At 43.8% G+C, this 263,563-nt stretch overlaps 2 protein-coding genes across 2 annotated transcripts; both read left to right on the top strand.

The window, feature by feature from the left end:
• Positions 1-55,614: 55,614 nt before the first annotated feature.
• Positions 55,615-227,622, top strand: LOC145357724 (polycomb protein SCMH1-like). Its single transcript, XM_080211148.1, has 16 exons — positions 55,615-55,840; positions 58,709-58,924; positions 74,837-74,910; positions 84,202-84,279; positions 116,056-116,126; positions 131,280-131,514; positions 146,546-146,634; positions 148,110-148,353; positions 208,891-209,141; positions 210,140-210,269; positions 211,631-211,831; positions 212,496-212,681; positions 214,577-214,708; positions 214,830-215,027; positions 221,007-221,152; positions 225,328-227,622. The coding sequence occupies exons 3-16, from the start codon at positions 74,886-74,888 to the stop codon at positions 225,451-225,453; spliced, it is 2,112 nt and encodes a 703-aa protein (XP_080067274.1). The 5' UTR covers positions 55,615-55,840; positions 58,709-58,924; positions 74,837-74,885; the 3' UTR covers positions 225,454-227,622.
• A 14,656-nt stretch (positions 227,623-242,278) lies between these two features.
• On the top strand, positions 242,279-261,525 carry LOC145357869 (schlafen-like protein 1). The gene is made up of 3 exons (XM_080211424.1): positions 242,279-242,749; positions 247,703-248,380; positions 260,622-261,525. Exons 1-3 carry the CDS (start codon positions 242,414-242,416, stop codon positions 260,805-260,807), a joined length of 1,200 nt encoding a protein of 399 aa, XP_080067550.1. The 5' UTR covers positions 242,279-242,413; the 3' UTR covers positions 260,808-261,525.
• The last annotated feature ends 2,038 nt before the right edge of the window (positions 261,526-263,563 follow it).

Below are 263,563 nucleotides of genomic sequence, written 5' to 3'. Positions count from 1 at the left end.
AGATAATGGATTTGATGGATGAATCTGTTATGGGTTTGAGGAATAGGGAAGGAACTGGAAGTTATTTTGGGATAATTAAGGTGGCACGGTGGCATAGTGGTTAGCATCGCTGCTTCACAGCATCAGGGACCTGCATTCGATTCCCGGCTTGGGTCACTGTCTGTGTGGAGTCTGCACCTTCTCCTTGTGTCAGCGTGGGTCTCCTCTGGGTGCTCCGGTTTCCTCCCACAGTCGGAAAGGTGTGCTGGTTAGATGGATTGGCCGTGCTAAATTGCCCCTTAGTGCCCCAAGATGTGTGGATTAAGGGGATTAGCAGGGTAACTATGTGGGGTTTGGGGGACAGGGCCTGGGTAAGATGCTCCGTTGAAGAGTCAGTGCAGACTTGATGGGCCAAATGGCCTCTTTCTGCACAGTAGGGATTCTATGAATCACTATGGATGTGGGAGCCTGGGAAGGCTCAGTGTTGGGAATAATGGTGAGGCAGCCAGAAGCTGCCAGAACTGGGTGATCAGCCCACATTGGCCATTTGCAAGAAGAGCGAAGCAAACAGAAAACCCTGCAAGAGTTGGAAAATTAGGTTCTTGTTGATGAGATCGCCCCTCGTCAGTGACATAACAAAGACCTTATTTAAATACATTTTAATAACACATCCGGAGCTTCCCTGTCATTTCCCTCCTCACTGAATATTCACATCTCACTGACGTAACAACAGGTTCTGAAAAATGAGAATCAGTCGAGGGGATTTTCCCCAGAGGCACAAAGGTAAGTATAGTCCCTAGTGAGGGGGAGAGGGACATGCCCTGGCACTGTCCCCTGGTTATGTCCTTGGCACAGGTTCGTTGCCTGGCAGTGCCGGCCTGTGTCAGGGGCAGGTCCCCTGGAGAGCCCAATTGGAGGCGGAGGGGAGGAGGTGGTTCCCATCATGTGTGGTGGGGCAAGGGCGCTGAGGACTTTGAAGGGGGGAGTCTCAGGTCTTTGAAGGGGTGTGGGTGGCCACTGAAGTGAGGAAACTAGCAGGCACAAGGAGCGAGCGATAGTGAGCGCCGGCAATACTGGGGGAGACGGGGGGGGTGGGGGAGGAAGGGGGAAAAGCCCCTGACTGATTGTGCCTTGGGAGATCTCCTGACATCTTCATGGCGGGGTGTTGGGGGGGTACTGGGGGAGGTTTTAAGTCTCTGCTGATTGGGGTGTTCCTGCTGTATGGAGTCAGCCTGGCTGGCTCTATCAGACTCCGCCCCATCAGGGTGACGGTATTAACCCCACCTAGTGATATTTTTGTCAGAGTGACTCAAAATCAGGCTGTGGATCTGGAGTGAGAGACGCTGGTTTCCATTCAGAGTCTGACACCCTAACAAATCACCGGAAAATTTCACCCAATATTGGGGTTAGGCTGTTTTAAAAATATATAAAAATCAGGTGTCATCACCAGGTGATGACGCAGCTGTATAGATTTTTAGTCTTTTCAGACTGGTTTATAATTGTACACTGCCCCCCTGTGTTTAGATTATGTTTACACAGCACAAATAACAACCATCATCCAGAATGCAAAACTCAATGGAGGCAGAGGGCGGGACTTTACAGCCTCGCTCGCCTCAAAACTGTAAAATCCTGCCCGAGATCAATAGACCTGTCCATGGTCTGCTCCGATTCCTGTGGCAGTAAATTTATGGCGAAAATCCCTTTTAATTGATTGTTTGGTTAGGGTTCTCAAACGTGATTGGAGGGCTACTGTTGAACTATTTACACTTCAAAGTTTAAAATTTATTTACTAGTGTCACAAGTAGGCTTACATTAAAATTGCAATGAAGTTACAGTGAAATTCCCTTAGTCGCCACACTCCGGCGGATACCCTGAGGGAGAATTTTATCATGGCCAATTCACTTAACCAGCCCGTCTTTGGACTGTGGGAGGAAACTGGAGCACCTGGAGGAAACCCTCGCAGACATGGGGAGAATGTGCAAACTCCATTCAGACAGTGACCCAAGCCAGAAATCGAATCCAAGTCCCTGGCACTGTGAGGAAATAGTACTAACCACTGTGCCACCGTGCCATCCCCCACTTATGCTGTGGGACATTTTCTGTTCCAATCCCTTTGACCAAGCCTTTGGGCATCAGCCCAGATGTCTCCTCCTATGGCTCAGCGTCATATTTTGTTCTATAATGCCCCTGCAAAGTGCCTTGAGATGTTTCATTCTGTTGAACATGCTCTGTGTCTACAAGTTGCTGTTGTTCATTGTATGCACGAACAATCTGGACGTGGGATTAGAGGGGCCGGTTTTCAAACTTGTGGAAGAAGCTAAAATAGGTGACAGTAAATGTGCAGTATTGGGGGAATGCTGCACCGTTGGAGATGCCATCTTTTGGATAAGACATTAAACCATAGTCCTGCCTACTAAGCTTAGAACCATAGAATCTCTCCAGTGAGAAGGAGGCCCATCGAGTCTGCACCGACAGCAATCCTACCCAGGTCCTATCCCCATTACATCACGTATTTACCCTACTAGTCCCCCTGACACTCCGGGCACTTTATCATGGCCAATCCAGCCAGCTCGCACATACATCTTTGGAGTGTGTAAGGAAACCGGAGCACCCAGAGGAAATTCATGAGGACATGGGCAGGATGTGCAAACTCCACACAGAAAGTCATCCAAAGTAGGAATTGGATCTTGGTGCTGTGAGATAGCAGTGCCAACCACTGCGCCACCATGCCACCCAAAGAACCCACAATACTATTTAGAGAAGAGCAGGATGTTCTCCCTATTATCCTGGGAATTTTCACAGTAACTTCACTGTCATGTTAATGTAAGCTTACTTGTGACGAATAAATAAACTTCAAGAAAGAAAATCAACAACACAAAAGTAGATCATGGTCTTTACCACGTTGCAGTTTGTGGGAGCTTGCTGTGTATAAATCGACTGCCATGCTTCCCACATCACAACAGTTACCCCCACTTCAAAAATTACTCTTTTGTCTATAAAGTGATTTGCGATGCCTAATGCCTATGAAAAGCAGGATAGAAATGTAAACCTTTCCTTTCAATAGTTCTGAAATGACAGCACGCTGCAAATTATTGTTGATAAGACGGTGAAATGGGTGAAATAAAAGTCAGATGATTCTGAATGTCAGTGAATGTGAGGGGTATTCTTGGATTCAAAACAAGTAATAATGATAGTGTGCTTACATTTGTGTTAATTAGCTTCTCCTATTAAGAAAGCAGCATTAAAAATCATTTACCGCTCTCATTGGGCACAAGAACCATCTCATTAACTCTCAATAACAACATTGGGTATTAAATGATAAAAAGCAATATTGTCTTGTCCGGTTTCTAGGGAATTGAGGCAGATTCTGAAAAAGATAGTCAAATGACCGTGCTGTCTATACTTCACCCTCATCTAATTGGCACTTATTGCAATGGTGAGCTACTTGGAAATAAGGTCCAGAAAGTTGTTTTTTGTATGCAAGTGATTTCATCTGTGAGCCCAGTGCAAATGATTTGCTAGACTGGCTGAAAGTCATACTTAATAATCTGAAGCCTCAGTTTAACCTAATCCTGTATGGCACAATTCTTCAGGTTCTGGCGTGATACAGTTGATTTCATGCAGTATTTTTACTTTTGGGATGTTACATTCAAATATTACTTGAGGTTGTTGGATTAAATTATCCATGCGCTGATCAACTTGCGTTCAGTATTCTCAGTCCAGTTCCATTAAAGCATAAAGCTCCCCCAAATTAGCACAGGCACACAGTGAGCCAGGGGATGCCAACTGTGGGAAATGGAAAGTTGCCAAATTCATTCATTTCAGACGTGCTTCTTCTCTAAGTCAACACTGATTCACTTTGTTACGTAACAGCAAAAAGACCCTAAGGCTGATCTGGAGTGTTTAATATTAATACTGAGTGTACAGAATTAAAAATGTTCTGTTCCCCAACACTAACTATTAAAGATCCCACACCAAAAGGTGCATGGAATTAAATCATGGCATATACAGTGCAGAAGGAGGCCATTTGGCCCATCAAGCCTGCACCGACAATAATCCCACCCTCGTCCCATCCCCATAACCCCACATATTTACATCCTAATCCCCCCGACACTAAGGGGCAATTTATCATGGTCAGTTAACCTAAGCCACAAACCTTTGGACTGTGGGAGGAAACTGGAACACCTGAAGGAAACCCACACAGACACAGGGAGAACGTGCAAACTCCACACAGACAGTGACCCGAGGCCAGACAGTGCCACTGTGCTGTCCCAAAGAGGTGATGACTAACTCTTTTTTAACCACATTATCTCATTACTCATTAACTCATTTGCACTTTATTTGCTATGGTAAGTATTTACATCAGTAGTTGGGAAAATGTGGGATTCTATTGTAAAGGATGTGATAAATGGACAGTTAAGCAGTCATGATCTGATTGGGTATAGTCTCAATGGATGTATGAATAGGAAATCATGTTTGATGAATGTGTTGGTGTTTTTTTGAGGATGTTACTAAAAAAATTGATAAAATATTGTCAATAACATAGTATATTTGGATTTTTCTAAGGATTTGAAAAAGGTCCCACAGGAAGTTGCTTGGCACATGGGATTGGAGGCAATAAATTGGCATGGATTGAGGATTGAGGCAAAAAAAAGAGAGTAGGAATAAATGGGTCATTCTCGCTTTGGCAGGGGTGGCTAGTGGAGTATTGCAAGGATCAGTACTTACGCCCCAGCTATTCACAATATATATCAATGATTTGGACGTGGGAACCAAATATAATATTTCCAAGTTCACTGATGATACAAAGCTAGATGGGAATGTATGTTTTGAGGGAGACGTAAAACAGCGACAGGAGGATTTAGACAGACATAGTAGCCAGAATTCTACCTCCTCACCACCCCAGAATTGGGGAAGGCAAGGTTTGCAGATGGAATTGTCTATGAGGCCTTGGACAGGATTTTACGAGCCTTGCCTGAGCAAGATCGTAAAACCTAGTGAGTGGGCAAGAACGTGGCAGATGGAACATGATGTGGAAAAATGTGAGATAATCCATTTTGGTAGAAGGAACAGATGTGCAGAGTATTTCCTAAATAGTAAGAGATTAGAAAGTGTGGATGTACAAAGGGACCTGGATGTTCTTGTCTATAAATCATTGAAGGCTAACATGCAGATGCATGAATAATGGAATGTTAGTCTTTATCACGAGAAGATTGAAGTACAGGAATAAGGCTTTACTTCAACCCTGTCGGAGTTTGTTTAGTCCGCAACTGGAGTACTGTGTACAGTTTTCTTCCCCTTACCTCAGAGAGAATATAATTGCCATAGAGGGAGTGCAGCACCAGACTTGCGCTGGGGATGGTGGGAGTGTCTCATGCAGTGGGATTGGGCAAACAGGGCCTGTATTATCTAGAGTTTCAAAGAACGAGAAGTGACCTCACACAGTGTAAATGCAGTAAGAAGCTTCATGTGATTGGGGATTGTAGAATCTGGGGGCACAATTTCAAAATAAGGGAGAAGTCACTTTGGCCCAAGATGAGGAGGAATTTATTCACACAGAGGGTTGTGAATCTTTGGAATTTTCTATGGTAGAGCTCAGTCATTGTGTTTAATGTAGAGAGGGACAGATTTCTGATTGACAATAATGTAAAGGGTTGTGTGGATAGAGGGTGTAAAAGGCATTGAAGTATCCAATCAATTATGATCATAATTGAAAGGTAGAGCAGACCTGAGGAGCTTAATGGCCTCACCATTCTTTTTTCACACAGAGGGTGGTCAGTGTCTGGAATGAGCTGCCAGAGGTAATAGTAGAGGCGGGTACAATTTTATCTTTTAAAAAGCATTTGGACAGTTACATGAGTAAGGTAGGATATGGGCCAAACGTGGGCAATTGGCTTAATGGTTAAAAAATGGATAGCATGGACAAGATGGGCCGAAGGGCCTGTTTCCATGCTGTTAATCACTATGGCTATGACTCTTACCCTGTTCCTGTTTTTCTCCTTATGGTGTATACAAGTCTGGGTTTTGTTTAAATATTATTGGACCGTTTCCTGGCCTGTAATTATATGAATATCATGGCTCACGGATTGTCACTGCCAGCTACATAATTCTGCACTGCTATCCTTTCTCCATTGATAAGGGATTTCCAGGTAGTTTTAAAAATGTGTTTTCTTCCCATTTGGTTCTGTTGGAGCTATATTTATTCATGCAGAGCCCAATTCATAAAACTCGTGTCCTTTTAGACTGAAGTAAAGAAGACTTTTCACACTGCTAATCACTGGCTAAAGTGGATCGATCCTCTTTTCAATTTTCACAATATCATTAAATCCTTAACACAAAGTGTTCCCTGCTGCTCTATAAATGTCTCAGCCTACAGCCTCAGGAGTTATTCAAGCTAGCTGGCTATTATTAAAGTTTAAAGGTTATTTATTTATTAGTGTCACAAGCAGGCTTACATTAACACTGCAATAAAGTTATTGTGAAAATCTCCTCGTTGCCATACTCCGGCGCCTGTTTGGGTACACTGAGGGAGAATTTAGCACAGCCAATGAAGCTAACCAGCATGTCTTTCAGATCATGGGAGGAAATCGGAGCACCCAGAGAAAACCCACGCAGAGGAGAACGTGGAGACTCCATGCAGACAATGACCTAAGCCAGGCATTGAATCCAGGTCCCTGGCATTCTGAGGCAGCAGTGTTAACCACTGTGCCACCATGCCACTCATTTTCCCCTCAAACACATCACTTTGGAATAGATATTGGTTGGAATTCCTCCACGCCCCTGCCAACGGGTTCAATGATGGAAGAACATGGCAGGATGCCCAGAAATTAGTTTGATGCTGGCGTGAATTTACAGCACAATCTTCCACTGGTGCCACTATGGAGGGTCAGGAGACCCCCCAGAGGCAGGCATGAACCTCATTAGCATCCTGTTAATAAATGCAGATAAAGGCTCAGCCTCTCCCCCTTGTACACTTTAGGGAAAAGAAATATAAGTACACAGAGAGCCCTGAAACATTTGTATAGAAAGGCCAAGCAGCAGATTTACCAAGATAACAGGCTTTTGAATCTAGCCAATCAATTTGAATCAGGCACTTAGATACCAAAAAACAATTGCATTTCAATCTGATGGTTTTGACAACCTAGGACCAATCCTATTGTAGGAAACATTAATATGTCATCATGGGTATAAAAGAAGTGGGCAGAGGGACAAATGGAGAGCAACTGTCACCTGCCAGAATTAACAGTGGACTGGGGGAGCACATTGGAGGGAGGGTCTGCTGAGGAGCAGTGGAGGATCTTTAAGGAGATCTTTCTTGGTGCTCAGCGGAAATTTATTCCGATGGTCAAAAAGGATAGTAGGAGGAGAGGTAATAAGCCGTGGATAACGAAGGAGGTGAAGGAAAGTGTTAAACTAAAAGCGGAGGAATTTAGAGTAGCTAAGAGTAGTGGGCGAGAAGAGGATTGGGAGAGGTTTAAATGTCAACAAAGATTGACAAAGAAGTTGATAAAGAAGGGTAGGAGAAACTATGAAGCTGGGCTAGCGCTTAATATAAAAAAGGATAGCAAGAGTTTTTATAAATATATAAAAAGGAAGAGGCTGGCTAGGGTGAACGTTGGTCCTTTAGAGGATGAGAAAGGGGACCTTAGTGGTAGGGGATGAGGATATGGCTAAGGTATTGAATAACTTTTTTGTTTCTGTCTTCACGCAGGAGGACGTGAATAATTTGCCGGGTGTTAGCGATGGAAAAGTGATAGGACTGGAGGGTCTTAATGACATTACTGTTACTAGAGAGGCGGTGCTCGACAGACTGGAGGGGCTGATTGTGGACAAGTCCCCAGGACCGGATAGAATGCATCCGAGGGTTCTGAAAGAAATGGCGGAGGTGATAGTGGATGCCTTGGTGGTTATTTTCCAGACGTCGCTGGATTCCGGGGAAGTGCCGGATGATTGGAAAACGGCTAATGTTACGCCGTTGTTTAAGAAGGGTGCCAGGCAAAAGGCGGGGAATTATAGGCCGGTTAGTTTAACGTCTGTGGTAGGTAAAATGTTAGAATCTGTCATTAAGGAGGAAATTGCGAGGCATCTTGAAGGGAATTGCTTGATAGAGCAGACGCAGCACGGTTTCATTAAAGGGAAGTCGTGTCTGACAAATTTACTGGAGTTCTGAGGATGTGTCTAGGGCGGTGGATAGAGGAGAGCCGGTGGATGTGGTCTTTCTAGATTTTCAGAAGGCGTTTGACAAAGTACCTCACAAGAGGTTATTGCAGAAGGTCGAGGGACATGGAGTTGGGGGTAGGGTGTTAGCGTGGATAGAGGATTGGTTGTCAAATAGGAGGCAGAGAGTGGGGGTCAACGGGTGCTATTCGGATTGGCGGATGGTGACTAGTGGAGTGCCCCAGGGGTCGGTGCTGGGGCCTCAGCTTTTTACCATTTATATAGATGATCTGGAGGAGGGAACCGAGTGTAGAGTGTTGAAATTTGCTGATGACACCAAGATTGGGGGAACGGCAAATTGTGCGGAGGGTGTGGACAGTCTACAGAAGGATCTAGATAGGCTGGGCGAATGGGCCAGGAAATGGCAAATGGAATTTAATGTTGGCAAGTGTGAGGTGGTCCACTTTGGTAGGAAGAATGGTAGGAAGGACTATTACTTACGGGGCGAAAAACTGCAGCAGGCGACGGTGCAGAGGGACCTCGGGGTCCTTGTGCATGAGTCGCAAAAACCCAGCTTGCAGGTGGTCACGAAGGCGAATGGGATGCTGGCCTTCATAGCGAGGGGGATTGAATATAAAAGTAGGGAGGTCTTGCTGCAGCTGTATAGGGCATTGGTGAGGCCGCAGCTGGAGTACTGTGTACAGTTTTGGGCGCCGCACCTGTGCAAAGATATTTTGGCCTTGGAGGGAGTGCAGAGGAGGTTTACTAGGCTGATACCGGAGTTGAGGGGGTTGAGCTATGAGGAGAGGCTGAATAAACTGGGATTGTACTCGTTAGAGTTTAGAAGAATGAGGGGAGATCTCATTGAGACATATAAGATGATGAATGGGATGGATAGGATAGAGGTGGAAAGACTCTTCCCGCTCAAAAAAGACAGTAGGACTAGGGGGCACAGCCTCAAGATAAAAGGGGGGCGGTTTAGAACGGAGTTGAGGAGGAACTTCTTCACTCAAAGGGTGGTGAATCTCTGGAATTCTCTGCCCGTTGAAGTGGTGGAGGCTGCCTCGCTAAACATTTTTAAAAAGCGGGTTGATGGGTTTTTGATAGGAGAGGGGATTAAGGGTTATAGGGAGAGGGCGGGAAAGTGGAACTGAGCAGCGACAGATCAGCCATGATCTTATTGAATGGCGGGGCAGGCTCGAGGGGCTGGATGGCCTACTCCTGCTCCTATTTCTTATGTTCTTATGTTCATCCCTCAACTCCAGAGAGAGAGAAAATCGTTGGCTCTCGCAACTTCATCTCTGTCTTAAGAGAAAACATCATCTAAATAGCAAAGCTACCAAAGAAGAAAGAAGTTCCAGATAGAATAATCAACAGATAAGACCCAGAATGTTCCAGAAGACACAAAACCTAGTTGTAATTTAGCGAGTGACTACATTCTATTTTTGTTAATAAGTGGGACTTGTATTTATTTGAACAGCATGCCAATAGAATCTTGATTTATTTGGGAATAGTTAACAGAAGGGATTTGTATTGAATCCTTACAGTATAGAAGGAGTATAGAAGGAGGCCATTTGGCCCATTGAGTCTTCTGACCATAATCCCACCCAGGCCCTATTCCCGTAACCCCACACATTTACTCTGCTAATCCCTCTGTCACTAGGGTCAATTTAGCATGGCCAATCAACCTAACCCGTACATTTTTGGACTGCGGGAGGAAACCGGAGCACCGAGAGGAAACCCATGCAGACATGGGGAGAACATGCAAACTCCACACAGACAGTGACCTGAGGCTGGAATCGAACCCAGGTCCCTTGCACTGTGAGGCAGCAGTGCTAACCATTTGCTTTGTTAATAGTTCAGCTAATTTGCTCACTGTAAGTTAGATAAATAAATTGTTACATGCTGATTTTAGAGAGAGTGTCAGGGATCTGTTTTGTATTTAACCACGAGAAGTTGCTGAAGAACAAAGCGTAGCACTTCACACACACCTTTTACAGATTATAAGGTGAGGTACTCCTCTTTGGGTGTTTGTTCTCGGAGGGCAGTCAACCTCCACTTTCTAACACTGGGCATGACCCTCTCCCCACAAGTGATACATTCACCTGACCTTCTCCAGCGGGTTTGGCACCAGGTGAACGCTATGGGGGACAAATTGTAATTCACGTCGGTGTAGTCTCATGCCAGCTTGAATGATTAATGTAACCATGGGGGAAGGGATGGGAGGAGGGGAGGAATTATCAGATAATTAGATTGAAATTTATTCTAATGGGATTCCTAACGTTGATCATTTGGTTTGTTAGTGGAGAGAGACAATCACGACAGGACTTCCCATTGATGGAATACACGATTGGGCCTCTCGCAAGATTTTGTGCTTCTGTTGCTATACATGCCTGTCATGAACAGGAGTGCAAAATCCCAGCCTTTGAAGATACTTTTGTGAATTTTCCCCAAGTGAAGCTCCCCAACTCTGTTAACCCAGATGAGATTCCTCAATTTATTACCCTCCATGGTAACTATCCTGGCATAAGCACCAATTTATAATAAATTCTGGAAGAGATCTCTCAACTTATTAACTTCTAGCCGGGATATCCCCAAATTGTTCTGCCCTTGGTTGGTTACAACAAGATTAATATTTTAAAAAATCTCTCCCTTTGTGGATATCTTCTCCCACTCCTGATATATATGGTTAAGAAGCAACCAATTTAACAAAGTTTTCTTATGTTAAAGAAAGAGTGAGCTTATTAACTACTAAAGGCAAGAAAATTAGAAAACAGAGCATTTACGTTCATACAGATTAGTAGTGAGAATCAAGTCTAAATTAAGTAAGTTAAAATAAATAGCCCTTTGCTTGTCTGTGATGAGTAGATGATAAAATGTTGTGGCCATTACGATTCAGGATTTGAGTATTTGAGATTCCTATGTTCTGCAGTTTGGCTGAGAAATTGCCCCATTTGCTATTTCAGTTGCAGCTTGGCTGATCTGGCTTGCTTCAGCATTCAGGGAGAGAGAATATACCTGCTTTTTCTCCTGTGTCACACACTGACGTACCCAGCGCCAGTCCAATTGTCCAAGTTGGGCAGCTGGTTTTTTTATCCCGATATTTATGTTTCCTGGAAGGGAAAAAACCCCAAAGTCATCTGGGATGTTGCTCACAGGATGTCCTGCTGAGATGATACGCAGCTCCCATTATCTCCCATTGTCTCCATATGGAATGACAATTAGATTTTGGATGGCATTTATGCTTTTGACGCGTCTTTGTCTGGATTTTAGGGATTTTAGGCCCTCGCCCGTCCTGAAACTGTAAAACAAGGTCAACAGACCTTCCCATTGTCCACCTCTCACCCACTCTGATTCCCGTGGCAGGCAGGGTGGTAAAATTCCAGCCAGAGTGTGATTCAATTCTCTCTCTGCAGTCATCTGCAATTCAGTCAACGACAGAATTTACATCATTGGCCAATTTTTGTTTAAGTCCATTTTTTAACACTCACAAGTTTTATTTAAAGTTCAATATTTCATGTGTAATTCGATGTTGTTTTGCCACTGTCACAACAATAGTTAAAATAAAAACCAATAAAGAGGGAGGTTTTACTGACCATGATCTCGTGTTTGATCATCTCTTACTAATCGATTTTTCCCTGATTGGAAAGTCCGTAACGATGGCACACTCTCTGAGAAAAAGGGGTTGGCAATTTAAGACTGAGATGAGAAGAAAGTTCTTCACCCAATGGTTTATGAATCTTTGGAACTGCCTACTCTAGGGAGCTGTCGCTGCTGAAACAGTGACTATATTCAAGGATGAGCTGGATAGAGTTTTTGAAGACTGAGCAAATCAAGGGTTTTGAAGATGGACAGGAAAGTGGAGTTGAGGTCAAAGATCCTCCATGACCTCTTTCAATGTCAAAGCAAGCTCAAGCCTATTTCTTATATTCTTATGTAGAGATATTTGGACTCAAACATAAAACCCAGCCTTCCATTAGTTTATTGTTCATTTCATCCTTGGAATAGTCCCAGATGACCATAGGTTGCTCTCTCTTTGAGGGACAGAGCTGACTGGTGGTGATTTAATCTAAGGGTCTCCACACCTCAGGCAAAGGGCAAGGTTGAGAAGGTTCATGAATAACCTCAGCCAGTACGCAACTGAACCCATACCATTGACATAACTCTGTATCATGGACCAGCTGTCCAGCCACCTGCCTTGGAATTTATAACAGAAGTTGGAGCCTAAATCTTTATAGGTATTCATGAGCACAATTTATAATGTGCAAGTTGCTCATGTCTGAGTACCTTATACAAGATGATGTGCAAGATAGACCTTTAAAAATTCATGTTTTTGTCTGAAGCGAAATGATTTGTTAGCTTTGAGTCTAAATTCTGCCCAATACTTGGGCCAGAATTTTCTGGTCTCACACACCCCATTGACTGCTGCAAGAGAGAACGGAGAACTTGATACTCACCAAATCTCCGTGCACAGCAGCGGGACTGGATAATCCCAACTGTGAGCAAGGTCGGACAATTCTGGCCTAGATTTTTGCAAATTCTTCTAAACCAACTTGAAACACTTTGGGTTCTGACTTCGTGTTTTGGTGACCAACTCTAACTAACTTTGCAATTCAATCTTTCCCTACGAGCACAATCTCATAGAATCCTTACAGTGTAGAAGGAGGCCATTCAGCCCACCGAGTCTGCACCGACCTCAATCCCACCTCGGCCTCACTTCTGCAAACCCCCTCATATTTACCCTGCTAATCCCCCTGTCACGAAGGGGCAATTTAGCATGGCCAATCAACCTAACCTGCACATCGTTGGACTGTGGGAGGAGACCGAAGCACTGGAGGAAACCCACGCAGACACAGGGAGCATGTGCAAACTCCACACAGATGGTGACCTAAGGCCGGAATTGAACCCCTGTCTCTGGCGCTGTGAGACAGCAGTGCTAACCACTGTGCCACCATGCCACCATGCAGAATAAAAAGGCGCAACACATGTCAAAATACATCAGAAAGATTTTTAAATTAAGGCGATAAAGATGCATTTTTTTCATGTTGTTGGAATGTTACAATTTCTCACTATCATAAGATCATCATCTTTGTCACTATGGCAACCATTAATTAAATTGCTTCCATTTTTTTTAGGTTCACAGTTATGTCAACACAAATAATAAACATTCCAGGAAAGGACACATTTAGCTTAAATAAAACATCAAGCACAAAGTTAAAAAAATTGTTACGTTGCCATGGAGATTGACAACTCACTAATTTCCATATTAAATTCCCTAACTGCTGTTTCCTTACCCAACAAACTGTGTTTAATATATTAATCAATCAGGCTTAGAGTCATTTTAATATTGGAACTCTGCTTATGATATTATTACCAATTGCAAATTTTGAAAAGTTGGGTAAGACCAGAGCATTGTAATCACATTCTCTATCTATTCAAACAATGTGCTGACATATCCCTGTTTCCACTTTGCCATACATACTGTAATCCTGCTACCTTCATCCCCTTTTCTGGCTGAATCTGTCTGCTGCGAATATCTGTCAACAGCTTCCCTCCATTTGTACGTAAAACATTGAATCATAGTTGGTGCTCTCAACTCAACATAAAATGTGGCACTTAACAAGTATTTGAGGGTAAACTTCAGAATACATGTCTGGTGCTCATCCATTTAAAATAAAGAAAGCAGCAATATGGTAACAGACCAAATCACTCAGTTGCTGTGTGTCAAATTCTGTAATAACTTGACGGGTTTTATAAACCATGGAATCAAAGATATTTTTCCATTAGAAGCCCCTATGTCCTTTATAAACTGGATCTGCCTTGCCTTCTCAATATTGACATAAACGCAATGGAACCTCGGTGTTAAATAGAGAACCTGTGTTAATGTCAAAGTCCAGCTTTTTAGAACATTCACCATCTTGTCAATACATTGTTTGTTAAACCATTTTAAGCTCAAAGACAATGGCAGTAATTGACCCAGAGCTATAAACACGTTCAGGGTGTTTACTCTGTTGGCAGTAACACATTTTAGCCATGTATCTGATGTCATGGGCACGTGAGAATTAATTTCAGGCCAAAATGTGGTTGGAGATGTGAGAAATAAGTGAGTTTGAGTAATGTTCCTTTTTTAATTCATTCGTGGGACATGGGTGTCGATAGCTGATCGTTGTCCAGCCCTAGATGCCCAAAGACAGTTGACAGTCAACTACATTGCTGTGGCTCTGGAGTCACATGTACACCATTCCAGGTAAGGACAGCAGATCTCCTTCCCTAAAGGACATTAGTGAACCGGGTGGGTTTTTTCGACAATCGACATCGGTTTAGTGGTCATCAGTAGATTCCTAATTCCAGATATTGTTTATTGAATTCAGATTTCACCACCTGTTGTGGCTGGATTCAAACCCAGGTCCCCAGAACATTAGCTGAATGTCTGGATTACTAGCCTAATGATAACACCACTTGGCTATCGCCTCCTCGAGGCATGATTGCTTAATCCACCATGGAGCAGATAGGTGGAAATAATTTAACAATTCCAATTTTAGAAATTGGATTTCCTTTAAAATAATTGTTAAATAACAAAATTGTTGGAAATCTTGAGGATATGAACCGGATCAGGCTTAAAAATGAATGGAGGAAATCTGGGGGAAAAACATTTTTAAAAAAATTTAATTTGACTTTGCAGACCAATATGCAATTTTCTCCTCAAGCTAGTTGTAACAAAATGATTAGTAACTTTAGCGGTTTGTTGGTGTTTATGTGATGACTCTTCCATTTTTATTGTAATCAATAATTGCTGAAATCTTGATCTTTGCAGTGTGAATAAAGTTCACAGTTATCAAAATGTGTGCAAGGAGAGACAACCTGGGTGGGAACTGTCAAAGTGTAGTGTTACTATATAATTGCACGAAGCAAAGCACAAAATAATGTTCTCAAAGAAAAAGAGTGTAATTTCCTAAAATGCAGATGTAACAGTGTGCAGAGAGAACAGAAGAAATTGTGTATTCCGCGATTATCATTAGAAACACGCTAACTTGTAATCCACCTCAAATTTAATGGGTGGGATTCTCCAGTCCCGCCAATGTCTACAGGGTTTTGCAGCATCCCTCTGCCACTGGAAAATGCATGACAGCCAGGGGTTGCCATTGACAGGGCTGGAAGATCCTGCTGGCAGAAGGGCTGGAAAATTTTGGCCAAAACTGAATGAGTTCTCTACTTCAAGATTAGGAGAAAACCTTGTGAATTCTGGAATTCTCTGCAAAACCTCAAGGCCTGGAAGTTGGCAGTCAGGGAAACAAGTTTAAGAAAATAATTTCAAATATTGCTGGAAGTTTAGCCATGGCACAATGAGAAAATGTTTTAAAAATCTTCTCTGCGATTTGATAGATATTTGATTGCGATTTCTGCTCTGGGGAAGCATGAAGGAAAAGTTTTGATTCTAATTACTCCGTGAACATCCTGGAAGGTGTTGTCATGACGACATGGAAGTGTAACAAATATCCAGATGAGGCCATTGTTGAATTCAGTTGTGGTATGATGAATAAAGGAGGACATTCTAGTTCACTAATTGGTCATCAGATTACAGTGAGGATGGGTTGAGTGGCCCAATGTGTATCAAACAAAAAGGATTTTGTTGAAATTCAGTGAAGGGATCTGAGTGCACCTGGTCTATGAAAGAAATCACACTATGTCATTTAAATATACCTCCTCAATTTAAGCCCACTAACAACATGTTCCCATATTTTTCTAAACACAGTAAACGCCAATCTTCAACAGCAGACCCAGGAGAAGGTGCTTAATACACACTGCTGAGCCCAAATCAATCAACTGTTTTACTACAGATTGCCCAGCACTGGTGTAGAACAATATACCTGGGGGTTAGAGCGGATAAGAACATTCCAGAAGCACAGTGGCTGTTATTAGTATTAATGAAACAGGGAAAAAAAGATTGCTCTATGTTCCCATTAGAATGACTAGCTAGAATATGTTACTTCGCTATGCATCTATAATTGCGATCGGGAGGGCAACGTTCCATAACACCGTAAGACCATAAAACATGAGAGCAGAATTAGGCCATTCAGCCCATCGAGTCTGCTTCATTATTCAATCATAGTTGATATTTTTCTCATCCCCATTCTCCTGCTTTTTCCCCATACCCCTGATCCCCTTATTAGCCAAGAGCCTATCTATCTCTGTCTTCAATACATTCAATGACCTGGCCTTCACAGCCTTCTGCAGCAAAGAGTTCCACAGACTCTCTGGCTGAAGAAAGTCCTCCTCTTGTTTTGGAAATTGACTTGAAAATGGTCACTGAAGCTGAGGAAGGATTCTATCCTTTGTACTCCCATTTAACTCCTCCACTTATAATCTGGACATTGAGTTTAGGCAGGCTGTTGAACCACAGAAGCCATCACAATCAACTTTAATTCCCCATGCATGCTTCTAGCAAGGGTCCTAAGACATTTGTCAAGATCTCTTCCTCGCCTGGAGGTACAGATACCAAGGACAGTGCTCTGAGTATTCGGCTGCGAGCATCAGTTGCAAATCCATGGGACTTTAATTGTCTGTGCACCTTATAATGTTCAGTTACTCAGAAATAAATGAAACAGAATGTGGAATTAAACAGGGTTAGTCTTCCAAAGGCCCAGCACGGACACAACAGCCTTCATGTCATCCCTCAATTCTGTAAGCTTCTATGATTTTATCAATTCAAAAGAATGTCAATGCAACCTGCAGAACTGAGACTCCAGGAAATAGATTGTCTCCCGTTTCTACATTTTAAAATCCTTTACGTATCACATCATCACGTTAAAGGTAAGACCTATTTTAAATTATTTATTAGTGTCACGAGTAGAGTTACATTAACACTGTAAGAAAGTTACTGTGAAAATGATCTACGGTCCACACTCTGGGGCCTGTTTGGGTACACTGAGGGAGAATTTAGCACGGCCAATGCACCTAACCAGTATATCTTTCAGACTGTGGGAGGAAACCCACACAGACATGGGGAGAATGTGCAAACTTCACACAGACAGTGACCTAAGTTAGGCATCGAACCTGGGTCCCTGGTGCTGAGAGGCAGCAGTGCTAACCACTGTGCTGCCCCTATATGCTTTATGGTGTGTGTGTGTGTGTGTGTGTGTGTGTGTGTGTGTGTGTGTGTGTGTGTGTGTGTGTGTGTGTGTGTGTGTGTGTGTGTGTGTGTGTGTGTGTGTGTGTGTGTATGGCTTGAGGTATCTACTCAAGAAACTATCCTCTGTTAAATGATATCACGATTGTGTTCTGTCAGTGCTTTCGGATCTGATCTTCTGACATGTTTACCTTCACTATGCCAATCTAACGTGTACCATTGAAAGACAAAGTCAGGGAAGCCTCCTGCTCTCCCCCTCTCATTAAACTAACAGCAAGGTAGTCTCATTGCTAGAAATGAAAGAATTTGAATGCTGGGGCGCTTGCACTTTTGAAGCACTTGCTTGAATAAAGAAGAAAGGCCAGGAGTCCATTCAACACCATCTGGCCTCATCGCCACCAGAAAGCAAAGGAACCTTTTTAGCTTTGTGAGAAATTCACTCCACACATCAAAGTACTTTCAGAAATGAGGGGATGTGTTCAATTCATTTAGGCCTCAATACACACACTAATTATCTACTATTATCAATGGACTTTCTTATGAATGCTTCTAATAATTGAGGAACCCTGCCCCCTCCCTGCTATCTCCCATTATTCAGGCATCAGGCTCCGTGATATCTGAATATGTTCAAGGGTGGCAGCTAGCAATTAATTTTCTTCGATCAAAATCAGTTTGGATGAAGTTGGATGGTCGTTGATGGTGTTAATGACTCTGCGATGATAGACGGCTCCAGCGTTCCGGGCAGTAGGATAATTCATGGGTTTTATCTGTTCCTCCAGCTCAAAAGAATGTCTGCAACACTTCTAAAGATTATCATATCTTTTCTGACCTGAAGCAAAAATATCTCCCTAGCCTCATTGAGAAATGATTAACAATTTCTCTAGCTCCAGAATTCAAGTTCACGCTGTCCATCATTAAAAGTACAGTAGCTGATAACATCATGCCTGAGGCCATTATCAGTGGCCGCCAGACACAGCTAACCCATATTATTGTGAACTGAGAACCATGGTGTTGAGACCTAAGCACTAACTGTCTTCTAGATTCACTAAACCTTTCAGGGAAAATGTTCAGGTGAAACCCCAAATCTTTGTGCTTGTACAAGGTGATAATTATTGAATACACGTGTAAAATGACCACTATATGTTCAACTGCCTCATAGCGCCAGGTTCAATTCCAGCCTCGGGTCATTGTCTGTACGGAGTTTGCACATTCTGCGTGTGTTTCCTTCGAGTGCTCCGGTTTCCTCCCACAGTTCAAAGCTGTGCAGGTTAGATGGATTGGCCATGCTAAATTGACCCAAGTGTTAGGGGATTTGTAAGGTAAATGTGTGGGTAGGGTCTGGCTGAGATTGTGGGCAGTGCAGACTTGATGGGTCGAATGGCCTCCTTCTGCACTGTAAGGATTCTATGATTCTATTTCCAAACGTCAGACATGTTGTTTTGTTTTCTTCAATGGCGTCTGTTTACCAATTTTAGTTACATTTTCCAATTTATTTGACTGCTTCTTTGCTCTGTTTTTTTCCAGCTTTAGCTGCGGAAACTGCCCACACTTTCTCCAACACAATCTTTACTCACCTGTTGGAAAAGCATTTGCCAAAGGAAAACAATTTCACTGAGCTTACATAGCAACCATTGGATGCCCTTTTACACTTGCAGGACGCAGATGATAATTAGAGGAGGAATGCATGCCAGATGTATCTCGGTGCTCGAGATGAAGGTTAGTCTGACAGTATATTCAGGTAATGGAATTGTTAAGGACCAGATCAGAAATTCCAAGATATTTTACAAAGTTAGCCCAGGCCCATAAGATGTTTCATAGAAGCTAGAAGCAGGTGTAGGCCATTGGGCCCTTCGAGCCTGCTCTGCCATTCATTTTGATCATAGCTGATCATCAAATTCAATATCTTGTTCCCCCTTCCCCCCATATGCCTTGAACCCTTTAGCCCCAAGAGCTATATCTAATTTCTTGAAATCACATAATGTTTTGGCCCCAGCTACATTCTGCGATAGTGAATTCCACCCTCTGGGTGAAGAAATTTCTCCTCCCCTCACTCCTGAAAGGTTTATCCTTAAACTATGACCCCTAGTTCTGGACTCCCCCACTGTTGGAAACATTCTTTCTGAATCTACCCTGTCTAACCCTGTTAGAACTTCATAAGTTTCTATGAGAACATAAGAACATAAGAAATAGGAGCAGGAGTAGGCCATCTAGCCCTTCAAGCCCGCTCCGCCATTCAATAAGATCATGGCTGATCTGAAGTGGATCAGTTCCACTTTCCCGCCTGCTCCCCATAACCCTTAATTCCCTTGTCTATCAGAAATCTATCTACCCGTGACTTAAACATATTTAATGAGGTAGCCTCCACCACTTCAATGGGCAGAGAATTCCAGAGATTCGCCACTCTCTGAGAGAAGAAGTTCCTCCTCAACTCTGTTCCAAACTGCCCCCCTCTTATTTTGAGGCTGTGCCCTCTAGTCCTGGTTTCCTTTCTAAGTGGAAAGAATCTCTCTACCTCTACCCTATCTAGCCCCTTCATTGTCTTGTAAGTCTCTATAAAATCCCCCCTCAGGCTTCTAAACTCCAACAAGTACAGGCCCGGTCTATTTAGTCTCTCCTCATAAGCTAACCCCCCTCATCTCCGGTATCAGCCTGGTGAACCTTCTCTGTACTCCCTCCAAGGCCAATATATCCTTACGCAAATAAAGGGACCAAAACTGCACACAGTACTTAAGAACATAAGAACATAAGAAATAGGAGCAGGAGTAGGCCATCTAGCCCTTCGAGCCTGCCCCGCCATTCAATAAGATCATGGCTGATCTGTTGTGGCTCAGTTCCACTTTCCCGCCCTCTCCCCATAACCCTTAATCCCCTCTCTTATCAAGAACCCATCAACCCGCTTCTTAAAAATATTTAGCGAGGCAGCCTCCACCACTTCAACGGGCAGAGAATTCCAGAGATTCACCACCCTTTGAGTGAAGAAGTTCCTCCTCAACTCCGTTCTAAACCGCCTCCCCTTTATCTTGAGGCTGTGCCCCCTAGTCCTACTGTCTTTTTTGAGTGGGAAGAGTCTCTCCACCTCTATCCTATCCATCCCATTCATCATCTTATACGTCTCAATGAGATCTCCCCTCATTCTTCTAAACTCTAACGAGTACTCCAGTTGCAGCCTCACCAGCGCCCTGTACAGTTGCAGCAAGACCTCCCTGCTTTTATATTCTATCTCCGTCGCAATAAAGGCCAATCTGTATTATTCCAATTTAACAGCATCCTACACAGGCATGAATCCTTTCTTTAAAATCAGTTAGCACAAAAACTAAAGATGCTGATGAATGTACTGGATTTCCAGCCTTTTGACACCTTTGGAGGGTGATCTAGGCAGGCACTTGTCCTCAAATTCTCAAGCAGCAACTTCGAGCGAAAGCTCCACACCCAGAGAGGAGAATCTCAGAGAAAAAGGCTTATTGCTTTGGAGTTTCCAGTCTCCAAACCACAGAGAGGAGAAAAGAGAGGCACTCTTTCTTCTCCCAAAAAACAGATTGAGCTTGAGTTCTCTGTGTATGTTTAGTTATACCCAGTCATATGACCTTACTTGTCAATCAGCCTAATCAAGCACTGTATTAATTAATTAAGATCAATTATGTTGCTCCAGTAATACTACTGGATACAAATAAAAGGGCTCTGATAAAATGGAAGGGACAAGTTATGCTCATTAATTTTCTTATATTTTGACTGTGTTCTTCTATAAAGTTTGTTCTGATAAAAGCTCCCTAGTGAGTCGCTTGAATCATACCTGGAGGGAAACACTTTATGCTCCACCAACCCCCATGGTGAGGTGCTCCTTATTTTTGCCCAGAGCTGGTCAGCCTGGTTTTCCAAGGAAGGTCATTTCGGAACTGTGCAAGCTCCTGAAAATAAATCTTCAAAAGGCTATGAAGTTGAACAGAGCTGTGTCAGCGACCGATGAATGGACATGTTGAATTTTTATGCAAGTGGCTCATTCTAAACAACAGCTGGAGACATCAGTTGAATTTCCCAACCAACTGCACCCTGTCATTAACTCGTGTACTGTCTGCCCAATCCGGGAGCATCATTACTTTCTCTATGAATAGCTGGTAGCAAGTCAGTGCTCAGTTATTTTAAGGCAGTTACACCTAAAGTTAAGCTGGAGACTCACTGTTGCACCTTTAACAATTTATTAGTCACAAGTAGGCTTACATTCACAGTACAAGTAAGTGGCTGTGAAAATCCCCTAGTTGCCACACGACAGCACCTGTTTGGGTACACTGAGGGAGAGTTTAGCACGCCAGTGGAGCGTTTAGCATGCCAATGCACCTAACCAGCACGTCCTTTGGACTGTGAGAGGAAACCAGAGCACCCAGAGGAAACCCAAGCAAACATGGGAGGAACATGCAAACTCCCCACGGACAGTGACCTAAACCAGGAATCGAACCCTGGTCCCTGGCGCTGCGAGGCAGCAGTGCTAACCACTGTACCACCGTGTCATGCATGTCAAGAAAGGGTGATCTGCTTGCCTTCAATACCCCATATATCTAAGTGGCAAACAGAACTTTGCATTGGTGCTGGGTTCTTCGAAAATTGGCTCTGTGGAACCTCACCGGCTTTCAGAAAGGAACAAATTTGAAATCATGTGTGAAAGGAAATGAGCTGCAAGATCATGCAAATGATATTTGGGATCTTAATATGATTTGGATATGAAATGGACACAGAGGGGTGGACCTAAACTGTCCAATAGTGGTTAGCAAGTCCACAGGTTGTTTAATATCATTCCTGAGCTTTATTTGAAATGAATGTGAAGCAGGCTGGAGACTCACTGTCACACTTTTCACAAAGCCAAGACTTACCTCAGGCGTTTCAAGCTCCTGTAATGCAGCAGATTGTCGGCCAGCGGGAAATAGGCACAGGCCCCGTTTTCCCAATCGTGTAATCCTCTTGCACACATTGAGCACCATGGCTCCTGGCTCACAGCATCGAGGAATCTGCCCCTCAACACATTCAAAGCTTTCCTCCTGGCAGCGCTCCCTCACTCTGACAGTCGTGTCGCAGAGTACACCAGAAATGTTGAGACCAAATGCACAGCTTTGCCAAGCTTGGCAACGCCCCAAACTTCAAACACGCAGGAGAACGAGGTCGACAAACAATATGCTCAGTATCATACTCCTATTTGTAAGAGTTTGCTGTGTGTAAATTGACTGTCATACTTCCTCCATTACATACTTACAGGGTGGGACTTTCCAACCTCACTCGCCCCAAGACCAGAAAATCTCACCCAAAGTCAACAGATCTTTGCTTTGACAAAAGGTCATCCAGACTCGAAACATCAGCTCTTTTCTCTCCCCACAGATGCTGCCAGACCTGCTGAGATTTTCCAGCGTTTTTTCTTCTGATTTCAGATGTCAGCACCCACAATAATTTGCTTTTAGTTTAGACATGGTCCTGCCCCACCCGCTACCATTCCCTTGGCAGACCGAGCAGGAAAATTCTCCCCAAAAAATACATCACTGGCAGTGAAATGTTCTGGAATGTTCTGAGGTCATGAGATGCAAGACTTTCCTTTCTTTGCCAAACTTGCAAGTGCATCAACAAAGACCCCAATCTTCTTAACAATACAAAGAAGCTTCCAAGAATAAGAAATTGAAAAAAACAGTTTGATTTTGTGTGTCTTTGCCATTCAGGAAACTAACAAAATGGAGCCAATCAACAAGAAGTGTGAAACTTGTTCTCTCGTATTTCAAATTGTTATCATCTCAGCTTCCAATACAAAGCAGCTAGTTGCGCGAGAGATGTATGTACAAAATGGGAACAGTTAAAATAATTGCCAATGGCTTTTCAAAGTCACAACATTTTTTAATTTCTAATTTTTATTGCCAATGATGTGGCAACATCATTACTGTGCAGTGGTGTGGCTTTGTTAATTGTCATTAAGATGCTGGAGTGACACAGTTACTGGTGTTAAGGAGCAACACCAGACTCGGCAGATACTCAAGGAACCAAAGACATGAGTTTGAAAATTAACTTGTGCACAAATTTAAAAAAAAACTTCACATATTCAGATCAGGGGCGATTTAACGGAGAACAATCTTGAGGAAACAAACTGTCTGACAAACTTTAATAAGTCCTTGGAGGTAGGATTCCCTTCACCGATTTCCTTTTATTTACAAGTCTGACAACAGCACGTGGAGTGTTTTCAGTTAGCAGTTTACACTCAGAGTCCCAGAGGAACTGGCGCTCCTGGTTACCAAGAAATCCCTGATTGGCCCATCAATTTTGTCCTTAATCAGGGAGCTCACATCCCAACAGGACCACATCAATTGTTTGATTAAAGTCATTGAATGTTCATCAAACACCCTGGACGGGATTTTCCGGCTGCACTCACCCCAAGACTGAAAAATCCTGCTTGAGGTCAATGGTTCTTTGCAGGTTCAACTGGGGTGGTCAGTCTTGGGCGTGGGATGGTCAGTTTGCAGGGATGGGGTGGTCAGTTGGGGATGGGGTGATCAGTTTGGGGGATGGATTGGTCAGTTTTGGGGGTACAGTATGGTCCATGGGGGGAGTGGTCGAGGGATGGGTGGGGTCAGTTAGTGATCAGAAGAGGAAATGGCTGGTCTGGGGTTTCAGATGTTGGGGGGGGGAGCGGTGTGGTGGTTGGGGGGCAGGGATGGAGGAGTTCCATGGGGTGCAGTACTTTGATCACCCAGGAGCTGGAAATGGTTTGATCATTTTAACATTTCCTGGGTAATTATTGCTGCAAGACAGTCGGAACCACCTGAATTTTACAATTTAAATTGAACTTTCTGATGGATCCCAGTGCAGGGAAATTGCTTAACACAAGTCTGAACTTCCTGGGTGATTCCTGGGCGTTCTTTAGCTGGGGATTTCCAGGGGGATTTCCCCAGCACACCTTAAATAAAACTTCCAGAAAGTCAGATACCACAAGCTCATAATCCTTTTCCCTCTCATTCTGGTCGCAGTCATATCCTGAGGTACCATTGCCGCATTGTCAGCCCTTTGGCACTATTAACCCTGTGGCACTGTTAACCCTCTGAATGTTGTTAACCCTCTGCTGGTCATTCGGGGTTGGTGGATCAGAACAGGACAGTCAGTCGGAGATTGGGGTTGACTGTGGAGTGTGGGAGGGACATTAGGGCTTGACGGGCAATTCCTGGCAGCCAGCAATCAGTGGGTTGGGAGGTCAGAGGGCCAGCGATAGGGGGATTGCAGGGCTGGCCAGCGATTGGGAGGACCAGCGATCGGAAGGCCAGCAATGGCGGGTGGCCACTGTGCCAATCTCAGCTCTGACAGATGAACGCATGTGCAATGGTCTCCTCAGCACTATGTCGCCAGCTTGTCCACCGGGAATAGGCCCTGCTTACTGATTTTCAGCATGAGTCTCTCTGCTGTGCTCCGAGTGTAGGAGATTCATTCTGGAAATCACACTGAAAGAACCCATGGGATTTACTCCCATTTTCCCGCATGTTGGAAACTTGGATTTTTTGGGGGAGAATCCCAGCCCAAGTTTTTGTTATTCTGAATTTATAAATAAAGAATTTTATTCAAATTCTACCATGGAAATTATTTTTAGCAGCGGGAGTTATAAAATACTTTAGGTTCTCTTCTGAGATTTTATGTTATTAATAGAAAATAACTTTCTTATTTTCACATCCATGTTACATACTAGATGGCAAATACATTATAAACATATTACACGTGTTTCACTAGCGTCACTGACAGTATTTACAAGGTAGGCTGATTGTTGGTGCGAACATCATAACATTAACAATTCTCCCACAAAGGACAATTGTAGATTTTCACAGTAACTTCATTGCAGTGTTAATGTCAGCCTGCTTGTGACTAATAAATAAACTTTTAAAAATCTTTACTTTGCAGTATACCGATTTTAACACCTGACATCTACTATCAACCCTGTGATATATTCCAGGCAGCTCTGAAATGTACCAGGGGAGTTGCTTGTGCTAACAGTTGTGAGATCTTCTATGAAGTGGTTTGAACTTTTCCCTCAGCCCCAAGTGGCCTCCAGTGTTTTCTCCACATTTTAAACCGCACATTTGCAGAGGGCACCACCTGCTGGACTGGTTGAGAACTGACACAACACTACGTGGATTTGGTTGGCAAAATTCACAAACTGCTCAGTGGTTTCCAAAAGAAAAATGAGAGTGACCTTCAAAGTGGTTTATTTTCGAAACGATTGGATTGTGAGTGACGTAACATCCTGCAGAATAACAATGAGAAACACAGAAACATAGGAAATCGGTGCAGGAGTAGGCCATTCAGCCCCTCGAAACAGCGCCAATATTCAATGGGATCATGGTTGACCATACACTTTCAGTATCCCGCTCCCACTTTCTTTCCATACCCCTTGATCCCTCTTGAACATGTCCATCGAACTGGCCCCAACAGCTTTCTATGGTAGAGAATTTCACAGGTTCCCAACTCTCTGAGTGAAGAAGTTCTTCCTCACCTCAAGCCTGAACGGTTTATCCCTTATTCTTAGACTGCGACCCCTAGTTCTGGACTTCCCCAACATCAGGAACATTCTTCCCCCATCTAGCCTGTCCAGTCCCATCAGGATTTTATATGTTTCTATGAGATCCCCTCTCACTCTTATAAATTCCATTGAGTACAAACCCAGTTAATCCAGTCTCTCTTCATATGTCAGTCCTGCCATTCTGGGAATCAGACTGATGAACTTTCGTTAGACTCCCTCAACAGCAAGAATGTCCTTCCTCAGATTAGGAGACCAGAATTGCAAACAATACTCAAGGTGTGGCTTCACCAAGACCCTGTATAACTGCAGTAAGACTCTGAAACTGAAATCCTCAATTAAATGTTGTTAGGGCCATGAATTATTTATGAATGTACCCCTAATCTATATGGACACGACCTCAGTATTAAATTGGGACCAAATGTATCAAAAGAATAATTATTAATTAATATTATATTACTAATTAAAAAGTAAATGTAGACTTTGTGTAGAGTGATCGACATTGAAAAATCTCTGTAGAGTTCAGAAGAGTGAGAGGTGAACTTATTCAAACGTATAAAATCCTGAGGGGTTTGACAGGGTAGGTGGTGAGATGTTTTCAATAGTGGGGGAGTCATGAACAAGGAGACACAGCTACAAGATAAAGGGCCGGTCATTTAAAACCGAGGTGCATGGAAATTTATTCTGGCAGAAGTGGTGAATCTCTGGAATTCTCTGCCCTAAAGGGTGATGGAGACTGGATCATTAGAAGTATTTAAAGCGGAAACGGATAAATATTTGACAGATTGAGGAATAGAGGGTTGGGGGAAATGACACAGAAAAGGTGTTGAGTCCGGCACAAATCAGCCATGACGGTGTTGAATGGTGGGGCAGGCTTGAGGGGACTGGTGGCCAAGCTTCTAAAACATAAGAACATAAGAAGTAGGAGCAGGGGTAGGCCATCTAGCCCTTCGAGCCTGCCCCGCCATTCAATAAGATCATGGCTGATCTGTCGTGGCTCAGTTCCACATTCCTGCCCTCTCCCCATAACCCTTAATCCCCTCGCTTATCAAAAACCCATCAACCCGCGTCTTAAAAATATTTAGCCAGGCAGCCTCCACCACCTCAACGGGCAGAGAACTCCAGAGATTCATCACCCTTTGAGTGAAGAAGTTCCCCCTCAACTCTTCTATTTCATGTGCTCTTGTGTGTTCTTAAATACTAATTATTGAAATAAAATTTTCCATGTTTTCTGTAGTATTTTGAAACAATAATAATAATTTAATTGATTCAATGTATTTTCTAAATGATTTAGTATCATATTACCCAAATATAATTTTAACATTTATAGCTGGTTAGAAATGGTGGCACAGTGGTTAGCACTGCTGCCTCACGGCAGCATCCTGTAAAGCAGGATTGCGAGGGTGTGTGTGTGTCTGTGTGTGTGTGTCTGTGTGTGTGTGTGTGTGTGTGTGACTAATTCATTTAAGTTGGAGATTGATGCCGGAATTTTACCTCCCTGCCTGCCCAAGGCTCAAAGATCCTGTGCAAGGCCAAAGGAGAATGCTGTTCTGTGAGCCTCGCCTGTCCTGACTCTGGACTGGGTGAGGTGGTAAAATTCCAGCCTGAGTGTCTATAGAGCTGAGGAGATCAAAGGGCTAAATGTGGAAGGCAGATATTTAAAGTAAGTAAGGCCAAGTTTGATATCCTACTGGTAAATATAACATGGGTAAACATTTGCATTCTGAAATATTTGAGAATTTGGGCTTTTAGCTGTGGAGTTCAAAGAGAAGTAAGAAGTAGTTTATAACTTAGAAAAGATCAGGATAAATAAGTCAAAGTTGTTAAATTTTATTTTATTCAGAAGTGGGGGCCATGAGGAGAACATAAAAGATTTTTATGTCCAGGGAAAGATAAATTTCGAAAAAGGATAAAGATAATGGGAAAAGGTGAAAGAGAAAAGAAAACCTGTTTAAAGAGAGTTTGGGAGCTGTGCTAGGGTGTGGACATGTAAGATCTCCTGCAGAAAGTACACAGAACTGTGAAGAAGTAAGCAGACCTCAGCCACACCACAGAAGTGTCTGGTTATTCCAGAAAGCAAGGTTTTAGATTAAAGTATTGAGTTTCAACTGCCGAGTGAGATAGAGAGAAAGAAGCCCTGTGCAATTTTTCTCTTACATTAACAACAGTTGTGCATTGTACTAATATTAATGGAATGTTTATAGATTAATTAGCTATAAGGATTGTTGTCTTAGGGAATATGTATCTATGAGTCTAGCCAAGTAAGAATCTTTTGGGAAATGGCAAAATTTAATTGTGTACATGTAATTTTGTGTGCTTAAGTTTTCTTTTCTTTTATTAATAATTGTTTTTAATTCTAATGTTTATAATCTTTGAAAGTGTTATTGGAAAGTATGGCTTCTGGCTTCAGTATGTATATTTTCTTATGGTAATATACAGCTGGAAAACAGTTGTGATCTCTTGTCAAGCTTCCCTTTCTGGAATTTGGCTCACATGGGGACACGGCACTTACCACCTGCTGGATTATAGCAGTGAAGCGCTGTCACTGGCCTAAATCTTCACCAGTTTGTACATTTATTTAGCAAGTAATTTGTACTGTTTGATCCTACCTCCAAAACAGTGAAGAAAATAACATTTTTAGTTAAGAAGTTGCAAAAAGGTTGTGTTTGAAATTGGCAACATTGGCTAAATGAGTTTACAATTGAAAACACAATTCCAATAATGAGTTAAGGATAGGGCAATGTGAGACATGGCATCTGTTTGCCATCATAACCTTTTATATTCATTCATGGGAAGTGGGCATCTCTGGCAAAGCCAGCATTTATTACCCATCTATAGTTGCCACTAAGAAAGTGGTGGCAAGCTGTTTTCTTGAGCTGCTGCATTCCCTGTGGTGCAGGTATTGATATGTAAGATCTCCTGTCAATACCGAGCACAGTGCTGATAGGAACAGAATTCCAAGTTTTTGAACAAGTGACAGTGAAGGAACGGAGATATAGTTCCAAGTCAGGATGGTGAGTGGCTTGGAGGGCAACTTGCAGTTGGTGGTGTTGCCATGCTACTGCTGCCCTTGTAATGGTAGGTAGGGGAGAGTGCAGTTTGGAAGGTCCTGATGCAGGAGCCTTGGTGAGTTGGGGCAGTTTATCTAATATATGGGGCATACTGTTGCCATGATGCATCCGTATTGGAGTGAGTGAATGTCTAAGCTGGTGGATTGGATGACAATCAAGCCGGCTGCTTTATCCTGGATCATGTTGAGCTTCTTGAGTGATGTTGGAGCTCCAACCATCCAGGTAAGAAGAGAGCATTCCATCACACTCCTGACTTGTGCCTTGTAGATGGTGGTAGGCTTTGGGGAATCGAGAGATGAATTACTCACCTCTGATCTGCTTTTGTAGCCACAGTATTTACATAGCTAGTACAATTCAGTTTCTGGTCAATGGCAACTCCCAGGATGTTGATTATATGGGATACAGTTATGGTAATGCCATTGAATGTCAAAGGATGATGGATAGATTCTCCCTTGCTCGAGATGATCATTGTCTGGCACTCACATGTGAATATTACTTTTTACTTAGAATCATAGAATTCTGCAATGCAGAAGGAGGCCAATCAGCCCATCCACCCAGACCCTATCCTCCTAACCTCATGCATTTACCCTGCTAGTCCCCATGACACAAAGGGGCAATTTATTATGGCCAATCCATCTAACCTGCACATCTTTGGACTGTGGGAGGAAAGCGGAGCACCCTGAGGAAACCCAAGCAGATGCATGGAGAAGGTACAAATCCCACACAGACAGTCACCCAAGCCAGAAATCAAACCCGGGTCCCTGGTGCTCTGAGACAGCAGTCCTAACCACTATGCCACTGTGCCGGCCCCAGCACAAGAGTAGGTTTTCTCTAAGTCTTGTTGCATGCAGGCTGTTTCACCCCGAAGAGTTGTGAATGGTCATCAGTGAACATAACGGGTAGGATTTTCCGGCTGCCCTTGCCCCAATGCTGGAAAATCTCAGCCGAGATCAATGGAACGTTGCATGGTCCATGTTCTGTCCACTTCCATTCCCATGGCAGGTGAGAAGGTCATTGTTGAAAGAGTTGGGAATGGTTGGGCCTAGGGCACAACTCTAAGGAACATCATGTTTGAATCAAGGCTGTGATGAGCTAAGTCCTGCGGCAGATCCCAAAACTGAACTACAATGACCAAGTCATGCCTGGGTAAGTATGGCTTGGCAGCACTCTCGATTGCACCTTCCATCATTTTGCTGATGATTGAGAGTAGACTGGTCATGGAAGCAAATCCCAAATTGTATATTGGAGGATGGCAATATTGGCAATACAAAAGTTCCAGTGAACGGCGCAATATGTTATTATCTTAGAAAATCAAGAGCCAAGGTTCGCCACCACTTTCTCAAGGGCAGCAAGGGATAGGCAGTAAAGATTAAGCCTTGCTAGCAACACCAACAGCCCAAGAATGAATAAAGAAAAAGAACTTTTGGAATGTAAAACGCTGCCAATGATGTAATGCAACCTACGACGAGTCAGTAGAATTTTATTTGCGATTTCACTTTGTTACATCGTTGCAATACAATAAGTTACAAGAAGTTAAGTTACAATAAGCAGTTATGTTGCCAGATGTAGAACATTAAATATAATTCTTTGAGCTACTCCTGAATTCAGTCTTCCAATTATTCATTTCCCCAGCTAATATTGAATACATGAAGTGTTGCCGTCATAATGACTAATTCGGTGATGTAGTGCTATAGAATTTAATAAATGGAAATTAAAATCTCGAAATTACTGCTGATGATAGCAGAAGATAAACACGACACCAACAGCAGAGATCCTTGGCTACTACTTTATAAAAAAATTCTTGATGGACTGAATCATACAATCCTCCAGAAGGAGGCCGTTGGGCCCATCGGGTCTGCATTGACTACAAGCCCACCCAGACCCTACCCCATGCATTTACCCGAACTAGTCTCCCTGACATTAAGGGGCAATTTAGCATGGCCAATCCATGTACTTTGGTAAAGGCATTCTGTTTTAAATCAACAGCAGACAGAGAAATATAAAATTATACAAAGTTGTCATTCACTAATATCAGAGTTAAGTGTGATTTGATTTAAAAAGCCATTTTTTATAGATGATGAAAGGTCAATTTTGAGATACTAAACTAGAAAATCTTTACTGGAAAATCTTTAAATGTTACTATTATTATTGGCAATAATAATTCAAGTCCAAAAATTCAGTCTTCAGTGTCAGTTTCCAGCCATTCTTAACACACAGCAATTAATAACATGACATCCCAACTGTAAAATGGATCATCTGTTTCTTGATCGCAGAGTTTATTTTACCGAATATTGTTGCTCGACTGAGCAAAGTGCATTTCTTCTGTGTTAGATCTTCGAAAGGACAGTGACAGCTTCCATCCCACAACAGAGATCTGTGTCAGCTCAACCAGTAAATGCAAAGACCAAGAACAAAGAACAGTACAGCCAGGAACAGGCCCTTCGGCCCTCCAAGCCTGCGCCGCCAGCTAGACCATTCGTTTGTATCCCTCTATTCCCAGTCTGTTCATGTGGCTATCTAGACAAGTCTTAAATGATCCCAGCATGTCTGCCTCAACCACCTTGCTTGACAGTGCATTCCAGGCCCCCACCACCCTCTGTGTAAAATACATTACCCTGACATCTGTGTTGAACCTTGTTGCCCCTCTTACCTTGAACTTGTGACCCCTTGTGTTCGTCACCTCCGACCTGGGAAAAAGCTTCTCACCCGATCTATGCCCTTCATTATTTTATGCACCTCTATTAGGTCGCCCTCATCCTCCTTCTTTCCAGGGAGAACAACCCCAGTTTGAGGAGGAACTTCTTCACTCAAAGGGTGGTGAATCTCTGGAATTCTCTGCCCGTTGAAGTGGTGGAAGCTACCTCGCTAAATATATTTAAGACACGGGTAGATAGGTTTTTGGTAGGCAAGGGAGTTAAGGGTTACGGGGAGAAAGCGAGAAAGTGGAACTGAGCCATGATCTTATTGAGTGGCGGGGCAGGCTCAAAGGGCTAGATGGCCTACTCCTTTTCCTATTTCTTATGTTCTTATATTCTTATGTTTACCCAGCTAAGACCCTCCATACCAGGCAACATCCTGGTAAACCTTTTCTGTACTTTCTCCAAAGCCTCCACATCCTTCTGGTAGTGTGGCGACCAGAACTGGATACAATATTCCAAATGTGGCCTAACCAAAGTCCTGTATAGCTGCAACATCATATGCCAACTTTTATACTCTATGCCCCATCCAATAAAGGCAAGCATGCCATATGCCTTCTTTACCACCCTCTCCACCTGTGCTGCCACCTTTATGGATCTGCGGACTTGCACACCCAGATCCCTCTGTGTGTCTATACTCCTGATGGTTCTGTCATTTATTGTCTAGCTCCCCCCTACATTAGGTCTACCGAAATGCATCACTTTGCAGAGTGAATAGTGGATGCCTCCAAATGAGTACGAGGCAGTAATCCAATCGCAGGGGCCACAAATACCACTTAACTGAGAGATTAGTGTTTTAACTTGATTTAGAGCTATCTAATATTATTCATGCTATAAGTAGGGTGGTGCATCTTATTTGCTTCTTAGTGGGTCAACATAATCACATGTGGAGCAAACACCTTATGCTCAACCTGATGCCAAAATCAAAAACATTTGGATTTTAGGTTAACTTCATAACATAGTCGATAATTTTATCTTTTAAAAAGCATTTAGATAGTTATATGGATACGATGGGTATAGAGGGATATGTGCCAAATACGGGCAACTGGGATTAGCTTGGGGGTTAAATGAAAAAGGGCGGCATGGACAAGTTGGTCCAAAGGGCCTGTTTCCATGCTGTAAACTTCTATGACTCTATGACTCTATATTCTGGAGTTTCTGATTGAATCCCTAAAAGTCTGCAGCTCAGCCTCCAGCTCAATGACTGAGTCAAAACTCCTCAAGCTGAAGACAAGACTGTGTACTTTACATCATGATTCTGTACAGGATATTTCTAGCCGTCCCTTCCATTTTATTGAAGCAATTCTGTATGGCTCCAGCAGCATTGTATTGTTACAGCAGCAACATAATTGCTTAATCTGAACTAATGCTGCTCTGCTGTTCTTGGTGTTCATCTGTGGGAGGAAACTGCAGCACTCGGAGGAAACCTGCGCAGACACGGGGAGAATGTGCAAACTCCACACAGGCAGTGACCCAAGCTGGGAATCAAACCCGGGTCCCTGGCGCTGTGAGGCAGCAGTGCTAACCACTGTGCCACCATATTTATTTTAATGTAAATTGAAATGCTGTCTCCAGTCATAAAATCAGTGCAGCGCTATTTTTAAGTGGTATTGCAACCAGTTGAAATGGAGTGGACTGGCTCCCCTTATTTCCCTCTCCTTGTCTGACTGCAACAGGTTACTTTCTTTGAAAAGGCTGTACTTGCAAATTCGATGAGTATTCAACTGTTTATGCATTGGGATTACAAAAGAGCTTTTAGACAGGTTTTCTTGAGACTAACAAAGCAAGTGGTTAGAACATAGAACATAACAGCGCAGAACAGGCCCTTCGGCCCACGATGTTGCACCGACCAGTTAAAAAGCAATGACCCTCTAACCTAAACCAAACCCTTTCCATCCATAAACCTATCCACGGATCTCTTAAATGCCCCCAAACTAGGCGCATTTACAACTGCAGCAGGCAGGGCATTCCAATCCCTCTCCACCCTCTGGGTAAAGAACCTACCCCTGACATCCGTCCTATAACTACCACCCCTTAATTTAAAGCTATGCCCCCTCGTGCTAGCTTTCTCCATCCGAGGAAAAAGGCTATCACTGTCCACCCTATCTAAACCTCTAATCATCTTATATGTTTCAATAAGGTCCCCTCTAATGAAAACAACCCCAAATCCCTCAGTCTCTCCTCATAGGACCTTCCCTCCATACCAGGCAACATCCTGGTAAACCTCCTCTGCACCCTCTCCAATGCCTCCACATCCTTCCTATAATGTGGGGACCAGAACTGCACACAATACTCCAAGTGCGGCCGCACCAGAGTCTTGTACAGTTGCAACATGACGCTGCGGCTCCTAAATTCAATCCCCCTACCAATAAACGCCAAGACACCGTATGCCTTCCTAACAACCTTATCTACTTGATTCCCAACTTTCAGGGATCTATGTACACATACACCTAGATCCCTCTGTTCATCCACACTATTCAGAGTCCTACACATCTGTTATTCCTGCCAAAGTGAATTACCTCACACTTTTCCACATTAAACTCCATCCGCCACCTCTCGGCCCAGCTCTGCAACTTGTCCAAGCATTATTATAATTAGCATAATTAGCATTATTATACTTCAACAGATCAAAGGAAAATAGTAAAATACTGTCTTTTACATATATATGTGTGTGCACGCGCGCTACACACACACACACACACACACGTACACAGACACACATTCCTGAGACTCACACAAAAACACAAACATGGATTACACAATGGATTGGTGGCCAATTGGAGTTTGTAAAAGAGCACATAAAGAAGAAAAAACAAAGAGAAGTACAGCACAGGAACAGGCCATTCAGCCCTCTAAGCCTGTACCGATTATGGTGCCCTAACTAAACTCTGCCCTTTCCCTCTATTCCCTCCCTATTCATGGACCCATCCAGATGCTTCTTAAGTGTTGCTAATGTGCCTGCTTCCACCACCTCCTCTGGCAGTGCGTTCCAGGCACTCACCACTCTCTATCATGGATAGCATTAATAAAAAGCTGGTCACACCACAGGCTCAGACCCCACAGGCAAGAAGGGAATGAGTGACCACCAGTCAGAGGAAGAGGATTAGGCAGGCAGTGCAGCAATCTCCTGTGGCCATTCCCATGCGAAACAAATATTCACCTTGGATCGTGTTGGGAGGAATGGCCTCTCAGGGAAAGCAGCAGCAGCCAAACTCATACCACGGTTGGCAATGCTGTATGGGAAAGGAGTAAAATTTATGGGAATGCAATCGTTATCGGGGATTCAATTGTAAGGGGAATAGATAGGTATTTCTGTGGCTGCAAATGGGACCCTGGGATGGTATGTTGCCTCTTTGATGTTGGGTCAAGAATGTCTCAGAACAGCTACAGGACATTCTGGAGGGGGATGGTGAACAGCCAATGGCCATGGTATACACTGGTACAAACAACATAGGTGAAAAGAGGGATGAGGTCCTAAAAGCAGAATATAGGGAAATAGGAAGTAAATTGAAAACCTCAAAGGTAGTGATCTCAGGATTATTACCAATGCCACATGCCAGTCAGAGTAGAAACAGTAGGATATATCAGTTGGAAACGTAAAGTGGTGGTGTGAAGAGGAAGGTTTCAAATTGGGACTAGTGCTGGGGAAGGAGGGATTAATACAAACTGGATAGTTTGCACCTTGGGCAGGACCAAGGTCTGATGTCCTGGAGGAATATTCAGTTTGGGGAGGGTTCAAACTAAAATAGCAGGGGTATAGGAACCTATTCAAGGAGTCAGAAGACGATGAAACAAGGATAAGAACAAAAGACAGAAAGGGAATGAGAAAAGTGGTCAGCAGAGAAATCAAGGACCAGAATCAAACAGGAAAACAGGAAAAGTAACAGGAATGGGACAAGGAATGTTATAGAGACAAGCCTTAAGGCTTTGTGCCTTAACATACAGAGCATTCTTACTAAAGTGGATGAATTAATTGCACAAATAGGTGTAAGTGGGTATGATATAGTCAGGATTACAGAGACATTGCTGCAGGATAACCAGGAATGGAAACTGAACATCCAGGGGTATTCAATATTTTGGGAGGACAGACAAAAAGGAAAAGGAGGTGGGATTACATCACTGATTAAACAGGAAATTAACGCAATAGTGAGGAAAGATATTGACTCCGACAATATGGGATCTATATGGGTAGAGCTGAGAAACACCAAAGGCAAAAAACATTAGTGGGGGTTGTATATTGACCCCCAAACTGTAGAGGTGACATTGGAGATGACATTAAAAAGGACATTAGAAATACATGTGTTAAATCCAGGCCAGAAACTCCAAGGTGTTTTATGAAGTCAGCTTAGATCCTAAGTTTGAACTTTGAATTTGGCATTAGGGTAAGCATGAGATGTTTCACTCCAGGTATGATTCAAGTGAACCACTGGGAAGCTTTTATCAAACAAAGTTTATTTAAGAATACAGTTTACATATAATTAGAAAATTGGCATTCAAGGCTGTCCAAGACTGGGTATTGTGTAATGAGAAAGGAATAATTGGCACTGTAGTTACACAAGACCCCTTGGGGATGTGCAAAATGATAGAATTCTTCATCAAGATAGAGAGTGATGTCGGGGATTCTGAAACTAGAGTCCTGAATCTAAATAAAGGAAGTTACAATGGTATGAGGCACAAGTTGGCTATAATGGATTGGGGAATGTTACTTAAAGGCATGATGGAGGATAGACAGTAGTAAACATTCAAAGAGCACATGGGTGAACTGCAACAATTGCTCATTCCAGTCTGGCACAAAATTAAAACAGGAAAGGTAGCCAAATCACAGCTTATGTTCATACAAAATTGAATGAATTGTAGGAGGCAGAAAGTAATGGAATTTTATGGGTTGGAGGATGGTTTGTAGTGGTGCTCCTCAGCAGTTGACATTGGAACTTCACTTTTGCTGATAAATATTAATGATCTAGATCTTGGTGTGCAGGGGACAATTTCAAAGTTTGCGGATGATACAAAAATTGGAAGTTTTATGAGGAGGACCATTTAGATCTTCAAAATGGCAAAGACAATTTGGTGGAGTGGGCAGATAGGTGGCAGATGAAGTTCAATGTGGAGAAGTGTCAGGTGGTGCACTTTGGTAAGAAGAAAATGGAGAGACAACATAAAATAAGGGAGAAAATTCTTAAAAGGGGTGCAGGGGCAGAGGGAGCTGGGTGTATCTGTGCATCGATCATTGAAGGTGGAAGGACAGGTGGAGAGCAGTTGATAAAGCCAATTGCATTCTGGGCTTTATTAATAGGGACATAGAGTAAATGAGTAAGGAGATTATGCTGAACTTGAACAAGGCACCAGTTAGACCTCAGCTGGAATATTGTGTACAGTTCTGGATGTCACACACCATGGGAAGGATGTGAACACATTGGAGAGAGTGCAAAAGAGTCTTACAAGAATGATTCCAGGGATGAGAAACCATGAGGATAGATCGGAGGGGTTGGAACAGTTCTCCTTGGAGAGAAGAAGGCTGAGAGGAGAATTGATAGAGATGTTCAAATTCATGAGGAGCTGGACAGAGTAGATAGGGAGAAACTGTTCCCACTCGTAAAAGGATTGGGAGGACAAGGAGGCACAAATTTCAAGTGATTTCCAAATAAAGCAAACGTGATGTGAGAGAAGCAAGGGTTCCAATGTTGACTCCTGAGAAACACCACTACAAACTTTCCTCCAACCAGAAAAATTCCACCTTCTCAAGAGCAGCTAGTGATGGGCAATAAATACTGGCCAGCCAGCGACGCCCATGTCCCACGAATGAATATATAAAAAAAATGAGTGGTTGAGGTTGTTTTTCGGATGGTTCCCAGTGAAAGGCAGTTGCGCAGAGGAAGTGAGCACTTCTGGACAACTGCCGTGCAACCCCTGACCTGGGAATACCTGAGCGGGAGTCCATAGCCCACCTTTGGGGTACCTACCAAATCCGACACCGGGAAGTTTAGAAGTTTGGGTCCAAGAGACTTTAAAACTGAACCATCAGCATCTAAGGAATGGAAGTTTGATCAATTCATCTTTTCATGTCATCATGATCTGTGTAACACTGCAGCAAGATAGAAACAAATAGAAATGTCTAAATTTGAAGATTGAAATGAATCTAAATCATACAAACAGGGACGTCAAGTTATACATGATGTAATTAGACTAACTACGTTAGTTAATCTGACTTGAGCCACAGTGTCCCTGCTCCTCCATCGATTTTCTTCCTTGAGAATTACAAATGATTTCTATAAGCAGCAACCAGATGGCCCACGGCTTTCCCACTTCCTCGTCCTGTTTTATCCCTGTCAGTTTCAGTGTTAATTTCATCTAACCTCCCAGTGGCTGCAAATCAAATGTAACAAGATTGATTCAAACTACATTAGCAGTCAAACTTCATTAGGAAGACATGTCTCCACTCAATTTGCTGTCAAATTTGACACGGTGTATTGAGATAAGGAGGATTTGTGCTTGATTCTGTTACTGTTAGACCAAAATTGCTTAATCTTCAGTATGTGTGTGTGTTTTAATCTTCTAGCCCTCTTTGCTCCCTTCGAACAGGAACACAGTTACTGAGCTTTTCGAGGTTATAAAGTTGAGTAAAAACTTTATCCCGGATTAAATGAATTGAAAGCAATTGTGAGTCTGAAATCCCCAAATGATTTGTTTGTTTTGGAATTTATTGACCAACCGGCAATGATTTTAAAAAGTGCTGTAAAGGACTCACATTGTGGGGACGTGAGCGTGAGTTTGAGCGTGGGTGAGGATTATTTCCTGCTGTGGGTGCCAACAGGAATCCATGCTATATCTTTACCCCGTGTAAATAATTCTGCATCCAGGAGGTTTTCGTCATCTTTCATGGTGCGTGGGTTTGATGACCTACCTCTCACTGTCAAACCCAGCTGCCACATCGAAATGTCCCCAACATCACTGACCCATCATCGAAGGAAGCTCTGGATGTCCAGGAACATGCGGAGGCTGGAGGTAGGCCTTCAGGTGGAAGGTCCACCTGAAAGATGTTCCCTCCCACCCACTGCTGTGTGTGTTCAGGGGTCCATCCCAAACTCCAGAGGCAGCTTCAGACATTCCTCAGGTAAGTCTCGACTTTTGCACGTGTTGTTCTGAACCAACGTGTTTCCTACTGCGGTGACGGAGAATCGCAGATGGGAGGGGGATTTCAGCCAGATCTTCATTTGTCACCAAAACAAGGTCTTGCTTCAATTGTGTAGAAGCTTGGTTAGACCACACCTGGAGTAGTGTGTGCAGTTTTGGTCCCCTTAACCATAGAAAGGATATTATTGCCCTGGAGGGAGTGCAATGAATGTTCACCAATCTTGATCTGGGAATGGCGGGACTGTCTTATGGAGAGAGATTGTGGAAACTGGGTTTGTACTGTCTGGAGTTTTGAAGAATGAGAGGTGAGTTGATTGAAACATACAGAATTCTTAAAGGGATGGACAGGGTAGACACAGGTAAGATGTTTTTCCTGGTTGGGGATTGTAGAACCGGGGGCACAATTTCAACATAAGCAAGAAGCTACCTAGGACCAAGATGAGGAGAAATGTCTTTACACATAGGGTTGTGAATCTTTGGAATTCTCTACCCCAGAGGGCTGTGGAAGCTCAGACAGTGAGTGTATTTAAAGCTTAGTTGGTAGTTTTCTAATTCCCAGTAATGTAAAGGATTATGGGGATGGTGGGTGGGACTTTCCAGCTGTGCTCACCCCAAAACCAGAAAATCATGGCCAAGGTTTGCATAGCCCACAAAAAAGAACAAAATCAGCCCGGGAAACAGGTCCTTCGGCCCAATGAGCCCGCGCCGCCATCTCAACACCACCAGTCCACCTCTCTACTCATGACCCCTATCTAATGTTTTATGGCCATCCAGATTGAGGGAAACTGATTTAGGGACAATTTATTCCTGCCAATCAGCCTAAAAGCACATCTTTGGGTACCCCCACCAGCTACAATTCCCATAGTGGGCGGGACAGGAAAACTCCTCCCAGTGGGTGTAAAAGGCATTGAAGTGTCCAATTAGCCATGACCATATTAAATGGCAGAGCAGATTCGATGGGCTGAATGGCCTTCTGCTATTCCTATGTTCCTGTCCCATTAGTGTGGTGAAAACCGGTTTCATGCTGGCCTCCAGCACATAGAAACATAGAAGATAGGAGCAGGACAAGGAGGCCATTTGGCCCTTCAAACCTGCTCTGCCATTCATCATGATCATGGCTGATCATCCAACTCAATAGCCTTAATTCTACTTTCTCCCCATAACTTTTGATCCCATTCACCCCAAGTGCTATATCCAGCCACCTTTCGAATACATTCAATGTTTTTCCATCAACTACTTCTTGTGGTAATGAATTGCACAGGCTGACCTCTCTTTGGGTGAAGAAATGTCTCCTCACCTCCATTCTAAAATGGTCTACCCCGTATCCTCAGACTGTGACCCCTGGTTTTGTACTCCCCCACCATCGGGAGCATCCTTCCTGCATCTACCCTGTCTAGTCCCATTACAACTTTATAAGTCTCTATAAGATCCCCCTTCATTCGTCTGAACTCTAGTGAAAACAATCCTAACCAAGCCCATCAAATCTGCTCTGCCATTTAATACGATCATGGCTAATTGGACACTTCAATGCCTTTTACACCCACTGGGAGGAGTTTTCCTCATAGATCAGTCCCTCCATCAGCCTGGTAAACCTCCGCTCCACTCCCTCAAGTGTAAGAACATCCTTCCTCAGAAATGGAGATCGAAGCCTGATTGCCAATCCGCGGTGGCGGGCACCTGCTGCCATTGATCTGGCTGGTAGGATAATTGTGCCCATAATCTGTAATCAGGATGGCAATCCAAATGGCCATCTGTCTACTCCTGATAGAATTCCCTCTGAGTTAAACCCTTCGTCATTCTGACCGAAACAGTCAAATTCACTTGATGGCAATGTGACGTAAACTAGAAAAAGTGACCAGCTAACTGTACTGACAACAGATTCCTGCAAATTTCTGGGAATCTATACACCAAAGGGGCACTGGCTATTTAGAAGCTTGCTTTGTTTCTATTTACATTATTTATTAGCTGTGGACTTTAAATTGCCTTTGGCTGCTGACACCATCTCTTTATTTATTTCTGGAAGGTGACCTGTCCATTACACTGAACAATTTGTTGCGGGGGGGGGCTGCTGACCTTTCTACCCTCAGTAATGATCAGTAATGAGTTCCCAAATCATTTCCACCCTGTAATTGCTTCTGGCATCTTAGCCTCAGGACGAGGTCAGTCTGAGGAGAGTATGACCCGAACTGAGCAGCTGGTGACCACTGGGTTTATTAATTCCATCGCAACTGGCTGTAGTCTGCTCTTGTATCTCTCAAGGGCCGGTACACCTTACACACACGTGTGTTTTCCTGGCTCTACATCTTGTTCCTCGGAGGTTCTATGTTGTGAACGAGCATCCTACTGTGAGCATTGTCAGCCAACCAGAGCAAGTACTAATGATGCGTCATATCTCCCTCCAGCTAACATTCCTGAGAGAGGGCAGGGAGTGTCATTCACAGAACACACTGCTCATGAATTCAGAGTTGCCTAATAATACTGTAACGAAGTTTCAATCCATTGTTTTTAACATTTGAGCAGCTGGTTAATCTGCTTTCTGTGAGGGTGAATAACATGGATGTTAATAAGGAGTCCACTGTAGGATCTAACAGAGCCCTCACAACTGGTCTTCCTGCACTGGCACTTCAATCTTTAATCCTGCTTCCTCCCCCCAACCTTTTAATATTCAAAACGTGAGGACACACAATGATTTTGTCTTCCGCTTAGGATCTTTTCTCGATGTTCGCAATGAAACAAAATCCTGACTCACCGCCAACTTTCTTTCTGTAATGTCCTAACTATTTTAGGGGTAGAGGGGTTTTAACAAAAACAAAACCTGTTTGTATGTGTAGATTCAGACTAACAGGTTTTATTGAAAGAGATGTTCTCTGCTCTGCACAGGGTACAAAACTGAAAATAAAAACAGCAAACCTAATAACACCTTGACCTGACTCTTGCCGAAACAAAATTCAGTTCAACAGTGGACTCAGCTGGTGTCCATTCAGCCCATCATGTTTGCACCAGCTCTCCGAATGAGCACTATGACTTAATGCCCCTATAAGATTCTCTCCACACCTGCCAGAACATTTCCCTCTTGTTTGGTCAGTACATCACCTTCATAAACATTAGCATATTCCATATGTATTAAATGTCATGTTTTCATATTACCATTCCACTGTTTAGCTTCAAAATGTTGCATATTCTCTCAGTTATTCACATGAATAATGCATGCAGGAAACTGTGCTACATTTGATGTGTGCAGACGTGTGTCTGTACATATTCTGAATAAGAAGTTACAAATACAGCAAAACAGATGTCCAGCTTTAGAGATAAAAGAAAAATGTTGGGCTAGATTTTGCAGTAAAAAAAACTGTCCGCAAAACACTAGAAATCTCTGTGACATAGATATCCTAAAGTTACTTTCAAGATGGTGCCAAACCAAGGACACCTAGCAACAGTGATGCATCAAGCAGTGTAAGCTGCCAATCACACTGAAGTATTCTCATAAACAGCAAACTAGGAAGTAAAATTACTGAATTAAAATGAATGCCTTCACTTTCATTTTAAGGTAGGGAAATAAATAATTGGGTGATCTATATGGGGTTTAGGTAGAAGCTTTCATAAACATTTTTTAAAAACATATTTTAAAAATGTGGAACTCTCTATAATAATGTGCAGAGCGACCTCGGGGTCCTTGTGCATGAGTCGCAAAAACCCAGCCTACAGGTACAGCAGGTGGTCAGGAAGGCGAATGGGATGCTGGCCTTCATAGCGCGGGGGATTGAATATAAAAGTAGGGAGGTCTTGCTGCAACTGTACAGGGCACTGGTGAGGCCGCAGCTGGAGTACTATGTGCAGTTTTGGTCGTCGCACTCATGCAAGGATATTTTGGCCCTGGAGGGAGTGCAGAGGAGGTTTACTAGGCTGATACCGGAGTTGAGGGGGTTGAACTATGAGGAGAGGCTGAATAAACTAGGTTTGTATTCGTTAAAGTTTAGATGAATGAGGTGAGATCTCATTGAGACATATAAGATGATGAATGGGATGGATAGGATAGAGGTGGAGAGGCTCTTCCCGCTCAGGAAGGACAGTAGGACTAGGGGGCACAGCCTCAAGATAAGGGGGGGTGCAGTTTAGAACGGAGTTGAGGGGGAACTTCTTCACTCAAAGGGTGGTGAATTTCTGGAATTCTCTGCCCGTTGAAGTGGTGGAGGCTGCCTCGCTAAATATATTTAAGACGCGGGCAGATAGGTTTTTGATAGGCAAGGGGATTAAGGGTTAGGGGGAGAAGGCGGGAAAGTGGAACTGAGCCACGACAGATCAGCCATGATCTTATTGAATGGCGGGGCAGGCTTGAAGGACTAGATGGCCTACTCCTGCTCCTTTTTCTTATGTTCTTATGTTCTTAATGGAAACATTCACATTTAATAAATATATAGTTATTCTCCCTCAGTTAGCGAGGCTATATCACAGTAAATATAGAATTAGTATGCCACTAAAGTTCCAGCTACACTTCATTCAACCAGGTGTAAACTGTTCAATGGTTTTACAGTGAGACTAAATGGGTAAGTGTTCTAGTCTCTTGCATAAGTTGTAATTAGTTGAAGATTAGGGGTCCACAACAGTACACTCTCTGGAGGATTGTAGAATTATTGATAACAGCCACTGGATTTCAGTGTTTAATATATGTGTGAACTTCAGGAATTGCTGTTAGTTTCAGAGGAGTAATGACTGAATTCTAACAGTTTCACCAGCAAGATCACTGAATGGGGTGGGGAGGTGGAGGGCATGTGGTGGAGAAGGGGTGTAAAAATCTGGCCACTGGATTAATAGAGATAAACCACCCAGGGGTACATTGGGGCAAAAGTATTACTCTTTTGCTCTTTCGCTGAAGCTTCTTTCATCAAAGTTGAGCTATTTGTGATTTAAAAACCTACCAGAAGAGCTTATTGTTTTAAACCAAGAGTTCTTCAAGAAAGATTCAGAATCCATACTCCCTTCTCCAAGGCAGGAGAGAACCAGCCAGCCATATCTCCAGTGTGAAAGCCAAGTATCAATCACTCTCATACCAGCTAGCGGAAGCACAATATCCTTCCTTACCCTATCAAAATTGTGTAGAATTTTGAACACCTCAATAAGGTCACCTCTTAATCTTCCCTGTTCCAAGGAGAATAAGCCCAATCTCTCTCATCTTTCATTGTATCTAAAATTCCTCATTTCTGGTATCATTCCAATAAACCTCCTCTGCGCTCTTTCTCGAGGGCTTTAACATCCTTCCTTAAATAAGATGCCCAGAACTGAACACAACACTCCAAATGTGATCTCACCAATGATTTGTAGAGGTGTAGCATCGCATCCTGGCTTTTATACTCTATACCTCTATTTATCAACCCAATTTAACAACTGCTTCAACCTGCCACCTTCAGAGAATGATGCACTTGAACCCTTGAGGTCCCTTTGCTTCCGTATTCCCTTCAAAGTTGTACCATTGAGCCTGGATTGACTCCTCATGTTTTTCTATGATAGTGCACTACTCCATATTTCACTGCATTGTGAAATTCATCTGCCAGGTGTCTGCCCATTTGGCCAACTTGTCAACTCTGCAGTCGCTTAGCATCATCCTCACTATTCAATGCTCCCTAGCTTAGTATCATCTGCAAATTTAGAGATTTTGCCCTCAACACCTATCTCTAAATTGTTTATAAAAATCAGAAAAAGCAAGATTCCCAACACTGATTCCCAGGGATAATCCTGAGATTATTACCTTTCTAATTGAGCTATTCTGGATGCAGAAATTCTTTCCAACTTTTACCTGTGTTGCAGGTACATCCATGGACCATGACAGCTGGATCTTCTCCCTCCCATTGCAAGTTCTTAGCCAGCCCTGAGCAGATGTCCCACACCCTGGCACCAGGCAGACAATACAGCCATCTGAACTGTTGCTTTTTGCTGCAGAGAACAGTGTCAATCCCTCTCACTATACTGTCCCCTACATTTTTTTTTGCTCCTCCCACTTGAATGACTTCCTGTACCAAGTTGCCATGATTGGTTTGCTCATCCACCCTGCAGCCCCCACTCTGATCCAAACAATCTGATAGACCCTCAAACCTGTTGGACAAAAACAAAGGCCACGACTGCTGCACTGCTGCCCTCTGCGTCCCCTTACCTGCCTCACTCGCAGTCAAACCTTCCTGTCCCCAACCACTGACCATATGAGAAGTCTCTATCTTAAATTGTGTGACTACCTCCTGGTACAAAGCATCTAGATAACTTTCCCCCCCACCACCCCCTCCTCACCGATGCTTCGCAGTGTCTGCAGCTCAGTCTCCAGCTCAATGATTCTGGGCTAAAGCTCTTCAAGATGTGGAGATGCCCGCGTTGGACTGGGGTGGGCACAGTAAGAAGTTTCACAATACCAGGTTAAAGTCCAACAGGGTTTATTTGATAGCACAAACTTTCAGAGCACTGTCCCTTCATCAGCTGAGTGCCTATTTGGTGGCACAAGCTTTTGGAGCACTGCCCCTTCATCAGATGAGTGCCTATTTGGTGGCACAAGCTTTCAGAGTGCTGCCCCTTCATCAGGCACTGACCTGATGAAGGAGCAGTGCTCCAAAAGCTTGTGCTCCCAAATAAACCTGTTGGACTTTAAGCTGGTGTTGTGAGACTTCTTACAAAGCTCTTGATGCCACAAACACTTATTCCCGATATATTTGCCCTGGATCACACCAGAACTCCCCCAAGCTGCAGCTTTTACACACAGCATCTGTCCTGCCATCATTCATGAATTTTAATTACTTAATTATTCACTTTTTTTCCCTCTTTTATCTTAAAACTTGGAACTGGAATAGACCTTAATCACTTCCCAGATATTCACCAGTTTGTTTCTTTTCCTGCCACAGAAGAAGAATCAATGACTACAGGTTGAAAACATTTGAAAAAGCAAAAGGAAATATCCTCACCAGAGTTCCGCACTCATCAAACTCCCAGGTAAGCACTCAGTTCCAAAGTTGGACTTGTCTGCCTTAGATGCACTAAAGACCCCTGAATTTATAGTAAACCAAACTGGAGTTAGAGCAACCAGATTCAATCAATCAGATCAGTAACTACTCAACTCTCTCAGCAGAGTATGTTTACCCTGCCTGAGGCTAAAGGAAAGAAAGAAACTTACTCTATTCACATTGTACTTTCCAGTTACTGCTCATTACAGACAGGACTAGATTTTTCAAGAAGAAGGTTAACACTTTAAGCTCCCCCATGAACCAAACACTTAATTCCAAAGCCGCACTCGTTTGTGATGCTTCGCTGGAAAAATGCAAATTCCCTCAATAAATAATGGAGCAATTTTGCTTTCCCCATGGTAGTTACAACAAAACTTACCAGGAACTTTCCAGGAAGTTTCCTACTTTCCACAGAATAAGGATTGAAACTCCTAAAATAACCATAAAGTTTTATTCAGAGACGTTTATTAATGACTCAAACGATTGACTTGGGAGGGTGTTTATTGGAAGAATCATATCAGAGACACCTATGCAGTATGAACACTCGGGGGGAATTTTCCCCGTCCTGTCTATCACAGGAATCATAGCAGGTGGACCATGGCAAAGGTCTGTTGATCTCGGGCGGGATTTTCCAGTTTTGGGTGAATGTGGTTGGAAAATCCCACCCTCTGTCTCTCCTGTTTCAAGATAACTTCCTGGAGCATGCACAAATTTGCTGCTTCTAACTTCAGCCACTTTTGGTAGTGAACATGAACCTTTCTATTCAGTGTGGCAATTGGCTCATTGGCCTGTAGAAACTTCCTGCCAAGGTGATAGAACATTACAGTCTGGCAAAGACAGAGAACCTCGTTGTTGGTATAAATAGGAAAGATTTAACAGAACAGAAATCCACACATAGTACTTTCAAAGTAATTGAATCATAGAATCATACAGCACAGAAGAGGCCCTTCAGCCCATCGAGTCTGCACTAACACATTAGAAACACCTGAACTTCCACCTAATCCCATCTGCTAGAATTTGGCCCATAGCCTTCAATGTTATGACATGCCAAGTGCTCATCCAGCTATTTGTTAAAGGATATAATGTTACCCATCTCTATCACTCTCCCAGGCATTCCAAACCATCACCAGTCTCTGGCTAAAAATCTTTTTCCTCACATCCCCCATAAACCCTCACCTTGAACCTATGTTCTCTCGTGACTGACCCTTCAACTAAGGAGAACAGCTGCTCCTTATCCACTCTGTCCATGTCCCTCATAATCTTGTACACCTCGATCAGGTCACCCTGCAGTCTTCTCTACTCCAAAAAAAAACCCAAGCTGGGAATCGAACCCAGGTTCCTAGAGCTGTGAGGCAGCAGCGCTAACCACTGTGCCATCCAGTTAGAGTCATTTCAGTCTCTGATTCCATTCTCCACTGTTCATACATACAACATGCCTGATGTAAAGAATATTCTTTCGAAATAGCAGGGGTTGCTAAGCAGGAATCTCGGTGAGCATGAAAATGACACAGTGGATCATGGTAGGTGCTTTTCATCATTTAAAAATCATTGTTTTTGATATTTTCCTTCTGGCAAGATGAGGATGCGCCATATACAATGTGCAACAGAGGGTGAGACTGTATTGGCATAAATAATTCTGACTGAACCTGGTCCTGATTATTGACAAAGTATTACCAGTAATGAGTGGGGAAAACAGTGGCACAGTGGTTAGCACTGCTGCCTCACAGCACCAGGGACCTGGGTTTGATTTCTAGCTTGGGTCACTGCCTGTGTAGAGTTTGCACATTCTCCCCATGTCCTCATGGGTTTCCTCTGGGTGCTCCGGTTTCCTCCCACATTCTGAAAGACGTGCTGGTTAGGTGCATTGACCCGAACACTCGCCCGATTGTGGCGACTGGGGGATTTTCACAGTAACTTCATTGCAGTGTTAATGCACGCCTACTTGTAACTAATAAATAAACTTGCTTACTTACTTACATAAAAGTTTAAGACAGTGCTGGGATAATATTTCACTTGTACTCCTCAAGGAAGTTGGATCACTTCTGAAGAAACCTTGTTTGTTTGAGGTATAATTTGCTCTGGCAGGACTATTATTCATAATATTTAAATTCCAGGCAAGATGCGATGGCCAACCTGTTTTTTCAGCAAATAATCTGATTACATTGCCAGGTGGCAAATAGGAAGAGATTGATCAATTAACTCATGCCAACAGCAGATGAGGGGCTTCCCAGCTAGGAGACAATGGAATGGGTCCAGAATCACCTTGAGTTTGGAGACAGATTTAATCGTTAACCCATATCAAATAAATGAGTTGATGCCTTCATTAAAAAGAAGACATGTTATACTAATTCATTCATTATATCTTTGATGATATCACAGACTGTGATTTCAATCCAATTGGTGCATCAGACAGTACTATAAAATACATAACTGGTTTTCAGTGAGATGTTTTGAACTAGTACTGCATAATACAGTCTGTTTCACACCATCTATTATTACCATAATTACACTGTCAAAATGAGCACAAAAATACATCTGATACAGCTGGTGTTGGTTTTGAAGGACAAGGTCAAAATATAACTATCCAAAGCGCCAAGGTTACCCGTGCGTCGATATACTATACAGGATTCAAAAAATTAAGCAATTGTTTTCAGCGATAGTCAGCTATTCGAACAGCTGTCAGGGAGAGTAAGAGTCCCCGGGGTTAGTTAAATCAAACCTAGCCAGACACTTTCTTGGCCTTAAATGTTTCCTCCAAACCAACAGCTTCTGCCGCAAAGAGAACTGAGCAACTGATATAGTCTAGAAATGTCACAGACCTGCCTGCACTGTTCAGTAGAGAAGAAAACACAATTATTGCCCCATTTTAGATGGAGAGTGAGAAGGTTATTTTACTCTCAGACCATCGTGAACCTTTGTAACTCTCGTCTCTGGGGAGGTGGCGGAGGCAGGGTCATTGAATATTTTTAAGGCAGAGGTACATAGATTCCTGACAAACAAGGTAGGCAAAAGCTTTCAGGAGTAGGTGGAATGTGGAGTTCAGGCCACAATCAGATCAGCTATGATTTTATTGAATGGCAAAACAAGCTCAAGGTGCTGAATGGCCTACTTCTACTCCCAGTGTATGCATGCTACATTAGTGATCCATTTTAAGGCAGGCAGAAGATGTCAGGGCATTTCCACATCATTGAGCCAACTGGTGGCACAGTGGTTAACGCTGCTGTGTCACAGCACCAAGGACCCGGGTTCGACTCCCGGCTTGGGTCACTGTCTGTGGGGAGTGTACACGTCCTCCCTGTGTCTGCATGAATTTCCTCTGGGTGCTCTGGTTTCCTCTCACAGTCTACAACATGTGCTGATTAGATGCATTGGCCATGCTAAATTCTTCCTCAGTGTACCTGAACAGGTGCCTGAGTGTGGTGGCTAGGGAATTTTCACAGTAATTTCATTGCAGTGTTAGTGTAAGCCAACTTACGACACTAATAAAAAAAGCTTTACTTCTGTTTTGGAACAGGAAGTGAAAGTATGTCCTACTTGTTTTTTGGTGGAACCACCTCAGAGAAACAGGCTTTTAATAATATGAGACAGCCTTTGATTTTTTTTTTAGTGCTTTGTCGCTGTCCTGAAAACTAACGTGTTTTCATTTTGTCAACACTTAGTTAACTATGATGCAATGATTTATAGAAGTCTCACCCACGTTTAGCTGTTTGCACGTTGTGGGATTGCTGGCTTTAGAATAATGTTGGCAGCAACATAGTGATGGGATTAAGTAGGAGTGGGTGGGGGTGGCAAAAGCAACAAGGGAAGTTAAACTACCCAGTCGGATTAGGCCTGGCCTACAGTTGAAGCAATGTCATGCTGTGCTGAAAATGAGGTGGGTGTAGCAGGTTACACTACTGAGTCACAGGTTGTAGGTCTGCTGGCCAGCCCACTGATCTTTAAAACAAAATAGGCAGAAGTGACAAGTTCGAGGGTCAGATTTATCCGGTTACTTTCTTTCTAATTAGTTCCCACTAAAGCATGTGTCAGATTGCATCACAAACCCAATCTGAAATCAAAAATCATGCATTCATTTAGATGCAAACTAGTTATTACAATTATATTGAATTGTTCAGTGGACAATTAAATCTGATTTTATTGAACTTCTTTCTCTTTGCAACTGGAGTGAAACAAATAATTATACATTAATGGGGGACTGGTGATCACACCAGTTCTGTATGAGCAAACCTTAAAACATAACCATTGAAATCATCGTTATCAAGTCGCCACTTGTGAGAAAAAATGCATGAGGTGAGCATGTGAGTTATTTATACTATAAATGTGCAAAGACATGCCAACATTTACTTACTTGGACCTATCTACCCATTGCTTGAAATAACCAGCATTTCATCCCAAAGTTCACTTCTCGTGAAACAAACAGCATGTAATGAAATAGTATCCTTTAAAAGTTATACACTCAAAATGTATTTATTAGTCACAAGTAAGGCTTACATTAACACTGCAATGAAGTTACTGAATTCCCCTAGTCACCACACTTCAGTGCCAGTTCGGGTCAATGCACCTAACCAACACGTCTTTCAGACTGTGGAAGGAAACCGGAGCACCCGGAGGGAACCCACGCAGATGTGGGGAGGACGTGCAAACTCCATACAGATAGTGATTCAAGCCAGGAATTGAACCCGGGTCCCCAGTGCTGTGAGGCAGCAGTGCTAACCAATGTGCCACCGTGCCGCCCTTCTTTGATGTATCTTGGAATCACAGAATGTTTCAACAAAGATTAAAGTTTGTCAGTCCATTCTATCTGCGCTGCTCTCTGCAAGACAGCTCAGCTTTTCTCAACATTCTGGCTTTTCCAACATTGTGGTTCTATCATCAGTAACATTCCTCAGAGAATGCATGTACATAGAGAACCCCGGAGAGATGTGACAGAAACAGCTTCAGGCGAGATGCTTGTCCTGTGCTCCCTTCATACAACATTATCTGCCTTGAAATGTGTCAGTTTTGCTTGAATAATACATTAATGGAAGCAATGTTTGATATATGGACAATTTCTGCATAAACTTATATTCCTACTTCCCTTCAGAAAGCAAGACTGTTAAAAGTAGGACACCACTTTTATGATGTTCAACATTCTTTTTAACACTGGCTTTTTCATCTTCTAAGTTTGACCATGAAAGATTGACTTTCTTTCAACAGCGTTCACCTGTGAGAATTGAATCAGTTCAGTAATGATGTCTGATACAAAATGCAGTTATGGCATGTAACTAATTTGAAAGTATCTGTATGATCATACAAATTGGCAAGCAGATTTGGTGGTACTGTTTTATAATTGAAATAAAATAAAATTAGTGTACAATCTGCCTGGCTATGAAAAGTATTTTATGTAATTGCCATTCAATCAGGTTGTGATCTGTACATTGGTGGTTTCCATCGTGACTGTTTCGTGTGAAGAAAATTTTAAAAAGACAATTAATTACAATGTCTTGAAATGGAGTTAATTAAAGCAACATTGTAGGGTCAGTATTTGTATTAAGCTGTCTATAAGCCTCATAAAATTGACAGCGTGGTAATTGTGTTGATAACATATTAATGTATTTGCTTTTCTCAGGCCATCATCACAGTTTGGTCTAAAGCTTATTATAGCTTTATTTTATTAACATATTGCACTAAATCAAGCACAGGCTCAATGCTTTGCTAACTTGCAGCAGTATTACTACATTTTGTCAAAACAGTTTTTTTTCAAATCCACTTGTATCATCAAGAAAGAAGTTGCGTTTCTACAACAGAATCCTTACAGTGCAGGAAGAAGCCATTCAGCCCATCAAGTTTGAGCTGAATCTCTGAAAGAGTATCCTGTTTAGACAGCACTTAGCTAATCCTAGTTAAGAGGAGAGGTTGGATAAGCTCAGTTTGTTCTCACTGGAATGACAGAGGTTGAAGGGTGGTCTGATAGAGGTTCACAAGATTATGAGTGCCATGGACAGAGTGGATAGTCAGATGCTCTTTCCTAGGGTAGAAAAGTCAAGTACTAAGGTGCGTGGGGAAAAGTTAGAGGAGGTGTGAGAGACAAGTGTTTTACAAAGGAATGCACTGACTGGGGAGGTGGTGGGAGCAGGTAGGATAGTGACATTGAAAGAGCAACTAGACTAATACATGAATAGGATGGGAATGGAAGGATAGGGACTCCAGAAGTGTCCGTATCCTTCCATTTTTAATTTAGGCAGGCATCGTGATCAGCGCACACTTGGAGGGCCGAAGGGCCTGCTCCTATGCTGTACTTGTCTTTGTTACTTTGTTAGGAAAACACAGGAAGTAAATTAAGTTGATCTTGTTCAAAATGGAAAACTTCCCAATGAATTAGTCTGGTTAGATATTTTTAATATTAACAAACATCGACAAAGCAAACATTAAGGACAAGATGCATATCCCTTAGGTCACCATTCAAACAAAAACAGTTTTCTCTCTGACTCACTGGTCAGCTACAGCCCACCTCAAGATGGACGGTAAAGTGCTGACCAACCACTGCCCATCTGCTTCAGTGGATGTTAGAGTTCAGTGTCACTGCTCGATAAATGGACGGAATTCTGAATCCATTGCACCAGGAACACCAAGCTGATCACCAAGGCACAAACTATCTCGCACAAGATGAAAGACTGTGAGAGAGACAAGAGAAACTCTGGATATCTACAGAAAATTCGTCAACCTTTGAATCATGTTTGAAATTATAGAGTTTTACCTCATGGAAAGAGGCTCTTTGGCCCACCATGTCCACATGGCCATTAAGTTCCTAGCTATACTATCCCATTTTTCAGCACTTGGCTCATAGCCTTGTATGCTATTGGGTGCAATCTTCATAGAATCATAGAATGCCTCCAGAGCAGAAGGAGGCCATTTGGTCCATCGAGTCTGCACTGACCACAATCCCACCAGGTCCTATTCCCATAATTCAACGTGATTACCCTGCTAATCCCCTGAAATTAAGGGGCAATTTAGCATGGCTAATCAACCTAAACAGCACATCTTTGCATTGTGGGAGGAAACCGGATCACCCAGAGGAAACCCACGCAGACATGGGGAGAGTGTGCAGACTCCATACAGTCAGTGATGCAAGCCGGGATTCGAACCCGGGTCCCTGGTGCTGTGAGGCAGCAGTGCTAATCACTGTGCCAAAGTGCCATAGGTTACCGGCCATTCATGCCATGCTCCTGCTGCAATGAAGCTGGAGAATTTGGTGGTAAGTCAAATCTCCATTCACAAATCCTGCCAGCGAGAACAGTTGGAAAGTTCCGGCCATGATCCTCATTTAATAGCTTCTTAAACAACATGAGGATTCCCCGCCTCTAGCCCCTTTCAGGCAGTGAGTTCCAGATTCTCACCACCCTCCAAATCTCCTATCCCATAACTTAAATCTATGCCTACTTGTTATTAACCCCTCTACTAAGAGCAAAGTTCCTTCCTATCCAGCCTATCTATGTCCCTCATATACCTCAATCAGATCCCCCCTTAGATCAAAACAAATTACTGCGAATGCTGGAATCTGAAACAAAAGCAGAAAATGTCAGCAGATCTGACAGCGGCTGTGGGGAGAGAATGGAGCTAACATCTCAAGTCTGGGTGATCTTTTGAGAAGGATGAGATCCCCCCTCAGCCTTCTCTGCTCCAAGGAAAACAATCCTGGCCTATCCCATCTCTCTTGATAGTTGAAACACTCCAGTCCAGGCAACATCCTGGTGAATCTCCCCCGCACCCTTTCTAATGCATTCACATCTTGCCGAGGCTGTGGTGACCAGAATTGCACACAGTACCCCAGCTATGGCCTAACCAACATTTCATACAGCTGGTGGGGTTGTGAAGTTTCTCTCACTTATATCCAGTAAAGTGTAAATTTGTCCTAAATGGTTACAAGCGAGTTATTGAAGTGTCAATGTAGATCAGTTGGTGAATCTGGATGGATAGATTTCAGTAAGAAGTCTCACAACACCAGGTTAAAGTCCAACAAGTTTATTTGATAGTAAACCCACCAGCTTTCGGGGTTTGCCCCTTCATCAGGTGACCTGATAAAAATAAACTTTTGGACTTTAACCTGGTGTTGTGAGACATCTTACTGTGTTTACCCCAGTCCAATGCCGGCATCTCCACATCATGGACAGATCTCACACAGTTCTGGTGTAATGTTGCTCGGTTGGAGGTACCTGTTCTTTAGAGCAGGGACTCAGGTGTTGGCTCAGATTCTTCCCACCTGCAATGATCCATCAAACAGTCATTTATCCGGTTGGGCCTTGTGGGAACTGGTTGCATAGTTTTGCCTACAATAGGGTAACAAATGTCCTTGAGAGAACACATTTTACCACAAACACTTTGAGATGTTTCTTGGACTACCTGATGAGACAGAATAATGGAATTAAGTGCATATTCCAGTTCTGGTAACCCCACTTGGCTTTGCAACCGCTCAAGAATATTATTTGAAACTTCAATTTGTCCCCAAATTTTGAATGGACCTACCTTACATTAAGTCGATTTTTCTCTATACCCTAGCTGTGATTGTAACATTACATTCTGCACCATTTCCTCTTTTATTCCCCATGAACTCTATGGGAGGAATTTCCCTGTCTGACCCACCAGAGGAATCGTAGCCGGGATACAGACCATGAAAAGGTCCATAAAGTTTATTTATTAGTCAGAAGTAGGCTTACATTCACACTGCAATAAAGTTACTGTGAAAATCCCCTAGTCGCCACACTCCGGTGCCTGTTCGGGTACACAGCCAGCGCATCTAACCAGCATGTCTTTGGAATGTGGGAGGAAACCAAAGCACCCGGTGGAAACTCATGCAGACATAGGGAGAACGTGCAAACTCCGCACAAACAGTGAGCTGGGAATTGAACCCAGGTCCCTGGCGCTGTTAACCACTGTGCCATCATGCCACTCCATATTGATCTTGGATGGGATTTTCCGATCTTGGGGTGAGCAATGGCTGGAAAATTTCATCCCACGAACAGTACGCTTTGTCTATATAGCGCATGTGGAACACAGACCATTAGACATAGGAGCAGAATTAGGCCACTTGGCCCATCGATTCTGCTCCGCCATTCAATCATGGCTGATATTTTTTCATGCCCATTCTCCTGCCTTTTCCCCATAACCCCTGATCCCCTTAATAATTAAAAACCTGTCTGTCTCTGTCTTAAAGACACTGAATGACCTGACTTCCACAGACTTCTGTGGCAAAGAGTTCCACAGATTCACCACTCTTTGGCTGAAGAAACTCCTCCTCATCTCTGTTTTAAAGGATCGTCTCTTTAGCCTGAGATTGTGCCCTGTGGTTCTAGCTTTGTTCCTACTTGTGGAAACATCCTCTCCACATCCACTCTATACAGGTCTCGCAGTATCCTGCAAGTTTAAATAAGATCCCGCCCTCATCCTTCTGAACTCCAATGAGTACAGACCCAGAGTCCTCAACTGTTCCTCTTCATCCCAGGGATCATTTTTGTCAACCTGCTCTGGCCCCGTTCCAAGGCCAGCACATCCTTCCTTCGATATGGAGCCCAAAACTGCTCACAATCCTCCAAATGGGGTCTGACCAGAGACTTACACAGCCTCAGAAGTACATCCCTGCTCTTGTATTCTCTCCCTCCGGCCCTGAATGCTAATATTGCATTTGCCTTCCTACCTGCGGACGGAACCTGCACGTTACGTTTCATTGTGTACTAATACATGGGGGCAATAATAAAATCAAATTGAACTGCACAAAGCACAGTTTAAATGGAACGCGGGCACTTTGAGTGTGGGAGCGACCTTTTGACTCTCACAATGATGTCTCGGAGGCGGCAGGAGGGGAAAGGCTGCAGTGCGAAGGGCTGGAGCTGCAGAGAGCTGGCAGTGCGGGGCAGGGTGAGTGCGGGGCAGGTTTGCGGGAGTCTCGCCTCGCTGCATCTCTGGCTGGCTGGCGGGCGCTTCCTCACTCTGAGCAGTAGGGGTCGTGCAGTGTCAGTGTTTGTACTCTCAGAGTCACATCCAAATGGGGGGCTCTCTCTCTCTCTCTCTCATTCCCTTTCTCTCCCTCTTTACTGCGCAGTCCTCAAACATGGCGGAGACTGATTGAAATCTAAGCTTTGAGACACGCCAGAGGGGAGGGGAAAAGAAAGAAACCAAAAAAAAACACCAGCCCTCCATTGGAGAAAGTAAGTACCGGAGCCCCGCGGAGATGGGGAGGGAAGATCAGCGGGGCCAGAGGAGCTACAAAGAGGAGGGAGGGTGGGAGTGGGGGGGACAAAAGCTGTGGCTTTTGCAGGAGGCAGAGTGGTGCTGGATATTTTGTAACTGGGCTGGATGTATCCCTCCCAGTGTATCCCTTCCAATGTATCCCCTTAGTGTATCTACCCCCTTGCGCTTTGTATCCAGTCCTGGACTGGATCTTCCCCGGGAATGCTGTGAGCGGGGCTCTCTACCTTCTACACTCACCCCCCCCCCCCCCCCTTCCCTTCCTTTCCCTTCCTTTCCCTTCCCCAAAATCTCCGCTCTTTAGTTGTCCTTGCTGCTGCTTTTATTTCCATGTCATTGTGAGCTGATCTCTCTCTCTCTCTCTCTGGTTTGTTACTGGGGCCTTGTAGATTACAGGAGATGAAATTCACATCAGCTGTCAATCAAAGCCCCTGTTTCTCTCTCCCCCCCGCGAGTGGAGAGAGAGAGTCAGAGCACTCTTTGCAATTTTAAATATGTGTCTTGGGGTTTTTTTTTTGCTTTGACTCTATTGCAGGATTGCCAGGAGAGAACTGAACTGGAACTAGGTTTGACCGCAGGCGCCTGTCTGTTGTTGGGGTGGGGGATGGCGGGGGGGGGGGAGAGGGGTCCATCACAGAGGGCAGGTGGGCGGAGTGGGGCTGAGAGATCAGGACCTGAACAGTCCAGGATACCGCCCCCCCCCATTCCCAAAACTCTGACTCTGGAATGCTCCAAACGAGCTGGGAGCTGAGAGGGTTAGAAATGGCTATGAGGATGTGGGGCTGGATAACTGTGCAGATGTGGGGGTTGAATAGCTGTGCAGATGTGAGGCTGGATAACTGGCCAGTCCATCACTGGGTATAGAACGGGGAATCTGTTCATTAGTGCTTTGTATAATTGTGTTCAGTGGAAACTTGCCCCGCGTGTGTAGGAAATAATTCCAGAGATGTTTTTACTTCCTGGGGGGAAAAAAAAATCAGAGAGGTTTATCTAGCGGATGTTAAACGGGTTCGGCGCTGATCAATATTAAGCCTGTCCGAGATTTGACAGATGGGACCAGTTGCCTGCACGTTACTCGTTTCAGGGAGAGAACGAAATCAGCAAGTGCTGAATAAACTCAGCAGGTCTGGCGGCGTGTGTGTGCAGAGAGAAACAAAAGCTAACCTTTCGAGTCCAGTGTGAACTCCTCTGCAGAACTAGTTTCAGCATCTGGGCTGGAAAAGTTTTTCTTGCTTTGTACAATATGGGTTTTCAAGCACTGAACCTCCCCCCCCCCCCCCCCCCGCAATGTTGCCTGCCAGAGAGGAGTGAGTTTCTCCAGAAAATGCTGCCCTAATAGGATCCCAAACTGCCCAGAAAGGTGCCCCTGATCTGGACAAGCTAATAGCCCCCCCATAAATGCAACCCCCTCATCTGCAGATCACTCCACAATTGCCCCCAAGGCGGATGGGCAGGCACTCTGCTCACCCAGGGTTGGGGATTATTGGTCAGACTGAAACTTCGATTAAGGACCCTTCAGTAAATGGGAAGTATTTCAAACAGGCCCCAATTCAGGAAGAGAAAATGCTGGAAAATCTCGGCAGGTCTGGCAGCATCTGTAAGGAGAGAAAAGAACTGACTTTCTGAGAGCTTTGACAAAAGGTAATCTGGACTTGAAACATCAGCCCTTTTCTCTCCTTACAGATGCTGCCAGACCCCCTGCGATTTTCCAGCATTTTCTCTGTTGGTTTCAGATTCCAGCATCTGCAGTAATTTGCTTTTATTTACACCCCAATTCTGAGTTGGGTTGGTGGGTGGGGGGGGAAGGTGCAGGGAATTCTTGGAAGCTCAAAGCCACATGTGAATGGATTCATGTACCTCAGCGCTGTGTAAGAATCATGTTACAGCAGTGACACTGAATGTCCACATGTGGCACAACTCTCTGTATTGTCCTTCCAGCTACTGGAATTTGTATTGTGACTGGAAGTCTTGTGATCTGCCGTTGTTGCACCGATTTGAAGCTTTGCCTCAAAAATCCAGTTTGGGACAGGAGAAACATAATTTTTGCTTCTTTGATACTTGCAGTTACTCTTTGTAATTGTTTTCCTTGTGATGTTGTAACTATCCTTCACCTGGCTATATGAGTGGGCCTGCATAGCTATGTGGTACCATAGCCACAGAGCTTCACAGATCTACCATTTCCCATCTGACTATTTTCCATCCTATCTTGCAGCATCTTAAACAGAGAAGGTGCTGAACGGAGTAAAACAGATCCCGTTAGAGGTGAACAAAGAAAATTGCAGCACAGGAATAGGCCCTTTGGTCCTCCAAGCCTGCAGTGACCATGCTGCCTTTCTGAACTAAAACCCCCTACTCTTCCAGGGACCATATCCCTCTATCCCCATCCTATTCATGTATTTGTGCAGATGCCCCTTAAAAGTCACTGTTGTGTCTGCTGCCACTACTTCCCCCAGCAGCGAGTTCCAGGCACCCATCATCCTCCGTGTAAAAAAAAAACTTGCCTCCTACATCTCCTTTAAACCTTGCCCCTCGCAACTTGAAGCTAGTAATGCCCCCCCAGTAATTGACTCTTCCGTCCTGGGAAAAAGCTTCTGAAGTATTGGCGGGTGAAGAATCTTTTGCTTGTGGTCGGAATGTGCTCGAGCACCCTCTAAAATCATGTAGTGTGTTGTGGGGTGGAGGGGGGGTGTGGGGATGAAATAATTGGCATATTCAGTATCCCATTCCTTGGCCTAAATGAACAGAGCGAAAGGTGTGATGTGAAGATCTCCTTAGTTTACATTGCCTGAATTCCTTCCTTTAAAGTCATGTTTTCTTTTTAATTGTAGATATATCTGTCTCCTGAGACCCCTGATCTTAAGGCACGCTGGGTGTTGCGATCAGTAATTGGATTTAAACTTGACGATTACCTGGAATTGATGAATGTCTGGGAAAGGAACGTTACCGCCTTTTACTGCTGTAATGAGGACTGAAATCTAAATGTATGCAGTCCAGTATTAAATCACCGGCAATTTGTCCTTCACAGAAGCACAAATCTTTTGAAGGTACAGTACAAATTAATCAGTTTTGTAAACCTAGTAAATGTACCAGAAACTTGCAGGTTCCGAGTGGAATTGACATCCTACAATGTGGCTTCAACTCCGATTTCCCCATTCCATGAGATTCCCAATGAGTGGACATCTGACTGCCCTTTGGATGGCTTTCTGTTCAAACAGGTTTTTCTGCTGCTTCACCTGAAACTTGATCCTTGACACTTATTAAGTTTACAACTCAGTTTCCCAAGAGTTTTAGTGGTCTCTATCGGGGCTACCCTTTCAAGCCTCTTTCGCTGTTGGGAATAACTTGGATGGGAAACAAAATGCTGGTTTGACATCTTGCCTCACTGGAGTAATGCAGAATAACTATTGAAGGGGCAGCTTCCTATGTGAGCTGTTTTGTAGCACAAGTATAAATGTGCGTATCATTTCACTACAGATAAGTTACTGTGTTTATCTAGGTGCTTTCTAGATTGGGAGTACTGTGGGAGCAGTTGTAGGATGCCCTGTCATCAAAATCTGGAGCCTTGCCACCAACTCCATCCCTCTCCTTACTCATCCTATTGTATTGAACTGAAAGATGCACAACTTTTGTGTCTTCTTTGACCAGAGCTGAGCTTCAAAGCCTTCCTATCAAACCCAACGCCAAGACCACGTCTTTCCATGTCCGCAAGAGCTCTCCCCTTTGTCCTGCCTCATTGGAATGCCATTGAAATACACATCATTTATTACTTCTAAATATCTCCCACCCATACCCCCCATCAGCTTCCAGAACTTATGCCACCGCAGATCTGCTCCTGTCCTGCCCCATATTCCTTATCTTTAACCTCATAACCGCCATTGACTCCTTATCGTTTTGCCCATCACCCAACTACCCAGCAATGGGTTCAGAATCCTTGTCCCCCACTCACAGATCGTTTCAGTGCCTTTCCCTCAGCTGCTTGTGTAACTGCCTACAAACTTGTGCCTATCTTATTCCTTCTGCGAGCTTCGCTCCAACCTTCTACCCAACCTCCCTTCTCAATTTGACCATCATTGAAAGAGACTGTGTCAGCGGGGGGTGTTTTTCTCTCATGTTACACACTTTGTCTGATTTCTCCATAGCTCCGCTGCCTGCCTCCTCACCTTTTTTTTTAGAAAAAGAGCATCTTAAAATCTCTCTGTTCAACCAGTTTTCTCCAGTACCACTGTTCCAAATGTCTTTGTCATGAAACATTATGTGATTGCATTTAATTCATTATTATTATCACATGTAATGGGGTACAGTGAAAAGTATTGTTTCTTACGTGCTATACAGACAAACATACTGTTCATAAAGTACGTGGGGGAGAAGGAAAGGATAAAGTGCAGAATATAGTGTTGCAGTCACGGGTAGGGTGAAGAGAAAGACTAGCTTAACATATGATAGGAGCTTGCATCTTCTCTGATGACAGCAGGGAAGAAGCTGTTCTTGAGTCGGTTGGCATGTGTTTTCAGACTTTTGTATTGTGGAAGAGGGTATGTCTGGGGCGCATGCTGTCCTCGATTATGCTGGGTGTTCAAGATGTTGAAAAGAGCCCAGTGTTGGGCACATAGAATGCGGAATTTTAGTCAAAGGTAATGAAGACACTATCAGCAATTCTGTAACCATGAGACAAGTACCTGGTGTTGGCAAACTCCTGTAACACCAGTTTGTGTGACCTTCTTTGACCAATGAATCTGAAACTCTCCCTTTGTGCCTCTCAGTGTTTGGTGAACTTTACACAAATGCATTTAATGTAACGCGTCCACTTTCTACATTGAAACTTAAGGAAAAACTTTCAATCTCACTTTTTCATCTTTCTTCATTGGTTCGCTGGGAGGTTTTTTTAAACTTTGTGATTTCACAGTGTGTGAAAAGTAAAAGCAGCAAGAGATTATCTTCTGGTAATAGTCTGACAGCTGTTGCTTCATATCGACATAAAAATCCTTGTAATAAAGCAGTTATCCTACAGCCCGAGGTGGCACAGTGGTTAGCACTGCTGCCTCACAGCGCTAGGAACGCAGATTCGATTCCTGGCTTGGGTGGAGTCTGCGCATTCTCCCCATGTGTGCTCTGGTTTCCCCTGGGTGCTCTGGTTTCCTCCCACAGTCCAAAGACGTGCAGCTTAGGTTGATTGGCCAATGCTAAATTGCCCCTTAGTGTCAGGGGGATCAGCAGGGTGCAGACTCAGTGGCCGACTGCCTCCTGCACTATAGAGATTCTAGACTTTGTGTGGACTGTCAATCAGCTGACATGAGGCAAGCTCATTTACACACACCAGGAATATGCACTTAAGAATGTAATGTTTTTGGGGAAAGACTGATTAAATAGTTATAATAAAAAATCTATAGCATGATCAATATGTAAGAGGGATTTATAAGCCTGTAAAAGATTCCAGTTAAATGTTCTGGTGCCATAAATTGAGGAATATCAAGAGACCCTGAGCTTTTAATTCCAAACATTTATCAACAAAATTTCCTTTCTCTAACATTTATGGCCTGGATTTTGCTGTGGCAATAATGGTAAAATGGTCACGTTCACTGTCATTACTCCACTGAAGCTGACTGCAAATCCGGGAGATTTGACACGTGCAGTGTAACATGGAAATCCTGAAGTTGCTGTCACTGAAGCCACCCTTTCTCCAGAGGGTGCGCAGCACATGTTCCCAAAGACAGGTATTGTACCCCCAAAATAATTCGGAATTGATGAGAGCATCAGCTTAAACGCTGTTATATTGCTGTAAAAACCATTGCAGAAGTTATAACTGAGTTTAATGGTACGTCAACTTCATAATTCCGGCCTCGGGTCATTGTTTGTGTGGAGTCTGCGCATTCTCCCCCTGTCTGCGTGGGTTCCTCCGGGTGCTCCAGTTTCCTCCCACAGTCCAAAAATATACAGATTAGATTGATTGGCCATGGTAAATCGACTCTAATGTCAGGGGGTTAGCGGGGTAAATATGTGGGGTTATGGGAATAAGGCTTGGGTGGGATTGTAGTCAGTAAAGACTTGATGGGCCAAATGGCTGCCTCCTGCGCTGTAGGGATTCTATAATTGCCGCTAAATTCTCTCACCGGCCCAGGAAAACTAATGTTATGTTTCTAGATTGTCAGATTAAGGGATGTGGGCACGCTGACAAGGGCAACATTTATTGCACGTCACTAATTGCTGTCAAGAAGGTGGTGGTGAGTCGTCTCCTTAAACTGCTGCAGTCCCTGTGGTTTAGGTGCACCCATGGCACTGTTAGGGATGGAGTTCCAGGATTTTGACCCGATCTGTATCTTTATTTGAGCTTCAATCTTCATACAACCATCCATTAATTTACTTCCTGCAAGTTTAGATTTAAAGCGGAGGACTTGAAATGTTTCTAAGCCCCTGGTTTGCAGTGTGTTAACACCTCAGTTTGATTGGTTGCGTACCCTCTTGTTGACATCATTGCCACTCCATGCCTTTGACTTTGCAGCAGATCTAAACTGCCCTCGAGAAAGGGGAAAGCTTTCACCGTAGCCATTGCTGGATCATTGTGGGCTGCTTTCTTCGAGCTTTTGCTTCACCACTTGTCCACAAAACCCAGGCCTGTACCTTGATTGTGCTGTGACGCTGTGGCATCAGAGAGGGTGGAGATGCTGGAGTTAATAAAAGGGAGTACAGCAGGTTACAGTGCCAGAGCTAATACTGTCTTTGACCCATGTTTCACCTTCATAACATTGAAATATTGTATTTATGACTGAGTTTAATGGAAATAGTGAAGTTGCATTTCATGATATTAAAAATCGTAGCTCAGAAATGGCATTTGTGGCCAATAGATTTTTTCCTTCCCCTTCAAGATATATTTTTTACACGAAAAATTGTTGCAAATAACAGATGATAACAGGGTCTAACTGGGACCTCATCACTACTGGGCCCTCAGGTCTGTTTCCTTAACCGCTGAAATTTAAGGGAAAGAAGCTGAGGGAGGAAGTTTTGTGAATCTGGGTTATATTAAACACTGAAGCTTAGATGGATTGGTGGGGCGTGGGATTTAGGGTTAGGGCCGGGGGGGGACGGTAGCTGGGGGGATGGTGTTGGTTAGGGTTGCTCAGTGATTAGCACTGCTACCTCACTGTACCAGGGACCCGGGTCCCCCTGTGTCTGCCTGCATTTCCTCCAGTTGCTCCAGTTTCCTCTCTCAGTCTAATGACGTGCAGGTTGGGTGGATTGGCCAAGCTAAACTGCCCCTCAGTGTTCCCAGATGGATAGATTAGGGTGATTACATAGAACATACATAGAACATAGAACACTACAGCACAAACAGGCCCTTCGGCCCACAAGTTGCGCCTATCATATCCATACTTACCAGGCCATAGAGCTATCTGTAACTCCCAATCCCATGATCCCATGTACTCATTGGTGGGGTGAATGCAGGGGGTTACGGGGATAGGGTGGGGCAGGGAGCGGGCCTTGGTGAAATGCTTTGTCAGAGAGTTGGTGCAGACTCAATGGACCGAATGGTCTCCTTCGGCACTGCAGGGATCTATAATGTGATTGAGTTCCATGTCAGGATCACAAATCATGCCATTGGCGGCTCCTTACAACACGATTGTATTCACAGCAGTTCCTTAAAACTCCCAGGGATGTTAACACTGGGATTTTTTTTTTTGAGGACAGCAGTAGAGCAGTGCGAGTCATTTAGCAGTTTGTGGCTTACAACCTGTGCCTCTTCCTCACCAACACTGGCTGCTCTTTCTAATGTGTTTAACAATGATTGGTGCTGTGAACTCAGCCTTATTTTACAAACAGTCTGGAGGCCCTTGGATCTGTGCACTGTGAACTTCTTACCTTGGGAAATTCCCATTATAAAATGGTGACATTGCTTGTGGGAGAATGGGATTGCAGTGTAACCAGGATACAAATGCAGTGTGGCACAGTGTTTAGCACTGCTGCCTCACAGCTCCGAGGAACCAGGTTCTGTCCGTGTACAGTTTGCGCATTCTCCCTGTGTCTGCATGGGTTTCCTCCGGTTTCCCCCCCACAGTTTAGAGATGTGTGGGTTAGGTTGATTGGCCATGTTAAATTGCCCTTTAGTGCCAGGGGGATTAGCAGGGTAAATGTGTGGAGATGTAGAACAAGGGCTTGGGTGAAATTGTGGTCGGTACAGACACGATGGGCTGAATGGCCTCCTCCTGCACTGCAGAGATTCTGTGATTATGATGGAGTTGAAACTGTGGATTGATTTACATCTCCTCTTTAATTCTGCTTTATCTGGACCTGAATCTACCTGTTGGGCGCAGTCATTCGGCAGGCCCAGAAGTGGGCGTGAAATGGGTTCCCAGCCATAATTGGCCTCAGAGCACATTTTCGCAACCTTTGGCCAATTAATGACTCTGTGATGTGAAAGGCTGAGCAATGCCAGGAGGGCAGGAAGAGTTGAGTGGGAGGATGAGGGGGGTGGTCTTTCCAATGTGCTTCCTCAGTGGGACAACCTGTGCGGACCTTTCTCAGGGAGCTGAAGACCGGTGAAAAATAAATATCCATGTCATAGCGATGCCACAAGTGTGTGGGCAGCACATTCATATTTACACCTCAGTCCCAGGCACATCTGTGAATTTTATCTAAGTCCTAATGGTCCATCTTGACTGGATACAAGTTGCAGCTAAAATGTAAAGTTAAACTTTATTTATTAGGCACAAGTAAGCTTACGTTAACATTGCAATGAAGTTACTGTGAAAATCCCCTAGTCGCCGCACTCCGGCGCCTGTTCAGGTACCCCGAGGGAGAATTTAGCACGGCCAGTGCACCCTAACCAGCACGTCCTTCAGAAGAAACTGGAGCACTTGGAGGAAACCCACACAGACACGGGAAAGACATGCAGACCCTGCACAGACAGTGACCCAAGCTGGGAATCGGGTCCTTGGCACGGTGAGGCAGCAGTGCTAAAGCCGCCTGGCCAACCAGCTGCACATCAAATGTAAAAGAAGACGGACCACATAAAATTGCATCCAATTGGCTCCGTAATGGACTAAATTGCCTGCTGGATTTACAGGGGCGTGTCCTGCTTGCATGCTGATTGATATATTGTGTGAGTATACGGTGACATTGGGACATGTTCCTGACATCTTCTCCCATATGCTCTGGGTTTGGCCTGCACCCATCTGATCAGTATCAAATTCTGGCCTTGAAGACCATGGTCTTGATTTTTGTGGCTCAGTTGGTAACGTCACACCTCTGAGTCGGGAGATTACGGGTTCAAGATACACTCCCTGGACCTGAGCACAAAACCTTAGGCTCTCGTTTCAGTGCAGTACTGAGGGAATGCTGCCCTGTTGGAGCTCCCATATACCCTCAGTGGATGTAAAAGATCCCCAGGCATTTATTTCAAAGGAAAGCTAACCTCAAATCCTATTCAATAACGCAAGCAGTTCATTGGAGGCAGTTCATAGAAGATGATTCCTGGTGTGGAGGGATTGTCTAATGAGGAAAGATTAAACAGGTTGGAACTCTACTCATTGGAATTTGGAGTAATGAGACATACGGAATTCTTAAGGGGCTCGACAGGGAGAGTCTAGGACCAGAGGGCAGAGTCTCAGAATAAAGGGGCATCAATTTTAGACGGAGATGAGCAGAAATTTCCTCTCTCGGGGGTTGAGAGTCTTTGGAATCCTTTCCACAGAGAGCTGTGGGGTCAGAGTCTATATTTAAGGCTGTGATAAAAAATCCATCTATCAGCCTGGGAATCAAGGGTTACGGGGAAAGGGCAGGAAAGTGGATGTGAGGAATTTCAGTTCATCCAAGATTCTGTTGAATGGCAGAGCAGGCTCGAGGAGCTGAATGGCCTACTCCTGTTCCTGTTTCATATGGTCTTATCAAACTGTTGTTAGTGGGAGCTTGGTGTGCGCAAATTAGTTGCCATGTTTCCTACATTACAACAGTGAGTACAGTTCAAAAGTACTTCATTGGCTGTAAAGTGCTTTGAGAGATCCTGAGGACTTGAAAGGTGCTGTATAAATGCACAACTTTATTATGTGCAAAGGCAGTGCGTGGGTTACAATGCATCAACAATAATTAATGCGCATTTTTGTCTATCACACTTGTTGAGTCTCATCCTCAAAGCATTACAATGCTGAGAATCACCAGTGTTGCTGTGGCTCAAGTGATTGCAGATACATCAGAGGGGCTATCAGTGTAACCTGGGTTCCCTTTGAATAAGTACCCTTACCTTATTCTATGCTTTTCTCCTCAACAGTAATTGCAAAATATCCTGGAGTGAGAAGGTTGGGAATTCCTTACCGTTCTCCCTCAACCCAATCCACTGGAGTCACTTCACAAGACTTACGTCCACTGGGAAATTCTGTCCACCTGCGATTATGAATTATTTTCTAATGAGATTTAGGTCATGAATATATTGCAATTACTGATTTTTGTATTAAGAACATAAGAACATAAGAAATAGGAGCAGGAGTAGGCCATCCAGCCCTTCGAGCCTGCCCCGCCATTCAATAAGATCATGGCTGATCTGTTGTGGCTCAGTTCCACTTTCCCGCCCTCTCCCCATAACCCTTAATCCCCTCTCTTATCAAAAACCCATCAACCCGCTTCTTAAAAATATTTAGCGAGGCAGCCTCCACCACTTCAACGGGCAGAGAATTCCAGAGATTCACCACCCTTTGAGTGAAGAAGTTCCTCCTCAACTCCGTTCTAAACCGCCTCCCCTTTATCTTGAGGCTGTGCCCCCTAGTCCTAGTGTCTTTTTTGAGCGGGAAGAGTCTCTCCACCTCTATCCTATCCATCCCATTCATCATCTTATACGTCTCAATGAGATCTCCCCTCATTCTTCTAAACTCTAACGAGTACAAGCCTAGTTTATTCAGCCTCTCCTCATAGCTCAATCCCCTCAACTCCGGTATCAGCCTAGTAAACCTCCTCTGCACTCCCTCCAGGGCCAAAATATCCTTGCGCAGGTGCGGCGCCCAAAACTGCACACAGTACTCCAGCTGCGGCCTCACCAATGCCCTATACAGCTGCAGCAAGACCTCCCCACTTTTATATTCAATCCCCCTCGCTATGAAGGCCTATTGATGTTTGATGTGGGTGCCTTCAGATATCAACTATATCGAGTGTGGACGCTGTCGGTGCTTTCACTAACTTTCATTTTATTTCAAAGAAAGATCCAAGTAAGTGAGGACCGAGTAAAACACTCTGCCACAAATTCAACAGCTCTTTAACAGAGTGGATGTGTGAGAGTGTGAAGGCAATGACTTGAATTTGGGCCTGAGGCGATTGACCACACACTTTCTTCTCACGTTTTGTGAATCTCGGAGATAATGCCTCTCAATGAAACTTTGCTAGCATCATTCTCTAATTACCATAAATCACAGCCAATAAATTCCTGACTTGGGGATCTTTGCAGTAACTTCATTGCAGTGTTACTGTAAGCCTACTCGTGGCACTAATAGATAAACTAAACTAAAATAACTTGGTGTATAAGATGACCCTATTTTTCTGGTCCCAAAAATCCTGGTTTTGCAGCTATTTGGTGTATAAATGAATCCTCCTGATTACGGAGGAACCTTTTTTGAGGCTTTAAAGACTTATACGTTTATATCAAAGATATTTTGGTGACGTGCAGGTTTTGCTGTCAATCCTGTTCAATCATTGACTTTGCTTTTCGGAAGCTAGGTTGATTGGCAAAGCTGGTGGGGTGTTCTAAAACACAGGCTATGTGTGTTCAATGTTAGTCCCTCTATCTGAAAGGCTAGTGATCTTCATAGAATCCCTACAGAACAGAAGGAGGCCATTCAGCCCATTGAGTCTGTACCGACCACAGTCCCACCCAGGCCCTATTCCCACAACTTCACACGTTTACCCTGCTAATTCACCTGACACTAGGATCAATTTAGCACAGCCAATCCACCTAACCCTCACATTTTTGGGAGGAAACCAGAGCACTCAGAGAACACCCATGCAGATACAAGGGGAATGTGCAAACTCCATACAGACAGTCACCGAAGGTCAGGATTGAGCCCAGGTCCCTGGCGCTGTGAGTGCTAACCACTGTGCCACCGTGCCAGTCTATATCTTGAATTTGCCATATTGTCTACGGGCTCTGATTGAGTTCCACTGAAACTCTCCCATGCTATTTTAGAGAAAGCTTTAAAACTGGTTACAGCAGGCAGAGGAATGACAGGGGACTGAGTTGCGGGTTTATGTGGAATTATTCAAAAGTATCATTATGAGGCCACTTTTTTTAAACAGAACAATTTGGGGAGTAAGTTTTGAGTAAAGCGTTTCTCTCTGTGCCTGACCGTGGACAAAGTTATAATCATACAGTTAGAAAAGGCCCTTTGGCCCATCGAGTTCTCATGCTCTTTGAACTGAACACAGTGTCGTTGTGTGAGCAACAACGTGTGAAGAATTGCCCTTAATCTCACACAATTTAATGTGTGTGATAGTCACTGCATCACCTTAAATTGCTCTTTGTACCATCACCAGGAGAGTTAGGCTATTAACCACTTCATATGTTACAGTGCAGAATAAAGGAAAAATCTCACTGTGGAAGGGGCACAGATATAACTTTCTTGTCCTGGGTCTCACGCTTCACTGAAATCTAAAGCATATTAGGTGTTTCCAGTAAAACAGCACTCATATGGAGTTGCTGCCCTTGTGTGCACTAATCTCCCATCTGTTGGTATTGATGCTTGGTAAGAGATATTACCTGCAAAGTGTTGAGGGGTGAGGGGGGGGGATGCAAATACAGCAGCATCAGTTTTCCATCTTTTATTACCAGGAACTGGTGTTTTGCAGCTAATCCCAGAAGAGTGTGCATGTGTTACACAGCGAGCATTGCCTTGCTTGTGGAAGGTCGCGTGTGTTTGTGCGTGTGTGTACATGTGTGTATGTACGTGTTATGTGTGCGCATGTGTACATGTAATTGTGTGTCTGTGCATGTGTACTTGTAAGTGTGTGTGTGTGTGTGTGTGTGTGTGTACAGGCTGTCACATTTTATTAGGGTGGGGAGGAGAAGTTTTTTTTTAAAGTACTCCTCCATTGAGATGTCATTTGGACTTCAAAAGCTGCCTCTGTGAGCTGAATTATTTCCAGATAGCCAGTGTGTCTGAAACCAGGGGTTAAAAGCACAGACCATGACGGATTTAATTAGTTTGCTTTCTGTGCATTTTGCTGCTCTGTTACTCTTGTCTGAAAGAATGAAAGGGAAGTTCAATCAGTCATACTTCCTGAAATGTATATTTTTTATTATGCAGGAGAAAAATAGGACTGGAAAAGTTAATAATTGATTGACAAAATAATTATGGATGATAAGTTTGTTGACAAACGTTAATTCATTTGTTCAGAACAACTTTAGACTTTCCCCCCTTTTGCTGTATTTAATTATTTTGTAAGCAATTCCAGGGATTTTCCCTCCCTTGCTTTGCCCAGAAATCCACTCCAAATATAGATCACATTCTTCATGAAGATCACCCCTTGGTCTGGTCATAATGTAAAACATAGTGGCAGGAATAGGCCACGTTGTACCTGCTCCATTGGTGAATAAAATCATGACTGGTCAACTTAAAATCCTCAGCCCCATCCTGTCCTTGTATCCCCTGATTTCCCTGAGAGGCTGACATTCCGCTTATCTTCGATATGCTTATCCACCGACATCCCCTGCTGTCTGGGGTAGAGGTTCCAAAGATTCACAACCCTTTCGAGTAAAGAAATTCCTCCTCCCATCAGCTTTAAAAGGCTGAGCCCTTGAAACTATGATCTTAGTTCTAGATTCTTCATTTGCCTTAGCGTTACCATTTACTATTTTGAATCCATTGTCTTACCCTCCTGAGGGAAGACACCCAGATAGTTTAGATCTAAATACTTGTTGGGATAACCAGGTATGAAGCACATTCAAGCCTGATGAATATGCTGACTTGGCCCCTAGATGACAATAACTGCCTTGTCTACAAGTTCTATTTGTGTTGATGGTACCTCTGCCTTCTTCTTGCGGGAAATGTGTTGCCTTTTCCAGGATCACAGCCCAGTATCATCTCGCTGAATGTAAAAAAAAAGTTCTGTGTTTTGCAATCTGTTAGATATCACACCATCCCTTAGGATCTCTCACTGAACTGGTGATTTCCCTTTTCATCTTCTGCCTGCAAATATGTTTATGGAATTGTTTGACACTTTTAATGCTGTCTGCTTTCCCTGAATAGTGTCTCAGTGTTTTGTTTGTTCTCTCTTCACTTGTCCTCGTTCATTCCTAACTCCCAACATTCCATTTATCTCGATCTTCAGTATGTTTAGCCACTGACATTCATTGCTGTCTGGGGTAAAGATTCCAAAGATACATGACCTTCTGGAGTGAAGACGTCCCTCCTTGTGCGACTCTCAGCTCTATACATTCGGAACAGTCTGTTTACTCCACTTGAGTCCCATTTTGACCTGTCTTCGCGTTAATGGTATGCCTCTATGTCAATGGGATTCAGCTTGCCTTTCTTCCCTCTTAAGTGGTCTCCAGTCCCTTTTCTTCGTCCGATTGCTCATCCCACTTGGATTCTGTATTTTCTAAAGTCAGTTCTCTTTTCCATCAATGACGCAACCTTAACTTCTGCCAACCTGTGGTTGCCGTTGCCAAGTTGTTCTCGGCTGTTGAACTTCTGCACAGTTCCCTGTTAGTTTACTAACTCAGGTCCAGTGTTATCCCTGGCCTCATGAGCTCCTTGATCAAATGCTTTCTGTCGCAATTCAACATTGTTTTCACCCCTCTTTGACTTGTTTGAGATTTCCCGATCTACCTCTGGTAAATAGTTATATTGATGTTGGAGCAGTGCCACAGATTGGAGGAGGAAGTTCTTTCATTTGCTCAGAACAAAGATAAGTGACCTATGAAAAGTATCAGGGACCTGCCTGATAAGATATTAATTTATTGGTGAATGGAAACTCGCAGTCCATCATCAAATTGGCGATAGGCTTTTAGATACAAAAGGAAATGAAGGAATATGAGGACATTGTGGAAAGTGGAGTGAGGTGCAAAACCAGTCACAGTCTTGTTGAATGTTGGAACATGAGCAGAGACCAAATAGCCCACTCCAGCTCCCATTCCCGATGATCATCTGGACTCTCTCTTCTTGTGCGAGTTTAGGCAGTGACTGTTGCTGGATTATGTGAGCTCCAGGCTCCCAGTACATTGGCTGGATCAAGAATAAACAGTCTGTGTGTCTCTCTCTCTCTCTCATGGAACACTGAGGTCAGTTGAAATGTCCAAAATGCGGTTTGGCTAAGATAACCGTACAGAGCAGAGTTTGAAGGAGGCTGCTGCCAAGTTGCTCTGTGGTTCAGTGCCACGTGTGGTATGTGATCCATTTATTCACTGGGACTCTGGTTCTGCTTTTCGAAAGGTACTGTGTTAAAGTGATTTTTTTTTCTCTGTGTTGCCGAGTGGTGTTTTGAAAGTGCCGTTTTCCTTTCTTAAGTGTGAAAATAAAAATAGTGACTGTGTGGCCAAATTCCCCTCCAACTCGATTTTCAAGTTTGCTGACGACACCACCATAGTGGGTCAGATCTCATATAATGATAAGATGGAGCGCAGGAAAAAGATAGAATCTGGTGAATTGGTGCAGTGACAATAATCTTTCTCTCAGTGTCAACAAAGTGAAGGAGATAGTCATCGACTTCAGGAAGCAGAGTGGAGGACATGTCCCTCTCTATATAAATGGAGATGAAGTAGTTTTTAGGTGTCCAGATCACCAACAACCTGTCCTGGTCCCTCTGTGATGACATTATGTATAAGAAAGCCCATCAATGCCTCTACTTTTTCAGAAGGCTAAGGAAATTTGGCATGTCAGCTATGACTCTCATCAACTTTTATAGATGCACCATAGAAAGCGTTCTTTCTGGTTGTATCACAGCTTGGTATGCCCCTGCTCCGTCTAAGACTGCAAGAAACTGACAAAGGGTAATGAATGAAGCCATTGACCCTGTCTACACTTCCCACTGCCTTAGAAAAGTAATCAGCATAATTAAGGACCACATGCATCCCGGACATTCTCTCTTCCGTCGGGAAAAAGATACACAAGTCTGAGGACACGTACCAACTGATTCAAGAACAGCTTCTTCCCTGCTCCCAACAGACATTTGAATGGACTTACCTTGCATTAAGTTGATCTTTCTCTACACCTTAACTATGACTGTAACACTACTTTTTGCACTCTCTTCTTCTCTATGTGCCATGATGTGGAGATGCCAGCATTGGACTGGGGTGGGCACAGTAAGCAACCTACCTCTCCACTCACCTGATGAAGGAGCAGTGCTCTGAAAGCTCGTGATTCCAAATAAACCTGTTGGACTTTAACCTGGTGTTGTGAGACTTCTTATGTGTGTTCTCTATGTGCAGTATGTTTTGTCTGTATAGCACGCAAGAAACAATACTTTTCATTTCATACTAATACATGTGACAGTAATAAATCAAATCAAATAGTGAAGCCAGCATCATGCTTGCTCCTGTCTGCTGTAATAGCTGAAGGTAATGACCAGGGGAGTTGGGCATGGTTTTGCAAAGACAAAGCTGCACTTGGAATTTGCTAATAAATTGGAGTATATTGTACCCTCTTTTCAGAATATATGACATCATATTCTGAGGGTAATACAGCATCCAGTGCCTGATGTGTGCATTGCTTGTTGACAGTTTACTTCATTTAGCTGTAGGTAGTCACTCCAGTTAACTTTGCATTTTTATTTGCAAAGGACCATTCATTTTTCCAGCATCGTTTGATGCCCCAGGGGAATCCCAAAGGACTTTGAAGTTGATTTGGTTTGAGAACATTTCAGAAAATGCTGTCAGGTAGCCAAGTATGTCAGGTAGTGTCTGTGCAACCTGGAGCCATGCAGGTAACTGACCAGCTAACCAGCTCAAGTTTAAATGTGGCCAGGATATTGAGAGAATTCCCATGGCCTTGATTGAGCAGGTCTTTGGAATTTATTTTAGATCTATCACCTTATCTGAAATGTGGCACCTTTGACAAAGCAGTAGTACATCACTGAAATCATAATCCCGATTATTTGTTCAAGTCCCAGAGCTAAGCTGTCAATCTATTACAAAAGGAGATCTTGTGGGCATGATATTCCAAGATTTGTTCTCTCCTCGACAACTGCAATGCAAGGTTAGGTTATTGTGCTATGCAACCTCTTAGAATTGACTTTGTCCTATCCATTCGTAGTTTAAAAACACAGAAACGCTACAGTGCGGAAGGAGGCCATTCAGCCCCTCAAGCCTGCACCGACAACAATCCCACCCAGGCCCTATCCCCGTATCCCTACGTATTTACCCTGTTAATCCCTCTGACATTAAGGGGCAATTTAGCATGGCCAATCCATCTAACCCGCACATCCTTGGACTATGGAAGGAAACCAGAGCACCTGAAGGAAACCTACGCAGGCAGGGGAGAATGTGCAAACTCCATACAGATCCGAGGCCGGAATTGAGCACAGGTCCCTGGCGCTGTGAGACAGCAGCGTGAACCACTGTGCCAACATGCCGCCATAGACTATGTCTTGTGGATTCACACAAAATACTCAGTGTTTGGATGAAAACAGATGGTGACACATTTATCATTTATTTATATATGCAACAGGTGGGAATTATTCTATTCCATTCAATTAAATATTGAAAATTATGCTGGTACAAAGCATTCTTTATTTTAGTAGAGCCGGAGTGCCCCAGCACCTAGCTGTCCTGCCTCTGAGCTGGAAAGCCCTGGGTTCAAATCCCACTCCAGGACTTGTTGGCCATGAAAGAATTTGACCCTTGGTGCCGGAAAGCTAGTGTTTTCGGTGCCATTGCCCGGTCCAAGAGGATGAATGGGAGGAAAGGCATCCAGCTGTAAAACCACCCACCAAACCCAGAAATGATGATTGACATGACAGCGTTGTGCTAACCCCATGTAGTAAGGGAAAAGCGGAAAGAGACTGCAGGAAGCAGTTAGCCAGTGCTGAACTTCTTGTGGTCCCAGCTTTAATGCCAATTTTTCTGCTTTGGCTGTTTGTCCATTCATTGAGATTTGGCTGATCCACATCCCAACTCAGCATGCCCATTTTTATCCCATATTCCTAAAACCCTTGACTAACAATGTATCAATCCCAATTTTAACATTAACAATGGAACTAGCATCAATTGCCATTTATCGAGGAGAGTTCTGAACAACATCTACGCTCTATGTGAAGAAGATCTTTGTAGTCCTAGACTCCCCAACCAATGAAAATAGAGCTGTTTCTCTATATCTATTTGCCTGCCTGTTTTCCATCCATGTCTGTGTCTTGTTTCACTGAGAATCATAGAATCCCTACAATTCAGAATGACACTGTTCAGCCTATCGAGTCTGCACTGACTACAATCCCACCCAGGCTCTATTCGCATAACCCCACACATTCACCCTGTTAAACCCTCTGACACTAGGGTCAACTTAGCACGGCCAGTCCACCTAACCCGCATGTCTTTGGAGGAAACACACGCAGACATGGGGAGAATGTGCAAAGTCCACACAGACAGTCATCTGAGGCTGGAATTGAACCTGGGTCCCTGGTGCTGTGAGGCAGCAGTGCTAACCACTGTGCCACCATGCCACCCCACCACTGCGACAGCATGCTGCCCCACCAGTGCATCACCATGCCGCTTCCTGGACTTGAAGATGCACAGGGTTGATGTTGGGTTGCATTTGCTTCATGCAGCTCTTTCCAGTTGACCTTCCTTGTTGTTTTGGCTGAACGGCCGTAATGCCCACATTAACCGAGTAGCTTCAGTTTTCTTTTTTCTTGCCTCAGTCCAAGGGTGGGTACTTGATTGCCCTGCAGTTTATTTCTTGGAATTTGGCCATGTAAAATAATGGCAGTGATTTGGAATTCATTAGGATTGCGAAGCAAACTATAATTTCCATCTGCTTATTTTATTTCTTCCTTTACAGGATCCAGGTCGCAGCTGACTTGGGAACATCAACAGTGTGTTTCTGTACAATGAGAAAACCGGGACCTCAAAAAGGTGAGTGCAGGCAATCTGTTGGAATAGAATATTTTCCAAACCAACTGAATTTTTCCCAGTGATCGGCAAGGCTGCAGTTTTGATCAGAGATGTGGACAGAGTTGAAGAATGAGAGATTGGAATGACCTGAGGCCTGTGATTCATCAAGTGCCCAGCCTGGGAAAACAATAATGAAACTGCTGGCAAGGTGCAGTGAGTTGAGGTAATGGAGTCTGGTCCAAGTGAAGGAACGGCCTTCCCCATGACTGGATTTTGTTCTTGCTGAGGTTTGCAAATTTGACATGCAAAGCAGAAATCACACATTCCACAAGATGACGGAAAACTCTGTTATTAGAAGTCAAACCGTCTGAGACTGATCCTTTGGTTGGAGAATGGAAGAAAAATGTACCTGTAAAGGTTTAGTTTTAAATGATCATCAGAGTAACGTAGTATTGATCTAAAGGGGTGGCACGGTGGCACAGTGGTTAGTACTGCTGCCTCACAGTGCCAGGGATCCAGGTTCGATTCCAGCTTGGATCACTGTCTGTGTGGAGTCTGCACATTCTCCCCATGTCTGCGTGGGTTTCCTCTGGGTGCTTCGGTTTCCTCCCACAAACCAAAGGTGGGTTGGTTAGGTGGATTGGTTATGCTAAATTGCCCCGTAGTATCAGTGGAACCAGCTAGCGTAAATGCCTGGGGGTTAGGGGAATAGGGCTGGGTGGGGTTGTGGCCAGTGTGAACTCGATGGGCCAAATGGCCGCCTTCTGCACTATAGGATTCTATGATTCTAAAAGAGCGGGAAATGGGAAACTATAAAAAGTGAATTTAAAATTTGGGGAAAAGAAGGTAGAACCACAGTATTCAACTCTGCAATGCAGGAAAGAACTTAAACCATTGTTTATGTGCATGATGGCCAGTAATTTCCATATTCCTTGATTAATGAACCAGTAACTAAGTAAATAAGGCTTGGTTCCTGTAAGCTTTGAGACTCCTTCAAATTCTATTTCTTGCAAAAGTATCTCATTATCTCTGAAACAGGCAGTTTCTGTTTATGTGCTTCACATGGTGTCATCTCAGCTCCCAAGAGGAGACTAATACACACTAGTTTGGAAACTACAGCGAGCTAATTGAGGAATAATTTTTGAGGGAGTTGCATAGTGTAGAAGGCACATTAAGCTTACACTATCACTCTAAGTTAGTGCACTGTATTTGGTGTTTTCTAACCTGGGCTCAATAAAGATCTTCTCACCTCCCAGAGGCTGCAGTTTGCAGCAATGAGGGGAAAAGGGTCTAAAGTTGTTGTGAACTAATTAATTAATGTAAGCCAACAAACTTACTCATCTGTAATTATTTTGTCAATTGGTTATTAATTTTTCCGGTCCTATTTTTTTCCTGTAACAAGAAAATATTTATATCTTAGGGAAGTATGACTGAAAAGTAGCATAGAATTTCCTTGTCATGCTTTAAGACAAGAGTAATATAGAGCAGCAAAATATACAGACGCACACTAATAAAATCCATCATTGTCTATGGTTTTAACCCTTGGTTTCAGATGCACCAGCTATCTGAAAGTAATTCAGTGGACAGAGCAGAGGGAGATGAATAGGCAGCATCTTTTTGGTGGGAACTGTAGCGTGTGGAACCTAGGAAGTTAAAGACCACCTATAGCTGGGTGAAGACAGAGCAAGAATGAAAAGCCAGAGAGAGGAATGAACAGTTTGGGGGAGCAGGGTTTGCAGGGATGAAATCGGGAAGAGCAGGCTCTGAAGGGGTGGAAACAAGAAGATGAGAATTAAATTGGAGGACTGAGATCTGTACAAGCAAGAAGGGACCATGGTTAATTTAGCAAGGAAAATTCGGTGTGAGATTGGATGCAGGCAAGAGTGTTGGGCATTTGGAATGGTTGAATTTGGAGGTGATGAAAGAAAATGAAAAAGAAAATCTATAGATGAAGGTTTTGCAAGAGATGGGCTGAGGTAGGCAATGTTGACAGGCGAAGAGTAGGCCATCAGAGGCTATAAAGTCAAACCCAACTTGGAGCTGAACAGGAAGTTGAGAGCATAAAAGCAAAATACTGCAAAATAAAACAGAAGCATAAAATGCTGGAAAATCTCAGCAGGTCTGACAGCATCTGTAGAGAGAGAATAGTTTTGGGTCTGGATGATCCTTCGTCATCTGATGAAGACGAAATGTGCACAGTCTGGTTTGGCTCACTGTGGTGTGTGGGTGGGGAAATGGAGTAATTGGCAAATGTTGGAAGTTTGTTGTGGGACCCGATGACTTTGCAACTCAGACGGAGAGGTAGAACTGAGACGTATCTTGTACGTATGGAATGAGCTGTTGTTTCCCAGTGATGTAACCAAGATGCAATGAGGAAGAGATGGAGGTGGGTTATGGAGACCAGGAATCAGTCCGTGTTTGTGGAGATGGAGATGCAAGGGTCGGAGGTACAGTCATTGTTAAAGATGCTCCAACTTGAGATAGGTAAATTTGGAATCCGGGGTCTTAAAGCTTCACAAGGAGAGCAGGACTGGTGGAGAATATGTGGTCACCCGTGTCAAAATCTGCAGACAGACAAGTGCAGGATAGTGGGATGGTTCCAGTCGCAGAAGATGTAGTTTATTATTTTCATTAAGGCTATGCTGCTGTGGGTAGGAGGGCAACTTAATTGGAGAGGTGCAAACTGGGAGCAGTGGACACAAGATTTGTGATAACAGTACATTCAAGAACTTGAAAGGAACGGAAGGTTTGAGTTGGAGTGGTTGTTTGCAATTACAAGGAGGGGAGTTGAAGGTCAGATTTCAGAGGGAAGTGATAGTAGTTTTGAAAGGGAGGGGTTGGTGTAGAGGACAGGGAGTTATTGACAGGTGCTTTGACGTGAACAGGCACTGCACTGTGGTGACTTGGGGGATTTCACAGTAACTTCATTGCAGTGTTAATGTAAGTCTCATTGTGACTAATTAATAAATTTTAAAACTTTATTTTTGATGTCTGCTCACTCGGTGGAATGTTGGATGTTCAGCAGTTTAGAGGAAGTGAGTAGGAAGTGGGAATCACAGGAAATGATCTTGAGAGAGGGCAAAGGGTAAATGTCATTTTTTTGTGGCATTATGCCAAGTCTATTTACCTTCCAAACATTGCTTGTTTCAGCAATTCATTGGCTGAAGACCTTTAAGGTGTACAGAGACCTTTAAAGCTGTTCTGTAAGGAAAGGTTTGGGTCCAGTCTTATAATGCAAGACAGACCCCATGAATAAAGTTTAAGTTTATTTATAAGTGTCACAAGTCAGCTTACATTAACACCACAATGAAGTCACTGTGAAAATCCCCGTAGTTGCCACACTCTGATGCCTGTTCGGGTCCACTGAGGGAGAATTTAGCATTGCTATTGCACACTAACCAGCACATCTTTCAAGTTGATAGGGTTGTTAAGAAGACGTACGGTGTGTTAGCTTTTGTTGGTACAGGGAATGAGTTCCGGAGACATGAGGTCATGTTGCAGCTGTACAAAACTCTGATTTGTATTGCGTGCAGTTCTGGTCGCCGCATTATAGGAAGGATGTGGAAGCATTGGAAAGGGTGCAGAGGAGATTTACCAGGATGTTGCCTGGTATGGTGGGAAGGTCTTATGCGGAAAGGCTGAGGAACTTGAGGCTGTTTTCCTTAGAAAGAAGGAGGTTAAGAGGTGACTTAATAGAGGACTAGATTGGGCGGACAGTGAGAGCCTTTTTCCTCGGATGGAGATGGCTAGCACGAGGGGACATAGCTTTAAATTGAGATAGATATTGGACAGATGTCAGAGGTAGGTTCTTCACTCAGAGGGTAGTAAGGGCGTGGAATGTCCTGCCTGCAACAGTAATGGATTTGCCAACATTAAGGGCATTTAAATGGTCATTGGACAAACATATGGATGATATTGGAATAGTGTAGGTTAGATGGGCTTTAGATTGGTTTCACAAATCAGTGCAACATTGAGGGCCGATGGGCCTGTACTGTGCTGTAATGTCCTACGTTCTACGAAACAGGACCCCCTGAGGAAACCCACATAGACATGGGGAGAACGTGCAGACTCTGCACAGACAGACACCCAAGCTGGGAGTTGAACCCCGGTTTTAAAAATGCTGTGCTTTCGGCAGTGGGGAAAACATTGATCTTTACTTCTGGGGCCTGGGCTACAATACAGTCCACACCGATAAAAAGTGCATCTGTCTGATGGCCATGGAGCTCTTGTATGATGTGAGTTTTAACAGGCACAGACTTACAAAGCAAAACCCTCTCCAATTTAACAAGAGAGGGAAATGATGCTAGAGCAAGCATGAAGATTGTTAGCGTGGAAAATCTACTCACTAGTGCTGTCAGATTGACCATAACAGATCAGCTGTCCCTTATGAACCTGGCTTGATCTTTCCCTTCTAATAGAAAGGGGAATTGTTGAATGTTTTGTCGGGGGCATGACATGGAAAATGTCCTGCTTCCTGCCATTAACACCCATTATCTAGATAATGTAAAAGTGCCACTTGTGCCTATTAACATTACCCAATTACTCTTAAAGTAAAAAAGAAAATGTTAGAAATACTCAGCAGATTCAGAGAGAAGGAGAGTTGATGATTTAAGGCAAAACTTTGTCAGAACTGGAATACGTTTATGATGTAACATGTTTATTTCTAATTTGTAACTAATAGCCAACTTTTCTCCCTTGGACACTTTGACTATTGGGACAAAAGTTGGATTTCTGCTTCGATTGTTATGATCCCAATTGATGTTATAATCAGCCGGGAAGATTCCAAAATGGAACCTGGGCTCAAAAGACTGTAGAAAATGTGAAGGAGCAGAGTCACATGACTGCTAATTAGCTTTAACAGCAAGAAAAAAAACATTTTTTAACATGAAAAAAATTGTATTGTGATGCAGTGCCCCTTTACTCCCTACTGGCATCACAAATATACAGAGGTTTTAAGGTTAACTCAGATTATGAGGCATATCTTAAGCTGCAATGGTCTCAGTAACACAAAGTTCATTTAAGTTTACAGACTGGGCATGGTCAAATACACTCTCTACTCTGAACTCAAGTGAATGTCCAGATGACTCTTCAAAATCCTCCGAGATGATTGTCACATGACAGTTTCCAAAGGCCAAAAAAAACTTTAAAATCTTCTTCCACAACAATGTTTTCCATTAGCGCTTTTTATTCTGAAATCCAATCCAGATTTTCCAAATAACCCTTTTAAACAAACTTCCACTCCACTTTTAACAAATAATCCAGCATCCAGGTTTTACCACTTCCCATTCAGGATTTCTTTGCCTTGATTGTTCACAATTGCTTTGACTATCAATTCCCAGACTCCACTAAGATGGCATCAAACTTCTGATTTACCACTGAAGTCTGCTTTCCCACTTTAATTCAAGCACTTCATTTACTTCTTCCTTGAATTCTCCTGAATCATACCTTGGTCTCTGTTCTTTTAACTTCAGTCTTCCTAAGACATTCTCTTTGTCCCAGTTATCGGGCTGCCTGGTTCTTTAAGAATTCTGCCTCTTTGCAGCTCCCTTGTCCAGTCTTTCTTTCCCCAGCAAAGTTGAGAGATGCTCACTCCGCAGTGTACTATCTTCAACTGCAATATATCCAGCTAAAACTAAATTTTAAAAAAATTGACCTTAAAAGTTGCTAAGCAAGTGTCTTTTATTGACACTTGAAGCCATAACCCTCTCTAAGCACAATAGAAGCACAGTTTGATTTGAAACCAATCCCCCACAAATAACACAGCTTTCTCCAGGATGAATCTAACTATAGGTTTTACCCTTCCAAGCAAAGAAACATTAAATTAAACCCATTTTAAACTATACCTTATTTCTAATGTTTACCTCTACAAATATAAATCCCTTAAAGCTACCTTTTATTTTCCGAACACACTGCATTAAACCTTGCCTCTGGAGTTACTGGAGTGGTTGTATGAACATTCACTTCCTAGCTCCAGAACAAGGCATAGTTTCTCATTTTATAGTGAGGTGGAAAGGGGAAAGTTAATTGTGTGTGTCTCTGTTTATGAGTTTGTGTGTCTTTGTGTGTGCGTGTGTCTGTATGTGTGTATGTCTGTCTGCATATATGTCCTCGCGCGTGAGCGCATGTGTGTCCGCGCATGTGTGTGTCTGCAAGTGTTAGTGTTACAAATGTAAGTAAAGAATGAACTATCAGGGATCCTGTCCAGTTTCTTTGGGAATCAATTCTTCAGTGTTACGACACAATCACAGTACCAGAACATGAATTCAAACTGAATACAATGCATTCACTATATAGTGGCAATAATCTTCATCAGGATTAAATTGATTGTTCTGGAGGGCTTAACAGAACAGTGCTTTCCCCTCTTCAATTTTTCAGGCATTCAACTGTTTTAAACCACAATTTAAATCACTGTTAATCTACTGTGAACACATTGTGAATAGAGTTCAGATTTTTCAATACTTTAGTGAGTATTGCTAGCAATAATGTCCCTGTCAAAGTATTTATGCAATGCCAGCTGTTCTGTATATTCAAGATGCAGTTGCCACTTAAAGCAGCAATTTATAATGGGTGCGATGGGAGCGCTTTCCAAATGAGATGTGCATTTGGCCAGTTGTTGGACGCCAGTCAAGGACTGGAATGTTGTTTCTGGTCCTTGGATAGTGAGCAATTAATCCTGTGTGGTAATTCTCCCAAACCTCAACATGTCTCAATCCTGAGTAGCTTTAGGAAGAGGACTGAGTCAGTCATTCAGTCTTCAGTGGGCTTGTCCCCCTGTAGTTTAAATAGATTGTGGTTTACCTGTTCCTCGACTGTATTTTCTCAACTTTCCTGTCTGTCTCTTGACAATCTTGCCAAACAAATATCTATCTATCAGTCTTGAATGCTTCAGAATACACAGCTATTTGTTTAATGGTTTGGCGGAGGGAAGATTTATCCTACATATGGAAACATTATTGAGGACCATGAATGCAACATGATTTTTGGATTTAAATAGTTGTTATGTAGTACAGAACTTGAGTATTGCTGAAAAACAGAGACATGGGGTGAAATTTTCCCATCCCGCCCATCATTAGAACATAAGAACATAAGAAATAGGAGCAGGAGTAGGCCATCTAGCCCCTCGAGCCTGCCCTGCCATTCAATAAGATCATGGCTGATCTGTCGTGGCTCAGTTCCACATTCCCGCCCTCTCCCCATAACCCTTAATCCCCTCGCTTATCAAAAACCCATCAACCCGCGGCTTAAAAATATTTAGCGAGGCAGCCTCCACCACTTCAATGGGCAGAGAATTCCAGAGATTCACCACCCTTTGAGTGAAGAAGTTCCTCCTCATTGTTGTGGGCGGGAGTTGGATCAGGCAAAGGTCCATTGACCTTGGGTGGGATTTTCCGGTTTTGGGGTGAGTGTCGTAGGGAACCCCCATCTGTGCTGTTGGTTTATCTTACAGAACTGTCCTGATGAGTGCAAGATAAAAAGCTTTGACAGTACAACATTTTTTTTCCTGGCAAACTGTGATATTTGGATTTATTTAAGCTTGAGGTTATTCATTTAATGTTCCTTTAACAGTAAGATAAGTAGAAAACATTGATCCTCCCAACTTGTGCACAGTTTTCAGCTAGTGTGGCAGTGGGAGGGTGAGAATCATCTCTTGACCAGACAGGAATAAAGAACATCAACCATCCTTCACATTTCGAAAGGCTGTCATGTGATGTGTATGTTTGTGAGTGTAGGGGGAGGTGAGGTTTGCAGTCATTGCATTGTCATCTAAACTTGGATCATGGAGCCAGCTACGTGGGTAAGATACTGGAGTGTTCCCAATGACAATCCAGGGGGTATCGGTGCCAAGAGAAAGAAAGAAAATATGTCATGTAGTTACATTATCAGCACTACAGAAAGTTGCTTTTCAGTTTAGTCACAGCCACTAGTATAGATGCAAGAACTTAATGGTCTTGGATAGGTCTGTCACCAGCTCCATATTCTGGAGAGAATAACAATGGATTTGAGATATTTTGGTGTGTAGATCTTGCTTGAAGAGGTACATGTGAGCCTCGTGATCCAACATCAGTATACAGCAATATAGATTTACAGTTCAGCTTGGCACACTGCTGCTGTGCTGTCACAAGCTGTTCTTAAAACTATTAAAGATTTTTAATACCTTTAGCAATCTGTTCTCTATTAGCAATACTTACTGTCAACTGCACGCAGCATCTAGAAAGTCTTTATGCTTGGGCGAGTTTGTTGGATTCAGCTCGGCAAGTTAGCAGTCTTCTGAATTTTGAAGTGGAACTGGCCTGCTTCATGATAGGCTTCTGAATTTGTCTTCATATCCTCCTAACTTTCTCCTTTCTGTTCAATTCCTCATCCGCACTGTCCCTGAGAGGATGGGATGGATCAGGCTGTGGAAGACGACACTTGTCAGTCAAACCACTGGATGGGAAGGTTTCCGTCTCTTGAAGGGAAAAAAAAATCCAATTAAATTTGGGAAATGACTGGTACTGGTCTTCAGTGCCTTAAAATGGAATTCCAGTTTGGACCAGTATCAACCATTTCCAAATTCTATTTTTTTTCCCCTCTGGGGATCATACACTCTCATGTTTTCCTTCATTTCATCTTTATCCTTCAGAAGTCCCTTGAACACTTTTTAACCAGTTCCCTGAGGACGAGCGTGATTTGGATGCGAGTCAAGCCTGAGATTTGAACCTGGTCTCCAGCTTGAGAGCTCAGCATTCTAATATAGTAGATACCACCCAACTCTTGAGAGAATCCTTCATTGAAATGTTTTATGCTATTGTTTTCTGCAGTGTTTGATGTCCCATCAAAGTCTGAAATATGAGCACATCTGTCAACAGGAGTATTAACACAATCCCAGCTACTGTTTGAGACATTCTCTTGAATTTAAGGTATAAAGGCAATCATTCTTTTTAATTTGTATGTATTACAGACAAACACAGTGGGATAGCTATGTAGTACAGTGTGACATGAATCAGGAAAACAGCCAAATAGACTGTTTTCTGGTTTACTTCTTCCATTTTAATATTTAAGAATTTAATTATATTCCTGAGGAATGAATTCCATTTATTCTTCAAGATGATGACCACTGTCCGCTCTTTGCAACGTTCTGGAATAGAAGTGAATGCTTATCATTAAATGCATTATTTATTAACATGTCCATTCCAACCACTTACTGCGTGAGGCCCATCTCCATCAATGAGAAAGGTGGATATATGGAACGTACCACATTTCTGCATAAACTAAACCTAAGAACAATTGCCTGAGAACGATAATCCAATCTGTTTTTTTTCTTGGCTCTAGTTATAGATTGGAAAGATGGAAGAAGACAAAAGTATGCTCGTAGTGGCCGCCCTTCGAATACTCCATCGCCATATCAGGGTGAGTACTTTGACTTGTGTGAAATGTTGCCTTGAGTGTGCAGGAAGTCACCAATCTGTTTCTGTATTGTGTAACCCGTCAGTTGGGTTGACCTGGGTAAATGGCATTTTTTTCTGGAAAGTTCAGCACCAAGCTAAAGTGTTCTGCTCAAGCAAACTGGGCTGGCCTCCCACTTTGGATGGGTTGAATGGCTGTGCAAGCCTTGACTGAACATTCCAGCAGCAAAAGGTGGGATTTTTCTTATTCTCGTAAGAGTGAGAGAATCAGTTCTAACATCGTGCGCGTGTGCCTGTATCCCTGCCCTTGCTGAGTTTCTCATGATTTCAACCAACTTGTGCACAAGACCAGAATCCACCATTCCACTGAACACTCATTGGGTTATTTATTTTTTGAATGGAGAAGAGAACTTAACTAGAATATTAAAGATCAGCATTACACAGAGTGACATATTGGTGTTGTTGTGGATCCCATAATGTTTATTCTCAACTGATTTTAGACCATTTAAATTAGGGCTTTGATATCAGGATGTTCACCAGCTCCCATTGAATGAAATATTGTTGATCTGTGCACAGTCTGATTGAAATCAATTTTAAAGCTCTCTCTCTTCAAAATCCCATAACTGGCATGTTCTTTTGTATTTGACCTGTCTCTTTTAAGCAGTGTTTGGCTGCAAAAACGTAAGAAACGTTACCAATAGAGCCGGGAATGAACCAGTTCTCCGATTGCCAAGCCCTGCACTCGGTGACAATTTATCTGATCTCTGGAACAATTTAATTGAGATAAAGTGGTTGTTTCTAGAGCTCCGTGAGGGAACCGTTCAGCCTGTCTGTATACTATTGAACACAATAGTGCAGGGACACAGAGAATTGTGTACTTTAGTGGGGGGTATTTTCTGAGGGAAGTGATGGGTGTTGAGGTAATGGCACTGGACTAATAATCCAGGGGCCCAAACCTCATTCTCTGGGGATGTGGACTTAAATCCCACCATGGCAGCTGGTGAAATTTAAATTCAATTAATAAATTGAATATTCAGAACATTGAGTACAGGAGTTGCGACGTCTTGTTGAAGTTGTGCAAAACATTGATGAGGCCATACCTGGAATCCTATGTCCAGTTCTGGTCACCCTATTATAAAAAGGATATTATTAAACTAGAAAGAGTGCAGAAGAGATTTACTGGGATGCTACCGGGACTTGATGGTTTGTGTTAAAAGGAGAGGCTGGATAGACTGGGACTTTTTTCTCTGGAGCGAAGAAGGCTAAGGGGTGATCTTATAGAGGTCTATAAACTAATGAGGGACACAAATCAGCTAGATAGAATATCTTTTCCCAAAGGTAGGGGAGTCTAAAACTAGAAAGCATAGGTTTAAGGTGAGAGGGGAGAGATACAGAAGTGTCCAGAGGGGCAATTTTTTTTCACGGAGGGTGGTGAGTGTGTGGAACAAACTGACAGAGGTAGTGGTAGAGGAGGATCCAATTTTGTCTTTTAACAAGCATTTAGACAGTTACAAGGTTACGATGGATATAGTGGGATTTGGGCCAAATGTGGGCAATTGGGACTAGCTTAGGGGGTTTGAAGAAAAAGGGGTGGCGCGGACAAATTAGGCCGAAGGGCCTGTTTCCATGCTGTAAACTTCTATCACTCTAAATAAAATCTGAAATTGAAAGGTGATCTCAGTAAAATCCCATCTGGTTCACTAATGCCCTTGAAGGAAGGACGCTTGCTGTCCTTACTTGGCCTGGCTACTGTATCACTTCAGGTCCACAGCAATGCAGTTGACTCTTAACTGCCTTCTGAAATGGCCTAGCAAGCAACTTGGTTCAGAGGGGGCATGAGGGATGGGCAACAGTTAGTGGTTTTGCCAACACGAGGGTGGTCGTCAATTACTGGCCTTGCCAGCGATGCTCACATTGCCATAAAAGATTTCTTTGTTAGATCAGTACTCCAGCTTCAGTGCTATTAAGTTTGATTCCTTAGTGTCTCACTTTCAGAAGTGAATGCATTAGGGCTTATTTGAAATTTACAAGGCAGATAGTTGGTGCCTTTCAGGTTTATGTTCATTTTTTTTAATGCAGCATCAGATGGGAATGGCAAAATATAATCAAAGATTTGTCAGAATGTCATATATCACATGTATTTAGCTGTAATTATTTTGCCTGTTGGGCATTTACTCGAGTGATTTTACTTGAATTGCTTCATGAGTGGTGAAGATAATTGCATATTTAGTGAGTTGCAGGAGGCAGGTACTTTGAAGAAAGATTTGGTTTTGTATAGGTTTGATGTCAAACAAACTATATTTTAAACTCATCTCATTTTCTTGGCAGCGTATCCATGAGTAATCATCTGAAGTCTAATTAATGTTGATCTTCCAAATCAAAGCAACTTGCGTTTATATAGTGCCTAATGAAGAAAAGGCTTCAGCTGATGGGTAGTTCAGCTAAATAAAGAATTGTTTTAAAGTTTATTTATTAGTGTCACAAGTAGGCTTACATTAACACTGCAATGAAGTTACAGTGAAAATTCCCTAGTCGCTACACTCCGGCACCTGTTCGGGTACATTGAGAGAGAGAACTTAGCATGGCCAATGCATCTAACCAGCTTGTCTTTTGGACTATGGGAGGAAACCGGAGCATCCGGAGGAAACCCACGCAGACCCGGGGAGAACGTGGAAACTCCACACAGACAGTGACCCAAGCTGGGAATCGAACCCTGGCCCCTGATGCTGTGAGGCAGCAGTGCTAACCCACTGTGCCACTCTGTTTTGAGGCAAATGGTTACGATAGCCAAATGATCCACGCTGTGAAGCTGATTTTTGGGAATGTTGCCCAACATGCAAGCAAGGAGTGAATCAATTTAAATAGGGATTTGAATCCATTGTGCCAATGGGACATTGATTCAGTCAGAGAGCAATTGCTACATTTGAATTTTCTTTTTAAAATTGAAAGGTTTTATGAGACAGGAGTGGGATTGATATTGGAACATAATGAACATCTGAGGTTAAACGCCTGGTGTGGCTGACTGTTGAATCTTTTGCATATCATGCCGCTAATTTATCTTGCATTCACAAATTCGTTGTGTGTGCAGTGTTGCTGTGGAGGTGGCATGTTCGTCATATGATGACACGATGGTGCTTTTTTATCAGAAGTGTTTTGTTGGCCAACAATGTTTTTTTATTAACTTATTGTCATCGAATTTTACAGCACAAAGCAAGGCCCTTTGGCCCATTGTGTCTGTGCTGGCTATCAACATCTATCTATTCTAATCCCATTTTCCAGTACTTGGTCCATAACCTTGTGTGCTATCGTGTTTCCAGTGCTGATGGAAATACTTCTTAAATGTTGTGAGGGTACCCACCTCTACCACTCTTTCAGGCAATGAGTTCCAGATTCCCACCACTCTTTGGGTGAAAAAGTTCTTCCTCAAATCCTCTCTAAATCCCCTGTTCCTTAGCTTCAATCTATCCCCTTGGTTGTTGACCCCTTTAGAGTCATAGAGTTTTACAGCATGGAAACAGGCCCCTCGGCCCAACTTGTTCATACTGCCCTTTTTTTTTTAAACCCTTATTGTACCAATTGCCCGCATTTGGCCCATATCCCTTTATACCCATTTTACTCTTGGAATTACAAAGGGGAAAAGTTACCTCCTATCTATCCTATTTATGTCCGTCATAATTGTGTACACCTCAGTCACGTTCTCCCCTCAGCCTAACCAGCCTCTGTTTGTAGCTGAACTGCTCCAGTCCACCTTCATCTACTTTGCTATGGCCCAGGTCAGAAACTCCAAGGTGTTTTATGAACGTAGCCTAGGCACTAAGTTTTTATATTTGAATTTGGCACGGATGAGCATAAGGTATTTCACGCCACGTATGGTTCAGGTGACCCACTAGGAAGCTTTCAGCAAACAAAGTTTTTTTAAGAGTACAGTTAAAATATAATAAAAAAATAGCTTAACTTTTATCAATTACAAGAATCAAACATGCTACAATATAAACCTTAGCAGCTAGCTATCTATAATGTTCCAAGACAAACAACATCCTATAAACTTATACTCCTTTTTGGACTTGGCACAAAAAGCAAGTATGCTCACATGATCCTGGATCTTCAGCTTTTAGCACCTGCTGTAAACTGGTCCTACGAATGTTGGAGCAAATCTCTGAGGCTTCCCAATCCTGGAACTTTCCAAAAAAAACCTCTGACAAGAGAGAGAGAAGCACACTGCCTCTTTCACTAGCTTCTAACAGCAACTGACCTGAAACTAAAATCTTGGACTTTTTTGTGTAAAATAAAATGTTCCCAGACACCACCTGACCTGTCAGTCATGCTCCACCCAGCAATTCCCAAAGGATCATAAAACCCTAGGACACTGCATTAGGCCAGATTAACAATAAACACGATGTTGCATTATGTTGCCTCAGTAACTGTTAGAGGACACTGGTTGCAGACAAAACGGTGCCAAAGTAAAACACAAAGAGCTGCTTGCAAAAACCTGCAAAGAAACATGATTAAAAGTTATATTTTTTAAAGGCACAGTATCGTCACAACTTACATTCATGAAGACAGGAAATATCATGAACACACAATTCTCCAATGCCTGCTTTGAAATGCAGGGAGATGCTCTGAGATGTCTTGAAGTATGATCACTTCAATGTTGAAAATCTGCCAGCCAGTCAACTTGTGAACAGCAAGCTCCCACAGACAGCAATGTTGGATCCATCTGAGAGGATAGACATAGGACAAGATTTTTCTGGCCCCGCTTGCCCTGAAACTGGAAAATCCCGCCTGAGGTCAATGGACCTTTCCATGGTCCGCATCTTGCTCACTCTGATTCCCATGGTGGGCGGAATTGTAAAATTCACCCCATGGTCTCAGATTAACACTGCCCCTGAACACCAGCATTGCAGACAATGCAGCACTCTGTCAGGACTGCGCTGGGACTGTGAGCCCATGTTCTCAACTCCCTGGAGTTGGGTCTGAAGCCATAACCTACTGACCTCCAGACAGTTGAATGCTCCATCCATGGCATCAGGGGTGCATCTGGTCAACTGCTATTGCAGCAACTCTGGACTGTCTAGCTGAGATGAAGTAGCTTGGGCTCGGGGGTTTGGTGGGGATTGCTGACAAAGTGTGTTTGTTCCCTTTTGATGGCAAATCCTTTTTAAAAAGCTGTTTTTAATGATGTAGGGATCTGGTTATATTCACATTGAAGTAAATAAAGTTTATTTACTTGTCACAAGTAAGGCTTACATTAACACGGCAATGAAGTTACTGTGAAATTCCACTAGTCACCATACTCCAGTGCCTGTTCAGGCCAATGCAGCCAACCAGCAGGTCTTTCAGACTGTAGGAGAAAACCAGAGCACCCAGAGGAAACCCACACAGATATGAGGAGAACATGCAAACTCCACACTGACAGTGACCCAAATTGGGAATCGAACCTGGGTCCTTGGCGCTGTGAGGCAACATTGCTAACCACTGTGCCACCATGTTGCCCACAATTATACGACAAACCTGCAGTATCTGTATGCAGGATCATAGTGAAGGCCTGGGTGATGGGGAGTGTGGCGTCCAGAGAGCCCCTACCATCAGCTCATTACACCACCACCCATCTCCGCTATCCATATAATTACAGTGACAATATGCCAAAAAGCCTGGGATTTCGAAGCCAATATCTTTTGTAAATGTCAATATTCCCCATGATATTTGTACAGACTGATCCATTTTGGGAGAACTTTGGCAGTGATTTGTAGGTGAACCAGTTTAGGAAGCAAAGTGTAATCAAAAAGAAATCTGGCAAAACTTGGAGACATGACAGCAGCAGAATAAAAATGACAAGTAAATGCAAGTGTTTGTGCTCCGGGGGCTTTTTATCCTGCCCTTGGATGACAAATTGATAAAAGCGTAGCACGTGCCTGAGCGTTTTGTCCGGGTGACACAGGCGGTGTACAATCTCATCCAATAGGCTGCGTACTGACATTAATTGGTCTTTTATTTGTCGGCAGTCATGGCTCAGATTCCCCTGTGTGCCGACTGACCTCAATATTGCAAGCTGATGTCATCCAGTGCAGTTTTACACACATTCAGGTCAGGCCACAGCCAGTGAATTCTGGTCGTGAATCGAAATTTCTTCAGAAGTGTTTTAGCCAGTTTTGCACTGGAGTTGCAGTGTTTCTGAAATTGGACAGAAGTAGGTTTATTTAGAACATGGAAACCCTACAGTGCAGAAGGAGGTCCCATTCAGCCCATCGAGTCTGCACGGACAACAATTCCATCCCAGGCCCTATCCCCACCACCCACACATTTACCCCACTAATCCTTCTCTAACCAACACATCCCAGGACACTATGGGCAATTAAGCATGGCCAGTCCACCTAACCTGCGCACCTTTTGGACTGTGGGAAAAAACCCACGCAGACATGGGGAGAATGTGCACACTGCACACAGACAGTGACCCAAGCCGGGAGTTGAACCTGGGTCCCTGGAGCTGTGAGGCAGCAGTGCTAACCATGTGTTTTGAAATTTCTTTGAAGGCTGAATTTAATTCAAATTGGAATAAATGATCTTAATCCTGATTGAGCTGGACATCATCATTAATTCACAATTCAACTTTGTTTGGATCCAGACATTTGCGACATGACTTTATGGAGTTGCTGCAAAGCAAGATGGTTTTTAATTGGCTATCGCAAACGCTCAGCTTTGAATCCCTTGTCCTTTTTTATGTGAGGAAGAGCAGATTATTACATGTGTCTGACTTGTCATCTGATATCCCAGTCCAGTTTTGGCCAATGCCCTTTGGGAGTGATGTCAGGGACCTTGTGAGCGTGCAGAGGTGATTTACCAGAATGGGATGAAGGATTTTGGCTACGAGGTTCGGTTGGAGAAGGTGGGGTTATTTCCTTTCGGAGGGAAGGAGGCTGAGAATAGAATTGATAGGAGTGTACAAGATTATGATAGTTAATGTAAGCTAGATAAAGAAAAACTATTTCCATTAGCTAACAATCCAAGGTCTAGGAGACACAAAAGGGGGATGGAGGAAGATTTGGAAGTACTTTTTACTCAGTGACTAGTAATATCACACACTGCTTACGAAGTCTTTTTGATTTTATTTTCTATTTGATTTATTACTGTCACGTGTTAATATACAGTGAAAAGTATTGTTTCTTGCATGCTATACAGACATATCATACCATTCATAGAGAAGGAAATGAGAGAGTGCAGAATGTCGTGTTATAGTCATAGCTAGGGTGTAGAGAAAGATCAACTTAATGAAAGATAAATGCATTCAAAAGCAGCAGGGAAGAAGCTGTTCTTGAGTTGGTTGATACGTGACCTCAGACTTTAGTATCTCCTTCCCGACAGAAGAAGGTGGAAGAGAGAATGTCCGGGGTGCATGGGGTTCTCAATTATATTGGCTGCTTTGCCGAGGCAGTGGGAAGTGTAGACAGAGTCAATGGATGGGAGGCTGGTTTATGAGATGGACTGGGCTACCTTCATGACCTTTTGTAGTTCCTTGCGGTCTTGAGCAGAGCAGGAGCCCATACCAAGCTGTGATACAACCAGAAAGAATGCTTTCTATGGTGCATCTGTAAAAGTTGGTGAGAGTCGCAGCTGACATGTCAGTTGTAGGGGCAACAATCAGTTATTTCAAAAGAATATTCTCGCAGTCCAAAGATGTGCGGGTTAAGTGGATTGGCCATGCTAAGTTGCCCTTTAGTGTCAGTGGGATTGGCAAGGGTAAATATATGGGGGATAGGACCTGTGTGGGATTGTTGTCGGTGCAGGTTAGATGGGCCGAATAGCCACCTTCTGCATGATAGGATTCTATGAATATTGAATGGGCAGTATGGGAAATAAGCAAGTGTGGCTTTGGGGCTAGAACAGATGAATTAAGCTGACTGGGTTGATCTACAGAAAGCTGGCATTGATCCAGTTGGCAGAAGGGACTTATGTTATTATGACTGTCTAATTACACACACACATACACACACACACACACACACACACACACACACACACACACACACACACACACACACACCCCACCTCCCCCACTACACATTTGCAGCAACGGAAATGTGGAAGTTCAAAGTATAACCCCAGGGAGAGCGAATTCCCATCACATGAATCTTTGGGGTATGCACCATAAACAAAAATCGATTTGGTTTTGCACAAAAATGAAGCACTTGACTTGTGCCAGTTGCCAGGAAGACTAGCTAGTGCCCAAAAGGAGAAGTGAATACACGATTATAGGTGATGGATTTTAAAAGGGAGAATATTAATGAATTCTGGCTAACATCTGTGGGTTTCTCTGATGTGCCTTTAGTTAATTGTGTTTCTTAAATATGCCGGGTGTTTGCTTTTTGCTGAACAAATGCAGGAGGAAAGAGTGAATCTTGTGACTTATTGGGGAGGACAGACACAGGGTCATTATTTATGTAGATTTCTCAAAAAGGGAGTTCCGGTTTATGGGTCAGGAAGATAGTTATTTGTTGGCATTTTATTTTTCTTTCGTAGTGCTATACTTTTGAACAGTAAAATAGTCGCTGAAATCAGCCTTTGATTGAATTGTGATGCTTCTGCTATTCTGAACATTCCAACAACGCGACTGACTTGCTCTTGCTGCGATGTGCTGCTGATACTAGGTATCTAACGGCTTGTAGAATGTGGTAGCCACGTGGTCAAGCTGGGCTATATGGAGTGTCAAGGCGGTACGTTGAGCCAGTTAAGTGCTGGACCCTGTATCCCGGGTCCATAAGGTTGAGCGAGGAGATAAGTCGCTCTGTGTACAGGGCTCCATGCATGGAAACGGCCATGTTGTGTACCGGGTCGGGGGGTGGTCTGCGTGTGTGCCGGGGGAAAAAGCTGCCACTGGTGTCCAAACACAGGTTTAAACGCTGACCTTGGATCCTAGTGCTGCCAGCAGCCAGCAATGGTGGGGCTGAGTTCATGTGGATGCTGGGGAGGCAGGGGCCAGTAGCTTCAGCAAGGGTGCCAAGGTGAACTCTCTTATTGGTCACGTACCATTCTCCTTTCCAGCATTGCCCAGGGACACAGATATCTAACGTGGGTGTGTTCAGCAGGTTGATAGTAATACCACTGAACATCAAGGAAGATGGTTAGATTCTCTCTTGGCAGAGATGGTGATTGCCTGGCACTAGTGTGGTGCGCAAGTTACAAGTTACTTATCACTTGTCAGCCCAAGCCTGGATATTGTCCAGAACTGGCTGGATTTGGGCATGAACTGTCTCAGTAACTGAGGAGTGACAGGTAGTGCTGAACACTGAGCAATCATCAGCAAACATCTCCACTCCTGGTTTGCAGCATTATATAATGGATTTTCAAGCACCTTTTACACAATAAAACATTCCAAGTTGCTTCACAGGGGCAATTATCAAACAAATGTTGACTGAACCACTAAAAAAAATTAGGACCGTTAATCGAAAGCTTGAGTGTCCAGGGAGCATATTAAAGAAGGTGAGAGGAGTTCTGGGGATTCTGTAGCTTAGGGCATCAGCAGCTGAGGGCACGGACACCAATGGTGGAGTGCTGAAAACCAGAGATACATAAGACTGATGGAGCAGGTACATCCCATACTTGCAGGGCTGGAAGGTTACAGTAATGGGGAGAGGACTTGTAAACCAGGGTGAGATTTTTGAAATCTAGGTGCTCTCTGGCCAGAGTTCACTCAACGTCTTGATAAAATTAGAAGTATCAAGTTTATTATTTTACCCCTGCTGCTTAAAAAAACAGTTCTGCCTCCTGGTCTGTGGGTTTGAAATCATTTTCAATGCTTTACTTTAATCTGTTGTATGTGCTCAATATATATGAGGTTGTGTACTTTCAGTGGGACCCTTTGTAAAGGCATTAATTTTTGATTGCAAACAAGAAACTACAAAGGGTGCTCAACGAAGCCCAGTTCATCTCACAAACCAGTCTCCCATCCATTGACTCTGTCTACACTTCCTGTTGCCTCGGAAGAGCAGTCAGCACAATCAAGGACCCCACGCACCCTAGACATTCTCTACCCCACTTTCTTCTGTAGGGAAAAAGATGCAAAAGTCCAAAGTCACGCACCAACCGACTCAAGAACAGCTTCTTCCCTGCTGCTGTCAGACCTTTGAACAAACCTGCCTTATATTAAACTGACCTTTTGCTATACCCTAGCTACGCCTGTAACACTGCATTCTGCATCCTCTCCCTTCCTTCTCTATGAATGGTATGCTTTGATTAGCACGCAAGAAACAGCACTTTTCACTGTATGCTAATACATGTGACAATAAATCAAATCAAAAAGAACAGCAGTAATTGCACTGAATAAAAATAGATTCTAAGGAAGGATAATGTTTAAGAATTGACCTACTTGAGTAATTTCTGCTGGGTGTTTTTCCACTCCTCTGCATGTCCTTAATTAACTTCTTCGACAACTTGCTCCTTTTTCTAAAAAAAAGGTTCATTTCAGGTCTGAAAGCTGGATCCTGTGCTTGCCTGCTGCCAACCCTGTACTTGGTAGCTCTTGCAGGGAGACAATGTGATGTCAGCACTGCGGAATGTACATTGGCCATGAAATTTTCTGGTCTTCAATCTCCCTAAATCTACCAAAGCATCTGTCACAGTGATCTCAAAAACATAAGGCGATGAAGAGTTACTCAGAAACCTCAACATATTATCCTTTTTATGGCCTCTTCTAATTGTTAACTTCTATATCCAGTTTAAATCCTTGCCAATTTCTTTTCATCTTCCTCAGTTGTTAGTTGTAAGAACCATGCAGCCAGTTTGTGACTTTGGTTGAAAAAAAATGAGAAAGTCAGATGGCCCGTGTGCCGCATTGGGGCAGCACGGCGGTACAGTGGTTAGTAGTGCTGCCTCACAGCGCCAGGGACCCGGGTTCGATTCCTGGCCTGGGTCATTCACTCTGTGTGGAGTTTGCATGTCCTCCGGGTGCTCCTATTTCCTCCCACAGTCCAAAGATGTGCAGTTAGGTGGATTGGCCGTGCTAAATTGCCCCTTAGTGTCAGGGGGATTAGTTAGGCTAAATACATGGGGTTTTGGGAATAAGGCCTAGGTGGGATTGTGATTGGTGCATATTCGATGGGCCAATGGCCTCTTTACGCACTGTAGGATTCTGTGGTTCTGTGACTTCTTACACTGGGATGAATTTTCATGCCAGTCTGATATTAAAGAACTTATAATCTCCAATTAGCTTTGGATGTAAATCGAAATCGCATCTGCACTGAGGTGAAAGTTACAATCATGCCAGCCAGGGCCTTGGAATCCATTTATTTGGATTTGTCCTGTTAGCCTTTGGGATTATAGAGAGCTGGAAGTTCTAAGCCAGAGAAGACTCTGCTCCCTTGCATGTTTTGATTTTAGGGTGGCACAGTGGTTAGCACTGCTGCCTCACAGCTCTAGGGAGCCAGGTTCGATTCCTGCGTTGGGTCACTGTCTGTGTGGAGTTTGCGTGTTTTCCCTGTGCCTGTATGGATTCCCTCTGGGAGTTCTGGTTTCCTCCCACAGTCTGAAAGATGTGCTGGTTAGGGTGCATTGAGCTGTGCTAAATTCTCCCTCAGTGTATCCGAACAGGCGCCAGAGTATGGCGATTAGGGGATTTTCACAGTAACTTCATTGCTGTGTTAATGTAAGCCTACTTGCGACTAACAAATAAACTACTCTAAACTTAATTTTATCTTTAAAATTCACGTAGAAAAAATGCTAAGATGCTGAAAGTGAAAATAGAGTAATACCACTGTGCTCCTTGGCTATTCAAATTGAGCATTGTTTGATTATTTATGAGATTCTATATTCATTGCAAAAAGTTAAAAATGGTTCTATATCATTGCTCTAAGGGAGTTGCAACCTGAGAGGGAACCTTTAGACTAGCTTGTGAGATCACAAGTGTTCTGGCTGGACATTTGAAAGATCAGATCTACATCCGTAAGTTACTCCTGGAAAGTAGACACACCTAAACTGCATAAATATTACTTCTAAAAGAAGGTCCTTTTTGTGAGGTGATTTATTAGGAAAGCAGTAGGGCTGGTCACTTTTGAAACTGTTGTGATTTCAGTCCAAGGTGAATTTATTTTTCTCTTGAATGCAATGTAAAATTGGCCAATTGGAAAGTGTATAGATCATCTTTGAAGATTAACGAATACTGGAGATACAGTGAGAGCTGTTCTTTTATCAAACTCAACCCATCATGTTTTAACTTATAACACCAGTGTTGACACTAGAGTTAATTGGTGGGTTGTGTGATCCCTGTGTTTGGCTTTTCCCATAAACTGTTTATAAGGGATTAAGATAGGAATTGAACCTGCGACAAGGCTGTTGTACATCAGAATTAAAAAAGGTGGACAGTAATAGAAAGCAACAAGCTGACTGGACATTTAAAGAGTTATTCTTTATAGAGAGATGAAAGTGTTTTGTTCATTGAGTACTGGGCTAAGTTACAATTTAATTTTCATTTGCCATTCTTAAATTGCAATTTACTTTACGGAGCTCATGATTAATGAGATGACCCAATGGTTTTACAGTGTACTATCTGCTTAGAAAACGGTCATGTTGACATTCCCCTCTTTAACTAAGTCCCAAAGCTATGCTTGTCTCCATGTGGGTTGGGAGGACTTTGTGATCCTGATCCAATGGGCTTGTCAGGTTACGTGGGAACATTGAACTCATTGAATCCCAATGTTGTCGAACTGCCGTCACTCCAGTGACTTTTTAAAAAAAGCTTTTTTATTTAGTGTCACAAGCAGGCTTACATTAACACTGCAATGAAGTTACTGTGAAAATCCCCTAGTTGCCACAATCTGGCAACAGTTTGGGTACACTGAGGGAGAATCTAGCACGGCCAATGTACCGAACCAGCAGACTTTCAGACTGTGGGAGGAAACCGGCGCACCCGGAGGAAATCCATGCAGACGCAGGGAGAACGTGCAGACTCCGCACAGACAGTGACCCAAGCCAGGAACCGAACCCACATTAAAACTGGTGTTGTGAGACAACAATACTAACCATTGTGACATAATGTGAATGAGTCATCCTCTATTTCAGTTTTAATTCAAACATGACTAATGTGAATTATTGGATAGTTTGTTTTTTTATGCTCTACCATCAAATTTACATTGGTTAATTTAAATGATGAGGTAACGTTTTTTGTTAAAATCAATTGGGTATCCTGTATATGTGTAATTTTACACATGTTTTCAGATAGTTTCAAAAAGTAAGATGATATTGTGAAGGATTTGAATTTTGCATTTCACCTGTATGAAATATTATTGAAACTTACTCTTCACCTCATTGGGAGCAATCATGGTTAGACTGATTGCAGTGTACTTGATAACTAGTTCTGCTGTCAACACTTTGACATTGAAAGTCCATTTGCGGTCTACTTACTCCCTTGGTTTGGATTTTCATCAGTGATTTAGTGAGTGGGTGGCAGGGCACTGCTGCCTCACAGTACCAGGGACTCAAGTCTGAGTCACTGTCTGTGTGGAGTTTGCGCATTCTCGCCATGTCTGTGTGGGTTTCCTCCGGGTGCTCTGGTTTCCTCCCACGGTCCAAAGATGTGCAGGTTAGGTGGATTGGCCATGCTAAGTTGCCCGAGTGTCAGAGGAATTAACAGGGTATATACATGGGATTACGGGAATAGGGCCTGGGTGGAATTTTGGTCGGTGCAGGCTCGATGGGCTGAATGGCCTCCTCTGCACTGTAGGGATTCTGTGATCAAAATGGTGTTGCACTTTTTAAAAAAGTATATATAATCAAAAGCCGACCACACTCCCAATCTATATGCTTCAGATCAAGTCATTCAAGATTAAATTAAGTTCATCACTTAAGCTGTGAACTCGCTGTCCACAGTCTCAGGTTGGCTCTTTTGAGACCTATTTTTGAATTTGTATTTCAAAAAAAATGAACAGAGTGTGCCTTTATTGAATGGAACATATTTAAGAAAAAAACCTCATTTTCTGACCTGGTATTTGTAGAAGTTTATTTTGAGGGTGTCCCATGCTCAGAAAGTGGGGGTAGAATTTTGGAGTGATTATTTATTTCGAAAGACTTGGTGGGCTATGATTTTGGAGCAGTCCACTGACAGAAATTCAGGGTATCCCAAAGACGTCTTGGAACTTCACGTGTGAGGGTTTGCATAGCAATGGCCTAGAAGTGCAAACTTCCCCTGAGCAATTGCCCTGTGACAGGTACCATCTGAAAATGTGATTTAAATCACAAATTTCAGACTGGGTTCCGTCAATATTTATTCAAAAAAAGTTAGAAAATAAGACTAGTTCATGGGCCCTTTGAGCCTGCACTGCCTTTTAATACGATTGTGACCTATCTTCTGTCTCAACACCATGTTCCCGGACCTCTAACTATCGTCCAAGCCCAGACTGAACCAGCCTCCTCACTCTTCCTCCCAACTAAACTGGCCCCCATCCCCACCTCCATGACTTGAGCAGACCTGATCTGAAACCTGATCATCCATTCGCCCAAAGCCTAACCAAACACAACTTGAGGCCCCACACCTCCAATCAAACCCAATTCGACATCTGAAGGCCCAACATCCCCACTCCACCCAAGGACTGACCAGCCTCAACCTGAAAACCAATCCCAACCTTTAAACTTGCCTTACGTCAGCTAATGCCATTTTTTTTAAAAAAAAGGGAACGTGGTCACTTTATTTTGTCTCTCCTGCACTTTGACCTTGGGCACCATTGCCTGGATCTCTGCCAGCTTAAGACAGAAGGTTGGACAAGACAGGATCGGAAAAAATTCAAGTAAGCAATTGGGCGCTGATTGGCAACACCAGACTGATTGCCACCCTGAGGAAGTTCAGGCCCATTGTATCCAAAAAACCTGAGGTCTGAAAATCCTGAGCAGTAAAAATCCACTTCCCAACTGTGGGAAAGTTAAATCTCATTTATGCTACTATAGTAGACACTTTAATGAGAAAGGAAGGAATAATTACATTTCTTTATGGTTCTGTGAATCCTCTGTTGGCAGTTTAACATTTGGGTAATCGCAGGGGATGCATTGGTAAAACTGTGTGATTGTTTCCCAAAGTATTTGATTTGATTTTTTCATTGTCACGTGCATTGGTGTACAGTGAAAAATATTGTTTCTTACGTGTTATACAGACAAAGCATACCATTCATAGAGAAGGAAATGAGAGAGTGCAGAATGTAGCATTACAGTCAGAGCTAGGGTGTAGAGAAAGATCAAATTAATGTGAGGTAGGTCCATTCAAACGTCTGTTAGAAGCGGGGAAGAAGTTGTTCTTGAGTCGGGCGGTACGTGACCTCAGACTTTTGTAAAAAAACTGGATAAAAGCAAATTACTGCGGATGCTGGAATTTGAAACCAAAAGAGACAAAGGGTCACCTGGACTCGAAATGTCAGCTCTTTTCTGTCCTTACAGATGCTGCCAGACCTGCTGAGATTTTCCAGCGTTTTCTCTTTTGGTCTCAGACTTTTGTATCTTTTTCCTAACGGAAGAAGGTGAAAGAGAAAATGTCGGGGGTGCGCAGGGTCCCTGGCTGCTCTTCTGAGGCAGCAGGAAGTGTAGACAGAGCCAATGGATGGGAGGCTGGTTTGCATGATGGATTGGGTGACATTCCTGACCCTTTGTAGTTCCTTGTGGTCTTGGGCAGAGCAGGAGCCATACCAAGCTGTGATATAACCAGAAAGAATGCATCTGTAAAAGTTGGTGAGAGTTGTCGTTGACATGCCAAATTTCCTTAGCCTTCTGAGAAAGTAGTGGTTTTTTTTACCATCTATATTCAAATGTTGGCCTTCCCTGTGACATTTTATATTTTTAACCTACAACCAGAAATCTGATTCACCTTCAGTTTATTTTAATTACTGAATGTTAAATCATTTTTAATTCATCTTTTACAGCCAAAGCAGTTTGATTTATACTTGATATTTGCCACGGTCACCTATTTTACTGGTTTGAGCTAATAAAGCCTTGAATTTCCTGCCTCTTCATTCACACACTTATTTTCTTTGAGAAAGGATGTGTCAAAATAGAAATGACCCTGAAAGAGGGGTATTGATTTTAAATGGTTTTCCCATCAATCTATTCCAACTGCTTAGAAACTGAGGGGGGCGGGGGAGTAGGGGAGTGGTGGTTACCCTGACTATGTCATGCATAGCTTTCAGAAGAGCACACATGATTCAATTGATATGCTTGACCTGTTAACATTGTGGCCTGCAAAGCTCTGAATGTAGTTCTAAAGTTTATTTATTAGTTACAAGTAGGCTTACATTAACACTGCAATGAAGTTACTGTGAAATTCCCCCAGTCGCCACACTCTGGTACCTATTCCAGGCAGACAGAGAGAGAATTTAGCGTGGCCAATGCACCTAACCAGCACATCTTTCGGACTGTAGGAGGAAACTCACACAGACACGGGGAGGTGTAGACTCCGCATGGACGGTGACCCATCCAGGAATTGAACCCTGGTCCCTAGTGCTAAGAGGCAGCAGTGCTAACCACTGTGCCACCCATGTAGATTCTTAATTGGATAGATCCTTTTTATAAAAGAGCTGTTGCTTTTAATTAAGGGGGGCACATGTTCAAGGTGAGAGGGGAAAGGTTTAAGGGAGATGTGCAGGGGAATTTTTTCACGCAGAGAGTGGTGGGTGCTGGAACGTGCTGCCAGAGGAGGTGGTTGGAAGCAGGCACATTAGCAACATTTAAGAGGCATCTGGATAGATACACGCATAGGGAGGGAATAGAGTGAAAAGGACAGAGTAAGGGCAGGAGGTTTTTTTTTGAGTTTAGTTAGGTCACCATGATCAGCTTGGAGGGCCGAAGGCCCATGCTGTAGTTTTCTTTGTTCTTAATTTGAACATCTGCATGCCAAAAAAATGAGAATGTGTTAACTTTGGAAAGAAAAAGTGCTGGAGGTACACAGCTGCTCAATCGACATCTGTGGAGTGAAAATTCATATTCAGAAAGCGAGCTTGTCGCTATCCTCATGAATAATTGATCTGTGATGATTTTTTTCTTTTTTCTGATCTGGTATGGAACTTGAAATGTGGCAGTTAAATATCAAATAAATAAGAGAATGATACTTTATTGTGAAATGATGCGTTTCTGTCTTTGATCCAGTAAAGTCAGATGGAAAGCTCTAATTTTGATATGTTGAATGTACTTGCTAAATTTTGCATGACATCATTGTCACGGTTGTATTTTGGTGACGTTGGTGCTGATTGATGTGGTTGCTGATATGCCCCTTTCCCCGTTCCTCTCCTTTGATGATTGTTTGGTTGCTGAGCTGTGAGTCCAGGCAATAGTTGAGCTTTTGGAAAGGAAGGTGAGGGTTGCGTTCCCGTTTATAGCATGGGGAAATTGTAACTGTTTCTGAGTAAGTGTCTTCCAGCAATCCAGTTGCATGACATCAGCTTTCCACTCGGCTGCTGTGTAAGTGCAAGTTTATTGGCAGACCCGAAACAGCTGTTTGTCTTGATCTCCAACAACCGGCCCAGAAATTATGTTTGTCTGACAACAGAAATAATGTGCCAATAAGTCAACAAATATCGAGATAATATCAAATAGAATCTCTACAGTACAGGAGGAGGCCATTCGGCCCATCGAGTCTGTACCGACCACAATCCCACCCAGGCCCTATTCCCATAACCCCACGTATTTGCTCTGTTAATCCCCCTGACGCTAGGGTCAATTTAGCGTGACCAATCAACCTAACCCGCACATCTTTGGAGGAAACCCACGCAGGCATGGGGAGAATGTGCAAACGCCACACAGCCAATGACCCAAGCTGGGAATTGAACCCGGATCCCTCACTGCTGTGAGGCAGCAGTGCTAACCACTGTGCACTGTGCCACCCTCTAGGCAGCATAGACATAGGCCAGGATTCTCGCAAAAATATTCCAAGTCCATTATTCACGTGAAAACAGGAGTAACGCTGTTTTTTTTTAAAGCGGGATTTTCAGATTGAATCTGAGCATTGCAGAGTGCTCTAGCAAGATTCCCTCAGAAAATCAGGTGGCGGGGCCTGTTCCTGCCCGAGAAGCCGGCAGCATAGCGCTGAGTGAGCCACTGTGCATGCGCTGATCTGTCAGTGAAGAGATCAGTGCGTGCACTTCCGGCCTCCAGATCGCTGGCCAACTCTGCGACGACTCATTGCTGTCCCTCCAACCCTCCCTCACCCCCTCCGTTCACTGATGTCCCAGATCTGTCTGGACCAGCCCTGATATGCACCCCCTACCACCCCAGCCCACTCCAACCTCCCAACCATCCGCTCTGCCATCCCCAATCTCTCAATTTCCTCCCCCCACTCCCAACAGCCCTGACCTCCTCGCACCCCCCTCCTCCCTCCCCGCTTTGGATGGCCAGCCCTCATCTCCTCTTCCCTCCCTCTGACTGTGATCCTCTGGCAAAGTGGCAGTGAGACCTCCCCACCCCATGCATTTGTTACCAAATATTATCCATATTAAAGAAGTTTTTTTCCATTTTACAGTGCGCACCACCCCCCTACCCACGCCCCACTCTGGCCTTGCTCCCTTGGCAGTGCCTGAAACCCAGTGGGCAGGGCTAGGGTGCCTCTTGGGCACTGTAAGTTTGTTCCTTGGACAGTGCCAGGGGGCCAGGCTGGCACTGCCCAGTGGCATTCCCCCATTACCCCTGACTTCCTGGAGGGGGACCTCAATGGCTTCACTCCAGCGGGATGGACTCCCTGTTCCCCATTAGTAGGGAGCAGTTGTAAACCCGCTGGACTGAACCACTCCTGGTTGGGGGTCGATATTAGTGGGCCCAGAGACTTCAGTCCCTGGCCCACTAATGATACAGAAATACTCCACGTTGTAATCAGCTTGGCACTGATTTCTGGCGGGGAGCTGAGTACGTTAGAAATCTTGGAGCCAGAGACACGCAGAGACCATGGGGCCCAGTGGGAAGCCTGGAGAATGGCCTCTGCTGATGTCTCCCAGCTAGAGCAGTGCAGCAGGTTGGGAGAATCACCCTCTAATCTCCAATTCAGTGATATTTGTCATTCGCTGTAGTCCTCTCTTCAGGCAATACAACTTCCCTGTAGATCTCCACATTGCAATGCATTCAGCATTGTTCTTAATCATGTAAGATTAACAAAAGTGAGGAGGCTATGAAGAGGAAACAGCGAGACTTCATATTCAAAATAAATAAACATCGTGAAGGTCGCCAGCTTTCACAACAACAACTTTTATTCATATCGCTATGATCCTTGGCTAGACCCCCAGGGACTTGGTAAGATCTGTTTGGGAGCCAGCAACATTCTCTGTAATGTAGACGGTAAGTCTGAGATTCGAGACACTTGCCAAGTGAATAAAATCACAAGATTCCACAGGTTTTGAACAAACAAAAATCAACTTTGCAAGGTTGGAAAGATAAAACTATCTGCATTATCTAACATTTAGGGTGAAGCTGGAGTTGAACGTGCATCGCTATACAATACCTGGCAAGGCCAACCAAGACAAATCCCATGGATTTCTCAACAACCCTTCCAGACATCAGTAAACACTTAAGTTAAACAATCTGAATAAAACTCTGCTTCCCTGATGAGGGACTGCAAACATGACCAAGACTTTGAATTCCCTCAAAGCGGCTCCAATTCAGATTGCCTCAATGACTGCACACCTGACAAGTTTCGATCTCATCTCCTGAGACTCCTGAGTTTCAGTCGCATCTCCTGGCTAGCTTTGTTGGGCTGGCACTAGCCCTGGATTTCACCAAGCTCCAATATCCCCAGCTACAACAAGCTGTAAATATCTCCCGGGGCTGCTTCTGAGCCTTAACCCTCACCAGCATTTAATTGTATTCCTAACTCCTAAAATAAAACAACTCTGGCTGTATCCCTTTGCAACCAATGTAGACATCTTAGCCAGATTTCTCCTGGAGCTGAGATGATTAAACTACAACCACCACAACCATCAAATGGGGACGCAGAGTTAAGAATAGCCCCCAGGGGGGATCCCAGCCACTGATTCCTGTCCTTAAGTAGCTATTGTAAACCTTGCTGATGTGCTGTCAGTGAGGGGGGGGATCATGGTGGGTGGGTGGGGGTGTTGATAATGAGATTGAAATCTATATAAAAACATTAAAACAAGGTTTATGCCCTTTGTTGGTGTAAATATTGTAACGTCACCAACGTGTGGTGTGGAAAATTGGGAACTGCGATCTCACTGGCAAGAATCACACTGCTTAATTCTCACCACTTTTTTTGATGCATCACCTTTCTCACTGATGATTAACTTAGGCTGAAAATTGGCTGTTAACTCTGTTTCTCTCCGTGGACACTCGAGAGCTGCAGGGTCTTTCCAGCATTTTCTGTTTTTATTTCAAATTCCTAACATTATTTTGCTTTTACTTCAGTGATGACATTCTTGTCAGGGGGTTAAAAGGTTGTTGACAGTAACTTGGAGAAGTGCTGCATTGTCACAGATGCTGTCTGTTGGCTGAGATGGTAAAACATGACCCACCTGTCTGTTCAAACCATGATGCTGTCTGAGGAAAAGCAGGGAGCTCTCCTCACAGACCTGGTCAATATTTACTCCAGAGCAATCAAAGTAAATTTGATTTTGAAGTCTTTGTGCTGACTTATGAAGAGACTTTATAAAATTCCGACCATTGCTCAACACATTCTCAATTAAATCTCTTCACTCTTGTTCAAATGTCAGATTTACACAGGCTCTTTGCAAAGTAAAGCTCACCCATTTCATTGACTCCCCCATCATGATATTTACTTGTGTTTGGAGTGGCCCCAGTGTATTTACAGGTCTCACTCCTGCACCCTGGTTAATACAAAAATAAATACCCCTCCTTAATTGTTCAGGCATTGCTAAACCTCGACAGTGAAATTCAGTACCTAATGCGCTAACGCTGATTCTCAGAAGTTACTGCCATTTAACGCTCACTTGATCATTGGTGGTGGGCGGGGCCTCAGTCCGTCCTTAAATGGAATTGTTGGCCAATCAGATGAGTGCTGTTGGGACCTCTTGCCTGAACAACTACCTAATCAAAATGTACAATAGGAGTCCTTTCAGCCTGCTGCACCTCTGCTAGCTCTTTGAAAGAACAGCCGTGCTGTGTACCACCTTTTCTCCTCTCCTCTCTCTACCTATTTTGCCAATGATTTTCAATCTGCACCTTCTAGTTACTGACCCACTTTCCAGAGTGAATTATTTGTCTCTGCTCTATCAAACCTCTTAGCGTCTGTGTTATGAATTGAACAGTCCACCTTTTCCAGCCACTCCTTCAAAGTGCTTCATCCTGATCAACCTCCTCTGGCTCCTTTCTCAGACACTTTCCTGAGGTGCTGCCCAGTGTGGCCCATAATATTCCATCTAACCAGCCATTTATCAAGTTTGAGCATTATTGCTTGACTTAACCCACTTTTTTTTTTAAATCAAAGTTATCACTCACCCTTTTTCAGGACCTGTGCATATGGGCACCAAGGTCTCTCCCTGGGGGATTTTCACAGTAACTTCATTGCAGCATTAATGTAAACCTACTTGTGACACTAATAGATAAACTCAGCTCATCTACATTTTTCCAAAGTGTGTCATTTATAATTCATATCCAATGAAATTCTTTGAAGTGTGCGGAGTTATGCAGCTATTATATATGCAATAGGATCCTACAAAAAAAAGAATGAATGAATAGTGCATCAGTTAAGGAAGGAATGTTGGTTGAAATGCTAGAGAAATTCTCTGCTTTTTTAAGTAGCATCGTGGGATCTTTAATTTGACAGCCTTGGCACAGTTGGTAGCTCTCTTGCCTCTAAGTCAGAAGGTTCCGGGTTCAACTCAACCCCAGAGATTTGAGCGTATAATTTAGGATGACCCTTCCGTGCTGCACAGTCAGAGGTGCTGATCTCCTGAATATGATAAACTGAGACTCTTTTTTTCCTCTTTGGATGTAAAAGATCCTGTGGCAGTACTTGAAGAACAGCAGAGGAGTTCTCCCCAGTGTCCTGGGTAATAGATTTTGTGATCATTATCGCGTTCTGTTTCTGGGACAGTGCTTACACGCATTGATAAGTGATGTTTCCCATGTTAGAGCATTGACTACATTTGAAACCTAATTCATTGGCACATTGAGGCTGTGAAATGATTTCCTTATTTACTAAAGAGGGTTCAGGAAAATATGTGGATAGTTCCGAGTGTCAGTGTTAAAGCGCTGAGGGTAGACTTGAAAAATGCTTAAAACAGAACATGATTAAAGTTCATTTATTTATTAGTGTCACAAGTAGGCTTACATTAACACTGGAAAAAAGTTATTGTGAAAATCCCCTGGTCAGATACACTGAGGGAGAATTTACCATGGCCAGTGCTACTAACCAGCACGTCTTTCGCATTGTGGGAGGAAACTAGAACACCCGGAGGAAACCCACACAGACACGGGAAGAATGTGCAGACTCCGCACAGACAGAGACCCAAGCTGGGAATCAAAGCTGAGTTCTTGGTGCCGTGAGGCAGCAGTGCTAACCACTGTGCCACCGTGCCAACAATTAGGTGATAGGGCGATAGAAAACTAGTTTTGGTTTGCTTTACCAAAGAACCCACACATGGAGCATGACCAAAATCATTGTATTCAGAGCTGTAAACTTGCTATGATTCATACTGGAAGGTAAGAAGAATGTCTAGCCTCGTGAAATGTGGGGAGAAACTGGCCTCACAACTAAAAATCGTGGTTACAAAATTGGCAAGTATGAGGTGAGAATGATGAGCTGCAGAATTGAGTGTGAAGAGCTGGCTGTTTGGAATAAAGTTTGGATGTATTGAAGGATAACTGTTTATTAATATGGGGAGATGATGGCCTGATGGTATTATTGTTAGATTATTAACCTAGGAACTCAGCTAATGTTCTGAGGACCCAGGTTCGAATCCAGCCATGGCAGATGGTGGAATTTAAATTCAATAAAAAATATCTGGAATTAAGAATTTACTGATGACCATGAAACCATTGTCGATTGTTGGAAAAACCCATCTGGTTCACTAATGTCCTTTTAGGGAAGGAAATCTGCTGTCCTTACCTGGTCTTGTCTACATGTGACTCCACAGCAATGTGGCTGACTCTCAACTGCCCTCGGATAACTAGGGATGGGCACTAAATGCTGGCCAGTCAGCGGCGCCCATGTCCTGTGAATGAATCATCAAGAAAAGAAATGAAACTGAATGTTGCAGAGATTGGTGTAGGAATGAGTTGATTAGGTCTTGGTGCCTAGTCTGTTCGGACTGAGCAAGTATAATTAATGCAATGAAGTTTGTCCGGGTTGAATTGATGGTTGTTGCAATTGTGCCAGTCAGAAATTTCTCAGTTGTCACCATTTGCACATATTTATTCCTCATTTCAAGGACACTGTGCATTTGGACAGAGTGCAACACTCTGCCAATTTCTAAATGTCCATTGGAAAGACGGAACTCGGTGAGCTGATTGGGCCACTTTGTTTCATGGCTTCTTGGGTCCCCAATATATCAAAACTACACCTAACTGTGACTGCAACACTATATTCTGCACCCTCTCCTTTCCTCCTCCCCCTATGTACTCTATGAATGGTACGCTTTTTCTGCATAGTGCGCAAGAAACGTTATTTTTCATTGACTGGGATATTACGGTCTCCGGCGAGACTGGAAATTCAGGCCCGAGGTCAACAGAAATTTCCATTGTCGGACCCTCACCCCCTGCCAATTCTGTGACGAGTGAAGTTTTTGATTTGATTTGATTTATTATTGTCACATGTATTAACATACGGTGAAAAGTGTTGTTTCTTGCGCGCTATATAGACAAAGCATACCATTCATAGAGAAGGAAACGGGAGAGTGCAGCATGTGGTAGAGTTCCGGCCGCTGTATCCCAATACATGTGACAATAATGAATCAAATTGAATCAAAATATGCTCAGGAACAGAATCAGAGTGTGAGCTATCGTTCTGTTTCACATCAACATCCTGAAAAACCAAAAAAAAAGTCACCTCGGAACCATTTCACCTGCCTCTTTCTGCTTGTTGCTGCCATTCAGTTCAAAGTTTTTAGTGTATCAGGAATGTGGTTACGATGAAGCGTAAAAATTACAAGTTACCACCAGCCCCTGTGGTTGCTGGGAAAACTTTGGCACAAGTAATACTATGCAGCTGTGAGGAATTCAATGGCAATTTAATGGTGGTTTATTCAAGTTCATGGTTCACTTTGAGGGAGCCTGAAAAATGTAAAACAGCAATCATAGAATCCTTACAGTGCAGAAGGAGGCTATTTGACCTATCAAGTCTGTACCAACCGCAATTCCACACAGGCCCTATTCCCGTAACCCTCATTTACCCTGCTGATCCCCCTGTTACTACAGTCAATTTAACATGGCCAACACATCTTTGGAAATCTGTAACTGACTTTGTAAGCAAATATCAACGATAACCCAGCACTTTGGACTGTGGGAGGAAACCAGAGCACCTGGAGGAAGCCCCCATAGACACAGTGCAGATTCCACGCAGACAGTAACCCGAGGCGGGAATTGAACTTGGGACCCTGGCACTGAGAGGCAGCTGTGCTAACCACTGCGCCACCGTGCCACCCTTTTTCTTTCCTTAATTCACTTTACATTTAATTTCAAACCAATTTCACACATATACAGATAAAATAGTTTTACTTCCACACCCAGCCCCAAAATGTCAATGGCCTAGATTTCGAACATGTCCAGAAGCTGTGTTTTGAATGTCCGTTGGGAGCTGGATTACAGGACAGGGGAATGAAGTGATTGAATTTGTGGTTTGTGTCTCTAAATCAGGAGCATTCATGAAATTTGCTTGGATGATTGGGGATTTCTGGCAGCCATCTTTTGGAGAGAGCAGGTTGGAAGAATGCAGCACAAAGAGGCCATTCAGCCCATCCAGGCTGTCCTTTGGAACAGCAAGTTTGACTCCCTCTCTCTTTCTTCATGTCCCTGCTCTCCTTCAAGTATTTATCCAATTCGTTTTCTGAAAATTTCTCATTACGCTGTACTGTTAGCCAGTATATTCAAAAGTCTAAGCTTTTGTTTCTATAAAATTGTTTTTTTTTAAGACTTCTCTGATTTATTTCGTCGGCCATCTTTAAATTTGTGCCCTTGATCTTTCAGGCGTTGGAAACACTTTCTCTTTAGTTAGCTTTAAAGCCTTCATCATTTTAAACACCTCGTCACAGCAATCCCAGTTTCTACAATTTCTCCATGTAACTGCAGTTCCTCCTTCCAGGAACCACTCCATTAAATCTCTTCGGTACCCTTTTCAAAATCTTCACATAAAACGGGAGAAACTGGAGTCAGTTGCCGGGAAGATTTTGGATCTGAGGGGGCAGACTGGGGGAGAGGGGAACTGAGTCAACTGGGAGGAAGGGGTTTGGGAGCAGGGAGATTGGGGTGTAGTTGGGGGGAGCGGGTGGGGTGCAGAGGGCCGGGCTGCAGAATAGGGGGAAAGGGTTGGGTCGGAGGGAGGGAGGGAGGGGAGGAGGGAATGTTGAATCGGAGAGGAGGGGAATATTGAGTCTGAGGGAAGGAGGGGTTATTGGGTAAGGAGGAGAGGGAATCGGAATGGGGGGGTGGGTTTAACAGTCCGGTTACCATGGCACTAGAGGTTGAGGAATTGGGAGGAGTCAATAAAGGAAGGGGTGGAGGTGTTGGAAATACACTGAGGGGAGATGGGGGGGCGGGGGTTGGCAGTGTGGGGGGATCTACTATACCTGACCCACTCTGAGAGTTGAGAGTTTTTGGAGCTCCATGTGTAGATTTAAGGCTGAGATAGATAGATTTTTAATCAGTAAGGGAATCAAGGGTAACGTGGAAAAGGCAGGAAATTGGATGTGAGGAATTTCAGATCAGCCATGATCGTATTGAAGGGCTCGAGGAGCTGAGTGGCCTGCTCCAATTTCCGAGTTCTTATGGCTCAGTTTGGGTCTTGTAAGATAGAGATGCTGAAGTTTGAAGTGTTTTTATTTCTTCCAACTCCTTCAGAATAATTATTAGTGTAAATCTGGCAGAATCATCCATGTTCGTGATTTAAGTTGCTTTGTCGGGTGGTTCGCGCTGTTGTCCAGAGGACATTGGTTCTTCTCGACAATTGCTGAGTAAGCCCTTACCTGGGAACCTCCAAGTGGAATCCCCCAATGTGTCTTTGCGACTCTGGGGAGACAGAAAGTCACATTCCTGTTGTGCAATTCTTGTTTTAGTTCGGAGCTCATTTATAAAGCGGTTCATTTCTGATGCATCATCCTGAGGGTGTTGGTTGGCTCTCTATTGGAGTTCAGGAGATTGCAAGCTGATTTTATTGAAACTTAATGACCCTGAAGGGTCTTCACAGGTTAGGTGTTTCTCCTTGTGCGAGAGACTAGAATGAGGCAACACAGTTTAAAAATGAAGAAGTCTTCCATATAAGACACGAGAAGAAATCTTTCCTTAGAGAGTCATGAATCTTTGGAACTCTTTTCCTCAGAGAGTGATGGCGGCAGTGTCAATGGATAGATAGTTATTGGACTAACAAGGGAGTCAAAAGCTATTGGTGTGGGGTTTGGAATAGGGAGTTGATCAGCTGGGTGGCATAGTGGTTAACCCTGCTGTGTCACAGCGCCAGGGACCCAGGTTCAATTCAGTGACTTGGGTCACTGTCTGTGTGGGGTTTGCACATTCTTCCCATGTCTGCATGGGTTTCCTCAAGATGCTCTGGTTTTCTCCCACATTCCACAGATGTGCAGGTTAGGTGGATTGGTCATGGTAAATTGCCCCTTAGTGTCAGAGGGACTAGCTAGCGTAAATGCATGGGGTTATGGGTGGGATAGTGGTCAGTGCAGACTCAGTGGGCCGAATGGCCTGTTTCTGCTCTGTAGGATTCTGTGATCTCATTTGAATGGTGGACGGGCTGAATGGCCCACTCCTGCTTCTGTTTCATATGTCTGCATGAAGATGGTGTGAGCATTAAGAATAGGATCAATATTTTGACCATTTTTAGAGCCTTTCACACTTGGTGCTTTTTCCAGGAATGCTTTTCCAAGCTGCTCATGTTTCTGGTAGGAAGTTGCCAGCGACGTGAACTGTTTTGTCACAGAATGGACTGTACGCGATCAGGATGCCACATGAACCCCGATGAAATAAGACCTTCCATTCAGCACAGTCCTCCATTGACCTTTGCAGCGACTGGCATGAAACTGGGAAGCAAACATTTAAATTGGCACCTTGTCATTGCAGCCTTTGCTGTAAATCTGCTCTTCCACAGCAGTTAGGAAATGCAGTTAGTGTTCCAACTTTCGTGGAATTTGGAAGCTTATTATGAAGTAACACTTTGCTATCACTTCTGCAACAAGAACTCAAAGTAGCCAATTCTTCCAAAAGAAAACTTGAAGCCACCAGTAGCAGTTTGGAATCTTAATACACATTTCCTGTTGTTTTTTGACCGTCACCTGCTGAAGTTAGAAGCAGACTATTTGGCCTATCAAGCCTATTCCTCATTCAATAAGGCAGTGGGATGAATTTCTACATCACCAATATTTCCCTTCCCTATCCTCTTTTTGATTCCTTTTGGTGGCAAAAATATCTATCCATTATAGCCGGGGTACCAGATCAGAAACTCCAAGGTTTATTATGAAGCAAGACTAGATCCCAACAATTTTCTTTACTTTGGCAGAAATGTGAGGAAAGGATGTTTGTCCTCAAGTGATTCAGCTGACAATATTTTTCTTGCATCAAAACGAGCTTTATTCATCACACAGTTTAAATATACCGCTAACAAAATGAAATAGTTTAATTCTTAACCGTTGAACAATCTTTAAACATGAAAAGAAACAAACCTTAATTTCTAAGTTATTACTGTTCAGTTCCAATTAAACAATATTTCTCTCATAAACTTAAACCCCACTTTATAAATAGTTAGCAAATCCAGGTATACTTGCTTTAACCATTGTTACCAACTTTGGAGCTCCCAAAAAGATTTTGTAGACAAAGGAAAAGCTTCTATTGGTTGCTATCTTTAAGTAACCTTCCCGAGCAACTCTTTTAAAAAAAAATGAAAATGAAACTTTTTTTTGGAATACAGGCCTGGTTCCTCCCAATAACTTAATATCACATGACTTGGTCAATGTAATCTGAAAACCCAGGAGAATTTAAGTAAACAGATGTGTGTTAATTCTACAAAGTAACACATTCCTTTCTAAAATGAATGATTATCCTCCTTTCTCAGTATGTGCTGCATTCTCTCCAAACAAACTGACTCCCTCTCAGATAAACACTGAATCTTAAAGCAGTCCTATTTAACATAAAATGTTTTAAAAGCAGAGTTTCATCGTAATCATCAACAGAACATCCAAAGCTGTCTTGATGGAGAGAATTCTACAGGTTCACAACTTTGAGGGAAGAAGTTTCTCCTCATTTTGTGTTAAAAGACTAACCCCTTATTGTGAGACTTTGATCTCTGGTTCTGGACTGTCTAGCTTGGGGAAACGCCATCTCAGCATTGACCTTGCCAAGCCCTTGAAGAATTTTATGATTTGTATACCATGCTGGGTGAACATCTGTAGATCCAGATGTCACGCGTCTGAGAAAATGTGTCGGTGTTTTTCTCCAAGGATATTGAGCATTGTCCTACTCCTGAGCGTAGGATGTAGATTCTTCCTGATTCTAATATGATTGTTATGCCAGGGAGATGGTTTTGAATAATTAAAGGTAGCTTGGAATGAAATGCTGAAAATATTTATGCATATAGGAGATAAATTTGATTGGAGCACAATACCAATTCGAGGTTTACAGCATGGAAACAGGCCCTTTGGCCCATCTTGTCCATGCTGCCCAGTTTGTACAGCTAAGCTAGTCCCAATTGCCCACATTTGGCCCATATCCCTCTGTACCCGTCTTACCCATGTAACTGTCTAAATGCTTTTTAAAAGACAAAATTGTACCCACCTCTACTACTACCTCTGGTAGCTTGGTCTAGACACTCACCACTCTGAGTGAAAAAATTGCCCCTCTGGGCCCTTTTGTATCCCTCCCCTCTCACCTTACACCCATGCCCTCTAGTTTTAGACTCCCCTACCTTGGGGAAAAGAAGTTGACTATCTAGCTGATCTATGCCCTTCATTACTTTATAGACCTCTAAAAGATCACCCCTCAGTCTTCTACGCTCCAGGGAAAAAAAGTCCCAGTCTATCCAGCCTCTCCTTATAACTCAAACCATCAAGTACCGGTAGCGTACCGGTAGCATCCCGGTAAATCTGGTCTGCATTTTTTCTAGTTTAATAGTATTTTGTCTATAATAGGGTGACCAGAACCGCATACAGTATTCCAAGTGTGGCCTGACCAATGTCTTGTACAACTTCAACAAGACATTCCAACTCCTGTATACAATGTTCTGACAGGAACAGCAGGAAAGCCAGCTGTGGATTTTATATGCCCATCCACTTTCAGTTTCAGCCAATGGGGCTGCGTAAAATCCAGCACCTTGTGAACGAGGCAGGTTTGAGCAGGTATCCTCACAGAGGAAGTGAGATGGAGGGGTTTAGTGAAAATTCCAGAATTGAGGGACAAAATGCTGGAGAAAAGAAACTAGGGGGCTTCCCAAAGGTCAGAGTCGGATTTCCCTGGATTCCTCAAGGTTTGTAGATCCAGAGGAGGTTATCGAGATGGGGAACATTGTCACCACAGAAGAATTTGAACACTGAAATGAGAATGTTAAATTCCAGGCCTTGGCGTCTGGAACAACCTCAGGCCTGTCCTAATGCCCAAACAATTTAATATTCAGATTAGGTGCTAACCTGAAATACAGTCTGGTGATGTGATGCTTTTATAAGACTGGAAGCACAAAACAGAAAATGCTGGCAAATCTCAGCAGGTCTGGCAGCATCTGTGGGTCGTCCAAACTCGAAACGGTGGCTCTACTCTTTATCCACAGATGCTGCCAGACCTGCTGAGATTTTCCAGCAATTTCTGTTTTTGTTTCAGATTCCAGCAAGTATTTTGCCTTTATAAAACTTGAAATCTTGGGTTGAGGGAGAAATTGAAATCAGGAATGTACCTAACAGTGGCAATAAGTTCACAAGCTAGTCTTTCAGCCTGTTGGGTTGTGACAGAATTGGAAATCTAAACCACCTGGATGATAATTACCCAAAATTTTAAACATTAGTTCTCATGAATGTAGTTTTCAGTCTGGGCGATGCCACTTTCCTGCAAAGGCAGCCATGATCATATTGAATGGTGGAGCAGGCTCGAAGGGCCAAACGGCCTACTCTTGCTCCTACTTTCGATGTTTCTAAGTACGTTTTTACTAGAAAGACACTGTAAATAAGAGTTCTTTCCATTGCTTAGGCACAACCAAAATAGAGCAAATTTTGTTTTACTCCAACGTGTATTTTAGACAGTTTGCAAAAGCAGAACATTTATTGCATTTTGTTCCTTGCTACAGTTTTGATATTGGACAGTTATGGCACTAATTTCACTCAATGTTCTGAACCAGAAGTCATTTAGCATGCAATAAAAATACTTCCAGCTTTCTGCCAGACAAGCTCTCTCCGTTCTACATTTTACTGTTAGTAAAACTTGTAAAAAGTTATTGCCAAAAGCAAGCTTAAAGCAATGTAGTGTCACGGCCTGTACTGTCAGTCAACCCAACATCAGAATGGGAAGCTTGTTTGAGGCACACTGGGATGTTTGAATCTTGGATATCCTGTAAAAAATCCACGCTGGGGCATTTCGTTGACTCTGTGCCAACTCCCTTTGCCTTTTCTGTAATTCTTTTAAAACAAAGTGTCTCACTCCCTCCGTGTTCCTCAAACTTATTGAGGCGCAAGTGATGTATCAGCATAATCAGCCCAATGTGATCTCAGCCCCTGTATCGACTTTAGATCCATGCAGTGGTTTGCTGGGTGCCAGTACAGTTATACTGCAGGTTTTGCTCTCTGCCTCCATGGCTGTCTGGGTTCTATGTGTATGGAAACACTGAGCACACTTGAGCTCAGAGGAGACGATGAAAACAAATGGAACTGATTAAAATGTTCCAAAGTGGTTTTCAACCTTTAATATGGCACAGTGGTTAGCACTGCTGCCTCACAGCGTCAGGGTCCCAGGTTCGATTCCTGGCTTAGGTCACTATCTATGCAAAGTCTGCACATTCTCCCCGTGTCTGTGTGGGTTTCCTCCCACAGTATGAAAGACGTGCTGGTTAGGTGGGGAGGCATGGTGGTTCAGTGGTTAGCACTGCTACCTCATAGTGCCGGGGATCTGGGTTCACTTCCAGCCTAGGGTGACTATCTGTGTGGAGTTTTCACATTCTCTCCGTATCTACATGGGTTTCCTCCGTGTGCTCTGGTTTCCTCCCACAGTCCAAAGAAGTGCTGGTTAGGTTGATTAGCCATGCTAAATTGACCATAGTGTTAGGGGGATTAGCAGGATAAATGTGTGGGGTAGTGGGGATGAGACCTGGGTGGGATTGTTGTTGGTGCAGGCTTAATGGGCCGAATGGCCTCCTTCTGCACTGTGGTTTCTATGACTCTATTGAAGTTTTCAATGATTCTAGGTGTATTGATCATGCTAAATTCTCCCTCGGTGTACCCGAACAGTCACCGGAGTGTGGCGACTAGGGGATTTTCACAGTAACTTTATTGCAGTGTTAACGTAAGCCTACTTGTGACACTAATAAAATAAACTTTAAAATAAGTATTCTTCTGAATTTACGGGTTTGTGATTAGACTTAGGAACTTACAGAGTAAATGATGTTTCCTTCCCACATTTCTTTCTTTTTTTTTTGTTAATGAATTTAATTTACTCACCATTTTATTTCTGCTTTCAGGTCATTTCAGTTGGGACAAATACCTTAAGGAGACAGGTGCTGTTGCTGCCCCTCCCCATTGCTTTAAGCAGGTGAAATAGGCTTTTATTTCATTTTAGTGCTGTGATAATTTGTATAGAGTTGAGGTTGGTTGCGGTATTCATAAGGATATTAGCGTATGTTACCTCTAATAATATGTGATGTTAATTATGAAAATGAGTGAAGTGATATCTATCTGATGATCAGAGATATCTCTACAAGGCGATGATGTGCTATTCAATAATTGTCAGAACAGTGTCTGTTCGTTTTTCGAATTTAACTTGTGTTCCTTCCTATGATTCATAATAGTTCACAATTTGGCGAAAGATTTTGGGCATTAATGAGAAATTAATGTGAAACTGAAGTCAATGGGGATAACCTAGAATATCATTGGTTGGAATAAAGATTTGGAGGTCAATCATTTCCCCAGGATATCATGACAAGAGTTCTTCAAGGTAGCGCTGAGCTTCATCATCTTCAGCTGCTTAGCAATGGCCTTCCCGCCATCATAAGAGCAGAAATTGGGATGTTCGCTGATTGTTGCACAATGTTCAGCACCATTAGCAACTCCTCAGATTCTGAATAAGTCCATATCTGCCTGCAATAAGACTGGCTCAGCATTCGGGCTTGGTTGGTAAATAGCAAGTAACATTTGTGCCAACGACCCTTGACTTCAATTGGTTTGGAATCACCAAATCCCAGCCATTAATTTCTCTGAGTGTTTTCATTGACCAGAAAGTTAACTAGATTGGATATGCAAACACTGTGCCACAAGAACAGGTTGGAATCTGGGAATTCTGTGGTGAGTTATCACCACTGTCTCCCCAAATTTTCTTCACCATCTGCAGAGCGCAAGTCAGGAGTACAATGGAATACTCCTTACTTGCCAGGATGAGTCCAATAACACTCCAGTTCGAAGCTCTCCAGGACAAAGCAGCTCACTTGATTGCCACTCTATCCACCAACTTAAATATTCATTCTTGGGCACAGTGGAGCAGTATATACCATCTACAAGTTGCATTGCAGTAACCGGCCAGAACTTCTTCAATGGCGCTTTCCAAACGTCTGACCTCTGCCACTTAAAAAGAGGAAGGCAGCAGACACGTGGGGTCGCCAGCACTTGCAAATTCCCTTCCAAGCCACACAACATTCCATCCGGGAACTACAGCACCATTGCTTCACTGTTGCTGGGTCACAATCTCAAAACTCCATTCCTTACAGCACTGTGGGTGTTTCTACACCACGCGGACTGCAGCGGTTCAAAAAGGCGGCTCGCCACGACCTTCTTGAAGGCACTTAGGGATGGGAAACATATGTTAATTTGCAATGAAACCCATCAACTACAAATGAGTAAATGAAATGAATGAGGAGCTTAATTGAGAGTGGAAATTAGTTGAAGAGAGGTAAGATTGGCATTGGAAATAATAACAGGAAATGTGGACTGTATAGGTCAGGGAACTGTAAGAAATAAATGGTTGTTAAATGTTGGAAGCTGTAAAGCCTTCAGCTTTGCATTTGCAATTTATACATCATTCAAATTTCTCTGGAGTATTTGTTTCATACTATCTACACAACCTTATTAGTGAATTTATGATTGTTTTACAGTCTGATTTACATGTGTGCTTGTACTGGTCCAGTATATAATAATTAAGGATTTATTTTTCGCTGTATAACTTAATCCATTCACCCAACCTGTTGTGAATTCTATTCGGAATATTGTTTCCTTGTTAGTTGGAGTCGAGCCAGTTGCAAATTCCTACGTCAAGCCAAAAAGACATCTCGAGGGAAATCAAAATACCATTTTTGGACTAACTGTGACAAACCTTATCATCTACTTCTTAGAGACTAAAATTTTCAGAAAAGCAGTCCTGCACTGACAGGGTAATTTCATTCTGTGAAAGTAGCCAGTTGATTTTCTGGGTTAATGTTCAAAGGATTTTAATTTGTTTCTTAAATGGGGAACTTGTCTGCAATCCTGTCTGAAAATACAGGCCTTGAATAGTTTAAAAATGACGCAGAAGGATTCAGTAGCACACCAGGTCTGTTGAGATTGCGGGGATGATGTAAGGTACAGAAGTAGGCCATTCAGCCCCTTGAACCTGTTCCGGGCCGAATGAGTTGGCAATGAGATTATTATATCAGAACTGACATCTGAGTTTATCCCGTTCTTTTCCCTTCCTGAATGCAGTGACTCATGCTGGGATATGGCTGTTGTGGGTTCTCTAATGTCTTGCTATTCTTTACGGGTGAAGATGGGTGTGGATTATTGACAAATTATTTAACCACAACACTACCAAGCCCAATTCTGCCCATCAGACACTTTGCTCTTTCAGGGACCCATTGGTAGAAGCAGGAAGCTCTCACTTATCTGGTTTATTTGCTCCATCCTGGCTGTTCGAAATGGGCTAATTCAGCATAGTGCAGGAGTCAAACATGGTATCAATTCAAATCCCTTCCTCACCGGCAAGTCTGGTGATTATTGCTCTTCTCAATTTGCCTCCTAGCACTGACATCTTCCAACTTCAACTATCTAAGCCCTGGAATTCTCGACCTAAACTTTTCAGTCTATTTGTCTTTTCTCTCTTGAGACACTCAAAATCTAAAATCCTTGGCCACGCTTTTCATCATCTACCCTAACATTTCCTTCTGTAGCTCAGTACTTTGCCTGATAATGTTCCTGTAAAACATCTTGGGATAATTCATGATGTTCGAATCCCAAACAGTTACAATCTTAGTCATCATAGATCCAGAGAATCTCTACAGTGCAGAAGAAACCATTCAGTTCATCAAGTCTGCACTGACACTTTGAAAGAGAACTCTACTTGACCCAATCCCGAACCCAACCCCATAACCCCATGCATGGATCATGGCCAGTCCACCTAACTTGCACATTTTGGGACACTGAGGGCAACCTATCATGGCCATTCCACCTAAGCTGCACATCTTTGGACTGTGGGAGGAAACTGGAGTATCCAGGAGAAATCCACAGTGACACAAGGAGAACACCACACTGTCACCCAAGGCTGGAATTGAACCCGGGTCTCTGGTGCTGGAAGGCAGCAGTGTTAACCATTGTGCACATTTGCTTTCAATTAAGCTGGTCCTAAATTGATCAGTGGAGATGCTTCTTAAAAGAACAAAAATATTTATTCGATATTAATAATCTCTGGTGACAGTGTCTTTATCATTGTGGATCTGAAATTAAATGAATGTGTGAACATCCTGCTTTACTTCCCGCTAACTCTTGTACGTGTGATGAAAGGAATCTGGAACTATGGTTGGACTTGACAGGGCTGACTCACTACCTTGTTAAAACTTTCAGAAGGAATTGACTTGAGACAAATCTAGTCAAACCATCATGAAACGGAACTATGTTGGTTCCGTGCAAACCTTATGACTGGCTAGAAAATCAGAAATCTGAAAGGCCCTGAGATAATCTCTCAACATTGTCCTGCGTCCCTTCAGTACTTTGAGTGCAGTAATTTCAATTTTGTCCATGTTGATATAACCCAGAACCTTTTTTTAATTCCAGAAGTATTTTTCTTAAGCCAGTCTGCATGGTCAGCTAGGATTTGAGATTGTGCTATGTAATTTTGCAGACGGCACCATAACAAAAGTGGTTAGCACTGCTGCCTCACAGCGCCCGGGACCTGGGTTCAATTCCACCCTTGGGTGACTGTGTGGAGTTTGCACGTTCTCCCGAGGTCTGTGTGGATTTCTTCCAGGTGCTCCAGTTTCCTCCCACTGCTCGGAGATGAGTGGATTAAGTTGATTGGCCAAGATAAATTGACCCTCAGTGTTGGGCAATTAGCAGGGTAAATAGGTTGGATTATAGGAATAGGATCTGTGTGGGTTTTTGTCGATGCTGGCTCGATAGGCTGAATGACCTCCCTCTGCACTGTATGGATTTTAATTGAGATTAATACACAGTTGTGCATTACATCGCAAAGTAACAACTGTGACTGGCTACGTTTTGTTGTGTTAGAATCATAAAATCTCTACAGTGCAGAAGGAGGCCATTCAGCCCATTGAGCTTGTACTGACAATGATGCCATCCAGGGCCTAAACCCATACTCTATGCATTTGCCATGGACAAGCTACCTGGGGGCAATCAACCTAACCTACACATTTTTGGAATGGGGGAGGAAACTGGAGCACCTGGAGGAAACCCAAGCAGACATGGGGAGAACATGCAAACTCCCACAGACGGTCACCCAAGCTCGGAATTGAACACAGGTCACTGGCACTGTGAGGCAGTGGTGCCAACCACTGTGCCACCCCAAAACAAGCCACTGGTAATTGATTAAAGAGATGTTGAGATGGACTGAAAACATGAAGATACTACCTTTTCTAAAAAAAGGTAGTATATATTTTGCTGCATTTTGGCGCTGTTTTCAGGACAAAGAAAATTAACATATTTCCCCTTTTCCTTTGACTGTTCTTTCAATCGTCCACTCATTACTGAGTAGCTCATCTTTGCTTGAATTACTTCTGAAGCGATATTAGAGAAACTTCTTTCAGAAATGAGATGCTTATGAAACCACACTTCTGTGCTTTGGCAATCTGTTTGCACATCCTGAAACATTGGGAAATGTTGCAAATTAATATTTCCAAAATAAACCCTCTGGGCTAAAGGTGGCATCGCATTTATAGAATTTTGTCAGTGGATGCTGGTGCGACTGTGTTATAGTCAACACCCAATCAAAGATTTCAAATACACAAATGCATGGCCTTCTCTGGTTAATAACCTTTGATAATATGAAATTGCCCTCTGCTTCACATCATGTTTTGTAAATGTTTTGGGCACTTGGCTACTCTTGGGTAAAATAGATATAATCATACATATACTCTATGGGAATATCTAGTTGCAACGATTGTTAATATGAGATATAACATTTCATCTGACTTTTTTTTAATATACGTTGTGGGAAATGGCCATTGCTGGCAGGCCAGCATTCATTGTCCATCCCTTGTTCAGAGGACAGTTGAGAATCCACCATGTTGCTGTAGCTCTGGAGTCACATGTAGGCCAGACCAGATAAGGACGGCAGATTTCCTTCCCTAAAGGTGAACCAATGGGTTTTTCTGACAATCGGCAATGGATTCATGATCATCAAAGATTGTTAATTCCAGATTTATTTTATTGAATTTAAATTCCACCATCTGCTGTGGTGGGATTCGAACCCAGGTCCCCAGAACATTAGCTGAGTTTCTGGATTAACAGTCTAGCCACTAGGCTAGTTTTGATCACTCATAATTGTCATTACCATTTGTAATTTTTCTGTATCTTGTTGCCTTACAAAGTTGTGTGATAAAGAATGTTGAAAATATGTTTGAAATTAGAATTTTAAAATATGTATTCTCTGGATATAATGTATTGTCACATTTGTAGTTTACAGGATACAGTAATGGTTGTGGTATAATTTGAGTTGGCTTACTGGTTATCTACCCTAACAATGTTGGAATCTACTTGCCATGCAGATTTGCTGTGCAGTGAGCTATAGTTGTACCACTTTATATATACATTGAGTTCCAGTATTCAGGTAGGATGAGCTGTGTAGCAATTGTTGCAGTTGGGCAGCATGGTAGCACAATGCCAGGGACCCTGGTTCAATTCTGGCCTCGAGCCATAGCCTGTGTGCAATTTGCACATGCTCCCCATGTCTGCATGGGTTTTCTCTGGATGCTCCAGTTTCCTCCCACACTCCAAAGATGTGGAGGTTAGATGGATTGGCCGTGCTAAATTGTCCGTTAGTGAGTAGGCTTGGCTAAGTTGTTCTTTTGGAGCATGAGTGTGGACTCGATGGTCTGAATGGCCTCCTTCCGCACTACAGAGGTTTTATGATTCTGTGATGGCTGCATAGAGGCTGGAGAGACAGATGTGCTTTTGTTATTTCGTTCAAACAAGCTGGATTGTGCTTGGGTAAATTGAGGAAAATGAGTCCAGGTTAAATTTAATCTCATGCCAGCTCAGTGGTTTTATTTAAACTGGCATTTCTCCATTTAGGGTTTTAGATTTAGTCTTGCCAGTAAAATGCTCTCGCTCCATTGAGAATTGATATCAGTCCGGGCTTTTGAGCAGGATAACTATTACAAGCCGTTCAGAGCAAAAGTTGCTATCTCACTAAACTACAAATCTCTCAGATCTCTGTGTTCCATACAGATATTTAGAAAATGACACCTTAGTTGTGGTTTTTGAGGGTTTTCTCCAGCTGTGCTCCACTGACAATATTTAACCTCTGCCGTTCAGTGGAAACTTATCATCTTAAAACGTGTGATCTTGAGTGTGGGTGACTTTTCAATTATGATGCATATCCATCTGACATAATCCTGTCTTGAAACCATCGTACGCAGACACACAGGCACAGCAGGTGCCATTTAACAGTGGTGAGGATGGGAAGCCGAGGTGATTCCTTTTTTCGGAGTCCAGGGATGCTGAAGCCACTGGTAGCATTTTGCACCTCAACACTGCACAGGGCCATGGGCTGAGCTTACTCAAGCCCTGTTCCTCTGATGGTTCTTTTTCTGACTGGCAGTCAGTGCAGCAGGGATTAGTGCTAGGATCCCAACTGTTCACATGATATATTAATGATTTGGAAGAGGGGACTTGAATGTATTATCTCCACATTTGCAGATGATACAAAGTTGGGTGGGAGGGTGGGGTGTGAGGAGAACGCAGAGGTGCTTCAGTGCGATTTGGGCAGGCTGAGTGTATGGGCATCTGCGTGACAGATGCAGTGTAATGTTTTTTTAAATGTGAGGTTATCCACTTTAGTGGCAATAATAGGAAGACAGATTATTACTTGAATGGATGTAAATTGAGAGAGGTGGATATTGAGCAAGATCTTGGAGTCCTCATGCATCAGTTGCTGCAAGTAAGCGCGCAGGTACAGGAGGCAGTAAAAAAGGCAAATGATATGTTGGCCTTCATAGCAAGAGGATTTGAGTATAGGGATTTGTTTTGCTGCAGTTATATAGGACTTGGTGAGGCTGGAGTATTGTGTGCAGTTTTGGTGTCCTTATCTGAGGAAGGATGTCCTTGCTACAGAGGGAGTACAGCGAAAGTTTACCAGGCTGATTCCTGGGATGGCAGGTCTGTCATATGAGGAGAGACTAAGTCGGTTAGGATTATATTCATTGGAGATTAGAAGAGTGAAAGTTTCTCATGGAAACTTACAAAATTCTAACAGGGTTAGACACGGTAGATTCAGAAAGAATGTTCCCAGTGGTGGGGGGGCCCAGAACTAGGGGTCATAGTTTGAGGATAAGGGATAAACCTTTTAGAACTGAGGTGTGGAGAAATTTCTTTGTCCAGAGGGTGACAAATGTGTGGAATTTACTACCACAGAAAGTTATTGAGGCCAAAATGTTGTCTGATTTCAAGAAGAAATTAGAGAGAGCTCTTGGGGCTACAGGGATCAAGGGATATGGGAGGAAGGGGGGAAATCAGGATATTGAATTCAATGATCAGCCATGATTAAGATTGTTAGAATGTAATGGTGACAACTTTGATTGGATGTAACGTGACCAATGGGAGCAAGGTGCAAGGGTCAGCTGACCCAGTAAAACATGGAATCAATTACAGAGTGATGTAATCATCACCTGACCAGCTGATTCGCTACAAATATGGAACTATGTAGAATTGTGGGAAGTTTGGAGCGGCCCAGGGCAAGGCCTCAACTTTGGAATAATGATGGTTCTTTGTTAAACCCTTTCTTTGATTTATAAGTAAGAGTAAGTTTTGTTGTATTTTGAAGAGTTCTTTCTGAAGAAACAAAGTTGAAGGGTAGAGTAGGCTCGAAGGGCCGAATGGCCTACCCCTGCTTCTGGTTTCGATGTATCAGAGTTGGCCTCAGTCCACTTCCTTCCACATGAAGAAATGTCTAACCATTGCTTGGTGTATCCTTACCCTAACACAACTGAGCAGATGGTGGGACCTTGCTTGGGAGCCTGAGCCTCTGAGTTTAAACATGGTGCGTTCTATAAAGATGTATGGATTTCCATTCTGCTGCTTGAAACCTTGGTACACAATTGCAGTGATAACCTTCCTGCATTTGGGATGAACCTCAAACTGAATGCAATACCAAAGCAGATACATTCAAATCAAGTCAATCCCAGAAAGCTTCAGATTCATTTCTATTTGGATTTGTTCCATCATTTTATCTGAGATTATCTGTGCAATGAAATTGGCTAAGAGTCTTCCCCATTCATTACAGATTCCTGTGTCACCAGAGGGCAAGTTGAGTGTGTATTTTCTGTTAGAAAGAAATATATTTTACTGTCTGCTCTTCCTCCTCCTCCAGCATGCTTCTATACCCAAAGCTCAACCACACTCTTCAAACAAGCCTTTAAACCCCCAAGGCTTGGGTTTGAATTGTGTACACTTCCCCAGTCCTATTCCACAGTCATTCGGGGAGTTTATCACCATTTGGCATCCTACATTACAGTGTTCATTTTATTACATCAGTTGTTTCTAGAAATGCATTCCTCTTAACGCCAACTCCCTCCCTCAGCTCACATTGTCACTTTTACCAAAATGCAAAGTCCTATCATAGAGGGCAGCACGGTAGCACAGTGGTTAGCACTGCTGCTTCACAGCTCCGGGGATCTGGGTTTGATTCCCGGCTTGGGTCACTGTCTATGTGGAGTTGCACGTTCTCCTCATGTTTGCATGGGTCTCCTCCAGGTGCTCCAGTTTCATCCCACAGTCCAAAGATGTGCGGGTTAGGTTGATTGGCCATGTTAAATTGTCCTTAGTGTCCTGAGATGTGTAGGTTAGAGGGATTAGTGGGTAAAATATGTAGGGATATGGGAATTTGGCCTAGATGGGATTGTGGTCGTGCAGACTTGATGGGCCAAATGGCCTTCTTCTGTACTATAGGGTTTCTGTGATTTCTATGAGGATTACCGCGCCCTTCAGCCCAAGTTGTCCATGCTGTGCTTTTTTTAAACCACTAAGCTCATTCCAATTGCCAGGTTTGGCCCATATCCCCCTATACCCATCTTACCCACATAACTGTCCAAATGCTTTTTAAAAGACAAAATTGTACCTGCTCCTTTACTAATAATGATTACCACTTGGTTTCTGAAGGTGTCTTGTTGGTAAAAATAACTATCGACACTAGCGTGATAATGAATGCCGTCTGTCGTTTCTCATTAACAAGTGTCTTTGCAACATGAAGTCAGAACTAAATGGAAGAAAACTGATTTAACAGTCTGACTTTGATGTCCAGTTTAGTCGAAAGCGCAGAGATTCCAGGTTTCTTTTCAAGCCAGTCCGTTCAGCTTCAACCTGAATAAATGTCCCCATTTGGACATTCAAAGCTGTTCTTTGTGCTTAAAAACAAAGTTCAATTCTCCCATAATTTGATGGCTGTATTTTTTCATCCGAATGGGAATTTAGGCCGGAATTCCTCCCAAAATATTCTAGGTGTAGAATTTGCATGAAAATCGGAGTGATTCACACTGGCTTTTTTTCAGTGGATGTTCAGACTAGAATCTCCCACACTCTGTGCACTGCAGAGGCGAACAGTGTGAATATCGTTGCAAATCAGTGGGCTAGCACTTACATGATATTAAAAAGTATAATTTAAATGTTCGTCCCACTGATTTCCAGCGTATAACAGACTGCACGGGAAATCTGGCACTGGGCGATGCTAGCGAGACGTGAACTCTCGTGCGAGTGCTGCGCATCGTGCCCCCCCCAATTTCCTCAGCAGGCGCGCTAAAACAACAGAGCAGCAGGATGGGTGAATCGCAGCCTTAGTGTTTTCCGAAATCTCAGCTAATTGTACCTGGATGCTCATTCTGACTGAGGGAACTGAAGAGTAAATGGCCATTAGGAACTTCAACAATGGTAGACAAAGTTGTCTTTATTTTGTTTGTGCGGCAGTGGCCAAACTTTTTCGTCAAAAGGGGGAGGGAGCCTGTGGGGAGAGTGTCCTCAGAGTGTTGAGTGTTTCCCTGCCTGTAAATCTGTCGCCCATTTAACCCTCTGTGTAAAGCCTTGCTCTTCTTTCTTAAAGTGCGACAGTTGCTGCGGGGGCCAAAAATGTGTTGCAAATCGTCAGAATAACATAAGCAAGGACATCTTCAGACTTGCCAGGAATATTTAGTAATTTGCTTATTTCCAGCGATGCCGGTCGTTGACTTTTCACAGTCTTTAATTTTTTTAAAAGACGCGTGGTGAGAGGGAGTAGCTCTTTGATTTTATTTGATTGTCATATTTCAGATCAGTTAGGCAAAGCTCTCCCCTCAGTGAGCTGAGCGCTGAACAAAAACATCTCTTTGTAAAATTTTCTTTCCCCTGTTCACTCCCTGCCTCTCAAACAAAACAAGTTGGATGAGCAGCAGTGGTAATAACGTGAATTGGGATCCTGTGGGCAGATCTCCAGCCTGACCTACACACTTGGCCCTGTCTGAAAACCTGCCTATGGAAGGATTAAACAACTCTCACTCCCTCCCTTACTCTTCAAAGCACTCGCTGCGGCTTGGCAATGGTTGCAAAAAGAAGGCACCTTTTTTTTTATTTTCGAAATACCATTTGCAAAAGAGCTTGTGATGCTCAAACTGTCATCGGCAGAATTATTAACTCTGCTCTGGACAGAGATGGCAGCAAGCTAAGATTCCTTGTGCGATTGTGTCTTTAGAATCCAGAAACAAAGAAGAAAATGAATAAAATATGAGCTAAATTAAGAAAATGTGGATTGATGAATATAGTACATAAAGATAAAGCCTTTGGCAGAGTCCCAAGTTGCTGATGCTGATTCTGTGCACGGTCATTTAAAATTCACCGCATGCACAAGGCCATTTGGGCCAACTGGAGTTTAGATGCCAGATGAGCTACGTCTAACTCTCACTACCTTTCCTATCTGCCTCCCTACCCCTCCATTTGCTTCTTCCTCATGTACGCACCCCTTCAATTTCACATTCCCGCCACTCTGTGAAGAAATTCCGACTGATTTGTTTTCAGTCATTGCTCGTTTTCTAATACTTAATGGGCGGCCCAATAATACAGTGGATAGCATTGCTGCCTCACAGCGCCAGAGACCCAGATTCAATTCCTCACAGCCTGTGCTGAGTCTGCACATTCTCCCGTGCCTGCATGGGTTTCCTCCAGGTGCTCTGGTTTTCTCCCACAGTTAGAAAGACTTGCTGGTCAGGTGCATTGGTCATGCTAAATTTTCCCTCAGTGTACCCGAACAGGCATTGGAGTGTGTGGCGATTAGTGGATTTTCACAGTAACTTCATTGCAGTGTTAATGTAAGCCTTGTTTACAGTGTTAATTACACTAATAAAATAAACTAAAAGTTAATCATTATTTTGGACTCATGCGTAAGTGGAAAGAGTTTATCCGCACCCACCCTAGAGAATCTCTTGATAATTTACAGAGGAGATGATGGTCTAGTGTTATTATCACTAGACTATTAATCAAGAAACTCAGCTAATGTTCTGGGGACCCGGGTTCGAATCCTGCCATGGCAGATGATGGAATTTGAATTCAATAAAAAAAAATCCGGAATTAAGAACCTACTGATGACCATGAAACCACTGTCGGAAAAACCCATCTGGTTCACTAATGTCCTTCAGGGAAGGAAATCTGCCGTCCTTGCCTGGTCTGGCCTACATGTGACTCCAGAACCACAGCAATGTTGTTCATTCTCAACTACCCCCCAGGGGGCAACTAGGGATGGCCAGCCAGTGATGCCTATGTCATAGAGTCATAGAGATTTACAGCATGGAAATAGGCCCATGTCCCATGAGTGAATAAAAAAAATTAAAGACCTCCACCGGGTCTTCCCTCTCCCAGAGAAAATAACCCCAGCATGAATTGGATTTCTAAAGAATAACAAAGAAAACCAATTTAACCGCTGCTTACACACATTGTCCTTAGTATATTTGATTGTTGTGGGGTTGGGGGGGGCGCAATATGCTGCCCCTTCACTGAAAATCCATATCTCACCAATGTCAGCAAGCTTAACAGCAGCTTTTTAAAAACTTGAAGCAGTCAAGAGGAACATGCCAGGGGCACTGAGGCATTTTAGCCCCAGGAGGAGAGGGTACGTGCCCGGACCCACCCCTGGCAATGCCAACTTGGCAGGGCTGACGTGGAGGGCGTCCCCTTTTGTGGGGCGAGGGTGTGGGACATGCCTGGATGCTTGTGGACTGAAGGAGGAATGTGGGGGCCCAGTGCCTGTGGAGGGGAGGGTGAGGGGAGCACTTCAGTGTATTCGGAGTGGCAGATGTCCTGATGTTTGTGGGCGACGCTCAGAGCTTGTTTGTGGGTTCTCCATGTGCAAGGATTGGGATGGAGGGGGGACTGGAAGGAGTTTATTTTTTTAACCACAGAATAAGATGCTCTTTAAAAATGGTAATCCAATCCCTCGGGAGCGGGCATCAAAGACTCACCCTGCCAGAGTGATGGTGAAAACCATGCCTTCAGACTCCCCTTTGCGCAGAGTGCCAGTGAATCTGGAGAGAATACTTAACTGTGCAGATGTGGAGCTGCCTGAGGGTTTCCCACCTCAGCCAGTGGCTCTGAGGGGAAGAGTCCCCGTTGTGTGTGGGATATTTCCTCATTTAATTTGTCCACCACATCGAAGCTTCACCAGTGTTCATATTACAGGTCAAGTACAGTGACCAGCCATGGTGGTGAGGTCCACCTTCCTGCAGAGCGACCCACATGTGTGTTAGTGTGAATGTCTCGCCCTCACAATATTCATCTTGACCATGACAATGTGGTGAAAAACACTCCTCCTTCCAGTTGTTTATTTATTCACCATTATTCAGAATTAGAATTTCAAATTTAATGACTCTCTTACTATAAGGTTCTTGTGTCACACCGCTCCTTTTAAAACCCGTTGCACAAGTTTGTGTGTGGGGTGGCACAGTGGTTAGCAGTGTTGCCTCACAGTGCCAGGGAACCGGGTTCAATTCCCAGCTTGGGTCACTGTGTGTGCGGAGTCTGCACGTTCTCCCCATATCTGCGTGGGTTTCCTCTGGGTGCTCTGGATTCCTTCCACAGTTGGAAAGACGTGCTGGTTAGGTGCATTGACCATGCTAAATTCTCCCTCAGTGTACCCGAACAGGTGCTGGAGTGTGGTGAGTAGGGGATTTTCACAGTAACTTCATTGCAGTGTTAATGCAAGCCTACTTGTGATGAACAAATAAACTTTCAACATTTTTTTCCGCCCACCATACTGTAAACTAGGTAGAAAGTGCATCAGTGTTCTTTAGTTCTGAGCTTCAAGGTGACTTTTGGAGTTAATTTCTGCATTTCTTTCCACCATCAGCAATCCAGTGTTTTGCCAGGTTTCCTTCCGTAATAAGTTTTTTTTTAAATTCTATACCCGAATGTAAATTAATTGTTATGCGTGGAAGACTTGGCACCAGTACTAACATTGACCTGGGTATTGCCGACACGCTAGTAGATTGAATATTGAAGAATGCAGAATTGTCCCTGTTCTGATAGCTCCAACACGTAAACCATTTCAAGCAGCCTCACTCTAGTGGTACAGACATTTCACTGACCTTCGGATTTCCATCATTGTGATGAACACACAGGCAGATGGATGGGAGTAATCTGCGCTGGGTCACACTGTGATTTAAGGTGTGTGGAACAGGTTTGTGATGCAGTGAAAATCTCGTCCTGTTCAATCTGACATTTAAATCAACGGCTGCTTGCTTTTATAGCTCTATATATTGCGATATTCATGCAATGCGAACCTCATTTTGCACAGGGCGGTCGTTGTTTAATCACTGGAAGTGTTTTTATCAAAAAAAACATTAGAAGTTTCACAATTTGCACTCAGTGACCATCCTCCCTCATTAACACTCCAATCTGGGATTGAACCACTCTAGGATGTGGTGCTGCATTAAGCCATGTTTGTACCTCTTTGACTAATTAATTAACTGTACCTAATTAATTTTTAACCTGCAGCATAAACAAAACATATCGCTAAAATCTGCGGCAGGCGACTGGGTCCCAAGGGCCTTCCTAATGTATCCTACAGATTGAGCAATGGAACATTGAGAGTGGGCACATCAAAGCTTTTGAAGTTTCTTGTGTTTATCTCCGTGAAACTGCTTCTGTCAACTTCATGACACTTATATTCGCTGCAAGGTTCTGGTATAATACTATAAAAAAGGACTTCAAAGCACTGCAAAATAGATTTATAAATGTTGTTGCTGAGGGAATGTTTAGAATATGGAACACACCAGCACAGGAAGAGGTTGAGGAGAGCAGCTGCTTTCAACATGAAATGTTTTGAGTCCGTGGGGGAAAAGGGAAAAGAAAGGCGCAGGGCCGGGATTTTCCAGCCACGCTCACCCCCCAGCCACCACCACTAACGTCCCCCCACCCCAAGCCGGATAATCTCACCAAGGTCAACAGACCTCAGCATGCTCCATGTCCTGCCATCTATGATCCCCGTGGTAGGCGGGATGGGAAAATTCCGCCACAGTGTGAGTTGGTAAGGAGGTCAATGAAATGAGAGGAGATTGTAAAAGCCAGCAGAGTCTAGTTGGGGGCGAATGGCTTATTTTGGTGTTGTGTAAAGGATGTAACCCAATACCAATGAAAACATACTTTTGGAGCCTCCTTGAAAATGTATAGTCAGGTGCAGTGAGTGGAAATGTGTCACGTTGATTCATTCAGTCTTTTGCATTTGGCCGATATTCGGGTGCCAACCTTATCTCGTGTTCTTTGTTTCGGTGTCCATCATTTACATGAAAGAGAAGATAGCTAACTGCCCCCATCCTTGTCCAAAAGTAACTGGGAGAGAAAACTAAGTACAGGGAGGCTGAACTTGCTGATTCTCATCATGGTGGCAACACTGCTGCCTCATAGTGCCAGGGGCCTGCGTTCGAACCCGGCTTGGGTCACTGTCTGTGGGATGTCTGCACGTTCTTCCCATGTCTGCGTGGGTTTCCTTCCACAATCCAAAAGACGTGCTGCTTAAGTGCGCTGGCCATGCTAACTTCTCCCTCAGTGTACCCAAACAGGCGCCGGAGCGTGGTGACTTCCACATTAATTTCATTGCAGCGTGAACGTAAGCCTACTTGTGACAAATAAATGAAACTCCTTTAATTGTTTGCTTATCTTAAGCCAGTGAAAGAGAATGGTTGGTTTGACGTGTCAATGTTCTGGGATGGAACATTCAATCTTTATGTAAAAACTATTTTCACTTCTCTCCTATCGCCCTCAGTCCTTTACTCCGCCTGTGAACGAGTTCAAGATCGGGATGAAGCTGGAAGCTCAGGATCCGCGGAATGTCACCTCCACCTGCATCGCCACGGTTGTTGGAATAACGGGCGCCCGGCTCCGACTGCGTCTCGATGGCAGCGACAACAAGAACGATTTCTGGCGGCTGGTGGATTCGGCTGAAATCCAACCAATTGGAAATTGCGAAAAGAATGCGGGAATGCTGCAGCCCCCTCTAGGTGAGAGGTCATGGGGGGAGCGGTGAGGAGAAACCTTGGGCAGGATTGAGGGGAGGGAGGCTTGGGGAGGCAGGGCTTTGTGGGGAGGGGGTGGGAGGCTTTGGGGGGAGTGAGGAGAGATGTTAAGGAGGCTTTAGGAAGGAAAGGGAGGGGAAGGTTTGGCTTTTGGGGAGGAGGAGACGTTTTGGGAGGGAGGAGAGACTTTGGGGAGGTTTTGGGGGGGCTTTTGGGGGAGTGGAAGAATGGCTTTGGGAGAGGGAAAGAGAGACTTTTGGGGGGAGGGAGGAGATGTGGGGTTGGGGGGTGTGGAGATGAGAAGAGAAACTTTAGGGAGGTCATTCCCCAGAGCTTGGGTTCTTCACTGCTGAAGGCAAATTCTACTCTGGGGCTTTGGAAGTTCACCTCCTGAGTTATCCCCATAAATAGTCACCAATCCCAGAACCTGCTGTCAATCATAAATGCACAGAACCCTTCCAGTGCAGGAGGAGGCTATTCAGCCCATTGATCCTGTACCGACAACAATACCATCCAGTACCTATGAGACTCTCTGTTCAATACGTAAGAGGTTTGGGTTCTGGTTCTGGGTCATGATGACTTCCCTATTGTTAAGGTGAAATTACCCCTGTTGAGACAGTTCTGATTTGTGTCCATGTTGGCTTTTGACTTGTGGTAATCTCATACAAGCGGTTTTAACTGTATTATTATAAGAATGTCCAGTTTTATGTTGGGCAAAATTTTTCAGGCCTTGTTGATTTGACCTCAGACTCCACTGGGAATCTTTGCAGAGGATTCCTCCAAATCAGGAAATCGCTTATGACTCTGGTTGCTGTTCCCCAATAGACCTGCCAGCCTCTGATTGGGCAAGAAATCTTGATGGGCAACAGCCCTACTTCTGGGTGCTTGATCCTTGGCAAGGCCTGTCATTGGCTTGTCATGAGTTTGAGTGGAACATGACATGGCAGGCCTTCCTGAAAATGGGCAACAAGAGGGTCCAGCCATTCAGTCACTACCAAGATTCCACCCAATGTCATACCAGCACCGTGAGAAACATTGAAGAAGGCTGTGAGGAGATTTGACAGAGGTGTTTAAAATTTTAAAGGATTTAGGTAGAATAGCTACATTCCGGTAGTTCAGGTAGGGCTTAATTAGAATAACTATTGGCATGGTGTCACAGGGCTTAGCACTGCTGCCTGACTGTGCCAGGAACCTGGGTTTGATTCCAGCCTTGCGTGACTGTGTGAAATTTGCACATTCCCTCCGTGTCTGAGTGTGTTTCCACCGGGTGGTCTGGTTTCTTCCCACAGTCCATAGATGTGCAGGTTAGGTGGATTGGCGATTCATTCAGGCCAATCAAAGGAATTTGGATAAATTGAATGGGTGTGGGCTAAGTGTTGGGGAGTGGGACTAACTGGTTTACTTCACAAAGATGCTAGTGGAGACTTAATGGCCCTGAATGGCCTTCTCTGTGCTGGAATGGCCTACGCACACGTGCCAACCTTAGGAAGAAGTCTGCAGCGGTTAATTCAATGTTTTTTTTTAAACATTGCCACCTTTTGTAAGCAAAGAGAAGAGTCAGGGGATGGTGGGACCAGCGTTTCAGGCAGAATTTCTAGCTGATGAACAATCTCTGTAAAAGTAACTGGCTGAAAGATGGTAATGTTATAAAGATAAAAAGAAGTAACTCGCCTCCAAGGGACAGCAACTCTTCTTTTTGAGTTTCAAAGCCAGGGACAGAATGTTTCTTTGCAAATGGAGAAACAACCTACCGTAGGATATGAGAAAGAGCTAATTTAGTCCTTAAAAATCCCCAGACCATTTGAAGTGAGATTGACAGGCTTTGGGAACTTTCAGAAGTGCATTATTGAAAACATTGGGCCTCTTTGCATTTGATGTATACTTTACCTTTTTAGTGTTTAATGACTGCAGGTATTCCTGTACATTTTGGATGTGGTTTACTGCTTCCAGAACATGTTGCCAGATGCACATTGCCACAGTTAATGTACTTTAAACAAGTGGATTTGCCCAGGCAGTAATTGATGTATTCCATGTGTCACAGTGCTTGCTTTTTGGATGTGGGTGATAATACAAATGCTCTGCTTGCCCATTGCAGGCTCTGTTAAGAGGCTGATACTGCGTTAACTTTCTTTCTGTCTTTTGGAATTCAATATTTTAAGCCACTTATCTTATTTTCCTTTAAAATTAATTCACAGGATATGGGTACTCTTACCAACAGAGGTGTTTATTACCCATCACTTATTATTATCCATTCCTAATTACCCTGCCCTTGTGGCTCACTTGACCCCCCTCGGAGAATAAGTCACTGATCCAAAAGCAAGGCAGTGACAATGCTGGAAGTGTTGGGTAAAGTCTTTGTGCGGAGAGAGAAACAGACTTGACCTTTCGGGTCGATGTCCCTTTCCTCTCCACGCTTGCTGCCTGACCTGCTGAATATTTCCAGAATTCTGTGTTTCCGTTGAAGAAGTCCAACAAATTCAGTGCTGCACAAACCCGATCAGGGCTCTGACAGTGGGGTTTCCCTCCCTACAGGACACGCCAGTCAACCGATTGTGTATTTTGTTTAACTGATGACTGATGTCCTTGCTTCCAGTGTGCTGGTCTTACTGTAAGGTTGCTGGCTGGGGCCCATGAAGAGATGGCGGTAACACCGCTTCACCGCAACTGGTTTGGCAAAACAGCATTGCAAAGTCATAAGGCATAGGGGCAGGATTAGGCCACTCGGCCCATTGAGCCTGCTCCGCCATTCAATCGTGGCTGATATTTTTTACATCCCCACTCTCCTGCCTTTTCCCCAGAACCCCTGATCCCCTTATTAATCAAAAACCTATCTGTCTTTGTCTTAAAGACACTCAATGACCCGGCCTCCACAGCCTCATGCGGCAAAGAGTTTCACAGATTCACCACTCTCTGGCTGAAGAAGTTCCTCCTCATCTCTGCTTTAGAGGATTGTCCCTTTAGCCTGAGGTTGTGCCCTCTGGTTCTAATTTTTCCTACTAGTGGAAACATCCTCTCCACGTCCAATCTATCCAGATCTCGCAGTATCCTGTAATTTTCAATAAGATCACCGCCTCATCCTTCTAAACTCCAATGAGTACAGACAGAGCCCTCAGCTGTTTCTCATATGACAAGCTCTTCTTTCCAGGGATCATTCTTGTGAACCTCCTCTGGACCCTTTCCAAGTCCAGTACATCCTTCCTTCGATATGGGGTTCAAAACTGCTCACAATACTCTAAATGGGGTCTGACCAGAGCCTTATACAGCCTCAGAAGTACATCCCTGCTCTTGTATTCTAACCCTCTGGACATGAATGCCAACATTGCATTTACCTTCTTAACTGCCGACTGAACCTGCACAGCTTTTCGCTCATTTCTTTGAAACACGTCTAACTTGTGTTCTATCTAAATGCTTTTTAAAAGACAAAATTGTATCTGCCTCTACTACTATGTCTGGCAGCTTGTCCCAGACACTCATCATCTTCTGTGTGAAAAAATTGCCCCTCTGGATACTTTTGTATCTCTCCTGTCTCACCTTAAACCTATGCCCTCTAGTTTTAGATTCCCCTGCCTTTGGAAAAAGATATTGACTATCTAGCTGATCTGTGCCCCTCATTATTTTGTAGACCTCTATAAGATCAGCCCTCAGCCTCCTACGCTCCAGAGATAACAAGTCCCAGTCTATCCAGCTTCTCCTTATAACGCAAACCACCAAGTCCCAGTAGCATCCTAGCAAATCTTTTCTGCACTCTTTCTAGTTTAATAACATCCTAATAATGGCTGAACTTGACCAACAAGTGCCGTATGGTGGTGATTCCATTAACGCAATGAGAATAGCAGTCGTTGTTGGTGCGGCTCAGTGGTGGACAACCTGCATTTGAGCGAGGAGGTGGAGGGGCACATGTAGTCAATCAGGGTTCTGAGTGCAGCCCATAAGAGTTTTTGTTGACTGTTGCTCATACACAGGGTTGTCACATTCGCTGGTTTCCATGCATGTAGCTTTTATCCTTCTGGTATAACTGAAGTGATAGTGCATAAAGCGAGGGCGAGAGTGAGTGACGTGGGGAGGTACCTGCTGATGGAACACATTGATCACCAGGGTCGTGAATCCAATGAAAGCGTAAATGTTATTTTGTTTTTATCTCCTTGAAGTTGATGGCCGTTCTATTAATGTGTGAATGATTAAGTATTTCCTATAACTCGTTAGGAATTATTTGGTGTTTTCAATCTTATTCAAGGGCTATAGTTAATGAAGAAGCCCGATTTCAATCTTGCGGCCCACTCATTAGCCGAGGTAGCTCATCGCCGATGTCGCTGTTCACAGTGATTTTTGTCTTTTGCCTAAAATCGCCCTGACGTCAGGGACTTGCTGCCTACGATTTAAAAATGGGCATAAAACGTCTCAGATGAATGCAGATGTGTTTTCTCCTCCCCCAGCCATCCCCTCAGATCGTTTAAGACACATCTGGGGAACATTAACTGTGGCTCCTGAGTTTCTATGCAAAGAGAATGAGCTTGTTTGTGAAGTTTCGAAAAGCTGTTTCCCTGCCAACTTTGTCTTTTAATTACAGAAGTTAAAGCAACTGGATGACTTGTTTCCAGATCGCGTCCTGCTTTGAATGCATTTTTTCCTGCAACTGAGTTCTTTTATACGCTTAAAAACAAAACGCTTTGGTTTGGGATAGGCTGAGTCGGCTATTATTAGCTTACAATGTTTGCAACTGAGCATCTAATGTTAAAATTCATCCACAAAATAATTTTGGGGTTCACTTCAGTCCTACAATACAGGAGACATTTGGCACATTGCTCCCACCACTAGCATTTTGAAAGAGCTATCCAAATTAGATTCTTTCCTTGTTCCAAAACCCTAATTCCCTGCAATTCAGCACAGTGGTTAGCACTACTGCCTCACAGCACCAGGGATCTGGGATGAATTCTGCCCTTGGGTGACTGTCTGTGTGGACAGAGTAAAAAGTCTCAACACCAGGTTAAAGTCCACCAGGTTTATTTGGAATCATGAGTGATTGATCACCTGAAGAAGGAGCTGCCTTCAAAAAGCTCGTGATACCTAATAAACCTGTTGGGTTTTAACCTGGTGTTGTGAGACTTCTTACTGCCCACCCCAGTCCAACGCCGGCGTCTCCATATTATGTCAGTGTGGAGTTTGCAAGTTCTCCCCATGTATGCATAGTCTTTCTCGGGTTGCTCCAGTTTCATCCCACACTCCAAAGATGTATAGGTTAGGGCAATTGCTAAATTGCCCCTTAGTGTCCAAAGATGTGTAAGTTAGGTGGATTGGCTATGCTAAATTGCCCCTTAGTGTCCAATCCACCTAACCTACATATCTTTGGACATGTTAAATTGCCCATTAGTATCCAAAAATGTGTAGGTTAGGTGGATTGGCCATGCTAAATTGCCCATTAGTGTCCAAAGATGTGTAGGATAGGGCATTAATGCGACAAATAAATGGGTTTACAGGGATAGGTCAGGGGATAGGCCTGGATACTCTGTCAGAGAGTTGGTGCAGACTCGATGGGCTGACTGGCCTCTGTCTGCACTGTAGGGATGCTGTGATCTTTATATTTCAAATTGGTTGGTACGCCTTATATCTGAACATTATAGCAGGCAGCTAACAAGAAAGGTCTTTACGTGTTTGCACTCATTAACCCATAGGGTGCATTCCTGCAGGAGGATCCGTGAGGTTAATATTACTGATGGATTTATTTCCATTTGACTCCTTTATTTCACCGAGGGAACCTGATTAATGTGCACCAGCAGAGTATGGTTAAAGAACAAGGCAGTTTCAGAATGATCACCCAGTGCCACATGTTATAAATCTACAAGGAAACATCGTCCCTGTCCAATATTTGTTGGTCAATTAAAAATAATAGTTACATGGTATAAATGGAATACATGCTGTGGAGGTGGGGAAGACTTTGATTTGTTTCCCTCTTACTGACAATATCTTGTTTGCAGTCTTCATGTAATTTAAGAATTTTATTCCAAGGGTGCTGTAATGGGAACTGAAAATGTTCAAATGGTCCATGACCACGGATGTCAATAAGAGTTATTACCAAGACTCGGGGAGATCTCTGCCCTCTTCAGATTTTCTGACTGATGCACTTCCCAATGTGTCGGTCATGTTTTAAACAGAACCCCTCCAGTGCAGAGAGAGGCCATTTAGCCCATTGAGTCAGCACTGACAACAATCCCACCCAGGCCCTATCCTTGTAATTAACCTGCTAATCCCCTGATACTAAGGGGCAATTTAGCATGGCCAGTCCACCAAAGCGGCATATCTTTGGACTGTGGGAAACCCACACAGATATGGGGAGAACGTGAAAACTCCACACAGACAGTCACCCAAGGGTGGAATTGAGCCCAGGTCCGTGGATCTGTGAGGCAATAAAATAAAGTAAGGTTTATTTATTACTCAAAGTAAGGCTTACATTAACACTACAAATAAGTTACTGTGAAATTCCGCTAGTCGCCACGCTAAGGCGCCTGTTCGGGTAAATGCACCTAACTAGCACGTTTTTCAGATTGTGGGAGGAAGCCAGATGCTCCAAGGAAACCCATGCAGACATGGGGAGAATGTGCAGACTCCACACAGTCACCCAAAGCGAGAATTGAACCCAGGTCCATGGGGCTGTGAGGCAGCAGTGCTAATCAATGTGCCACTATGCTAAATGTTCAACAGTTTCCAATACTTCATTTCACTTGGTCAGTGGTCACTGTTAAATTAAGAAAATGTACCCTCACCGAGAATGATAGGAAGTAATTAATTGTGAATTGAGTTTGGTTTACTGTGCGCCTAAAAATCTCAAGCAATTTGGAGTCAACAACTTGGAGGAAATTGTCAGGCTCTTCCTGGCCACCTGTCATGTGGGGGCTTTCAGTTTTCTATTGGGACCTTTGCTTCTCTACTCCTGAGTTATCTGTGTGTGTTTCTTCTCTTGTCTCAGATTAGTGTGGCAATCTTGCCGAATTGAAAGACTGTAGTCCTGATTTTAACTTGACTTCCGCAGAGTGTAATATCCAGCGGGATGTGAAATGGGAACCTGACCCAATCCTGCTCTGTTCCTTCTTGGTGGGTTGGCTTATAACCAGGAGTTGATGACGTGGCGTAGGCTCACATCACAGAGCAGTACGCGGAATGTCACAGCTCCAGAAATGTCATCCTTCAGATTAAATGTTAAACTGAATACCAGGATGGTAAAAGATCCTTAGCATCCAAAAGAAGAAAAGGTTAACAGTGAATGGGGAATGGGGGAGGGGGGTTTACTTAAGATTCAGGTCAAGAATCTCTCTGTTCATATCCCTTTTAAGACCATAAGAAATGAGAACAGATGTAGACTGTTCCACCCACTGTGCGCACTTCGCTATTTAATAAGATCAAGGTTGATCTAACATTCACTAAGTCTACTTTCCTGCCTTACCTCCGTAACCCTTAATGCCCCGATTAGAAAACCTATCGATCGCAGCCTTGGAAATGTTGAAGGACATGACCATTGCAGCTTCCTGGGGCTAACAATTCCAAGGATTCTCTTTGAGAGAAGAAATTCTTCCTCGTCCATCTTAACTGAATGCCCCCTTTTTCTGTGACTGTGCCCTCTGGTCCTACGCCCTCCCATGACTGGAAACATCCTCCCAACATTTATCCTGTCCAACACCCAAAGAATCTTCTGTTTCAATCATATCACCCCTCATTCTTAGAATCAAAGCAAACTTACAGTGCAGAACGAGGCCATTCGGCCCATCGAGTCTGCGCCGACAACAATGCCATTCAGGCTTTATCCCTGTCACCCCACATATTTACCCCACTAATCCTTCTAACCTTTGTATTCTGGGACACTAAGGGACAATTTAATACTGTCGACCGTCCTAATCCGCACATCTTTGGACTGTGGGAGGAATCCCACGTGGACACGGGGAGAGGCAGCAGTGCTGCCGTGCCACCCCACACCTTATCCACGTTGCTCTGCAATTTTAAATGATTGAGCTTTAGACCGGAACCGGAGTTCCCTTTGATCGTTTTTGATGCAATTGCACTAAATAAATAAGCATTGAAATAATCTGGCAGAATGAACTTTTCAGTTCAAGCTTTCTTTTCCGCTATGATGTGTTTTCTGAAAGAAACAGTGAGGTGTTGTCATAAATATTAGTTCTTTTCCTCCGTTTCCTGCCTGTTTCCCTCGCTTGCTACCCCCGTGATGAAAGCCATTGTCTATTTTGCCATTGGTCTGCTCCCCAGAGAGAGGGTTAACAACTGTCAGACACATAGACAATTAGTCTAGGTTCCCTTGTGAGCACGGTGATCGAAAGATGTTTCCTTAAGCTGGGTCCTATCTTACCCCAAGGCAGAATGAGAATAGCAGCAGTTGTCTCTCCCTGAGTACAGTGGTGAGCAGACAGCAGAAGTTCCCCTCTGTGTATTTTTGATCTGTGCAGGTTTCCTGTGGCTGTTCCAACACTAAGCTTGTCCACATACCTATTTTTATCCACAATTCACCTCCCTGTGGTGTGTTCCATCTGTTGGTGAGAGGATGCTTACCTGGTCTCTCGGAAGTTTGTGTTTTTCTTTAAAAAAAAGGAGTTTTGCCATATGTTTCCGACAAATGTGCATTGCAAGTCTTCACTTGGTTTCCATTTATGTAGCCCTTGCTTGATATACAACTTGGACAACACCAAGACTGGATGTTAATGCAATGCAGACGCTGAGATGGATTTGCAATGAGAAAGGATGCAGTACAAGTGATGCAGGGTGGGTGGGTGAAGAGGGTGGGAGTGTCAAAAAAAGTGGCTGAGAAGCAATTGAAATGGTCTGGCTGTCTGATTTGATTTGACTTATTATTGTCACATGTCTACAGTGAGAAGTATTGTTTCTTGTGCGTTATACAGACAAAGCATACTGTTCATAGAGAAGGAAAGCAGAATGTAGTGTTACAGTCATAACTAGGATGTAGAGAAAGTTCAACTTAATGTGAGGTAAGTCCATTTAAAAGTCTGATGGCAGCAGGGAAAAAGCTGTTCTTGAGTTGGTTGGTATGTGATCTCAGACGTTTGTAGGTAGGAAGTGTAGGCGGTGTTAATGGATGGGAGACTGGTTTGTGTGATGGTTTGGGCTACTTTCACGACCCTTTGTAGTTTCTTGCGGTCTTGCACAGAGCAGGAGCCGTGCCAAGCTGTGATACAACCAGAAAGAATGCTTTCTATGGTGCATCTGTGGAGTTTCCTTAATCTCCTGAAAAAGTAGAGGCGTTAGTGGGCTTCCCAACAATAGCGTTGGGGAGAGAGAGAGGAAATGTGATGAGATGAGTGATGGGGGCAGCCAGGAAGAAAGGGAAGAGGAAGACTTGAGACCAGATGGAAAGATGTGGCGGTGAGAGACTGGATCACAGTGGGCTCAGAAAAGGATGAGTGAGTGACAGGAGGAGATGGAGAAGGGTGATCAGTCAGCACTGTGGCGACCACAAGTGAAATAGAAGAATTTGAAAGAAAAAGGATAGCCACTTTCAGAATCGCAGATCCGAAAGTGCTTTACAATAATGAAACACTTTTGAAGCATAGTCATTGGTAATGTAGGAAACCCAACAGCCATTCTGCATACAGCAAGCTCCCATATGCAGCGATAATGATCAGATCATTTGCTTTGTGATGTTGATGATGGGGTAGATTTGATTTGATTTACTATTGTCACATGTGTTAGTATACAGTGAAAAGTATTATTTCTTGCACGCTGTACAGACAAAGTATACCATATGTAGAGAAGGAAAGCAGAGAGTGCAGAATGTAGTGTTACAGTCATAGCTAGGGTGTAGAGAAAGGTCAACTTAATGCAAGGTAGGTCCACTCAAAAGTCTGACAGCAGCAGGGAAGAAGCTGCTCTTGAGTTGGTTGGTATGCAACCTCAGACTTTTGTATCTTTTTCCCAACGGAAGAAGGTGAAAGAGAGAATGTTCAGGGTGGGTGGGGTGCTTAAATATACTGGCTGCTTTTCCAAGGCAGTGAAAAGTGGAGACAGAGTCCATGGATGGGAGACTGGACCTCGTTCTCGCTGTATTGAGTGTGGGACTGTCCCTCTGATAAAAATCTTTGACTGAGGCACCTCACAAATGTAGATATGAAGGATCCCTTGATTTCAAAGATCAGGCTGATTCACTTCTGCCCCGAGGCCTCTTCCAGAGCATTCCCTGCCTGACAGGGAGCCAGGCGTATTCATCAGGCTTCGCTTCTGGGTGGGGAACCCAGTGGAAGAAGAGGCACTCTCCCTGAAGTTAGAACATCCCCCCCCCCTGTCTCTGCACTGCCGCCTCACAGAGCCAGGGACCCAGGTTCAATTCCTGGTTTGGGTAACTGTCTGTGTGGAGTTTGCACTTTCTCCCGGGTGCTCCGGTTTCCTTCTACACTACAAAGCTGTGTGGGTTAGGTGAATTGGCTGTGGTAAAATTGCTCCTTAGTGTTAGAGGGATTGGCTAGGGTAAACGCATGGAGTTATGGGGATAGCGCCTGGATGGGATTGTGGTCGGTGCTGACTCGATGGGCCAAATGGCCTCCTTCTGCACTGTAGGAATTCTGTGATTCCATGAAGAGTAATCAGAGATCAGGAGCCCGATTTTAACTCTGAATGGATAGGTTTTTGAGTGTGTTAAAATCTCACCCACTCACTGGGTGAACTCGCTGCTGGATGGAGTGTGGTACAGTCTCTGATGAAAACCTTCAACTGACGCTCCTCAGATGTGAAAGATCCCTTGGTACCATTTCAGAAAACAGGGTCGATATCCCCAATATTTATCCCTCAAACAACAGCAGCCTGAAGCTGGGTTAGTGAGAGCCTGGGGGATTGGCCGAATCTTGGGGAGGAGGAACCGCCAAGGATTATTGTGAACTCAAAGGAGAAAAACATTTGTATCCCACCAGGCCCCACCAGCTCTGCTGGAAAGGCATTGTCCTTTCTGCTCAATGATCCTCATCTCATTTTGGTGCCCAACATCCCATGGTTCAGCAATCCCAAGCAGTCAGGTTTAAAGTTAGAGCTGTGTAGGTTCTTTATAGTAATTTAAATTGACAAGCTTTATATATCATATAGAATCTACAATGTAGAATGAGGCCATTTGGCCCATCGAGTCTGCATCGACCACAATCCCACCCAGGCCCTATTCTTGAAATCCCACGTTTTTACCCTCCTATGCTAAATTGGCACTAAGCGTCAGGGGAACTAGCAGGGTAAATACGTGAGGTCACGGGGATAGGGCATGGGTGGAATTGTTCTGTGCAGACTTGATGGGCTGAATGGCCTCTTCCTGCACTGCAGGGATTCTATGATTCTAATCCCTCTGACATTAGGGTCAGTTTAGCACGGCCAGTCGGCCTAACCCACACATCTTTGGAGTGTGAGAGGAAACTGGAGCACCCGGAGGAAACCCACATAGTCACGGTGAGAATGTGCAGACTCCACACAGACAGTGACCCGAATTGAACCCGGATCCCTGGTGCTGCGAAGTGGCAGTGGTAACCACAGTGCCACCGGTAACCACTGTGCCACTGGTAACCACAATGCCACCATGCTGCCCAACCATCACTACCTCTGCCCCACTTCCATTGAGATCCAGGTGGATGGGGGCTAAATTGCCACTTTCCACCCTTCCCAAGCCCATCCGTGCTGGGGGTTCGAATTCCCTGCTCGTTTCCCTGGTAACAGCACTGACCTGAAATCATTCAGGTTTTATGGGGCAGTATATGGTGCATTTCTCCGCTGGGTTATCGGGGAATGTAATGAGCTCTTTTATAGCAGAAGGAATCTGTCCATAATGATTAAAAATCCAATAACCCATTAACATTAAAATTACTCGACACCAAGGAGCCAGAGAGTGATATGGCTGACCGGTGTCCCGTTGTAAAAACAAGGCGGGCGGGTGCAAGTCATTGGGTGCACACCAATCTTCCTGCGGTGATCTGTGTCGATGAGAAAGGCCTGTTAAACCCATCCATCTGTAGAAACTCTCAGTCCGTTCATGGCCTCTTATTTTTTCTGTCGACATTACTTGACCCAGAAGGCCGTAATCTGTCTTGTGTTTGAAAAAACGTTTACCAACAGCTGCTGGCTTGGAGATGTTGAGTATTTGCAGGCAGGCTTTAACAATGACTGTGCAGGGACAGGTACACCTTCAGGTCCTGCTTTGCGCCTTGATTGGCATTGCAGGGTGAAATTGAGAGCAGCCCCATCAAATTGAAACCCGAGCTCCTTGCCGTCGTAAATGTGTTTTTCCTCATAAACTAATTCTAAATTATTAAACTTGTAAATACGTTCAGAAGGACCTTAGACATTCGCAAAAATAAAATATTTGGATAAGAACCTTAATTAAATTATGCATTTCCAATTGAGATAAGATCTAATTCTAAATTTGTTTGCAGACTTGGGAATTGAAAGAGCAAGTTACTGGTTTATGATCTCATGGGCACACGTCCAAATGAACTAACTTGAATTATTTAACAGTCTTATTACACACTTGTGGAGCCTGTTTGTAGCTTTTTGTGGTCTGAGACCCAATGAAGGAAGGAACGGGGTCTTGTGCTGCGTATAGCGACTGCTGGCTGTATCTGTGACAGTGGCTCAGCCCTCCACCTCTGTATTGGCCGGAATTTTACCTCCTCGCTCATCCCAGAGTGAAGGTGGGTGAGGCTCGTAGGATGGCATCTCCCTCAGCCTCGGGTGGATGAAGCAGTAAAATTTCAGCCATAGTCTGTGAAACACAGTGCCAAGCGCACCTTGTCTCCAGAGAATTATACTGAACAAATTAGCAGCTTGAGACAAAATGAGGAAACTAACTCCCACATATAGAGACGGGCAGGAGGAGGCCTTGCAGCCCTCGCCTGTTCTGCCAATCACTTAGTTCACTTTTGACATGAATTAGAAGACTTCAAACACACATCCTCCCTAAGACCGCAGTGTTGGGTAATCTTTCTCTAAGACTGAATGAGGACCCTAGAAATAGGGATAACAAAAGTGGGGATAGCATTTCGGTGGCACATTACTAACGCACAGTGCCTGGGACAATCACCATCCTGGTGACTGGTTAGATTCAGTTTCGACCTTGGAAGCTGTCTGTGTAGAGTTTGCATGTTCTCCCCATGTCTGCGTGGGCTTCCTCTGGGTGTTTCGGATTGGCCGTGCTAAATTGTCCCTGAGTGTCCCAAGATGTGTAGATTTGAGGGATTAGCGGGCTAAATATGTGGGGTTATGGGGATAGGGCAGGGGTTGGGCTTGTGTGACATGCCCTGTCGGGGAGTCAGTGCAGGCTCGATGGACCGAATGGCCTCCTTTCTGCACTGTAGAGATTCTGTGTTGCTCTGATTCATCTAAGAACAGAATGGCCACCTCATTTTCACAAGGCAACTGGTGCTTCTCCAGTTCCTGTGCCAGATTTTGATGCGTCTAAACAAGTTGCAGTATTACTAAGATGTCCTATTTGAGTCACAATAACCGTTAATCACAACACTCTCTTGCTGATGCACAACCTTCCCAGGGGTTAGTTATCTTTAAATTTAGCATGCTACTAAAATTGGAATTGGGAAATTCCCTTGCAGTGTTTTTGCAATAGTGAGTGAGAATCTGCTGCAGTCGTTATTGGGCTGGAGATTTCCGATGCAGTCCAGATTTTAAACAAATTCATAGAATCCCTACAGTGCAGAAGGAGGGCACTCAGCCCACTGAGCCTGCACTGACATCAATCCCACCCAGGCTCCAGCCTTGCAATCCCACATATTTACCCTGCTAAACTCCCTTGACACTAAGGGGCAACCTAGCATGGCCAATGAGCCTACTCCACAAATGTTTGGAATGCGGGAGAAAACCAGAACATCCAGAGGAAACCCACGGAGACATGGGGAGAAGGTGCAAACACCACACAGGCAGTCACTCAAGGTCGGAATCCAACCCAGGTCACTGGCACTGTTAGGCAGCAATGCTAACCAGTGTGTCACCATGCTGCCCTTGCTAATTGCTGCAAGTGTTCTAGTTGTCGCAATAAGTGGGCAACCATTACTGATTCAAGTACAAAGAACATAACATAGCAGCACAAACAGGCCCTTCAGCCCACAAGTTGGGCTGATCACATCCATACCTACCAAGCCATAGAACTGTCTAACTCCCAATCCCATTAAATCCCATGTACTCATCCAGAAGCCTTTTAAAAGACCCCAGCAAGTTTGCCTCTACCACCACCGACGGCAGCCGATTCCACTCACTCACCACCCTCTGAGTGAAAAACTTACCCCTAACATCTCCTCTGTACTTACTCCCCAGCACCTTAAACCTGTGTCCTCTTGTAGCGACCATTTCAGCCCTGGGAAATAGCCTCTGAGAATCCACCCTATCTATTCCTCTCAACATTTTATAAACCTCTATCAGGTTGCCTCTCAACCTTCGTCTCTCCAGGGAGAAGACACCTAGCTCCCTCAACCTATGAAGTAGTTCATGTTTCTGCCTAACATAAAAAAAGGCAAGAAATAGGATCTGGCCCTTCACATTTTCTCAACCATTCAACAAGATCACAGCTAATGATCCAGCTCAGTTTCACCTTGCTGCAGTCTGCCCACAGTGCCCCAAGATCTATCAATCTCTTGTCTTGAACATACTCACTAACTTGAGTTCACACAACCCTGTGAGGTAGGGAATTCCAAAGATGCACAACCTTTGAGCAAAGAAGTGTTTCCTCATCTCAGTGCTGAATGTCCGACTTGTTATTCTGAGACCTTGGTTATGGATCCTCCCCCACCCCCAGTCCATCAGGGCAAATGTCCTGCCCGCATCTACCCTGTCGAGCCCCTTGCATTTGTTTCAATAAGATCACCTCAAAGCTCGTGATTCCAAATAAACCTGTTGGGTTTTAATCTGGTGTTGTAAGATGTCTTACTGTGCCCACCCTAGTCCAACGCTGGCAACTCCACATTCTGAGTGTGATTGTGAGTGGAATATACAGGACACTCATTTCCTTGCATGTTTCCTTTTCTGACTGTAGGATTTCGACTGAATGCTTCTTCATGGCCCATGTTTTTGCTAAAAACACTGAGTGGAGCGGAAATGGCACCAATCAGAATATTTCACAAGGTAGGCTTTCTTTCCTGAATATTTTATTCATCTTTATTTGCAGCCTTGACAGTGTTTTGCAATGTTCTTCACTTTGTAAAGGCTGTTCCCCATCGAGCTGCCCCCGCTTTCTCCATTCATCCCAATTGAATTTCCTCACCAACTCGAGCGTGTCCACGAGCGACACTGTGTCCTCCAAGGATGGATATTGATTCAGCTGTTGGGGAAAACCTGGAGCTCTGGATCACGATAGCTGGTCCGTCCGGATTTCTCCTCCCATCACCACCACCACCACCACCAGAGGGAGGGAGTTGCATCGATTCTGTTTGACATCTCCTCTCACCTCCTGCTGAGAGCGCCTGGGGCCGGTCCCATTGGAAACCATCCAAGCCCACATCCCCCTAATGTCCTCTGTCACACAATGGAATCTGGAGCCTTTTGATTTGAACAGCTAGCACTGTGCAAGCTGGGATATTCTTCAATAGAAACAGAAAATACTGGAAACACTCAATAAATCAAGCAGCATCTCTGGAGACGAAAGCCAAATGTACATTTCAGGTCAATGAACTTTAATCATAAATTGGACAGTTCTGGACATTATCTGCCACCCCTGCCTGCTGCACATTCAATAAGATTGTGACTGTTTGTATTTTGAATTTCACATTCCCGCTCACCTCTGATTCTTGTTCAGCAAAAATATTCAGTGGCTCTGTTTCCGTTGCCTTCTGAGGCAAAGATTTCCACAGTCACACAAACCTCTGAGAGTAAAAGATCCTCCTAATCTCTGTCCTAAAAGGGCAACCCCTCATTTTAAAACTGTGCCCCCTAGTTCTTGACTCGCCCACACAAGGAAACATCATTTCCACGGGGTCAAGTTTGACTATTAGAAATTAGACAAAGGGAATGTAGATGGTAAAGGCTGAGAATGGTGTGAATAGGGATCGGAATGACTATGATGTTCCCCAAAGTCAAATAGCCTATTGATGTCATCAAGATTGGAAAATGAATAAAGGGCACTCTGGTTAAAGTATCAGATTTTGAGCAGACTCTGTGAAATCTTGTTTCATCGAAGAATCTGTACCTCCAGGAGGGGAGGGAGAGGGGGTTAAAATTGGGGTGAAAATCATTTGTATGAAAAGTTGTGTTGAGTTCCCAACTCTAGATGTTTAAATGTACATGTGGGTTTTCAAACAACTCCGCCTTGATGCTTTTATCCGCTCTTTTCTGCATTGTTTTTAAAATCAGTTCATCGTTGCCTTCTATAGCCACTTCAGAAAAACTGTAAAAATTGCCTCGCTCCCACAAGCTGCATGTTTCCGTTGGAGATTGTCTGATGTGGGATGTTGGTCACATCGTAAGTTAGTTGCAGTATGAGACAATCTTGCAGCTGCGGTTCTTTAGATCAGAAGATGTCTGAAACAATGTCCTTTTTAACAGGACATGCCCCAGGCTCCTGATAGCTCAGAGGTCACTGATCAATGCTTTGCATTAAACAGGAACCACTCTCACCTTCCCAGAACTGTCATAAAGTGGGGATGAAACTGGAGGCAGTTGACAGGAAAAATCCGCATTTTATTTGCCCGGCCACTATTGGAGAAGTGAGAGGGTCGGAAGTGCTGGTGACGTTTGACGGCTGGAGAGGGGCTTTTGATTACTGGTGTCGATACGATTCCCGGGATATTTTCCCTGTGGGATGGTGCTCTCTGACTGGGGACAACCTCCAACCGCCTGGAACGAAGGGTAAGACTTACTTTATAAATGATGTGGAGATGCTGGTGTTGGACTGGGGCGGGCAGTATGCAGCCTCACAACACCAGGTTAAAGTCCACCAGGTTTATTTGGTAGCTCGAGCTTTTGGAGCACTGCTCCTTCATCAGGCAAGGGCCTGGAAGCTCGTGCTACCAAATAAACTTGTTGGATTTTAACCTGGTGTTGTGAGGCTCCGTATTTTATGAACTAAGCTTTACTGCAGGGAACCGATAGCAATGCTTCGCTATTCCCAGGCTCGTAAACTCCATTGTGCCATGCGATAATCACCCTTTAAACAGCGTCTTTTTGGGCATGGGAAGTGCTGGGTACAGCGACCTTTAAAAAAGATTTTGGGCGGGATTTTCTGGTCACATTCGCCCCGACATTGGAAAATCCCACTTGAGGTCAATGGATCTTTCCATAAGTCTGCCCCTCGCCCGCTACGATTCACCCCTTCATTTCTCACTATCCCAAGTCTATTTATTTATTTTTTATTTATTTGTTTATTCGTCACAAGCAGACTTACATTAACACTGCAATGAAGTTATTGGGAAATCCCCTAGTCGCCACACTCCAGTGCATGTCTAGGTCAGTGCACCTAACCAGCACGTCTTTCATTCTGTGAGAGGAAACGGGAGCAACCAAAGGAAACCCACGCAGACACAGGGAGAACGTGCAAACTCCATACAGACTGTCACCCAACCTAGGAATTGAACCCAAGTCCCTGGTGCTGTGAGGCAGCAGTGCTAAATTTGAAAGTTTCACACTGTCACAATAATAAGGATTGCTCAAAGAGCAGGGGCCCCAAAACCGAAACAGAAAATGCTAGAAGCATTCTATGTCCGCTCCGAAGGGAACGTGCTCTCTCCCGATACGGCCTTGTTCTGTCTGCAGATGCTGCCTGACTTATTGAGTGTTCCTGGCATTTTCCAATGCAGATTGCTGCAATTTTGGCAATTCACCACTAGGGGTCGCTCTTTACCCAGCTGTGAAAATGGCACGAGTTCCGTTTTGCCCTCCATTTTGACGACTTGAGTCCAACTTTGGGACTCCTGAAAGTCCAAACCCATGTGTTGTGTGAGCTTATAGTTCCCCAACCTCAGGTTGAACAGCCCTGGAGCAATAAAAGTTCAGCTGGACAACGCAGACAGCGTTTGATCAAATGTTATAAATTTGAAAACTAGGCCAAGGAGGGGAGAAGGAATTCCATTGTGATGGGATCTATTTGAAGGTGTCACAGATACCTGACTGAAGCTTTTCATTAGATAATTGATGAATTGAAATGCGATGGGACAGCTGAAAGGTTAATCATATTTGCGGCAGCCTGAGTTTTAATGATTTTCTTGCTGCGGCAATGTGTGGAAACTGATATTTTGGCACAGCAGTTTTGACTACAAAGGGATGGGGAGGGGGTGGGTGGTGTTTTGCATTTTATGGTGCTGGATCTAATTCTGAGTTGCAAGTGCCAGAATGGCAAAATAAATTTTAACGATCATTCTGAGAGACCTGCACGCCACACGGGGAAGGAACATAAAAAATTTGTACCGACTCGTTGTGCAATGTGAGTTTTAACCCTTCAGTCGCCCAGTGAAGTTCTCTCGGAAGGTTAGCATTTGATGTGAGGCACTTGTGTCGTACGCATCAAGTATTGAGGTCCAGTCAACCATCTGGAGAGTTGTGGAGGTGATCTCTCTTGGCCAGGGTATGTTGTCACCTTCATTCCAGGATCAGGTGAGCCGTGGACTGCAGATTCAGACAGCATGTGTATTCTAACTAAAATGATGTGAAATGTAGCTGGTTCATTATTGCTACAACTGCAGCATCATCATCACACTCTCCTGCTGCAGGGGGGAGTTCTGTTACTTCCTCTCATTTGATGGATCTTCCAGGTGACCCAGAATTGACATCTTCAGCTTGAGTTACATCGGGGTGGGGGGGGGCAATGGTCTAGTGGTATTATCGCTAGACTATTAATACAGAAACTCAGCTAATGTGCTGGACACCTGGGTTCAAATCCTGCCACGGCAGATGGGCTGAATGACCTCCTTCTGCACTGTAGGGATTCTGTGATTCCCAAGGTGCTTTGCAGGAGCATTATTGAACAAAATTCCCAGGTACTGAATTTGAATTCAGTACCTGGGAATTAAGAATGCCAATCTAGATGAGGAGTTGGTAGAAGGAGGCACATTAGCAATACTTAGAAGGGCAGAAGGTTTTGTTTTAGTTTAGTTAGGGCATCACGATTGACTTGGGCTTAGACGGTCAAAGGAACTGTTCCTGTGCTGTATTTTTCTTCATTTTTACTGGATTGTCGGGAAAATCCATCTGGTTCACTAATGTCCTTAAGTGAAGGAAATCTGCCATCCTTACCTGGTCTGGCCTACATGTGACTCCAAAGCCACAGTAATGTGGTTGACTCTCAACTGCTCTTGAGCAACTAGGGATGGGCAATAAATGCAGGCCAGCCAGCAATGCCCATGTCCCATGAAGGAAAAAATGATGTGTTTTTGGGCTGCAGTGAAAAGGGGATAACAGTGAGGTCAGGGTAATAACAAATATGCATCATCCATGATGTCAGATTATTGGTGACCAGAGAGAGAGTGAAATGGTTCTGGAAGAAGCTGCTTGCTGATCAAACCCCCGTTCACAGTTGACGTTTGAAAGTTCCCAGCGGTTTTGTTTCCAGCAGTCTATGGGGTGGTTGGTGACGATGGTTCATGGGCCTCACATTTGGGAAAAACAAGGTTGGATTTTGTTACGGCTCAGAATTAGCCATAGGTGAGTGGCCTCCTCACAGGAGCGTGTTTGACTCCATAACATGGGAAACATCCCGTCTGCGTGTTGGGATAAATGTGTTAGATCCCTGGGCCTTATTGGACGATGAGCAGAGTTTTCTCATCTTTGGGCCAACATCAGCGAGACATATCGAGGCCAGTTATTCAGCTTGTTGCCAGATGATGTTCACACAGCCTTTAACAATGCGCCCACACTGGTGAATGGTAGAGAGAGGTAGGATACCAAAGCTTTGTGCAGTCCCTGTTTATGTTCCCGTTTATGTTAAACAACTGCTTTGGAACGTGCGAAGTGTGAGCCCAGGAACGGTATCTATATTGACGTCAATTCAAATGCACTTTGATAGTAGGAGCATGTTGCAGCTCCCTCTGAGAATGCGGTAAGCTTGATCACGGCTTCTTTTGGAACTCAGCCGACAGGGCTAACAAAGCTAACACTGTTTCTTTCCTTTCCTGCAGTTTCAACAAATGTACTTTGAGTTGATGTTTGGATGTGATCTATGGACAGAGAGGAGTTCAAACAGATTTCTGCTTTGCAGGGTAGCACAAGTCTGATACGTTTAAATGCCAGAATCACACAGTTAACTCTTACTCCTACAGTTTTATTCCCATCTGAGATTGTTTTCCTTGTTCCCAGAATGTGCAGCAGGATAACCCTTATAGGTTGTGCTGATGATTGATCAGCTAACTATATTTTTTCAGGCTCTGACTAACTTGATGTTAAGTTTATGAAATCTCCATGCTTCCTGCTTTCAACAAAACTTCATAGTGACAATTGCTCAAATTTGCTAAAAGGCAATTTTTATTTCACTGTGCCCTTCAACCAGCTCCCGTTCCCCCGGCTCCCGTTTCCCCGTTCTCCCAGCTCCTGTTCCCCTGATTCCCGTTCCCCTGGCTCCTGTTCCCCTATTTATAGAGTCTCTCTAACGTAGTTCAATGGCGGCACAGTGCTTAGCACTGCTGCTTCACATCTCCAGCGATCCAGGTTCAATGCCCGGTTTGGGTCACTTTGCGGAGTTTGCATTTCCCCCCATGCCTCCATGGGTTTTCCTCCAGATGCTCCAGTTTCCTCTCTCAATTCAAAGATTTGTGAGTTAGGTCGGTTGGCTATGCTAAATTGACCTTTAGGTCAAAGGGATAAATATGTGGGTTGACAGAGATAGGACTGGGGTGGGATTGTTGTCAGTGCAGACTCGATGGGCTGAATGACCTCCTTCTGCACTGTAGAGATTCTATGATTCCCAAGGTGCTTTACAGGAGCATTATTGAACAAAATTTGACACGGTGACACACTTATGGAATTATTGGGACAGATGTCAGGTTTTAATGAACTTCTAAAGAAGGAAAGCAATTTGGGGAAGTTTAGGAGAGTGAAATCCAGAGGCTAACATCAGGGTACTGAGATGATGGTCTCCAATGCCAGAACCATTTGGAAATTGGGGACAATGCTATCTCAGATACTGCTGTATGGCTGGAGATGGTCGCAGAGACAGGGAGGGGTGAGGCCATGGAGGAATTCGGAAACAAGGATGAGAATTTCACAATCGGCATGGTTGTGGGACACAAGGAGGCCATCTGGCCTGTTGAGTCTCAGCTAGATCTCTGCAGGAGCAGTTTAGCGAGTTCCCTTCGGGGCCTCCCCCGCACCTTTCCAGTGACTGTGCGCATTTTGTTTCTGAGCAGGCAGTTGCGCGATTCCCTTTTGTCAGCCTCGATCGACCCTGCCTCAACCACGCTTTCAAGATGTGCATTCCAGACCCTAACCACTCGCTGTGTGGAAGAAACAATTTTCCTCTCTTGTCACTCCTGGTTTAATCACGTTAACATTGTGCCAGTTAGCTTTTGACTTTGCTGCCTTTCTACATTGTCCAGACCTGTCAGGATAGTGAATACCTCGATCAAATTTCCTCTCAACTTCTCTTCAACATGTTTTTCTCGATCAGTCCGATTAACTGAATGCCATTCCTGTAAATCTTTTCTGCTCCCTCTCTAAAATCTTCATATCTTTCCCGAACTGCGGTGCCCAGAATTGGACATGATGCTGCAGTTGAGGCCAAACCAATGTCTTACACAAGTTCATCATAATTTCTTCACTTTTGTACTCGATGCCTCTATTTTTAATAGAATAGAATCCCTACAATGCAGGAGGAGGCTGTTCGGCCCATCGAGTCTGTGCTAGTTCTCCGACTGAGCATTTGCCCACTCACCCCCGCCCTGTCCCACAATGCCACACATTTACCCCACTAAATCCCCCCAACCTGCACAACTTTGGATACTAAGGAGTAATTTAGCATGGCCAATCCATCTCACCAGTGCATTTTTGGACTGTGAGAGGAAACCAGAGAAAACCCATGCAGACACAGGGAGAACGTGCAGACTCCACACAGTGACCCAAGGCCAGAATCGAACCTGGGTCCCTGGCGCTGAGACAGCAGTGCTAACCACTGTGCCACCGTGTTGCTGTTGCTAAAGCTCAGTTGCCCTTATGCCTTTTCTCGCCACATTTTCAACCTGTCCTACCACCTCCTAGGTGCATATATACCGCCAAGCCCCTCTGTTCCTATCCCCTCCCCCTCCCTTTTGAAATGATATTATTGCCTTTTGCTGCTACAGGATATGGAGTGGCACGGTGGCACAGTAGTTAGCGCTGGTGCCTCACAGTGCCAAGGACTCAGGTTCAATTCTGTCAGGATAGTGAATACCTCGATCAAATTTCCTCTCAACATCCCTTCAACATGTTTTTCCTGTGCGAAGTTGCATATTTTGATTTGATTTGATTTATTATTGTCACATGTATTAACATACATTTAAATTATTGTTTCTTACGCGCTATACAGACAAAAGCATAAACAAGTTGGGCCAAAGGACCTATTTTCATGCTGTAAACCTCTATAAGTATGCCATTCATAGAGAAGGAAATGAGAGAGTGCAGAATGTAGTGTTTCAGTCATAGCGAGGGTGTAGAGAAAGAACAACAATGCAAGATAAATCCATTCAAAAGTCTGACAGCAGCGGGGGAGAAGCTGTTCTTGAGTCAGTTGGTACGTGACCTCAGACTTTTGTATCTTTTTCCCGAAGGTAGAAGGTGGAAGTGTGTGTGTCCGGGGTATGTGGGGTCCTTAATTAGGCTGGCTGCTTTTCCAAGGCAGCGGGAAATGTAGACAGTGTCAATGGATGGGAGGCTGATTTGCATGTGGATTGGGCTACATTCGTGATCTTTTGTAGTTCCTTGCATTCTTTCCCTGTGTCTGTGCGGGTTTCCTCCGGATGCTCTGGTTTCCTCCCACAGTCCAAAACATGTGCTGGTTAGGTACATTGGCCGTGCTAAATTCTCCCTCAGTGTACCTGAACAGGCACTGGAGTGTGGCAACTAGTGAACTTTCACAGTAACTTCATTGCAGTGTTAATATAAGCCTATTTGTGACACTAATCAACAAACTTTAAATCTTATTTTGCATTTTTTTCCATTACGTTTTAGTCACTAAGTGTCTTGTCTATTTCGCCAATCTGTGTATGTCGGAGAGTTGGGGCTTTTAGAACATAGAACATAGAACATTACAGCGCGGAACAGGCCCTTCGGCCCACAATGTTGCGCCGACCAGTCTTATTTTTAAAAAAAACATTGACCCACTAATCTAAACCAATCCCTTTTCGTCCATAAACCTATCCACCAATCTCTTAAACGCCCCCAAACTAGGCGCATTTACAACTGCAGCAGGCAGGGCATTCCAGTCCCTCACCACCCTCTGGGTAAAGAACCTACCCCTGACATCCGTCCTATAACTACCCCCCCTTAATTTAAAGCCATGCCCCCTCGTGCTAGCTTTCTCCATCCGAGGAAACAGGCTATCACCATCCACCCTATCTAAACCGCTAATCATCTTATATGTTTCTATTAGATCCCCTCTTAGCCGCCTTCTTTCCAGTGAAAACAACCCCAAATCCCTCAGTCTCTCCTCATAGGACCTCCCCTCCATACCAGGCAACATCCTGGTAAACCTCCTCTGCACCCTCTCCAAAGCCTCCACATCCTTCCTGTAATGTGGGGACCAGAGCTGCACACAGTACTCCAAGTGCGGCCGCACCAGAGTTGTGTACAGTTGCAACATGACGCTGCGACTCCTAAATTCAATCCCCCTACCAATAAACGCCAAGACACCGTACGCCTTCTTAACAACCTTATCTACTTGACTCCCAACCTTCAGGGATCTATGTACACATACACCTAGATCCCTCTGCTCCTCCACACTATTCAAAGTCCTCCCGTTAGCCCTATACTCAACACATCTGTTACTCCTACCGAAATGGATTACCTCACACTTTTAGGAGCTCTGAACAGACTGTGTCACCGGTGACAAAATTATTATTCACTGCATCAGGGAAATGGAGGAAGATTGCTTTAAATAAATAATTTACAAGCCCTGGTGACTCCCAAAAGTGATGTATAGCTGCAATCGGGAAATGCTTCTCAGCTGCTCCTAGGACAGAGATGGTTAAAATCTGAAGCAATCACAGCTGCCACCAGACTGCACAACAGGAATGGCAGTGCTGACAATCAAAATGCTTTCATCTCCCTTCCACAGCCTCCAGTTCCTTCTGCTGTCACCCTCGTGCATTCAGCAGTCTGCCTGCGTAGGCAGATGCTTGGTGCTCCATCAATCACTGGCCACAGCAATCGATTGTGAATGATGCTTGTGGCATTAAACAAGCCGTGAGATCGCGGCTTAGGCATTGCAACAACAGAAAGGAAATCCACTTGTTCAGAGTGAAGACAGAATGATAAATCCCGTGTCCATTTTTCATGCAGATTAGTGACTTTGACCCATTCAGATCTCAGCATTTGAGTGCATACAAGATGTTGGATTTTCTGGCAGTCGTGGGCAACTATGTCATTAACTTTAAATGACATGTGGAATCATAGCAACCCTGCAGACTTTCAGCCTATGGAGTCTGCACCGACTCTCCGAAAGAGCATCGTACCCAGGCCTGTGTTCCCACCCTATCCCCGTAACCCCATGCCTTTACCGTAACCAATTCACCTAACCCTAACATCGTGGAACTGTGGGGAAAAAAACTGGAGCACCCACAGGACGCTCACGCAGATACGGGGAGAACATGCAAACTCCGCACAGACAGTCACCCAAGGCCGGAATCGAACCTGGGTCCCTGGTGCAGAGGGGCAATGGTGCTAACCATTGTGCCACCCTCCCAAGGTTCAGAATGCCCTCTTTAAACTTTTCCCCCTTTCTCCTTGTCTTTCACCATTTGATAACCTACCTGTAGATCAATACTCCAGGTCTGAACTGTCATATTGAACTGAAAGAGTTAACGCGGTTTCCCTCTCCACAGACACTGCCAGGCCTGTTGAGTTTTTCCAGCATTTTTTTGTTTGTATTTCCTATCACCAACATCTGAAGTATTTTGCTTTTATTTTCTTGATCACTGTGTGCTAGTATGGGTGTGTGTGTGTGTCTGTTACACGGGAGGGATGTCTGTATGGGTGTATGTTCGAATTTGCGTTCAAATCCGACCACAGCAGATGGTGGAATTTGCATTTAATTTTTTAAAAATCTGAAATTAAGAATTTACTGATGACCATGAAACCATTGTCGATCGTCAGAAAAATCCATCTTGCTCACTAATGTCCTTTGGAGAAGGGAATCTGCTGTTCTTACCTGGTCTGGCCTACATGTGACTCCAGAGCCACAGCAATGTGGTCGACTCGCAACTGACCTCGGGCAACTAGGGGTGGGCAATAAATGCTGGCCAGCTAGTGATGCCCATGTCCCACAAGTGAATAATAAAAAGACTGTGTTTTGTGGGAGGGGAGAGTATCTCTGTTTTGCGGGAGGTGTGTATGTGTGTCTCTGGTTTGCGGGAAGAGCGTGTGTGTCTTTTTTTTACTCATTCAGGAAATCTGGGTGCCGCTGGCTGGGCCAATGTTTGTTACCCATCCCTAATTGCCCTTAAACTGAGTGGTTTGCTTGGTCATTTGAGGGCAACTGAGAGTGAACCACATTGCTGTGGCTCTGGAGTTACATGTAGGCCAGACCAGGTAAGGACGGCAGATTTCCTTCCCTGAAGGACATTAGTGAACCAGATGGGTTTTTCCGACAGTGGTTTCATGGTCACTGGTAGACTCCTAATTGCAGTTTTTTTTTTATTGAATTTAAATTCTACCAACTGCCATGGCAGGATTCGAAGCCAGGTCCCTAGAGCATTAGCCTGGGCCTTTGGATTACCAATCCAGTAACAACACCACTTCACCATCGCCTCTCCAAGCAGGGTGATGTATGTGTGTGTGTTTTGTGGGAGAGATGTAGATGGGGCTGTGTGTGTGTGTGTGTGTGTGTGTGTGTGTGTTTGATGGTGGGGAGGGTGTGTGTGAATCTGTGGATTTGTAAATGAGTGAATGTTTGGCCAAAGTGCAGAAACCATTCTTACTATCTGCGGAACAGTCAGCATCATGAGGAGGGGTGAAAATGCTGAGACCACCTTGTTCCTCGTGCACCGTATCCACAGCTTGCCGCAACAGCACCGACATGACCACTGAGCTCCATCACACGAGAATTAAAATATTCAACTTCTGAAATTTAAAAAAAAAAATAGCTGCAAGCATTCTCCAGTATCTTATCCCTGGAATAATTCATCACCTTCATCTCTCCTGCGCTCACAAGTGCAGACGTACACATATCTTTATTTAAGCAGAGACGAACCACAATTCTCAGGATAAAAGCTAATTCCCACCAGATGTTTTTCATGTAACCAGTAATATCCATAGAGAGCTTCTCAGTGATCACTGCAGCTTTTCACTGTTTAATATTGGGCTATAGGATTTTCTGTCCATCATTCTGAGAAGTTGCATTTATATAGCACCTTCAACAAGCCAAAACATTTCACAGGGGCACTTTCACACCAAGCCACAGGGGGAGTTGTTAGAAAAAATGACCAAAAGCTTTCTTGCAGAAGACAGGTTTCAAGGAGTCTAAACATAAAAGATAGAGAGGGTTAGAACCATAGATCACTACAGTACAGAAGGAGGCCATTCAGCCCATTGAGCTTGCACCAACTCTCCGAAAGAGCATCTTTATCCTCTGCGATAAAGAACTCCGCAGATTCGCTAGCTTCTGAAAGGAGAAATTCTTCCTCAATTCTGCCTCAAATGGGCGACTCCTTACCCTGAGATGATACTGCTTGGTCCTAGACTCTCTCACAAGGGGAAATAACCTCTCAGCATCTACCCTGTCAAGTCCTCTGAGAATCCTACACATCTCAGTAAGGTCACCTCTCGTTCTTCTCGATTCCAGTGAGCAAAGGTCCAACTTACTCAACCTTTCCGTATTAAGAAAATCCCTCCATACCCAGGATCAACTCAATAAACACATTCTGGGCTGCCCCCAATGCCAGTATGTTTTTCCTCAGATAAGGGAACCAAAATTAGTCACTGTTTTCAGAGTTTTAGCAAATCTTCCCTATTACACTCCATTCCATTTGCCTTCCCTATTCCCTGGTGAACTTGCATTTTTGTGATTTCTGCATGAGGATCCCCAAATCTTTCTGCTGTAATTTTCTGCAGTTTTTCTCCATTTAAATACATGAATAAATTAATACAAGAAATAATCTTGGATCGGAAGATGTTGAATCCATATGGGTGGAGACAAGAAGTAACAAGCAGAAGACAACACTGCTGGGAGTTTTCTAAAGGCTCCCTAACATTAACAATACTGTAGGATGGAGAATAAATCAAGGTTAACGTGCAGGTTCAGTCAGCAGTTAGGAAAGCAAATGCAATATTAGCATTTATGTTCAGACGGTTAGAATACAAGAGCAGGGATATACTTCTGAGACTGTATAAGGCTCTGGTCGGACCCCATTTGGAGTACTGTGGGCAGTTTTGGATGTGGAGAGGATGTTTCCATTAGTAAGAAAAACTAGAACCTGAGGGCACCACCTCAGGCTAAAGAGACGATCCTTTAAAGCAGAGAGGAGGAGGAATTATTGTATTTATTCCCTCTCCCCACGCCCCCATTTTTTGCCCTTTGATGATTTAGTATTTTTAGAGTGTTATCAGTGTCTTCCACCATGAAGACTGATGCAAAGTATTTTGTTAATTTCTTTGCTGTTTCCTGGTTCTTCGTTATTATTTCCCCAGTCTCATTCTCTAAGCAACCTATGCTCACTGTAGCCTCTCTCTTCTTCTTTATATACTTAAAAGAAGCTCTTACTCTCCGTTTTTATGTTGTTTGCTAGTTTACCCATTTTCTCCCTCTTATTGGTCAACTTTTGTTGATTTTAAAGCTTTCCCAATCATCTGGCTTACCACTAATCTTTGCCACATTACATAAGAACATAAGAAATAGGAGCAGGAGTAGGCCATCTAGCCCTTCGAGCCTGCCCCGCCATTCAATAAGATCATGGCTGATCTGTGGCGGCTCAGTTCCACCTTCCCGCCCTCTCCCCATAACCCTTAATCCCCTCTCTTATCAAAAACCCATCAACCCGCGTCTTAAAAATATTTAGCAAGGCAGCCTCCACCATTCTATCCTTAACATCCTGGGTTAACTGAGTTTGATTTATTGCCTTCTTCAAATCCTTCCTCCTCACTCTTTGTTGTGAGTCAAGAACTATTTACATAAATGTCCACCATTGCTAATCAACTATCTTTTCTGCCAAATTCCTTTCCCAGCACATTCCAGCCAACTCTGCCCTCATTCCTTTACAATCACCCTTATTTAAGCTCAGCACAGTTGTTTCTGACCCAGATTTCTCACTCTGAAACTGAATGCTAAATTTTGCCACTGTTTCCTAGGGGATCTATTACTCTGAGATTGTTTATTAAACCTGCCTCATTACATACCACCAGATCCAAAAAAGCCTAATCCCTAGTTTGATCCACAACATATTATTGTAGGAAACTGTTCCAAATACATCCCATGAATTCTTTCTCATGGCTACCTCTTCCAATCTATACAAAGATTAAAATCACCCATGATTAAAGTACTGGCTTTTCTGCTTGCCCTTACTATAAGACCATAACACACAGGAGCAGAATTAGGCCACTCGGCCCAAGGAATTTGTTCCACCATTCAATCATGGCTGATACTTTTCTCATCCCCATTCTCCTGCCTTTTCCCCATAACCTCTGATCCCCTTATTAATCAAGAATCTATCTATCTCTGTCTTAAAGACACTCAATGAGCTGGCCTCCACAGCCTTCTGACGCAAAGAGTTCTACAGATTCACCACTCTCTGGCTGAAGAAATTCCTCCTCATCTCTGCTTTAAAGGATTGTCTCTTTAGCCTGAGGTTGCATCCTCTGGTTCTAGTTTTTCCTACCAATGGAAACATCCTCTCCACATCCACTCCATTCAGGTGTGACAGTAACCTGTAAGTTTCAATAAGATCTCCTCTCGTCCTTCTAAACTCCAACAATACAGACCCAGAGTCCTCAACCATTCCTCATATAACAAGCTCTTCATTCCCGCGATCATTCTTGTGAACCTCCTCTGGACCCTTTCAAGACCAGCACATCCTTCCTTAGGTATGGGGCCCAAAACTGCTCTCAATACTCCAAATGGGGTCTGACCAGAACCTTACACAGTCTCAGAAGTACATCCCTGCTCTTGTATTCTAGCCCTCTGAACATAAATGCTAACATTGCATTTGCCTTCCTAACTGCTGACTGAACCTGCACGTTAACCTTGATTTATTCTCCATCCTACAGTATTGTTAATGTTAGGGAGCCTTTAGAAAACTCCCAGCAGTGTTGTCTTCTGCTTGTTACTTCTTGCCTCCACCCATATGGATTCAACATCTTCCGATCCAAGATTATTCCTTGCTATAGTATTTATTTCATCCCGTGCTAACAAACGTACCTCACCACTCTTTCCTTTTTGCCAGTCACATACCCCGAAAGTTTAGTTCCCAGCTTTGATCTCCTTGTAAACCTCCTTGTAATGTAACTACATTTCAGTAATGACTATAAGATCACGCCCAATAACCTCAAATTGTGCATTTAATGGGTTGGGAGGTTCGAGGGGGATGTGAGGAAAAACCTTTTTTTACCCAGAGGGGGTGATGGTCTGGAATGTGCTGCCTGGGAGGGTGGTGGAGGCAGGATACCTCACATCCTTTAAAAAGTACCTGGATGAGCACTTGGCACATCATAACATTCAGGGATATGGGCCAAGTGTTGGGAAATGGGATCAGGTGGGGGGCCAGGTGTTTCTTGCATGTTGATGCAGACTCAATGGGCTGAAAGCCTTCTTCTGCACTCTATAATTATATAATTTTGTGACTTTTCTGCCAAATAATTTAAGTGAAGAGCCATTTGTTTTGCCATTTTGCCATATTTTCCTTTTTGATCCTGTTTGCTGCTTTCTTTTACGTTTGTACACTCTTCCTGTCACACTCCGAGAGTGGGATTTTCTGGATGAACTCACCCCATGACCAGAAAATCCCACCAGACGTCAGTGGACCATTCCATGGTCTGCCCCTTGCGGGCTATGATTCCTGTGGTGAGCAGACGGGAAATATTGCCCCTGGGGTATCATTACCTAAATAGCTGCCTTGTAATCCTGCCATTATCTTTTGCTCCAGAACCATCACGCCCTCTATTTAGTTTTAAGCCCTCTCTGCTTTCCTAGTTATATAGTTTCCAATAACACTGGTCCTGGCACAGTTCAGATGCTGGCAGTTTCAGCAGTACAGCCCGCACTTTCTCTAGTACTGATACCTGTGTCCCAAATCAAAAAAGTAAAAAGTTTATTTATTAACATCACAAGTAAGCTTACATTTAAGTCGGAGGTCACGTACCAACCGACTCAAGAACAGCCTCTTCCCTGCTGCTGTCCGACTTTTGAATGGACTTCGATTGCATTATGTTGATCTTTCTCTACACCCTAGCTATGATGATAACACTACATTCTGCACTCTTTCCTTTCCTTCTCAGTGAATCTTATGCCTTGTCTGTGTAGCGCGCAAGAGACGGTACTTTTCACTGTATGCTAATACACATGTGACAATAATAAATCCTATCAAAATTCACACTGCAATGAAGTTACTGTGAAAGTCCCCTAGTCGCCACACTCCGGCACCTGATAGGGTACACTGAGGGGAAAAATTAGCATGGCCAATACACCTAACCAGCACCAGGAAACCAGAGCACCGGGAGGAAACCCACAAAGACACAGGGCGATTTCTCACAGACAGTGACCCAAGAAGGGAATTGAACCTGGATCCCTGGTGCTGTGAGACAGTAGTGCTAACCACTATGCCACCGTGCTGCCCTCAGTAAGTGTATCAAACATGTTGGATATGTCTGGATTTGCTGACTCACATCAAATCCACTCAAATTTCTATGTGACGCACTTTTCTAAGAAACAATGGCGATTTAGGAAGTTAACAGAAATTTTCCAAACGCGTGTAACTAGCTTAATTGACTTTACTATTCAGCCTTTATGACTTTTAATTTACGAGAAGGAGAGGAATAAAGAGTCAAAAAATGCCAGTGTTCTAACCAGCAGCCTGAACACAGATTGAACTCTGAGTGAACTAAACTACTTCCGTACCACTCCTCCCTTGTCATGATTTTTGGCAGTAGTTTTATGTCAACATTTGAAGGACAAAGAAATAACATACATGATGTCTTTCATATCCCCGGAATGTTCCAGAAAGCTTTACAATCATTGAAGTACTTTACAGATTTAATCATTGTTATGATACGGGAACCATGATGTGGAGATGCCAGCGTTGGCCTGGGCTGGGTACAGCAAGAAGTCTCACAACACCAGCTTAAAGTCCAACAGGTTTATTTGGAATCACGAGCTTTCGGAGCACTCCTCCTTCATCAGGTGAGTGAATACTGATTGCTGATGAAGGAGCAGTGCTCCAAAAGCTCGTGATTCCAAATAAACCTGTTGGACTTTAACCTGGTGTTGTGAGATTTCTTACAATATGGGAAAACACTGTACCAATTTGGACACAGCAAGCTCCCACTGACTGCAATGAGATAATGACTGGAGAATCTGATACAGGTGTTGGCCAAAACACTGGGGAGAGCTCCCCTGCACTCTGCGGAATAACACCATGGGAAAGTTTATGCCCACTTGAAGGGGTAGATGGTTTACTGTCTCATCTGAGTGATGACACTTAGAATAGTGCAATGTTCCGTCAAAGAAATATAGACACATAAAAATGGTTCCAGGAGACGTTCTGTTATTACGTGCCAAGTGTTCATCCCAGTACTTTTTGAAGGATGTGAGGCATCCCACCTCCACCACCCTCCCAGGCAGCGCATTCCAGACTGTCACTATCCTCTGGGTAAAAAAGTGACTTGTATGCTCCTGTGTAGGAGAGATGGGAAGTGTTTGTGAGGCTGGCAGAAGGGGAGAGAGATGCACCAAAAGATATTGCAATCTGTGATGAATTGCCCTCCTAACTTATGTTTTCCTGGCGAGGAGTAAAGGCCTGGGCCCTGATGTGGTAAACTTTTCTGATATATTCCCAGCTTCAGGAGCTTGTCCTTGGGAAGGGTCAATGTAGGGGCTTACCATTCTTTAACACTGTGAGAACAACAATATGCAAAACCCGTGCCGTGTTTTGTCCAACTTGAGAATGTTTCAGGACAAGTTCAATAAGTAGCAAGGTTTCCATTCGCAAGATTGCCACTTTTTTTTCTCATTAGATATCTTATTGGCAGATGTTGGTGCCAGAAATGGTTTCTAGTTTAGATCATCCAGTCTGAGCATCAGACAGTCTGCGTGCCGGCACAATGGTTAGCATTGCTACCTCACAGCGCCAGGGACCCAGCCTTGGGTGACCATCTGTGTGGAGTTTGCACATTCTCCCCATGTCTGCATGGGTTTCCTCCAGGTGCTCCAGTCTCTTCCCACAGTTCAAAGGTGTGCAGGTTAGGTTGATTGGCCATGCTAAATTGGCCCTTAGTGTCAAGGGGATTAACAGGGTAAATATGTGGGGTTGTGGAGATCGAGCCTGAGTGGGATTATTGTCAGTGCAGGTTGGGTGGACCGAATGGCCTCCTTCTGCATTGTAGGGATTCTATGACCTGTTCAGTGGTTGCAGGCCAGGAAAATTGTCTCTACTCTGCCCCAACTCGCAAGATGGCAACCAGTTTTCCATTTATCTCTGCAGCTTCCCTGAGCGTGAGGGCAGTTGGGTGGCACAGTGTTTAGCACGGCTACCTCACAGCGCCAGGGTCCCAGGTTTGATTCCCGGCTTGGCTCACTGTCTGTGTGGAGTTTGCACATTCTCCTCATGTCTGCGTGGGTTTCCTCCGGTTTCCTCCCACATTCTGAAAGACGTGCTGATTAGGTACATTGACCCGAACAGGTGCCGGAGTGTGGCGACGAGGAGAATTTCACAGTAACTTCATTGTAGCGTTAATGTAAGCCTTACTTGTGACTAATAATAAAATAAACTTTTTAAACTTGTTAGCAAACAGCCCTGCTTAGGAACAGCTGTGAACAGTGAGCAAATAGCCAAGAACAACTGGATTGATGCAACCAAAATCAACCTTGTAAGACCTTTAATGAAAGACCATTAGAGGAGGCTCCTTCCACCATGTGAAGAGAATTTGATTCATTACATTTATTTTATTCTCCTTCCTGTCCTCCAGCTATGCTAAACACGTCTCTGAAGCTAATTATCAACTTTTAATAGCAAAGATTTGTAATTAAAATCTTCAGGTTTAAATGAGTTAATTTACACTTTTATAATGCCCAATTAAATAAATTCCTCTCATTTGTTTGCTGAAAGACTTGCTTTCACAAGGCTATCTGTAACAATTGAGTCTGTCTGTTTGAACCTGAGGGATATAGCTTCGGCAGTCAGCAAGATCTTTGCCAAGTGAATAGCCAAATCCCATTGAAGTTCCGTCCTTGGTCGTTGTTTAACAGATAATTATCTCTGCAGTGTTTTAACATCTGGAACAGTTTCTTTAATTATCTCCTCTTCAAATAATAGATTGACTCATCAAATAAACAAAGTTTGGGGCCCAGTGTTTGGATAGTCAGGTTGAGGAACAGCCTTGTGTTGGCTTCCTGTTTCATTGTTCTTGAACCTTCCATAATCTGAAGTGAATTTTGTTTTAATTGTGACATTTTTTCAACTTTTTCCAATCTAGTGGCAGAGTTCCAGTCTGAGTGAGTTTTCTTCATTGTCATTTAGACTAGTTACTCCATAAAAGCTCTTATATTCTCTTTCCCAGCTGCCCAATACAGAGAGAGAGAGAGAGAGAGAGAAATGATCAAATAACGTTTGTGCATTCATTTCAGGGCTGGGTTTTCACTGGTGTCTGATCCTACCTTGCTGTGATTTGACTTATTATAGTCACATGTATTAACATACAGTGAAAAATATTATTTCTTGCATGCTATACAGACAAAGCATACCATTCATAGAGAAGGAAAGGAGAATGTACAGAATATAGTCTTACAGTGATAGTTCCAGTGTAGAGAAAGATCAACTTCATGCAAGGTAAGTCTAGTCAAAAGTCAGACAGCAGCAAGGAAGAAGCTGTTCTTGAGTTGGTTGGTGTGTGACCTCAGGCTTTTGTATCTTTTTCCCAGTGGAAGAAGGTGGAAGAGAGAATGCTCAGGGTCCTTAATTATGCTGGCTGCTTTGCTGAGGCACCGGGAAATGTAGACAAAATCAATGGATGGAAGGCTAGTTTGTGTGATGGAGTGGGCTACATTCATGACCTTTTGTCGTTGCTTGCAGTCTTGGGCAGAGTAGGAGCCCATACCAAGCTGTGATACAACCAGAAAGAATGCTTGTCCATCTGTAAAAGTTGGTGAGAGTCGTAGCTGGTGTGCCAAATTTCCTTAGCCTCCTGAGAAATTTGGTGGGCTTTCTTAACAATATCATGGGGGGATCAGGACGCCTAAAAACTTGAAGCTCTCAACTGTTTCTACTTTGTCCCCGTTGATATAGACAGGGGCATGTTCTCCTTTTATGCTTCTTGAAGTCAATGACAATCTCCTTTGTTTTGAGGGAGAGATTATTGCACCAGTTCACCAGATTCTTTGTTTCATCATTATTTGAAATCTGACCGTTTGGAAGGATACCTGTTCTGCTATCTTTCTCGATTCCCTTTGGGGCAGTAGGTATGTAGGAACATAGGAAATTGAGAGCAGAAGTTGGCAAATTCAGCCCTTCGAGCCTGCTCTGCCATTCAATCAGATTATGGTTGATCTCTCCCTGGTCTCAAATCCATCTCCCCGCCTGTTCCCCATATCCATTTTTTTAAATTAAAAATATATCTATCTATCTCCTTGAAACCATTCACTGATTCAGACTCCACCACGCTAGGGGACAGTGAGTTCCACAAATTCACCACCCTCTGCGAGAAGTAGTTCCTCCTCCTCTCAGTTTTAAATCTACCACCTCTCAACCCATACCTGTGACCTCTTGTTCCAGATTGACCCAAAAGAGGAAACATTTGGTCTACATTCACTTCAACAATCTCTCTCAGTATTTTATATACCTCGATCAGATCCCCTTTCATCCTTCTAAACTTCAATGAATACAAGCCCAGTGAAGTGCCTAACATATTTTAACGACAATTCTTGTCTTTGAATTATCTTTTTTTAAAGCTAAGTTTGTTTTTTTTGGAAGGCTGAGTAATCAAATCCTCTCCACGTGATGGAAGGAGCCTCCTCTTTGTTACTTGTTGATGGTCCTACAAGGGTTGTATCAGTGCAGTTGCTGCAATCCAGTAAGACGAGGACCTTATCTGTGATCTGAAATGCACAATTTTGATCACTCTACCATTGCCTTCAGCTCCCAAAGCCCTGAACCACTCCACCTATCTCTCTCTCTTTTAAAACAACTCGTAAAACATACTTTGACCAAGCTTTTGGTCCTCTGTCCCTAACAATGTTGGTGTCCAATTTTGTTTAATTACATTCCCGTACAGCACCTTGGAATGTTTTACCGTGTGATAGGAATGCAAGTTGTGTTTGTTTGTTAAGCCGGCTGTAGGGTTCTGGGGGCTGCCAGGCATTTTTGTTTGAGCAGAGTTTGTGCATTTTCTATCTGGAATGTTGACAGTTCTGTAAATGTCCATCGCCAGGAAATAACTGTTGGATCGTGATTGGTTAATAGTTCAAATGACTTGAGCTCATTGGGAAGAATAAGTTTCAAACTTCACAAAGAAATAATGAAGATCAGCACTCAGACCACCCTGTAGGATTTTGTGACACTTCTTTATTATTCACTTGTGGGACACGGTCATTGCTGGCTAGCCAGCATTTATTGCCCATCCCTAATTACCCCAGGGTCAACCACTTTGCTGCGGCTCTGGGGTCACACGTAGGTCAGACCAGGCAATGACATTGCTGTCTCCACCTTCTCCACACCCCGCACCCAGCGAGAAAGGAGTCAAAACTGAAACCTCAAATTGACTTGTTTTTAATGCTTTCAAATCGTAATGTACTGACTAAAGATATTGCTTAAACAGCAATGATACGAGGCAACAAATGTCTGGGGAGAACAATTATTAAATACAAGAAAACGGTGTCAATTCTATACTCAATCCTAGGCAGCTAAACCTATATTAAGGCTAAAGATAGCAGTCCAGTGAGACAGCACACAACCACCTGCTTCATGTATGTAGCAATAGATTTTATCATTCCTCCTAGAAATCCCCATTGTTTCATATCAAAATATAGCTTTAGCTGGATCCTGATATCAAGTACCAAAGTGCAAAGAGATAGCACATTCAGCCCAAACATGGGTGACACTGCTGCGTCACAGCACCAGGGTTCGATTCCAGCCTTGGTGACCATCTATGTGGAGTTGACACTTGCTGTAGTTTGTAACTGATTGTTAACAAGGAAATGTGACAGAGAGTGAATTAAAAGGGGAAGGAATCCCAGATCTTAGCTCACTGAGTGATAAGAGTCACGTGTGTCTGGCACCTGTGTTCAGGGCTATGGGCCAAGTGCTGGCAGGTGGGATTAGGTGGGAGTTCAGGTGTTTCTAATGTGTCGGTGCAGACTCGATGGGCTGAAGGGCCTCTTTTGCACGTTTATGATTCAGTCGTTCTTTTTGCCCTACAACCTACAGGGTTTCAAAAACAGAAGCTTGGATAACCACTGCTCCTGAGTTTACCTTTATTCCTTTCCTCGCTTTTTCAGCCTTGCTGCAGTATAAACTTTGACTTATCACCAAAGTTTTCTCAATTTAAAAGGAGACCATCCCTGGCTTTCTGAGGCCGGTGTTGAGGGCCCAGCCCTGCCTTTGCTCCTACTGCATTTTTATTATGATAGAGTACATTGGAATGAAATCAGACTCCAAATAGGTTGGATAAGTTACTGTTTACATCATTCTTCCGAGAGTGGTGTCTGCACAGCTCGATCCCGAGTGCAGGGAAATGAGGTCTGCAGCGTTGAAACGACTGCGTTCATTGACTCTTGCCTGCCAACACGATGGTGTCGCACTGCCTTCCCCCACAACCATCCGTCTCCTGTGGGATGCGAACAATGCAGGTGCATCCTTCCACTTGTCTCCTGATGTTATTTCTAGGTTCACCATGTATGGTAACCATGTTTGCCTTCCACGGATCTACTTTCAGGAGTTTGCATGATGAAACATTGGGGGCAACACATAATAAATCCTGCTGGAACCTGGGCTCTGCAGATGTTGCCTTGCCTTGTGCAAATATTTCTCTGGCGTTTTAGTACAAAGCAAAACATTGAAGGTGCAAGGTAAGGTAGTCTGACATCAGCTGGTCTCCAGCAAGAATGCAGATACTGCCTGTAGCTTTTGAACAGCTACTAGATTATTGGCTGAATGTTAATATGAAATGTGCACATTCTACCTTCGTGAATTTTAACACAAAAGATTCAGGAGTCAATGGCAAACAACTTAAATCAACAGAGGAACTCCATGTGGAAAATGTCCTATTTCTGCTGTAGGAAAGGTTGGTTTAATAGCTGTACAGCGAGGGGTCACATGAGAATGTGACGATGTGGCAACAAAAGAGGACATGGGGCAAGAGAGCGGAACTAATCCTTGGGAGTGCAGGCAGTGCATAAATGTTGAAGTAACTTGCAGAGCTCAGGAATAAGCTACCTTGTTGAAAGTCGGTGTTATCAGTGATTCAGCGTCTCGAAACATTCACTGACCCTACCACACACCCTTAATCAGGGTAACCTCACCATCCATGCTCAGGGGCTACCTCACCTGCGGGTCTGGTGAAAGTAGTCATTGGTTAAAGTGTAAAGAAATCATAAAATCCCAACAGAGCAAAAGGAGGCCATTCAGCCCATCAGGTCTGCACATACTCTCTGACAGAGCATCTTACTGAGGCCCTATCTTATTTACCCATCCCCCCTCAACCTACACATATTTGGATACTAAGGGGCAATTTAGTATAACCAGTCCCTCTAATCTGCACACCTTTGGACCCAGCACCCAGTTTCTTGTATTTCTTGGACTGTGGGAGGAAACTGGAGCATCTGGAGGAAACCCACGCAGACATGAGAAGAACATGCAGCTTCACAGTCACCCTAGGCTGGAATTGAACCTGGGTCGCTGGCACTGCGAGGCACCTGTGCTCACCACTGTGCCATCATGCACAGAAAGCCATGTACCAACAGTCTGTGGCATGGGATCTTCCCCTCCTGCCACCCAATGATACAATGCCTGTCCCCATTGCACTGCAATAAGATGCCCCACCCCCCATCTCTGTGCAATCTGGAGGCCCTCCCCCACCAGTCTATAAAGGACAACTCTTCCTCCTTCACTGTGCGACCTGAGACTCCTCCCCCGGCACCCTGAGGCCCCTCCCCAGCACGCTGTGACGCAGGGCACCCACTCCATGATGGTGGCAGGGGTTCCCTGCTGCAGCACCCCGTGACCCAGTGCCCGTTGAAAAGGGCATTCCTCCTCTTGCTGTTTTCTTGCGGTCGCAGAGTAGCAAGAGGAAGTCTGAGTGATTTGTGGGTGGAGATTGATTGGACATTTTTTTTTTCTGTTGATGGTGCCAAGGCCAGTCTCTGATGCTCTCTCATCATTCGAAAGAGGCAACAAGGATTTCTCTGACTTCAGTTTTGACTGAGTTACTGAAATGCAACCTCACTGCTCATGCCTGGTTTCAGTCTCTAAAATCAACACCACCCAGTGCGATTGGTAAAGACCCAGCACTCAGTTTCTTGCATTTCTTCCCATTTTCCCTGCCACATTTGAACATGCTGACCTTTGCTGTGGTTTGATTTGGGGATTGTATGTTAGCCAAGTTCCACATGCATGAGGGCGGCCTCAACGGGAATCTTGGCTTCATGTCACACTACGCGTAACCCCCACCATTTGGCCTGGCGTTGAGACAATTCACAACTCATTAGCCTGTGATTATCCCTCTCGCATTGTCTGTATCTGTAAAGACTCGCATTCCAACCATTATCTTAAAATTGTGCCTTTGCCTATATATGCCGAGTTTGTGAAACCTACCTCTCCACTCATCTGATGAAGGGGCAGCGCTCCAAAAGCTTGTGATTCCAAATAAATCTGTTGGACTTCTAGCTGGTGTTGTGAGACTCCTTACTGTGCCCATTCCCAGTCCAACGCTGGCATCTCCATGTCACGGTTATACGTTGGGAGCCTTCCAGTTTCTCTCCAACTTGTCCATCCTGTTGAGTCGTGACAAGAGTATCCATGGACTGTTTGACTAGGGGAGGCATCGTACACAGCACTTGGCCAATGAGTGTATCACCTGTGTTGGGTGAGGCGGAGCCCCTTTCATTCGCAGCAATCACCGACAGCCATGGGAATGGGAGCCACGGTTGATGTTCTTCTCATCCATCCTAGTAAAGGGCAAACCAAAGTTTTTTAATCTATCAGTATATTTCCATATTGGTGATGATGAGGAGATAGTGAAGTTCGACACGTCATCATTAAATTATTCTTGTCTCCCCTGAGCAATTATATTTCCTTTCAAAGCTCCCTGGGATTACTCCGTTCAAAAGTGAAATCAACAAACGTTTCAGTGAAGAACATGGTCAGAATGCTACTGCTCGATATTTTACTGCTAAAATTTCTATCCAACTGTTTGCCATGTTTGAGCTTGCTTGGGGACTGACACCTTGGGAGTGATCTTACCAAAATAATTCGAAGTCCACAACAGGCGTGAAAGCAGGAGAGTTTCAGATTTGTTTTTACAAGGTCAGCAGTCCAATCTTCTGCACTCTGTGCAATAACAAAACCCTGTGTCTGATTTCTGCCTGTAGGTGGAGTGGACAGGGATTAAATCGCCCGAAAGCCGGCTGATGGCGGCAGAGGACACCATTGCACATATGCAGTCTCTGTGCTGAGAGCAGCACAGACCTGTCACTGCCTTCGCTGCTATTAGCTGGCCTTCATTGGCTAGCACCCCTGCACAATCCTCGGACCCCTCCAATTCTACCATAGAGCTCAGTGGCCATTCGCGACCCCCCCCCTCCCCCACAAAAAACCTGAAATGACCCTCCCACCGCCTGGCATGTTCACAAACCTCCTTCCCCCCCCCCACACCGAACAATGGGCGGAGTGCATTATCAGTGATTCTCGCCACAGGCAAGCGAGCCCGGGTGATTCCGTCCCACGCTCACTAATTGTGTTTAAATTCACATTGAAATAAATTTAATATGTCCCGCCTCGTGCCGATATCCGGTGCCGGTAAGTTCACAAGCAGCGAGAAATCGGGTGCGAACAAGGGTCAAGGTTGAGAAGGCGGGGCCTTCATGAATAACCTCAGCCAATGCAGGATTGAATCGCTGATGTTGGCGTCGCTCTGCATCACAAAACAACCGTCCAGCCAACTGAGCTAAACCAACTCCTCAACCAACCAACTCCTGGCTATCATTTATCCCTCATTGGACAGTCCAAAAGCAGATTACCTGGCTCATTATCACTTTGCTGTTTGTGGCATCTTACTGTGCGTGAATTGGCTGCTGTGTTTCCTACAGCGAGTACGCTTGTAAAGTACTTCATTGGTCGTTACGCACTTTGGAAAGTAGACAGCAAATTGGGAAAAGGAGGAAAACCAAAACTTAAGATCAGATCAGCCATGATCTTATTGAATGGCGGGGCAGGCTCGAAGGGCTAGATGGCCTACTCCTGCTCCTATTTCTTATGTTCCTATGTTCTTAAAAGAAACAGTTAAAGCGCAACATTTGTAAATGCTGGGAATCGACATAAAATGGAAAAAAATGGAAATAAACAGCTGGAAAGAGAAACAGAGTTGATGTTTCGATTGGATGGAAGTAAAAATATTAGAGAGGTAGCAGGAGGAAGAGCGAAAGGTATTTTCAATTTTATGTGCGTTGTTTTCAAGCCATTTTTGAATAATTACTTTGATTATAGACTTCTAAAGGGAGAGAAGAGAGACAAGTAAACAGGGAAAATTCTAATTTTTTTGCCGAGAGCGACGCTGAAGATCACAGGCCATTACTGAACTAAAAATGAAAATGTGTTTTGTCCTGATGCTCCCTGGTACACACACCCGCTCCAAATCTCATGTTGCCTAATCCTCCTCCTCCTCCTGTTCTAAGCAGCTAAGTAAGTGTACAGAAAGTCACATGCACGGTTTGTGAGTGTTGCAAAAGGCAGGCCTTCCAGGTTTAATTATGTGACCTGTTTGCCGACTGTCATTGGCTCCTTACGTGGAACAGTTGCTACCCAGCCCAGGCCTCCAGAGGATTTGACCCACCTCATTGGGTATGTGGAGGGGGTGGATGCTCTCATTGTCTCCCCCCACCCCCCTCCCCTCCCCTCCCCCACCGGCTTCGTGAAGAGATAGGATTTCAGGAATACTGTTTCGGATTTGGCATCATATCAGTTGGCTGGATGATGCAGAAAGGTGGGAGTCACAGAGCGATGAATAACTCCAGTGAGAGCAGACAGTCCAAGGCTAGCAGAAGGAGCCGCAGTGAACTTGGGCAGTCCTGAGGGTAGATTAGAAATAATGGGGGCTCTTTACTATGGGCTCGTCCAGGTGTTGGGGTTGGAGCCAAATTTACACTGTCTCGTGTTTTGAGGAAACAAAGTTCCTGGCTCTGCTGGGAATGTTTTTAAATTAGGCTGGATAGCACAGCCAGCTGCTTTGCAGTATTTATGATTTGTCACATTTCCAGCGGAGAATGTGTGAGAGGGAGGGAGAGGATGTGAAGAGTTGGGGCACATTCTTAATAAGAAGTGATCGAGGGAACTGCTCTCAACGTGGACATGGCTGGGGGATTTTCAGATCGTTCAATTAAAAGTTCTTGGTGTCTCTTCAATCAACAGCGCTGAACTCAAGGTATGGTTTGTGTGCTTTCTACTGATCTGGAACCGCTCATGTAATCGCTCTGATAACTGCTCTGGGGACTGTCCTGATGCAATGCTTTTGCTCTTTCATGAGGTGTAAAGTAGGTAATGGGAAAGCTTTGTAAGAGGAAGGGTTGCTCTTCTTCAGATGCTCCGTGAAATGTTAAATTTGGTCAGCGATTTTAACGTTCCAATACCTAATATTGGATTTTGTTTTAGACTTTACTTTTAAAACTTTTCTCTTCCCAGGTTGTAAATGTGCTTCCTCAATGAATGGAATGTTCCAATTAGCAATGGTTATGGTAAAAGTGTAAAGTATGCCAAGAGTTACAATTTTTAAAATTCATGCGTGCCTTATAAACCTCAAACAGCCACTGTTATTTATTGCGAAGGATTGGATATTCATGGACCATCTGCTATGGTGATACCTTTACCCTTCATCTGTGCCCTCACAATGCCTGTCCACCAAAACAGCTGGTATAGGTGACATCATTAGGATATCTTTGCTATGAGGCACTTAGCCAACTCTTTCTGGTTGAGAGAGTCCGAAATGAGAACAGCCTTTACATACAGACTTCTCTTGTGAAAATAATCTTTCTTCATTTTGGGTTGTGTGACAAAGAATGAGCTGTTTTCCAATGGTGGAGAAAAAGGATCCAGTTCTTTCCTGTTTTAGACATCAGGTCAGGCAGTGAAGATCAAAAGGGTTTTGGTCTCCAGCAATCTGTTGGTGAAGCACTTGATTTGATTTGATTTATTATTGTTACATGTATTAACATACAGTGAAAAGTATTGTTTCTTGCACGCTATACAGACAAAGCATATCGTTCATAGAGAAGGAAAGATGAGAGTGCAGACTGTAGTGTTACAGTCATAGCTAGGGTGTAGAGAAAGATCAACTTAATGTGAGGTAAGTCCGTTGAAAAGTCTGACAGCAGCAGGGAAGAAGCTGTTCTTCAGTCAGTTGGTACGTGACCTCAGACTTTTGTATCTTTCTCCCGATGGGAGAAGGTGGAATTGAGAATGTCTGGGGTGCGTGGGGTCCTTAATTATGCTGGCTGCTTTGCCGAGGCAGTGGAAAGTGTAGACAAAGTCAATGGATGGGAGGCTGGTTTGCGTGATGGACTGAGCTACATTCACGACCTTTTGTAGGTTCTTGCGGTCTTGGACAGAGCAGGAGCCCATACCAAGCTGTGATACAACCAGAAAGAATGCTTTCTATGGTGCATCTGTATAAGTTGGTGAGAGTTGAATCTGACATGCCAAATTTCCTTAGTCTTCTGAGAAAGTAGTCACAAGTAAGGCTTACATTAACACTGCAGTGAAGTTACTGTGAAACTTCGTAGGCATGGTGTGAAGTGATGTGCTATTCTCAGTCAACTCGTTAGAGTTAACAAAGGTAAAAACAAGTTTTCTCACATTAGTGGGTTGACATGAATCATCTGAAAGCATGTGGGGAGGCGCTGCTATTATTGCTAGACTATTGATCCAGAAACCCAGCTAATGTCCTGGGGACACAGGTTCGAATCCTGCCACAGTGGATGGTGTAATTTGAATTCAATAACAAGCATCTGAATTTAAGAATCTCTGATGACCATGAAAGGTTAAAGTTTATTTATTAGTGTCACAAATAGGCTTACATTAACACTACAATGAAGTTACTGTGAAAATCCCCTAGCCACCACACTCTGGCAGCTGCTCAGGTACACTGAGGGAGAATTTAGAATGGCCAGTGCACTTAACCAGCACTGTGGGAGGAAACCGGAGCACCGGAGGAAACCCATGCACATACAGGGAGAACATGCAAACTCCATACAGACAGTGACCCAAGCTGGTAATCAAACCCAGGTATCTAGTGCTGTGAGGCACAGTGCTAACCTCTGTGCCACTGTACCACTCCTAAACTATAGTTGATTGTTGTAAAAACCCATCAGGTTCACTGGTGTCCTTTAGGGAAGGAAATCCTTCCCTGGTCTGGCCTACATGTGACTCCAGAGCCACAGCAATGTGGTTGACGCTCAACTGCCATTTGAAATGGCCTAGCAAGCCACTCAGCTCTAGGGCAACAAGGGATGGGCAATAAATGCTGGCCAGCTAGCAACGCCCATGTCTTATGAATAAATTTTAAAAATTCTTGCTGTCGCTGCTTATTGACTATCTGACATGACTGGTTCATCTGATGCAGTTATAGCATGAACCATGAGGCTTAAAGCAGAGCAAGCCACCAAACTCATTGATTCAGCAGTGAAAAAAGCCTGTGTTTAACTTTACCTTGATCATCGCCATCATCAGATGGATCTGGAACTATTTCCCAGTCTTCAGAAATTTTGCAGAAGGATTGGGAACATAAAATTAATTAGCATCAGAACCTCTTGGTTAGAAAGTTGGTATTCGGGTGGGAAAGGACATTAGAGCTGCCACATCGCTACCTCTTTCAACTCCTGTTGCTAAATTATCAGAACGCTTATCCGACATCCAGCACTGGATGGACAGAAATTTTCTCTGGAATATTGGGAAGGCCAAAACCATTATTTTCAGTCCCCTCCCACCGCCCCCCCCAAACTCTGCCCTCAGCCAATGATGGCATCCCTCACCCTGGCAGCTGTATTGACCTTTAAATGAGTGTCTGACCACACGTGAATTGACCCACGCCATTGCTCAGACCACCAATTTCCACCTCTTTAAGATAACTTGACTTCGCCCCTGCCTCAACTCATCATTTGAACAAAACCCTGATTCATGCCGTGTTCCCTCTAGACTTGGCTATTTCAGCGCACTCCTAGCTGGTCTCCCACATTTTATCCTCTATTAACATTAGGTCATCCAAAGCTCTGCTGTGCATGTTGCATCACGTCCTATTGAACTTTGCTTCAGAGAATCACCTTGAATTTTGGATTCTCCTTTTGTTTTCAAATCTCTCAATGGTCTCACCTGCTCCCATTCTCTGAACTCCACAGCTACCATACGGCCTAGCAAGGTATCTAAACTAATCTAATTCTGACCTCTTGAGAATAGGCACCACGGTGGTTAGCACTGCTGCCTCACAGCATCAGGGACCCAGGTTCGATTCTGGCCTTGGGTCACTGTGTGGATTTTGCACGTTCTCCCAGTGTCTGCGTGGGTTTCCTCTGGATGTGCCAGTTTCTTCCCACACTCCAAAGATGTGCAAGTTAGGTTGATTGGCCATGTTGAATTGCTGCTTAGTGTCAAGGGGACTAGCTTGGGTAAATACATGGGGTTATGGTGGTAGGGTCTGGATGAGATTGTGGTCAGTGCAGACTGGTCAAATGACCTCCTTCTGCACTGTAGGATTCTGTGATCCTTAAAACATACCACTTTGACCAAATGCCTGGCCAAATTTTGTCTTCTGGAGCTTGGAGCTCTTGTGAAACATCTTGAGATGTTTCATTATATTGCAGGCACCATATAAATACAAGTTGTTGTTACTTTTGAGTACAGAATAAGTCCCTTCTGGGCAATCAGTGATGGACCTGGTTCTGCTTTGCCTGTAACTAATGAGTGTCCAATGGATGAACAGTGACCAGGTTCTCTCAATTTTTTGTCTTTTATGCTGACGAGGATTGTGTGCAGTTTTGGGATCCTTATCTGAGGAAGGATGTCCTTGTATAGAGAGGGTACAGCGAAGGTTTACCAGGCTGATTCGGGAGATGGCAGGACTGATGTTTGATGAGAGATTGACCAGGTTAGGATTGTTTTTGCTGGAGTTCAGATGAATGAGGGGGGATTTCATAAAGATTTATAAAATTCTAACAGGACTAGACAGGGTAGATCCAGGGAGAATATTCCTGATGGTGGGGGAGTCCAGAACTAGGGGTCACCATCTGAGGATTCAGGGTAGACCATTTAGGACGGAGTTGAGACATTTCTTCACCCAAAAAATGGTGAGCCTGTGGAATTCATTACCACAGGAAGTCGTTGATGCCAAAACATTGAATATATTCAAGAGGCGGCTGGATGTAGCACTTGGGTTGAATGGGGTCAAAGGTTATGGGGAGAAAGCAGGATTAGGCTATTGAGTTGGACAATCAGCCACGATCGTGATGAATGGTCTCCTCCTCCTATCTTCTATGTTTCTAAGTAAAACCAGTCACTGGTCATTGCGTTGACCTGTCTGCTATGAATTGGATCAGTTTTAACTAAACAAAAACATTTATTTCTAGGGATATGAAATTCAAAAGGTGTGAAACTATATTCAACTTGTATGTTGGCTGAACCACATTCATAGTTCTGTCCACAGTTCTTGTCTCCATTTATTTAGAAAAGAGAAGAACCCATACAGTGACGCAGATGATGGCAGGGTGGCATAGTGGTTCGATACCCGGCTTGGGTCTCTGTATGGAGTCGGCACTTTCTCTCCCTGTCTGTATGGGTTTCCTCCGGTGGCTCCAGTTTCCTTCCATAGTCCGAAAGATGTGCTGGTTAGGTGCATTGGCTGTGTTAAATTTCCCCTCAGTATACCCAAACAGGCGCTGGCGACTAGGGGATTTTCACCATAACTTCATTGCAGTGTTAATGACACTAATAAATAAAGTTTAAATTGTGGGAGAGTTGAAAACTGGTGGCTATAAACACAGGACAGTCACTAGTGAATCTGGATAGGGAAATAAAGGAGAAATCTCTTGACTTGGAGAGAAGTTAGAATGCAGCACTCTCGATCACAGGAAGTGATTGAGTCAAATTACTTAAATGCTTTCAGCAGGAAAGTGAACCAGGATACAGAGAAGTGAGAATACAAACCAGAAGAGAAAACGCTGGAAAATCTCAGCGGGAGAGTAAAATAAAGTGTTGAAAGGTGAAGGGTGAGGGAGATGGAATGAGAATTGTGTGGGGTGTAAATGCCAGCATAGACTAGCCTGAATCTGTGTAATTCTGTGTAATTGGATGAGTTATATGGGTATTGATGGTTGAATTGCGATGATTTAGGTGCTGATCTGATTTTACATAGCTATCTTATCCTGAGACTTCAAAAGGAAACATCACTGTTCTCTAATAACACAAGCTAAGTTGTCACAACTGTGGCTAATTTAAGCTGTTCAACTGAAGGCCAGCAAAATGCAATAATTATTTTCCATTGTACCTGATAAATCAGACTTAAATGGCATCCCACCATCCAATCTTTCTGTTTGGCCTTTTTTTGCCTTTGGTTAAAATTAGCATGCGTATGACCCGATGCTAAATATCATTCACAATATCATGGTACAGAGGCCATTAGAGATGAGGAGAGGTTGGAGAAACTTGGTTTGTTCTCACTGGAACAGCAGAGATTGAGGGGCGACCTGATAGAAGTCTACAAGATTACGAGGGGCATAAACATAAGAAATAGGAGCAGGAGTAGGCCGTCTAGCCCTTTGAGCCTGCCCCACCATTCAATAAGATCATGGCTGATCTTAAAGTGGTTCAGTTCCACTTACCTGCCTGCTCCACATGACTCTTAATCCCCTTATGGCATGGAAAGAGTGGGTAGTCAGAAACTTTTTCCCAAGGTGGAAGAGTCACTTACAAGGGGGCAGAGTTTTAAAGTGCAAAGGGCAAGGTTTAAAGGAGATGTATGAGGCAGGTTTTTTTACAGAGTGGTGGGTGCTTAGAACTCACTGCCAGGGCAGGTAGTGGAAGTAGATACGATCGTGACTTTTAAGGGGTGTCTGGACAAATACATGAATATGATATGAATGGAGGGATACGGTCCCCGGAAAGGTCGGGGGTTTTAGTTCAGTCGGGCCACATGGTCGGTGCAGGCTTGGGGGGCCAAAGGGCCTGTTCCTGTGCTGTAATTTTCTTCGTTCTTTTCTCACAGTGAAATTTGAATGTTTTGACATTTTGATGGAATTGTTCTCAGTGTTTGAGAGCCCAATCTGTTTTATTAACTGTGCGCCTTTAAAACAATTGATGTCAAAATAAAGATGTGCCCAAAGAGAGACACTGCAATGATAGTAACGGTAATTTTGAGCTTTTTTAACAGCAGGATGACATTGGAAAACTAGGTCTGCATGTTCCTCTGTTTGCACTACTATAATGACCCATTGGCAAAGCTCAGCAACACAAACTCATTTCTCAAAATCACCTCCATGTAATGTAGTATATCGCATTAACACACATCACCACCGTATGACACAGTAGGATGGAAGAGATTAGTTCCTCTCTATAATTTCTCATCCCCCCCTTCGATCCCACCACAAATTGCAAAACCTTTTGGCCAAATGCCGCATATCAATTGCTTCCCTGGGGTCTCGCTTACCATGTGCTTCTCCTTTCCAGATTTTTATAAAGGTATTTTTATGGGGTAATCAACATTGTTGCAATGTGGCAACAGCGAAGATAAACAGAGCTAGAAATGGTCCATTCGGTAATGGTGAAATTGCCACTCAGGGGAGAGGTTTATGTAGAATTACACTCATGGTATCTGTACATTCTGGGCAGAGTAACTTTCATTGTAAAAGCCCAGGGAATTTTAAATGTGAATTATGTCCAAAGCCATTTGAGTTTATCTTTTCCACAATCTGTAGTACCAGGGTGAGATTGCAAGATTGACACCAGTTGAGGAAGGCTGTTCAAACTGCTGTCACTTTCTTTGTGAGGCAGCCACTCAAAGGCACATTTTTAAGTTTTTATATCAAGAATTAAATTTAAGTAGTTATTAGTGTCACAAGTAGGCTTACATGAACACTGATTTGACCTGATTTATTATTCTCACACACATTGCTATTCAGAGAAAATGTTGTTACTTGCACACTATACAGACAAAGCATACCAAAAAATACTGCAGCAGGCGACGGTGCAGAGGGACCTCGGGGTCCTTGTGCATGGGTCGCAAAAACCCAGCCTGCAGGTGCAGCAGGTGGTCAGGAAGGCGAATGGGATGCTGGCCTTCATAGCGAGGGGGATTGAATATAAAAGTAGGGAGGTCTTGCTGCAGCTGTATAGGGCACTGGTGAGGCCGCAGCTGGAGTACTGTGTGCAGTTTTGGTCGCCACACTTACGCAGGGATATTTTGGCCTTGGAGGGTGTGCAGAGGAGGTTTACTAGGCTGATTCTGGAGTTGAGGGGGTTGAACTATGAGGAGAGGCTGAATAAACTAGGCTTGTACTTGTTAGAGTTTAGAAGAATGAGGGACGATCTCATTGAGACGTATAAGGTGTTGAATGGGATAGAACGGAGTTGAGGAGGAACTTCTTCACTCAAAGGGTGGTGAATCTCTGGAATTCTCTGCCCGTTGAAGTGGTGGAGGCTGCCTCACTAAATATATTTAAGACGCGGGTTGATAGGTTTTTGATAGGCAAGCGGATTAAGGGTTATGGGGAGAGGGCGGGAATGTGGAACTGAGCCACAACAGATCAGCCATGATCTTATTGAATGGCGGGGCAGGCTCGAGGGGCTAGATGGCCTACTCCTGCTCCTATTTCTTTTGTTCTTATACCAGTTATAGAGAAGGAAACGAGAGAGTGCAGAATGTAGTATTGCAGTCATAGCTAGGGTGTAGAGAAAGATCAACTTAATGCGGGGTAGATCCATTCAAAAGTCTGACAGCAACAGGGAAGAAGCTTTTTAAGGAGATCTTTTTCGGTACTCAGCAGAGATATATTTCGATGATAAAGAAGGAATGTAGGAGAAGGGATAACCAGCCATGGTTATCGAAGGAAAGAAAGGAGAGTATTAAATTAAAAGCTGCTGTGTTCAGAGTGGCCAAAAGTAGTGGGCAATTAGAAGATTGGGAAAGGTTTAAAAATCAACAAAGAATGACTAAGAAGTGGATAAAGAAAGGAAGGATAGACTATGAAGCTAAACTAGCACTAAATATAAAAAAGGACAGTAAGCGTTTTTACAAATATATAAAGAAGAAGAGGCTGGCTAGAGTGAATGTTGGACCCTTAGAGGATGAGAGGGGGGATTTAGTGGTGGGAGATGAGGAAATGGCTGAGGCCTTAAAAAAAGATTTTTGCCTCGGTCTTCACGGAGGAGGACGCAAATAGTTTGCCAGATGTTAAAGATAGAAGGATGGTAGGAGCTGAGGGCCTGAATGCAATTACTGTCACTAGAGAGGTAGTGTTTGGTAGACTAATGGGATTGAAGGTGGACAAGTCCCAGGACCGGATGGAATGCACCCCAGGGTTCTGAAGGAAATGGCAGAGGTGATAGTGGATGCCTTAGTAACTATTTGCCAAAATTTGCTGGATTCCAGGGAAGTGCCGGAAGATTGGAAAACGGCTAATGTTATGCCGTTGTTTAAAAAAGGTAGCAGACAAAAGGCAGGGAATTGTAGGCCGGTTAGTTTAACGTCTGTTAAAAACGCTTGAATCCGTCATCAAAGAAGAAATAGCGAGGCATCTAGAAAAGAATGGTTTGATAGAGCAGATGCAGCACGGATTCGTTAAGGGGAAGTCGTGTTTGACAAATTTATTGGATTTCTATGAGGATGTGACTAGTGCGGTAGACAGAGGGGAACCGGTGGATGTGGTGTTTTTAGATCTTCAAAAGGCGTTTGATAAGGTGCCTCATAGAAGGTTGCTACAGAACGTTAGGGTGCGCCGAGTTGGGGGTAAGGTGTTAGTGGATAGAGGATTGGTTGTCTAATAGGAGGCAGAGAGTAGGTATCAATGGGTACTATTCTGATTGGCGGTTGGTGGCTAGTGGAGTGCCACAGGGATCGGTGCTGGGGCCTCAGCTATTTACCATTTATATAGATGATCTGGAGGAGGGGACTGAGTGTAGGATGACGAAATTTGCTGATGACACGAAGATGAGTGGTAAAGCAAATTGAGTGGAGGGTGTGGAAAGTCTGCAGAGGGATCTGGATAGGCTGAGCGAGTGGGCGAGGACCTGGCAGATGGAGTATAATGTTAGCAAGTGTGAGGTTATCCACTTTGGCAGAAATAATAGTAGGAGGGATTACTATTTAAAGGGCGAAAAGCTGCAGCATGCTATGGTGCAGAGGGACCTGGGGGTCCTTGTGCATGAGTCGCAAAAACCCAGTCTGCAGGTGCAGCAGGTGATCAAGAAGGCGAATGGGATGTTGGCCTTTATAGCGAGGGGGATTGAATATAAAAGTAGGGAGGTCTTGCTGCAACTGAACAGGGTACTGGTGAGGCCGCAGCTGGAGTACTGTGTGCAGTTTTGGTCGCCGCATTTGCGCAAGGATATTTTGGCCTTGGAGGGAGTGCAGAGGAGGTTCACTAGGCTGATACTGGAGATGAGGGGGTTGGACTATGAAGAGAGACTAAATAGACTGATTCTGTACTCGTTGGAGTTTAGAAGGATGAGGGGGGATCTTATAGAGACGTATAAGATAATGAAGGGGATAGATAGGGTAGAGGTAGAGAGATTTTTCCTGCTTAGAAAGCAGGACTAGAGGGCACAACCTCAAGATAAGGGGGGTGCAGTTTAGATCGGAGTTGAGGAGGAACTTCTTCACTCAAACGGTGGTGAATCTCTGGAATTCTCTGCCCGTTGAAGTGGTGGAGGCTGCCTCGCTAAATATATTTAAGTCACGGGTAGATGGGTTTTTGACAGACGGGAATTAAGGGTTATGGGGAGAAAGCGGGAAAGTGGAACTGATCCACTTCAGATCAGCCATGATCTTATTGAATGGCGGGGCAGGCTCGAAGGGCTAGATGGCCTACTCCTGCTCCTATTTCCTATGTTCTTAAGCTGTTCTTGAGGCGGTTGGTACATGACCTTAGACTTTTGTATCTTTTTCCCAATGCAGTGAAGTTCTGTGAAAATTCCCTGGTCACCACACTCCGGTGCCCGTTTGGACACACTGAGGGAGAATTTAGCATGGCTAATGCACCTAACCAGCACATCTTTTGTGGGAGGAAACCGGAGCACCCGGAGGAAATCACTTAATTTATTCAGAAACCAACCAGTACACATCACTGAAATTTTTTTAATGAGTCAATATAACATTTTTAAAATAATTGTTAATGATTTTAAACCTGGTACTCATGGGTAGCAGACATGACCTCCTTATTAAAAATGCTTGTTTTTGGTGATAAATCATCTTCAGCTGCATTAATAAAACTACAGGTTCCTGCTCAGGATAGCAACAAATACTTTTCAATGAGGAGGAATGATTATGTTCTATTATTTGACCAGATCACATTGGCTCATTGGAAGATTTTTCTTTAATGGTTAATATTAATTTTATCCGAAACTTGAACTGTTAGCTAACTGGTTGTATCTCGCGTGCAACTTCCTGACTGCTGCAAAGTTTATCCCAAGCCCAACAATTTATGAGTTGTAACACTCTGGTGTCAGTGGCTGCCATTGTCACTGCAGAAGCAGGATTGGGACTCAGTGGGCAGAATTTTCCTGTCTCGCCTGCCAAGGGAATTGTAGCAGACCATACAAAGACCTCAGATGGAATTTTCCGACCTTGGGGTGAGCTTGGCCGGGAAATCCAGCCCAATGATATTGTCCCATACGCGTTCCAGTTCCCTTCCTACAGCTAGTATGCACTAAGGAAGACTTTCCTCTGTTTCCATAGCTAGTAATTGGCAGAACAGGTTGCTAATCTGTCGCCAGAGGCTTATAACCTGAGAGCAACAATCCACGTTAAGTGTGGCTGACCAGGAGTCACTCCTCTTGCTGCCAGTTTACCATGTTTGAAAGGGTTTTGCAGGTTGGCACTCAATGGCTGCGATGTAAATGCATCTTCTTTGGCCATCAACTCCTGTGATGGGATTTGAACCCAGAGCTCAGAGGCAGAGGCATTACGCACTGGACCTCCTCCCATTTCCGTGACACGTATTAAACTCAAAAATGCATTCACAAACATTGTGGTTTGTTGTTTTTAATGTGGACCCCTAATTCTGTACTATCCTCTTATCTTTCACAAATCAGAGAGGCAATGCAGAGAAAGCTTGAAAAGAGACAGGTGCACAAATATTGTCCAGACCGCAATTCACTGGGAAAAACGCCAGCGAATGAGCATTAGGCAACAAAATTTGTGTGGGGCCTCTAGGGGAGGTGTCAGTATTAACTGTGATGTGGAGATGCCGGCGCTGGACTGGGGTGAGCTCAGTAAGAAGTTTCACAACACCAGGTCAAAGTCCAACAGGTTTGAAGTAGTGCTGGAAAAGCTCATGATTCCAAATAAACCTGTTGGGCTTTAACCTGGTGTTGTGAGACTTCTTACGGTATTAAGTGTGACAGGATGCGATTGACTTTGAAGCATCAGTAGCCTAGTTTAAAGAGTTTTAGTACAAACCTTGTGGCCTTTTAATGTCCCAACAAAGAAAACTTAGCCTCAGTCCTGATGCAATGTCCTGAGGGCAGTTGAGCTTATACCAACAGTCCACGTTTCTATTGACATATAATTAACTCTAAGTCTGAGTACAGCTGCAGTTATTCTTGTGAAGACCATTTTTGTTTAATCTTGAGAATTACAGGTCCTCTAGGCCTCTCTGGTTTGCCTTGTGTGAAGTAAAATTCTGTCAATATGTGGAAGGATATGCTATAAATGCTCTGTCAGAACAGTTTGCAGTATTTGTTGGTAAAACTAAAGCAAGGAAGTGTGGATAATTTAGCAGCACGACTTTATGTACTTCAACAAGTTGTTGGATATTTGAGATTTTAAGCAAATGGAACGGGTTCCAGGGTCATGAAGAACTACAAGATTACTCCCTAAGAATTATGGGCAGATGAACTGCTTGAGCTGGAGAAAGCAGGAGGAGGAGGAAGCTAAATATTGTCAGAAGGGTCAGTCTTAGCGGCCTTTCTGAAATGATTTCTCCTCTTTCTCTTTGGTTCTTGTCACGTTGTATCAATGCAATTAACTCTTGAGATCGAGAATAAATTTTGATCCTTGGAAATGGAATCCAGGAAGTTTTGTTTTCCTGTCTTTAACGTCCAGAATAATACTGGTTTTCCAGTGTGGCTGTATTATGTTGAGTTTAACTCGGTACGACCTGGATATTGATTAACTCCAGTTTACCCTGCCTTTGTTTCATGAAAAGATCGGCACACATGGGCTGAGTTGTTTACAAATCGTTAATGCACTGGCAGATGTATGTTTTATGGCACCTTTCATGACCTTGGGACTTCCCAAATTGATTTAATTCCAGTGAAGTGTAGTCACTGTTAAAATGTATAACTGGAACAGCCAATTTTAACTCACCAAATTACCACAACCAGCAATCCGATAAATGGCTGGATATTCATTTTGTTTTTCCTTGTGTTAATTGAATGAGAAAGATTGGCCAAAACACCAGGGATAACTTCCCTCCTGTTCTTTGAAGAATGTCATAGGATCATTTTTGTACTCCTGAGAGGGGCAGGTGTGGTCTCATGTTAAAGTCTTACCCCAAAGACTTCTGACAAAGCAGCACTCCCTCAGTACTGCACTCGAGCGCAAGCCTAGATTTTTGTGTTTAAGAGCTGGGCTGGGACTTGAACCCAGGACAAGACTGCTACCAACTAAGCCACAGCTCATACTAACGGATTTAGGTGTCATGAACCTGGAGATTTGTTGCCTCAGGGTCAGTGGATGGTGCTGATTTTTAATACCATGTAGAAGTGCACAGATCCTGGGTTTCATTTATTATTTTCTTTAAAATCAATTTTAACTGGAAACAAATGCTATCGGACATTTGGGAGTCTTGCAGTCTGCTTTTAGTAATTAGTTCAGTAACTTTTTGTTCCCCTGTGTGCAGTATTCAAAGCTGAGTGGGATTGCTCTGGTAATGCATGCAAAGCTGTCAATCACCTTTCAAATGAAGCTTGAAGCTAACTCCTAGTGGAATGCCAAAGTGCATTACAGAAAATGTTAAACAGCCTTCGATTCTCTTGGTTTGCAATCTTCACCAGTCTCCTCTCTTTCCTCCTCACGAGCTTGAACCCAACCTTGCCCTTACTGAGCATTGTTCCGTGTGCCTTCTGAAACCTAGTTCAATATCCATGGGTGTCAATTCAGTGGCGACGGAGTCCAGGCTTGTTATCGATTATCTTTCTGCACAAGCCCTGGCAATTTGAAGCAGCTCCGTTCCGTTTGTCCACCCCATCTCTTTGGAGTCATTGGATGGGATTTTCTGGTTCCACCCCACCTCCCCAAGACAGGAAAATCCCGCCTGAGGTCAACAGACCTTTGCATGGTCCTCTCCCGTCCGCTACGATTCCCGTGGTGGGACGGACGGGAAGGGAAATTTCCACCCGTGGACTCATTTTCAGGACAGGAGAAAGTCATTTGGCCCTTTATTTGTTAACAGTAGTCTCAAGGTGTTGAGATTTGAACCTTTTTTGCCAACAATGCAGCTTCAGATCTCCAAACGTACCTCATAATTGATAGGAAATGTCTCAGAACCTGATAGAAGTCCTGAGAGATGACAAGAGACCTGCTGAGTTTCTCTAATGTCCTCTGTTCTTGTTTCAGATTCCAATATCCGCAGTATTATTCTGGTAGTATTTGCTGATCAGCTGTAGAGTGTCTCCGTCATACAATCATGTCCCAAAATCCAATATATTTGTGAAACTAGAGAAGAGTCTGAAATCATTGCTTTTCCCCATTCTAATGCAAAGTCACAGTGTGGAAATGTTAGCTCTCTTTCTCTCTCCAAAGGTGCTGCCTACCCTGCCAAGTACTTCCAGCACTTTTTTTTGTTTTTCTTTCAGATTTCCAGCATCTGCAGTGTTTTGCTTTAGAGAAAAGCCTGTGTTGGTTGTGAGGGGAGGCAGTAGCTTAGTGGAAGTGTCACTGGGATAGTAATCCAAGGTAATGCTCTGGTGACCCGGGTTCCAATTCCACCATGGCAAATGGTGAAATTTGAATTCAATAAAAATCATAAAATAGAATTCCTGCAGTGCAAAAAGAGGCCATTCGATCCATTGAGCCTGCACCGATAACAGCCCCACCTAGGCCCTATCCCCCTAACCCTCCTAACACTGAGGGGCAATTGAGCACGGCCCATCCACCTAACCTGCACATCTTTGGTCTGTGGGAGGAAACCCACGGGGAGAACGTGCAAACTGCACACAGACAATCACCCAAGACTGGAATTTAACATGGCTCCTGGCACCTTGATGCAGCACTGCTAACCACTGTGCCATCCTAAATCTGGGAAGGAAATCTACCATCTTTACCTGGCCTGGTCTACATGATTCCAGATCCACACTAATGTGGTTGACCCTAAATAAATGTCTCTTAATAAATACTGGCCCAGCTTGCAATGCCCACAAGCCATGAACAAATAAAAAAAAGTTTTGTGATCAGTTGATGTGCGAATCTGCCATCTGAACTGTAGAATGAAGTTATAATTTTTGATTTGATTGATTATTGTCACGTGTATTAGTACGTAGTGAAAAGTATTGTTTCTTGTGCGCTAGGTAGACAAAGCATACCGTTCATAGAGAAGGAAAGGAGAGAGTGCAGTATGTAGTGTTACAGTCATAGTGAGGGTGTAGAGAAAGATCAACCTAATGCGAGGTAGGTCCATTCAAAAGTCTGACAGCAGCAGGGAAGAAGCTGTTTTTGACTCAGTTGGTACATGACCTCAGACTTTTGTATCTTTTTCCCTCCAGAAGAAGGTGGAAGAGAGAATGCCCAGGGTCTGTGGAGTACTTAATTATGCTGGCTGTTTTTCCAAAGCAGTGGGAAGTGTAGACAGAGTCAATGGATGGGAGTCTGGTTTGCGTGATGGATTGGGCTACATTCACAACCTTTTGTAGTTCCTTGCAGTCTTGGGCAGAGCAGGAGCCCATACCAAGCTTTGATACAACCAGAAAGAATGCTTTCTATGGTGCAGCTAAAATTTGGTGAGAGTTGTAGCTGACATGCCAAATTTCCTTCGTCTTCTGAGAAAATAGAGGCATTGCTGGGCTTTCTTAACTGTAGTGTCAGCATGGGGGGACCAGGACGGGTTGTTGGTGATCTGGGCACCTAAAAACTTGAAGCTCTTGGCCATACCTATTTCTACAATTTCTACTTTCTTCAATGCTGCTTGAGATCTTTGCAATGTCAAAACTGCGGTCAAGTTATGTCAGGTTAATCCTCCTTCCTGTTAACTGGAGAAATGGGGTCATGTCAGCTACTTTTAAGTATTTTAACAGAGGGTGATGGATGTCTGGAATTCGCTGGAGACAGTGAGAGCAGTTGCAATAGTGACTTTTAAGGGACGTCTTGACAAATACATGGATTGGATGGGAATGGAAGAATACCCAGAAGGGTAGGGGGCTTTAGTTCAGTCGGGCAGCATGGTAGGTGCAGGCTTGGAGGGCCGAAGGGCCTGTTCCTGTGCTGTAATTTTCTTTTGTTCTTTAATTTGAGCATATCTTTGGAATAACTTTCCAAAAGGCAGTGTGTTGCAAATCTAGTTGCAAACTATTGTGGTGAAATGACTAATGTAAATGTGATTACCAGATCTCTCACTTTGAATTCACTTGTACTACACATAGTAGCGTTTGAGCCTTGCTAATTTTGTTCTCTTCACAACATAACCTTCAAGGTGATTTTAAATGTTCACCTGTGGAGTTGCTTGTGGTTTCAAAGGACAGGAGGGTTCAGCCATCTGACGTATCATGTGTGCTGCACAGTCACAGCACCAGAGACCTGGGTTCAATTCCAGCCTTGGGTAACCTTCTGTGTGGAGTTTGCACATTCTCCTCGTGTCAGCATGGGTTTCCTCTGGGTGCTGCGGTTTCCTCCCACACTCCAAAGATGTTCAGGTTAGGTGGATTGGCCATGATAAATTATCCCTAAGTGTCCCACGGTTAGGGGGATTGGTGAGGCAAATGTGTGGGATGACAGGCTTAGGGCAGGAGGTGGGCATGAGTAAAGATGCTTTACTTAACTGTAGTGTCAGCATGGGGGGATGGTAGCACAGTGGTTAGCACTGCTGCTTCACAGCTCCTGGGACCTGGGTTCGATTCCCAGCTCAGGTCACTGTCTGTATGAAGTTTGCACATTCTCCTCATGTCTGCGTGGGTTTCCTCCAGGTGCTCCAGTTTCCTCCCACAGTCCAAAGATGTGCGGGTTAGGTTGATTGGCTGTGCCAAAATTGCCCCTTAGTGTCCTGAGATGCGTAGGTTAAAGGGATTAGCAGGTAAAATATGTAGGGATATAGAACCCTACAGTGCAGAAAGAGGCCCTTCGGCCCATCGAGTCTGCACCAAACACAATCCCACGCAGGCCCTACCTCCATACCCCTACATATTATACCCACTAATCCCTCTAACCTACACATCCCTGGACACTGAGGGGGTAAGGCCTGGGTGGGATTGTGGTCGGTGCAGACTCGATGGGCTGAAGGGCCTCTTTCTGCACTGTAGGCTTCTATGATTCAATGCTTTGTCGAAGAGTCGGTGCAGACTCAGTGGGCCAAATGGCTTCTCCTACACTGTAGGGATTCTGTGCATCATTCTAGGGTCAGATTGTCCTGAGGTTCTTTAAAGCCACTTCTAGTACGTACAGCCCAAAGATCAGTCAAGGTACAATTATTATTGTTGCAGGAATAGTGCTGGGTGGAGAGGATGTTTCCACCAGTAGGAAAATCTAGAACCAGAGGGCACAACCTCAGGCTAAAGAGATGATCCTTTAAAACAGGGATGAGGAGGAATTTCTTCAGCCAGAGAGTGGTGAATCTGTGGAACTCCTTGCCACAGAAGGCTGTGGAAACCAGGTCATTGAATGTCTTTAAGACAGAGATAGATTCTTGATTCATAAGGGGATCAGGGGTCATTGGGAAAAGGTAGGCGAATGGGGATGAGAAAAATATCAGCCATGATTGAATGGTGGAGCAGACTCGATGGGCCGAGTGGTCTAATTCTGCTTCCATGTCTTATGGTCTTATGGAATTGTGCAGCCAAATAACTTGTAAGCTTCATGGCATAGGTCAGAGGCACCCACACTAAGTGATTAACTCTCTTTATATAAAGTGACAACACAGTTTGGTGTCTGGAGTGTGACCAACAGACAATGTGCCAGAGACCAATACAAGGGCCAGCTCTGAAAAACACTCTCATGGATTCAAAATGTTCTCTCTCCACAGGTGATGCCAGACCTGCTGAGTTTTTCCATTCTTCTTAAACAATATGCTTTGTTGTATACAGTCTTGTGTAGGTGATGCTGACCTCTGTGTCGCACTCTGCCTAGTTTTGTTTAGCTGATATCATTGCTCTAGCTGACAGCTATTATAGGCTAAAAATGAATAAATCCCGTAGATCAAAAGGGGGAAATTTAATTAAATTTTAAGTGAAACATCAGTGGTTCCAGAGGATCATAAAAGAGTGCGTGCAGAACGCTGTCACGATATCATTGAAAGCAGATTGCTGCGAATGTCTTGTTGGGTAACATGGTGGTTAGCGTTGCTGCCTCCCAGCGCCAAGGACCTGGGTTCAATTCCTTGCAGCGCAGTGGCACAGTGATTAGCATTGCTGCCTTACAGCACTAGAGACCTGGGTTCAATTCCAGCCTCGGCTCACTGCCTGTGTAGAGTATGCACGTTCTCCCCGTGTCTGCGTGGGTTTCCTCTGGGTGCTCCAGTTTTCTCCCCTACTCCAAAGGTGTGTGCAGTTAGGTGGATTAGCCATGCTAAATTTACTCCTTTAGTATCCCAAGATGTGTAAATTAGATGGATTAGCCACGGTAACTGTGTGGGGTTACAGGATAGGGCGTGGGAGAGGGCTGGGGTAAAATACCCTGTCAGAGAGTTGGTGTGAAATAAATCCGTAGAGGCCAGTATCCCTTTGCCAGATTGCCTTTTATTTACAAGTTCTATTTAAGTTCACAGAGTGTTACAAGCCCTGAGTCGGCACCCAGAGTGCCGGGAGACCTGACACTCCCAATTATATACACAGAAAAGGCTCCCTGATTGGACAAGCAGTAATGAACTCAATCAGAGAGAAGAGGCCAAAAGGAGTGGCCTCATTGAAATCATTACAGATGCAGACTTCTGCCCTGCAGGCATTCTATCATCAATGTTCCATTTAATGTGAAAATTACCATACGCTTCCATTGAGAGTTAATCTAGACTGCTTCTCTTGTGAGGCTCTTTTGGATCTTCCTGTGTATAAAATAGACTAATAATATTACCAAAGTAAAACAGTGTTGCAAAAATCCTGAAGGGGCGCAACGGTTATCGCACTTAAACTTAACTCAGAGCAAACTGGGATAACTTAAAAGCACCTTGTTGTGCTGGCAGCAGGAGCCATATTCGCCTTGTCAATGCATCAGTTTAAGTTTAACTTGCGTTTAAGTATTGGTGTCAAAAGCAGGCTTACATTAACACTGCAGTGAAGTTACTGTGAAAATCCCCTAGTTGCCACACTCTGGTGCCTGTTTGGGTACACTGACGGAGAATTTAGCATGGCCAACGCACCTGACCAGCATGTCTTTCGGAGTGTGGGAGGAAACCAGAGCACCCTGAGACTGTGTGGAGTCCCCGTGTCTGCATGGGTTTCCTCCGGGTGCTCTGTTTTCCTCCCATAAGAACATAAGAAATAGGAGCAGGAGTAGGCCATCCAGCCCTTCGAGCCTGCCCCGCCATTCAATATGATCATGGCTGATCTGAAGTGGATCAGTTCCACTTTCCCGCCTTCTCCCCATAACCCTTAATTCCCTTGTCTGTCAAAAACCTATCTACCCGTGACTTAAATATATTTAGCGAGATAGCCTCCACCACTATAACGGGCAGAGAATTCCAGAGATTCACCACCCTTTGAAGAAATTCCTCAGTTCTAAACTCCCCCCCTCCCCCCTTATCTTGAGGCTGTGCAAATATGTGCAGATTAGGTTGATTGGTCATGATACTTTGCTGCTTAATGTCAGGGGGATTTGGAGGGTTAATATGTGGGGTTACGGGGATTGGAACAGGACCTGGGTGGAATTGATGTCGATGCAGGCTCGAGGGGCCAAATGGCCACCTTCTGCACTGTAGATTCTATGATTCACCCAGACGAAACCCACACAGACACGGGAGAGAACGTGCAGACTCTGCACAGGTAGTCACCCCAGCCAGGAATCGAACCTGGATCCCTGGTGCTGTGAGGCAGCAATGCTAACCACTGTGCCACTGTGCTGCTCACAATTGCAAGCTTTAGCGATTACATGGTTAGGCTAATTATGTCATTAATAACAGGTGAAGGTCATTGGCTCAACCTCTAAAAGAGTATAAATGGACACAGCTGAAGCAGTTGGGAACCATAGGGAGTTTGTAACTCTGCTGAGTTGTATGTGGAATAAACTTGCAGAAGGTAAAAGACATGCTGCAGTCTTGTTCCTTCAAAATGTACTTTGATTGCACTCAACACTCCTGCCATAAAGAGCCACTTCAACCAACTGAGACACATTGTGAATTGTGGAATTCATTTTTCCTGTGTCAGTCTCACGTCACGTGAATGCTGCCACCTGCACATAGAAAGGGCTTACTGAGCAATTGCTTTAATTTGTCTGATATTTGTAACTCTGTCAGGATTGGCACTCCCAGATCTATATCGACAGACCTACTAATCTGTGCATCTGCTTCCTCCAATCCTTTTGTCCAAGTCTCCACTCTCTTTCTGGAAGGGTGTACGAGATTAATGTTGTCTTGACCAGTCTAATCCCAGTGACCAATTATGTCGCTTCACTTTATCAGATCTCGGGGTCACACTGCCGAGCACCGCTGACAGAAATCATATTTTCTGTGATTTGTAATTGCCATTATCCTGTTCCTTGTTCTCTCCTTGGTTTCAATCTCTGCCTGGATCTGCTCTTTGAGACTTGATTCTATAGAAGCAGCACCACGAGAGACTGGGCAGGGTGTAGAAATTTTCAAGTGACCTTGTTGCTGTCAGGTTGACAAACCTTTGTGTAACACGTGGCAAAACTAAACTCTCAATATCGAAAAGTAGGGCAGCACTTCAAGTCGGACAGCAGCATTTGATTATATAAATCTGCTAACCATAGCAATTCTTAAATATAACTGTCTGAAAACAGGAAACAGCTGGCAGCAAAACATAGAAATGTAGAAGATAGGAGCAGGAAGAGGCTATTTGGCCCTTCGAGTCTGTTCCGCCGTTCATCACGATCGTGGCTGATCATCCAACTCAATAGCCTAATCGTGGTTTTTCTCCCTTGATTCCCGTGATCCCATTCACCCCAAGTGCTATATCCAGCCGCCTCTTGAATATATTCAATGTTTTGGCACCAACTACTTGCTGTGGTAATGAGTTCCACAGGCTCAGCAGTCTTTGGGTGGAGAAATGTCTCCTCATCTCCGTCCTAAATGGTCCTGAATCCTCAGACTGTGATTTCTGGTTCTGGATTCCCCCACCAAGGGGAACATCCTCCCTGCATCTACCCTGACCTGGTAGAAGTTTATAAGTCTCTGAGATTTGTCTGAACTCCAGCGAAAGCAATCCTAACCTAGTCAATCTCTCCTCGTACATCAGTCCTGCCAACCCCGGAATCAGCCTGGTAAACCTAAAAGCTCCACCTCCTTGTATTTAATAGAATAATGCTGGACTACAGTACTTCCTGTTTTGAGGCAGGAATCCACTTCATGGAATGGTGATGTACTAAATGTAATTAATGCTTTTATTTACTTATCATGTCACTTTGACTCAATACTCAGAACACCTTATGATAAGCAACTCTTTTGCTGGCTTATGGTATTGATTTGATCATTTTCCCACCTGAATTTATGATATATATATATACATTTTAAAAATCTAGATTCTCTTCCTTTCAAAAACTTGCTTATTCCCTTCATTTCGTCTTGCTTTGCTGCAGAACACATTTGCCCTTGTCCCACCCAAGCGCAACGCATCAATGGGCGCGATCCCCAAACAACAGCAAACAAAACTGAAGGTTTGACAGGGGGAGGATTGAGTGATCTACAAATTGCTTCACCTTCAGCCACTATCATTTTGTAGGGCATCTCTAAGGATCTCCAATATGTGATTGCGATGGGATCATAAGCTCTGTCCTCATTAAACTGCAAGTTGCATCTTCATTGTTCTCTCTTGGATACTGTTTTACTCTTAGATTTCCCTTTGTATTTGGCTATTGCTGCTCTATGTGTGTTTAGCAACACATTCAGACTGAAAGTGTCTGGTGATACTCAGATAGAACGCCCTATAGTATTTCATCACGTGAAAAATCTGGTGGTATAGCCAGCCTCCTGATAAAATGGTCACAGATTTACAGACAGTAAATCAGATTCAAAATAATGCATGTATGTTTAACTCCAGATTGTGTGAGGCTCTCAAATGGTTTTGGACTCCGACGACTTGTGAAAATCATGGAATCGTAGAATCCTTCCGGTGCAGACGAGACCATTCGGCCCATTGAGTCTGCACTGACTCTCTGACAGAGTATCTTATCCCGGCCCTCCACCCCACCCTATTCCCTGTAACCCCACATATTTCCCATAATCCGCCTAACCTACACATCTTGGGACATTAAGAGGCAATTTAGCATGGCCAGTCCGACCAATCTGCATATCTTTGGACTGTGGGAGGAACCCACAGCCCCTGGAGGAAGTCCACACAGATACAGGGAGAATGAGCAAACTCCACACAGACAGTGACCCGAGGCTGGAATCGAACCAGGGTCCCTGATGCTGTGAGACAGCATGCTAACCACTGTGCCACCTTGCTGCTGTCAAGTATCAAACCAAGAAGAAATGCCCACACTTCTCTATAGCTTTGACAGATTCTACTGCATATAAAATCCCTTTTTCTGCCTTCAGCTTCTGAATAACACTTGCTGCTCAGTGGATGGGTCACACATTTATAGAGTTATTCACAATATCAGGATGTCCCGAAGCATTTTATAGCCAATGAATCATATAATGCAATCACTGTTATCACACCAGAAATGTGACAACCAGCGCGCACATATGGCCACATTCAGCAGCAAGCTATTTTTAGATGGTGTTGGTTGAGGGATAATATTGTCCATGACAATGGGGACAATTCCCCTAACCTTAGAAATAATGGGGTCTTTTACACCCACCTAGAGGGCAGACATTGGTTAAAAGTCTCATCGAAAGACACTGCGACACTCCCTTAATGCTGCCGTTATGATAAAGTCCAGGTGTGGGGCTGGAACCCACAGCCTCCTGACTCAGTGGCGAGACAGTTACCCACTCAGGCACACCTGACTCAGGTTATCTGGTATCTCTTGTAAATCTGCATAGCCTCCCAGTAGAAAGAAAGTTGTGCATTTCCTCAGCACCTTTTCATGATCTCAGAATATTCCAAACATTTTACAGCCAATTAAAAACTTTTGAAGTGTTCTCGCCATTGTAATGTGGGTAAAACCTTGTATGCGTGTGTATGTAGGCATGCATAATGCAGGTAAAAGTGTGTTGATGTGTAATGTGTGGTTCCTATTTTCAAGAAAGGGAACAGGGATGGCCCGGGAAATTACCGACCGGTGAGTCTGACCTCAGTGGTTGGTAAGTTGATGGAGAGGATACTGAGGGACAGGATTTATGAGCATTTAGAGAAGTTTAGAATGATCAGAAATAGTCAGCATGGCTTTGTCAAGGGCAGGTCGTGCCTTACGAGCCTAGTTGAGTTCTTTGAAAATGTGACTGAACACATTAACAAAGGAAGAGCGGTGGATGTGGTTTACATGGACTTCAGCAAGGCGTTTGACAAGGTCCCCCATGCAAGACTTCTTGAAAAGGTGCGAGGGCATGGGATCCAAGGGGCTGTAGCCTTGTGGATCCAGAACTGGCTTGCCTGCAGAAGGCAGAGAGTGGTTGTGGATGGGTCTTTTTCTGCATGGAGGTCGGTCACCAGTGGAGTGCCCTAGGGATCTGTTCTAGGACCCTTGCTGTTTGTCATTTTCATAAATGACCTGGATGAGGAAGTGGAGGGATGGGTTTGTAAGTTTGCTGACGACTCAAAGGTTGGTGGTGTAGTGGATAGTCTGGAGGGATGTCAGAAGTTGCAGCGAGACATAGATAGGATGCAAGACTGGACAGAGAAGTGGCAGATGGACTTCAACACGGGTAAATGTGTAGTGGTCCATTTTGGCAGGTCCAATGGGATGAAGGAGTACAATATCAAGGGTAGGACTCTTAGCAGTGTTGAGGAGCAGAAGGACCTTGGGGTTCCGGGTCCAGGTCTTTAGGACTCTTAAATCGGCCTTGCAGGTGGAGGATGTGGTCAAGAAGGCGTATGGTGTGCTAGCCTTCATTAATCGAGGGATTGAATTTAGGAGTCGGGAGGTAATGCTGCAACTTTATAAGATCCTTGTCAGACCCCACTTGGAGTACTGTGCGCAGTTCTGGTCGCCTCACTACAGAGGGATCCACTATCAGAAGGATGTGGAAGCTATTGAGAGAGTGCAGAGGAGATTTACAAGGATGTTGCCTGGATTGGGAGGCATGCCTTATGAAGATAGGTTGAGGGAGCTAGGTCTCTTCTCCCTGGAGAGACGAAGATTGAGAGGTGACCTGATAGAGGTTTATAAAATGTTGAGAGGTATAGATAGGGTGGATTCTCAGAGGCTATTTCCCAGGGCTGAAATGGTTGCTACAAGAGGACACAGGTTTAAGGTGCCGGGGAGCAGGTACAGAGGAGATGTTAGGGGTAAGTTTTTCACTCAGAGGGTGAGTGAGTGAATCGGCTGCCGTCGGTGGTGGTAGAGGCAAACTCGCTAGGGTCTTTGAAGAGACTTCTGGATGAGTACATGGGATTTAATGGGATTGAAAGTTATAGATAGGCCTGGTAGGTATTGATATGCTCGGCGCAACTTGTGGGCCGAAGGTCCTGTTTGAGCTGTAGTGTTCTATGTAGTGTAAGCTAGAGTGTGTGTGTGCATATGTGTGTAATGTAGGTCAAAGTGTGTTCATGTGTAATGTAGGTCAAAGTATGTTCATGTGTATTGTTATGGTTCAGGTCAGAAACTCCAAAGTCATAAGTTTTGCATCTTGAATTTGGCTAGGATAAACATGATAGGTTCCACTTCAGGTATGATTCAGAAGAGCCACTCGGGAACTTTTATCAAGCAAAGTTTATTTAAGAATGTAGTTAACACGTATAGTACGAAAACTAGAAAAAGACTTTTATCAACTATAAATAAGAAACAAATCAATCACTATAATGTATAACCCTTAATGAATATATCTTGTGTGCTCCAATCAAACCAAAACCTTCCATAGATAAAACTCTTTAAACAAGTTCAACACAGCAAAGTCTAATGCTCATGTGATACTAGAATTGAGTCCTTTCATTGGAGAATTGAAAACTTTCAGTCTTGTAAGTTTCAGTAGTGCTCTTGGCGCACACACAACAGCTTGAAGTCAGAACAGCTTCCCAGAATGCTGTTCTGGGATTCTGGTCAAGCCACCAACAGCAGACTTGCTACTTAAGAAAAGCAAGTTGTTGCTTTCAGATCAACAGAATTTCCAAAACCAGGGGGAGAGAGAGAGAGACTTTTCAGCTTGATGCCCCTTCTAAAACTCCAACCGCAGCCAAACAGAAAATAAAACCATAAGCACATTGGAAAGGAAAACAAAAACTGTCCAAAAACACATGACAGTCCTCCTAGCAATGCAGGATTGTAAAATAATCCAGAGTTAAATAAACACATCCTTGTTTAAGCATCAGTAAAAGCACATCTCCAGTCAAGTGGCAACAAAAGACATCAGCTGCGGCTGTGAGCCAAGAAACACGGAAGCTGTGACAGCTGCAGAGATCACGATTCTTAAGAAAAACCTTTCTTAAAGGTACACTAACATCTCAATATGTAGCTATAGTGTGTGTGTGTGTGAAAGTATGTGCATGTGTCACGTAGGTAATGTGTGTGTGTGTGATGTAGGTGAAAGTGTGTGTGTGTTTGTGTTTGCATGTGCATTGTAGGTGTAAGCGCATGTGTGCATATTGTAGGTGCAGTGTGTGTGTTTGCATGTCTATTGTAGGTGAAAGTGTGTTTGTGTGTAATGTAGGTAATAGTGTATAACGTTGGTAAAATAATATTTGTGTGTGGCTAATTTTGGTATAATGTGTGTGTAATGTAGGCACAGTGTGTGCGTTTGCATGTAAGGCAGGTGAAAGTGTGTGTATGTGTTTGTAAAATTGTAGGTGAAAGTGCATGTGTGTGTAATGTAGGGAATAGAGTATAATGTAGGTAAAAGTGTGTGTGTGTGCTGTCTAGGTATATAAAAATATAAAGTGTGTGCATTTGTGGCACTGTACTGCAATGGTGCACTCAACAGCATGTTTGGATATTTTGCTGTAGGTGTTTGGAGGTCTACAGTGTGAGCTTTAGAGAATTAAGAATTGCCCCATCCACTCCTTTACTCCCCACCCCCAATAAAATTCCCTATTTCTTTATTGACCGGCTCATTTGACTCTGGGCTGCGTTGGTGACCTTCAGCTGAACCTGAGCATGAGTGTTTGGAATTGGTAGAGCGATTGATGTGATTATTCGTGGCTGTTGCTGCTGGGGTTTGACATTAATGATATTGACTAAATTGACAAATGGGATCTAACTAAGCAGCACAATGTTCTTGAGAAGTATTTTGCCCTCACACAGAAGGTAAAAAATGTCGTTAGCTAATGCCGCCGGCACGTTAGGTGTTTCAGGCGTTTTCTATCTCAATGTACTCAGCTACTCTAAAATTCAAATTAGACCTTCGAGGATGTTTCTTGGGGGTTCCTTGAAGACTTAGAACTGATGGTTAATAATGCAGTGATAACATTTACGATTCTTCAATGCACTAATGTGTGAATTCCACGAATTATTAAGTGTGACCTAGAAAATGATTCTCTCTAATGTGTGCTCCAGATTTTGATGTGGAGCCTACTCAAAATTCCAGCAGTGACGTCAGTAGTGTGCACACAGAGACCACTTTTAAACAGAAACAAGCAATCAGGTTTCACTTGAACTTTGAGGTAACTGCTTTTGCATTGAGCTGAGGAATCTGATTAACACATTCACTGTAAAATGATTGAACAGCTGCAGTGCTCAGTATTTGTGACTGAAAACATTGCTCTTTCACAACAAGGAAGTGCAATTCCATTTTGACACAAAGGAAAATGTTTGCAAGACGATAACAGAAGATTATTGAATGGGTGCCATCGTTCTCTGGTAGAGCGGGCAAAGCACATGGAGTTTAAAGCATGCCTCTGCCTAACACGATGGCACAGTGGTTAGCCCTGCTGCCTCACAGCACCAGGGATCTGGGTTCAATATCGGTTACTGTCATAAGAACATAAGAAATAGGAGCAGGAGTAGGCCATCTAGCCCTTCGAGGTGTGGAGTTTGCACACTCTCCCCAGGGGTCTACGTGGGTTTCCTCTGGGTGCTGCAGTTTCCTCCCACAGTCCAAAGATGTGCAGGGTAAGTGGATTGGCCATGCTAAATTGCCCCTTAGTGTCCCAGGGTGTGTACATTAGATGGATTAGCCATGGTAAGTGCGTGGGGTTACAGGGATAAGGTGGGGAAGAGGGTCCGGGTAAGGTATTTTGTCAGAGAGTCAGTGCAGACTCGATGGGCTGAATGGCCTTTTCTGCACTGTAGAGATTCTCTCTCCCCCTGCTCACTTTGTTTGCCACCCCGTGTCCCTGATCCTACGGATAATTATTCCTCGCAACAATAACTACTCTCTATTCCTTTTAAAGTTTTTAAAAGTTTCATTTATTTATTGGTCACAAGTAGGCTTACATTAACACTGCAGTGAAGTTACTCTGAAAATCTCTGCCATTCTTGAGTTAATGTCTGGGGAGAATTGTTTGAATGGACTCGGTCAGTTTCCAGTTTGTTCCATGTGGTGTAGCAGCAATGTGACATCTTTCCTAACCCTTAATACTGATCCAGAGGAAGCAGTCTCACAACACCAGGTTAAAGTCCAACAGGTTTACTTGTTAGCACGAGCTTTCAGAGCACTGCCCCTTCATCAGGTGAGTGTGCGGTGCTCTGAAAGCTCGTGCTACCAAATAAACCTGTTGGACTTTAACCTGGTGTTGTGAGACTGCTTACTGTGCCTACCCCAGTCCAACGCTGGCAACTCCACATCGTGGCTGATCCAGAAGCAGGACGCAACTTGTATTGGACAAAGCACCCCACCCTCGCTCGATGGTTTATTCAGTAACTCTAAATCGTATCGGTTGAGTCCCGTTCTGTATCGAAGTGGTTGATCTCGGCCAGGTTGCAGTTGGACGTGCTCTGGTTTGGTTTGAGTTCCCTGAGTTAGGGAGGAAAGATTATCAAAGGTTAACATTCCTGATTGTAGTCTCACAAACCCACTGCAAATTGATACTCCGGGGAATACGGGAACAGAGTGGTCTCCTGGATTAGGTTTGATCACCTATATATATTGGAAATTATTCTCCTCGACCTTTTTCTGCAAGTTGTCCTAGGTTTTCATCTCCTTTTCAGTTCTCCTAGGACATCACCTTGGTTGGGGATGGGCCTGTACGTGTTGTGATAATGTGGAGATGCCAGCGTTGGATTGGGGTAAGCACAGTAAGAAGTCTCACAACACCAGTTTAAAGCCCAGCAGGTTTATTTAAATAAACTGTTGGACTTTAACCTGATGTTTTTAGACTTCTTACCATGCTGTGAGATACAGTCATGTGGGAAAAGTGTGACGTTACCCTTGTCTTATATTCACTCACATGTCCAAGCCTGTCAACAAAATTAAATACACTGATGATGTCCACGTGGTCAAGACAAACACACGCAGGCTCAAACATACATGTTTGATGTACTGCAGGTAACCATGGAGCTAGCTATAGCCTGGAGGAAAAATCAGCTCCTTCAGAGAGATTAAATCGGTTAGGATTATATTCATTGGAGTCTAGAAGAGTAAGAGAGGATCTCGTAGAAACTTATAAAATTCGAACAGGGTAGTTGCAGGAAGCATGTTCCTGATGGTGGGGCAGTCCAGAACTAGGGGTCATAGTTTGAGGATAAGGGGTGAACCTTTTAGAACTGAGGTGAGGAGAAATCTTTTCACCCAGAGGGTGGTCAATGAGTGGAATTCACTACCACAGAATGTAGCTGAGGCCAAAATGTGGGGCTAAAGGGATCATGAGACATGGAGGGAAGAGGGGATAGGGATATTGGATTTGATGATCAGCCATGACCAAGATGAATGGCAGAGCAGGCTCGAAGGGCCGAATGGCCTACTCCTGCTTCTAGTTTCTATGTTTCAGGTGAGAGAGCTGAAGACTGAGGGGGGGAGGTGGATGGAGTTTACAATCAATTGGAATCTGACTGATCTCGTAGCCTGGAATTGTGGGGTATTGCCTGAAATATTCTGTCCGAGATAAACTGTTCTTTGCGTTCATTGAGCTGTAAAAGGCTACGGTTAAATCCCTTGAATGAGAGCCTTGCAAAATTTACTCAAACTTTTAGTCAGTGGGTTTTTCTATCAAATTCCTACCCAACCCCCCTTCCCATGTTCAGCAACCTGGATCATCGAGTCACTGCGTAAATCAAAACCGCACTGTCTGACAGGGAGACATTTGAAAAGAAGCCTGACAGTTTTGGTAGAGATAAATAGCATCTCAATGATCAAAAAGGGCAAATCAAGAGCTCCCATTTGCTGAGTAGTTTAAAGGCTTTTCCTGCTCATTCTTGCTATCCAGAAGGTCATGTTCAGTCATAGGAGTGGAATCTCAACAGAGAGTCACAATCGGCCTCAATTGCCCGTGGTTTAGTGGACGGTCAGAGATGTGAACGTGAGCGGGAGTGTGATTGGCTGCTTGGCTCAGACCATGAGTGGGACCCGCCGCTTCCATTCGTGTCAGCTACGGTTCTCCACTTTTGAGTTACAAGGTTCGGGGTTCAAACCCTCTCCAGGACCTCAGCACAGAATTCCAGGCTGACTGTTCAGTCCAGCACTGAGGGCGTGCTGCACTGTTGGAGATGCGGTCCTGTGGATGAGAAGCTAAACTGTTTTTTTTTTGCCCTCCAAATTGGATGTAAAAGATCCCACAGACAAAGGGGGAGGGGTGTTACTCCCACTGATGATATTTATTCCTCAAAACAACAACATTATCTCGGCTTCATCATTTGGTATTTGAGGGAGTTTGCTGTGAGCAAATTGGCTGCCACATTTCATAGGCATCAACAGTACAGGAGGATTGGTCCATCAAGTCTGCACCATCAATAACCCCACCCAAGCCGTATCCCCGTAACCCCACGTATTTACCCTGCTAATCCCCCCGACACAAAGAACAGCACAGGAATAGGCCCTTCAGCCCTCCAAGCCTGCACCGACCATGTTATCCTATCTAAACCAACAGCTTATATCCCTCTATTCCCCGTCTGTTTGTGTGTCTGTTCAGATAAATCTTAAGTGTCACTATCGTATCTGCCTCAATATGGGGCAATTTTAACATGGCCAATTCACTTAACCTACACATCTTTCCAACATTTCTAATAGTGACTACACTTCAAAAAAATACTCTTTTGGCTGTGAAGTTCTGCGAGGTGGTGGTGAAAAGTGTGACGTAAAAACAAGTCTCTTTTCTCCCATTTGCATGGAAAAGCTTTCCTTGCTGTGTATTTTACTTTGTCATTGTTATCGGTCAACCTTCCGCTCTCCTGACTAATGGGGGAATGTGGGTGTTGCTCAGTTTTGATGGCAATTCTCCAATGACTTGTCTCATGGCTACTCTTCACCCATGGGTTAGAGAGTGAGTGTAGGCTCTGCGGTGACAGGCATGAGGGCCAAATACTTTAACTTCACTTCAAGACTACATGCCCATGCGCATTTACCCAGTACTAGTGAGTATCAGTCAAGAAGATAATTGCTGTGGATCTTTCCCCTGCCGGGTGTTCATGGTTTCACCCCTGCCAGGTAAACCCAAAGGGTGCCATCTTACCTGCCATTCTCACCGCTCCCACTGCAGCGATGTTGGAGAACTTGGCACCCAGACAAATCTCTGTTCACTACAGTGGGAAGGGAAAATCCCACCGGTGTGAGATGGCCATAACATTCCAGCCAGTGTGTGTGCTGACCCTCTGGAAGGACAATTTGACCCAGTGTCACTGTTCTGCCTTCTCCCCGTGACTATGCACATATTTTCCTTTTCAGTTCGTGCCCCACTTTCGTTTTGAGATCCTCCGATGGCGCTGCCTCCATCTCTAACACTGAGTAACGTGTGACATTTGAAGATGGTACAAAAACTGCTCTGGTGCATGATGCAAATTACAAAAATTATGCAAAACTGTTTCTGGCCTCAATGTAATAATGTATCATGTATCCACACTAACATTGTGGATTATTAGGGGTTTAACTGTGGTTATCCCTGCAGTGAAGAATACTGCTGAAGATTTAGCAGACTGTGCTGTAGACTAAGACGGAACAGAAACCAAGTGATTATTTTCTTGCAGTTGCTATCTGAACTTGCCAGTCAGATGTAATCATCGTTTCAGTTGAATTGCTGTGTTTGCATTGTAATCCTGAAAGAAGCATTGACTTGGGACAGATTTGCCTGTTATACACTCACTCAAACATATTCAGAAAAGTTCATGAACTTCTGGTAGCTAAATTGCAAGAAAAGGAAGGTCATTGTAGCTGAAACACTCAGGGTGTGTTTCCCTTATTTCTGTGGCTTCATGTTCAATTCTACCCCCTTTTCATACAAACCCTTTTGCCATTTGTAATGAAAGACCTTTTTTTTTTCACCCTGTAGGTTTTGGCAGTTAGAAGAGGGCCAACCTGTTAGTTGTAGTGTATACATAAATCTCTCCGGAATGTGCCAGCAGGCATTTTCCAACATACCGTGTGTGTATAAACAGCTATTACAGTGTCTGTGCCTCAAGCTCATTTCAGGACAAGGTTTGTTATGAGCACTGGAGGAGGCTTGCCTGGATTATTATTGTTTCCAAAAGTTGACAGAAGAGTGAAAGCTGTGGTGTCCGTCCATCGATGCGCTCGTTCCTGCTCTGTGTCTTGATTCTCCCTTCAAGGCTTCATCCGTGAGGTAGCAGGGCACTTGACTGGTATGTTCTCTCTTTTATTGTTGTGCATTGTGGTTTTATTTTGTGCCACCAGTACTTGGCATGGTGGTTTTTAATGCGAGCATTGCTTGCCAAGACTGGCAGTGTGGTAAATCATTGTATCTTTGTTGAACATCAGCGGCGCATGACTTTGAATTGTGCTGCTTTAGTTGAGAATATCTCACAACACCCTCGGAATATACTCACCGATTTTGTGCACTCTGCCTATTTCTGTAATTGGATCTGAGGCTCCTTCTTGTTCTCTGCTGCTATCTGTTTTGTGGACTGTTGGACTCATTCCCAATGCCCTCATAATAAAAGGCAAACACACAAGAAGAAAGCTGTTGCCAAACTTTGCAAATGTTGTCCTTGATGTTCTGTGCTTTAAACTTCTACGACTCAATGAGAAAGTTAAGCCCACAATGCTGGGGAATCTTCACAATATTTCCTAAAGTAAACTTGGAAATAAGTGCACAAGGGAAATGATCTTCTTTGTTATCATTCAAGTTTTCCTTCTAATATGTTTATGTTGCTGAACCCAGAAATTCCTCCATGTTATTTACACTAAAGTTCACATTAGTTTCAATGCTACTCTTGGCTGAGGAGAACTTGTGGCTAAATTTCCTGCGGAGTTCATTCATCATTGAAACTTTCAGAGTGCCATAAAATGCAACGGTTGGCTGGATGGTCCAGGGGTACGATTCTCCTGGGATACGATTCTCCTTAGGGCGCAATATTAGAATGTGAGAGGGCCTGGGTTCAAATCCCAAGTGAGCCCAGTGCAAATCTTAGGGGGCGGCACAGTGATTAGCACTGCTGCCTCACAGCGCAGGGACCAGGGTTCAGTTCCAGCCTTGGGTCAGTGTCTGTGTGGAGTTTGTACATTCCACCTGGGTCTGCGCAGGTTCCCTCTGGGTGCTCCAGTTTCCCTCCTAAAGTCCAAACATGTACAGGTTTGGTGGATTGGCCTTGCTAAATTTCCCCTGAGTGTCAGAGGGACTAGCTGGGGTAAATATGGGAGTTACAGAGATAGGGCCTGGGTGGGATTATTGACGGCTCGATGGGCTGAATGGCCTGCTTCTGCACTGTAGGATTCTGTGATTTTTCTATGATACTTGGAAGCTCATAATTTACTTATTTTGTTAACTTATCTTTAAATCTCTTTATATGTTGTGGGTAGAATTTAGTTTCAGTGGCTTGGACCCCAGCGAGGGCCTTGTGTCACCTCTTTTGGGAAGGCTTGCTACATTAAGTGCTAGAGAGGCACTTAAATTGGGCACCAATGGGCCTTCCCCAACAGCATGGAAATCCCACCCTCCCCGTCCCCTCCCATGGGAGCTGCCGATCTCTTCAGTGCTCAGTAGCACCACCGTGGGTAGCTGCTGGTAATGCGCCCACTCGAGGTCCAGGATCTTACAGAATGGCCCCCTTCTGTACTGTAGCCATTCAGCCCATTGTGTCTGTCGCTGAGGGCATCACAGATGAGTGATGGTGGGGGGCAGGGGGGGGGGCAGAGGTTTTGACTGTGGGCTTGCTCCTTTCTGACACTGGGTTCGGCAGTCAAGCGTTGGATGTCACTGAATGTTCCCTTCCCTCTGGAGCCCACAAGTAACCAAGCAGGATTTGCTTTGTGGGCCTTGTGCGGGGCGTGTCCCTCACCTGCCACCTGGTTAATGCTCTTCTGTGAGCATTAATTGACAAGAAATCCGATATGGGCAATGGAGAAAGGAGTACGGTGGATGTAAGGCATTAATTTTAATTTGTTGTAAAAAGCAATCAGTTGAGAGTAGCTTGCAAGCCTGGTGTGAATGGTAAATGGATGTAAATCTAAACATTTAATTATGGCACTCAGAGGGACCTTGTTTCTGCCTAAGCCTTTGATGCAGCATATCATATTATCCAGCTGCAACAGCAATTATGTTACTGGACCATTGTTTAATTTTTGCAGCTTTCTTACTGGTGGCTCTCAGCAAATTAAATTAATTAAGTGACAATCCCACAATGTGGAATGACTGCAAAATCCCTCTAGTGCCAACTCCATTTTGTGGTGTTCCCAAGGCTACTCAGAATGTTGTGGAATTGATTAATGGTGGTAACCTGAAGCAAGGTGGGAAGACTGTAGTAGCAGCACACTTTGTGCTGTTTTTCATGAAGATAGAACCAACTTGTGTAAATGCGCGGTCATTATCCAATTATTCTCTCTATGAGCAGCCTTTCCCCTGGTTTCTGTGGCTATGACTCATCTTTCATTCCCTGCAGTCTCAATATCTCCCACTTTCTATGTCTTTTAGCTTTGGTAAAGGGTCATCTGGACTCGAAACGTCAGCCTTTTTCTCTTCTTACAGATGCTGTTAGACCTGCAGAGATTTTCCAGCATTTTCTCTGTTAGTCATTATTCAATGCTGGCAGAGAATGGAGTATCTATTTTTAATAGTGAATTGAGCTGTAAGCTGCTTCAGATACAGGAGAGTAAAGTTAAAGTTTATCTATTAATCACAAGTAGGTTTACTTAACACTGCAGTGAAGTTATTGTGAAAATCCCCTAGTCACCACACTCTGGCGCCTGTTCAGGTACACTGAGGGAGAATTTAGCAAGGCCAATGCACGTCTTTTGGACTGTGGGGAGAAACTGGAGCACCCGGAGGAAACCCACACAGACATGGGGAGAACTTACAGACTCCGCACAGACAATGACCCAAGCTGGGAATCGAACTGGGTACCTGGCACTGTGAGGCAGCAGTGCTAACCATTGTGCCACTGTGCTGCCTGTAGAATCACAGAATACTACAATGCAGAAGAAGAACTTCAGCCCATCAAGTCCGCACCAATGCATGAAAGATCTTGACCTGCCCACCTAATCCTACTTGCCAGCACTTGGTCCATGGCCTTGAATGTTATGGTGTGCCAAGTACTCATCCAGGTACTTTTTAAAGGATGTGAGCATCCCGCCTCCACCACCCTTCCAGGCAGCGCATTCCAGACCCTCACCACCTTCTTGGTAAAAAAAAAGGTTTTTCTCAAATCCCCCCCTAAGCCTCCCACCCCTCACTTTTAACTTGTGTCCCTCCTAACTGACCCTTCAACTAGGGGGAACAGCTGCTCCCTATCCACCCTGTCCGTGCCCCTCATAAACCTAAACACCTCAATCAGGTCATCCCTCAGCCTTCTCTACTCCAGAGAAAATGACCCAAGCCTATCCAGCCTCTCTTTGTAACTTAAATGTTCCATCCCAGGCAGCACCCTGGTGAATCTCCTCTGCACCCCTTCCAGTGTGACCACATCCTTCCTTTAATGTGGCGATCAGAACTGCACACACTACTCCAGCTGTAGCCTCACCAAAGTTTTATACAGCTCGATTATGACCGCTCTGTTTTCGCAATCTATCCTACGATTGATAAAGGCGAGTGTGCCATATGCCTTTTTCACCACCCTATTTACCTCCCTTTCTGCCTTCAGAGATCTATGGACAAACATGTTTTCGGTATCTATTGAATTAGTGCACTGCAAACAAGACATGCTGAAAGTTAACGAGAAAATATCCCTTTTGCTTACTAAGGGGTGAATTAAAAATTTCTCGTAAACTCAGATGTGCTCACTACATTTAATCAGGGTCTTCGGGAAGACTATGAAGTTATCAGTTGAACCTTGATTCAAGAACGACATCTATCCAGGGTCTCAGGTTTCTGCAGTGGGTCTTCATGTGATAGAAAGGGCCAGTTCTCAACCTCAGATCTTAGGGCAGATGGGGCAGGATGTCCTTCCAGATCTGGAATGCTGGATTTGCTTCCATTTCTTTCCTACTCTGCCGCCGTTCTGCCTCATCATTAAGACTGTAAACAACATTGGTGAGTTGCATCCGCAGTGCCGCGCATAGATTTGGCGCCCTTACTTGAGGAAGGATGTAAATGCAATAGTGGCAGCTCAAGGAAGGTTCACCATGTTGGTTCCAGGGATGAAGCACTTGACTTATGAAGAGAGATTGAGCAGTTTAGGCCGATACTCACTGGAGTTTAGAAGAATGAGAGAGATCGAATTGAGGGAATTGACAAGGTAAATATCGAGCAGATGTTTCCCCTTGATGGACATTCTAGAATAAGAGATCATAGTTTTAGAATAAGGAATTGGCAGATTTGAAAGACAGCCATCATGCATTTCCAACAGGTAAGCTGAGTGCTTAGGTTGGATTGAATTTGAATGCTGGCAGGATTAGTTTATTTAACCTGGTTTTGCAAGAATACTAAAGCAGGATAATTTCAGGTAAATCCTCTCTTGACCTTGTTTAACAGTTTGCATTACTGCCCAAGAAGTGGAGTTGATAGAAGTGTATTCTTGAGGTGTGTCCATATACGTTGATGACAAAATACTTGTCTGTGAAGACTGTCTCCTAGAAAATGGGCTACAAAACTCTGTGACTGTATGAGAAGTCCTTAATCAATTCAGCATAAAATGTGAGAGTGCTCATCGTGACATCCAGCAGATGATGGAGCAAAAATTGATTTTCGGGTATGTTTGTTTTTCTTCCCCCTCCAGTGGTCATCTCAAAGACTCTGTCTACTCCGCCGGAGGTAAACCCAGAGAAACATAACATGCAGACCTCGGTGGAGGTCATCTCGGAGCAGCTTCCTGTCCAGCGTGGCCGCAAACCCGGGAGAAAGAAGAGCCGCATGGGACAGACAACCTGTGTACACAAGTCCGAAATACAGCATCCCATTCCGTCATCCACCAAGCCAGTGGAACCATTAAAAATCCCAAAGAAGAGAGGGCCAAAGCCTGGGAGCAAGGTAGCTCATTCCCCGAGTGGCAGCTGGCCTGCCAAACCTACCCTTTCATTTAACATGGGTGAATAGTTGGCATTTTTTTTTAAGCATGTAGTTAGGGTTGCCAACTGTCCCCTTCCTGCTGCTGTGCCAGGATTGTTATACTCTTCGTGCTAGGTAACCTCAGAGCGTGAATTGTGAGATTTACAGATGGGAAATGAAAGTGGTGTTGAACAACGGAAAATGTCTCCCATCATTGTGCAATTATTACCCAAGAATCGCTATTTGATTTAATTTAATTTGATTTATTATTGTCACATGTATTATCATACAGTGAAAAATATTGTTTATTGCACGCTATACAGATAAAGCATACTGTTCACAGAGAAGGAAATGAGAGGGTGCAGAATGTAGTGTTACAGCCATAGCTAGGATGTAGAGAAACATAAACTTAATGCAAGGTAAGTCCATTCAGAAGTCTGATGGCAGCAGAGAAGAAGCTGTTCTTGAATCGGTCGGTACATGACCTCAGCTTTTTGTACCTTTTTCCCGACGGAAGGAGATGGAAGAGAGTCCTTAATTATGCTGGCTGCTTTGCCGAGGCAGCGGGAAGTGTAGACAGAGTCAATGGATGGGAGGCTGGTTTGTGTGATAGACTTTGTAGTTTGTTGGGGTCTTAGGCAGAGCAGGAGTCGTACCAAGCTGTGATATAACCAGAAAGAACGAAGGAGGCTTGGCTCTTGTAGCAACTCTCATCTGGGCAAAAAATTGCAAGAAGTAAAAAATCTCTAACCATTATTTAGAATGCATTCTGTTTTGAATATTCAATGTCCTATATTTTTAAGTTTGTGTGCATTTATAGTATTGCTAAATTTCAGCACCTCAAAGGATTGCCAGAAAAGTTATTGAATAATTTTCTGTGAATTGAGCTCCTGTAGTTTGGGTAGGTTTTTTTACTAGTTGTGAGACAATTCTCCAAGTTAATGAATCCCTGACAACCACAATTTTGTTTTCTTTTGTAGCGGAAACCTCGTACCCTACAGAATCCTGTGCCAACCTCCCCTACCTCTAGCACTCCAGAGCCAGACACTAGCACAGTTCCTCAAGATGCAGCCACTATCCCTAGAACAGCCATCATGCAGTCTCCAACAGGTAAGCTGAGTTGGATTGAATCTGAATGCCGGAAGTACAGTTCGTTTAACTTAATTCTTCATGAATACTAAAGCAACTCGTTTCAGACAAATCCTCTTTTGACCTTGCATAACATCTTGCATTACTGCACAAGAGGTCTGGTTGATAATAGTGTACTCTTGAGGTGTCTCTATGTATATTGGTGACAAAGTGCTTGCTGTGAAGACTATCTCCTAGAAACATAGAAAATAGGAGCAAGAGCAGGCCATTTGGCCCTTTGAGCCTGCTCCATCTTTCAACGTGATCTCAACACCACACCCCAGTGCTCTCCCCATATCCCTTCACACATTTAAAGAATGGCGCCCCAATTTTACCACCCTGTCTACCAAGAAAATCAAAGTGGGCGAGGGGCAGGCAATAGGAAGGTCCATTGATCTCGGGCGGGATTTTACAATTTCAAGACAAGAGAGGTAGTAAAGTCCACTTGCCTTACAAAATCCACCAGTTTCCTCGTCGAATAAATCAGTGACTTGGCCTCCCTCTCCTTCTGTGATAGAGAATTGCACAGATTCACTAATCTCTGAGTGAAGAAGTTTCTCCTCATCTCAGTCCTAAATGGCCTAACCCATATCCTGAGACTGTACCCTCTTGTCCTAGGCACTGTCCCACCCCAGACAGAGGAAACAATATCCCTTCATCCAGTCTGTCCAGCCCTGTCAGAATGTTAAATGTTTCAATTAGAAACCCTCTCATTCTCCTAAATTCCAGTGAATACAGGTTCAGTTAACCCAATCTTTCCTTGTACAATGATTCTGCCATTCCAGGAATCAGTCTGGTGAACCTTTGCTGAACTCTCTTTATAGCAAGTTTATCCTTTCTTAGTTAAGGAGATCTGAACTGCACACACAATGCTACAGTTGTGGCCTCACCACAAGACATAGGAGCAGAATTAGGCCACTCAGCCCATTGAGTGTGCTCCGCCTTCAATCATGGCTGATATTTTTCTCATCCCCATTCTCCTGTCTTTTCCCCATAACCCCTGATCCCCTTAGTGGGGTGGGTAAGTGGAGCTGAGTCCATGAAAAGATCAGCTGTGATCTTATTGAATGGTAGAGCAGACTCGAGGGGCCAGATGGCCTACTCCTGTTCGTAGTTCTTACGTTCCAATCAAGAACCTATCTCTCTCTGTCTTAAAGACAAGGATACCAAGGCTCTGCACAGCTGCAGAAAGACACCCTTGTTCCTGTACTCAACCCCTGCTGCAGTGAAGGCCAATGTACCATTCCTGCCATCTTGCTTGAAAGGTGTCTAGTGTTTGTTACTTCTGCGTGACAACTTGGGAATGTAATTATCTATCTTCTGTATGTTTTGTGTATGTTTAGTCTGTGTTTACTTGAACAAAAACGGCAATGCAGGACCACACCTGGACAGGAAAAAGGTGCAGCAACTTCCAGATCACTTTGGACCCGCTCGGGCTTCAGTTGTCTTGCAACAGGCTGTCCAAGCCTGCATAGACTGTGCGTACAATCAGAAGATGGTTTTCTCCTTCCTGAAGCAGGGGCATGGTGGAGAGGTGATATCTGGTATGTGAACAACACATCAGGCTTACACATGTTGCCCTTGCCAATGCTGTTTTCAGTGGTTAATATTTTGTCTGTGGACTCAGTCTGAAAGTTCCTATGTTCGTAACCCAGGGTTTAAAAGACTAAATAGTTGCAGTTCTTTAATCCAAAGAGCACAACTTTAAAATGAACATGTTAATTGATAGTGAATTATTTAGACATTTTGAAAACGTTTAGTTATTTCTGACGAACTGGATGTACCCCACAAGAACTCAATTACACGGGGTTGGCACGGTGGCGCAGTGGCCACCAGACAGTAGTTAGCACTGCTACCTCACAGCACCAGAGATCCGGGTTCGATTCCTGACTTGGGTCACTGCCTGTGTGGAGTTTGCACATTCTCCTCGTGTCTGCGTGGGTTTCTTCCCGGTGCACTGGTTTTCTCCCACAGTCAAAGATGTGCAGGTTAGGCTGATGCCATGCTAAGTTGACCTGAGTGACAGGGGGATGAGCAGGGTAATCATGTGGAATTACGGGAATAGGGCCTGGGCGGGATAGTGGACATTGCAGACTCGTTGGGCCGAATGTATGTTGGGATTCTCTGATTATGACCAGTAACCAATGCACTGTGTTGTTCTCTTCTTCAATGAGATTCTTTTCATTTTTCCTTTGTTCTATTTCTTAGCCTCATTTGACCGTGAGCAACATACTTTAAACCTGCCAGCGGTAAACAGTGTTGTGTACGCCCTGCGCTTTCTGGAGAAGTTATGCCGGAGCCTGCGATGTGACAACCTCTTTGGGAATCAGCCTTTCAGTCAGATCAATGCAGCCAATCACATGACTGAATATGGGAGGGACCGGTTCATGTCAGGTACCGTTACAACCTGGAAGAAGGATATTTTGGGAATTTTTGATTGAAGTTTCTACCTGAAGATTTTTGTGAAAATGTTGCAAATTTGCACGGTGTAATATTTTCTTGACAAAAATCAGTAACATTTTGCAAGACTCTTTTCAATCAATCACTATTAAATATTACAAGGGAAACAAAGTTTTAAAGTTTATTTATTAGTGTCATAGGTAGGCTTACGAAGGTTGGCATGGTGGCACAGTGGTTTTCACTGCTGCCTCACAGCGCCAGGGACCCAGGTTCGATTCCTGCCTTGGTTTACTGTCTGTGTGGAGTCTGCACATTCTCCCCATGTCTGCGTGGGTTTCCTCCGGGTGCTTCAGTTTTGTCCCACAGTACAAAAATGTATGGGTTAGGTGAATTGGCCATGATAAATTGCCCCTGAGTGTCAGGGGGACTAGCTCGGATAAATGCATGGGGTTATGGGGATAGGGCCTGGGTGGAATTGTGGTTGGTGCAGACTCAATGGGGTAAATGGCCTCTTTCTGCACTGTAGATTCTATGATTCTACATAAACACTGGAATGAAGTTATTATGAAAATCCCATAGTCGCCACACTCCGGCACCTGTTCGGGTACACTGAATGTAGCATGGCTAATGAATTGATTTATTATTGTCACATATATTAACATACAGTGAAAAGTATTGTTTCTTGCATGATGTACGGACAAAGCATACCGCTCATAGAGAGGAAAGGAGAGAGTGCAGAATGTAGTGTGACAGTCATAGCTAAGGTGTAGAGAAAGATCAACTTAGTGTGAGGTAGGTCCATTCAAAAGTCTGATGGCAGCAGGGAAGAAACTTCTTGAGTTAGTTGGTACGTGTCCTCAGACTTTTGAATCTTTTTCCCCGATGGAAGAGGGAATGCCCGAGATGCCTGAGGTCCTTAATCATGTTGGCTGCTTTTCTGAGGCAATGGGAAGGATAGGCAAGTCAATGGATGGGAGGCTGGTTTGTGTGATGGATTGGACTACATTCACGACCCTTTGTAGTTCCTGGCAGTTTTGGGCAGAGCACGAGCCATACCAAGCTGTGATACAAGCAGAAAGAATGCCTTCTGTGGTGCACCTGACCAACGCATCTATTGGAGTGAGAGAGGAAACTGAAGCACCCGGAGGAAAGCCACGCAGACATGGGGAGAACATGCAGAACACAGAGGAGCTGTTGCGGCTATTGTGATTCAATGGCCAGAATTTTCCCACCCCTCTGCCACAGGCATTGGAGTGGGCGAGGTGTGGAACTTGGAAACGTCTGTTGACCTTGGGCAGGATTTTATGGTTTCAAGACAAGCAAGGCTGTGAAATCCTGCCCAATATTTCAGTAGCGTTGACTGTAACAGTAGAATAGTGGGTTTTGAGATTCCAGTAGTGCTGACTTTAGCAGGTGAACGGTCAGTTTTGAGATTTCGGTGTTCTACAGTTTGGCAGAAAAGCTTCCCTGTTTCCATTTCAGCTAACTTGGCTTATTTCAGTTATCAGAGAGAGAGAGACAGGGATGGAGATATTACTGGGGTGCTGCCCGTGGCTGGCTGGCTTTTTGCCTTCTATGTCACACCTGTTCTAGCAACCTGGCATTGATACACACACACACACACACACACACACACACACACGCGCGCGCGCACACATCCCAAATTCAATAGTGCAATAAGTGCTGGCCCAGCCAGCGATGCCCACGTTGCTGAATAGGAGACTTCCCAGTGAGCAGGATCTCAGGGTAGAGAGGCCACAATAAAACCAGTGTAACACCTATCAGCAAATTGTGGGTTGGAAGATTTTGAGGTAGGAGACATCCGACCAGCAGAAAAGAAAAAAATGAGCAAATATGATAACAGCTTTGCATTGTCCATCTTTCACCAGCAAAAAATGAATCGGAGGAGGGAGTTGTTCAGGGACCAGGAAGAGGAACAAAAAGGTATACACAAGATTCCCCACCGTTCAGCGCACCTCTATCACCCAAACTACCGAAAGCTGACCGACACCCTTCGGAAGGTAAGACCTTTTCTGACTTCACTGGTTTAGGAAATTGATCTAATCTGTTTTGAGCCCAGAGTGATAATGTTCTACACGTGTTCATGAAGCTCATTCTTGACGCCTGATCCACTTTTTCCAGCTGAAACCTTTATACTGGACGACGGACATCCAGGCCCCACGGAACACCGGCTAGATCCCATGGATTCTGCCCTTAATTCTGTAAATTCATGCAGCCCTCCAAGTAGGAGTTCCAGGGAGTTCTGGGCTTATCGTTCTCTGCACCATTCAGCAAGCCTAACACAAAATAACATGGGGACCTTGAGACAACTTTCAGGAGGTAAGCTCCAAGCTGTTCATCTCCAGTATTTCCAGGTCTCCTTCCTATGCTTTCTTATCATGTCTAGCTTTTGTCAGAATGTTTTGTCGACTTCATATTTACCAGTCTACATTACCTCAGCTGTACATAAGACCTAGGAGCAGGAGTAGGCCATCTGATCCCTCGAGCCTGCTCCGCTATTCTATAAGATCGCGGCTAATTTTTTCATGGATTCAGCTCCACTTACGCGCCTGCTCACCATAACCCCTAATTCCTTTATAGTTTAAAAATTTACCTATCCTTGCCTTAAAAACATTCAATGAGGTAGCCTCAATTGCTTCATTGGGCTCGGAATTCCACAGATTCACAACCTTTGGGTGAAGAAGTTCCTCCTCAACTCGGTCCTAAATCTGCTCCCCCTTATTTTGAGGCCATGCCCCCTAGTTCTAGTTTCACCCCCCAGTGGAAACAACTTCCCTGCTTCCATCTTCTCAATTCCCACCATAATCTTATATGTTTCTATAAGATCTTCCCTCATTCTCCTAAGTCCAGTGAGTATAGTTCCATTTGACTCAGTCTCTCCTCATAAGACAACCCTCTCAACTCTGGAATCAACCTAGTGAAACCCCTTATCAACCTAGTGCTCCTATCAAACTTTAGCTGACAAATTTTTACACTGGAATAGATTCTTAGCGACACTGGTATGCAATACTTATCAAACTGTTTCTTTGGAAAGACCTTGTGCTGACAATGCTTAATGTAGACAATGGAAGCAATAATTATTTAACAAGGATACCTTTGTATCATCCTTTAAAAATAACTACTTCAGCATATTGCTGGCGGCTTGCTCCAGTGCACCTTAAATAAGCTTAAAATCATCCAGAATTATGAAGTTAGCCTAGACGCCAACTTTTACCTTTGAGTTTGGCATCGGGGTAAGCATTAGATGTTTTAATCCAGGTATGATAGGGTGGCACATGGTTCCTGGTGCCTCACAGCACCAGGAACCTGGGTTCAGTTCCCAGCTCGGGTGACTGTCTATGTGGAGTTTGCATGTTCTCCCCGTGTCTGCATGGGTTTCCTCTCTGCTCTCCTATTTCCTCCCACAGTCAAAAGATGTGCAGGTTAAGGTGGATTGGCCATGCTAAGTTGCCCCTTAGTATCCCAAGATGTGTAGGTTAGATGGATTAGCCATGGTAAATGTTTGGATTTCAGGGATAGGGCCTGGGTAGATACTCTTTCAGAGGGTTGGTGCAGACTTGATAGGCCGAAAGGCCTCTTCTGCACTGAACGGATTCTATGACTTGACCCACTCAGAAGCTTTTATCAAAACAACCTTTATTCAAGAACACAATTAGAATATAACAAAAAGAATTAGCATAACTTTTCACAGTTTAAATACTTAAACATGACAAAGTATAATTCTTAACAGCTAGCTATCTCTATTGTTCCAGTTCAGCAGTGTTCTCCATACACGTAAATTCCTTATTTAGAACTAGTTCGCACCAAAGATAAACATGTTCATGTTTATGCTAAACTTCTAGACTTTTAACACCTCTGCATGGAGATCCAGACAGCAGTTTCCAGAGAAGGATGTATCCTCAAACAGCAGAACTTCAGAGAAATAAACCTGGTCTCTGGCAGCTCTCAATCACCAGACTCAAAGCTATTTCTTATTTCTACAGCTCCCAAAAAGCAACTGCGCTTAATTTTTCTGTGTAAGCCTAGCTCCACCCAGTCACCTGATATTAATGTCAATCAACACAATCAAGTTCTACACTGCAAAACACCAGGGGAAAACACTAAAAACAGCAGAAGAGCATTAAAACAAATATCCTAGCAATTAGGAACAATTATGCTGCTGAGGTGACAATACAGGGCTGCCAATATGGACCCAGTGCCACCAGTTAAATTATCTAGCCTCCTCCTTCCCACCAGAATGGATCATTTTGCACTTCTCTACATGAAATTTCATTGGCCACTTGAAATTTCATTCTTGATTTTAATGACTATATCATTCTCTCTCTCTCTGCCTCTTTCTCTCAGGGTGGGATATCCGGCAGCACTCGCCCCAAGACTGGAAAATCCCACCTGAGGTCAATGGACCCTTGCATGCTCTGTCCCCCACCTGCTACGATTCCTGTGGCTGGCAGGATGGGAAAATTCCGCTCTTTGTCTGTCTCTCTCTCTCTGTGTCTGTCTGTCTCTCTCTGTCTTTCTCTGTCTATCTCTCTCTATCTCTCTGTCTGTCTCTGTCATTCTCCCTCTCCTCCTTCTGTCACTGTCTGTCTCTCTCCCTCTCTTTCCCCCCATCTCTGTGTCTCTCCCTCTCTCTGTCTCTCTCCCTCTCTCTTTCTTTCTCTTACTTGGTCTGTCTCTCTTTCTGTCACTCAGTCTTTTTTCTCTCTCTCTCTGTCCCTCCCTCTCCCCCACCCCCAACCGGTCTCTGTTTGTGTCTCTCTCTCTCTCTCTCTCTTTTCCCTCCCCGACCCCCCCACCCCCTTGCTCTAAACAGAGTGTTGGTCCTATAGAAAGAGAGTCTGGGTACTTAATGAGGAGATGGCAGGTGAATTGAACGGGTATTTTACATCAGTCTTCACTGTGGAGAATACAAGTAACATCCCAGAAACAGCTGGGAAAAGAATGGCGGGAGGAATTTGAGAAAATTACAATCCTGGAAAATCTCAACAGGTTTGCCAACGCCGGTGGACAGAAAAGAACGAACGTTCATCAGGGCTTTGACGAAGAATCATCCAGTCTCAAAACGTTGGCTCTATTCTCCCTCCACAGATGCTGCCAGACCTACTGAGATTTTCCAGCATTTTCTGTTTTTGTTTTCATGTTAGAAGAAATTTGTGAAGAAATTTCTCCCCCCTTAGTCCTAAAAGGTTTACCCCTTATCGGCAAACTATGACTCCCAATTCTGGATTCCCTGACCACTGGGGACATTTTTTCTGAATCTACCCTGTCTAACCCTGTTAGAATTTTATAAGTTTCTACGGGGCGCTGTGAGGGGTCACCCATTTGATGTATGGGTTTGGGTTTGATGTATGGCAGTTGTATGGGATTTTGCAGAGTATTGTGTGCAAATTTGGTGTCCTTATCTGAGGAGGGATGTCCTTGCTATAGAGGGAGTGCAGCAAAAGCTTACCAGGGATTCCTGGGATGGCAAGTCTGTCATATGAGAAGATGATTGGTTAGGATTATATTGATTGGAGTTTAAAAGAGAGTGAGAGGGGATCTCGTAGAAACTTATAAAATTCTAACAGGGTTAGACAGGGTAGATTCAGAAAAAATGTCCCCAGTGGTCAGGGAATCCAGAATTGGGAGTCATAGTTTGCCAATAAGGGGTAAACCTTTTAGGACTAAAGTGGGGAGAAATATCTTCACAAATTTCTTCTAACATGAAAACAAAAGCAGAAAATGCTGGAATATCTCAGTAGGTCTGGCAGCATCTGTGGAGGGAGAATAGAGCCAACATTTTGAGACTGGATGATTCTTCGTCAAAGCCCTGATGAACGTTCGTTCTTTTCTGTCCACCGGCGTTGGCAAACCTGTTGAGATTTTCCAGAATTTTGTTTTGATTCAGATTCCGGCATCCATAGTAACTTGCTATTGTTTGATTTGATTTGTTATTGTCACACGTATTAGTATACAGTGAAAAATATTGTTCCTTGCGCGTTATACAGACAGAGCATACCATTCATAGAGAAGGAAATGAGAGAGTGCAGAATGTAATGTTACAGTTATACCTAGGGCGTAGAGAAAGATCAACTTAATGTGAGGTAGGTCCATTTAAAATTCTGATGGCAGCAGGGAAGAATCTGTTCTTGAGTTGTGCCCTTGGACTTTTGTATCTTTTTCCCGACAGAAGAAGGTGGAAGAGAGAATGTCTGGGATGCGTGGGGTCATAATTATGTTGGCTGCTTTGCTAAGGCAGCGGGAAGTGTAGACAGAATTGTTGGATAGGAAGCTGATTTGCATGATGGATTGGGCTATATTCACAACTTTTTGTAGTTCCTTGTGGTCTTGGGCAGAGCAGGAGCCCATACCAAGCTATGATACAACCAGAAAGAATGCTTTCTATGGTGCATCGGTAGAAGTTGGTGAGAGTCACAGCAGACATGCCAAGTTTCCTTAATCTTCTGAGAAAGTAGCGGCATTGGTGGGCTTTCTTAACTGTAGTGTCGGCATGGGGGCACCAAAACAGATTGTTGATGATCAGGACACCTAAAAACTTGAAGCTCTCGGCCCTTTCTACTTCATCCCTGTTGATGTAGACAGGGGCGTGTTCTCCTTTACACTTGCTGAAGTCAATGACAATCTCTTTCGTTTATAAAAAGTGTCTCGTTGATCTTCCTGAAAGCTTCATAAGTGTACAACAAAATTGATGTAGAGCAACCTTAATCAGGGTGGATACAAGTTTGACCCCTTGTGTGTGCTACACTGATCTCTATAAAACTGTGCGACAGGGTGTGTATTATTTTTCATTTGGCGAGCTGCCTGAAGAAAATCGGCACGTCCTCAAATTAAGTGTGTTCTCTGATGTACTCCAGGAAATGCTGTGTCCCTTAATTTTGCTTGCTGAAAGGGCTAACTTCAAGCAGGTCATTTTAAAAGAGAAATCATAAATTCAGCAACACTCACGTTCTGTAGCATTCTCTGTTTGTAGAATCCAAGCCGGTTGCTGCATCTGAAACCAAGACACAGACGCCTTTCTTTATGCGAGAGAATTGATCAATTTGCTCAGTCTCCGAGCTCTCCTCCCACTCAACCCAGTGTCCCAGCTATCCCCGATTCATACTTCTTCAAGGAAAACAATAATCAATAAATAATAGAGGTGACTGTCCTTCGAGGGGGTGGGGGGGGGGGCACTGCAAATAAAATAAAACGCCAAGGGGAGACTTAACTAATTAGGTCAAAATGTCATTCTCGGGGGTGATGATGCACCTCAGTTCCCGTGGCAACCACTGGTTGCAGAAGGCCTGAAGCATGCCAGTCCCTTATTTACATGTGCTCACTGAGATGATACTGTGCCTTTAAGAAATGTATCTTCAACATATGAGGGATATGTTGAAAATTGAGCTCTGTTTACAGTTCCCATTTGCCTGCTCCAGGTGACCCACATGCTGAGAATGAAGGAGAATAATTGATTCTAGATAATGGGGTGTTTGTTTTAATCTGTGCTAATGCAGTTTTGTTTATTTTTTGGTTTTTCCCTGCAGTTTCAGAGTCAGGTTTAATTAAGTTGATTGACAAGAGACAGAGTCATGTTAATGGGTGCAATTAAGCTTACAGGGAAAAACAGTTGTATTCTGCTTCTGACTGCAAGAAGCCAAGAGGTTCCTTTCCCCCTCTCTCTCTCTGAGGCCACTGTTTGAGTGTCAGAAGACAGGTGCCTCTCTATACCTATCTCCAGGGGTGTTCAAAGACTTGAGGCCCACTTACCAGCGTGTACGCCCATGTTGTTTGCTAATTGATTTTATACAGGCATTTAAGTCTATGAGAATATTGCTTAAATTGGAACTAATAGAGATAGATTAGCACTTAAGAATTGCATCTTGTCATGGTTAAGTATTTCACTTGGTAAAAGTTAAGCTAATTTATTCATTATATTTTAAACTGTATTGTTAAATAAAGTTTGTTTTGATAAATGCTTCCAAGTGTGTCAATAGAATCATACCAGGAGTAAAACACCTTATCCTTGCACTAGTGCCAAAATAAAGAAAAGGTTGGGGTCTAGTCTAACTTCATAATGTACCTTGGGGTTTCTGATCTGGTCCCTAGCATCATGGACAGTTAAAACGCATTATCTCTTTCATTTAACCTTAACAATGTAACTGATACCTTAATAACGTCATTGATGAAACATTGGCATCTTCAGAGGTAACTAATTAAGGCTCACTGATAAAAATAAATTATGGTTTCTCGAAAAATGATGACACTGTTGAGGGGAGAAAAAAGTCTCTAATGGCTGATAATTTTTTGATCTTTTCCTAGGTTCCGACAGGTTTATGGGATCACGAGATCCCCCTCGTTTGATCAGTAGGGATCCATCCAGCTGGACTGTAGAGGATGTGATGCAGTTTGTTCGTGATGCAGATCCACAGTCTCTGGGCCCTCACGCAGACCTGTTCCGAAAGCATGTACGTGTATAACCCTGTATTGGCACAGGCTTCATGTGCCCATGGGCCAGGGATCCAGTGTATAGTTAGCAGTAAGATCCAGGGAAATGACTGTCTCTGCTTTTATAATCTTTCATCTCAAGCCAAGTCATGCTCAAATAAACACTAATACTACAATAATAAAGCCACTCAAATGTCAGAAGAGGCTTTATTGTTGTAATTATCCCACAATCATGAAGATAATATTTTTAATTAAAAAGGTTTTTAAGCTATGTTTCAATTCAACATAGTCCTTTCATCTCTTCTCTCATTCCCATATTTCTAATTTTAATTCCCTATCAAATTTATGTTTCTCTTTTATTGAAAAGAAAAATGGTTATTAAAGTTTATGCCCAACCTTTCAGCTTCTTCCAGGTTCATTTATAGAGATGCAAACAATTTATAGCAAAGTGCTTTGCCTCACTGAAATACAATATCAGTCAGGAGACAGATGGATGAAAGAGTGGAATGCTTACGTCACAATTACGCTTTTTGTTTAAATAAAGGACTAATGAAACAAACGTGCATCCAGACAGATAAACTCGCTGTAGCACACAAAGGTTTAAAATCCAACAAGTCGTTCTTTTGGTATTGCCTGCAGATAATTGAAGGTTCATTTTTAATGGTGATTCTACATGTAACTCCCTTTTGAAAAAGGTTACTTAACTTTTTACACTGTTCAAATGTGCTAAGCCCTCCTCACTATATTGCTTATGATAATATTATTGGTGGCACGGTGACATAACGGTTAGCACTGCTGCCTCACAGCCCCAGGGACCAGGTTCAGTTTCGGGTGACGGTCTGTGTGGAGCTTGCAAACTCTCCCTGTGTCTGCATGGTTTTCCTGTGGGCGATCTGGGTTTCCTCCCACAGTCCAAAGATGTACGGGTTAGGTTAATTGAACATAGTAAATTGCCCCTTAGGGTTCGGGGGGTACTTGCAAGGTAAATAAGTAGAGTTACAGGGGTAGGGTGGGGTGGGATTGTGGTCGGTGCAGACTCGATGGGCCAAATGGCTGACTTCTGCACTGTAGGGATTCAATGTTTATGGGTGGCATGGTGGCGCAGTGGTTAGCACTGCTGCTTCATAGTGCTAGGGACCCAGGTTCAGATCCATCCTTGGGTGACTGCAAGTTCTCTCTGTTTCTACATGCGTTTTCTCCGGGTACTCCAGTTTCTGGCCAGAGTCCAATGATAGGCAGGTTAGATGGATTGGCCATGCTAAATGCATGGGGTTGCAGGGGGTGAGTCTGGCTAAGATGCTCTTCAGAGAGTCAGTGTGGATTCAGTGGGCCGAATGGCCTCTTCCTGCACTATAGGGGTTATCTGATTCTAATCCTGATTTTCAGGATTACTCTGCTTTCCTCCTCCTGTAAGTGATAATATTACATCATTAAAATTGTGGAGGGTCCTCCAAATTTATTCATGTGACTCTTCGACACTGCCCATGCATTAGATTAGTTATAAATAATCATTGTGTGAAAAGGTGAACAAGCGTAAATGGTCCCTTATTCTTTCATGGAACATGGGCATCACTGGCATTTGTTGCCCATTCCAAATTGCCCTTGAATTGAGTAGCTTGCTAGAGGATAGTGACGTGTGCATGGAATTCACACGTTGAGGCCAGATCAGGTACAGAAGGCAGATTTCCTTCCCTAATGGGCACTCCTGGCAACTATTTCTGAGACTGGCTTTATATTTCAGTTGTTTTTAATGGAATTCAAAATCCCTCCAACTTTGTGGTGGGGTTTGAACCTACATCCATGGAACAGTAGCCTGGGCTTCTAGATTATTAGTCCAGCGGCCTTATCATTCACTATGCCATCCTCTTCCCATTAGTGTCATGCTTCATCAAGGCCCTGATGTCTCAGTGAATATATCAAAGACCTGGATGTAAATCCTAGAGCTTCAGCAATATTTCAGATCGACTATGGTTGGGATTTTCTGCAGCCCCCCTTTGGCGGTGACAGGATCTTCCAGTTCCAACATTGTCAGTAGGTTTTCGCATTGTTTGCACCCTCTGCTGCCTGGAAATGGGCAGTGCAGGGTGGTAGGTCCGCAAACAGCGAGACTGGAAAATCCTGCCAGCAAGACCAGGCTGAAAATTTTCCCCTATGTTTAGCCCGATGCCATTTAAGGACAGCTCTCTATTTAAATGTCTTTCCAACAGACCTCAGAAGGAAAGTAACCTTTGAAATCAAAACTGGATAAAATAGTGCTCCTTTATTCGTGGCCTTGATTGCGTGCATCGCTGGGAAAGAGGCCCAATCTGTGTAAAATTTTGCTGATGTGGATATGCCGGTGTTGGACTGGGGTAAACACAGTAAAAAGTCTGACAACACCAGGTTTAAGTCCAACCGATTTATTTGATAGTAAACTCACTAGCTTTCGGGTTAGTCCCTTCGTCAGGTGAATGGAGAGTTCTGGCCTCAGACAGAGCATATAAAGCACAGACAGTTTAGAGATTACTGATTAGAATGCACATCTTTACACCTAACCTGCTGTTCAAGTCTTAAAGTGGCCAACAACGTGAGTGGAAGGAGCACTGATCACAGGTTAACGAGATGTGTATTGTCTCCAGACAGTACAGTAAGTGAGGTTTTGCAAACCCAGGCAAGTCACGGGGGTTACAGATAGTGCGACATGAACCCAAGATCCCTGTTGAGACCGTCCTCATGTGTGCGGAACTTGGCTATCAGTCTCTGTTCAGCGACTCTGCGCTGTCGTGTGTCGTGAAGGCCGCCTTGGAGAATGCTTACCCGAAGGTCAGAGGCTGAATGCCCGTGACCACTGAAGTGTTCGCCAACAGGAAGGGAACAGTCTTGCCTGGTGATTGTCGAGCGATGTTCATTCATGCGTTGTCGTAGTATCTGCATGGTCTCCCCAATGTACTATGCTTCAGGACATCCTTTCTTGCAACGTATCAGGTAGACAACCTTCACGACACATGACAGTGCAGAGTCGCTGAGCAGAGACTGATAGCCAAGTTCCGCACACATGAGGATGGTCTCAACAAGGACCTTGGGTTCATGTCGCCCTATCTGTAACCCCCGTGACTTGCCTGGGTTTGCAAAACCTCACTTACTGTACTGTCTGGAGACAATACACATCTCTTTAACCTGTGATCAGTGCTCCTTCCACTCACATTGTCGGCCACTTTAAGACTTGAACAGCGGGTTAGTTGTAAAGATTCGCATTCTAATCAGTAATCTCTAAACTGTCTGTGCTTTATATGCTCTGTCTGAGGCCAGAACTCTCCATTCACCTGACGAAGGGACTAACCCGAAAGCTAGTGAGTTTACTATCAAATAAATCGGTTGGATTTAAACCTGGTGTTGTCAGACTTTTTACTAAAGTTGTGCTACCGTGGGCGGCATGGTAGTACTGTGGTTAGCACTGCTGCCTCAGCTCCAGGGACCTGGGTTCAATTCCCGGCTTGGGTCACTGTCTGTGTGGAGTTTGCACATTCTCCCTGTGTCTGCATGGGTTTCCTCCGGGTGCTCCGGTTTCCTCCCACAGTCCAAAGACGTGCGGGTTAGGTTAATTGGCCATGCTGAATTGGCCCTTAGTGTCCTGGGTTGTGTAGGTTAGAGGGATTAGTTGGAAATATGTGAGGATAGGGCCTCAGTGGGATTGTGGTCGGTGCAGACTCGATGGGCTGAATGGCCTCTTTCTGCACTGTAGGGTTTCTATGATCTATGATCTAAAATGACCGAGTCATTCTAAGATTTGTGTTGGTTATCTTAGAATCATAGAATCCCTACCGTGCAGGAGATCATTCAAACCAGCGAGTCTACACAGACTGTCTGATAGAGCATCTTACCAAGGTCCACCTCCAGCCCAATCCCCATAACCCAATGCATTTACCCCACTAATCCCCTTAACTTACACATCTTGGGACATTAAGGGGCGATTTAGCATAGCCAATCCACCTAACCCACACATCCTTGGACTATCGGAGGAAACCCACCCAGAAACGGGGAGAATGTGCAAACCCCAGACAGATAATCATCCAAGGCTGGAATCAAACCTGGGTCCCTGGTGCTGTGAGACAGCAGCGCTAACCACTGCGCCACCGTGCTGCCCTCAAAGGCAACTGCTGCAGGATAAAATTAGCTTGTTTCTACTAATGAATTACTGAACTTGATTGCGTTGCAGGAAATTGATGGGAAAGCTTTGCTGTTGCTACGGAGTGACATGGTGATGAAGTATATGGGACTAAAGCTGGGGCCAGCCTTGAAGATTTGCTATCACATTGACAGACTGAAGCAGGGCAAATTCTGATTCGTGAACTCGCTGCACCGGAACGCATTCAGAAACTGCAGAACTCTAGAATGAGCCACTCCCTGCCCCCTTCCCGAAAGGATGACGCCAGTGGGGATTTACTCACTTTGGGCTCCGCTTTCAAATGCCATGTGTCTTTCTAAGATACCAATGAAACAGGATTGTTCGGGACTTTGAATCACCAGGATTGATGACAGGAGGAACCTTGGACTGATGCAGTTTTATGTAAAGGCTACAGCTCACAGTGAAGCTTGCTCCTCTGAATTTTCAAATTTGGATAGGAGACGCTTCTATCCAGCTAACATGAAACATTTTAAGAAAATGCTCTGGATATTGCTGTTGTGTAGCAGTCGTATTTCATTTTATGAGTTTATTTCAGTTATTCATTGCTTATTCCTCTTGACAGTGGGACCGGTTTGTATGTTGTACAGGCATTTCACTGTGACTGGCATCTGCTTGTGACCTAGCATCACTTTACACACTCAATGTCTCTCTTGCCTTTTAAGTGCTGGGAAGAGTTAGAGAGACTCAAAAGCAGTGACGATGTGATGCCTTCTGTCTTTCTTCAGTTTGCTCCAAAGGGGTAAGAAAGTTTAAAAACTAAGTTAAAGGAATTTTTTATATATATGAATCAAACCTCTAAACTAAGACTCTCTGAGGAGAAAAGTATGGAAGGTACTGCTGTTCCTTTCATGGTGAAAAGTCCAGTTATTTTTTTTTGTAGCAAGAATCTGATTTCTGTACTACAACACTATATGTACAGTCTCCTTTTATTTGCTTCTTCGCTTGCTTTATTTTATTGCTTTTCTTTTTTTCATTTTTGTTACCAAGTCTAAAGTTTTGTACAAAATATTATGTAGCAGAATTGAACATGTAGCATTTGTGATTTCCAAATTTTTATGTGTTGCAGCCATCCAGTTGAACCCACCAATAACATAGACCAAGTCAATTGGGAGACCTCCATTATTTAAGTGGCCTGTTTTTTTTTTAAACTAACTTTTAAATTAACTTTGCTTTGCCAACTCCTCACTAAACCCAGCCTATTTCTCTGTCCACTGATTGAAGGTGGTTGCTGGGATGTGGTTCTAAGGGTGCTGGTTGCCCTCAGCTCCTTGCCCCAGTTGTCACTTTGTAGATTGGCTCAGGCAGTTATGTATCGCAGCCAAGCTCAATCCTGCCCTCCTCCATGTATCTTTTTCAAGAGGAGATATTGGTTAATAATTGGGAATGGGAGTCCTGATCTTCTTTCCCCCACCCTATCCCAGAGCACTAAAACCCATTGCAATCCCGTGACTATGATCACGGCCGCGAGGGGTTAATGTAGCTTGAACTGGAACTCATCAAAACCAGGAACTCGTTGCTTTGTGTGGCTCAGATACGAGCAAATTTTATCGACAACTATCGGGGGAAGCAAGTTTGAGCTGTGCTTTTTTAATGTTGTGATGATTCCAATGTTACATAGAAAGTACGGCACAGAAAGAGGTCATTTGGCCCACTGGTCTGTGCTGATAAAAAAAGAAAATGCTGGAAAGGTTCTGCGGGTCTGGTAGGGAGTGGCACAGTGGTAAGCACTGCTGCTTCACATCGCCAGGGACCTGTGTTTGATTCCCAGCTTGGGTCACTGTCCGTGTGGAGTTTATACATTCTCCCCATGTCTGCATGGGTTTCCTCCGGATGCTCTAGTTTCCTCCCACAACCTGAAAGACGTGCTTGTTCGGTGTATTGACCCGAACAGATGCCACAGTGTGGCAACTAGGGGAATTTCACAGCAACTTCATTGCAATGTTAATGTAAGCCTTACTTGTGACTAATAAATAAACTTTTAGCATCTGTGGACAGAGGAACAGTTAATGATATTAATCTGTTTGACTCTTCTTTTGAAACAGAAACTCTGTTTATCTCTCCACAGATGCTGTCAGACCTGCTGAGGTTTTCCAGCATTTTCTGTGTTTATTTCCGATTTCCAGCATCAGCAATATTTTTGCTTTTATTTTGCAATCAATGCCAGTGTTTAATGCCTCACACCAACCTCCTCCCACCCCACTACAGCGGAACCATCAGCAAAACCCTCCATTCCTTTCTGCCTCATCTGATTATCCCGCTTCCCTTTCAGTGCATTTAGCTGTTTCAATGATTTCATGGGCTGGATTTAACACTCCTTCCCCCCCCCCCCCCAGCAGGCTTGAAGCTGAATGGAAGCCAAGCCCACCCCCTGCTCCCGCGAAATGTTATCAGCAGCAGGATGGATGTTCAACATCCGCCAACTTGCAGGCCAGTTAAGGCCAATTTGCCCAGTTGAGGGCCTCATCCTGCTACTGCCCGAATTTAACTGGTAGTGGGAGATGCCCTCGCCAGGCATCCATTGGGCGGATGGCAGAGGGGGGCATCCCCTCTTTAACAGGCTGCTGGACCTTTCCGAGGCACTCATCCCAGGCTTGGGTTCCTTCTTCCAATTATTGTTGTGTCCCATAGAATCCCTGTAGTGCAGAAGGAGGCCATTCAGCCCATTGAGATTGCATCAGTCCCACCCAGGCCCTATCCCCACAGTCCCTGCTAGCTCCCCTTGCTAATTTAGCATGGCCAATCCATGTAACCCGTACATCTTTGGATTGTGGGAGGAAACTGGAGCACCCCGAGGAAACCCATGCAGACATGGGGAGAATGTGCAAACTCCACACAGTCAGGCTGGAATTGGAACCTGGATCCCTGTCGCCATGAGGCAGCATCGCTAACCACTGTGCTACCGTGCCGCCCCCGTCAATGGGATTTGCCAGATTGGCCCTGGCAAGACTCCAAGCTCGTCTGCCAGGCTGTCTCTCAGAATCACTGCAGTACTGGCAGTGGCCACTGCTTGCGGGTGGTGTTAACCAGCTGGCCTCCCATTGTCCAGCAGTAATCTGAGATGGTACTTCCTGTTCCTGAGGGACATAAGGTCAGAGGTCAACTCAATTAATTTCCAAAACAGCAACCCTCTGAAGGGAGGGAGTGGGGGTCTGTGGATTGCTGTTAAATCCAGCTGCCCATGGCAGAGTGTCCCAGAGAATAGTTCACAGAGAGGGAAGAATAGGTGGTCATTATAAACAATTTAATTACTTAAGCAATATTCAAAGTAAGTTAGTTGTATGTTTAGCTATACTCATTGATAAGGTTACAAGGCTAAGTATCAAGCTGGACAGAGGAATTCTTCTCACTGCCCTGCTGAAGCCTGAAAATCCCTTCCACCACATTGGAGAACTGCAGTAACATTAAGGCCAAAATAGAACCTGATGCTGTAGTGGATTAAAAGTCTGGAGTGAGGTATCACCTCACAATCAATGAACAACCATCATCCTTCCATACCTTCCAGATGAAACGCATGTAATTTATACTGCACGTGACCCTAAACAAAGTTCCTCTCCTGTCACTCACCATATGGGTGGCACAGCGGTTAGCACTGCTGTCTCACAATGCCAGGACCCGAGTTCGATTCCGGCCTCAGTCCACTGCTTGTGTGGAGTTTGTACCTTTTCCCCATGTCTGCGTGAGCTTCCTCCGAGTGCTCCGGCTTCCTCCCATAGTCCAGTGATGTGCAAATTAAGCTGATTGGCCACAGTGAATTGATCCTAGTGTCAGGGGAATTAGTGGGGTTATGGGAATAGGGCCTGGGTGGGATTGTGGTCAATGCAGACTCGTTGGGCTGAATGGCCTCCTTCTGCACTGTCGGGATTCTGTAATTCTATATGTAATATCTGAGTTTGGCCATTTGCACAATGTCTATTGTTGACTGATGCATATCCTTTGGCCCCTCTCACCTCGTCCATTTTATCCTCAATTGTGAATTCACCAATCCAACATCTCCAGGATCAACAACCAATTAAAATATTGCCTTTTTTTAAAGCCAGGAGACCCTTTGGAGTTGGTTCTTATCCCTGGAGGGGATTTTGAGTCTGGGAGCTGGAATGCTTGGTGGGAGTGGCGTAGGACAGAAATGATCCAGGAGGCCTTGTATTTGGAATAAATTCTGTGTTCAACATCTAAGGGATGGATGATCAATACCTTGTCTTATTTTTAAGGCTATTTGTTGCATAAATTATTTCTATTCAAGGCTGCACCCGGGGGAAACTGTTAAGATGATGGTGTTGATTGACCAATTGCCGTGCCAAATTAGGAGGAAATGATGAGCCTTACATTTTGGAAGCGAGCCTTTATTCTCTCCTTCCCCGTGGCCTATCTGTGAGTAGATTTCCCAGGGGCGAGGAGGGGGCTGTTAACGCCTGTAAACCCCACTACATTCTCTTTGTGAACTTCAGTCAGATGCCCGCTTGGGAGTAAATGTCACCTCAGGAAGGAGCCAGCACGGAAATGTCCACTTAATCCATGATCTGCAACCAAAAGAATATTGGTATGTCAATAAATAATGACCACGGGAAGAAAGTGACCTGAAAATGATCACCTTATTTAGACATAAATGTGTAACATCACAAAAATACTTAAGTAACACCAAGGTTGTGTTCCAATTTTTAAATGAATGAAGAGTTTTTTTTTGGTTTAGCACGCTGGCGTACATCTGAGGATAAAGTTAATTGTACGCTTGCCCCTAAATTCTGGATAAATGCACAGACAAAGCTTCAGTGCCTGACCCTTGACTGCGGGGTTTGTTCTGTACTGCAGGGATTGTCTTTTAGTATTCTGTTATTGCAGCATGACACAAAAGCCACCAGAAGGATCTGAGGGATGTTTTAGCTTTCCAGCGAACCTGTAATATCCAACAAAAGAAATCTGTTCAAGGACTGAATATCATTGCCATTTTGTGATGGTGTCACTGTCCACAAAGTGTCATTATCTGCAGAGAAAGCCTCTGTAGCCGTAAAGTATTAATGGGGAAAAAAAAATCGTCTGTGCGTTGTGGCTCATTCCAAAAGAAATTTGTAAAATCAGATGCCTGGAAAAGACAATAAGCTATTGACCATGTATAACTGAGGCCCTTTAAGGACAGGGCTTGTGTGAAAGCTCTTACCATTCTGCTTGGAAATGCAGTTTGCCAAACACTGTCTGTGGTAGAACACTAACCCGGGAGCAAACTATTGCATTGTCTCTCTCTCTTGCCACAGCCCCTGGTATGTATGACGCTGATCATTCATTGCCACTGGCATGATGCACTTGGTTTAACAAACATGTCCGTTTGTGCATTGAATATCAGTACACAACTTTGTTCATTAAATAAACCAATAATTTATTGTAAGATCTGCTTTTGACTTTCTCCCATATTTTCACTGGTTGATTTTGGTTTGATTTAATTTATTTTGCGCAGTGTACAATTACTGGGTGTTCACAGATTGTTGCAATGTTTCCAAATTGACCATTTACATGTGACCGTGTCAGTGGAATAAATGACCACGAGGGGCATCACTTGTCAGCTTGCAGTTATCCTAGTCCAGCATTTACTCCTGATGCACTTTGCTGCTTTGAATAGCAGGCAGCATTGAGAAGCATCCCTCAAAGGGATTGCTTTTTGTTGAGGAAGCGATGTGCTAAATCCATGTTCAACATGCCCAGGCAGTGCAGGCCTCCAAGATGGGGACAACTCGATCTCATTTGCACCTATGCATTATTTTCTGATTTGTTCCTTTTGAATACTGAGGCTTTATGAACTGAACTCTCGTTAAAGTGCTTAAGGGATAAATCTTAAATTTAAAATGAGTCCTGGTGGTATCAACAACTTGAGGTGTATACGACTTGCCAAAACCCTAAATGTAATTTTTAAAATCCTGGATGGAGTCCACCATGAGAGTTGGCAAGTTACAGACAGCGAGCTATGAACAAGGAGATGTGATGGTACAACAATCATTCTCTACTGACTGAAACCTAATTGTAATCTGGATTTTTATTCTAACAGTTAGTTGCTGATGCATTTCATGAGCAATTATTTCTGGGCACAGTGTTGGATTTTAAAAAGGAATTTCTAAGGTTTTACAATGTGGAACATAACTCAGACTTCTTTCCATAACTTGATGCAATATCATTTACTCTGCTAGTCCCCCGACACTGAGGGGTAATTTGGCCCGGCCAATCAACCTAACCTGCAGATCTTTGGACTGTGAGAGGAAGCTAGATGAAACCCACGCAGACACGGGGAGAATGTGTAAACTCCACACAGTCACCCAAGGCTGTGATTGAACCCAAGGTTCTTGGCACTGTGAGGCAGTACTGCGAACCACTGTGCCACCAGGCCACCCACTGTGACTGTTCCACAGCGCCAGGGACCCGAGTTTGATTCCCACTCAGGTCACTGTCTGTGTAGACTTTGCATGTTCTCCCTGTGTCTGCGCGAGTTTTCTCCAGGTGCTCCGGTTTCCTCCCACAGTCTGAAAGACGTGCTGGTTAAGTGCATTGACTCGAACAGGCACCAGACAGTTGCGACTAAGGGAATTTCACCGTAACTTCATTGCAGTGTTAATGTAAGTCTCACTTGTGACTAATAAATTACTTTATATCAGCGAGCCTTGTGCTTAAATGTGAACCTACTGAAAACAATAGTTTGGCTTTAAAGTTTCTTACAGTCATTTTGTTGTCAATGTGGAATTAGGGGCAGGAGTAGGCCATTCAGCCCTATGTGCTGGTAATACTAAGTCCAATGGACTTTTTGTTACAATATTAGAATTGAAAATGGATCTGGTTAGAATCGGATGCAGACTGGGATCATTCCAAATTGTCCCAGAGACCAAGAGAATAACTCCGGAATATTCCAGGATCACTGAATGCAGCACTGCTGGAGGATTTTCTGTGCAATCCTACAGAATCTGTGGAAACTTGGGACAGTTATTTAATCATATTAATAAACCTGCTGCTGAGGCTAAATGTCGAAAGGAACTGGCTGATAACAAAACAGATAGATAAGCCCCTGGGACCTGATGAAGTGTATCCTAGGATGTTGTAGCAGCTAGGGAGGAAATTGTGGGTCCCCTAGCAGAGATATTTGAATCATCGATGGTTACAGGTGAAGTGCCTTAAGGTTGGAGGGTGGCAAATGCTGTGCCTTTGTTTAAGAAAAGCTTAGGGAAAAGCCTGGGAACTACAGGCCGGTGAGCCTCACATCTGTAGTGGGTAAGTTGTTAAAAGGTATTCTGAGAATCAGGATCTGCAGTCATTTAGAGATGCAAGGACTGATTAGGGACAGAGCGTGGCTTTAGGAGTAGAAAATCATGTCTCACAAAATTGATTGAGTTTTCTGAAGGTTACCAAGAAGGTAGATGAGGGTAGTGTAGTTGATGTTGTCTACATGGACTTTAGCAAGGCCTTTGACAAGGTAACACATGGTAGGTTGTTACATAAGGTTAAATCTCACGGGATCCAGGGTGAGTAGCCAAATGGATACAAAATTGCTTGATGATAGAAGACAGGATGGTTGTAAAGGGTTGTTTTGCAAACTGGAGTCCTGTGATCGGTGGTGTGCCTGAGGGATCAGTGCTGAGTCCATTGTTATTTGTAATTTATATTAATGATTTGAATGAGAATGTAGGGGGCATGGTCAGTAAGTTTACAGATGACACCAAGTTTGGTGGCATAGTGGACAGTGAAGAAAGTTATCCAGGATTGCAGTGGGATCTTGATCAATTGGGCCAGTGGGCTGACAAATGATAAATGGAGTTTAATGTAAATAAATGCATGGTGTTGCATTTTGGTACATTGAACCAGGGCAGGACTTACTCAGTTAATGGTAGGATGTTGGGGAGAGTTATAGGACAAAGAAATCTTGGGGTACAGGTTCACAGCTCCTTGAAAGTGGAGTCACTGGTGGACAGAGTGGTGAAGAAGACGTTCAGCGTGCTTGGTTTCATTGGCCAGAACATTGAATATAAGAGTTGGAATGTCTTGTTGAAGTTGTACAAAACATTGGTCGGGCCACACTTGCAATACTAGTACAGTTCTGGTCACCCTATTATAGAAAGGGTATTATTAAACTAGAAAGAGTGCAAAAAAGATTTACTAGGATGCTACTGGGACTTGATGGTTTGAGTTATAAGGAAATGTTGAATAGACTGGGACTTTTTTCTTTGGAGCATAGGAGGCTTAGGAGTGATCTTATAGAGACCTATAAAATAATCAGGGGCATAGATCAGCTAGATAGTCAATATCTTTTCCCAAAGCAGGGTGGTCTGAAAATAGAGGGCATAGGTTTAAAGTGAGAGGGGAGAGATACAAAAGGATCCAGAGGGGCAATTTTTTTACGCACAGGGTGGTGAGTTTCTGGAACAAGCTGCCAGAGGTAGTACTAGAGGCAGAAACAGCTTTGTTTTTTAAAAAGCATTTACAGTTACATGGGTAAGATGGGTACAGAGGGATATGACCCAAATGGAGGAAACTGGCACTAGCTTAGTCATTAAGAAAAAGGAGTGGCATGAGCAAGTTGGGCTGACGGGCCTGTTTCCATGCTATAAATCTCTATGACTCTATGAATGGGAAATATCAAGTCAAGATCTCAGTGTTTATTAATTAATCCACGCGCTTTCCTTTCAATCTCAAACTTTTTGTTTTCAAACTTAATCTGAAGCTGTTAGGAAATCATCCCATGGAATTTCATAATCTTCATAGTTTCTGTTGAATCGACTTGTTCATTGTAATGGAACATCGCAACATGAAACTCGTTCCAGGATTCCAACGAAGCGAGCAATGCTTCTGGCTACTGGTTTCAGTTCAATTCTGCATCGACCTGCCTCTGTCTGTGATCCAATTATTAACTAAAACTGGATTGATAATTTAAGGGATCCGTCCAAACTGCCAGTGGCTTTGTGCTGCTTTTCTGTATTTACTAAAACAAAAGCTATGGACTGTACAACATCTCATCTTCCAATTGGGCACTTTACAGCCTTCCGGACGGAACATTGAGTTTAACAACTTCAGAGCATGAACTCTCCTCTCCATCTTCACCCCATTTCCATTCATTTCATTTTTTTAAAGTTTTTTTTACAATTTATTTTAATTTCCTCCATCATTTCAATCATCCACTTTTTTAAAAAAAACTTGCTTTCCATCTTGCAGGCCAGGCGGGATTTTATAGCCTCGCTCGAGCGAGACCAGAAAATCCCGCTGGAGGTCAACGGACATTTCTATAGTCCACCCCGCGCCCGCTGTGACTCCATGGCGGGCGGGCTGGTAGAATTCCGGCGCCACCATTCTCTGCATGAAAAACTTGCCCTGCACATCTCCCTTAGACTTTCCCCCTCTCACCTTGAACCTGTGCCCCCTTTGTAATTGTTATCAGACCAGGCTCATTTAAGACAAGACCATTTTTTAAAAAATAAGACGAAACTGTGGCTGGTTCAAATATTTGATGAGGTTCTTTGGATTAACCATTAACAACTGCTGTGCATTGAAATGATTCACACATTCCTCCGACCCTCAGTGCCTGCTTCAGAGAAAGCAATGTCATGCTGTGGAGTTTAATCGCGGGGGCCAGTGAAGAGGCAGCACACACTGCTGCTTTAGTGGTTGATATTACATCAGTCTTTTACATCATGTCTTGCGGTCCTTTATTACATCAGCTCACCAGGATAATTTATATTAAATAGAAGAAAACCACTCACAGACTGTAAAAGGAACAACATCGATGATAAAGGTATCCCTGCTCTCTCTCTCTCTCTGTCATTATGGTCTCACCGAATTTAGAGAATAATATTGTCATTTTATACAATTATGTTCTTAAAGAATAGCCCAAGCCGGAGGAATGATAGCAGACTGGATGAATAATCCAGAGTAGTAATTGCTTTAGACACATTGAGAAATGAGTGTGCTTTCCGGATAGTTCTAGATTCGTTGTTGAAACTTAATTCAACACATGTAGCGATATAACTCTGATACATATTATTGGACCTGCCAAAATGCTACACAATTTGAAGTTACTCCAGTGTTCGCTTCCAGTCTCCATGTGGTTATAATCTTCAGCATTGTAGTTCTTTTTTGCGTTTTAAAATCATCTTTTTATAAGTGTTTCCCCCAATTCTTAGAGCGACCAATTTTTATTTTGTAAATGTGTCTCCTTTTCAACACACGGAGTTTTTTCTTATTTTGGGGAGGTGAGATTTGAACCAGCTTTCTGACGTTCCCAGTGAATCTTTGGCAAGTTTGAGTGTCGTCACTGACCACTAAAAAGCACATCGATCGTGGTACCCGGTGGCGGATGGTTTGTTGCCCAGGTACAAGGTTCAGCTTCAATAACAGTTTCCAGTCGCTGCATATTCTCAGGCGTTGTTACCCTGCGGGGAGGGAGATTAAAGTCAAATTGAAACTAACTCGAAATGAAAAGACCGTGTGAACCCAGGCCTTAGGCGAAGTATTTGAGAAATAAAAACATATTTTCTTTTTGCAACGAACAATTCTTTGGAAAAAGAAACAATTTTGTTCGGGAATTCTGAGCTTATTTATGCTATTATATCCCCCAAGGTATTACTCTTTGTATCAACTACAGATCATGCTGTATTTAAAGTAAACTGAAGCTTATTTACTAATCACATGTAAGGCTTACATTAACACTGCAATGAAGTTACTGTGAAATTCTCCTAGTCGCCACACTCTGGCGCCTGTTTGGGTCAATGCACCTAACCAGCACATCTTTCAGACTGTGGGAGGAAACTTGAACATGTGGAGGGAACCCATGCAGATACAGGGAGAACATGCAGACTCTGCACAGGCAGTGACCCGAGGCTGGAATTGAACCCAGGTCCCTGGCACTGTGAGGCAGCAGAGCTAATCACTGTGCCACCACGCCACCCACATTTAGCTCTATATTCTGTTCAAGACATGCGTGACAAGGCCAGCCCTTATTGTCAGAATCTTCTTAAGAAGGTGTTGGTGAGGCATTTTCTTAAACTGCTGCAGTCCTTGTGGTCATGAAATGCATGTTTGTTTAAAGAGGCCTGTTCCTTTAAGACACATCCACTCTGAATTACGGCAAATTCTGTGTTGTGTGTTATGTTTGTTAATTGCCAGTTTGTCAGTCAATCCCACCATCAGAAAATTAATGAACTCCTTTTGATTATTTTGTACACCCTTGATACCTTGAACTGTGCAATTTGATTGCAGTAGACAAAAGTCTTTCTGAGCTGGTTAAGTACTAAAGGTTCTCCTGCACTGTTACTAAAGGCATAGTTGGAAAGTGAATGCTAAGGTTGACGAGGGCTGTGTTTCATGTTGAAGTTTCAGCAGGGGAATTTTGTTCCAATTGTGTAGACTTCATTTGAAGACAGCAAAGCCAGAAGAAATCAGAGGCAGGAAAGGATAACAGTCATCAGCTGGCCCTCGAGTTGAGGATGCTGTTTAGTCAGGGTGGTGAGTTTCTGCAGGGGTCTTCCTGTGATTGAACAGGCCGATTTCCCAAGATTTTTGGGCACATGGAGCGAGATGTCCCGTGAGGTCGTGGGATCTGGAGTATACGAGTTGCTTCCTTTTCTTTCCTTCTCTGCCTTCGTTCTGTCTCATCATTATGACGTTGTGACTCAAAGTACGGGACAGTTTGATGGCACTGGATAAAAGCAAATTACTGCAGTTGCTGGAATCTGAAACCAAATGCTGTAAAATCTCATCAGGTCTGGCAGCATCTGGAAGGAGAGAACAGAGCTGACATTTCGAGTCCAGAAGACCCTTTGTCAAAGCTTTGTCAAAGATGTACGGGTTAGGTTGATTTGCCATGCTAAATTGCCCCTTAGTGCCCCAGGATGTGTAGATTAGGAATTAGTGGGGTAAATATGTGGAATTACTGGGTAGGGGCCTGGGTGGGGTTGTTGTCAGTGTAGACTTGGGCCGAATGGCCTCCTTCTGCAGTGTAGGGATTCTATGATTCTAAAAGGCATAGAGGGTGGGGATAAAAATCAGCCATGATTGAATGGCAGAGCAGACTTGATGGGCTTACTGGCCTAATTCTGCTCCTATGTCTTATGGTCCTATCAATCAGGAGTCTTTCATTTATACAACTGGGAAGCTTTGGCAGAACGTACAAAATCCTATGCTGGATGGGAAAACCGACTCCATGGATTTGAGGGTCACTGCCAGTATTTCCCTTCCACTGGAAGGTGCATCTCCCTCTGCTTGTTCCTTCAGCTGCCTCTCCTCAAAATGGCAGATCTCACTGGGCAAGGGTATTGATTTGGAATCTTGATAGCTCGTGAGATACAATCACAGTTCTGCTGTCTGGATAATCGAGAGTATCGATGAGTGTTTTAGCATTACAAATTGTAAATTTAAAGCTGCAAGATCTTAAACCCACAGAGTGTAGTTCCTCTATCAGGAGAAAGTGGGCAACTTATCTTTAGGGCACCAATTCTAACCCCCTCCCCATTTGGGTGAGCAGAGGGTATCCTGAAGAGGATTGCCCAGTCACAGATGTTGCTGCCCAAAGACACCTCTTTGCCAACACAGCTGTCCAACGACCTTCCTGCATCTGTCTCCTGTGTGCAGCTTCTTGACTAGGCTCAGCCAAGCTCATAGCCCCATACCCATCACCAATTCTCCTTCGCCTCAGGATGAAGCCTGTGAGTGACTTTTTTAATGTGAGGACCTTGGGTTGACATCATTGTCCACATGGTCTTGACGGGTTAGTGGTCCGATGTGGTGAGGTATCAAACTATGATGGCCAGAAGCACCTTGCCATTTCTACTTTCTCCTGCCTTGTTAGCCGGTGAGACGCACAGTCTTCTTTCACCTGTGCGCTATTGAGGTCTTTTTGGACTGCACTTTGTCTGGTAACTATCCCCACGACATTACCACATGGGTGACCCTACCAAGAGCAAAAAACACCTGATGGCATCACCCCGAGTGCTCAAGCTTCTGCAGCGCATCAAGATGGTGACCCAGGAAGGAAAAGGGTAAGGGTCATAGATTGCTCCATAGAGGAGGGTAAGAGTTTTATATTTCAGACATTGGGGAGCCAATTCATTCCAATTATTGGTATATATCAGTTTATTTGAAAGGTTGCCAGGTGATTTGGAGTTATCAAAATAGGGGAACAAACAGGGTTGATAGAAACTGTTGCTGCTACCTGGGATTCTATGACAAGGGGGAATAGTTTGGAAACTAGAACCAGACTGTTCAGGAATGAAATTCGAAAACAAGTCTTCACAGAAAGGTAAAGATTTGGAACTCTTATTCACAAATAGCAATGAATTCTGGATCAATTATAATTTTAAATCTGAAATTGATAGATTTTTTTTCAGCCAAAAGTAATACAGAATAAAATGAAATTTATAATATACAATAAAGAGAGAAACCTTAAAGGAGGTGCAGGAACAGAGGGACTCTACATAAGTCATTGAAGATGGCAGAACATGTTAAAAGAACAATTAATAAAGCATATTGTACCTTAAGCTTTATTAATGGAGCCTTACAACAGTAAGGAGACCATATTGAACTTATATCAGACTAGTTTGAGGACTCTGGATCTGTACTCGATGACGTTTAGAAGGATGAGGGCATTGGAACTTACAGAAAGGCCTGAATAGGGTGGACGTGGGGAAGATGTTTCCATTAATAGAAGAGATTAGGGTCCGAGGGCACAACCTTAGAGTAAAGGGACAACCCTTTAGAACCGAGATGAATTTCTTCAGCCAGATGGTGATGAATTTGTGGAATTTATTGCCATGGAAGGCTGTGGAAGTCAGGTCATTGAGTGTATTTAAGACAGAGATAGGTTTTTGATTGGTAAGGGGATCAGAGGTTACACGGCAAAGTGGGAATATGGGGGTGAGAAACATATCAGCAATCATGACTGAACGGTGGAGCAGACTCGATGGGCCGAATGCCTTACTTCTGCTCCTATATCTTATGATTTTAGTTAGGCCCCATAGGGTCATAGAGGTTTACAGCATGGAAACAGGGCCTTTGGCCCAACTTGTCCATGCCGCCACTTTTTTTTAACCTCTATACTAGCCCCTATTGTCCTTGTTTGGCCCATATCCCTCTATACCCATCTTATCCATGTAACTGTCTAAATACTTTTTAAAAGACAAAATTGCACCTGCCTCTACTACTACCTCTGGCAGCTTGTTCCAGACACTCACCACCCTCTGTGAAAAAATTGCCCCTCTGGACATTTTTGTATCTCTTCCTCTCACCTTAAACCTATGTCCACTAGTTTTAGACTCCCCTACCTTTGGGAAAAGATATTAACTATCTAGTTTATCTATGCCCATCATTATTTTATTGACCTGGATAAAATCACCCCTAAGCACCTATGCTCCAGAGAAAATGTCCCAGTCTATCCAACCTCTCCTTATAACTCAAGCCATCAAGTCCCGATAGCATCCTAGTAAATCTTTTCTGCAGTCTTTGTAGTTTAGTGATATCCTTTCTATAATAGGGTGACCAGACTGTACACAGTATTCCAAGTGTTTTGTGCAACTTCAACAAGATGTCCCAACTTCTGTATTTAATGGTCTGACCAATGAAACCAAACATGCTGAATGCTTTCTTCACCACTCTGTGCACCTATGACTCCACTTTGAAGGAGCTATGAACCTGTACCCCTAGACCTCTTTGTTCTGTAACTCTCCCCAACGTCCTACCATTAACTGAGTAAATCCTGCAATGGTGCAATCTACCAAAATGCGTTTATCTAAATTAAACTCCACCTGCCATTTGTCAGCCCACTGACCTAATTGATCAAATCCCATTGCAATCCCAGATAACCTTCTTCATTGTCCTCTACGCCACCAATCTTGGTGTCCGCTGCAAGCTTACTAACCACGCCTCCTATATTCCCATCCAAATCATTAATATGAATGACAAATAACAGTGGACACAGCACTGATCCCTGAGGCGCATCACTGATCACAGGCCTCCAGTTTGAAAAACAACCCTCTACAACCACCCCCTGGTTTCTGTCATCAAGCCAATTTTGTGTCCATTTGGCTACCTCATCCTGGATCCTGTGAGGTTTAACCTTATGCAACAACCTACTATGTAGTACCTTGTCAAAGGCCTTGCTGAAGTCCATTTAGACAACATCAACTGCACTGCCCTCATTTACCTTCTTGGTTACCCCTTCAAAAAACTCAATCAAATTTGTGAGCCGTGATTTTCCACACACAAAGCCATGCTGACTGTCCCTAATCAGTCCTTGCATCTCTAAATGCATGTAGATCCTATCTCTCAGAATACCTTCTAACAACTTACCCTGCACAGATGTGAGGTCACCAGTCTGTAATTCCCAGGACTGCAGCCCTTAAACAAAGGCACAACATTTGCCACCCTCCAATCTTCAGGCACCTCACCTGTGACTATCGATGACTCAAATATCTCTGCTAGGGGGACCCGCAATTTCCTTCCTAGCCTCCCACAACGTTTTGGGATACACTTCATCAGGTCCCGGGAATTAATCTACCTTGATGCACTTTAAGACTTCCAGCACTTCCTTCTCTGTGATATATACACTCCTCAAGACATTACTATTTATTTCCCCAAGTTCCCTAATATTCATGCTTTTCTCAAAATGGAATACTGATGAGAAATATTCAATGTGGATCTCACCCTTCTCTTGCAGATCTGCACATAAATGACCTTGTTGATCCTTAAGAGGTCCTACTCTCTCCCTAGTTACTCTTTTGCCCTTTATGTATTTTTAAAGCTCTTTGGATTCTCATTTGCCTTAGCTGCCAAAACAATCTTGTATCCTCTTCTTGCCCTCCTGATTTCTCTCTTAACTCTACTCCTACACCCTCTATACTCTTCAAGGGACTTGACCCCAGCTGCCTATGCAAGTTATATGCCTTCTCCTTCTTCTTGACCAGCGCCTCAATATCCTTAGCCATCCAGGGTTCCCTACTTCTACCACCCTGGCCCTTCACTCTGACAAAGTGCTTACTCTGAACCCTGGTTAACACACTTTTGAAAGCCTCCCACTTACCAGACATCCATCTGGAGCCTGTGTCCTGTTCTGGGCACCATGCGTGACAAAGGATGTGAAGGCATTGGAGAGAGTACAGCAGTGATTCACAAGAATAATACCAGGGATGAAGAACTGTAGCTTTGAGGATAGATTGGAAAGGTTGGGTTTGTTTTCCCTGGGAGAAAAATAAGGCTCAGGGGAGACTGAATGGAAATATTCAAGATATTGAGGAGAAACTGTTCCTTCTCAAGATAGCATCAAGAACTAGAGGGCACAGATTCAAAATAATTGGAAAAAGGAATCAAATCAATGTGAGGAAACAAATGTCACCCAGAGGGTGGTTTGAGGTTGGAGTGAATTTCCTGAAAGAGTGCTGGAGGCAGGTTCAATAGAGGTGTTCAAAAGGGCACTGGATTGCTATCTGAAAAGGGAGACTATGCACGGTTACGTGGAAAAGGCAGGAGAGTGGGACTGGGTAGAAAGCTCTTTCAGACAGCCAGTGAAGACTCAATGAGCTGAATAGTGTCCTTCTGCATTGTAAAGGTTCTGTGATTGAGAATATGGGGCAAGGGCCCATATGGAGTTTGGTCGCACATCAGCAATGATCTCATTCAACGGTAGGACAAGTTCAAGGGACTAGATATCCTGTTCCTGTTTCTATGTTCAACATAGGTGACGATGGGATTTACTGCAGGATAAACCATAAACTTTTAGGCTAGAATTTTGGATAAGCTGCAGTTTGCCAAATGAAGGGGACTGTGAGGACAGCCAGAAGACTGCTGGAATAATTGAATCTTGAGTTGGCAAAGGTATAACCAGCAACGAATGGGCTGAATTAGGAGAGAGAGGTGGAAGAAGTTGTGGCAGTCGATAGTTGGTGGTCTTACCATTGAGAGGATTGTAGAATGGAGATGTTAGCCATTGACCTGAGTCCTTTGTGACTTCTCTTCCAGGTAGAGAATCTCTGCCCTTAATTAAGGGGAAATCCGGCAAGAAATTTTGGCCTTCAAATCTTGTGGGGCAATGGAAACATCAAAGACAGCACCAAACATCTAAGGGATTGCTCACACCTCAACAAAATCTGCAAGATGCTTTTTTAGTAAAGCAATGGATGATGACAATGCCAAGGCTCCTTGTTTGTCATTATTTGTGGGTAACTTAAATCCTGATTACTCCAAGGAGCTGCTGAGTTACATGCTGAAAGATTTACTAGCCATGATCGACATTGTCCTGCAAAGACATGACATAGAAGTCTTCAAGAAACACAAACGAGCTCATGCATTCATCCGCCTGAAGACTGAGAATGGAGTTCAAAATATCTTGAAACAACTTCAGGATCCTGCTATTTTGGATGTTAACGGAATGAAAGGATTAGTCGTTAAAGGGAAAACGTTAAAGGTTGCCAGGGACATCCGTGACTTTTCAGAGAACGCTTTCGACAAGGTAACATTTCATTATCAATTTGCATTTGTCTTCCTTTAACTCTTCCCATCTACATTTAGAGATACCAGAAATGTGGAACAAAAATAACTCATTTGGATTGGGAATTGATGCTAAAGAATTGTGGGGGAGGATCCACAACTTTTACAAGGCAATAAAAGGATAAATAAAAGTAAGCCAGGAAATGATACCAATCTGGTTTTTTTGTATGTAAATTTCTTAGCGCTGATTTTCTGACTGACATTATTGTTTAACCATTGATAACTCAGTTAGTCTGTAAAAGGCCACATTTAAGTAAACTCCAGTTAGGTTTTGGGATCTGCACTGCAGGAAGAAATTAGTTCAGGAGACAAGTTAGAAGATACTTCTTCACACACTGGTAAAGATATGGAGCTCTGTCCCAAGAACCAATAGGTGAGGTTAGTTCATTAAATTGGAAATTGGTCTGGATTTTGCTCACCAGGGATATTAAGAGACTTGGAGCCAAAACACGTGAATGGAGGTAGCATAGAATGGTGGATCAGGCTAAAAGGGCAGAATAGCTTCCAGCTCCTGCGTTCCGAAGGCATGGGGTCATCAGCACCACTGGCCTAGATTCCTAAAGAGTCCATGTGCTTGACTAATTAAATCAAATGTTTTGAGTGTACATAAATTACATTGAGGGGGGGAGTACATTATTGACCCCTAGAACCACATTTTGATTTGAGTAGAAAATAGGAGCAGGAGGTGGCCATTTGGCCCTTTGAGCCTGCTCCGCCATTCAGTATGATTATGGCTGATCATCCAACTCAAAAGCCTGATTCTGCCCCTCCCATTCATAACCCCCACATTTCATTTAATCCCCTTTGCCTCAAGTGCTTTATCTAACTGCTTCTTGAAGACATTTGATGAACTACTTTCTAGTAATGAATTCCTCAGGCTCACCACTCTGAGTAAAGAAATTTCTCCTCATCTCTGCCCAAAATGGTCTATCGTACATCCTCAGACTGTGAGCCCTGGTTCTGGACACCTCCACCATGGAGAACATCCTTCTTGCATCTACCATATCTAGTCCTGTTAGAATTTTATAGGTTTCTATGAGATTCCGCCCCTCATTCTTCAAAATTCCAGCAAAAATAATCCTTACCAACTCAATCTCTCCTCATACGCCAGTCATGCCATCCCAGGAATCAGTCTGGTAAACTTTCACTACACTCCCTCTACAGTGAGAACATCCTTCTTTAGATAAGGAGACCAAAATTGCACACAGTATTCCAGGCATGGCCTCACCAAGGACCTGTATAATTGCAGCAAGACATCCCTTCTCTTATATTCGAATCCTCTCTCTATGAAGGCCAACAAACCATTTGCCTTTTTTACCTCCTGCTGTACCTGCATGCTTACCTTCAGTGATTGGTGTACGAGAACATCCAGATCTCGTTGCAAACTCTCCCTCTCCTAATTTATGGCCACTCAGATAGTAATCTGCCTTCTCATTTTTGCCACCAAAGTGGAAAACCTCACATTTATCCAAATTATTCTGCATCTGCCAATCATGTGTCCACTCACTCAGCCTGTTCACATCACACTGAAGCATCTCTGCATCTTACTCGCAGCTCACCCTCCCACCCAACTTTGTGTCATCTGCAAATTTAGAGATTTAAATTGATGAAGTTTCCTTTGTGATTTTGTCATTAGTTAGTGTCCCGTTGAGAGGCTGTCTGCCCCATTACTTTGTTAATTTGACCATTGTTTTGCCCAAAATAGTGGGTAGAACTCCAACAAAGCAGCTTACCATGATGACTCATTTCACTGCCATTATTCCCAGGCAAATGTATCAGCTGGAATTTTTCCACTTTGCTCTCTTGCATTCTCCATTGGTCTCGGGTGGATGAGGCAGTAAAATTCCTGCAATTATCTTTTAATCACTTTTGCAACATGAAACAATTCATCGTTTCCTAATAAAGGTTTCTATCATTCTGCCCCATTTGAAAAAACATTGAAAATCTCCACTTAAGCCATGGCCGGGACTTAATGAATCTAATTGTATGGAATTAAGCAGTTATTACTTTAGCCAATTTCCATACTGGCATTTTTCGCTCAAGTTATCCGAATTCCAGAATAATTCTGCGGTTTAAATCTCCAACCCCATGTTTTAATTCATGGGTTAACTTTTGTCAAATTGTTCTAGAGTTAGTTAGGTGCATCACAGTTTGGCATCAGCTTTAAATTACTCACAAGCTCTAACTGTTGGTTGTGTAAGTAATTTAAACTTACCACCATGTTGTGGTAAATGCATCTCCTCCATATTTGCCTTGAGGTTATTCACACAAGTTTGGACATCACCACCCTGTTGTATGGATCTGATCTTTGCTGTACTGTGAAAGATCTTTCAGTGCAGAAAAGGCCCTTCAGCCCATCGAGTCTGCACCTACACATGAGAAACACCCGAACTTCCATCTAAATCGCATCTACCAGCACTTGGCCTATAGCCTTGAATGTTAAAATGGGACAAGTGCTCGTCCAGGTGCTTTGCAAAGGATATGAGGCATCCCGCCTCCATCACCCTCCCAGGCAGCGCATTCCAGACCATCATCGCCCTCTGGTTAAAGAAGTTTTTCCTCACATTCCTCCTGTCCCTCACCTTGAACGTAAGTCCCCTCATGACTGACCCTTCAACTAAGGGGAACAGCTGCTTCTTATCCACTCTGTCCATGCCCCTCATAATCCTGTACGCCTCGATCAGGTCATCTTCTCTGTTCCAATAAAAACAACCCAAGCCTACCCAACATCTCTTCGTAACTTAAATGTTCTGTCCCAGGCAGCATCCTGATGAACCTCCTCTGCACCCCCTCCAGTGAACGTACACGAGACAGGATGTGATTTAACACAAACTTCCTGTTGCAAGAGAGACAAAACTAGCACCTGACCCATCCCAAAGGTCATTTCACACTCGCCAGAGGACATATCAAATTCAGGTTTGGTGTAAAGGAGAGAGCTGATTGGCTGCGCACACCTTAGGAAATGGGTGGGGTGTGAGGAGAATGTACAGAAGGTGGAAAAACAGGAGGTGGACAAGAAATATACAAAAATATTTTTGAATAAGTTAGGCAGGCCCTGTTAAGTACTTACATTTGAGACTAGAAGACAACAAGAAGGTTTGGACGTGAGCCGAAAGAGAAGTGACAAAGCACAAAGAAAAGGCGACGTGTCCTCTCTCTGCCCAACCCCAAAAACCTAATAATAATATCACTGTGTTTGTATAAATATAGTTAAAATTATGCCAGTTTATATTGCTGCAATGTCTTTGACATTACTGCACTATTTTGTTTGGAACTGATGATTGTACGATTAAACTGTATTTTATAAATCACATAGACAAATTTACACAAAGAAGCTTTAAATCCACTTGTTCCATCGGTGGTCCAGATTTATTGAATCCAGTTTTATGGAATTAGCGAGTCCCAGTTCTAATCCAGTTTCCTTGATTATGGTAAAGCTTCTGATATTTCAGTTTACTTTTTCCTGCCTTTATGTAACCGTTTAATAGGTTATGGATGAAATTTATCCTGAAAATCTGGGTTTATGTTTAGAGAGCATTTGAGCAACACTAAAACAGGACTTATTCAGTTAATGGTCGGGCGTTGGGGAGAGTTACAGAACAAAGACATCTAGGGGTACATGTTCATACCTCCTTGAAAGTAGAGTCACAGGTGGACAGAATGGTGAAAAAGGCATTCAGCATGCTTGGTTTCATTGATCAGATCATTGTATACAGGAGTTGGGATATCTTGATGAAGTTGTACAAGACATTGGTAAGGCCACACCTGGAATATTGTATTCAGTTCTGGTCACCTTATTATAGAAAGGATATTATTCAACTAGAAGGAGTGCAGAAGAGATTTACTAGGATGCTACTGGGACTTGATGGTTTGAATTATAAGGAGAGAGCTGATAGACTGGGATATTTTTCTCTGGAGTGTAGAAGGCTGATCTTATAGAGATGTATAAAATAATGATGGGCATAAATCAATTAGAAAGTCAATACCTTTTCCCAAAGGTAGGGGAGTCTAAAACTAGAGAGCATAAGTTTAAGGTGCGAGGGGGGAGATACAGAAGTGTCCAGAGGGGCAGATTTTTTACACAGACAGTGGTAAGTATCTGGAACAAGCTGCCAGAAGTGGTAGTAGAGGCAGGTACAATTTTGTCTTTTAAAAAATGTTCAGACAGTTAGGGTAAGATGGGTATAGAGGGATATGGCCAAATGCGGGCAACTGGGACTAGCATAGGGGTTTAAAAAAAAGGGTGATAAGGACAAGTTAGGCTGAAGGGCCTGTTTCCATGCTGTAGACCTCTATGACTCTATAAAGAAGGTTCCAATTTTATTACAAAAGTAACATCCATCAACTCCAGGGTTTAGGCTGATATCTAAAACTTAACACAGGGTGACCTGCAAGAGAGAGGTGATGGCCTAGTGGTTTTATCGCTAGACTATTAATCCTGAAACCCAACTAATGTTCTGGGGACCCGAGTTCGAATCTCGCCACAGTAGATGGTGGAATTTGAATTCAATTAAAAAAAATCAGGAATTAAGAATCTTCTGAAACTATTGTCGATTGTCAGAAAAAACCATCTGGTTCACTGAAACCAAAAGAGAAATGCTTGAAAATCTCAGCAGGTCTGGCAGCATTTGTAAGGAGAGGAAAGAACTGATGTTTCCGGTCCAGACGATCTTGGTTCCATCTGATTCACTAATTAGTTTTAGGGATGGAAATCTGCCGTCCTTACCTGGTCTGGCCTACATGTGATTCCAGGGCCATGGTGATGTAGTTGACTCTCAACTGCCCTCTGAAATGGCTGAGCCAAGGGTAACTAGGGATGGGCAATAAATGCTGGCCAGCCCGTGACGTCCATGTCCCATGAATGAATATTAAAAAAAAGATCTGTAACTTACTTTTACGTTTTGACTATTCCCAGAACAGCTCTGCAGAGATGTTAAAACATGAATCCCACAGTCAAGCACAAAAGGACAAGAAGAGGCTGGAACAAACACAGGACACACCTGGAAGCAGTCCTGGGAAATCCAACTACCTGACAAACAAAATCATTGATCATTCATCAACCCCCCTGAGTGGCACAAAATCCGACAGCGCCATCATTGGTGGAGAGATTTCTGGGCAGGAACGCTTATTTTATGGGGCATTGCTGGGGAGTGAAACGAGGAATGTTGAATTCAAGCGAGGTGGTGGAGAATACCTGAATGTGATCCTGAAGAACCACGTTAGGAAATACGTCTGCGCGTTTCTCAACAGCGAAGGGGGCAGTTTGTTTGTGGGCGTGAACGATGATGGCACTGTGTGCGGAGTGGAATGCAATCACAAAGAGGAAGACCGGATTAGGCTTCTGATTGACTCAATCGTGAAAGGGTTTAAACCACCACTCTTCCCAAATTCCTACTCCATCGCCTTCCTTCCTGTTATCAAGGATGGGGACACCGGAATGTTTCTGAAGGTTGTGAGGTTAACTGTACATCCGCCCAGGAAGAATGGTGATATTTTACTGTATGAAACTGACCAAGGTGAAGTGTACATTCGCAGGGATGGCAGTATCCAAGGGCCACTATCGGGGAGTTCCATTCAGGAATGGTGCAGACAGGTAAAACACACATTTCAATCAATCATTAGGCGAGTATTTCATTCTCACACTCTCAATCCAGTTTGCATTTAGCCATGTAACTTATAAAGTAGATCCTGTTTCTCCTATCAATTGTCTGAGTTGAAAATGAATACTGGTTTGAAAAGCCTGCCAAGCAATAAGTTTGAATAAGCTCACCCCTCACTTCTAAAGGAATAGAGACTAGTAAGGACATAAGAACATAAGAAATAGGAGCAGGAGTAGGCCATCTAGCCCTTCGAGCCTGCCCCGCCATTCAATAAGATCATGGCTGATCTGAAGTGGATCAGTTTCACTTTCCCGCTTTCTGCCCATAACCCTTAATTCCCCTGTCTATCAGAAACCTATCTACCCGTGACTTAAATATATTTAGGGAGGTAGCCTCCACCACTTCAACGGGCAGAGGATTCCAGAGATTCACCACCCTTTGAGTGAAGAAGTTCCTCCTCAACTTTGATCTAAACTGCCCACCCCCCCACTCCTTATCTTGAGGCTGTGCCCTCTAGTCCTGCTATCCTTTCGAAGCAGGAAGAATCCCTCTACCTCTACCCTTCATTATCTTATACGTCTCTATAAGATCCCCCCTCATCCTTCTAAACTCCAACGAGTACAGACCTAGTCTATTTAGTCTCTCTTCATAGTCCAACTATGAAGAGAGCAAGCAAGTCCAATAAGTACTTAAGAAGGCGAATGGCATTTTGGTCTCTATTGCAAAAGGGTTGGAGTTTAACAATAGGGAAATTTTGTTGTAATTGTACAGGGTGTTGGTGAGGTCTCACCTGGAATACCATGTACAGTTTTAGTGCCCTTACCTTATAAAGGATAAAGTAACACTGGAGGCAGTCCAAAGGAGATTCACCAGGCTAATTCCTAGGAAGAGAGGGTTGTCCTATCAATAGAGACTAAATAGTCTAGGTTTGTATTCCTTGGCGATAAGAAGAGTGAGAGGTGACCTTATTCAAACATATAAGATCCTAAGGGGGCTTGACAGAGTAGGTGGTGAAATGTTTTCACTAGTGGGGGTGTCCCGAACAAGAGGACATAGCGACAAGATAAAGGACTGGTCATTTAGAACCGAGATGCATCAAAATTTCCACTCACAGAAGATGGTGAATCTCTGGAATTCTCTGCACCAAAAGGTGGTGGAGGCTGGGTCATTAGAACTGTTTAAAGTGAAGGTGGATAAATATTTGAGAGATCAAGGAATAGAGGGGCTGTGGGGAAATGGCAGAGAAGGAATTGAAACCAGCGTAGATCAGCCATGATTGTAGTGAATGGCGGGGTAGGCTTCATAGGCCCGGTGGCTACTCCTGCGTCTATTTCTTATATTTATGGACGAGAAAGGACAAGTATTTTCACAGTTTTGCTTCTTATAATTCTTACATTTGTGTGTGAACATACAGACATTATAATTTGGAACTCTTGGATTCCACAACTTGACATTTTATCTCCCCAGGTCCTTATTTTTACTACCTTGCTCTGTTTAATCTCCTTCAAACATTCACCTTCCAATGTAATTTGTGTGTACCTTTCCCTTGCTTTATCTTCTCCCCGCTATACTCGATTAAATCTTCCTCCATTCTGACTGAGCACTTTTTGTGGATATATGAAATTGGCATTAAACTAATGGCCTTTCTTAATCTCACAGGTGGACACAAAAGATCCCACTGTATTATTCAAAAAGTAGGGGAGTTGTCCTAATGACCTGTTCAACATTTTATCTCAAAACCAACTCTTAAAAAAGCAGCAACAGCTGGAGTCACTGCGGAGTGAGGTGAGAGTTTCCTGGACTGTACCTTCCAGGAAGTGGTCACCCACTGACAGTAAGGGTCAGGATAGCAGATAGATGGCCACCTGGAAGAGGCAGGAAGTAGAGGAATCTTCAGGGTGTGTGTGCCACTCTCAAACTGGTATTTAATAATGGAGACTGCGGGGAGTGACAACATACTGAAGGTGTGCAGCACAGACTATGGCACCAATGAGCAAGGAATGCGCAAGGGGAACAGCAAAGGTTAGAAATGCAGTCATAGTAGGAGCTTCCATAGTTAGAGGAGACAGAGAAGCATCTATGTAATTGTCATTGTGGGTCCTGCATAGAATGATAGAATCCCAACAGTGCAGAAGGAGGCCATTTGGCCCATCGAGTCTGCACCGACCACAATCCCACCCAGGCTCTGTTGCTGTAATCCTACATATGCTAATCCCCCGACACTAGGATTAATTTAGCATGGCCAATCAACCTAACCTGCACCATGGGAGGAAACTGGAGTACCCGGAGGAAACCCACGCAGACATAAGGAGAATGTGCAAACTCCACACAGACAGTGACTTGTGGCTGGAATTGAACCCAGTCCCTGGCACTGTGAGGTAGCAATGCTAATCACTGTGCCACCGTGCATGGCGCATTTCCTCCCTGATGCAGGGATAAGGGACATCAAAAGTTTAAAGTAAAGTTTATTTATTAGTGACAAGGCTTACATTAACACCGCAATGAAGTTACTGTGAAATTCCCCTAGTCGCCACATTCCGGCACCTGTTCACATCAATACACCTAACTAGCACGTCTTTTAGACTGTGGGAGGAAAGTGAAACACCCAGAGGAAACCCATGCAGACATGGGGAGAACATGCAAACTCCACATAGACAATGACCCGAGCCAGGAATTGAACCCGGGTCCCTGGTGTTGTGAGACGGCAGTGCTAACACTGTGCCACTGTGACGCACATCATGGAGAGAATGCAGATTATTCTGCGGGGGGAAGAGATTGATCCAGAAGTTGTCATAGGTGTTTGGTGTCAAGGATATCGAGATAGCAGACACTGAGGTCCAATGGTTGGATTATCAGAAACTAGGGATGTAACAAAACACGTCAGATCTCAAAAGTAATAATCTCTCAATTACTCCCAATGCTATGTACTTGTGAGTGTAGAAATAGGGAGGCCTGATACATGTCCTGAGGCAGAGTGCAGGATGGAAGGCTTCAGGTTGTTGGAACATTGGGACCAGTTCTGGGTTAGGAGGTGTCAGTTGAAGAGAAATGGATTGCAGTTCTGTAGGACTGGGGTCAAAATGCTCATGTCAAAGTTCACTACTGTGGTTGGCAGGGGGGTGGGGCAGGGGGGTCAAATTGGCCAGAGGTGAGAACAAATATTTGGATGTAGAAAAGAGAAATGAAATGCACAAAGAAGTCAGAGTTTTGGATATTTGATTTGATTTATTATTGTCACATGTATTAACATACAGTGAAAGGTATTGTTTCTTGCGCACTATACAGACAAAGCATACTGTTCATAGAGAAGGAAACAGTGCAGAATGTAGTGTTACAGTCATAGCTAGGGTGTACAGAAAGAGCAACTTAATGCAAGGTAGGTCCATTCAAAAGTCTGACAGCAGCAGGGAAGAAGCTGTTCTTGAGTCAGTTTGTACGTGACCTCAGACTTTTGTATCTTTTTCCCGACAGAATTAGGTGGAAGAGAGAATGTCTGGGGTGCGTGGGGTCCTTAATTATGCGACTGCTTTGCCGAGGCAGCAGGAAGTGCAGACAGAGTCAGTGGATGGGAGGCTGGTTTGCGTGATGGATTGGGCTATGTAATACTGGAGAAGGAAGTAACTTCATATGAGAAACGAGTAGACATAGGAGCAGTATGAGGAACGCAAAGACAGGTTTAAAATATATGTGTGTAAATGCACAATGTCTGGTGAATAAGGTTGGTGAGCTGCAAGCACAGGCAGCTACGGAGGATTATGGTGCAGTGACAATACTGGAAAGAAGGCTTAAAATGCTGAGAACTGATGCTTAATATTCAAGGATATAAAGTATTTAGAAAAGATAAGGAAGAGAAAATGGAAGTGGTGTGACAATACTTAACAGGGAGGACACTGCAATGCTGGAGGAGGTTGTCCTAGAGGGGTTAAAAGGTGGAATCCATTTAGTTAGAGTTGAGAAACAAATAGAAATGATCTCCATATAGAAATACAAGAGCAAATTAGCAGAGAGATTAGAGATGTGCAAAGACTATAGAATGATGATACTGGGGAACATTAATTAACCTAATATTGATTAAGATCGAGTTAAAGTAAGGGATGAAGAGGGGGAGAGCTTTCTTGGCCAGTATGTTCTAAACAGGAAACAGATTCAAAAGGCACCTGTGCAGAGAGATTGGGATGTCCTTGTGCACGAGTCTTAGTAACTGGATATGCAGGTGCAGAATGTTATGATGAAGGCAAATGGAACCTTGGCACTTATTGCAAAGGATCTAAAATATTAAAGTAGAGAAGTGTAGTTACAACTGTAACAAGTCTGACCTCGAGTCACTGTCTGTGTGAATTTGCATGTACTCCCCATGTCTGCGTGGGTTTCCTCCGGGTGCTCTGGTTTTCTCCTAACAATCCAAAGATTTGTTGATTAGGTTGGTTGGCCATGTTAAATTGCCCCTAGTGTCAGGGGATTAATAGGGTAAATATGTGGGATTATGGGAATAGGGCATTGGTGAGATTGTGGTCAGTGCAGACCCATAGGCCAAATGGTCTTCTGCACTGTAGGGATTCAATAAGGCACTGGTGAAGCCACACTTGGAGTATTGTGTTCAGTTTTGGTCACCTTCTTTGAGGAAGCATGTGGTGGCACTGGAATGGTTCAGAAGAGGTTCACTAGAGAAGAATGAGTGGGGATTTTATTGAGGTATATAAAATACTCAACGAGATTGGTAAAAGTAAACGTTAACCAAATGTTCCCCTCTTTAGGACAGTCTCAGACAAGAGTTATAGGGTAAGAGGGGGAAGGTTCAGGGCAGAGATAAAGAGAAACTATTTCTCACAGAGGGTTGTGAATCTATGGCACTTACTGCCCCAAAGTGCAGTGCACAAAGAATCAATCAATGGATTGAAGGAAGAGAGATAAATATTTGATCAAAGTAGGGTAAAGGGTGATAGGGAAAAGGTAGGGAAGTGGAGTTAGGATGAGATGGAGATCAGCCACGATCATATAGAATGGCGGAGTGGACTCGAAGGGCTAAATTGCCTACTCTCACTCCTAATTCTTATGTTCCAGTGTAACTGAATGAGGAAGGAGCCATTGATTGATTTGGTGCTGGGGAATGAAGTGAGTCAAGTGCTTCCGCTGGTGGAGCATTTGTGTAAGAGTGATCATTATATCATGAGGTTTAGATTAGCAGTGGCAAAGAGCAAGGAACAATCTAACTTAGAACTTCAAAACTGGAAGAGGGCTAACGTCAATGAGATGAAAGGGTATCCGCTAGGGTAAAATGAAGCCAAAGATTGACAGGAAAATTCCATAACGGAATGATGGACAACTTTTAATGGGAGTGATATTTCAGGTATAGGGAAAAAAGCAGGGAGACCAAAACCAGGATGTCAAGGATGACAAGGGAGATAGACAGCATGATGAAACAAAAGGCAAGGGTACAATGTATGTTAGCTGAATTCTTCAAATGAGAGTGAGGTCAAATAACAGAAATTAAGAAAGCAAGTGAAGAGGAAAATGCAACTGGCAAAGAGAGAATGTGAGAACACAACAGATTTTAAAAGGGAACCCAAAAATCTTCTTCTGGCGTGTCAATAGTGAATGGGTAAGAATAGGTGGGGCAGAACCTATTAGAGACAAAATGAGTGATATAAGCTTAAAGGCACAGGGCAAGGCAGAATACTTCGAGTGCTTTGTATCCATGTTTACTATGGGTGGGATTTTCTGCCTTCCTAATCCCTCACAGTACCTGCATTCTAACTTTTCTGATTCATGTACCAGCACACCCAGATTCTTTGTATCTCAGGGTTTTGCAATCTTTCCCTATTTAAATAATACGGAGTTTGTTTATTCTTCTGCCAAGGTGGGTGAGTTCCCATTTTCCAACATTACATTTCATCTGCCAATTTTTGCCCATGAACTTAACCAATCTAAATATCTTTATAGACTCTTTATGTTCACCTCTCCTCACAATTTATCTTCCTCCCTATCTTATTGTCATCAGCAAATTTAGCGATCGTGCATTTTGTCTCTTCATCCAAGTCATTAATATAAATTGTAAATAGTTGGAGGCCCCAGTACTGATCCCTGTAGCACTCCACTGCTTATATCTTGCCAATCTGAAAATTACCTGTTTATCTCTACTTTGTTTCCTTTTTGCTAACCAATCTTCTATGATAATATGTTACCACACACCACAAGGTCATCTGGACTCAAAATGTCAACTCTTTTCTTTCCTTATAGATGCTGTCAGACCTGCTGAGATTTTCCAGCATTTTCTCTTTTAATCCTTCACTCCCGCTTATCTTCATTAATCTATATAGATTATAAAGATAACATAGGCTAAAACATATATCTTACATCACAGTGTTCTCAGTAAACACAAAGTCCCTGTAACACAACAGGCTAACTGTGGTCAGACACCCTAATCTGAAATCTAGTGACAGATACCACTCAATCGGTCTGCTGTGCATTGTTCCTCAAACTCCCCTCCCAACCCCTCTAATGATTGTTACACGAGTGTTTTCAAATCTTACTCTCAAAAAGACATATTTTAAAATGTTCTTTTAAACAATATTTTCCCTCAGCTTTTTTTTTAATCAAGGATCCCTTTCCTGGGTTTCCAACTTCCCTTTCAAACGAGGCTTTCTCTCAGTTGTTTCAGCAAGGATTCACCTCCAGGTTTTACAAGTCTCCCTTTAGTATCCCGTTGTCTTGAATTGCCATATGCATCCAAACTTCCACACAAACTCTCAAGTGCTCAGTTCCCAACAGAATACTATTGTTTCAAAGGTTGAAAATAAGGACACCAAACCTTACAATTGCCTCAGATATGTAGCTTTTCTCGAGCCAACTTATCATCTCTGCTCTTCACACATTTGACTTTAATTTCAACAAACAGTACTCTGTTCCACTTGCAGTTCTGCTTTGTTCCTTTTTACTTCAGTTTTCAAGGAAACAACTCTTCATTCCCAAGTTTCTGGAACTAACTGTCCTGTAGCTTCTCTGGGTTTCCATTGTTGCCCATGGTGTGGTTTCCCTGCTTTTAGCAAAGCTGGGAGATGCTCATTCTTTCAGGCATCTGCCCAGTGACAGCAGTAGTCAGCATTCAAAGGGGATAATGAAATGCTACCTTTCCCAATAAAGAGATTAGTAGGCATCCAGACAGAATCATGTGTAAATAGCAATCATCAGGTAACAGCTTACCTAGATGGCTAAGAAATCCATGGAGGTAGATAGATGGTAATTTCGAGAGTCACAGAATGTGAGATATGCAGACAGCTGAAATACAGAAAGGGGAAACCCACACAGGAACCAGGATCTAATTGTCAACACCTGTCAAAGCTGGCAAACTAGTTTAACATCTCATAGCCGAGAGGCCATTTTAAGAACTAACAACCAAGAGGCATTGTAACATCTAAGAGCTGGAAGGGCCAGTTTTACAGTTCAGGATCTGAGAGACCATTTTAACATCAAAGAAGTCATTAGAGTAGGCAGAGTAGGAACGTCCACAAAAACAGTTTAAATATCTTCACTGGACCAGGAAAAGACATTTCCCAGACTCAATCATCTGCCCTGTATTGTATGGTGACCGTTAACTGAACTTCACTCATAGATTTATTTCATTTGGATGTTTGGGAACAAGAAAGTCTTAACAGTTCAGTGATTGCAGATTATATATATGTTTTGGGATGAGAGGTAACTTCTGCATAAACTGTCATATATTTAATTGCCACAGAGTGTTCCAGTCCTCCTCATTCTATGGCACTATGTATATTTGTCTTCTCTTTAGTTTAGGACTTAAATATTTAAATACAATAAGCATTTAATACTTAAATACAAGATATATACTTGTATTTCAGCTGACAATTTTGACCTGTATTGTTATGAATGCCAATCCATGTGTTCAGATACAGAGCCTTTTGTTCTGTCTCTTTATTATTTTTGTAAACTCTATCCTTATCTGCTGTTGCATTCTTAAATTTGTACCATCTATCCATTCCTGCCTTGCTCTGATTCATTACTCTGATTTTTTCCCTTGCCTGGTCCTTTTACATAAGAACATAAGAAATAGGAGCAGGAGTAGGCCATCTAGCCCTTCAAGCCTGCCCCGCTATTCAATAAGATCATGGCTGATCTGTCGTGGCTCAGTTCCACATTCCCACCCTCTCCCCATAACCCTTAATCCCCTCGCTTATCAAAAAGCCATCAACCCGCGTCTTAAAAATATTTAGCGAGGCAGCCTCCACCACTTCAACGGGCAGAGAATTCCAGAGATTCATAAGAACATAAGAACATAAGAAATAGGAGCAGGAGTAGGCCATCTGGCCCTTCGAGCCTGCCCCGCCATTCAATAAGATCATGGCTGATCTGTCGTGGCTCAGTTCCACTTTCCCGCCCTCTCCCCATAACCCTTAATCCCCTCTCTTATCAAAAACCCATCAACCCGCTTCTTAAAAATATTTAGCGAGGCAGCCTCCACCACTTCAACGGGCAGAGAATTCCAGATATTCACCACCCTTTGAATGAAGAAGTTCCTCCTCAGCTCCGTTCTAAACCGCCCCCCCTTTATCTTGAGGCTGTGCCCCCTAGTCCTACTGTCCTTTCTGAGCGGGAAGAGTCTCTCCACCTCTATCCTATCCATCCCATTCATCATCTTATACGTCTCAATGAGATCTCCCCTCATTCTTCTAAACTCTAACGAGTACAAGCCTAGTTTATTCAGCCTCTCCTCATAGCTCAACCCCCTCAACTCCAGCATCAGCCTAGTAAACCTCCTCTGCACTCCCTCCAAGGCCAAAATATCCTTGCGTAAGTGCGGCGACCAAAACTGCACACAGTACTCCAGCTGCGGCCTCACCAATGCCCTATACAGCTGCAGCAAGACCTCCCTACTTTTTTATTCAATCCCCCTCGCTATGAAGGCCAGCATCCCATTCGCCTTCCTGACCACCTGCTGCACCTGCAGGCTGGGTTTTTGCGACTCATGCACAAGGACCCCGAGGTCCCTCTGCACCGTCGCCTGCTGCAGTTTTTCACCATGTAAGTAATAGTCCTTCCTACCATTATTCCTACCAAAGTGGACCACCTCGCACTTGCCAACATTAAATTCCATTTGCCAGTTCCTGGCCCATTCGCCCAGCCTATCTAGTTCCTTCTGCGGACTTTCCACACCCTCCGCACAATTTGCCGTTCCACCAATCTTGGTGTCATCAGCAAATTTCGACACCATACACTCACTTCCCTCCTCCAGATCATCTATATAAATGGTAAATAGCTGAGGCCCCAGCACCGACCCCTGGGGCACTCCACTAGTCACCATCCGCCAATCCGAATAGCACCCATTGACCCCCACTCTCTGCCTCCTATTTGACAACCAATCCTCTATCCACGCTAACACCCTACCCCCAACTCCATGCCCCCTTACCTTCTGCAATAACCTCTTGTGAGGTACCTTGTCAAACGCCTTCTGAAAATCAAGAAAGACCACATCCACCGGCTCTCCTCTATCCACCGCCCTAGACACATCCTCATAGAACTCCAATAAATTTGTCAGACACGACTTCCCCTTAACGAAACCGTGCTGCGTCTGCTCTATCAAGCAATTCCCCTCAAGATGCCTCGCTATTTGTCTTTGCTCCTGTGATGCCTTGCACCTGCTATTTAGTTTAAAGCCTTTATAGAACATAGAACATTGAAAATCTACAGCACAAACAGGCCCTTCGGCTCACAAGTTACACCGAACATATCCCTACCTACTAGGCTTATCTATAACCCTCTATCTTACTAAGTCCCATGTACTTATCCAAAAGTCTCTTAAAAGACCCTATTGAATCCGCCTCCACCACCAGCACCGGCAGCCGATTCCACACACCCACCACCCCCTGAGTGAAAAACTTACCCCTGACATCTCCTCTGTACCTACTCCCCTGCACCCTAAACCTGTGTCCTCTTGTGGCTCTGGGAAAAAGCCTCTGAGAATCCACCCAATCAATACCTCTCAACATCTTATACATATATAATGCCCTAGTTATCCCACTCTCCAAAACACTGGTCCCAGAGTGGTTCAGATGAAGATCATCCCAACAGTACAGCTCCCACTCGCCCAGTATCAGTGCTAATTCCCCTGAATCAAATCTCCTTTCTCACACACCAATATTTAAGTTTCTTAACTCTTTGATCTGATTTACCCTTTATTCATGGCTAAGATCAATATTATCGTTGAAGTGCTGCTTTTTTAATTTGGCCCCAGTCTGCCAATATTCCCTCTGCATAACCTCTTTTCTAGGCCTATCTATGTCATTGGTACTTACGTGGATCAAGCCAACTGGATCTCCCCGCTATAAACACAGCACCCCCCCCCCCACCCCCCAAACCCCCACCCCCACCCCTTCCACTGCGATTTCTTCTCCAGCCTTGAACAGATATCTTGAACCATGGCACTGGGCAGAGAACATAGCCTCTTGGACTCTCAGGTACAGAGAGAGCTGTGTCTATCGCCTGACTATACTGCCCCCTTCTGCCAGTACATTTCTATTTACTTCTTCCGCTTGAATGGCTTCCTGTACCACGGTGCTGTGGTCAGTTTGCACATCCCACCAGCAACCCTGCCCTCATACATATAAGCCGTAAGATCTTCAAATCACATTGTCAAGCACAAGGCCTGAGGCTTGTTCATTGCTAACTTCTGAGTCCCCATACTTGCCTCACTGGTGGTCACAACCTCCTGACCCTGTCCAAGATCCATCAGCTAACCCTAGTCTCAGAATGTGGCCAACTGTCAAAGTGTTCAGGTATCTCTTTCCCTCTCTGATGCATCGCAGTGTCTTTGGCTCCATCTCCAGCTCACTGACTCCGAGCCTAAGCTCCTTGAGCTACAGGTATGGTTATCTTGGATCACATTGGCGTCTGGGCTCCCACATACATCGGCTGCAACACATCACCTGCCCAGCCATCATTATTGTGTTTTAATTAACTACTTAATTATTTTTAAAAAAATCACATCTTGCCTTTTTTTGTGCTTGTCAATAAATCCTGATTGAAATTTGCTCATTTTGATAAGATGAATAGAAAATAGGTCTGGAAAAGGTGCAAAAAAGATTTACAAAGATATTACCGGGACTTTGAATTATAAAGGGAGGCTGGATAGGCTGGGACTTTTTTACAAAGAACAAAGAACAAAAACAGCCCGGGAAACAGGCCCTTTGGCCCAACGGGCCCGCGCCGCCATCTCAACACCACCAGTCCCCCTCTCCACCCACGACCCCTGTCTAATGTTTTATGGCCATCCAGATTGAGGGAAACTGATTTAGGGACAATTTATTACTGCCAATCAGCCTAATAGCACATCTTTGGGGTGTGGGAGGAAACTGGAGCACCCGGAGAAAACCCACGCAAGCACGGGGAGAATGCACAAACTCCCACAGACACCGGCCCAAATCCATGTGTCTGCACAGCAATCAGTGATAGTCACTGAGCTGTCGTCTTGCCCAGTATCTGGTCCAGTTTAGGCACACACTAACGACATGAAGCACTAGGCTACTCTCGAACAACCAAGAGCAGCCCAAGTACGACCCATCGCGTGTATGCCCCTCGTTGGGCACAAGGCGGACCGACTTAAAATCTGTGAATGAAAAGGAAAAAAAACATTATTATTGTACTATTATTGTTTTCCCTGGAGAGTTAGGAGGATGAGGGGTGACCTTTTAGAGGTTTATTAAATCATGAGGGGCATAAATAAGGTGAGTAGCCAAGGTCATTGCCCCAGGGTAGGGGAGTCCAAAATTAGAGAGTGTAGGCTTAAAGTGAAAGTGGAAAGATTTAAAAGGGACCTGATGGACAACTTTTTCACACAGAGGGTGTTGCTTGTATGGAATTAATTACCAGAGGAGGTGGTAGAGGTGGGTACAAATACAAGATTTAAAAGACATTTGGACAGGTACATGGATGGGAAAGGGTTAGGGGGATATGGGCCAAATGCAGACAAATGAGACTAGTTCATTTTAGGAAACCTAGTCGGTATGGATGAGTTGGGCCAAACAGCCTGTTTCCGTGTTGTATATTTCTATGACTTTATGTGATACCACTGCTTTAACTTTGTTTCTGAATGGGGGATTCTAACCCAACCTGTTCCTCCAAATTCTCATTTCCTCTCGCTGGTTACCACTCAGCTCTTACTCTTATTTTCTGCTGTATATTTTAAGTAACTGTACGCAAAGTTTTTTTTTGTTCTCTCTCAAGAAATGGACAGCAGAAATGAAGAAATTGCAGGACAGGATTGACAGTCTGGTGAAGATAGAACATCGCCTGCAGGAAGAAGTTCGCCAGCAGCAACAATCCATCCTGGAATTGCAACAGTTACAGCAAGAGCTCCAAGCAATGACCTCAGACAAGGCGGCCATATCCAATCTCTGCTGCGTTATCTGACAACACGGGATATCCAGCCAGCCCAGAGGAGGACAGCTATAAATTCTGATCGAAGATCTTACTATTGTCATCGAGGGAAACAACCATAAAGCAAGCAGCTCGGAAATGACAGTTCAATAAAACCTCTGCCGCACTCCTGAAATTCTCAATAGGCCTCAAAGGATTAATATGGTTCTCCAGATTTCAGTATGGTTTGTATTCAGCTTTGTCACTATTGATATTTGGGATTGAGAGTCCAAGTATCCTGTGGTCAAGACTTTAATTTCCTACTCCCCACAGCGATGCAACACAAACTGGTACAATCCTGGTTTAATTATCACCTCTAATGCCAGTACTAAGAGCTTTCTGTTCCAGCCTGTTAAGAGTGTACATAACACCTTGGGTAAGTCGATGCATATTCTGCAGTTTGCCAACTGAATCTTGCTCTTTGGCAGTCAAAAGGAAGACCAGCTCTTGAATTTATCATATCTTTAATGTGGTAAAATGTCCCAAGACGTTTCTTTAGCAGCATTCATCAGACAAAATGGAACAGAGCTCACACATTAATACAAGTGATTAAAAAGCTTGGTCAAAAGGTAGGGTTTAATGAGTGACTTAATGGACAGGTTAAGGGGGTAATTCCAAGCTCAGGTCTTCAAGAAGTAAGGACATATCACCAATATTGAAGCAATGGAAATGATTGCTGCTTGCACAGTGATCAGCACTGCTGCGTCACAGCGTGAGGGACCTGGGTTCGATCCCAGCTTGTGTCACTGTGCGGAGTCTGTACATCTGCCCTATGTGCATGTGTGGGTTTCCTCCCACAGTGCGTAAAATGTGCTAGTTAGGGTGCATTGGCTATGCTAAATTCTCTCTCTGTGTACCTGAACAGGCGCCAGAGTGTGGTGGCTAGGGGATTTTCACAGTAACTTCATTGCAGTGTTAACGTAAGCCTACTTATGACACTTTAAACTAGCTCTTCTACATGGTAAGGGTCACAGGTTTGGAAGATGCAGTCAAAGGAGCCTTAGCATGGCTGGGGAAGCAGTTATATTTCAGTGTTGAGATTAACAATGTTACATGGATTGTCATTGCTGTACACTGCTGTCATGGTGCATTGATAGTGGAGAGAAGGTCCATAAATGCTGCTTTGTCAAACATATTGAGTGCTCTTGGAGTTGCACTCATCCAGGCAAGTACTGGGTATTCTATTACACTTCTGACATGTGCTTTGTTGAACATGGACAGGCTTTGGTGAGTGAAGAGGTGACCACTGACCTGCTCTTGTAACCACATTATTTATGTGACTGGCCCAGTTCAGTTCTCGGTCAATGGTGACTCCTCCTAAAATGTTGGTGGTGGAGCATTTAGCAACGGGTAATGCCATTGACCATTGAGAGGAATTGGTTAGATTGGCACGGTTGGAGATGGTACTTGCCTGGCACTTGTGTAAGTGTCGCACATGCAACAAAATGCAGCTTAGTCAGTTCGCAGGTTCCTCAGCATGGCTGGCAGTTAAGAACTGAATTGTGTCAGAAGTAGACATTACAAGTACAATGATATGTATGAAAACTCCACAAGTGAATGTTAGTGCAATAAAAAAGACTATTCCTTGTTTTTCAACAGGAGTTTTTCTGTAACTCAAGTTGTGTGTGTATACATGTCTGGTCACTAACAGTTCACAGCATTTCTAACCTGCAAAACTAGGTACTATCAATATAAGATAATGAACAAGAAACTAAGTAGGAAATTCTGAAGAAACTTTCTTTAGCTAACGTCACTAACATGGGATAGTTTAAAGGGAAGCTGAATAAACACACAAAGGAGAATGGAATAGAAGGTTATTCTGTAACCCTTTATCTGGAGAGTTGATTTAGCTCAGTTGGCTGGATAGTTGGTCTGTGATGCAGAGTGACACCAACAGCATGCATTCAATTCCCAAACCGGCTGAGACTATTCATGAAAATCCTGCCTTTTCAACCTTGCCCCCCCTCACCTGAGGTGCGGTGACCCTCGGGTTAAATCACCACCAGTCACCTCTTTCCCCCTCAAAGAGGAGAGCAGCCTATGGTCATCTAGGACTGTGTTAACCTCACCTTACAGAGTTAGGATTGGAGAGGAAGCTTCAGTGAAGTATAGACAATAGCATCGACTCATTGGGCCGAATGGCCAGTTTCTGTGCTGCAGGTGCCATGTAATTAACCCTGTGTTACTTGGAGGAATGATTGTTTGTGGTATAACCGTCACTGCTGTACATTAAAATTGTGCTGTAGATATTTATTATAGTTATATGTATTTACAGTGAAAAGCATAGTTTCTTGCGCGCTACAGACAAAACATTCCATTCATAGAGAAGGAAACAAGAGTGCAGAATGTAGTGTTACAGTCATAGCTAGGGTGTAGAAAAGATCAACTTAATGCAAGGTAGGTCCATTCAAAAGTCTGACAGCAGCGGAGGAGTTGGTCGGTACGTGACCTCAGACTTTTGTATCTTTTTCCTTATGGAAGAAGGTGGAAGAGAGAATGTCTGGGGCGCATGGGGTCCTTAATTATGCTGGCTGCTTTGCCAAGGTAGCGGGAAATGCAGACCGAATCAACGGATGGGAGGATAGATAAAAATGAGGACCCAGATTATAGCGGCTGGTTTTAAAACTCTGGTTGCAGACCTGAGGCAATTCTGAGAAATCTCGGAGATAGAGTTCAAACATAGAATCTATGAAAGAAAGTGATTCGGATACTGTACACACAAAGCAAATACACGTTAACAACACCCATTG

This window comes from Carcharhinus amblyrhynchos, chromosome 24, assembly GCF_965287045.1.
Source record: "Carcharhinus amblyrhynchos chromosome 24, sCarAmb.v2.hapA, whole genome shotgun sequence".
Classification (NCBI taxonomy): Eukaryota; Metazoa; Chordata; class Chondrichthyes; order Carcharhiniformes; family Carcharhinidae; genus Carcharhinus; species Carcharhinus amblyrhynchos.
Note: the sequence above shows the minus strand (reverse complement) of the source record. Positions and strands in the feature narration are given on the sequence as shown.

What these genes read in the sequence shown, in the direction of transcription:
- LOC145357724 (XM_080211148.1), top strand. Translation starts at nt 74,886, where the DNA reads ATGAGAAAACCGGGACCTCAAAAAG. An exon ending in CCAACCGCCTGGAACGAAGG is followed by an intron (nt 148,354 to 208,890) that starts GTAAGACTTACT and finishes TTCCCCCTCCAG; the next exon opens with TGGTCATCTCAAAGACTCTG. An exon ending in TGGTGGAGAGGTGATATCTG is followed by an intron (nt 211,832 to 212,495) that starts GTATGTGAACAA and finishes TCTATTTCTTAG; the next exon opens with CCTCATTTGACCGTGAGCAA.
- LOC145357869 (XM_080211424.1), top strand. Translation starts at nt 242,414, where the DNA reads ATGGATGATGACAATGCCAAGGCTCCTTGTTTGTCATTATTTGTGGGT. An exon ending in CAGAGAACGCTTTCGACAAG is followed by an intron (nt 242,750 to 247,702) that starts GTAACATTTCAT and finishes GACTATTCCCAG; the next exon opens with AACAGCTCTGCAGAGATGTT. An exon ending in TTCAGGAATGGTGCAGACAG is followed by an intron (nt 248,381 to 260,621) that starts GTAAAACACACA and finishes TTCTCTCTCAAG; the next exon opens with AAATGGACAGCAGAAATGAA.